Below are 277,346 nucleotides of genomic sequence, written 5' to 3'. Positions count from 1 at the left end.
GAGACAGCGTTTCAATGTGTGTGTCTCCTGAAATCGACTCTTTTATGTTGCGAATGCAAACTCCACTGAAGAAGACTTTCATTGCCTTTTTGTGGAAAAGATGGTGGTGCTGTGTAATTTGGGTAAAGTGAGTCCCAGTTTTCTTGGGTTGTAATGGGGAAAACAATGTAACGGTTATTTATTGTCAACGTGAGTTTACTAAAAAAAGGTACCAGGATGTCCGACTGCATCCGGCTGCATTTGGCCAGTTAACGGCTTTGATCTACAAAGAAGAACGTCAAACTAAAATAAACTGAAACGACTGTAAAAAGACAGCTCTACTGTATTTCCACAGCAACAATCTGACGTGTCAATCTCAAACCAGCCCGAGTAAAAATGACTTGATGACAAATTGCAAACCGAATGTAGTTTTTAATGCTCAGTGCGAACACAGATACCCCCCCCCCCCAAAGAAATAAAAACCCAGCCACCGCGTTCTGCCTAAATGTGTATTAGAGGATTAGGCCGAGCAGGTGACAGTATTGATCAGCGATGCGTGATATCTTATTTTCTCTGCTGCTCGCTATCTATCCATACGTGTCTCAGGATCCGTCACGCTGCGGTTGAGAGATGTTTTACTGTCCTCTACACTGACTAGACTTTGCTAAAAAGTGCTGCTCGTGTCTCATTTTTTATTATAAACATGAAATATGGGTATTAGTTTAATTATACTGTCATAACGATGATGATAATTTAGTTGAATTGGTCTATTTTTTGGCATCTTTTCTTCAGGAAACATCTAGGATTAAAAAATATGTACAATTTATTCAAAATATATCTGTTTTTCGTTTGTTTTTCAGCCCATATTGATATCTAAATTTGAGCTCAGATCCGGGAGCATGTTTTGAAGTCAATATTGTGTGACTGACACGTGATTCTCCGGCTGTTAAACTCCACCCACCTGGCGCTCCAAGCTGGGTTAAACAAACACAACAATTTGCAAACAGCATTTCTGCTCTCTTTTTATTTTTTTCTACTGAGGCTGAAAAAATGTGTGTGTGTGTGTGTGCAAGCTAATATGTATATGCACTATTGATTGTGTGTGCAGCAGAATGGCTCTGCACGCGCATATATATGCACGCTTCCTCGAGTGTGTGTAGAGTGTGTGTAGAGTGTGTGTAGGTGGCGTGCAGCTACAGTATGTGCGTGTGTCAGCATCATCGCTCCATCTCCCACGGCGTCTCCTGGAAGCTGACAACTAGATAATAGCTTTTTACTTTTCCAGAGCAGGGCTCCGGAGAGAACTAATATGATTATAAATCATTATTCAAATAGAAAGGTGAGGCGCGGCGCTCGGGATAGTAAGAGAGCATGATAATAGCGTCATTACCTTTTATTTATAATTCAGATTTTTTTTCTTTTTTTTGCAAACGTGGCAACTCAACCTAATGCAAGACTAGAGGGGATTTCTCCCTGTGATATGTGGAGGTGTACATGCATCACATTTATTTAAACATTTATAATAGGGATTGAAGGGATTTATTTTTTTTCTTATTTTGTTTTATTTGCTGTCTCGGGTAATTTCCCATCAGATGGAACTAAAGGGTTTTTGTGTCATTGATTTCATAACTAGCAGATAAAAACTGCCTCCAGGCCTCAATGGTGACCAATCCCCTCCCAGGTCAACCACGTCAGTGACACAGCAATCAAACCCACTCAGCTCACACAGCTCTTCCTGGATGTGCACGCACATGTACACCTAAAACCACAATATAAAGACTCCCTAAAACCCCACTGCATTCACGTCCCATAATGCAACCTGATTGTGTCTTATATTAAAGACTCCCCTGACCTAAACAACCACAACCCCACTTTGAAACAGAGACGCTTGTTTAAAAAAAAAAAAAAGGCATCACAGAGGTTTTAAAAAATCTTTAATTTAATTCAATCTCTAATTTATTATTATTTATTTTGATCGGGGGAATATACAGTAATGATAATAATAATAAAATAGTATTGCCAAATACATTTTAAATTACAGTTTTTTATAGTACGTCAGGTACTAAATGTTTTTGTATGTGATTTCCAGCAAATACTGTCAGGTAAACCCTCCAGTGCGCTTGTTCCACACCTTTGACATTATGTAAAATTCATATAAATTGATTTGTTATTTTTTAATTGGTTAATCCCTCCATGCATTCAGCCATCCATTATCTGCTGCTTATCCAGGTCCACATTGTGTTGATGATTAATTAATGATTTTATGAGGAAATATTATGATTTGCTGCTGGGAAGTCTCTCAGAAATGTCAATAAATTGATGCACTTGCTGAATAATTCTGGGCCTTATAATCCCAACTGATTTTCATTGATATCTTTCAAGTTTTGGCCACCAAAAAGTAATTGAATTGCCATGTCTGTGATATCATAAAATGCCTTTAAATGTCTACATTTACCTCAATGAACCACTGGTGATACTTAAGTAAAACCTTTCAAAATTTGGCACAACCAAATTCATCGGCGTATCTTTGCGAAATATTTGTTTCTCGTAGAAATCTGTGATGAACAGCAGGAGGAACGTTTGTTAACGTTAGCCATCAGCTAACGTCTGGAGGTTGCATTGTGTTACGTTGTGATGCGTTTAAGCTACTATACAGTAAAAATGAAAAATCGATTTGTTTTTTTGATGGCAGAAAGTTCAGACTCAGATTTTGTGGCAGCCTCGCCGTACAGGGAGAGTTTCCTGCATCCCTTGTAATGTCGTGTTTTTGGGAAATGTAAGATCCAGAAGAGGGGAGACAGTCGTTGGTAATGAAAGAATCCTGTTAGCTGTCAGCGGTTAGCGTGCAAGGTAGGATGCTCTTTGTTCTCCAAACGCAGAGCCTCCCGATCCCTCCTCAGATTCATCTGTGACTGCTTGAACTCGCCTGACCTGGACAGCTGAATCGCGTTGCACATTGAACTCCGACTTTGTTTCCACATCAGAGTCACGTTTTGAGCTCTGACTGTAGTTTTAAGGGATTTATCTGATGCTCTCATCCAGAGCTCCAGCATCGTTTTGCGACTTAACTAACCGCTTTGTTATTCTGCTGCCGTTCAGGTACGGGGCTCCTCCTGATGAGCAGGCGGCGCATCAGATGTCACGAAAATTTCAGGTGATTTAGCAGCCGATTAGTCACGACGCCGGGGCTTTGTGCGGAGCGCGACAGGGGAGGGAGAATAGAGCGAATCCATCTTTGTCAGAGCACAGAGACGCTCCGCTCGCGACGGACTTAGCGGCTCCCGCGCTGACAATTCGGGAAGATGCTAATCAGAGTAGATGCAAAGAGACTGAAAACAATGTCATCCACAGTTGAAGATAAGGTCGGCCATTAAGAGCAAAGAGACTCAAGAGCTGATTGAGGATCAGCATTTCTTACCCTGAGGTTGTGTCAGCTAAAGATAGAAATCGGCGCCTTGATGTTCGCTCCGGCACAAAAAAAAGAAATGTTTCTGTTTAATCCAACCATGTAATGAGGCTCTCAGCCTCCATTGTGTTCATGCATCTGTGTGCGGTTGTGTTGCACATACAGTAGAGGTGTGTGTATGTGAATGCGCGCATGCTTTTTCTCTCTCTCTCTCTCTCTCATGGCGTCCCACCGAGTAGGAATCTCACCATTTGTCCTCCAACTGATCTCTGCAAATGCAACAAAGGAGGCCCAACCCAGCAACTTTATTTCTGGCCCTTCCAGCTCTAAGGCTTAACAGATGTCACTCTCGACTCCGCCGCCCTTTTGCGCTAGCGGAGGAGCATACAGCACAGAAAATCTCAGTCGAAATTGATTTTGGTAATTACAGGGATGAGGGTAAGTTCAAACCCCGATCAGCCGCCAAGAACAAGACACACACGGGCACCTGCGTCTGCTCATACCGAGCCACTTCAAAAAGGCCAAATCGGAAAATCCGATTGTCCGAAGCCATCTCCAAAGTTGCTTTGAGATGCATTTCAACCAGATGTCGGGAAAGTTTTCAAATGCATCTGCTTCTCGAGACGCATGCATAATGTTTACTCCTCCAACTACTTCAGCAAGCTTAACCCCCCCCCCCCCTCTCTTTTTAAACAGCTGGAAGAAAGCGACTCCAGCGTGCTCTGATGCAGAGAGACACTGACAGACGGAGAAACTGCATCATCACCGTCTGCAGGAGATCAAAGTGAAACATCTGCAGCCTCTTTTTCACAGTCTCTCCGGCAGCCCGGGCCAATAACAGCGCTCGCCGCGGTAAACGTGTCTCTTCGACGCTGGCGTCCTCGGCTAAAAGTGCGGTTTTACCTTTTTCGTCGCAATTATTTTCTGAGGTGCCCTTAAGCAACCTCTAATTACCTGAGTGGAGAGCTCCTTAGTGGAGAACAAAAGGAAAAACTTGGAGAACATGCCGATTCAGCAGAGTCTGAGCTGAAGGTGTTTTCTCAGGGTAGTGAGATAGCTGAAGAATGCAAATTGGACTATCGCCAGTGCAATGAAATGGTTTTTAAAAGCCCGTAATGTGGACTGTCAGAGCTGCAAGGTTCTGCGGTGGGATGATAAAGCGTGCTGGAGGGGGGGGCGACTTGACCTTGTGGACGTGAGGAAGAGGGGAAGGAGGACCATCATTAGTGTGGCACCAGGAAGGTTGTGACCCGAACAGCCCTCGGTGTCCAGATAAGAGTGAGGGATGAGCTTCAGATCCTCCTTCCTTTCCTCCTCCTCCAAATATTTTTGACAGTGTCCATTCTAAAAAATGTAAAGAACTTTGCCACCGGGCGTAAAGAGAGACAAAAAGAAGGAAAATAAGAAAATACTGCAATGTATCACCGGCTCTGCAACACTTCTCCATCCTCCTCCTCCTCCTTTTCTTCCTCCTCCCCTTTTTTTCTACCTCCCTCCACATCCCCGGCGACAGCACAGAGACTTGTTAGAAGACGGATGTCTGCCCCAGTTTCACTAATTAATCTTTATCAACTCGAGAGCTTTTCCTGAAGCCCGGCAGAGCCCATCAGACCACTGTGAGTGATCACACCTGGGTTCTTTTTGGCGGAGGCTACACTTTGCTAGAGATTGTTGTTGTATTGCTTTTCTCTTCACAAGACATGTTTGTACAATAATTTACATGACGAATTACAAATTTTCATCGTCTGTGATGGCTATGCTTACGTGATGTTGTGAAACTAAATTATTTTGGAGCATCTGGTGGCCTTGTGGTGAACATGCGTCCCATATGGGGACCTTTGTTGCATGTCGTTCTCCCGCAGTCTCACCAGTTGTTTTCTGACACTTCTCTGTTGTCTGCCAGTTTTTACAAACTGGTATAATATTTCTCCATAAAGTCGCATTTTAAGCTGCAACCGGGCGACAACCTCCGGGTTTGGAAAGTGAAGCCAATCAGGATGTGCCTTGAACCTGCATTCTTTCTAATGGCCATCAGGGGGCGACTCCTCTGGTTGTATAGAAGTCTATGAGAAAATTACTCTACTTCTCTCTTGATTTATTCCCTCAGTAAACATTGTAAACTTGAGTTTATGGTCTCAGTCTCTAGTTTCAAGTCTTCTTAAATAAAATAGACCATAAAGCAGGGCATGCTGTTATTTGTAACCTTTTTGGTTGCGTAAACTGATCTTATTCAGCTTTCGGTTTTACTTGGTCCCACTCTTTTGTGTCACTTCTGGTTGCAAAAGGCCAAGATGGCGACGGCCCAGAACCAAAATGCCAGAGTCAAGGCTTCAAAACCGTAGTCCACAAACCAACGGGTGACGTCACGGTGACTAAGTCCACTTCTTATATACGTTCCATTGTTGCAACAGAAACTTTGACCACTAACAAGAGCTCTGTCAAGCGCACCCGGATCAGCTTACAGAAATAATACCTCCAGTGAGTTCTGGATCGGCCCCCTGGGTTTGCTCAATATCACTCAACTCGCTTTTTGGTACGATAGTACCCACTTAGGTAAGGCGGGATTCTTAGCTGTTCGCCGAAGCAACGCCGAGTAAAACTGCCGTGATATCATCTTCAACACCGCACTCGCTGGATCCTTCCTTCTGCAACCAATCAGAGGGGCGTCTGCACTCCATCAATTGTACGGGGTTGTGCACGGCGTAGTTTGCGACAGTTTTTGACAGTAGCGTGGCTATTTAAAAGCGCCATGTTCGAGCAGGATGTCCCGTGTCGTGCTCGTGAAATTTTCCTCTGACCAAGTTTGCAGTGTTTTACCTCCACTTTTTAGTGTTTGCTCATCTTGACCGAGGAGGTGCCAAAAAAAGTAAGCACAACTTTTGTAATGGAAAACAGGGTCTTGCAGATTCGTCCAATATCAGCGTTTTTGTTTGGCGATAGGTTTGGACCACATGTGAGGGTTGTAATAAAGACAGAGCGTTACCGTCTACCTCAGCTCTTTCGTCATCCCCATAGTCTGATACAACAGCCCGCATTACTGAAGCCAATGTACTTAACCAGCCATTAATCTGACTTGGACAGGTTCCCTGTTGTAAATATTCTTCAGAGTTAATAAAAAAGAAAGTCAAGAAATCTGCTGGATCGATTTAGAGAAAGGCTGCTGTTAGTGCCTATGGCAGACGAAAACACTACAGACCAGCTGTGACATCCCATCCCACAAAAAAGAAAGGGATTCATGGGAAATGCCGTCTAAATGCGAACAAATCTCGAACACTATGAAAAGAAATCCCTCACAGATAAACTCAAGCATGATCTCATTTGTTTGTCACCATATCCAGATGTTTTAGGTAATTTGACAATGATATATTGACGTTAGTAATTACGAGCTTTAAAATCTGACCTTTTGAACACGCAGACAGTAACAAATTATGTCTTGTTCGTCATAAATCCAGAAGAGATAATGTTGCTTCTCCGTCTGGGCCAGGTAGGATCTGTCTGCGGGTATGAGCTCTTATGTCAAAGCTTCATTAAGTCCCAGCTCGGTCCATGCTGATTGTTACCAGCTGCACTCCAACATATCTCTGCGTGTGTGTATGAGTGTTCATCGATTCGTAGAGTCTTGGCTGGTGAGTGAGTTATAACCTGCACTGATCTAATGAAGGTCCGGTGAGGAGGAGGACAAGGTACTTGATATGTCCTACATACCATGGGAACGTCAAATAAGCATCCCTGATGTTTTTATCCTTTTCTTCAGAGTAGAATGTCATGATATAGAGAGTAATGTTAGTGTGGGAGCGGCAGAACAGTAGGAACCCAGACTTTCCCAGAGCAGTTTACGGATTCGATCTGCTAACCCTCAGGTCACCGTGGGGCTACTACTGAAAGTCGTGTAAAGGAATATTAATCGGGGGAAGAACTCAAAATCTAAAAAAAGATTAAACTCATGTTATTTAATTAATTAATGGAAATCTATCTTCTGAAATCCTCCACAATATATATTATCTTCATTAAGACAACTCAAATAACGAAAAAAATTTGAACATGACATTTGACATACTTTATAATTGAAGATACCTTCAGCCACAACTGTTGTATCTGTCATTTGCATGAGTGCAACATACATTTAGAAGCACGCTGTTCCCGCTGACATGCTGAAAACGGCATGTAGTTTGTGGTCTGGGAACTTGGAGCGGGAGAGTGGTTAAGTGGCGTGACCATCAGCCCACAGGTTCAACCCATCGGCAGCCTCTCTCCCATGATGCACTCTGACATACAACTCTTTGTTGGCAGTTTGGATAAAATGCACACATGCACATTTTTTGGTACGTTAAAATTAAAGTACTTAGAAAGAAGACATTGGTTTTGCAAGTCACAGTTGGGGAGTCCTGACTGACAACAAATGTGGTCCCAGAATGGATCCCTGGGGCGCTCCAGAATTTAGGGAGGGAGCAACAGCGAGTGTGTTTACATCCACAATTAACATTGTTAATTGAGAGTTCCTCGGTTTGTCTTTGTCTTATTTGAGTGGGTTTAGGAGCCGTCGAGTCTGTGCAATCCTTTTGCGAAATGTTTTTGAAATCAAACGGTGTCGGTGGATGATTTGATCGGCGTCGACTGGCGCGCTGCAGAACTCTGTTCCATGTTGATTTAATAAAATCACACCTCAGTCCTCAGTGGGACTCCGCTCTCTCACGGTGGATTGATTTTGACCCTCGGTTGACTTCCAAAGTCAATAAACAGCAAGCACATGCTGATGAAGGAGAAGTGAAACTGTTACTTTTGGCTCCCTGTTGGCTGCTTTGATGTGAAATCGCTAGAGGACCTTTGGCTGATAGACTCAATATATACAGACATCTGCACCTCACTTCATTCGTGTTTTTATGTTCTTTGCAAACATGTTATTTCTTTTTTTTCCCTTTTAACCGCAACTGTGGAGAGAGCCGTGGTAGGCTAATGAAAATCGGCTGCCGCTCCGTGATTGATTGCCCGGACAGCCAATTGGAACCCTGCAACACACAGTCAGTTTCATGTGAACCAACAGTGGCACGGCTGCTCCGTCATTTCATTAAATGTACCGGGGCTTCAATCCTTTTTATCCGTGACTCGTATTGAATGAAAGAGAGCCAGACGGGATGGTTATAGATCCAAAACCATGTGTGCAACAGTGCAAATAATTCCACTTTTCATCAAGACGGCGGAGAATAGACGGGAGGGAGGGAGCCCAAAAAACGAAGCATGTGCCAGATGAATTAGTGAAGTATATATCATGTAAAATGACTTCTTTACAAAGCGGGGGTCATGTACCTGTGCTGGATTTAAGAAGCTTCGATGAGTTATCATGCCATCATTCCACGCTGTCAGTGCCTTTATTATTTGGGGAATCAGTGACACTCGTATTGTATTTCACTCCTCGCTCCTTTCGGGGGTAAAACCTTCCACTGCAGCCCTGCTGAGCCCGCTCATAACCGTGGGGGGAGTTTTTTCATAAGTTTTTCCCAGAGCAAAGCCACGATGATTCAGCTGTAATTTTATCCTTATATGTCTTTATAGGAGCCAGATCTGGTGCGACGCGAACTGCGCAGTCGAGCTCGGAGACGTATAATATGTGCTGTGGAAATAACAGTCGCCTCCTAAGTTACAGGGGTACCAACTAAAGAGATGAGCTATTGTAGGCTCTATGTGTGTGTGTGTGGGGGGGCACTGTGGTTTCTGTGAAGGTGAACATTCACGGGGCCCGACGAAGAGCTGATTATGTTTAAATACTAAATGTTAGACCACAAATTAATTTGCGTATGCTTATTCGACTATACCCAGTTATGTTCTTTTATGAAATTGAGCACAATTCTCTCTCAAATAAATACTGTAACCGAAGAGAAAATGCACCATACAAATTGTGTTGCACATCACTACGCCTGGGTTTTGGCAGGAAAACCTGCCGAATTGCTTTACAGCACAAAACTAAAAAGAACGCCGTACTTTGCAGATGATACGCTATTATTCCTTTGCTATTATTGTTGAGTTTTAGCATGCTTGTTTACCGCCAATGAGAGGTAATTCCATATTCGCCGTAGCCGGAGTGTGAAATATGAATTATTGGGGCCACCGCGATCACATCGGTACTCTAATGACATACCAGTCTGTAGTGGGGCCGCTTGTATACCTTGCGGCTGGATGGGTCAATTTAGATCACGTTCAGAGTATAAATTAATCGGGGAGCTGGGGGACGGAGTTTCAATTAAGGAAACCTGGATTGAATTGTGCTTGTCTTCTCATGAACTGTCATATCTATCTTTAAATGGATTAAAAAAAATGACCTTAAATCATTTTCCCAAGTACCAAAAATTGCCTTCATGAATGCATGCATCTGAGCCAAACCCATGCTGGTTTTTGCACGAGAAGCAGCGCGTCGACTTATCCCAAATGCAGATGTCAGAGCAGACTTCCTGCTCATCTGATCTGATGCGGGACATGGCAGATGTATCTGAGCGGTGAATGGCACCAGACGTGGGAATTGAAAATTACTTTTTTTCCCCTTTAAATCATATTGGTTAGTGTCGATAATGCATGTTTTGTGGGGGGAGGGAAAAAAGCATGGGTTTGTTTCCTGTAAATGAAGAGCGGCGGCATCCAGTTTTGGAACTGCACTTCCCATAATGCTTTGCGGAATGCAAGCAGCCCACGCAATGTGAGCGGGAAGTTGGTGAGCTCGGTGTGGGTTACACACTTTAGACGTTTAAGAGAAAGGTCCACCAATCGACGCAGCAGAGACCATTTGTGTCGAGCTTCAAAAACACAACACTTGCCACAATGCATCTTTCTTAGTCGTGCTCCCAATGGCTCACAAACTGTTCTTGACTTGTCAAACTCCTCCATACAGTTCATCCCACCACCTCTTTTGATTGCTCTTGACCAGCAGAGTGCGGAACCGCAAACACATGTTCCTGATCGCCAAATCAAGAGTGCATTGACAGCGATTTGACGAAGAAGCAAACAAAGTGTCCAGTCGAAGGCGTGAGCGCCGCTGGGACCGGGGGCGAGGCCGTCCCGCGGGGATCGGCTCAGGCTCTGCTGAGCGGCGTTCGCTAACGGAGACGTCGCTCAAGTCAGAGAGCAAATTAAGAGGTAAATAGAGAGCTGGGAGCTGGTTGGCGGCTGTAGCGGTGAACTCTGGCTGAACCCCTCCTCCCTCTGGTCACAGCCTCAACGGGGACGAGGCATCCGGGTACGACTCCGAGAGCCTGACATCCAACCGCTCAGCAAAGACGTGATATCTTATTTTTCTGAGCCGCGCTGACACAAATTCAGCTTATTATTGTCTCATGCCTGTAAGTGAGAGAAGACGAAGAAGAAGAAAAAAAACCTCCCAGATGTTCATGCAGCTCCTTCACTTTTAATTCAAATAATTTGCAGGTTGTTTTCATGGCGGGGGGATAGAGACGTCCCTCTTGTCAGAACTCCTCGCTTTTGATTGAAGGAAATCCTTGACCCCACGGGTGCCGCCAAATTACGCTGGAGGAACACGATTGCATGTGCATGCAATTGTATCTGTCAATCTCTGCGTGAATATAAGACATGTGGACAGGCCTTCGCCGTCCATGCGATCCAGCATGTGTGTGAGCGAGAGAGTGTTGCAGCTTTTCGTCGGAGGTAGAGTTCCCTTTCGAAACGCACATCACGCTCGACCGAGAGGTGCCGATTGTCTTCATCGCGCTAGCATCTTGACATCGACATCCCCCTGATTTGGCTCATGCTAATTTCTAAAAAGTGGGCCGTCGAACGTTGTCGAATCGTCCCGGTCCCTTCGCCGGTGTGTCACCTCGCTGCAGCGGCGCTCCCTCGCCTCGCTGACAGGAGCGTCGACAATTAAAGCTGTGCAAATAAATGGCTATCAAGTCGCGCGGGGGAGGGTTGAAATTGGCCCGGCTTCAACCATATCAATCAGAGCAGATGTGTGTTTAGATAACAGAAAGACCACGGCAGGGCGCGCTTCTGTCAAGGGTCCACGAGAGTGTGTTTTGTAGAACAGCTGCTTCACTGCAGATGGGCAGAAAGCATTTTCACCAAAGAGGGCTTTAAACATTTGAATGGCAAATGTTCCCAAGCCATCTTGCCGTTAGGTTGATTATAAGACAATCGTAATGCCAGTACACTATTGAGCTGTTCACAGAACATTAAATGTACTGTTCGGTTGGGTAAATGATAATTGAGCCCTTTTAAAGCTGGGGTTGGTAATCTTCGTATTTGTTGAAATTCACATTAAATCCCAACTATCTTCCACAAAATGCTTGTGAAAGTTTGTTGTTCATACTGATAATTTTGGGGGGGGAGTGGCTTTGGAGGGGGGCCTGATGTGTGACTGCCAGTGTTCTCGCTAGATTTAGTTAACTTTTTCGAGCCAGTCTTGCTTGCTACTTTCATTGGAAATGAGATGGCAACACTGGGCGGGGTCTTTCTGTTGGATGGTGAGTTAGCTAGTTTTGTCCGGGCAATGTACCTGATCAATCAGCCAAATTTATGTTGGCTTTATGTTAAAAAAAACTATTTTTCTTGTATCAAAGTATATATTGATGTTGCGGTATAAAATACCTCTACTGTGATATGGTTATATCCATATTTCCCATTCTTAAGACAAACAGCAATACTTCTTAGGACTTAAACCAGCATAACGATACTTTTGGCCACTTGTTATTATTATATTATCATCCTGTTGACGTTCATGTTTCTGACAAACGGATGAATTTCAGTCCAATATTCCCTCTCCTTTTCCCTCTGTGTTTGGTCTCCACCAACCCCTGACGGAAATATCTGTCTCTTTGTTCACCAGCTGGTCGCTAACTCTGTCCGTCTGCTGTTTGGTGCTGGGCATGTCGTACACAGTGGATATTTATTTTTTTACTGAAAACAGCTGCTGAGATGTGAACCAAAACCGTAAAGCCGTGGTCCATAAAACCAAAACAACGAGCTGAAAGATGCTAAAAAGACCTGCGGCGTCGGGTGACATTTTTTCTCGGGTTGCCGCCTCAAGCGACCGCGCATTTAAAACCGCAGTACTTAGACTTTGAGCCCTGCTGCCTGTCTATGGCTGTATATCCTGCTCTCTACCGTGGCCGCAAAGTCTGTTTGCCATCTAGCTAAGACAGCAAGAAGAAACAGTTTCGACCCTGAGCAGCAGCAGCAGCGACTCACTTTTCCTGCCACAACTGCACTTTCCGAATGTAGCTTCGGCCGGGTACGAACGCACGTGCCTGCCAAAAAAATGAGGCGGAATTAGCATAAGTGCCATGTTCGATCCATCAGAGGGGGACCCAAATGGCTGCTGGTCCTCATGCTATCCCGCTTTTGTTGTTTTTTGGCCCCCGTCTGCGGAGGAAGTCGTGAACTCGGAGAGAGGGAGAAAAGGGAGAGGCAGCCTGTTTAAGTTGATATTTGCTCTCAGGAGTAATTTGGAGCAGATTTCTTTGGGGGGGGGGGGGGAATCAGTGAAAGGGCCTCGTTGTAATTCCCTTTCATGCTCATCTTCTATCTCTGAAGTCACCACGGGGCCTAAACAGCAGCATAAGGATGCCAGATGGATAGAGGGATTCTCTCTCTCTCTCTCTTTCTAGCTATCGCTACATGTTTTGCGTACAGGGATCCAGCAGGCAGATGACAGTTGACCAAATCACACTGGCTCTCTGTCACTGTCACTCTGTTCCTCCCTCAAAAGTAACTCACTCTGACATTTCTGTTTTTTTTTGTTTCTTTTCGCTCCTGGAGCTTGCCGAACTGATTTCCTCCTCCACATCATGACTTGCTTGAGCAATCGATTCTACTATAAAAAAGTGCTTTTATAGTAGAATCCAGTGACACTTCCCCGGTTGAACTCCTCTGCTGAGCTCCTTTCGTGTGGTTTCAGCGCTCAGTTAAAATGTGAGTCACGTCTAAATATTAACTTTTTGAATCATGACTGGCGTGCACGCAGCAGCAGGAGTCGACACTAACGTCTCCGACATGACACACAATGCTACCAGCCGCAGAGATTGATGGGCACTCTTCGCCCACAAACTCCATTACACACAATGGATGCCAAGAGAGAACTGAAGCAAAATAAAAGTGTTTAATTTCAGCGTTTTTAAGCTCAAAGTCCTCTTTCAGGAACAACGCTGCCTCGTTACTGATGAGCTGCTTGGTGCTCTCGATTGCTCCACTCGGTGAAACATCCTCCCCTGAATGACAGCTGGAGGTGACACGTTGAGTGCTATCGTGGAAAAAAAGAAAGCGGAGCGGCCCCCGGGGTCGGGAGTCGTCTCTGCCCTGGGATCTGTTCGTCTGGTCGCGAGAATCCTCATAAATGTCTCTCGCCAGCTCATCAGCCGCATCGCGCCACCATTTTCTTTCCAGCCCCCGCCCCCGGGCCCCCGAGCTGGCGGAGACGAGCTGTGATGGATGCAGTGTGGCACGGCCACTCGCAGCGGCGAGGGCCACACTGATAACACCGCCGCGCGTGTGTGTGTCTGAGTGTGTGCAGGTCATGGACAATTCTACTGACGTATTTTCCGTCCAGGGGAAAACATGCGTTTTTGTTGTTTTTACATTTCAGGTTTTGTACCAATGAAACAAGTGATTTTACCTTTTGTACAAAGCCATGCTAGCTGTTTCCCCCTGCTTCCAGTCTTCAAGCTAAGCTAAGCTAAGCAGGTTGCTGGCAGTTTTCTCATCCAACCCTTGACAAGACAGCGTTAAGGCTTTGTGTCACTCTTTTTTCAAACACATTAAGAAATATCATTACTTTACCAAGCGTTTAATAAAATCATATGGAACTCATTCGGTAAAAAAGAAAAGATCCATGAACCCAGCTCATGAAAAACATGCAAATGATCAAATCATTGCTTGGCAGCGGTGACATGATGGACTGGAGGGTTGCCAGTTTGAATCTGTGCTTGGGAATTCATGACCGGGGTATTGAATTGCTAGTCCCTCCCTGTCAAAAATAATCAATAATTAAAGTACAGACACAAAGCCCTTGAGCAAGACGTAGACTTAGAAGAAGTCCTGAGTGTGAGTGCAATGCAGGTACTTGCTCTGGAAACGAATGTCCTCTCTGAGCGGCGTGTTCCTGTTTGAATGCAGGGCTTAAACGCGGAGAACTGTTCACGTGACAACCGCTTCATGCTCGTGCCAGGATGCGTTTGCCGCGGACACGTCACCGCACGGACAAACGTGAAATCCCGGAGATTGGTCGCCGTTCCCTCCCGTCACGCCGCTTGTAAGAGAATTATTCGCTCTTGTAGCTGCGGATTGTGACAAGGCTGCGACGTTACAGCTGTCGTCGGGGCCGCGGCGGTCACGCGCGCTTAATGAGGGGATGGAGAGGAGTCCCGTCAGGCTTTGTGTTGGCCAAGGTCAAAGGCAGAGCGGTGACAATGTAGCAGATTACGGAGCTTGTAAGGCCAAATTGTTGGTGTGAGCTGGCTGACAGGTTGTGCCAAAATAGCACCTGCGGCCGGCTAAGCTGCACGGATGACGGCCTCCTTTTTCAGGCTGCCCTTGCGAGGGAAAATAAACACGAAGCGATAAAGTGGCAGATTCGGATGACAAATAAAGCAGATGAAGAAGGTTGTGTGTCTGCCTCCTCCGTGATCCTTGGCGAAGGTTTTTTCCAGGACTCTGCCCCCCCCCCTGTCCACCGCCACCTTTACGCCTCCCCGGCAGCTCGGGCCTCGCCAGGTGGTTTGACTTTGCAGCCACTTTTCCACTCGAGGACTTAATGCGGACACACGGGCCCAGCTGGAAACCATTAGGCCCACGGCTCAGCCACCTAGGCCAAAAAAACACAACACCAGCTCAATCAGCTGGTGCAGGAAGCCTAACAGGAAGCGAACAGCGTCTTAACGCTGCTCCTGGAAAGACCTCCACTGTTTTAATCGTCCAAAAATGGGCCTCAATGGAACCCGGTGAAACGGAAGTTAGGCCGCCTTTAGCTTGTGTACTGTGACGTATTCCACAGTGAAAAGCGGTGTGCAGTTACAAAAGGGATTTAAATCAAATCCATCGCATTTGATTGGACCGCTAAAAAGTGGGCGGGCCTGGAATGTGGACTGGTGGTTCCACACACACACACACACCTCCCTCGTCGCTGAAAGTTGCAGATTGATTGATGGATGGCAGTTTGCGATGTTATTGGTTGAAATTGGTCGGTACTGGCAGACATATTTTGTTATACGGGAAGAATATTTATATGAAATTATAAGGACATTTGTTGTCATTTCCCTCTGTATCTATTGTCAAAAAGGTGTTCGATATGACCGGGAATGTGACACGTGACACCGGGTCGAGGTCCGTCACTGTGCTGCTCGTCTGCTGACGTGTGAAAGATCAAGGTTTAGTGCAGATGGTCCTTGGGTCAGAGAGGGCAGGTGTCTCCCTCACTGCCTCTCTGACGTGTCACAGGCCGGTTTTAGCCTCTGGCTGACCTGGCCTCGGCACTTCATATCGCCGGCTATCTTTTGGGTGTGCTTCAACGCTGTCTGGTCTGCGTTTCGTGCTGCCCGGACTCTTTTCCCCGAAAGGGTCTTTTGAAAGGGTCCGCGAGGTCGCCGGAGGCCGGGTTGGCCTGAACAGAGAGACATCTGTCCAGGCCTGGAAGGATTTCACGCTTCTGGCAGTCCAGATGATTTAGGCCCTCCTGGACTACCCGCTGAGAGGCTCCCAGCGGGTTAACCTGACACAGATGGATCCCCACGCCCGCGCTGAACACACACATGGAGAAACACACACACACACACGTGTGTGAGGGGAAAGACAGACGCAAGTGTGAACACATAGGGGCAGAAACACTGTAGACCGGAGGGACAACACGTACACATTTTCCACAGGCATTAAGCACAAGTGGACACAGAGGGGATTAAAAGTGTATAATGATCTGGACGCTGTACCGGTCGAACCTGCATACAGTCGTTTAATTGCTTCTGAATGCAATTTAAATGTCTGATTTGCTTTATTTGTCAGATAGTCGATTGCAGTTAAAGCATCGACCGATTACGCGTGAGTAGCAGATTATATCCCATCAGCTTTTCAATCAATTTCAATACAATTCCAATCAGCTACATTTTTGCAGCCCCTTCTTTTAATTTATCTTAATCGGAATAATAAGCAGTGCAGTCGGTTTTTCTTTCTTTTTCTTTCTTTTTACTTTTTTCAGGACTGATTGTGTTTTCTTCTCATCAAACACTGCCTTGCTCCACTGACTAATTAGCTCCAATCTATCATTGCACTTTTTTCAAGTTGGTGACGGATTTAAAAAGGGTCAAAATCAAAGAAGCAGAGGCGGATGCATCCTGACTTTTATTCTCTTGTATGGGCCAAGCTCTAATAACACTGGATACTACATTTCCCATGATGCAACTCAGCAGCATCATTCATCCGACCCTCCCTGCCTCGCAAATGCCCATAACTTTCTTTGTCCCCTCTTCGGCCGTAATGAATTTGTAGTTTCCAGTCTGAGATAACCCTGATGACATCACCATGACATCACTGGGGTTGTTTTTTTCCGACTTTGGAAAATGACCGCCATAGATCATGTTTTATAAGGCTGAGTAGTACTCTTAAAGGGAGAATTTGCTGATTTTAACTGGTTAAAAATTGGCAAAGTTTCCCTTTTAATGACTAGTAAACGGATCTTTATGTGTGAAGTCAGCAGAGTTTAATGGAACGACTAAAACATGAACGTTGGAAATAACTTTCATTCAACACTCAGTTTTCCAGAGCTTCAGTTTGATTTACAGCGACGTATCGTTCCACGAAACATCTCAACATCACTTTTGTTGTTGTTGCTCTTCCAGTTTCATCAACGTTTCTGCAATAAAGGATAAAAAAGCTGAAGCGGTGCTGTTGTGCAGGCCAGCTGGAGCCCGAGCCGACAATAGCGGTTTGATTTGTCGTTATAAATAACAGACTGGCCTTCAGCATTCTGTGATGTTTTTTGAAGATGAGGAGTTACATTGTACTTTGTCAAATCAAAAACCACCCTTTAAAAAAAAAAAATCTTATTTTTTCTTTTAACTGCTAACCAAATTTGTCCGATGAGATCGCGTCTCTCGTCCCAGGGGTCTCTCCTAATTCTGTAAAGCTGGGTATAAACGTCCCTCTGTGGAGTGGCAGGGATCAGCAACATCTGGCCAGGACATCAGGAAACGTCTCTCTGTCTCTCACACACACACGCACACACACACACACACACACTGAGGCAACTGGTACTCAGACGTGCACTGCAGCGAGCGTGAGCCTCGTGAACATCTGGCTTCCCAGACTTCTCCTACGGGGAATCAACTTCTTGGTGTTTTTGACCAACTGCCTCTCGTTTCTGGTCTCTGGCTCTTCTCCACTTAGAGTCCGTACAAATTATGGACAAACTGACTGTTGTCTTATTCAGCATTCCTTCCTCCTACGCTGCAAACAAGACTTGACATCATCATGTCAGAGGCCTGTGGATGTACAGTAGATAATTAGTGGATGTATTAACTCATGTCTCGTTCTCTTTTCTCTTATATCGCTGCTTATTAACATTTACAATACTCTTTTCCAGACACTTTATTGATAACTTACGAATATGACTTCATAACTTTTGCTTCCAGCTGTTGGAAAGTATTTTTAAATCCCATATTGGTTAACAACATATGAACATTTATGATTTATTATATTATGCGTTATTAGAAAAGGAGAAAAATCTTAACTGTACCCTTTTATTCGTGACTTTATTAACTCATTTAAAATGCAGACTTGATGTTTGTTGCCCTTTTAATTGATGACTTATTGATATTGATTCATGAAGACTTGACTGTCAACAATTAAACAACTTTTTTTTTTTACAACCTGACAGCTCAAAATGTGATCTTATTAAAGCATTAAAGCTGCGCTAAAGTAACTGTGAACCATTGACAAAGACACTCTTTATAAAAGGTTCCTTGTGAAAATAACGGTACACAGTGATTTTTGTTGAGACAGCACTTCTAATCAGCAAAAGAATATTATGAATTCACTTTTTTACACCAATCACCCCACAGTTACTCCCCAGCTTAATCATTCTGCTTAATCTGCAGTCTGTGGGGCCCGTTCTCTCTCTCTGTGTGCAGCGAGTGGAGAGGCGAGCTGCTGCTGTGTTGTGGGTCTCCTCGGGGGAGCGGCCCTTGCTTTCCCATCAGCCCGTCAGGGGGCCTGTCTCTACACACATCAGCGGTTAATTATTACAGCCGTAATGAGCGCCGCATCGACCTGTGGCTATACGCGCCGCGGTAATATTACCTCATGGAAAAACAATCAGCCCATCGAGCAGCTTAAGGAGTTTGCATAGATTTTATTCTCTGTATTTATTTATTTTTCTGAGAAAAATTAGAAAATGTTTTCACCCATTGGTTTTTTTTTTACTCTGAGAAAATGTTCATAAATAATACTCTGAATTTCTGAAAATTTACTTCCTGGCAAGCATAAATACACGGCGATAATCTTCTGACCGCTCGGTGAGTTGCAAGGCTGGTAGCACTAAAAAGTCACTTTTTTTTTTTAACCTGCTGACTTATTATTCTTCACTCGGATCACAAGTGTGGCTGAGAAAATACAATAAAATATGAGGGGAAAAATGAAAAACACTCACGTAGAAACTGGCCTCCTAAACCCACTCCTTAGATAACAAACCACATATCTGAGACTCGTCACAAGTCAGTGATACTCCAAAGAAGATGAAAATGTGGCCCGACTTAACGCTGTAATGAAAAAGACTGTGGCTTCTTTTTTATTTTTTAAACATCTGTCTTCAAATAAAGCTCTAACCAAGACAAGAGCTCTGCAGAACAAAGAAAACAAAAGCAGCCTGCCGTGTTATTCATTTCTGCCATTGGTGGAAATCAGAATAAAAGTTTCCACCATGAAGACGTTTGTGGACGTGACTGTGCTGCTCTTCACCTGTCAGCGATCCATCACGGCTCATCCGCCCATCAACACCCACAGAAACAGTCAATAATGTGGCTGATATCATAATGCACATTATTATTATGATGTAAGGAATCTCATTTTGTACGGGGGAAGTATTTTCCACCGTTCACGACCGCTGACTGAAACATTCGGTTATGTCATATTTACTGTCAGTCATTGCAGGTGCTGCATTTTGTTGAGGCCCAAGTTAGTTGAAACTTCGCTCTCGCTTTGTTTTGTTGTCTCAGTTTTGGGTAATAGAATACACTCTTATTTTGAAATCTAAAAACCTACATCCTGTATCTTCCCGCTCGGAGGCTAAGGTACGACAAGTCCAAATAAAAAACAAATAATTTGCTCAACTTTACTAAACTTGACCAATATGTTTACTCAAGTACTTTACTTTAGTATATCCGTTTAACGCCAGTTTATACTTCAACTATACTACATTTCAGAGACACGCCATACACATTTTACTCTGCTGCATTTATCAAACAGCTGTGTTGACTTTTTAGAATACAATTTTACAAAGCAAATACTAGAGAAAAGTACAGAAAAGGTTTTTGCTCTTACGACCCCTCAGATTTATTTTGTGGCCCTTCGGAGGGGCCCGACCCCTAGGATGGTACACACTGGACTTAAATACCATACTGATGCAATGATGTACCAGTATTACCAGCATCATACCTCCTTCTTTGCTCATTTTTTCCCCGCATGCGGCATGATCGAGCAGCTCTGAAGTCTGTTTGTAGAGAAATGGGGGAAACATGTACAACCTCTGAATCCCCATCCACCGACCATAGATGGCCTTTATTTGTAACGCTGACATATACATTTGCCTTCGATGGGTCTTGACCACACACTTGTCATGACAGCGGGGTAACGTTCCTCTGCTGGCTCGGCAGTTAGCGATTTAAAAAAAGGACTGCTGTCATTCCTCACTGGGCCGGCTGGCTGACGCTCTAGGAGCTTACTTTGTGGGTGGTGGCGACGAGCAGTTCAACAATCAATTCCTAACATACACTATAACAAAGACTTCCCTTTCTTGTGACATTCGATGGGATTTTTAGAACTTGAAGCCACCACAGAAATAAAAATATTCTTCATTGATCTGTTTGTGTTGCTTAAGGGCACTTCAGCGAATGTTTTGCGTTACGATTTCGGCTTAAAATCTCTTTGTGAAACCGTATTTTTTTTCCCTCCCGTGTAAGCGTTGTCCCCGGCGCGTCTGGTTTCTAGCATGTTGAAGCGCTGCAGGAGGTCGTCCACGCACTGACACGGATCTGATCCCCGACCAGCTGCTGGAGACGGCTCCTCTTCTGTCGACGAACATCTGCGGTCGGGTCTCCGCAGTTTGACGGGAAGAAACGCAGGACTTCAGCTCCCTTATGCTCCTCTCGATGTTCTCCCTTCTCCACCGGCTCTCTCGGTCTCTCTCGCCCTCGCCGCCATCTGCTCCCGATGGTTTCTGGGAAACCCCGAGTTCGGCGCACAGAAGCAGTCGGAGGCGAGAAGAAAACAAATTAGTTTGACGTTTAAACGCAAAATCGCCTTCTTCTACTTCCCTGGTGAATGTTTGGGAGATTTGTTTTGTGTGTCTCGGACATCTTTCACATAAACGTCTCCCCGTGTCTGACCTTTCACCCCTTTGATTGGTCACAGAGTCGACACGCAGGTGTTCAGCCTCACACCTGTTCGCGAGGAGGTGGGAAAGAAAACACTCGCAAGAAATACGAATGAGGAGACGGATAAATATTAAACTTTTTTGATAGATATTCCTTCAAATTTGTTTCGCCACAACGAAGATCAAAATGTCATTCAACAGAAGAAAAAATACATCAGGGATAATCTTTTATTGGTCGAGAACGTCAGCAATGGCTGACATAACTAATTGCTGAATCATTTTAAAGTTGGATAATCAGACATTTTGTATGTTAGTGGATGCAAAATGAGAGAGGGCTTTTCAGATTTTTTTATTTTAGTTTGCATAAAAGTTTTAAACAAACTATCTTTCATCAAAATTGCATCTGGACGTCCTTCCTTTAAACATATATATTTTTTTAAACGATGCAATATGAGCAGTGCTCTTATTTGCAGTTATTACCCCGTCATTTTCTCCTTTATTACACGTCTTTTTAAATCACAAACACCAGCGTCATTAGATACACGACTATCCGTTTTCAAAGTAAATCAATGTAATGTGCTCCTGCCTTGTAATTCCCACAGTTCTCTTTATTTGTTCCACATATTAATATACAAATAATGCTATTTTTATTGAATTAGATTAATAAAACGTGATTTGAATATTGTTTTTCATATCCTGTGTGCAGCTTAACTTACACATGCACATATGAGGAGTGTCAATGGTGGTAAAAAGTCATTCAACACAGAAAATTACAATATCGAACTACTTCCTGTGTAGGCCCCGCCCACATCTGGCACGAATCCAAATTCAGATTTTTCGTCCATAAACAGATACACATAGTGTGTCGCCATGAAAAAACACTGCAGCGAAAATAATACCTACACAATCACAACTGCAAAGGGGCTTCATTGCACAGAGATTGTGCACACACACACACACATGTACATGGCGGCAAAACAGGATGATGAAGATGAAACGCATGCACCCTGAGACACTGACGTCACACACACAGACACAGAGTTATGCTTTAGATGGTATGTAACGGACCACACATTGCACCAGCTGTGTGTTAAAACAGTTATTCACGGTCTCGCATTCTGCTGCCCAGATCCAGAGATGAGTTGCCTCGGTAACCTGAACTTCTGGCCTCCGTGTGTGTGTGCGTATGATAATGTGTGCATATGTGCATGTAAATATGTCTTTTAGAGCGCATGTTTGAAAGAAGAAAAACGACCCCGGTTGCACTTAGAATCATATTGTACTCGCTGTACATGAACTTACCCAATTGTCCACTTAATTGATTGCTCTGGAGCAGCCAGACTCACTGAATATGGGAAGCTTTACTGTCTTTTGTCAAGCTGGGCTTCATAAATAACTTAGACTTCCTCCTCTGGATGGCCGCCAGTGGCTCTTCCCTATAAACCCCGCAAGATCCCTCGGCTTCCTCCGAGCAGCCGACTGCAAAATGGACTGCCGGCTCTTGACCCCTGACCTCAGAGTCCACATCTGAGCTGAAGCATTCCCACCGCGAGTGTGTCAGGTGTGTGTGTGTGTGTGCATCTGTATGGAAAACCGATTGGTTGATTGATAACGATGAGGATGAATTCCTATTTTTACTTTTTGTGTGAGGAAGCTATGGTGCGCATTTTCTCCGATTCTGAAAAATAAAAGGTTGCACGTCATAACGCTGTATAACATTAAAGACATGTATTTAATAAACCCACATAGTGTTTGTAACGTACAGTTAGCTATTTAAGATGTCTGTCTCTACAGCATCCAACATTTTGGGACGACCCAAACTTTGCTGTTAACTTTGTATTCTACTTGAATATGGAAGCTAGCATGCTAGGTTAAGTGGCAAGCTAGCAGCTCCGTCTCCCATCTAACTTTTAAAAAAGACGAAACAACACTTTGTACGTAGCTCACTAACACGCTCTTACCTGTTTATCGGGAATGTAGCCTTCCTTTTGCGTTTGAATGCACGTATTGCGAGCCGCTTCGTAACGTACAACTAGCTTCCGTGCGGAGAACGGGAGCTAGTTGCACCGAAAGTGGAAGCTAACTGGTTAGCCTAGCTAGCGAACGTAGCAAAAGGCCAGGCTATCAGTGCTCACAGTATCCGGTAGTACTGTGAGCTGGAGCGCTAACGCCACAGAGGGGACGGAAGCTGCGTTCCAGACAACTCGGACGGCGGCAGTTCAAATTTCCAACATCCAAAGCGTCAACAAAAACAGGGGCTGAGACAAACTTGTTGCCTTGAACGCAGCATCAAGCCCCCAAGTCTACTGACGGAGACCACTAATGTAGGGGGCTCTGCTAGCGGGCCCGCGATGAAAGACGGAGGGGCGAGATCTCCCCAGGCGCGTCCCCGTTTGAAGTGTGAGAAAGAGGTTGAGAGGGTGTGATTTTTCCACAAATAATAGTAATAAAAAAAATATGGGTCAATACTCGTGGGCCTGCTGTCACTCAGCACAGTGCTGATCTATGTGATCTACACTGGGGGGCGGGGGGGGGGGACGCATGGGTGGTTGTGGTGTCTGTGTTCTCATCACTTTACGGGTTGAGTTGACCAACATGACAATCACCCCCCCAAAAAACAATGTGGTGCACTGCTTTAACAGCAAATCCCATTCTTTAAGCATTTAAGGGGGCAGCAGATGGGGAGATTGTCATCGGTGACCATCTTCTTCTCACATCTCTGGTTTCCTTGAGTGAAGTGGATCACACACACACACACAGAGAGGAGAAGAGAGACAGAGAGGCAGAGTGAGAGAGGCGGTGGGAAGATAAAGTGCTTCCACATGTGGGAGGCATGAAGAAGAAGAAGAAGAAGAGGTGCGTGTGACCACCCACACAACGGGGGAATCCCAGGTGTCCTCGCCTTTTTGTTCTCGCCGTGTGTCGGACTCTCACCGTGAGAATGAGTGTGAGATATCGTTGTGTGTGTCATTAACCCGCCTCTTTGTTTTCCCCTCTTCTCTCATGAATACAGATGTTTCCCTCGTGTTTCTGCACCTCGCCGCTGTTTTGCAGTCAAACTTCCCATGCTGATCAATGCGCTGCGTGTGATGACTTATTTTTGACGTAGATGAAGCAGATTTAAAAAAAATAATAATAATTTAAGCATTGGCCAGCACGCTTGAACGTGCGCCGCATAGCTGTGGCTGTATTTCTCGACGCCTGCTTTTTAATTAGGGCTAGAGAACTGTGCCGCCTCCTCGATAGCACGCTATATATTGGAAAATGACATCCTTATGCTTTGGATCATATTTTTAAAAAAACAGTTGGTTGAGGAAGATTTGGTTCACATGGACCAAAGAAAGTCACATCTTGTATCCTGTATGACATAGATGTGAACATTAGACTCATGTGGTGCTGCTTTATTCCTAAAACACATGCTAAAAACATGCAAGACTCCATGGGAAAAATATCTGTTTTTACAAGTCTCTTGACTCTCTCTTTAGGCCTGAACCAGTCTGCATCACATCCAGTGTTTTAGCCTCCACCACTCTCTCCACACATCAGCCCCTGCACCCCCCTCCCTCAAATCACCCCCTGTCGGGCAGAGTAAACAAGTGGCACTGTGTATATCCTCCATGTAATGTGGATTTAGCTCGGTGAGATGGCGGCTGTTGGAGCAGAGGGCCCCCCTGGACGCTCAGCTGCATTATAGGAGGTTCCCTCTCAATGCCACCTTTGTCTATCCGATTCTGTGTGTGTGTGTGTGTGTGTGTGTGAGTGTGTGTGTGAGAGTTGGAGATAGTCCAGTTGACAGCCCACGATAAGTCACAAGTAAACTTCCCCCGTGGTGAGAACCGATCTTGATATACGTGAACGCTTGAAAACACCCTGGGTTAAATGGTTTGAAAATCATTCTGCTGATTGGTCTGACATGCATGCTGTCCTCACACACACCAACACACACACACACACTCTCTGCAAATATTCTTCCGAGTCAAGTGCAGAGGACTTGACCCCTCATTGGTTCACAGACAAACCAATAACATGAGAACAGAGTGGTGATATGTATATATATATATATATATATATATATATATATATATATATATATATATATATATATACAGACCTCATGTCAAAAACATGGTACATTTGAATTAAGACTGGAATCTGACTTTTTTGCCGTTTATTTTATCATATAAGAAATTATTGTGGCTTAAAAAAGTTTATATAATTTCTGCAAAAACATGTAAATGTAGTTTGGTAATCTACAGCTAAAGCAAGAGAGCAGCTACATTGCGTGAGGTGAGCTAGCATGTGTCACCCAAAAATGCTCAGTATTTAATATATTAAAAAAGACATTAGGAAATAAAAAGATTGCGTCAAATGCTGTCCATATTTCAGCCAGGCCGTTAGATTGGCGGCGGCGTTGGTGTTGTTCGAGCTAACAGGAGCTAACTGGCTGGATTCGCTAGCAGTTGCTTATTTGAGCGGCAGGAGGCTCGTGATTGGCTGAAAGGCGAGAGGGGGGCGGCGGCAACAGCGCTGACACTAAAAGGGACATGAAGAAACAAATTGTGCCCTTATGAAAAGTGACATTATGAAAAGGAAAAAAAGAAAAGTGGCATGAAATGAAAGCTGAACTCAGACTGACTGAACAGTTTGATCCAACTGACATACTCCATTAAAACAAATGAATACAATAGATGCTGTGTTCCATCATACATATGGATGTGGTGTCACTCATTTTCTACATGTTAGTCCTTTATGGAGGCAGCAGCTGGGAAGGAATGTGTGTGTGTGTGTGTGTGTGTGTGTGTGTGTGTAAGCGCAGGGTTTCTTTTTTCTGCCGTTTTTTTTTGCACGTGCTCGTGCGCGGGCCCGTTTCATTGCGCGTGCATGCGTCTCCTTCTTCCACTTCCTTGTTGACATGCATTTTCCAGCAGCAGCAGCGTGCAAAACAAACACTCAGTTCGCGCGGACTGGTGAGGTCACCGCCCCTCTTTGTTTGAGTGACAGGTGGTTTGCCCGCATGCTTCTGAAAGGGGGGGGGGGGGGGGGGCGGTATTTTGTATTTCTACTAAACTTTTTAGTTTAGTAGAAATACCGCAATTTAGGTACAAGTTACACAAAGTCCTGCGTTCAGAATTTTCAATGTAAAAGCGCATAATTGTTATCAGATAATAACTTCGTTGGACTCTTTATAAAATGTAGATTATTCTGTTGTATTTTATCCGAGGTGGAGCCAATAACTACTTCACATACCGTTAAATTAGAATGCATCATATTTCATAAGCTTTATTGCAGTGCAATGTGTGTCTTTGTTGCATCCGGTGCCTCGTGGATGTAAAAACCCTATTTTAATTCGCTAACTTCAGGTGCATGCATTACCTGCCAATGCGACCTCTGCTGTAGTTTGTGTGGATATTATTGTATAATATTGTTCTTGGATTGAGGCTCAGTGTACCTGCCCCCCCCCCTCTCTTTTCTTTTTTTAAAAAGCGCCAGAGATTTCCAGAGTGTATTCTCCTTTTTATTGCTTTCATTTGCATATAAATTAAATCCATATTGTGCCTGCGAGGCAGACTATGCTAACTATGCAAACGATCCCCGGCTTTTCTTTGTTTTACAGATAAACCCTCCGCTCCCTAAACGACAAGGTGGGAGAGAGGGGAGAGAAATCCTCTCGCTGTTTCATAATTGTATGAATTTTAAATACATTGTCAGCGGATCCTCTTCCGCGTGCGCAGCGGGGGAATGAGACTGTCATGATAATATTAGGAGCTGTGCGGGGGTTATCGTGGCAGCCTCTTCACCTCTTCACACACGTGCAGGCCATATGGCCATCGGGCCCTGCGCGTGCGAGTGTTCCCAAACATAATAACAACGCTCTTATTCAATTCCTGTTCACAACACAGTGCGTGATACAGTCACTTGAAAGTGTCTTTTTAAAGTGCACTTTCGTCCCACAGAGACCCATTTGATGACGACGCGCAGATTAAATTAGATTTTTGTGTCATTGCAACTGAAATCGAGCCCTATGAATATTCATTCACAAATTTCAGTGCCATTAAATTATTCCCAATATTGCTGTTGGCCCCTCCAGGACCCCTCGAGGTTTTCCACTGCTGCACTTCACCTGCACCGGAGCTGTCTGCGAAATCAACATGAAAAACAAGAATCCCTGAAATATGGAGTTCCATAACTAGAAATATTTTTTTTATAGTTCAATACAATCAAACAGGCACAGTATTGTCTGCTGACGGTCCACGTGCACCCTGAGATGTAGTATGTCCAAGTAAATAAATAAGGTCATTTTTTATTTTATTTTAAAAGATGAGGTGTTAATTAAATGTGAAATAACCAGCCTCTAAACTAACAGCGAGTCCTTGCCGGTCGTTATTAAAATCAATTATTAACACGCTATTTCTGTGCTTCTTATTAAATCCCGCGCTCTATAGGCTGAGCACCAAAACGCAGCACATTAAATAATTAAAAAGCCCGCAACGCGGAGGCCGTGAACTCCTCCGCTGCAGAGCTCTTAATTAAATAGTCCGACCCGCGATCGGTTGTTTGTGAGCGACGGAACAGGCCCGTGTGCATTAGGGCACAGCGGTGCTTTCAAATAATTTTTTTAACAAACTGTTCAGACGACGTGATGCCACTTCAAACGTGCTTGAAGCATTCGCTTTGTCATCAAATAAACCATCAATTCATCGTGAGAGTTCTCCTCTGGCGTATTTATATGTGTTAGAAACAAATCTGCTTCCACTGCACGGCAAATAACTCTGCGCACACGTTAGAAGCTTTTTCATATGAAGTTTAAGCCTCATGTTATGCTAAATGTCTTCTAAGGAAGGGCTTCTTTTTCCTTTTTCTATTTTACAATTGGAGATAGGATTGAATTCAATGTAAGTAAACTGGATGATGGAAGTAAGTGAGGGAAAATGATAATTATAAATGGGCCCCAAGTAACTGGTTTACATATACATGTATTTTACATCGCTGGACAGTATTTCACACCAGTGAAATTACAATTATGTGAGTTTTTGTTTCTATAGTTGTAATGTGCTTTCCCCTTCAAGAGCCCCCTAAAATGTAAATTGAATAATCATTAAAAATACTGTCATGCTTTTAAAAATAATCAACAACTTCCCCATCATCATATCATAGCAGAGACCCTCAACTTTGTCTGCTCTCGCTGACCTTGCGCGCACACACACACACACACACACACACACACACACACACACACACACACACACACACACAGAGTGAACAGGGTTCACAGCCAGGCTCTATCAAACCTGCGCCTGAGGTCACGTGAGGTGAAACAGGCCACATGTACCCACATGTACCCACATTTAGGGAGGAACACAGGTACATGTGTTCCTCCCTAAATCAGAGCAGAGAAGCTCAGTGACAGCTTTCTTCAGGAAATGCGTTCACTCCATTTGAGCTCCGGCAAGACTCCATGAGAGTGAAACTTCACCAGAGATGTTAAACCTCGTGAATACCCGGAATAGATTAATGGGTGAAATGTTATCCATCATGGAGAAACAAGAGGTGTCTGATTGTATTGAAACAGGAACCGCAGAGTCCTTGTGTGTACGTTTGCCCCATCATCTCACATATAAAAAAAATAAAAACGTTGAAATCATCCATATATGTTAGTGAGAAATAATTTTAAATACTTATTAATTATGGGTTGCTCTTTTAAATTTGCTGCCTGAACTATATATTGTATGTTCATAGAAGCAATTTGGGAAGTCCAGTGAAAGCCGTGCCGCTTGTGAGGTTGGAGTGACAAAGTTATTATAATAATAATAACAATACTATACTACTACTACAACTAATAATAATAAATAACTAATTTAGACTTAACAGTCCATCATTTTCTACTTAAAATTCCAACTACAAAATTAAATAAATAATTTCCGCTTTACAAACATCAGTCTGAACTATTCCTGAACAATAATAATAATAATAACAATAATAGGCTGAATAAAAGGTTAAAACATTTTTAATCACCAAAACGCTGCTCAGCGCTTTTATCTGTGTGAACGAATGAAAGAAGGAAGAGTTTTAGTCCTTGTCTACAGGTCTCTTTATTTCAGACTACACGTGAACATATTAAAATCTTTGGCTTGTTTTGAGTCTGCGGACTGATGTGTGGAAGGAAAACGTGGCGCTGCTGTGAGGGACCACAAAAAAACAAAAAACCTACAGAGCCAGTTCGACATATAAACAATGAGAACAGACAGGAAGGACCCGGATGAGAGGTGAAATTAAATATACTGTATACAACATGATAACTGTTTTTGGCTATATAAACTTTAATAACGATCGTTCATTTTATATAATTATGTCCATATACTGTCACCATTAACAGAAATCTGTGTTTTTTTTTTAAATAGCGTCTCCTCCACTTCCAGTTCATTTTTTTCTTTTTTTTTTATGTCATTATCTCCAAAAGCCCAAAAGAGTCAGGTGCACGGCGGCCCTCGGCGGGGACACGTCTCTATTCACTATCCTCCTTGTCCTCGTGCACGGTGGTCGTGGAGTGGTTGTACAGTCCCTGGGCCATGAGCTGCAGGGCCAGGCCGTTCTTGTAGCCCGTGGCCTTTTTGATCTTCGCCCGCTTGTTCTGGAACCAGATTTTGATCTGGGACTCGTTCAGGTTCAGTTCCTGGGCCAGGGACTGCCGCCGCTGCTCCGTTATGTACCGGTTGGCCTGGAACTCGGTTTTCAGTCTCTGCAGCTGGTCGGCCGTGAAGGCCGTGCGGGGCCGCTTGTCCTCCTTGGGGCTGCTCTTCTTCTTTTTCAGTTTGCGTGTCCTCGGGCCTGGCGTGGAAACAACAAGGGGAATAAAATATTTATTCTACTGCTGGGACCGCGCGCGCGAAGTCACCCGCGAGGCGCGCCACGAGCCCCCTCTTAACGTCGGCTCGGTGTGATTTAAAAATGTAGGTCACCCCCCCAAAACGTTATGCTTGGCTCTTCACAATACAAATAAATACATTTAATTTGGATCCACTGGCCCGCGTCGTCCCAACACCAGGATTTACTCAGAACTATCATTTAACAGTCAACACATATGCAATGTGGAGCATTTCACAACATTTAAAAACTACAATAACAGACCAATAAAAACTAATATCCAGTCATTTCTATCTTGTTTTTAATCATTTACACTGAAATATATTGAAACGTATGTGACTAATTCCTCCGCCGCGCAATATAGACCCACAGCGGTCGAGGTCTCGGTGAGGTCGCGAACTCTGACATCGAGTAAATTACAAATTCATATTCATTTACTTATTGAATCTGAGTGGGCCCTCCTCGGGTCACGTGCGTGTTCGTGACTTTGTGGAAAGGTGATTGATAGAAGATACAAACAATGCTTTCATACAGGCAGTGTCCCCACCACAAGAGGCACATATGCAAATTATTATTAGGTCAGCAATTTCCTCATGATTATAAAGAGCTATGTTTGTCTGTTTCCTCCCAAAATCAAACAGAAACTGTCATAACGTACTGCAGCTACAACCGTCTGTATTTGTGTTCATTTTAAATGCGTTCGTGCAGTCAGAGCCGACTGACAGGATGATTGTTACTTTAATACAACAGCTGCAACACACTTCAAAGAGTGTAAGAAAAGCACCATCACAAAGTGCAAACAACATGCATGTATATTATTCTTCATAATTCAGTTAAAACGACGAAGTAAATATGTCGAACTATACTCACGAATTCGGACTTTCTTGTTGTTATAATTAATATTTAAGAACCCTTCTTTTAGCTGTAAATGACTTATGCTTTATACATCCTCCAATTATGTCTCCAAACACTGAATGCATCATCTGGACCAACATCAGCTGACAGTCACACACCCATTCAGGCTTTGCAGGGAATTTAATATTTTCTATATTAGCCAATAACTTTTTTGTAATACGCATGACATTTTTCTAAAATATAGCACAGTGACTCCAGATATTCTGTCCCTTCTGCATCAGTATATCAAATTGATTTGATATAATAAAACTTGCACAGCAAATTAAAATAAGCCTAGTCTATGGGATCATTTATTTGGGTAAAATGTGGTGTTATAAACTGATGAGGTTGTTTTATGGCTTTTTAAAAGTCGTATCAATATAATGTGTGCGTAATATTACCGTAAATGACGGTGATACACTGCGATACATCAAGCTTCTATAGGTCTACCACAACATTACACAGCTACGGTATTAGACCCATAATGCTTTTCGTCAAACTCGCATTTAAATGCGCAGACAGAGGAGTAGCCTATTGCTACTTTAGCTCATATATAATCCATAATTAAGAATGTATTTTGCTTACGGAGAGTAACCACCACACATGGGCCTTATATTACATGTATTACTTACAACTTGTATGCATAGTGGAATGACATTGCGCAGTGAATTGCACTGGAAATTATTCCGACTTTTGCACATCAATGAATATCCTGCAACAAATACGAGACACTTTATCCCATAATGCGCTTTTTATTTATTTGTGTGTGTGTGTGTGAGTGTGAGAGAGAAGTATTGGAAATGAATTACCTGTTTGGTTTATGAACTTACACTATATTCATTTTTATTTTGGTAATGTATGGCCCTATTTCATTATGAGAAAAAAAAGATAATAATAATAGTTTTTTTATTGGCTGAGTTGAAGTCACAGTGGGAAGAACGAGCCTGCAGATACAACTAAAATAGTTCTCACACACATAACTCTGCAGGAGTATAATAACACTGTGGAGGAGGACGATCAGTCAACCCAACAAAGATTCGGGGACTATTAGCGCCTTACCAGATGAGGGCCGGTCCGAGTACCGCGTACAGTAAACCCAAGCGGGCCACAACATCGGCTGGCTTTCTTTCGTGGGCGGAGATCCTCCATTGCTGCCGCTTACGACCATAATCGACGAGGGGCTGTCCGCGTATCTGCCGGTCCCGGTGCCCGCCGCTTCGCCCTGTTTCGACGACTTCTGCTTGGACGAGGGCGAGGAGGACGTGGACGACGACGACGAGGAGGACGAGGAGGAGGAGGGCGACGAAGAGGGGCTGTCGCTGCTGCAGTTGGAGTCCAGGCAGAGGCTGCCGGTGTGCGGCGGCCTCGCTCCGAGCGGGTTGACGTTTTCCCTGCCCGGCGTCTCCCGGCTCCGGTCGCGGTAGCTCGGCTCCTTCCTGCTGCCGAAGTCCGGTCGGAGGATGTTGTCGATAAAAAAGTTCGTGGTTCGGTGGGCCTGCTGGGCCGCCTGGTGGGGTAAAATCACGGGAGGGGATGGGAGGTTCGGCGACAGGGACATGCTCTCCTCCTCGGTCGAGTCCCGGCTACCGTTGGGCTCCTTCCGCTCCTCCATGGCTCGCTGACGGTGAGAAATACTCGGCCTCTCCGCGCCAAACTCCACTTGTTGCTCGCGCTCCCGCCCCCCGTTCGGCATCCAATTTAGACGGACGGCATGTACAAAACGAGCCTCTTCGCTGGAATAAAACGAACAAATACCTGCGATGATTCTTTTTTAAAATATCACCTACAGCGGTGACATGTCTCCTAAAACCCGTCCGAGACCTGGCATAGCGAACCGCTCCAAGTTAAGACCAGTGTCCCTGCCTCTCTCCGCTGCAGCATAATATCTGTGTATTCGCTCTTCCTAAACTCCCCTAAAACCGTTATTCCCCCCCCCCCCCCCCCAACACCACACCCCCACCGTGTGTTTCTTTCTCTCTCTTACACCCAGCAGGCAGCACGTGTGCGCGTACACACGTGCAACGGACCAATCGGGCACGGAGACCGTCCCTGTCACAATGGACGTCGTCCAATGAGGGGCTCGGGAGGCGCGCGTTACACACAGAGCCCCCCCCCCCCCTACCCTCTCCCCGCGCGCGCGTAGTTCGATCGATTTATGTGAGGCGCACGTGCGCATCCACGCACGCAGCAAAACAAAAACAACAGCGGGACATACACCATTATAAATGTTACACGGGGCGACGGACACGCACTGAAATACTCTTTTTCTTCAATTTTTATAGACTACAATTTACTTATATCCTAAATGGAGATGTATTTCTGAGAAAGTTATATTATTAATATGACTTTTGTTTTTATTTAGTTTGGCTCGTTACAGGGGCAGGTGGCTCGCTAAGTGTTGTTGATACTCATATGCCCAAAATGAAGGTGATATTTGCACAAAACGTTGCTATTTTAGAGACAATTGGCAAAGTCTCTGTAATTACTGAAGCTAAACGTCTCTAAAAAGGTATATTCGGTGTTTTGCACGATTTCCTTTTTTTATTTTACATTCTTTTTTTGGCCCTTTTCTTGTCTTTATTTTGCCTCACGCGTGACGCATTTACGTCCTATTTGTGATTTAAACACCCTGATTATGAACATGCCAGACACATACACGATAGAAAATATATATATATAAGTGAAAAACCAGGCGTAGAACGCAGGAATGTGTCCCCATAGTGGCTTTGTGAAAAGAAATCTCTAGAATAAGAATAAAATCGCCACCATGCAGGCTCTAATTGGCGATGTGAAATAATAATATTAATAATCATAAAAGCAACAGCATGAAAGTGGGGACATGTTGATGGTGAAATCTTTATCCCACAGGCCGGAGCGCAGAGCCGTGGCTACTTAATTAAATTCCAATTAGGGACAGTATCAATGTGCTGTTTAGCTGCAGCGCCATTGTGGGCAAATGAGCACTCAGCCCGCGCGCTCTTATCTGGCGCCCGCAAAGAGAGGCCTCCTTGAGAGGGGCTGCAAAAGATAATTTATAGCTTTTAATTAGTCTTCATTCCGCCCGATCGGCCCGGCGTTCATCACGGGGAGCGGGGGGGGCTGAATAAAAAAAGAAAGAAACCCCGAGTCAAAAGCGCTGTCACCGGTCCCTGGCAGGGCCCTTAATCAAAGCGAGGCAGGGGCCGCGCTACAAGCCGCGTAATTTCCAAGGTGCTGATAAAGCGTGTTGAATAATAGCGGGGGCCCCTCGGAGACACAGGAATGGCTTTATTGACGGCTTAACGTCGGTAATTCATTTTACCTTTCATGTATTGGGGAGCCGGATTTGTCGCCGTAATAGGATGATAAATGCACTGACGGATCGCAGCCCCAGGTTTTTATTGAGTAGCCTATAGACCACTGCTTCGCTTTCGCGCGCGCGCACGCACGCGGCGATGTGATGAGGCTCTTGTTAAAAAGCTGTCTGGAGTAAAGGCGTGACAGTGAGGGCAGACTGCACTCTCCTGCAAAAAGAAACTCGTTTTTAAGGCGGTTCACGTGATTATTTCCCTTCCTGCGAGGATGAAAATGAAGTAAATAAGTCTTTACAAACACCTGCACTACATTTGATTTGTTATCTGTATCTTTGTTTTGTGTCATTCTGGCATTATTATAAATAATAGCCTGACATAAGTGTTCAATAAAAGCCAATAATCTGTTTTAATAATTACCTCTCTGTCGGCCCTGCTTTGTTTGACCAGATACCCAAACTGACTGTTTTGGCAATTCTAGGAAATACATTTGTTTTTAAGTTAATTGTTTTCTGAAAGATAAACAGGACACATTATAGGACTATTCTTCTTATAAAAATCATGTTGTGTTGGGACATCTTTATTTGTGTTACCCAAAATTGTTTCAGTGTAAACGCTGTTCAAACTTATTGAAACAAAAACAGCAGCTCCATCCGAGTGTAATGGAACAATTTGACTTTAATATAATCTGTGACCTTTAAAAATAAGAAGATAGAATATAAAAAAGGCTGCATTTATATTCAACAATATGGTAATCTGAACTAAACACACTGAACAGTGAAAGTTAAGCTCTGCACCTTTCTTTGTGTCCAAAAAACTCTTTTTTTTCAGACGATAAATGTGGTTTGTTTGTGCTGGAAAAGAAAAAACTGTCAGATGGATTAAAAAAGCGTAATATTTCAGATGACAAGATGAGGTGCGATCGTTCGAGGAAAGTTGTGGCTCTCTGGCTGGATTCTGTCTCTCTGCGTGACTGTGCTGCCACCTAGCGGAGGACGACGGGAAATGGTGTCTGTTACAATACAGAGAAAGAGTACTGCGCTTTCGAGGAGGCAGCAAGGTTCTGCGCATGCGTGCTCAATGTGGGCTCAAGTAGCCACATCTGGAAAGAGAAAGTCAACAGCAAGTGTAGAACTTTGGCGACATCTAGTGACTTTGACGTGTAAGTGCATGAGCTTTTTAAAATTTATTTGAATGTATTTTACTTTGGACGTGACATGTGACATGTGAGGAGAGAGTAAATAGGAAGAAAATAAATAAATAAAAATATATTCTCAATAAGTTAAATGCATTTTGCTTCCAGTCAATATTCCTTCAGGCGAGGATAAGTTTATTTGTAAAGCACCGTTCAAACATACAGGCTATTCAAGGTGCTTTACATGCTGAAGAAATACATGAGAACAACAACAAAAATAATTAAAAAATATATATATATATAAAATAAAATAAATACATGACTAAAATTAAAGAATACGTTATTTGATAAATACCAGTAAACCTAATTATATTTATATATTTTTATTATATTATACCTAAGTATCCTTGGATATAATGTACACTATGTTGGATAAGATACGCTCACACATGACACATGCATACAAAGATCGAAATACATTACATCACATTTATTTTGTGATGACACTCGTTTCTTTAAAAAAAACAAAGAACTTTTTAATAACGGATTAACGGATAACATGAACTATATCAACACATTCTGCCTCGCAACACCGTGCTCGTCCACCAGATGTCAGAGTAAAGCAGCTGGAAGACAAAAAAGGGACACCGAACTGTTTTAACGTTTCACTTTGGCTGAGGAGACACAGACAAAGATTAGGAAGCACAACAGAAGCATAAATCAGAGGAGATGCAAACAGCATATCACTTATATATATTTCTCTCCCACCATAAAAGCCAATAAAACCAACAACGAAAGCATTTAAACGGGCAGAAAAACAACTTATGTTGGTTTAAAAATGTCAGCGTTATGATGTGAAACATCGCCGTGCCACAGCGGCGAGGCTGTAAAAGCAGTCGTACAAAACATCCGATGATTTGTGGCCAACGGCGTCGAACCGGTTGACTTTTTCATTGTTTGACATTTCACAACTTTGTGCCACCGGTGTCAAATTTAAGTGGAGGTATCGCAAACAGGGATGGATTTTCAATGGTGGGACTCTCAACCCCATCACTCTCTGCCATTAGTATTGAAATGTCAGCGACGTACAGGGACACGTTTGCATACGAAACAGCGATTATCATTCACTCAGCTTCCTCTCTCTCTCTCTGTCTGTCTCCCCCTCTTTCTCCCCCTCCAAGGTCCAGGATCTCTGCAGTAATAATACATGAAGGGCTCCTCTCCCTCATCCATTAATCAGGAGGGAGGCTGAGGTAAAGGAGGGCTGATCTTTGGCCCTCGCGCGCACACACACTCACCTACCATTAATAATAGAAGGGATATTAATGCAGATAAATAATTAAGCTTTCGGGGGATCTCTTTAGAGTCCTAATGAGAAGTGGGGGACAGATTGCTCCTCCGTCTTATTACATCTCTAGAAGTTTGTGAAAGCTTAAGGTGATGATAAATGAGGCCCGTTTTAGTAATTGCCAAATTAAATCGATGCAGACGCTTGTGTTAACACGATTGCCCGTCCGTGCTCCACGCTGTTGCTGCAGAGCGGAACTGTAGATGGCGTGGCTCTGGGGGGGGGGGGGGAACCAATGCAGGCCCGCAACTTTTGGATTGTTTGTCAAACTATTTGGTTCAGACGTTCATGGTCCCCAGAGGATGAAACTGCAATGTGAATCACGTTAACCGACTGCTTTCAAACTGCGATCGTAACGTGATTGAGAGTTCAGTTAAGTAGTTTTGGAGGAGACAGGGTTGATTCTGTACACGCACGACATCTACTGCTTGGATCCCGAATCTGTTGCTCTTCCTGAGATTTTCTTCCATTTATTTTACCCACAATTCCTTTGGGGAGTTATTGCAAAGTCCCTTGAGGCATATTTCTGACATCGGGCTGTAGAAATGAAAACAACAAGATACAACATGTTAATTCGGACGGATTGACATTTTAAAAAATGGCAACAACGATGTTTGAGGTTCTGATGAGACGAGGAAATACGATCCAGGAAGAGACGCCATTTCTTTGTCGTGCCAATCGCGAGGTAATCGGTAGAAGCGCAACCTTGACGTGACAAAGTGATCCATCAGGAATCTGGACCTGAATATATATGGTTGTTGAAAGCAGCGTCTAGTTGCCGGACGGGCCTTTGTTTTCGCCAGAGCCCTCGTCTTTGGTCTTAGTCCTTGTGAAAGCATCTTGTTATCCGTCTTCCATGCATGAAGGCCATTGTACAGCCCACATCTCTGCTCATGTGATTGTTGTGTTGTTTTCCCCCATTAAAAAAAGGTTTCCGCACCCATCACAGGGCTGTTTATGGCCTATTTTAATGGAACACATGAAGGCGTGTGCAGCGGCGTCTCAGCATGTGTGTGTGTGTGCTCATCAGCCATGCTGCCCGGGGCCACGCTGACCTTTCAGCCCGACTCTCTGAGGATGGTCTCTCTCATCTGGCGTCCTCGGCCTGTCACTGCCGTCAGCCGGAGGAGAGAGACAGAGAGATGAAAGATATAGTCCTCATTGGCTTTGTTACAATGAAAGCCGCCTGCTCCAAATGACTTATTTCCTTAACCTTCACTCCCCTACATTCACAAATGACGGATTACGTGACACGGGGGATTGTGGAAGAAAAAAACCTCCTCAGAGATGCTGTGATAAATTAATGACATCTCGGATAAGTCGCTGTCAGATTTGAAAGCAGACAGGTGAGAGACGTTGTGCGCGGTTTGAGAAATCTGAGGGAAATAAAGCCATCTGAATGAAGACGAAAGAAATATGTAATCTCAAATTAGTGCCCAAACCCTGGGCTTTGATTCTGTTTCTTAATAGGAAGCAAAATAGTCTAACAGAAAGACCAAAGAAGAGCTTTAATAATAAGTTAAAATGAGGTGGAACTTTTTTTAAAGGCTCTAAAACTCTCATGACAAGCCGAGGGAGGAGGCAGGACATAAATAATGGTGATAAAAATGTGCGAGAGGGGATGAGGAGACGGCAGCCGGCAGGGAGTGGTGGATGATGGTTGATGGGATAAGAGGAGTGTGTGTGTGTGTGTGTGTGATTGATCTCCGCGTAGGCTCTTTTAGCCTCTCATTATGGCCCCGGCTCAGAGAACAAGACAGGGATGTGTTTCTGGCAGTTATGCCATTTTCCTGCCTGGCTGCAAATCATCTGTGTGAATGTGTGCGAGCTCTTGTATTTCTGGCTATTATAAGACCAAATGTCCTCAGAGAGATATACCGTAAATGTAATTGCCTGAGTTGAAAAACATTCAAGATGACATTTTGCGTAAGGTAGAAAATATAGTTTAGAGCAGCCGAAAGGTTAAAGGTGTTGTAAGGCAAAGGAAAAGTTTGACATTTTCGAAAATTAGCTGATTGGTTTGTTGAGAGTTAGACGAGAAAATTGATACCACACTCATAGCTTTATGCTAGTTATGAAGCTAGCACCATTAGCTTAGCTTAGCATAAGGACTGCAAGCAGGGCGAGACTGGCTTTTGTCGTTTTTACATTTCTGTTTGTGTACGGATTAAACAAACGAGATGTCACATGTTAGTGAGCTTTGGAGACGCTGGACAGAGGCAGGCTAGCTGTTTCCAGTCTTAATGCTAAGCTAACCAAACCATCTCCTGACTCTAGCTTCATATTTCCTGATCGATAATAGAGGGGCACGTCTCACGATAAAACACTTTAATTTCGTAAAAATAAAAATAAAGAAAACTTTGACTTTAGACAAAGCCAGGCTAACGGTTTCCCTCTGCTTTATGCTAAGCTAAGTTAACCATCTCCTGGCTTTAGCTTCATATTTAGATACAGTTATAAGAGTGCAAATAACAGTATTTCCCAACATGTTAATCTATTCCTTTACAATTAGAGAGCAATTTATTTCCATAAGCACATTCACATACAGTAGGTGCAACGCTGTTTTCCACCAGTTGGTGTGTATGCACTGTAATACAGAAACCAACACAAGTTTAAATTTCAGTCTTCACAACAATAAGTTTGAAACACGACATATATCCACATTTGCAGGCAAAACAAGAGATTTTCTTTTGCATAGAAATTGAGTTAAATTGATTGATTATAACAGTTGTCTCATCATAGCTCTCACAACGCTGTTAAAGTGACTCAAAGAGCAGCTTTAAATCAATGAAAATCACCGTTTACTAGCTGCCACTGCAGCCTTTTAAGCTTTATGTCCTTTCAGCGGCAACAGTAATCTGTGGCACTATAGATGACGATTCAGCGCATCATAATGACTCTGAGGTGTGCGGCGTTTGACAGAAGGTATATTCATGAGCCTGGAAGCTTGTCGTCTTTGAAAAAGCACCCACAACATTGTATTATTTGCCAAATAAGCTTAACCCCGAGTTTAAACCCTCAAGGAGTGATTTGTCTTCTTTTTGTTATTTTATTTACTTCCATGAGAGGACTTTTATTTATTTTTTTATCCCCTTCACTGTTCACTGGGTCCTTCTCTTTCGCTCTCTTTCGCTCCGTTTCCCAAGTCTTCCCCCTTGCTTGGCCGATTTAACCACAGAAGAGATGTCATCTTCGAAGTGCAGTCATTATCCGACACATGAATCCGGGGTAATACTGGGAATTTATTCCACACTAAAATATACACGAGTGTCTCTGTTTTTGCTGCGTATTGTTTATGTTCGGGACAACTCGTTTTATTTCTCATCTTGTGTGGATATCTTACACTGGCATGGCAATGATTTAGCAATTTATTTTAGAATATATTGAATAATATTGGTGTAGTATATTACAAAACATATTGTCATCATCTAGTATACCATAAAGTATATTAGTTAATGAGCTAAATGTACTTAAAGTATTGAAAGAAAACATATTCATCGTGGCCTTCCGTCAACGCCGGCCATTTTGAATTTAGTGCAGGTTTTTTCCCCAAACTTTTTCCTCCTTGAGGCTTTATCGGATCCCTTTGAAATGTGGTTGGTTCGGCTAATGTGGCACTAAATTGCGACGGAATAGTCCAACGATGTAACGGATCCACCTCAAATTCGGTCAGCAGAACCTCAAGACTTTCACGGTGCTAAATTGCGAAGCTTTTGGGTTTTCTTGGAACGACGTGGGAAGTTTGCTTGTTTCGCCATAACACAGGACGCTGTTGTAACTTGACTTTACGTGTTCCAATCCGCCCCAAATTGCACATAATGGACAATCTACTAACTCTATACAGTAAAAAGAAATACTTTATAATAATTTATCAAATACAGCTTCATCTCGCAGGCTGCATCTTTAATGCACCACCTCTCCAGCTTTCCCTCCTTTCTTTCATGTTCCGGTGAGGATTCCAGCCGTGTGGTTTGCGAGCGCGCCACCTTGGATAAGACTCGCACAACAAACAAAAGAGGAAGATAAGCGGGAGGTTTTCAGGTGTCAGATCCCGGCTCTCACCCTCTCCACGGGTCCCTTCAGACGTCCCTCTTTTACAGCTTTTTTTGTTTGTTTTTTGCTCATGCACACTTTTTGCATTTGCATCTCAGGCACGAGCGTTACTCGCGGAGCAATCAGGCCGGGGATGAAATCGGCGCGGTGACAGAATGAGGAGAGGTTTTTTAAAAATGTCCCCGATGATTGGCGGCTCCTCGGCTGCAATTTTTCACGTCGATTGGCAATCAGGCCCTGAAATCAACGGAGGCCGGCTGCTCTTAACTGCTGGTGTGTTTTGGCTTCATTAGATCAGACTCTTTAGTCACAGGGTTTCAATTAAAAAGACTCATAGTCTACTGAACGAAAGTGGCATGTACAACACAAAACCCGTGGCGACACATGCTTTCATGCCTCCAGCATGATGCCTGTTGCTCAGCTGCCTGTCAAGATGCATTCCCCTGAACACAATGTGTGTGTGTGTGTGCGTCCTACTTATCTCATCCATCAGAGAATTTCACTACTCCGTCTGTCAGTCAGCGATCCCTCACTGTCACCCAGACATGGCGGGGATGGATGATCATCTATCGTGTTTTATATATATATATATATATATGTGTGTGTGTGTGCGTGCGTGTGTGTGCGTGATCATCCATTTGGCAGGCGGGTGACACGCACTGCCGTTGATGTCTCAGTTGGTGTCAGCAGCTCCACTTTTCATCTTAAACGTGTCTGCAGTGGAGGCTGAGAGCCTCATGCTTTGATCTTTAAACACTTTGAGAGGCCTCTGCATGGTGACGTCATCGCCACTGCCCCCCCCCCCCCAAAAAAAGTGTAAAGAGTGATCTTCAAAGAATGTCGAGTCTTGGTCATCTTTGAACGATGACCATCTTTTGCTCCTGTTTTGTGTCACAACTTTAACCCTTTCACATTGTATTTTCACTTGATGAAAGTTAATTGGAACATCACCTAAAATGATCTTATTCAGCGTTTGCTTGCACTTAGCTCCACCCTCTCAACCTCTGGTTGCACAACAAGAAGACGACGGACAAAAACAAGATGGCGACGAGGCTGCACAAACGGCAGTCTATAAACCGAAGGGGTAACGTCACGCTGACTTTGCCCAGTTCTTATAAAACAGTCTATGCCCCCCCCCCTGAATACTATATACTTTTTCAGAGTTATGATTGAGAGGATACTTTTTTTGTTGAGACAAAGAAATCCTGCATAGTATACCTAAAAATTCCAGTACATGTCCGCTGTATTCCCCATAAATGCGTCTCTTTGTCTCATACTCACTCTGAACTCGCCACCTCCGTTGTAGAGAATGGAGAAACTGCAAACTGTACCATTTTTGTCAAAAAACTAAACAAACGGTGGGGACGTCTATCCACCTCTTTTTGTTTTTGATTGCTCCAGAAGAACAGAGTCCCCTCTGAGGAGGACGGAGCCAGTTTGTAGAGCAAAATAAGCCAACACCTTAATAGAGGTTTATCTAACCAGGCAGGCTAATATTTGTTTTCCATGATTTACATTTAAATTGACAGAGCTGGTGTATAAACAGCTGTTTTGTGTGTGTGTTCCTGAGGGGGGATGGGATAAAATCAAACACAGAACAGCCATCATCTTAATGAAGGCTTACAGTCATGTTTGAGTCCGGTAAAGCATTTTGCAAATCTCAATACAAGTTAATCAGAAGTGAAACAAAGGAGCCGGCAGCCACCGGCCTTTCATGTCTGAGGCGATCTGAAGAGACGCATGTTATTTATGTTTCCTCCTGCTGAGGACTCACCCAGACAGCCTCTTGCTAAAAGTCTGCTCTCTGTTGCCACTAAGCTGTCCTTCAAAATAAGAGCATTAGAGTTCCAGAAGCTCAGAGATGCATGTTAAAAACATATAAAGGAGTCTGACACAGCTCCTCTCCTCGTACTAATTTAGCACAAGGGTTGCATGTAACTATTATTTTCCTTATCCAAAAGTCTGCTGGCTGTTTTTTCGATTAATGTATTTCATATTTGGTAGAAGAAATGTGAAAATCATGCCCCTCACATTATCTCAGAGCCCAAGGTGACACATTTCATTTGCTGGTTTTGGTTCGACCAACAGCCCAAAACACAAAGATATCCTGTTTACTTTGCAATACGACAAAGAGAAGTGGCATCATTATTTATTATCAAAACAGTTGCAGATTAATTCATTAAATATATGGCGCTGACATTGAATCAAACACGAAACACTTGGATTATTTTGGTCATACATGTTCACACGAAGCCAACTGTTTGTCAAACAATATTTATTTGATTCGATATCGATGCAAGACATCCATTTGTATCTTTCACGTTGTGGTTACTGGGTTATTTAGTGAAACACCGAACACGGCTCGAAGCGCCACGATGTCTGCTCGCCGAGGCCGTCGGGGAGGCCTAGTATTTTCGTAACCATTTGAAGGCCTGGTCGCACCAGAAAGAGGCACACCTGCGCAAAATATTTGGTTGTCGAAGCTTGATGACGTGAGCTACTGTAGCTGGCAAGCTAACGGCTAATATGCTAGCCAGCTGAGAACACGCTGGTGCTAGTCAGCCACAGCAGCTTGTATCATACTCTGTAGCTCCCCTGGGGTCAAAGACGATGTCCCGGCCTTCATTTAAGAGCCTTGGCTACAAGCTAGCAAGCTTACCGACTGTCAGTTACAAGCTCGTGAGCTAAGTGGCTAACGGGACGACAAGTTCACTCTTTATTTAAATGACTCCTGTCTCGTAACTACTGCAAAACACGTCCCTTTAGTGAAACAGTGGACGCTACTAAGCTTCCCACATTTTGGATACTTCGGCTCTCCGTTTACCGTCGGGTCTGTGGTGCAAATCTGTGTGAAGTTCAATAAAGTTGAAAAATGTGCATGTCATTTTACCGCAAAAGAATACACTAAGTCGCCATGAAATGTCCTCGTGTTAAAATACTGGTGTGACCGTTCCTAAGTCCAAAACCGCTGACGTTCATTTCATCTCTTGATTTCTTTTTTCCCCTCTTTCTTTCTGTTGCCACTCGAGCCTGAAATATTAGGTGCCATTAATACACTCAGTGAGCAGCCCGCTCTGGGGCTGAGCTCTTCCCCCCCGCCTAAAGTATTTTGGAAATGTGTCAAAGGAACTTAAGAATGATGCCTCCTCAGCTCGGAGCATGCTCGGGGTGATACTGTAGGTCTGCAGTAGAGAGACACGTACTCTGGTGACAGTGGAGCAGGAGAACTCCAGTCAAATCAAACACATGTACAAAAAGGTCTCTTTCGCTAGATGAACAGAACATAACGGTTGCAGATAACAAGCCTGTGTGTCGTGGGACGTGTCTTCAAATCGAGGACAAAACATGTTGGGCTTTTTGATGGGAACAGTTCTCGGTGCTGTATGTGCACCGGCCGGCATGGAGCGTCTAGTCGGGGTACAGGATGAAGCCGGAGAAGGTGCTGTACTTGTTGTTGTTCCCGCCGTGCGCCTTGCCGCCGTCCAGCTTGACGTAGATCTCGTCCCCGGAGTCCAGGTGCAGCACGGCGCTGTTGCTGGCGTAGTCGTAGTTCTGGTCGGCGTCTTGGGCGATGGCGCTGGCCCGTACCTGGGGGAGAGGAGGGGGGAAATGGGACGAGACTTCATGAGTTGACGAGAGAATAGAAAGTTCACGTATGGCAGAGAGGCAAAAAAAAACAGCAGTGGTGCAGCTTTTTAAAAATAGACACTCAAAGGGAATGCTGGGTAAATTAGAGGTTAAAACCACGATAGCTACTCTAGGATAGTAACACATCAAATACATCAAATTTGACTCTGATGCATGTTTGCATTTAATCCCCCTTGCAGCATCTTTAATGCCCAGTGATGATGTGATCATCTGACCCCTCATCCAGCTGCAGCTGTAAACATCTGCCTCATCCAAAAAGGGGGGTTTGCGCACACAAACAGAGCGTGTACACATGCTCGGATATGACCAGAAATATCACTGATGTTACCCTGAAACCATTACTCATGAATAGTAATAATATGCAGCTATAGAAATGGTGTTAATGGGAATAAAAAGATCAAGCCTGGTTTGATGGCGTGCGCTTTTTGAGCGTTAAATTGTGATGACTCTGGAATGTTGTGTTTTAAGAAACGAATTGACTGCTGGTTTCGTCATCATGCCCCCCCCCCCCCCCCCCCCCACCTGGTCATCGACATTCTCACCTGTCCGTTTTTGCACAGGTCAGCCCACATGCTGGTCCCGTCCCCTCCCCGCATCAACACATGGTAGGTGAAGAAATAGATCCCGGACACATGGCAGGTGAACTTCCCGGTGCTCGCGTCGTAGTGGTTCCCCAAGTTTGTGATCACGTCGTCAAACTTCAGCACCTCATATCCCTCGTGCGGGTTCTTCAGGCCGACGTAGAACGCGATCCGGAAACCATTGGCGGAGGAGTTCGCACCGTCCGCCTCGCGGTGTCCGGCGGGTCCGGACACCGCGGGGAAGGCGAGTCGGCCGCCGCCGCGCTGCCCCGGTGGTCCCCTCGGACCCGGGGGTCCTGGCTCTCCCGTTGGGCCCCTGGTGCCGGGTTTGCCCGGTCGCCCCGGCTCCCCGCGGCTCCCTTGCGCCATGGGTGGCAGCGGAGCGACGCCGTTCACGTTCTGGATCACCTCCATGGCGGTGGCGCCCCCCGGTTTCGGGGTGTACGGGTCGCAGACCATCCGACAGGTGCCCATCATCTCGTAGTGGTGCGCGGAGGTCTCGGGGGCGCGGAGCAGCAGCAGCGGGACGGCTACGGCCAGAGCCAGCAGAACCATCGCGACGGCGGTCACCAGGAAGACCAACCACTTGCTCCGCGCGGCTCGCGGACGGAGGGACGACAGGAACCCCGCGGAGCGTCTCTGGGGGGGAATTATGACGGTGGACGGGGGGGGCTTTTTAGGACGACGAAAAACAAATGGAGACCAAGTTGATGAAGTGCGGGTCCCTCTAATTGGCGGCTTCGAGCCCCTTGGGCAGCGGCTGTGACCGGGGAGCGGGTGAGCGCGTCCTGGCTGGATGGATAGGTGCGCGCGGACAGCGGGCGGTCCAGCTGCGGTCCAGCTGTCAAAGTTAGCGAGGAGAAGACCGGAAGATAAGGGGAGGTGGCCTTCAAATTAAAACAGCGGGACGGGTGGTGCTTATGAATAAAGAATAGAAAGACATCAGCCGAGTAATTTAAAGCAGACACACAGGTCTGCTGCTGTTTAATGACACGAGGGCGTTCACTGTCAGCCAGGCGGGTCACAACCAAAGCGGAAGTTCATTTTTAATAAGCATTCATTAAGATGGGAGACTGCACATTGTCTGGGTCATATTTATAATTTGCAGTCAGATGTCAGAAGGCCACTGCCAGCATTTACTCAAGTACTTAAGTACACAGTTAAATGTACTTGTACCTTACTTGAGTATTGCCATTTGCTTTATATTTCTGCTCCACTACAACACAGAGAGAGGTGTTGTACTTAGTACTCCACCGCATGTATTTGACAGCTATAATTAGCAGGCAGACCTTTGTAGGATTAACATTTTTTTTATACAAATGATCAGTTTATTAAAAAATGATGCATTGTGATGCCCAACAGCATGAAGCGGTTTAATGAGCGGCACCTCGACCGTGCATCATTAATAATGATAAGGCTCTAACAGTGACCATGCTGCATAATTCACTATCAGTAATATTTCTGCAATTGATATTTGACTTGAGTATTTCCAGTGTGGTTTATTGCAGTTTTACTTTAGTAGACTTTTGCAGGCTAACTTCCAAATATGAACGTGATTATTAGACTTATAAACATAATTTTTAACACATGTTTTATTTTGTAATGCGCAACAGGAAGTGCTCCGTTTCGTTTCGACGGGCTTGACAAGAGGTACAGCCGGTGCGTAAAGTTTAAGTACGCGCAGTTGTTGTTCAAGATTGCACAAATGATGTATTCAGCAGAAGAACACCCACATATTTACATGCGGAATAAACATCTCGATAATACTCTACTTGAACGTATCACTCCATGCATATATACAAAATGCCTTAAAATGCCAAACAATTGCATATATATTTTCACAAGTCTCAATGGGGATGGTTTGGAATACATTAGCGGTCAAATATTACCATACAATTTATTCACCCATTCCCCTTTTGGAAACAGATCCAGAAAATCTTCAGTTGCAAGATTAAGGATTTGGATTTATGTCAAACCCTTCCACACATAAGTCAGTGTTCAAAATGTATTTATATTATTAATCTTTTTGGGGAATCCATTATATTCCATCTATAATAGACCCCCCCCCCCCAAATCAACACAGAAATGAATGAAATATTTCATTCATTCATTCATCCTCATTCATAAAGCAAGTTTAAACTTGTGATGGCAGCAAGTAAATACATCCAAATATTTGACTCAGACCACCAGGGGTCAGAGCCTATGGCTGAGGGCAGGTTCACTGATGTGGTGACAACGTGAAATGGCCAACTGCATTGGTCACTTCACACACTCACGCATTTAGACAGAGAGAGAGAGGGGGGGGGGGGGGGTAGCAGATAATATATACAGGAAATGGAGCGGAGATGTCTGACGGCTGTCCACACCTTCAGCTCCGAGCTCCCCAGCTGCAGGGGACGCTTTTGATGTCTTGTTTCGCGAGGTGGAGAGCCACGGGCCTTGAATTTTGATTCTCCGAACAAATTAATATTCCCCCGTGCACAGACAAGCATTACTCTGTTGCATACAGATGTGTTTTAAATACCTCGTTAGCTTCTTTTCTCCCCCCCCAGTGAGGCCGCCATGCACTTGTTCTAACCGCGGCGGTTCATGAGCACATCAGCTGAAGGAAGAGCTCCACCGGGACCGTTTCCACGAGTGAAATTAAATAACGCGTGGGGGCAGCCTCGTGATTCGGATCCGCTCCGAAACCAAAAGGGCTCTTCCTTGACCCATGCTACACCCTTCCACCAGGTTTCGTGAAAATCGGATGGAAACGACCTCCCTGGCGGAGGTGATTAGACTATCAGCGATGCCTGTCATTGGTTGTTTCCAAAGAGCGCAAGCTTTTGAGACACTCAGTGACGAGAGCATTTGCGAATTGAAAATAAAAGCATCTATTGATTTTGTCCCTGGAGCTCAATCACCCCTTTCCCCCGACCCCACCCACTTGAAGGACCTGAAATACTCCAAAAGTGCGGGTTGGGAACTAAGCACCTGGAATTGGAGCACAGGCCCCACATCCACAGCAGAGGCTTTAGAGCTCAAGGCGATGTTGGGAAATCTTCAGGGGCCGGAGACAAGGCTTAGCTGAAGCCCCACACTCACACTGCAGAACCCCCCATCACCCCGTACCCCCTAAGCAATTTTCAACCTGTGCTCAGCTCAGCTTTGACTCCACTGAACTTTGTCTCCAGCCGAGCTGATCATGTCTGAAGGTGAAAATCACCGGGGGGGGGGGGGTCAAATCTGAGGACAGCCCCGGCGAAGCTGGAAATTTATTTCGAATTTCCATCCACAGCGGACAGCGATGGCCATCCGCGGAAAAAACAAACGAGCGCAGAGGGGCACGCGGAATTCGGCAGTATGCGAGTGCAGGAGTGACCTTTACTCGGGGTTAGTACAGTGAACTGTATCTTTAGGCCGTGGTGAGCCACCGCACGACACGCTGTCCACACTGTGTGCTGCAGCTGCTGAGATCAAGCCACCCCGCGGCGCTTCCATACGTCTAATCCAAGCCGCATGTCAGCGGACTGCTGTGTCACAAGTGAGACAAGTGACTCAGTCCATCATCAGCTGCCTTTGGACTTTAAACTGTATCCATTCAGGTAAACGCGACAGACAACACCAGGTGGATGGAGTATTCAGACCCTTTACTTCAGTAAAAGTATATACCACAATAATAATATCGAATACAATGTTACATGTAAAAGTCCAGCATTCAAAATTAAACAAACCCCTGTTTTTGTAATTGGTCGTGGCGGAGTCCACCATTCCCGTGCTGGATTCACTTGAATCACGATGATTGTTTTTGCGTGATGAATTAACTTGGGAAACTTTTAACCGAGCCACAACGATGCAGCGGTGAGAACCTGCAGCATCAGCTCCTGTCTCAACATGTGTCCCTAATCCCAGATGAAGCACTGAAGACACCCCCGCCCTTGAAAGCACAGACACAAACGTCTTCCTCCATGTCACACTTTGACATTGAAGCCCTGTCAGACGTGAACATGACTCTACCTGTCCACCTCAGGCTAACTGTCTACGACCGTGCCTTCACTTCTCTCACATATTTCCCATCCGACTTTGTGATCGCCGGGGTAATAATAGTCTATGAACCTTTAAAACAGCATCAAGGAAAGGTTAAGAGACCCTGCTGTGTGCCTCTGCTACTGTTTGTTAGCTTAACATTTTCAGACCCAGATCACCAGGCTTGCCTCAAGGAGAGTATAAATCTGTCCCCACCGGATCAGAATAACCTCAATTGATTTCACTTGTAAGATTAATGGGTTACCGCACCGGGAGACGCCAGTAATCAATACCTATGGATGAAAAAACTCCAAATTAGATACGTATGTCAAGGACTGTGACCTTAAAGGTGCAACATCCCAGATTGGGAGCATTTCTGTTGCCTCTCAACATGGTGGCGGCGAGCCGGTGCCTAGCAGCTAACGGTGCAAACTACGGTGAACGTGCTTACCCTACAAATGAAATAGGAGTAGAACAGATATTTAACTGTGACTAGCACCAAAGAAAATGGCAATTGTTGTTAGTTGTTATGGTGACGACCACACCGCAAAGTGTTGCAGACTTATCTGGCTAGTTATAGGTAGCTAGCTTGCCGTCATTTTCTGCCACCAGTGAAGCATGGCGGGATTAGCAAGCTAACCAGCTAGCCAGCCGCCCACCCGTTAGCCAGCTGTCTTGCTAATTCCACGATTCCTAAATGCTACACGGGTTACAGACAGTGAGCTGAACAAAGATGTCACTCGGGGCGCGACAGCAATGTGCTCGTCTATGCTTTTCATGCTGTGTGGGTAAAGCATTAAGTTGTTAAATTGTACTCATTTAACGCTACTTTAGCTCTCGACGCTTCGTAGCGGTACACCCAAAAATGGCGATCGCTCTGAGAGTGACTTCATTCTCTGCTCGGGTTTGACATAACTATATATCTTTACAAAGCAAATATTTGTTTGCTGCTATATTAATGTTCAGAATGTGAAATACAGCTCCTTTAAGCGTTGTAAACAAACACGAGGCCATGGCCGAGAGAGAGAGGGTGGCATGCAGGCACTGTGTGTGTGTGTGTGTGTGTGCGTGCGTGTGTGTGTTTGTGTGTGGTGACACTGATGCAGTGCTGCGAGCCAGAGGGGTTCAACCTTTTGCAAGTGGCAAAGGCAGACATGATGAAGTCATGTTGACAGCGCATGGCCCACGGCCGGACATCTTTTTTACGCACGTTTGCTTTTTTTTCCCGTTCTAATCCCACGGCCTGTTTATCAAACACACCGACAGCAGCAGATGGAGTCCAGTGAGCAACTGCTATTAAAAGTCTGTGTCTAATGAGACAATAACAAAACATGATGACACTTTAATTATTTTATTTAGCATCTTAGTTTAGCGTGTTTAGCGAGGATTATCACTGAACGCAAAGTACGGAAAGTTAATTAAGAATAAATGTTTACAAACCAAAGTATTGGACACATTTTTCTTTATTTCTTCATACGTTTTTATTTGTTGTAAAGCAATTTATAACCACTGTTTTGATTATTTTGATGTCTTATAAATGAAGTTTTTATATAATGTACAATACACTCCTGGATCATATTCATTGTATTTGCTCTCGCGCTCTCTTATCTTCTGCACACACGTGGAGGCGTGGCCGCGGCGGGGCGGGGCTTTGGCATGCGCGTCACGTTATCAGGAAGAAACGTTCACAGAGGAGCAGCGGGCTGAGTAAAGTAGCTACAAAGTAGCGACAAATATCGCCTTGTAAGTTCTAACAGAAGCTAAATTGTGTTGGGTAAGCTATCGCTTTCATCCAAATGTCCGTGTGTGTTTACCTGCGTCGTCCTGTGTGTTGAGGAGAGGAACTTTATTCGGAGGGAAAGTTTCCACGAGTTGAGTCAAGATAGGTTTTCAGTTAGTTCAGTTTCAGTTTCAGATACTAGGCGTTTCAGTGTGGATTTATTGCAATTAAGTGTTTTGTCGCTCGTGGGTCGGCTCTAATCAATCATGCAACAGTACTTGAAACTGTTTCTGAAGAGTCGTTGTTTTCGGCTCATGACAGGATGATTTAGAGAAGCTGCACTGATAGAAAACAAAGTACTGATTTGTACTATCTCCAGTGCTAACGTAAGTACCGCACGTTGAGGGTGTAATTGCTTTTAAACAGTGCAGTTCGGAAGGAAGACTGGCAGAATAAATCGTAGTGGTTATTATATTAATATTATGGCATCCAGGTTCCTGCGCCAGCTGGATAGACTCACTGTAGAGTTACTGTCCTCAGAATGTGTAATATATTTTATTTTAAGTGTGTTATTACTTACAAAAGCAAGCCTCTGAGGTCTACCAAACAATAACAAGCGAATTTCCTAAAGGATTTTAGGAACCAGTTGAGGTAATTATGGGTGCATATGAACAAACGTCCTGTCTCTGCAGATTCACGAGTGCATAATGCCTGATGAGATGGCGCGGCCTTTAATCCGAGGCAGAGGTGAAGGAGGAGGCTCCCGGCACCTCGAGGCCTCCACGTCTGAACCCGGCACCCCGGTTGTCGGCATTCTTGGCACGGGCGACTTCTCCCGCTCACTGGCCAGTCGGCTGGTGGCCTCCGGCTACCACGTGGTGGTGGGCAGTCGCAACCCCAAGCGCTCTGCGGCTCTGTTCCCCGACAAGGCCGAGGTGACAGCGCTGACACTCGCATTCACACTCGCCGCGTAATTGGTGTTTTGGTTCCTCTCCCTATGGTGATGATTATATATTTACTGTCTTTACCCATGAGGCATGATAACTGTTATTATCCTGAATAGATACGCATCTATTGTAGTAGAGAACAAAGCAGTTCATCGAACATGGTTTTTTTTAAAGTTTCCTCTTTATATCGTCACACTGTCCGTTGACACGACTGTCATGTTTGTGTGCTAATGTGAATCGAGAGCCAGGAGACGCTTAGCTTAGCATTAAGCCTGAAGCAGAGGGAAACAGCTATACCATACTGTACGATGTCATACTGTAAAGTGTTCCAATGAGGATGCATGTTAGAATGTACACAACTTGCCAATAATATATTCTTTTGCTCATCATTTAGTTGATCACATGATACTATGACGTTCCTGTGATTGTGTACTTCCTCCAGGTGATGTCCCAGATGGAGGCAGCCAGCCAGGCAGACCTGGTGTTCGTCGCGGTGTTCCCCGAGCACCACTCCACGCTGGTGGAACTGAAGCCCACGCTAGCCGGAAAGACGCTGGTGGATGTCAGCAATGGTTTGACAATCAACCGGGACGGGCCTTCGAACGCCGAGCAGCTGGCCGAGCTGTTCCCGGAGAGTTCTGTGGTCAAAGGGTTCAACACCATATCGGCCTGGATGCTCCAGGTGGGACCTCAGGATGGAAGCAGGCAGGTAGGATACATCCGCTGTCCCTTGTGGTTCCGATTTTTTTTTTAAAGAAAAAAGAAAACCCGACATCATCTTCTCTCACCAGATCTTCCTGTGCGGCAACAATAGCAAGACCAAGAGCTCGGTGATGCAGCTCTGTCGCAGAATGGGCTTCGTCCCCGTCGATATGGGCCTCCTCTCCGTCTCCCTGGAGATCGAAAACCTCCCCCTCTACCTCTTCCCCTCCTGGCGCGTCCCCGTCTTCTGCACCCTGTCCCTGTTTGCCTTCTTCTACGTGTACAACTTCCTCCGCGACGTCCTGCAGCCCTACGTCACGGCGGGCAAGAGCGTCTTCTACAAAATGCCCGTCGAGACCGTCAACGTCACCCTCCCCGCCGTGGCCCTGGTGATGCTGTCGCTGGTCTACCTGCCCGGGTTGTGCGCCGCTCTCCTCCAGCTGTGGTGGGGCACCAAGTACAACCGCTTCCCCAGTTTGCTGGACCGGTGGCTGAACAGCAGGAAGCAGCTGGGGCTGTGCAGCTTCTGGTGCGCGGCGCTGCACGCCATCTACAGCCTGTGTCTCCCGATGAGGAAGTCCGCCCGCTTCAAGCTGCTCATCGCTGCTCAACAGGTGAGGGGAAGACGCAGACCCCGGTTGACGCTCCATACATAATGTGTACGCTAAATACCCCCACCCTGGAGACGATGAGGGTTGAGTTTTTTTACTGTGTGACGTCCAGGTGAAGGCGGGCGACGACGTGTGGGTGGACGCGGCCGTGTGGAGGGTGGAGCTGTACCTGTCAGCGGGCATCATGGCCCTCGGACTGCTCTCCTTGCTGGCTGTCACCTCGCTGCCCTCGGTGGCCAACACCGTCAACTGGAGGGAGTTCAGCTTCATACAGGTACCCACACACACACACACACAGTGATAGTTATAGTTACGTAAAGAAGTGTAGAATCTAATATCTCCCCCCTCCCCGAGTGCCCCTTTTCCTATAAATATATACCGGCACAAGGCTGGGTTTCTATTCTTCTTGGAGGCAGCAGGGTAAAAGTCAGATGGGATTAATACAGACAGACGGCCAAAGACTGCCAGCTGTGACACTTGACACATAAACATACAGGCTCGGGCATCGCGCTGATGCGGTGACAGATGAACACCACGTCTCCTCCATGCGAACACTGCGTCTGCTCCTGCAGCTGCCCCAGATTCGCCGTTGAACTCGGACTGTGACAAAGCCATCAGGAGTGTCGTGACTCACGCACTTCCTCCTTCTCCGCTGCTCCCTAAACCCCCCCCCCCTCCCTCGCAGCCTCCGTTCCTCCAGCGCTCGCGGCCCTTCGGTGGTCTCCTTTTCATCTTTCACTTCGGCTAATCCGGCGGCCGTCAGATTAGCCGTGTGCCATCTAGATGCAGAGAGCAGGACAGCGTGTTCGTTCTCTGTCGTGCCCGTGTGCATGTTTGTGTCGTGTGTTCGAGCATCAGTCTCACACACGATTTACCGACTACACACTAAGAATCTGCCTGAGCCCCTAAAAGCACACAGGTCTGTGATTTGCCTCAAAATGTTTGCTGTGGAAAATAAGTCTATTATTCGAGCACAACTATCCTCCTTTGCAGTTCTCTAGAAACAGAAATGCTTTTTTCTCTTGCCATCAATCTATGTCGATTATTTTTAGTATTTTTTTTTTGCTGCTGTCCCCCTTCCCGTATTTGAAAGCACCGCAATAGAAAAAGTCATCACTCCTGTCAAGTGGAAACATTTATGATCCGCTCTGCCCGGTTAGTGTGTGAACGAGGAAAAGCGAGGCCATTTTCAGCCCCATGGCCTCTACCCGACTCAACCTTGGGAAGTCTTTTTTTAATTAGCGTGCCCTGTAGGTCCATTAAGCAGCAAACTGGTGGGGTTCAGTCAGGTCATGAGTGGTGGGTCAGTGTGCTTATTCGGGCTCTGTAACACAGTGAGCTAATCTAGTGGAATGCGAGGTGAAGACGAGTCACTTTAAGGGGAAATCTCAGATTTGAAACCATGTGTGTCGTATATTTAGCGGACAGGACGATTGTTGTGATGACCTCCCTGTTTCGCCTCCTGCAGTCCACACTGGGTTACTGCGCCTTGTCCACGGCCACCGTCCACACGCTCCTCTACGGCTGGGACCGCGCCTTCGACCCGGCCCAGTACCGCTTCCTGATGCCCCCCACCTTCATGCTGGTCGTGGTTCTTCCCGCCGCGGTCCTGCTGGGCCGCCTGGCCCTCTTGGCCCCCTGCGTGGCCCGGCGGCTCGGGCGGATCCGCCGCGGCTGGGAGAAGAACCGCCGACTCCACTTCGCCCTGCCGCGCGTCGGCTGCCGCAACGGGCTGGAGGAGGTGAGCAACGTGTGAGGATCCAGACCAGAAACGCTCTGTACGTGTGCGCTCATGAATATAAACGGCAGGTCGCACAGGAGATAAATGATTCATACACCGTTGGAACTTATTGAAGGCTCCTCTCTGAGGCCTTTGGAAAGATCTCAGAGACGTGTGAGCGTCTTTTCTACAAATTAGCTGGTAGTTCCTTAGAGATGTTTGACCAGTAGAGCTGTGGTGGTCAACCTTATTGCACTATGCATCGTCACTAACACGTATTTAGTCGGTCCTTATTTACTTTAATTTATTGTTACGTGAACTGATGAGAACCTGGTAAACCAGGTAAAGAACCTGCTGAAGACTTGTAGAATCTTGCAGACGTTCATATTTGAGTCTTTGAAATATGAATGTTTAAAGCTCAGAACATCAGAAGCAGACTTTGCATCGTGTATTCCCGTCAGTTCAGTTTTCTGTTTGCACTTCGAGACTGCCGCAGCCTTCTGTCCGCCGGTCTTCAACTTGTGTTTCATTTTGTTTCGACGTCTTTTTTTTTTTTTTTTCTCTTTTGCGAACGCTTCAAACTGTTCGGGTCTGTGTGGGAATTATTGGGGATGGGGACGGAGGAAAAGCGTAAAGGATTTTAGATGATGTGGCCCAATTTAAACATGTGATGTCCTTCACTGTAATGCGAGTTAAATGCAAAAAAAATGACAAACAATGTATACCTCTTACATTCTGGCCAGTAGCTGCTGAACGCTAAAGAAAACTTTTGTGTGTTAACGTTTGAAGAACGAGATGAATCAGTGTTCCAAAGTATGTCCGACTGCGATCCTTCCTCCTCCTCATCATCAGTGCACAGTCCCTCACTCAGGGGTCGTTTCTAAGCTGGAGTCTCGTGCTGCTTTGCTTCATCTAGTTTAGAGAAGTTGTTACAAAGTTTTCTTTTTTTGAACGTGGTTACTATTTGGTGTTACTAAACTGACCTGCTGATCAGAACACATTTGACCTCTTATCAAACAGTTTCTTACCGTTTTCACTCTGAGCAGGAAAGGCTCGTTCGGTTCTTTGTGAGTTTGTATTCTCCGTTTCGTGTTCTTGCCAAAGATCATTCTCTGTTCCGTGATAAGTAGATGAATCTAAATCAAAATGCTTCTAACCTCAAAGGCATGAATGTAAAGAACTCAAATCTCTAGAACAAAGAATAAAACATTGTTTCTACAGCCGTTCTTTTCCCCCGGTATTTTATTCACGTCTTGAATATTGTGACATAGATTTATTTATTTGTAGATGCTTCATGAGCGAAGTCACGGGCTGAAATAAAACATCTGAATTATTTAAAGATTACAGTGATAAAAAATATTAAGGTAAATCTCATAGCAGCTGACCCAAAGTGCAGATCACTGAACATGTGGATGCTGCCATCATGTGGCTGAGAATCAGATCACACGGCTTTTATATTCTCCAGAACTGAAGGCCTGATTATTGTTGTTTTATTAAAATAATTAAATTGCAGCGCTGCAGGTGTAACCGTAAACCCTGACGTCATGCACTGCTCCCTCATTATTAACTAGAGAATTGTAAAAGTGAGCGTCGGTCAGCCTCCTACTGCCTGTAAAGACGGCGTGGCCTTCAGAAGCCACCTCCCACTCCACTCTGTGACAAAGGACGTCACCGCAGGACGAGTCCGACGAGCACCGGCTGAAAAGTGCGGCAGCAGCAGCAGCAGCGAGGCGTGTGAGTTTCTCTCAGCAGTCATGAATGTAAGTACGATATCTTCTAGTTGTGAGCCTGTTCTAGCGTGTTGCATTGAAGATCTCTGGTACTGTTACGTTGTCCTTTTCTTTACTGATTCACAGGGAGGTTGTTACAGAGCAGGAATAGCTCCGCATAGCTACATGTGTAAAGTCTTGTGTAGATGTAATGAGGCGATAAGTCATTTTAACTAGAAACAAAAATCGTAAGTAAGTCTGGTTTTAGAACAAACATTTCGATCAGTTTCTAGATCTCTGCGTGAGCTCGTGTTTCTCTCTCGTCCTGCCAGGAATCCTTTGAAAGAGCGGTAGAGGAGGTGAAGGTGCTGGACAAAAGACCCGGCTACGGAGTGCTGGGGGAAGTGTATGGTTTATACAAGCAGGCCACGGTTGGCGATGTTAACATAGGTGAGTCTCTGCGGCCCTTTTTGTTGACGTTTCTAACATGGAATCCACATGGAGACACAAAGGAAGGACTCATTCGCTCCGAGTTCTCCAGTTCCTGTGCACAGGATGAGTCCCAGCAGGGTGGGGCGAGGAAGAATCCGGTCCAACAAGTTCTGCGTCTTTCTCTCAACGATCCCAGAACTGATACTGTGACACACACAGACATTTATTTAAAAGGAAAATATGTGAAAACAATAGTATTGAAATGGAAAAAAAACATTTTGTGACTGTGTGCACAAAAAACAGGAAGTATTACTGACGTGTGACGAATATTTACCTTTCCCCCCCGGTACGTTTATTTCGTTACTTAACGGATTGAAATTATAGCTCCAACAGTAAAATGCTGCATTAATACATGCCAGTGATATAATGTGACGACTTTAGACTCCTATCTGGGAATGTTTTCATTCTTCTTATTTAATCCATTGCATTTTCACCTTTTTTATATATTTTTAATTTTTTAAACTTTTATCTCCCAACATTAACATTTAAATACTATTTTAAAGCCTAATTGTTGGAATCCTTTATTTACTTATTATTCATTTGTTTGAAACTAGTACAATTTAAAAAGTAGTAAGAAATAGAATCAGACTATAAAACCCTTCATGTGTACCTTTTTTTGATTGTAGAATGATAAAAGCCTGACATGGGTGCAACTTTTGCTTTACTTTGATGATTAAAACTGAATTTAGTTTCAGTTATTTCAGTGTTTGATGGTTTATTTGCTTTGACGTCCACAGATCGTCCAGGGTTTTTTGACCTCGCAGGACGAGGAAAATGGGACGCATGGAAAGAACGGAAAGGTCCGATTTATAGAACTAAGAAAAGAACAGGATATGGAAATGGATAAAACCGATTTATTGTTTCGTAAAAGCCGACTGATTTGATTTTTAACCGACAGGTCTGTCCAAAGAAGAAGCAATGACCGCCTATATTGACCTGGTGGAGGACCTGAAGAAGAGATTTGGGTTCTCTCAAATGATGTAGCCTTTTCAATGTCACATCTTGTTCTCAGTAGAAACTGAACATTGGACTCTTTGATACTTTATTACTGTGTAAGACATGATTGGGTTTAAATGCCAGACAGCAGTCTGGAGTACTTTCTGGTACTCTAAATTGGTTAAAACCAAAAAAAGCATGTAAAGGAACAGCAACATTTTGTGAAATGACACTGATTTGCTTTCCTGCTGAGCAGGAAAAAAAACAGCTGACCTTCATGCTAAGCTAAGCTAATCGCCCGCTGGCTGTAGCTTCATATTTAGCTTACAGACATTAAAGACGGGTATCGATCTTCTCGTCGAACTCTCAGCAAGAACGTGAAAAGAGGCGTTTCCTAAAATGTCGAACTAATGCTTTTAAGTGCGAATACAATGTACGTTTACGGATAAAACCGGTTTAAATAAAGAGCATCTGTTCACAGGACTGGCTGTCGATAATAACGCCTTTCTTTGGGCCTCAGACTGAACTTGTGTCTGATGTCTTCTAAGAAACAACTTCTGATGCCAAATATCCTACAAGTTAAGAATATATACAATAGAAACCCCTTGAGTTTGAAAGACATTCATGAAAAGATGCTGTTGAGTTGCATTATGGGGATTGTAGGAGTTTTTAAGAGCTTTAACCATACTGGGGACAAAAGGGCAGGATCTATTGGTCTCTACTTAATCAATTTGGACCATTCTTTTTTCTTTTTTTTAAATAATCCGTATCATTCAAGTCCCCAGAACTTCACGGTGCAATACTAAATGAATGCAGTGCCCCTTTAATTAGTTTTTCCCAATTATCTACCTGTTACGTTTGGACATTTACGAATCATTTCCACATTAATCTTGTGACAGTATTCAGTATAATCGCTACAAACAAGTAGTCTAAGCTCTCCAGCTATTTCACATCCTGATGTCGTCAAATAAAAGAAACACACTGGAGATTAGAAAAATACGCATTTGACAGTGTTAAACATTCAAGCTGCAGGTGTGCACTATTTGGCCCTCAGCTAGGATCCATTATGTATCGATGAGGAAATGAGTCACATCTCCACTGTATCCACAGGGAGTCCGCTGGTTGTCGGGCTTCCCGGCGAGCAGGGCAGCAGGGACACCTGTGTGTGGGGGGACCCGCTGTTGCTGATGGAGCCGTGCTGCTGCCGGCGCCGGCTGGGGAGGTGCTGAGACAGCCGCCACCTCCGCCACCTCCTCTGGAACTCCTGCTGCACCTGGAAAACGTGCGCATCGCGTTCAATCCCAAATGTGCTTCACACTTTCACGTTGGAGCTTTCTGTTTTTAGACTCCGACTGGCCGACCGGTTCTTACCTCTCCGTTCATGAAGCAGTAGAGCACGGCGACCACGAAGCCCTGCGGTGGTGGGAAGAGAGAGGTCAGTGAGTGTACGGGCGATCGGACGCTCCATCTCTCTCATGCATGCGACGGATCTACCTGTGTAGAGGACAGAGCGAGCTCGGCGAACGTCCATATCTTAAACACTGAGCTGCTGACTTCAACGGGCAAGAAAACAAACAGGATGTAATGCAGACCGAACAGAGCCACCAGAAAGAATGTGGATTTGATCAGCCTCCTGGTGAAAGAAGAGGGGAGAGTTTTAAACTAACAATAAAAAAAAACAGACTTTCCAGGCATTTATCTATTGTATAGTTCCCTTGTATTTGCATCTCTGTGTACTTTTACTGGGATTAGCAAATAGGAAAAGTCTATCTCATTATTTTATGTAAAATATATTTCCATCACCAAAGACACATATGTAAACCACTACCGGCTTCAAATTTACAAAACAGATATGCCACAGTAGTAGTATTGATCTCGACTCACTTATACTGGCAGAATTCATTCCTCTGTGCATCTTGCATTCGGAGTTTGTTCACCAGTATCCTCAAAATGCCCAAGAAAAAGATGAGATTCATCTGAAATGATTAAAACACCGTTATGGGAAATTTGCTTTCTTGCCAAGAGCTAGACGAGAAGATTGATACCACTCATGCATGCTGAATATGTAGCTAGCGCCAGCAACCGGTTAGCTTAGCATAAAGATTGGAAATGGGGAAACCGCTAAGCTAACCAGCTGCTGGCTTTTACTTCGAACTGAGCACGTGAGTGGTATCAATCATCTCGTCTAACTCTTGGTGAGAACGTGAACACGCGTGTCTCTGAATATGTCAAACAACTTTTAATGATTTAAAGAAAAATAAAGTTTTTACAGATATAGTCAGAAGGACTGGCACTCGAAGTATCCACCAAATCCATTCATGTCTCCTGGTTTCCCAGCAGCTATGGCAATACAAATAAGAAATCATTTTATTGCCATACACTTATCAACAGAGATAATCTCGTAACTGCAAACCATCGAGTGAAACACTTGTTTAACCCTCGTACCCTTCGTCTTCGTAGAAATACTTGGCACATCCCCAGGAGACAATGACAATCAAAGGTAAGCCTGTGGGATGGAAATAGATCTCGGGTCAATCTTAAAAGACAAAGTGGGGATTTGTAAAGAGAGAGGGGCTTGTGTTGACGTGTCTCCCTACCCCAGCTTAGGACGATGTACCAGGCGAGGTGTTTCCTCAGGGAGAAGAAGGAGCGGCTCACCAGGGTGAAGAGGAAGTGACCCTCCGCCAGCAGCCAGCTGTAGTTTGCCAGGATGGAGTAGTTGGAAAACATGAGCGCGGCCTTGCACGCCACCTGCCGCACGGAAAGAGAAGGTGTGTTAATCATGTGGCAGATTAAAAAGGGACGACAAGAAAGAGCGTCCGTCCGTCCACACCGGGTAGTAGTCGCAGTGGTAGAGCTCTTCATCGGAGAACAGCAGAGAGTCTCTGACGAAGATGAAGATGGCTCTCAGGATGAAGGAGACAAACAGCTGGATGTGGATGTGGTTCCTGGTGCAGTGCAGCTTTCTGAAGAGATATTAACAATCCCTGTTTAACCCCTCAGTTTTCAGGGAAGGACCAACCAATGCTTTTCACAAAGAAGTGATTCTCACCTAAACAGGCAGAATATGGTGATGGCGATGGAGAGGGAGATGAGGGAGAGTGTGTACCCGGCCGTGTACATGTTCTTCACGTAGGAGAAGTACATGTGGGCATCTGAGGACTGAAGGAGAGCATCACGTCATCACTAAGACTCAAAGACCGGTCTCAGGGGCGTCTGTGCCAAGTTTATTTCAAGAGTTTGGTAAGAAGTGTTTTGGGCAAATCTAGAATAATTTTTTTTTAATGTATTTTACCAGAATTGAAAAGCGTCTTCAAGACTGTTAGTCGTTTAAATGTAATGTTTTGGGTAAAAAAAGAAAAGGGAAAAAAAGCTAAATAACCTTTCTTGTTGTGTGTAAAGTGTGACAGAAATACACTTTGCTCATGTTTTGCTACAAAAGTATATAAATAAATAAAGTTATACCTACCCTGTAATACTTAAACACTCTACATTTTTAACAGCAGATACTTTAACCGTCTCATGTTGAGCGACACAAGTTAAATTAACTTTAATAAAAGGTTTGCTTTTATACATTTGTGGCAAAAGTAAGTGGTTCTTCTCGGCTATTGGGGATGCGACTCTCTTCCCATTGGCTCGCAGCCATGAGCGCGACTATAAATCATAATTATAGTTATTTCATAGGTTTGTATTGGATAAACTACAGGTACTGTGTGCTTTTTAGATACCACCAACCTCTCCAAGAAAGTGGAGCGTCTCATTGAACGCGTAGCCGCATGCGTCTTCATGTGGGACGAGCGGGTCGGTCCAACCACTGGCAGTGCAGTTGCGGTAAACTTTACCTGCAAAATAGCAAGAAAATCTTGCGTCTGTTATTGTTGTCGGAGTATCATAGGAAAGTATATCTTATGAGGATGTTTGCTTTTCAGCTGGTCACTGGTGTGTTCACACACTTGGATTTATTGCACAGTAAAAAGCTGCAAAACCATTACTTTTTCCTCTCCAGGTGCTTCAACAAACATCTGGTTCTTCAGATAGTTTATCATGAAAGCCATCATCTTCATCTCCCCACATAAACACTCCTGTTTAATGGCTGAATGTTTGGATGGAGACCCACGAGAAGAGAACAATTAACCAGTTCAACGGGGAATAGGTGATGGCTGTCTGTTTGTTCGTGTGTGGTATCTCACCATCCGAGGTGAAAAACTCCGGACACGGCTGAGAGACGGTTTCCCCAAGAGAAGCAGATGGCCAGCAGTTCAGGTCATCCCACATCCCCTTACAGTGCACACTGATGTTGTTTTCTTCATGCGTGGAACATAAATCACAAGTTTTTATTTATTTATTCATTTAATTTGCTCGGATTCCATACAAATGTGGTGATGGAACTTGATGTTTTAGTTGCAGGATAAAACACCACATCTGGATTAATCCTGATCCTTCAGTATAAAATGCCTACTGCCTGATGCAAGTTTTGGATTTCAGGGTGCATTGTGTTATGTGACCACTGGGTGTCACTAAAACATTGCATCAAATTTCTGTAAGGTTAAAAAAAAGCTTAATTCAAAGATTGTATTCATATCAGAGATTTCCTTTTTTTAATGGAAAGCAGCAATCTTGATTTATTCAATATTAAAGTATAATTTAACACAATAGCTGTAAAATACACAATTTAGAAACGGTTAACTCACCTGTAGCTTTGTGTGATTTATAAAGCAGCAGATCTGCCAAGCACTCTTCCTCCTCTCTCACAAGATTAACATGAGGATGACACCCTGATGACGATTTCGCCTGTAAATCAGCAGACAATGATGCACTTGCATCTTAAGACGTGTACATTAAAATAAACATGCATCTATATTCTCACCTGGGGCAACAGTAGCAATCCAATAAGTCCAACTTTTTTCATTGTGTCTGACGGGTTCCTCTTTCCATCAATACAGGCAGCTACAGCCAAACCTCAAGCCGCATATCTGATTAGAATGAAAAGCAGGCATCCTGCCATGCAGCAGATATATGAGGTCTGAAAATCAAACATAGACCTCATCAGAGTGTCGGTAATTATGCACGGTATTCCTCGGGACTGTCTGGTAAGCGCCTGTCAAGGCAGTTATATTAAAATTGAAACTTCCAGTTGTAACTTTCAAAATAACGTCTATTTTCATGTATTGATTGAAAACGGAAATTATATGTAGCAACAGAGGTTTAGTAAATAAATATGTGCATGCATACATTATATCTTTACTGCATATAACTAAGCAAGTAATAACAAGTACATACAATTTGTAGTCTATGCCTTTATTTTGAAGGTGGAATGTCTAGCTTCCGGTATTGTTCTGGGCAATTGACTTAGTTTAACGGCAGTTGCAGCCAACAAATCGTTGTCGCCCGGATGTTTGTCCTGCCCACTCAGCACGAGCGCATCTATGGCAACGGTAGTGTTAGAGAGTGGGTTCCTTCCGCTACTCACGAGAGCAGCAGCTGTGTGTCATTAAACTAAAGATGCTTCTGGTACGAAAATAGACGGAGTGTGGCTGCTTTATCTGAACTACTAAATACAACATATTGTCAAAAGCTTAAGTAAGTTCTAAAGTTCCATTGTTCAAACGTTTTGTCATGAAAGCTGATAAAACTCTTACTAAGAAGCGTTAAGTTAACGCTAGCGTAACTTCGTTAAATTAATCTAACAGGTAGCGCTAGGCTAACAACACCAGAGTTATTTGCCTCCTCGCTAACGTTGCTCAGGCTTAGGTTTGTTACAGGTAGAAACGTATTTCTTTATATATAGCGCAAATGCGGTGCATTCAAATTGTATTCAGACACCTTCACTTTTTTCACATTTAGTTGTTCCCCAGCCGCGTGCTAAAATGTTTTATAATATTTTCCTCAGATTCAGTCTAAACTCAATATCCCCTAATGCCTAGCGTTAGCTCAGGTGCTTCCCGTTTCTCTTAATCACCTTTGAGACGTCTACATCCGGTTTGGAGTCCAATTGGTCTGAACACTTTTGTCAATGTGATGTAGACATTTTTTTCTTTGTAATAAATATGCTAAATTATTTCTGTTTTTCCTTATTCCTAATGGGGTCTGGAGTGTTGAATGGGAAAATTAATTTAAATGATATAAGTATTCAGCTGCAACATAATATAATGGAGGGGGAAAAATGAAAAGGTGTAACTACTTTATCAATGCACCGTATTGTGGAGGGAATGTGATGCCACTAGTGCATACTTCATATCAACAGTATGACAGTAAACATATATAAATATATATATACACACATGTATATGTGTTTATATATACACATACGGTATTTACATAAATATATCTCTGTGTGTGTATATATATGTGTCTCCCCTCTTGTATTCTGATTATAAATTCATAGGTTTTCCAACACAACATTTCCCAACACACGGCGGTCTCCTTGTCTGTCCTCCAGCCTTCTGTCATTTCTCTCATGAGGAGCCAGAGCTGAGCTGACCTTTTTTTGCCAGGATGCAGGTGGCCCCCGCTGCCTCGCAGACACCGCCGGAGCCCCTCAGGAGGGGGCCCCCTCTGCCTCTGAGCCAGCTGGTGGTGGAGGGCAGGAGCAGAGCCAATACTCCCAATCATCTACTGGAATCAAGTACATATTAAGCATGACCCCTGAAACCCTCTGATGGAGTCTATTTATACTGCATTCAGCCTCTCACTTAAACATTTAAAAAATATATATTTTTGTAAAACATCTTCGCTTATTCAATTTCACTATTTTTTCTCCTCATAGAAATATATGCCAAACTGAAAAGCAACAACCTGATCCAAGCAGAGCCTCCAGTGCTTCACTTCAGTGGGTTTGAGCTGGGGAAGGATTCCACAAAGATCCTGGTGAGAAGAATACTGTTAATGTCCTTTTAATTAATCCTTTTTAACTGTCTTTTCCCAGGCTTCATCCTGACATTAATTCATTTGGATTCCATACAGGCTACATTTTGTTTAATTGAACAGGCACTAATTTGACCCCATATACACATGAGGAGGCGCTGTAGACTGGATGTAAACACAGAATATGGAAATGCTTTTCTCAAGGGCACACGATTGGATTGAAAATCTCTTCTCTCCTCTCCCCCTCTCTCAGCGACTCATCAACATCTCCTCTGAAGTCGTGAATATTCACATCATCCCCACCCAAACCAAGCACTTCCAAACAACTTATACCAAAAAGGTATGTTTTTGTTTTAATTACAAGTTGCTGAACTGAAACTAACATTACGACTCCACTTGGCAATCAGCGCAATCAGTGTCGTCTCTGATGATTCAACCTCGTTCCCTTCCGTCTGCCTCCCAAGTATCGACTCATCCCGGGCCTCGCCTACACACTGAAGGTCAGGCTCTGTCCAGACGAGTGGCGTTACTTCTACGACTGCATTCGGGTTCACTGCAAGGTCAGGATCCAGCAGCTTACACACACATCTTTAGACTTTTGGCATTTAGTGGAAGCTGGGAATCACAAGTCAGTCTCTAAGGACTTTACATTGATATTTGCTGCAAAGCAAACAGTCAAACAACCACGAGGAACAATTGCTAGCTGCTTTCCCTTCTCTGCTTCGATGATACGTTCCCATGTTTACTCCGAGACTTCTCTTCTCTGTCTTATCTCCGTCCCTTATCGTGTTTCCTCTCTCGTCTTGTTCTTTCAACCCACCCACCCTCTTTCCAAGGGGGAAGAGAACCTGTTGATTCCAGTTCATGCTTACCCTGTCATCGATGACCTGCACATCCCTCCTCGCATCGACCTATCAGTCGTACCACTTGGGCAAAGGTGTGTGTGTGTCGTACAGTGTGTGTTGGGATCTTCAGTGGACTGTTTTTTAACCTGAGGGCTTGGCTGTCTCTTTGTATTCTTCCATACAACCAAGCATGCCTCCATTCACCCGTTGGTGTCACATCATAGACAGATGTTCTCATCTGTTGTTTTCTCCACCTGTCTCCAGCGTTCGCCGTGCGATTCCTCTGAGATGCAGCTGCCCCATCGACTTTGAGTTCCAGGTGCACGTTATTGATCCCCACGTGGCCTTCTCCATCCATCCCCTTACAGGTATGCACGAGTGCAATCATTTCATTTGACATCAACCTGCCGTTTCATCCCAGTGCACAGGATGTCTACATGTTTTGATTTACGCTCTATTTAACTGTGATGCATTTTAGAGTTTGCCTTTAAGGTGGAATGGATAAATAAAGTTGTTTTTCCATCGCCGGATCTCAGTTTGCTCACCAAATTAAGGACATAACCCATCAGGAGAGCAGGTGCGCTGCGTTTCCTCAAAACCTTTGACTGGTTGTGTATTAAACAAGTCGCCACAGAACTTGAAGGATGCCTCCAGCTTCCACTGAGCAGTGTTCGTGGTCTGGGAAGCATCATAACACGCGGCGGAAACCAGCACTTAGAATTACAGCTGCAGTTTTAACTTAGGTACAAACCTGGAATGAGAAGAAAAGATACAAATGAGTATTTCTATTTCAATTAAGAAAAAAAAAATATATATATATGTATATATATATACTTCTACCTCTTTAATTGGTTGCAACTGACTTAGTTTGGGAGAATGGCGTGCTGTGTGTTGAGCTAATTGTCGCTCGTATCTTAATCACTGACTGAGGAGAGCCACATACATACACAAACACCCTCTCGTCCCTGTGGTCCTGCTCTTCCAGGTGTGGTACCAGCCAACGGCGAAGAGAAGATCATGGTGACCTTCAGTCCTTTCCAATATGAGACTTGTCAGGTCACCATCCAGCTGATCATCTCGCAGTTCAACAGCAGACCGTACCTCTGTACCATCACCGGGAGCTCCGCCCCTCGCCTCGCCCACAGGTGATTAGTAGAAGGATCCTAAGTTCCATATGTTTTTAATGCACTGTAACCAGGCGGCAACCTCCGGGTCTGAAAAGTGAAGCTGATGCTGAAGGGCCTTGAACTTGCACTCTCTCTAATATCCAGCAGGGGGCGACTCCTCTGGTTGTATAGAAGTCTATGAGAAAGTGACTCAACTTCTCTCTTGATTTATTCCCTCAGTAAACATGAGTTTATGGTCTCAATCTGTAGTTTCAAGTCTTCTTCAATACAGCATGATATTCATTTTGTAAATGATGGTCAATTTAGAGTCAAATAGACCATAAAGCAGGGGATGCTTTCGGGCGGGGCTACACAGTGATTGACAGGTCGTTGTCCATGTTTTGAATTTGAACCCTTTCACCGGGTGTTTTCACTTCATGAAGGATAATTGTAGCCGGTTTGGTCGCTTAAAAATGGTCTTCTTCAGCATTCGGTTGTACTTAGCTCCGCCCTCTCGGGTCACTTTTTGTTGAATCAAAACAAGATGACTGACATTCTATGACTGTAGAATCTTGTTGTTTCTCTCCCTATCTTATGGCACTGTGCTATCTCATAGAAATGAATGACAGTATGAAATGGTCTCTCCTTGCTGTCCAGTAATGAAAACAGCTCTCAGGTTGTGTGTGCAAACTCATTACCAAACGAGGTGGTCCATGTTGGGGCACCCAACTGGATTCAACTGGAAAATGGGCTTGTGTGCTGATTAGAGGTTCCCATTCGTTTGTTTTCTTTCAGCCGGTGTGAAACCTAATGTTTAACTCCGTTCCCATGAGAAAGGATGGTGCCATCCATCACACAGCAGTAGCTCCATCCACCGCGCTGTCTTGGTGTTATCTCGGCCGAAAGTTAATAATTCATGAAAATAGCTCGGTAGCCGATGCAGCGATATCAAGATGGATGTGCCTCCCGATGGATGTTTAGCATATTATAAAACATTATATTATATTATTATAAAAGACGCTCTTGTGTCAATATTGAGATGTCCTGTTTAATTATCATCCAGCTGCCGTTTACACCAAGGGGTCACTGGCACAATCTGACAGCTGAAGAAATGTAAACATCATGAAAATGAAGTACCTGGCTTCTGACCTCACAGCTCAGCCTCCCCTCTGTCCACATATCATTGTACAAACAACCCAATTTAGAGCGGCTCTCACTCTGCCACCGGAGCCCGTCCTGGACCTCAAAACAAGAACAAGCCAATTACCCACTGTTTCATTCTCCCCATCCACTGTGTTTGTTCTTCCAGAGTCTTCCACTCGCGGCCTCAAATTAGCCGCAAATACTGTCACTTGCAGTCAAACGAGCGTTCTGCATTGATTCATCAATTTTTTGCCATAATTAAAACAAGTTTGTCCCTGTAATATGTACTTCGGTGCTTATTTTTCTGCATCGTAGTGAGCTGGGGAGCATGCCGGGTCATGGAGATGCAGTACCTGCAGAATACAAAGGACCTTCACCTGCCAGCCAACCGCCCCCTCGAACAAAAACCAAATACAGGTCGACCAAGGAGGCGGACAGATCCAAGACCAGCGTAAGTGGTTCAGTAACAGTCTGATGGTGTGAAACAGAATGTTTTTACCTACGATAGCCCTAATACGCCGTTGTAGTTATCCTTGTTTCATGCTGTTATCTCTTTACCTGTCCTCTAGACATGGGCAGATCAGGCTGGTGTTAAGCCTCCAGTAGATGTCTGCACTCCTGCAGGCGTGGCAAAGATGCTGATCAAAGACACGGATAAGCTCAGCTCTAAAGACCTGAGGGAAGGTAGATGGTTTTACTCTTTTAGCTGAAGGGTTGTCACCTCTACAAACCTGTTGTATGATATGAATTAACGTATTAGGGTCCTGTTGTAGTCTTCGTTTGCACTGTATCTTTTTCTCTGAAGTAAATAGCATTTCAGATTATTCATATGAAGTGTGTCTCTTATTTTGGCGGCGCCGCCCTTTTACTTCAGCCATATCCTGTGGCAGCATGGTCGGTCTGCAGAACAGACGGATGAAGGAAGCCCTCTTCATGAAAAAGGTTCAACAAAACGTGAAGGACGAGCAAGCCAACCAGCTCAGATGGTAAAAACTAAATATGAAGTACATGTGTTGTTTTAAAAGCATGTACAGCATCACATTAACCACAAGCTAAAGATATCAAAGTCATAAAGTATGTGATTTTAGTTTCATAGATATATGTTTGATTCAGGCAAGTCCATCTTGGTAAGGACCCCGTGTCAGAGCACACCAGGCGGCAGATAGCGGAGGAGAGAGAGATGGCGCTGCATGAGTACATGGTAAGATTTCACTTCATGTGGACGGAGAGAAACAGTGTGCCCTTTGTTATTCTTCCAGCTAGTGGTGTTACAGAGCAGTCCATGTAAGGCCTATTTCAGTCAACATGACATTTACTGGATGTGTCGGTAGCGACACACCGTACAAATACCAATGTCATAACCCGATCCAGCTGTTGTATGGTTAGATCCACGCTGTGATTTCCGCCCTGTCATGCTGCCGCTGTGACTGATTGTATTGATTCACGGGGGAAATCTGCAGACTAAGACGAAGTAACGTCACTTTTGAAATTTGCGTGTGTGTGTGTTTCCTCAGAAAAATAGTTCTTTGAATAGTTGACAGAACTCTCACAGACACTTAGCAGCACTTCCTCCCCCGACTCCTCTCCACCTGCACTGTTTATAACACACACACACACACACACACACACACACACACACACACACACACACACACGGCCATAAACTCTGCGTTTACAGCCTCATTTCACCACACTATGGTATTTTATGTGCTGTTTTCATGTGAGGATGATCTAGTATCTTCTAGCTGTCTTTAGAGTCTTGACTGCAGGCCAGAACATAAATAACTCAACAGAGAAGCCGTCCTCCTCTGTTTGTATCACAGTATTTACAGCTTTGTTGCTTAACCGTGATTTAGTTTCTCGGACAAGAACTGGGAAGATGACGTACGGTTTGACTCTTCTTTTGTTGTCAAAACCATAATGTCATCGTCAAATGATTTATTGATACCTTGACATTTCATTCCTACATACAAACGAGACCGTACTCCACCGTATTGTCATGGCTGCTGTGGTTGGGAAGAATTACGACATACCTCATCAAGCTTATTTCTTCCTGTGACAAAGAGACTGTTGCCTCTTCAAAGCATTCAAGGCGTCCTTACTGTCGAGGATAAACATGTTGGAATGTTCTTTTTCCATTGGCCATGACAGAACTCTGAAGGCTTTTGCAAAAAGAATAGGAAGAGCAGCATCTACCTTTTGCTTCCTGCCATGCAGCGAACTCCCTTTGTACTCTTTTGCTGCAGGTCAAAAGGGGAGATGCACCTCACGAGGGAGACTTTGCTGCTGGGAAGCCGAAACTTTCCTCCAGACGAGTGCTGTGTGAAGCCGGACAGGTAAACGTCCACCGTGGTGTGTTAAACATCAAGATAATACACGACGTTTTAATTTTGATCTGCAATTTGATTCAATTCAACATTCACATTACTGGTATTGCGAGCTGAGACCTCATGAAATTTCACCTCATGGTCCTTCACATTTGCACGTGCCAAACGAGCACATGAAAGTGAGCAATAAGTGTGACTTCTGACCTCTTCCAGGCCTGCGACGGCGCCCCGTCCTTCCAGTTTTACCCCAGTTTTCAGTGGGAGGTGAGACGAAGAGCCCTCGGACTGTTCCAGCAGGCGGCGCGCAAGGTAAACACATCCAAGGGCCGTATCGTCACCGGGGTGCATGTGCAAATGCACAGATGTGGACGTGACCAGGAGCTAACGTCTCTCCCTTGCAGATCGTGATCCGATGTCGCATGAACCGGAGACTGACCCGTTTGAAGAAGCTGTCAGACGGCATGAAGAACGCGCCCTCGGCAAAGAAAGGTTTTATATTATCCCGTAATCTCCTCATTCAGAAGTAATCTCATTATGCCATGTCAGTGAAGCATGCTTAATGGAGTTCATCCCCAGAGGTAAAATTGAATCGGCCTCTGGGTATTATGAGCGTCCTAGAACATACATGCATGCCTCATGGACAGGGTTGTTTATGGAGCCGCCCGCATTCAATCATACAGTCACTGACCCTCACAAATAAAGATCTGTGGAAATGAACTTTTTGAACGTATTAATTGTCTCCGCTTGTTTCAGCTGAAGAGGAGCCGACTTGTGATCTGAAGATCTCGCCAGACAAAGTCTTTCCATTTGCTTTCCCTGTTTTCTCCGATGAAGATGACCCGCTGGTGAGTGCATGGCATCGCTCACAGCCTAACTGCAGATCACGAGTCGTTGTGAAATATACTTTCCCATCAATGTCAAAAAATGTAATCAGCAGCCTGTCAACAGGATAGCTGAAGCACTTCTTTGTCTTGTTAATGGAACCACCTAAATGGTTTGTCCTGCACATTCAACAATTTTCATGCCATTTGTTTCCCCTTGAAAGACGTCTCTGATCTAGCCGGGGAATCAAAGAGGAAGCTCACTTTCCAGCAATTCGATTAAATCTCTCATTTTCCAGCGGGCAGAAAAAAGGCCTCTGTGTTCGATTGAACAAATAATGCCATTTGTCTCCTTGATGTTTCCAGGCTCCCAGTAATCTGGTCCCGGTGCTCGTGGATCCTGTTGACGTGACTGTGACGACACGTATTCCTTTCTTCAAGCTTCAAGTAGGCATCGATCGCTGCACCGGGTCATCTCAACATCAGGCTTTGCAATACAACAGATATGTACTTCTCAGCAGCAGTGGTGGGACATACTTAAGTGCGTGTACTTGTATTTCACAAGTGCATCCTTTTAATGCCACCTCCACTGCATTCCAGAGGGAAGTATTGTACCACTGGACTAAACTACCTGATTTGGCTTTTGAGGACTTTTACTTGTAATTGAGTAGTTTTACAGTACTTCTTAGTAGTAGTACTTTTACTTCGCCCTTGTGCCTCACTTTAATAGAATATATTTAATAGAATATAATAGAATGCATAATTCTATCTTGTAATGGAAAATATATGTATTATTGAATGGGTTCCAATGGGGACATTTCTGTCCTGAAGGGACTTAGTGTCTGTATTTTGGCTGCACAGTTTATTATGGGGGCTAAGTTTGAACTTTCAAAATAAGACAAAATATATAATATATACGAGTACTCCCTACAGCACTGCCCAACAAGCATAGTTCATTTAGAGTATATTTAATGTATTCTGTGTTTGACATTCTGCTTACTTGATTTTACATTTCATGCTTTGAACCTGTGACCTTGTCTGTGACTGTCTGTATGAAATGAATGCAGTATAGTTTTGTCTTAAAAGAGACTGGGAAGAAGCCCTGCGGCTTTGCAAACGCATTCTATATGCGAGATACTCACTCGCTCTGTTTCCCTCGTCTGCGTTGCTCTGTTTCTATGTTCTGGCGCTGTTCAAACCATATTCATTGCCGGTATTGTTCCGTCACTAGGTTCCCCAGCACTATAAGCTCATGGGCTACCGGCCTGTGTCAGCTTGGGATGCTTTTAACTCTTATATTCCCGCCACTCTGGCCAGACCACTTCGCACTGGAGCTCCGGTAACTGCAGTTCCTGGATTACATCATACAGATTTCAATATTTGAGATTATTATATACTTCGCTCATCCACCGAACCTTTTTAACATGTCTCTCACTGTGCTGTTGTCACTTTTTAGGACGAGCTGGTGCCCAATGAGGTCGGAGCGCAGCCTCCCAGGACAGTGGAGTCCAAAGCATGGGAGGAAGTGAAGGCTGCCCGTCTCTCCTTCAGCGCCCCCGAAGCTCTGCTCAGACCTTTTCCAGCAAACCCACTCCGAATCTTCGTATGGCTGTCATTTACCATCGTTGATACAAAGTCTGAAGTCGAACGTGAAGTGTGCTTCTGTACAGGATACATGATGCACATCGCTATGATCTAAACGACTGTTGCTTCCGTGTTCATTTCATGCGTTTTAGAACCCAGATCCAGGCCTGCAGACCTACAAACCGACCCCTAAATACCTGGAGAGTGAGCCGGAGTTCCACCTCTGCCCCCTGCCCAGGTAATAACAACACATGAGTAAATAGATATTCATGGTTATATACTGTAAGTCTCTGTTTCAGTAAGGAAAACTGTTGTCTGTGCTTGCACTAGATAATGCCCAGTTACAGACCGGATTGTTCTGCTTTCTGTATGCAGGTATACAATCCCTAAGAGTGACAGACGGACACAAACCTCACACACTCAGAAGTCTCTGGAGCACAAGGTAATTTATTTTTGGAGAGTTTGCGTAAATGTATGCTTTCATTAGAATATTTTCACCACTGTAGCTTTCCGTCAGGGAGTCCTTTCTGACGGACCATCCGTACTATACCTTTATATCTGATTGGACTAATCCAGATGTGGCTTGTGTTTTTTCTTTCTCACCAACAGGAAGTGATCGAAGGGCTCATGACGTGGAAGGATTTTGATTCGCTTACCTCAAAGTGTCTGTCCAACCAACCAGCTCTCACCAGCGACTGTGCCACACGCAGGTAGGCCAGAACTAAACTATATCATGAATGTCAAGCTGTACCAGACGGCCCTCGCACTGCACTGACAGCAGCCACCCAGAAGTGAAACCGCAGAGAACCTCCAACTGGACTCTGGTGGGGAGAAGAAGTACGAGCACATGTTTACACTACTTGTTTACGGAGGGGAAATGGGCTGTTGTTCACTTCCGCTGTCCAAATCTTTCCAGCCCGTGGAAGTATTTGAACTTATGACCCTTGTGGTAGCGAGTCATTCTAGCTTCTCCGGCTTTTTACATTGTCAGAAGTAGCATTTTCCTACATGTAATATACCAGTATGTAGAGTAGGGTGCATCTCATTGTCTCCTCTCACACCCAGTCGATCATTCTAATGTTGTCCATCTGCGCTCACGCTGAGATCCTTTACATGTCGGTCACATGCTGAAAGCTTTGTAAGACGCAGGCTCATCTTGCTGCTTTAACAAGTGGTCGCTTGGAGTCGACATTCATCTTCTTGGTGTAAATATTTATCCTGTCAAATTGCCAAGATAAAGCTTGAATACTCAACAGCTTGAGATCCCATTCATCATCTCCGAGGCAGCGTCACAGACTGTTGCGTTTGTGTTGCGTTGATGATTCGGGGTTGGTCGCTCTCCGTGGTAGGAGTTGTGGTGCGGCCGCTCTTTGTGGGCGCAGTCGGAGGCAGACTTGTGTTTTGTCGGATGGTGATTTTGACGATGGGAGCGTAGACGTGTGGCGTTTCCTTCTGTCGTCCCTACTTGTTTAGTACACAGCTTACGAATCACTACATCGTTCCTTATTCACATTTGAGAGGTCTATATGAAGGCTGTACAGCACGTTTGTTCTTCTTGTATTCATCAGTTCTACTTTTGTTAAATAGTTCCTGAAGTTTTATGTTTTTCACATCAATCTTGTGTTCTCTGATTTCATCAAAACACACACACACACACACACACACACACACACACAGACACAGTTTCTCTTGATTGCAATGCACATTTGATTGAAGTGCGTTGATACGACTGCAGTAATCTGCCCCAGTTTCACCTTGTCTGACTTGTTTTTTAAGGAAAACATGGATTTGAAACCTGATGTTGTACTAAAGACACCGTTTGTGGAGGAACGTATTGCCGTATAATGGTTCTTGCCTGTAGCAGTATTTTATACCGAGAGTGAAATACTTTGGCTGTGCAGAATCTAAGAGTTTTATTCAGTCTTGAGCCTAAATGGGCAGTGAACAAATGATATTTTTCCCTGGTGTATTAGTGAACACAGCATGGGGCTGTCCCATGTGGTGCACTGCTTCTCTTTGCACCCTGTCACAAGGAATACCACACGCTATACATTCCGGTTCTGACCTTTCAAAGAAATTTATCTCATGTACGTTGTCATTTTTTCTCGCATGAAACAATTTCCAGTCCTCATTTGACCAGATTCCCAAGCTATTAGGGCAGCCGCTGACGTACCCGCGAACGCGTGGGTTTGAATCAGACTCCCGCTACAGCCCTGTCTCCTCACCTTTCTGTCTGCTTCCCATTTCTCCTCACCTTCCCCGCATTACATAATCGGATGCCTGGCAAGGCGGCGTATCCTCTTTACGCGTGTCAGCACTGATCTGTGCGGTAACCGTACGTATATTCTTCTTTTGTCATGCGAGAGATGACTCTCGCCCGGCCGCCCTGCTCAGTCTTATTCATTTCCACCTGTGCAACGCAAACAATAGCATTCATGTCAGGCGGCAGTGATGGAAGATGAGAGTGAACTTGACAGCAAGAGAAGAAGAGAAGTGTATGTTTCCCTTAAAATGATGAAAAGGATTCTGTTGTATCTTGACTAGCAACAAACTATAAAGCTTCGGTTCACTCTCACCGCCCTCTTATTTGTGCTTTCATGTCACCTGCCATCGTTTCTAATAATTGTATCCAACCAGTTAATTATTGTAGCCGTCTGACATGTATGTGCAGTGAGCTCCTGCGTCATACTCCGGACATTTCTCTCGTACACAAAGTCCACGTACTATGCCGCTGGAACGAACCGCTCACTCAATTTGACGTCTTACTTCGTATGAACAGAAGGCCGTTTTGAACACAGCCAACTTATTTCCGACGAATGTGATGCTGCAGGTTTGATGTTTAAACGTAGTAACTCCCAGGTCGAGCTGAATGAGCTAGCTAACTCACAAAGCTAACGTATGACCAGTTTAAGTTCAGGAGATAAAGAGGTGATATGAAATATTGTAGACCTTTTAATAAAGTCTCAAAATTACTTGATGTACTTCAAATTGCAAACTGTGCTCTCATGATCCCGCTCCAAATCCAAACCTGTGGCTTTTCTGTGTTTTAATTATATTTTGTGCCCGTAAGTGGCACCAACTTTCACTCTGGAGATCCTTTATCATTCCCGATCAAACTGCGATTTTAAACAACCCGAAGCGCTCCTTTCATCTGAGTGAGATGGAGTAGATATCTGACCATTATCTCGTTCCGGTAATGTGTGGTCTGGCTCTTGAGGGGAGAAAGCACTGTGTGTGTCCTCTATAGGTCTGTCGACTACAGCACAGACACACTTCCACTCGCAGCGCCGCCGCCTCTCACCGGCCCTCCTGAGGATCTGCCACCACTAACGGACAAACCGTAAGCACACGCAGCATTGGCATCCATCGGTCTTGATGTTGGAGGCTTTTCTCTGCTTTCCCGCTCAGATCACGTGTTTGTCTTCGCTCAGGTGCGAAGGCTCAGGGGTGCAACTCACACCAGAGATTATCCGAGCAGAGTTCTCCAATAGCAACCTCGCCAGCAGAACAGTCAGGTACGTCTGACGCTACTTCAAAACAATGAAACAAACACATTCAATTGTCAGTTATTATCTTTCATCATTAATCTAGAATTATTTTACACTTTATTTATACTTGTGAAAATTCAAAGTAACTTCTGGATCCTGTAACAGGATTTCAAGTCCAGATGTTTATGATGATATGGGGATTCTGGGCTAAAATCACCATATTATTGCTTATTATTTAAGGTTGATCCAACCTTGCAAAGTGATGCGATGACAAAATAATCCCCAGTTTCTTCTGCAAATCTTGATTTTTAAAAATATTTTTCACGTAAATTTACCACTTTAATCTCAGAGAATATCCTAGTTTATATATTGTGCATTTTGGCCATGACTTTAATCTCTCTAAATATTTATAATATTTTAATATCATTTTGTGTCTGGAGGACATTTTTTAACATATTGTGACGAATGAATGCCCTCGCATTCTGACTGGGATTACTCTCATTTGAAAATGCTGCATTTTTTAATCAACAACACGGTTTATTCGCGCTTAAATTGCTAAATGAGAATGCTGAATCAGCCTCTAGTTTACCAACCGGTCCTCCTGACCACTTTTAAGTCCCCCGTCTCTTTCGTCGCTCTGTCACAGGCACCAGAGGGAGCTTCAGTTGGAGTTCAACCAGATGGGGAAGAGAGTGATGGCCAGGCTGAAGCACTTTGGAGTCACTGACACAACTTCACCGGGAGAGGACTGTGAATAGGCAAAACACCCTTCCACACACTTCCAGAAACACCTCCAAATACGCTCTGTGCACAACACATACACACACACATGAATAAACACAATCGCAGCATTACAAATACCATCCTACTCACCGATACGAGACTACATTGTTTGCCACTTCCGTGAAATAAAAGCTGGTTACTTCATCGCCCACGCATAAGCCTCTCTCCCACCCACTCAAAATGACTGGAAGCTGTTCCTCTAAAGCCTGGACATTCGTTATCCCTCTCGTTATCCATGTCTAAGCACAGTTAGGTAGCTTGTTAGAATATACTCTAACGTTACGACAACTACATTCAGTTCAAAGCGATGCTTCTGCGTCTCTGCTGCCGTTAATGGTGTCGTAGAAGCGAGTGAGCAACATGAACCTTGTATTGTGTCGTACTGGATTTTTGGTGACAGTTAAACATTATTGACTCTTTTTGTTCTCAATGCAATTGCATTAAAAAGTCATGAATGAGTTGGTTTTGTGTTTTGTGATGAGATTTCCGTTAAATGAGTTGTTAATATCGGTTTGTGTAACCACTCGCTAATTTATAGCCAGCCCAGGATATTATTCCTGAATGAATTTTGAAACCTTGAAAGTTGACGACAATCAACGTTTGTGTTCATGTGGTTGTAAGAAGAGATCTGCTCAGGTCAGAATGAAATGCTCAAAAGAGCTGACAGCCTGTGAACTCACTGGGATGGTCATGTGACCGGGCTCACCCCTAGAGGGAGCTCCAACTCTGTGAGTTCCACAGTTAGAGGAAGACGTCCACATTTATTTGTCCTTCACTGAGTGTGTGTGTGGGTCTGTGTACTCACTTAATGCCAGTGCGCTTTAGAAACAGAGAGGACGGACACTGTTTCTTTGAACTGCCCTCTACAGACACAAACACTTCACATACTTAATAACAGAAAAGGTCACATTCTTTAGACGTGGGGCTGGACCCACACATGAGTCCTATAGCTACACTGCTTCACTGTCAGAACACAGCGATGCGACACCAGAGGGGGGTTTAAAGGACAGAGCTTTCACTGCAGCTAAAGAAAGAAAGAACCCATTGAGATACTCATTGTACACAGGTTGAGACCTGGACAATATTCATGGGAATCAATACCATAGCTTCATATTTAATGAAAGCCACGACATTGAATAAGTAATAGATTGCGTAATAATAGTAACAGGAGTGTGTGTGTGAGTGTGAGAGGGCAAACGGTGTATGTTTGATGTGTGCAAAGAGATGGAGAGAGAATGAGGAGATGCAGTACGACAGCCTATTATAGTCAGTCTGTATAATTCCTTCACCCAGCAGTCAGCAGCTACCATTTCCAGTAAAAAACAAACATGGTTCCTTTTACGGGCCACGTTACCGTGAAGCTTTGACCCGTTAATGTACATTTCTTTCCTCCGAAACTGATGGAAACATTAGGCTGCCAGTGAAAACAGGAAGTGTTGTTTCAGCCGGCCCATTTGTCGGTCACCCCATTTCAAGAAAATAGCCTCGCCCGGTTGACACGCTCGCCACGGTGACCTCGCCATCCTGCAAAGCTCTCAAAGAAATAGGACAGAGCGAGAGCTCGTTTGTGAGGCAGTCTGGTGGTTTCGGTGGGCTTCGCCTCACAGTAATGGCCCCTCAGAGATACCACGTTCTCCCTGAAAATTCTTTGACTGGCAACCCGGAAACCTCTGTCACAAGCTGAAAACACGTTTGTTCCGACTTTGTACAAAGTCTTTGGCGTAGTCCGTGTTTGAAATGGCTTCAATTAGAGCTTTGAACGTCTTTAAGACCTGGTTTGTTTGGCCTTGAACATAAAGCACAGAAAAACAGCTTATTGCCCATTTTTTAAAATCATTTTGAATTGATGTCCTTGTTTTCAGCCAGAGAGAGAAAAGAAGGAAGGATTGAGTGTTCATTGAAATGTGTCACGACACTGTGTGTGTCTGTAGGGACCCAGTGATGAAGAACATCACATTTCGGCCTTGGTGCCATGTCAGCAGTTTATCCGCCCTGAACAACTATGCTCTGAATAAAAGCCCTGACATGTTCACCGTCTCTCAGCAGAGGGTCAAGCTGATGCGAAGCCTGCTCTGCGTCCTGTCCTTGATGATAGAGAAGCATAATGGCTGTGGCAGTGTCAAGGTGCCCCGAATCTTTTGGCAGACCGCGAATCTAAAAGGCACCGTCTAAATGAAGCAAAGCGCGCTTCTGTCAGAACTGGGTGCATTTAAGAGGGAGGAACAACCGAGCTGGCACGACACGGACATGTGACTCTTCATAGCCGCTACATGTAGGCCGATACACCAGAAACAAATATCATACCAGCAGGGCCATGGCTGGTTGAAGAACCAGTGTCCAGATAAAACTGCGGTCATCCTGTGAGGCGAGAAAGCACAAATACTCCGGGGAAGAAGTAAAGTTAGTAATGAGCATTAATGGGACATCAATGCATACAGACGGAGGTGAAGAAGAGGAGGAGAGAGGTGCTCAGTGTAGGAAGTCCCCCTGTAGTTTTTGCTTTTACCAGTTTGTCCATGGGCCGGTCCAAGGCAAGCCAGAGCCAGCCCTAACTATAAGCACTATCAAAGAGGAAAGTCTTAAGCCTACTCTTGAATGTGGTGAGTGATTTAAGAGACTTATTAGAGCAGCCTGAAAATAAGGAATTGCAGTAATCTAGTCTAGAGATAACAAATGCATGAACTAATTTCTCTGCATCGGGATGTGCCTGATTTTTGAAATATTACGAAGGTGAAAAAAGGCAGTCCTAGAAATAAGTTTGATCTGAGAGTTGAAAGACAAATCCTGATCAAAGGTAACTCCAAGATTCTTGACGGTGCTGCTGGATGCCAGCGCAATGCCATCTGGAGAAACTATATCACTAGATAACTGATTTCGGAGGTGTTCTGGGCCGAGTAGAATAACTTCAGTTTTGTCTGAGTTTAACATCAGGAAGTTGCAGGTCATCCAGGTTTTTATGTCCTTAAGACACACTTGCAGTTTAGCGAGCTGGTTGGTTTCGTCTGGTTTGATAGATATATATAATTGAGTATCATCTGCATAACAATGAAAGGTTATAGAGTGTTTTCTGATAATATTGCCTAAAGGAAGCATATATAAGGTGAACAAGATTGGTCCAAGCACAGAACCTTGTGGAACTCCATAACTGACGTTGGTCTTCATCGAGGCTTCATCATTTACATAAACAATGCAACAGTGCAATAATTGTTGAACTTCTTCAGCATTACGGTTGAAGATGGCCTGGACCAGAGGAGGCTGCAACACAGAAATACCTGCTAAGTTACCGTTGCACATCACAACATTAAGAAGAAGCCTGACTCTCAACATCATAATTTGGACCCCAGAGTGCAGTGTGTTTAAAAAAGTGAAGATTTAGTCTTTCTTGCTCTATATCATTGTGGAGCGAAAAGCTGTTTTTTCTTTTTACTTTTTCTCTTGACAAGCCGGAGTCCTCATCTCACCATAGGCTGCAGCATTTCTTCATACACTTTGGAAAATGATGAGTCACCTTTAAGTGAGCTGTACGGAGGAAGTCTTTCTTTGTTTGACATACTTAAAATTAACTTATGTGTTGAATGACGTCTTGTCTTCTCCAGACATAATGACCTTTTCTTCAAATGTCCTTTTTTCCGTTAATCATACTAAACCTTTAAGTGCCTCATAGGAGGCAAAACTGAGTCCGTCAGTGATTAGAGTACATTCTTTAAATTGCACTTCACTACCTTCATCTGTGACGCATTGGTGTATTTTGAAATGCCAGTGCAGTGTAGGACTAATACTGTGGATTCTGAGAAAAAAGGCTAAACAGAGTCTGGGTACTCTTAAGTACAAGTTAGTAAGAGGACTAAGGGATTGTTTGCCTGTCCATGATGTCCTTCATCTAGAACTCACTGTTTTTGTTTGTGAAGGGCATCAGATAATACGTACTCATGCTATGTGTACACGTTGAGTGCTGAAAGGACCACGTTGATTCTTTAAAAGATGAATACTGTGGACATGTGCAGTAGTACCGGTAGTTGCTTGATAACCTGTCCACCAAGTGGCACTGCAGTACCCACAACTGCTTTCGCCACACAGGTGAGGCCTGAGTCCCATTTCTGTCGTTGTTCTTTAGTGGGTCTGACTCGGGGTACGACATACCGGAAATATGATTCCTATTAATACCTGGAAATGCATTTCCAAAAACGCTCCATCCGAAATCGGAAATCCCGCCATCTGAATTGGGAATACTTGTCAGTTTGATTGTAAGGGAACATGACCGGCGCAATGCTTTGGTTTCAGGTTGTGAGGAGTGTGCACTGTGGCATTAAATAGGCCACCGACACAAAGCGGGGACCACATAAATCCCCCTGACGTTTCTGCGGACGCAAATGCAAATGTTTGTTTGTGACCAGGGGAAAAAAACGAAACAAACAGCGAATAAAATCCTTTTCTATTGTTGTCAAGGAGAGCGGGCAGGAATTGCCTTGGACTGACTCGAGGATGGCTGCAGATCCAACAACATGTAAGCTTGTATCACTGGATTTCAGGGTTTAAAAATGTTTCTCTCTGCTCATTTATTATATCTAAACATTCACATTTCTGGCCGTGTCAGCCTGAGATAAGAGAAAGTTCATTCAGCCGTCTGTACCTCTTGATCTCAGTTGTGCATCTGTGTGCCAAGAAATATCTCCCAGAGAAGGAAATTGGAGCCATTTCAGGCTGTTTTTCTGCGAACGTATTTTTCTATTTAAGGTAGCGCGCTACAAGATGTCGGGGTCAGGACCCAAATCACTGCTGCTTGCGGGCATGTGCACTAGTTCCTTGTTAAAGAATCTCCTGTTCTCCTCGCGTCGTTTTTGTCCGTACTCTTGTGAAATTGTAGGATTCTCAAAGTGTCTACACCGTACTCCCCTGAGACAAATTACTATCTATTCCTCTCCTTGATAAATTGAGTTATTGTGATTCATTGAAGGCCTTGTGCTTTCCTTTCAGTGTTTTATTGAGACAGTGAGGAGGGTGACAGGGAAGCAGTGAGAGGAATACAGACCAGATTTGGAAACAAAGCAGAAACGGAGCTCCGTGGAGCATCTTTCCCGGTCAAAGACGTCAATATAGAAGCCTGCAGGGTGTTTATTTATAAATGAGATCCAGCTGCCAGCCTAACTAATAATTGATCCCCACCATGGAGGGGCCGCACAGATAAGGAAACGTACTAACCAAGTATAATAATCTTGATAGAAATTCATAAAGAGCATCAAATAAAACCGTTAAACTGTAGGAAAGGGAGTAAGAAATTCCACGTGTGCTCACTGTTGAAAATTTGCATCGTAACATTTTATTTATTTTACATTAGGAACACTGAAACAGTTGAGGTTGTAGTTTAAGTGGTAGTTAAAATACAAATACTGTATGAAGTTTAACTCGTTTTAGCTTCACATCAATAATTTAATCTTATCCGCTTCATAGTTTTTAACCAGGAGCTTCATTATTTAGATGAAGTCATAAGATTAAGGGGGTGTCTGTAAAATTGCCGATCAGCGACCTTTTCCTAAAATACTGCCGTTTCTGTGGCGTTGGCATTTAAACCTGAAGCCTGCACTGCGCCATAGGAGCACCAATTGACGGGCGACGGTTGTCGCTTTCAGCGTGTTGGGGCCTGAAGAGATGAAAGCGGTTGAATGTCACCGTAGCAGTAAGTCATGGGTGCAATTGAAAATGTCAGTCGAGGCAGCGACGAAAACACTTGAAATGTCAGTTTAGGAGTAAGACACGAATGCAAGTTAAACGTCGGTTGACATTTCAGTTATAAAAGCAGTAAGCCTTCCCATGGACATACTGATGATAATACTTTTAAGAGTGTGCTCTGCTGAAAGAGAGTACGATAATTAGTTTTCTCCGATGGCACAGTATCGTTGTCATGTTTCTATAAGCCGGGAGGTGAGGAGACAGAAGTACTGCTCTTACATCACCACACTTGGCGCTGCTTTCAATGCCATTGTAGTGTGAGATAATTAGAAACCCTAAGTGGTTTCAACATTGGTGCCGTTCTTTCAATTAAAGCCCAACCCTCTGTTGACGCCATACGCTGTGCAGCCATATGACTTGAATACTCACATGTTTACAACAATACCCAAGAGAGTCACCGACACTTAAGGACTTCGCTCCAGTGGAGAGCCTCGAGGGGTGTGCTGCGTTCAACAACGGTTACCAACGCATGAGTGCTGTGGGAAAAAGCTGTGTTACGTGAGACACGGAAGAACATAACCCAATCAGAAGGGTGGTTACTTGCAACTTGTTTACCGCTAAGTAGCTTAGTAACCACAGTACAAACACAGGGAAGGAAGCTTTACTCACTCCAAGCCGTCTATCCAATTACTGAGCAAGAGAAAGCCCATTGCGTCCAACATATTCCCATTGAGAGTCTGCAGTACGACAACACAAAACCCTTCATTCTCATTTGCTTGTGCAGGTTAGGTCCTTTGAGGAAGAGAGAACTGGTCCGCACAAGAACAATACATAACGCATAATTACACGGTGGAGCTAAATATTGCTGCCTGAGACAGACTACCAAGGGATTTGAGGAATCCTCTCAACCGTGCTTCAGTTCAGACTTGCTGTTGTAGCATTTATCCCTCGCAGATCCCTTGCAGTGGCAATTGTCATTGTGATGGCTGGACCTGAGGATTCCGTGGGGAAATAGATGAGAGCTCGGGCTCCTCTCTTTGCTGTCTGTTTTCGTGTCTGGCTCCGTTCCTCTCTTCTCCATCTGACACTTTTTTTTCGAGCAACAGAGCTCCATGTTAACCACCGACTCTGCCCAGATCACAGCGGGTTTGTTGAACCCCGGAGCCTTTTGTAGCCACGTTCACTGTGAGAACAGGCTCTCACTTTTGATTTCCATCAGTCAAGTATTTTTCCCTTTTCATGACTCATAATTCTACCCTTGATTTTACAGTAACTAAAACAATTTAATAAATAGACCTGTTCCCTCATTTTTAATAGCAAACTGTTAGCAAAACGGCCCAAAATCAGAGTTAATTAGAGCACAAAATGTGGATAACTCCCTCCTGTGTAATTGTTCAGGCGTCTGTTTTCACAAAATGAAAGGAGTTTGAGCCCACTGTGGTTCCAGAGGAAAGCATAGTGAGAAATTCATTTGAATGTTTTTCACATCCCAGCAGTGCAGTGCAGTCAAACTGTTCCCACACAGCTCCAGTAAACACACCACTACTTCATTTTTTGCAGGAAATTGAAAGCGGCAAATAAGACTGCAGAGTGTTTAACTGGAGGGAAAATATCAATGGATTTGTGTGCTTTTGTGGCTTTCGCCCTCCTGGTCATGCAGACCCAACATAGATGAACTTGATCAATTGTGCAGCAGTTTTACGACTGTTCAGTCAAGATATCCCCTGAGGCGCGAGTACATGCTGGTAGAGAATCACTGCTTTAGTCCTGCGAATAGAGCAATACCGTGCATTACTTCCTCGTGTGTTTATGCTGAACTAGTGCACCCTTCCAAAAACTTGGAACGGGCCGATCGCTTGGCAGACGGGGGGGTTGCTGCTTGCAGCTCATCCCAAAAAAACGTCACACTTGTGCTTCCTCGGTGTCCTCAGCAATGCAACCTGCCAAGTCTGAAGACGATCGTACGAACGGTCGTCGAGGAAATGAAAGGACATACATGCGGACTTCTATTTTAGCGAGCTGGATATTGTGTACTGAGATAAAATAAAATAAATAAAAGCCAATCCCCTGAGCTTCTATGCGTGTTGGCGGGACAGACTGTCCGTCAGATAACCCGGGGGTTGACAGTCCCTCAGCTGATTCATCACGGAAGGCAATTATGTCTGTGCATTATCATCTTGAGATATCAACAGGCTGCCAGGTCTGGACTCCCTTCATTTAAATGATGCCTGGCCTCCACTGTGCTGTGGCATGCTGTCACAGCGGGCCAACACCACGAGCTATTGCCTGGTATATCACAGAAATGCCTGTTCTGCCTCCGTAATAACGTATATCAATTATGTTTTAACAATTGAGATGGATAAAGAATTTATATGATGATGAACAGAGACGCCCGGTAGAATAAAAGTTCTGCAGGCGAGCTGGTCTTCCAAAATAATCAGGGAAACCTTGAAATCAATGATAAAGTGTAGATATCGAAAGCCTTCCTGCAGCATTCTGCACGGGCATCATTGGAATACAGTTAAAGTTTTGTCGTCTAGTTGGGTAAACTGATGAGTCGGACGAAGTGATGCTGCTGCTGACATTTTCACAGCCCAACTGACATTTTCGAGCCATCACAAGTGTCACACCCCGCTGCTGCTGATTGGCAGCCAGTGTAATACGACACACTAGCTCTTGTTGATACGCCGCTATTGAGAGTTTACGGCCAGGTTGAATCCTGCCGTTACAGGTCGTGATCTTGTTTTCTTCCCTTAGTCGCTCCGTATTAAATCCCATCCTGCTCTCGGCGCTTGTTTCCCCCCCTCTGATTTATTTAAAGACAGCGGGTGTTACTCGCTCCGTCTCCGCGGCCCCACCCGGGCGGACGTCGCCCGGCTACAAACAAGCCGCGCAGGCCTACACCTCCATGTAACCCTGGCACTCAATTTCACTGTCCTCTAATCTGTGGCGTCAGGTGATGATGGGGGAGCTCAATCTTGTGAAGCTACACACTTAGTGGTACATTTTGGTGTCAAGGAAAGCGTTTCGAGACGTCACAGAGGGTCAAAAAAGACAACACGGGGCTGATACAGCACAAAGAACAGAAACGAACCTGCTCTCAAGGCTATGGAATCCCATACTCTGGGCTTCATCAGTGTGTATGCGCTCCGGGGAAGGATAAAGGCTCATAGCACAGTTTTAATCTCTGATACAGATTATGACTCGGGTTTCTACGAAAGAGCAGAGGCATTCTCACCATTCACTTTTATTTAACCCTAATTAACACCTTCTTGTTCACAAGCTTTTGTAACAGCCTCGGGGGTGAGATTTTCACGCAGTCACACACTCACAGCGGGGAGGTGCACACCATTACCAACCACGTGGTATTTTAGCAGCTTGTTTTCAAAACTTTCGCTCACTTTACTGTTTATTAACACATATTCTTTTGTTGGTTCTTTTGCTCCCGTCTTGCTTTCAGTATTGAATTCTATTTGATTGCTCTCACGCAGTCTCCATCTTCTAGTATCCATTTTCTCCTCTCTGGCTCTGGGCAGCTCGGTCTGTGTCAAACACCCGTCAACAGTAGTTGCTTAAGCCGCAGAGAGTGTTATTCATTGTCTCCCCCTACCCAAGTTGCTCCTGCCACTCCAGGGCTTCAGACCAGCAATTGTCCTGTCACCGGCCCAATTTTTTTTTAACCCCCAGGCTCCCAAATCACGGTCTATTTCCTGACCACTTACAGAGATTTGCTGGTTTGGTGGATGTGTATTCAACAGGCTTTCAGTGCAGGCTGGCCCACTGGCTTCCACAGCAGGGGCAGAAGGCTTAGCTAATGGTCTGTTTGCTAAGCCAAAGCTTGGATAACATGTTCAGCGATTGCCTTACAGTACCTACTGTGGATGTTATTAGTTGTCATGTGATATCACTATAGTGACACTACAATAGTGACACTACTATAGTGGCGTCACTATAGTGCATCACTGTGATCCCTTGACCTTCTGTCTGGCACAACCATCCTTTCAAAATGTTCATATGTTCAACAGTTTGGTTCATCACCTTATGTTTCTGTGGCTAATGTTAGCATGCTAAGAGGCTGAACTAAGATGGTAAACACTGTAGTAAACATTAGGCCCGCTAAACATCAGCACTGTGACATTGTCATCATGTTAGCATGCCGACGTTAGCATTTAGCTCTGTCTAACCCCACAGAGCTACTGGCATGTCTGTAGACTCTATATTTTGGTTTAATCAGCTGATTAAATTTGGCTTCTTCACAAATTGTAAGCCCGTAAATAACCTTTGAAACACCTTCACCTGCTGGAACTAAAAACATTTCAGGAACATATTTTTAAGATAGCTTTTTTGCCGTTTGAATTTTATTCTAAAGGTCTAAACGCTAGCAACAACAGGTTTTGGTCACACGTACAGTATGTAAAGTGTGTCCATGTAGAGCTGCATGCAGACATAACACGACTGAAGGAAGGGAAGGATTTAGAGTTGCATAGCTTTGCCAGTCCTGGCCTTTTCTTTCCCTCTCTCTCCCTCCTTGCATTTGTGTGTGTGTGTGTGTGTGTGTGTGTGTGTGCATTATATGTGTGTGTGTGTGTAAGACACTGTTAGTGTAATGTGCATTCTCTCACCCATCGCTAACCATCCATCAGTGATATTTGCTGCCCGGCGCTTCAGCTATAAACACCTGATTAGATGAAATATTGATTCCCCTTCCAGACTCTCACTCGCACACTCTCTCCCACATACACACATCACCTCCCACCCAATACAGCCAACCCCTCAGCCTATTTCATAGCTGCTGTGTATGATTTGTGTGGCGACTGCACTACTTCGTCATTGCTTTATTTATGTTTCTCACAGAGCAGACGGTTAGAGATGCATGGGAAGATGCATTTATCCTGAGGAATGCTTCGATCGTTTCACTTCATGAGGGAACTATGGAGAAACAGGCGGAGGTTATTGGGTATACGTTTACCCTGTTCATCATCTTAGTCTAGTGTGTCAGCAAGCTAACATTTGGTGTTTTTAACTGCACTAAAAAGTGCCGCTGAGGCTGGTGGCAATGTGATTAGTTTTGCAGGAATATGACCATCAACCAAAGTGTTGCCAAGTCCAATGTGCATCACGTCATGTAGGTCCTGGAGACCTCTATTGAATTTGAAGGCCACTATTCATCGAAACTGGGCCCGTGTTGGACATTCAGCCTTGAATTGAAGTCTCTCTGTCCTTGAAGGTTAAAAGCTGGGCAGAGAGTCAGTTTGGCCGGTTTTGCTGGTTTGTGGTGGATAATGATGTCATTTTGGGTGCAAACCCACCACTATGCTGGTGTCTGACACCAAAGCTAGTGTAATCAGTCCATCTGGATTCCCATTGGAGCAGTTCACTGGCCTGAGACAAGCCTGCTGAAAATGACCAAACGATCCGGACAACTGTTATGTTTCAGCAAGTACATACGTGTGTCTTAAGGGGACAGAGCGTCATTATATGTGCACCTATACGGATGCATTTATGTGAAATAGAAGTACTTACATATTGATCTTTCCCAGTGTTGCGTTTTTAAACACAAGGCTTTCAATGCAGGATCAATATTGCCAGTCGAGCTGTGGTAAGTACGCTTTGCTCACCACATGCTGCTGACATGCCACGTCTGAGTGCTCTATCCACAGATGTGAAATTGACTCATTGGGCTGCATTCTACCTACTGTAATTCACCCTTTGTTCAGTACACAACAAGCTGTACAAACATAGTTTACCGTTGTTGCTGCTCTCCTTAGTGCTATTCAGAGCACTGCAAATTGTCTTGCACCGTAGAGACCCCACTGAGACCTTGGTGTTTTATTTTCCCTCACTTCCTTTAACCGTGTGTGTGTGTGTGTGTGTGTGTGTGTGTGTGTATCTCACCCCTTGCTGCCTGTAAAAACTTAATTGCTGCAAACTCGATGTTCTCAAATCGTGTTGGCATATAAAAAGTAAAACGAAGCTACTGTTGAAGAAAAAATATCTGTACTCTTGTGGATTCATGTACACAAATATTACACCGATGAGCTGACTTCTATCGCAACACTTTCAAAGAAAATACCCCGTTATGCAACAGGGCAAGCAATCGCGAATAAATAATCAGCCTTCCATTATTTCAACCATAATTACACAAAGTTTGATTTATAGAGTTTTGACCATGGTGCAATGTTTTGATCAGAGATTCTGGCATAAGGACATGCATGTGACAGAGTATACATTCCTGTACCGTAGTAGCATTCCTGTAGCATTAGCTTAGCCGCAATTGATGGTTTAAACCTGTGATTTTTAGCTCAGTTGGTGGTCCCCTAACAATTGTGGATGTTCACCAGCTTTGCACTGCCTGTGTCTGTCTGTGGTTCGGTGCTGGACCAGTAGTTTACAATAGCTTCATCAGAGCCTCTTTGTAACCCAGCCCCTTACCTCAACTACTATTATCAAGAAGCCCTTCATCAGAGCACTGAACCCTGCTCAGTGCCAGTGGTTGGAGACTTCTGTTGTCCTCACGAACCCTTCTTCTGAATAAATACAAAGTTTAAATTCATCCCTGCTCTGCCCACTTCACGAGGAGGATGCTGTTTGGGGGTGTGAGCTCTCCCAGGCGTTGCATTGTGACACCAATAAGGCAGCTCTGTAATGAGCTGACAAACTGCATTCCAGTCTCTGGTTCTCCGGTGGCTGGAGTGACCCCAATGCTATTTTTGACCAGACCTGAAAATGTCCATTCTGCTCGGGCAGGAAGGGAGAGGACAGCAGAGGCTGACAAGCTCACGTTCTCGGGATAGTGTTTGTCTCAGACAACATTTTATTTATTTCCACGTAGATGTTCCAGGCATAACAAGCACAGTCGCCCGCTGTTTGCTGTCTTGTATTTTTCAACAACGCATTATTGTTTGGAGGGTTGTGCAGCGCCAGTCAATTATCTTCAAGTGGACTTGACAGTGTGCCTTAATATTTATAGTATGCTGGGTACTTATATTACCTGAACACCATAGTGCGTATGAAGAGAGGGTATATTATAATTATTCCAGCATCTGGACTTTTACGGAATGTGGGATTCATTTCATAAACTGGTCACATTCCGTGTGCAACCTGGCATCTATGCAATAGTTATTGTTTCCTGAATGTCAACAGAGCCCCCCCCCCCATCAGCTTTTTTTCATTCTGGACATTCATTTTGCCACTTGTTATTTATAGCTTGACTCGCGTTCGGGGCCAAATAGGAGTTTAAACGCGCTAGCGAGGCTCTGCATGTAGCCTAAGCGATGACTGCGATCTGTCTTTTCAGTCTTCTTCGCTCATGATCAGCAGCTCGTGGCGGCTGGTGGGATCTGGTGGGCGAATGAAACGCAACAGCTGATGCTTTTTCATGATGCAATCCCGGGCATAAAGTGGGTAAGCACATCAGCAGCAGCTCAACGGTCTCGTTTATTTAGTTACAGCTGAGAGAAAATAAGGGAATTTTCCTTTTAAAAATAATTGCGTGAATGAACGTCAACCTAAAACACATAAGGACATCTTTCGTCGTCCGTTTACTTGTCTCCAGCAGCAGCTGTTGCTGCTCATTTGATCCGGTGTGGCAAATGTGAAACGCATCACTGAGCTAGAGGATTCTTCTCAGGAAGACAACCAAACAGTCCAGATGCTCAGAGTGTTTAACATTCTCTGCAGATGATTTCATGATTAACAATTTACCAACGAGCAATGTGAAAGCAGGCCACTCGTAGTAACAAACCCAGAAGATGATCACTCGATGCTGCAGTTCCCCCAGCTTTACTGAGCGTTTTAGCGTCTTTCAGCTCTTTGTTTTGGTTTTAAAGCCCAAGACTTTTCTGTTGTAGTTCAGTCACAGGGCTCTCATAAGGAATCTGTTTTCAGCTCAACTGTTCCGATTAACCCACTCAATAATACCTGACCCTCGAACAGACACACAGTAAGTGACTAGCTGGGTAGTGACTTGCATTTAGCAGCTAAAGAACCGGATATTTCAAAACGGAGCCAAAAGAAAGTCATCATGTGGCCAGAAACCCGATCAAACATCTTTTTTTCAATGTTGTATTTACAGCGTGACAGGATAATCATCTCAATTATGTTTTCACATTAGAATGAAATCAGAGTGTAACCCTTCTAAAATATTCTGTGTCAGTCCTGCAAAGATACGAAAACAAGCTTCAGCAAAGCAAGCAGACTCTCAATGGAAAACGAGATGAATTGGCATTTACTTCTCCCCAAGCGCCAACGCAGCATATGACAGAAACATGGAGCGCACCCAGTCACGGCGCCGCATTGCAAAGGTTTCCAAATGGCATTTTGATATGCAGTGTTTCCTCCTGCCAGCCAGCATGAGCAATTAAGGCGTGTTGCACTCAAGGAAGACAGGCAGCGCTCGGCGAAAAATCACACTGTGGCTCGACCCTCAAAAAATAAGCAATTAACACCTGTTCTCCTGCCCTCGCTCGCCCTCCTGGCTCCCGATAATTATTTTCAAAAGCCCTTGCAACTCCATTAAATCCAAAAATACAAGCCTGTGCATGTGCACGTATGTGCTTTTTCTGCCCGTCTCTCTGACTCACTCGTTTTTTTACGCACGTAAACTTCAAAAGAAACAGGATTTAAAAAACAAACTTATTGCAGCTTATGTTCTGACACAGTTTAACAGAATGTGTTGTTATTTTTACTCTGAATAACACACACTCACACACACACACACACAGTGTAGGAAGACCTCTTAGCTATTCCTGCTCCTTCCATTACAGAGCAGCAACATAGTGCATTTGCTGATGCACTACACTTAGAGGCAGAAAGGTATACGCTCGCTCTTTTGAGTAGAAGTTTGGCAAAGAGGTAGAATCAGAGTTCACAGAATGGACCACATGCAGCGTCTGGACTGTCGGTGTGTGTGACTCATATCCGTTGTTGCTATTTTATGATGGAAAGTGAATTGTAATAATGTTTTTTATCAGGAATGGAGAGAGCCAATCAGGTCTCTAAATATATGTGTACTCTACTGCACTCATTCTGTCTAAACTTAGCATTATGCCTCCTGATGTGTTTTTGTCGGAGCACATGTGTTGTAATTGCTTTCAACTTTTTAAACTTCTCCATAAAATGCAAAACTTCAGTAGACTCCGGACTGCTGGGAGTAAATCAAAGCTCGAAGCTCACAGCTGTCAACGAAGCGTTTCCCTGACAGATGGCAAAATGAATCTGCTCATATTTCTTTTGCGATAAGTTGGCCCTTTACCAATAGCAAGCGGTCTAGATGTCTCGTTGAGCAGGAGTGTCCACAACAGAGGAAGATTTCATAGCTTAACGTTGCACCTTTCCTTTTCAATGGAGGAATGGTTTACAGGCAATGGCACAAACGCATCTTTTGAATAAACGATAAGATTTTTCTTGCTGTTAGCAAACAACACAGCACACGAAGAAGCTTGCAGAGCTATTGTGCGCTTGCATGTCACGACCGGCTAGCGTGTTAGCGGTTAGCTCTGCAGCAACAGTAGTTCAGTAATGTGGACCAGTGTGGACGACGTGTGGATTCATGTCGTGGTTCTTCTTTCTGGTGTGACCAGCTGTTGGCGTTGGACGGAGCCAGGCCAGCTGTTTTCCTGTGCTTCAAGTCTTTATGCTAAGCTAGGCTAACAGGCTAGCTAAAATCTAAATCCGTGGATATAAATAGACAAACAGAGAGAATAAGAAAGGGACCCTCCTTTCTCTGCCCAGTTGAAGCTTGGGATATAGTGCCTGAATAGCCTTTCAGAGGAGACATGATTTATTTAAACCAGTTTACATGAGGGAGCAACATCACGCAGTTCGCCACTCTTCTAATTCTTCTTCCTTTTTTTAAAAGTAGGGATTTCTTCTACAAAAACCAAAGCTCTAAATAAAGACGTGCGAGCCCTACTTTTTATATCTGTCCTGTGCTGCTGCTGCTCCCCGGAAAATAAGTTCTGTTTCAGTTGTCATGCATGATTGAATGAAACTCACCAACCAGGGGGAAGACGGCAGAATCAAAAGAGGAACCACAGAAACATGTAAAAAGAAAATGAAACATATGTATTGTCTCAGCGAGTTGCAGACAGATGCAGGTCACCCCATCCGACCGTGTGTTTTGTTCTTGTTGTTTCTTGTAGGTGACTCTCAGTGTGACCTTCAAACATCTCACCGTGTCGATTTTGTTTTTTTCTGGCAAATTATAAAACTGTCGTGCTCGGCAGCAGATGCCAGCCACGGACATCCATCTGCTCATGGAGTTTTGCTTTTCACGTCATAATTCCAGTGACCATTTTTGTAGAGATAAAAAATAAATAAAAACACAGCGTTTACTCGTTGTGGATAGAACTCAGCCTGTGGAAACAGCTGTATTGTGTCCTCGGTGGCTTCTGACCCCAAATAATAACCCACATGACTTTTTCATTACAAACTGGCGGCGTGGAGTTTGAAGGATGCGGCTGTTTAAGGTCAAATGAAAGATGCTGTTCAGTTGCATGATGGGAATTATAGGATCCAAGTGTGGCTCATATTAGGGACTAAAAATCTCAGCCTCTGCTGCACCAATTTTGACAAATATTGAAAAGAAATCTTTCTTGTGTACATCGTTTGGAGTAATTCCACTACTTCTGGCGATAACTAGAAATGTAACTTATTACTATTTCAAATTAGGTAAAGTAATCACAATGCACAAAGTTACTTTTGAGGGAACCTATTGTAACTCATTTTCAGTAACTTGCGCATACTAAAGCAATCCTAAATTGCTGCAGTACGTCTTCAATGGATTTTGTAAAACGATTAGCTGCCGTTGTTGTACCGTGTTCTCCTGGTTCATTTTGTGGTGCGAGTTATTTCCAACACAGCTAAAAACGTCTGCGGGGAAAGTGTCAGCTTTAGGTGTCAGTCCTCGGAGCAAGCACAAGTACCAATTTCTCTGCTGTCGGCTTCAATTGACGAGAATGCGCTGCATTGAACTGCACACAGCCACAAGAAGTTGAGCGGTTTCCACGAGAGCCTCGAGTCTCCCTTTTCCACTCCAGCGGCTCTCTTCTCTTGACGTTACTAATGCATATTCTATGTATTCCCCCTCTCCTTTCCTACATGTAGAATCCGGCACATTCAGATTCATATAAGGAATCAATTAGTGACGACAACACTTGCAGAAAATCCTTCCAGGAATGAAACAAACAGGACAGACTGGTGATATCCGTTGTGCTGTGTAGTTGCGACACCCTGTCCCCCTCTCTGACATGCCTGCAGACAGACACACACATGAACACAACAGCCTTCCCATTTAATTATCCTGTTTTGCCACTTAGGAGCTAAGCCTGATTGCACCTCTGCATGATAAATGCTCCTGTCTTAACTTCTCTCCTCTCCGAACGGAGCTAAGAATTGGGTTATTTATCCTCAAATAGCAGAGTGGTTGGTGGCTGAGAGTTGAAACGGCTACAAATCGATATAGTTATATTAGAAAGAGATGAAATGACTATGTGTAATGTGGAAGGTGATGCTGGTAGTGATGCACCCACAGAGAATTATTACCAGAATCTGCAGTTCCCCTCAACTCTACGTGCATTTTAGCATCTTTCAGACATTTCAATTGACCTTGAACGCACCATAATCATCATCTCAATGCTACCTCTGTTAGCTCTGTTATCTAGCCAGGCAGGGCCGTGCTGCTAGCATATTGAGGTTTCTCATGAATGGGGATTAGGGCTTATCCGGGTTTCTGAAAACAGGATATTGTGCTTCCATGCAGCAAACACACGAACGGGATGCTCCAAAAAACAGATAATAAACGGGTTATTCATGAGCTCCTTGCTGGTTTGAAGTCAACCAATAAGCCTATCACCACTAAACAGCAAAAAGTCCCATCTCAAGAAACTGTAATGGTCCACCTTTGCATGTCCCGCAGGCAATGAGTGAAATTAAATTTAAAAAGCAATTATAAAACAACGAGGGGGAAAGCACCTCTTTACCTTCCGAGTCATTTGGCCGTCTGCTTTTATTTATTCCTTGTTTTTCTTCAAACTTTTTTTGCTAACTTTTCCACCTCAGTCTGTGAAAATCAATTATTTTCACGAATTAGCACGTTTTTGGGGAATTTTTCAAATTGACTGTTTATACACATGTTTTCCTGTCAATCAAATTTACAAATTGACAACAAAACCTTTTTTCCGTCACGGCTTCACAAACTGGTCCCATGGGTTAACGGGGTAATTTAGATGGCCGAAGCCCTGTCAACGTCTATGAGGAACAGCTGAGAGGGGACACCATCTTTTATCTTGAAGTGACTATAAATCACTAATGATCTGTCTCTGAAAGGCTTTTGTAGCCTGCTGAAAAAGCAATGTTAGGCTAGAATCTGTTTTGAAAAGAGAAAGCGAGTAATGGCTCATTTCTGTTGTGCTGTGGCTTCCTTCGTAGGATAGATGAGGTTTTTCCCCGGGTATAATTCCCCAGAGCTGCCGTGTTTAGACGTGCTATCCACATCAGCAGGCTTCCCCTGTTAACTGCCAGCCCTTATCGCTCTCTTTCTGTCCTTCCTTCTCTCTCTCCACCCCCCGCTAGGGAGGGAGACTCTTCTCTCGCTGCTCTTGCTACTCTCTTCCACTTTATTTCAGTTTTATTCTCTCGTCTAGCTTCCTCCAGTTTACCCCTTCTCATGTTCACTGGCCACCTTTATTGTTGAGCAGCTCCACTGCGAGCTTGGAGTCTCGCTTGTGAAATATAATTGCCGAAGGACAGAGGAGCACGACTCATCTTCCATTCTCTATTTTCAAGGGGATCCGAAAAGTGGCCTTCCAGGCACAAGCCTGCTTCTGTACCCTGCAGGCTACGATTGCCCCATTTTACACTGGTGGCACTAGAAATAAATGGGTCAAAATGTGTAAATAAACACATGAATGGACAGAGGAACAGTGGTTGTTATGAAGGCATGTGGCCTTTATGCTGACCAACTGACCGGTGAAATTTGTTCCTGGAAAGGGACAAAAAGAATGACACGCAGACCCAAAGTGTTCACCATTTATACACACTGATGGGGATTCAAACCTGCTGCTCGTTGCCGTGCCCACATGTTAATGGGTGGATTGTAAATGAACGGCAACAGTTTCAAATCAGACGTAAGGAACTTATTAGAGACTTTACACAAATGATTGCTGTGCTTATGTTATGGTTATGATAGAACATCTGATAACTTCTACTGTCACAGTATAAGTTATCAGATGTCATCTACCATCACAGTAGAAGGAATGCCCGAATTAATTACAGGCTCTTCACTTGGAGCGATAAAGGAGAGGGCAGAGTTGACACATGACGCTCCAACCTCATCATGGATTAAGACTTCATGAACCTCTGAAAAGCTCTGTGTGGTCCGGACTGGGCTTCACCTGGTTCTCATTTCTTGAATCAGAACCTTCGTTCTTTAGTTGAGGCTCAGATTTAAAGGAGACAATCTGACTTTTGCCACGTTTAAATGCTAAAGTCTTGAACATTTAGCTTCAATGCTAAGCTAACTACTGTAAAGTCAGCGAGCTGAAAATCCATTTTTCATCGGGTTCACTAACCTCAGCTAACATTACCACAGACCAATACTGTGAGGCTCTGGCACCAAAACTCAAACTCTATTCAATTAAGCAACAGAAGTTTGTGTTACTGATGCATACTTTTCATTTGTAAGATGAAGACCGTTATCTCTTCTTTTAAATGTTACATTTTGCTGTTTTAAGTTATTTAAGGGAAAAATATGAATCAATTCTGTCAAAAAGACCATCAAGAACTTAACTGAAACTAATTAAAACTGTAAAATATGTTTCAAAGACTGAATACAAAAGTAAGATAAAGCATCAAACGTTCATATTTAGTTTCTCATGGAGCTCCAGCCAACCTGCAGCCGCCTTGTAGCAGTTTAGCGCTGATAATTGAACGGAAACAGCTCCGCTCGTCCCAGCAGGAAGTCTTGACCTTTGCCATTTGTCATCCTGTTTCCTTTCCCATCTTGTTTCGCGCCATCAGAAATGCAACGAGTCTTTAAATATTCAACATGCAAACAAGCAATATGTCTCCTGCAAGAAATTGTTAAATCGATTTTGAATATCAAGTGGGCGATAAAAGGCGTTCCTCTGCTGCCGCTATGAATTTGTAATTTTCATAATTCATTTTTTACACTCACCGCGCTACAAGAAATTTCAGCTGGTGCTCTGTTTTCCTGCATGTCCATTCGCCCTCTCTCAATATTCCTGTCTCATTCAATTTTAATTACCGCTCCCAGGATTTATTCTAGACTCTACCTCAGATCAGCCATTACCACCGTGTTTTTAGACGTCGCACCGAGGGCCGCATCCATAAACAACATACTGCCATGAGTGATGTCAGGCTAGACAATATGAACTCTCTCTCAGACACAAACAAGGTGTGTCTGCAGTCGATCACGGGGATTACACACACCTCCCGCGTCTCAGATGCGTGTGCACGCCGCCCCGTTCTCCTTCCCAACAGGGTTACCCGCACGACGCGAAACCCACGGATCAGTGCGTGATTGATGTGTGGTCTGGCGGAACTAAAGCGCTTGATTGATGTGGCATGCCAAAGAGGAAATAGCGGGGTGTTGATGAGGTGTGTCTCCAACATTGAATTTCTGTTGTCATAAAATAGAAATGATGGTTCCCCACGTCTCCGGCACGAGTGAGACGCCGTCTTTTCTTCTCAGTGTGGGAGCCTGGCTCTGAAATTTGCATCTCTGTGAGAAGTGCATGCTGTTTTTCGTCCCAGTAATTTGCCAGCCTGTGACGGCCGTATTAACGTGTAATAATAGGGCCATTAGCGCTGCTGATGACAATGGTCATCCTTGATGCATGGCTTGCACAATGTAAAACCCGCTTTCATCCCTCCATCTGTCTCTCCTGCCATGGATGTGAATCAGGATGCAGCAGAGGCTAAAGGATCACAGATCCGAGCTGAACAACTCTCCAGTCGAGAGGGATGTTTCTTATGATGCAGGTGCACACTTGGGCAACAAAAGGCTCTTGTGACCCTGACGCCCATTTAAAGATGCACATTTTATTTTCATTGTGTGTACTCAATTCCGATAAGAGCGCTCTTGTTTTCCGCAATCATTTCCCCCCCCCTGATCACATACAACTCGTGTTCCGACAGTTCCGCCTTTTAAAATGTTCCTCTACTGAAACGTGTCTTGTTTCCCGCGCACCATTTCCACATGTCTGACTCCAAAAGAGAAACTTTACAGGCTCGGAACATTTGAATCGTTATGAGGGTTTTCAGGGCTGTTGCCAACAGCCTGAGGCATTGGACACAGCAAACCTGTGGTGTACAGACGAATATATCCAGTCCGACCACTCTGTCTGTTAATAGGTTATTGGAAAACAATTATTATTGTGCCCCGCGCATATGGGCTACTTTTACACAGCTCTGTACGAACCTTGTATTTTTAAATCGATCTTTTTTGGGGCCACTCATCTGGCATTTCACGTGTTCTTTCTTTCATTTTAGCGTTCTTTCCGTCCAGTAGTTTAGTTTTGCTGATTTTAATCCAAAATATATATATATATACTGTATACACACATATACACCTGGTATACATCCACCCACCTCTTCAAATGAAAGCAAGTGAGACACGAGTTTGTCACCAGTCAATTATCATGAACACACGAACCCAAACACCATCTAAGAACAGTCATACCTCGTGTGTTTCTTGCCACTACTAAGACACCGCGGCAGCTCAGGGATACGGCTCGTCATTGCTGGCAAGATTTCACTCAAGGTGTGATTCTAACATGCCTGATCTCACACACACTCATAAATAGCAATAAGGCAGCGCAGCTCCCTGGGAAATGACATGCAACTGACAAGATTTTCCATTAAAGTCTGCCGTTTGAAGTTGCACAGCTTGAGTCGACAACTGTGGTTATTGGCTGAAAGAGCTGTAAGAAGGCGTGTGTGTGTGTGTGTGTGTTCGTACGTGCATACAGCTTTTTCACCTTTGGTCAACGCACATTTACGTGTTTGCATTTAACCAAGTGACAAGTTTTGGTTTAGGCGAGAATTACTTTTGTATTTGATTTTCATTGAGTGGATAACCACCTGCTCCCACTCACACACGCATGTCAGGCAGAGGTCGGATGGAGCTCACGTTGATAGGTTGATAGGTTGATTGAACATTCATACAGGAGCAAGGGCAGACACAGTGGAAAGAGGAGATGAAAAAGGCTGAATACCCATCTGATTGGATACTCTCAATGGGGTCTCTGCCTCGTGAAGGTTATCTGCAGCGCACAGAGGCAAACAGTGTATGTTTGTGGCATTGGTGTGTGTGTATATGAGGGAGGTATAGAGAGAAAGAGAAAGGCAGAGTGTGTATTCAGAAGAATTCCATCCGGAGTGTCTTCAGCTTGCAGGGATGAAGCCTGAATATTTTTATTTGACTCGAGCGAGCTCCAAAGAGAAAAAAAGAGAGAAGATGCTCCAGCTTCTAAATGAGTAGGCGTGTCTGAAGGCTCTCCACTTCTCATGAATGCACCCTCCACACTTCTTATAGATTGCTTTTGTGGCGTCGGCCCCAATATGCGATCATGTGCCTGGAGCGGAGGCTTTAAAAGAGCACTGCGATCAATACGGTCGGCCATTTCAGCCCAGATCCCCGCGCAGGAAGCAGCGCGTTGCGTACACAGACATAAACTGCCCAACGTACCAACTCTGTGCATTTAACCACTCTTATACACCTATAATAATATTAATAATCGCCGGGTTCCCTCCCAGGCTCCAGTGAATAAGATTGAAAACACAACATGTAGAATAGTTTTCTTTGAGACATAAAGGCAGACCTCAAATTAAATAATTTGCAATGCGTGTCCAACACTCTTTCAAGTCTCAAATCTCAAGGCTCTTTAAGTCAAATCAAAACCTCTGATCGCATTCCAAGGCTTAGAAATCAATGTCTCCGAAATTCCTTTGAAAAAAACAAAACTATTAGATGAAAACCCTTTTCACGCCAGATTAAAAACAGTGTGCACAGAATTTAAAAAGCATCCTGACATCGAGTCGAAGGGGGAGAATCCAGGTGCACTTCTTACGTTGCCGCTCCTCTGAACATCGCACCTCTGTACTCTGACAGTGTTTTTGTCTCGGGCTTCTCCTCTGGCATCTGTCCTGGTCCTTTCTGAATCCAGATAGAGCCTTCTGTCAGGTAGCAGCTGCCAGAAGATTGGCTTTTCTGTTGTTGCAGTTTTCTATTTCAAATGTAAATGAAAACCTCACAATGTAGATTGTCGTCACACCTGAAGTACGCTGCATCTAAATGGCATTAATGTGAAAGGATGGCAGACTGGGGATGTAGCAGAGGTCGGATGTAAAGAAGACATTTTGTTCTGTGCCCGTCGTTGCTCATCCATTAAGACGCCCACTGGACTAGCTTGGGTTCACATAAAAGCATGTGCTTTTAAAATCCTTTCATTCCAGCGGCATGAAAGACGTGAAATGAGTGAATCGACAGCAGGTCAATACAAAGTAGGACCCGAATCACACTCTGTTCTTTGGCTCATCTGATTTTTAATCCACCTTTTGAAGCGTCTTGTTTTAAATCCTTACTTTGTAAAAAACAAAAACGTTAATTATTCTACAAGATGACTGCAATCTTGCCATCCAGGATTAGACTTGAAGGCAAAAGCTCGAGTGCTTTAAAAGTGATAGAAATATGATGAACATGAGGTACAGACACCAGTGGCAAAATCAGAAATAGCACAATAGCCAACCTGAGGAGCGAGCGGCCGGCGGCGACAGCTGGTGGATGTGATGACTTTGACTCAGGATCCGAAAAGGCCAGCAGAGCTGTCGCAGAGGTTTGGACAACAGCTGCTCGTTGCTCTTAATCACTGAAATGAAAGTCAAAGGATTTCCCCCGAGCCACGTTTTTGTGCCGATTAGTGAAACAGGAAATAACCTTTCAATGCAATTTTGGCTTTGAAATTCCTTATTTGCAGATATTGCAAAAGTGAGTCTTATATCAGTTTTTTTTAAATTCCTCAAATGATGAGTGCCTGTCGTTGTACAGATCAATCGTCTTGGAGTTGTCTAATATAAAGTGGATATTCCCACAAATTGAATTATTTGATTTCCATTCTTTTACCAGAAAATGCTCGTGGTTTGGATGGAATGAACCGTAAAAACAAATCTATAAATAATATAAAAAAATTGGGTGAGCAATATCATCCCGTCACATGTTTTGCTCGGACGATGTTCCCTCGGAAACATGCAGATGCATCTCTGTGAAACTATTTTGATGGGATTTCCCCCGAGCTCCTATTTGTTACTTTAGGCACCCAGACAGAAGCGGGAATCGTCTTTAATGGAGTCGTCAGTGGTGGGCATTGTGAGATGAAGCCCGACACCCTGCGTCCCCCCCTCTGTCTCTGCTGCTGCTGCGCTGGAACCATTTCTGCACAGAGTCGGTCAAACCTAGCCAACGAACAGATTTCCCACGAGTTCCCACTCATGAAAGCCCTCAGACGAGGCCCAAACGTTTTGCGGGCTGCGAGTCGTCGGAGGCGCGATTGTGCATGCGGCACATGCCTTCATTCCACGATCCAATTTTCAGCTGTAATGAAGCCGACATGCTCAGTTTCCATTGCTAACCTCCTTGGAATATCAGATTGCTTTATTTAGACAGGCAGCGTTTGTTGATCCCTGAATCGCACACTATTCAAGACAATGATAGAGTTCTACCACTGCTGAGCAGCGAGGGGTTAACAGCCTTGATCACATTAAAAGTAACTTTTTTGAAGTGTTGCCTTCTGCTTTGATCATAAATCACCTGCATCTGGAAAGTGATTCAGACTATTTATCGTGTGGTAAAATGAGACGCAGCAACCTTCTACTGACTGCTGGCCGCCATGTCTAGATGAGCTTATGGCATCATCTTAACATTCAAATGATTTATTCCTCTGTGCTGTTCCTGCTGCAGGGGGAGTAAAATCAGATGGTTACGAGAGAGTGAGAGCAGATAATGACCCCCTGCCCAATTAGTTCCATTATCTGGCGGAAGCATCACATCCCCGCGTCATGAATTTGGGCAGCCAGCAGGTATTTGTTCGTGATTTGTTCGAAGTCCTATCTCACCCAATTTCCTCTCTTATCAGAAAAAAATGACACGGAACCAAAATGTCCTTAATTATTAAAGACAGAAACACACTACTTCCATTTTGCACCATTACAAACGGGTGACGTTAAAATAATGCTTTATGCATACATTCTGAGCAGTTGCCATTTACATTCCAGGCAAGATTGAGATTCAGCTAATTAACATCACTTCAACCTCCGATTGAAAATCAGGAAAATCTGCAGAGCAATCACTTTATATAATGGCGGAAAGTTATTATGCCGTGTGTCTGGCTTTGTGAATCCACAGGACGTATCCGTCTGTGAAAGTGAAGGAGAAAAGTCAACACGAGGCCGCGAGCAGACATGGATAAATAACACTTTAGTCATCTGAAATAGAATCTCACGTCTCAAATGATCTTTTTGAGTTGAGTGCATTATATATATGTATATATATATCAAACACAGGCTTCGATATGAGCCGTTTTAGAAGTTATGATACCAGCGCAGTTGTTTAATTTTGATAAAAGGCAGAGCTGTTTATTACTTAAGACCTTCCGTTGGTCTATGTTTCCATACTTCACCGTCTTGGATTGACTCAGTAGCTCCTGATTGGATGTTGAAATATATCCTCGAGTGTCGAAGGAATACATTTAAATCAATCTAGCAAATTACTAATTGTGATAAAAATGGTTATAGTGCTTTTCATAATACAAGACATAGAAATGCAACTCTACTTCAAATCTATCCAGTTTCCTTTAAACTGATAGCTTCCTTCCTACAAAGTGCTTTACCGATCTGTTTTTAGGGGAATATTAACTGTAAATAAAAAATATACATTGAGTGATACGCTGACATTATTCAGCACGGATCACATTGTTGGAAAACGATGAAGTTCTACTCTTCTGTCTGCCTCTGAGGCTGCCCTGTACAAACTCGGGGTAAAGCCGTGACGTGCTCATGCATCCGTCGCTGGGTATTAGTCGTGTAATTGTTCAGAGGCGGGCGGACAGTTGTAACGCACTCTGTTGCTTCATTAGTCAACTTGCCCATCAGAACATTGAATTCGAGCTTTGATTTGTTTTTTTTGGACGAATGAAACCAATGAATGTGCAATGGACAAATCCTTAGCTCCGAGCATCATCGTGACAGATGATGCTGCTCGGAGTTGCATCAAGTGAAAATGACTCAGATCGTTCAAATACTTATAGATAGAACATCTGCTCTGTCACTTTAGTAATGAATGCAAAGTCTCCTGTCTGTGAGGCCTGTCTATACTGAATAACATCGACGAGCTTCTTAGGGACTATTCATAGTATTTCTAGCTCACAACTTGAAAACTTGAACTTTCCTAGGCCATGGAAATAACATTAGAATTGTCATGGAGGTGTTCTCTTCCATCGAGTACAACTTTTCCTTTGAACAGAATATTTGGACACTATGGAGTCAATCCTTAAGACTGTAGTCTGGAGTGAAAACCTCCTCTGTTGCCCTTCCTGCGCTCTTTGTGAAGTTATTTTTGTTTGTCTGTATTCTAAGGATCGACGGTGTTGCATGTTGTGTCGAGACCGCAGAGCTCTCTGGGACACATTTGTGATTTTGGGCTGTAATCCACCAGCTGATTCATGTGTGGCAAAGGATCTTGGCAGCAGGTTGAAGTATATATAGAGAGTGTTGTGAAGGTCTTTGAGGTGAATTTGGGCTCAAAAAGATGAAGTGAGACTTGACTGGTTAAAACAGTTGAATGTCTTTCGATGCATCCCGGTGTAGTGAGATGGCACCGCGGTGATGCCGGCTTGTTTACTTCTGCAAACAGATCAGTATAAATGCAACAGAAGTTCCTACGTGGCTAACTGTGCATTGTTGATGTGAAGTGATGTCTCTGCTAATGATTGAGTATACGTCAGACAGCATGTACTACTGCAATTATTAAGTATTTCTTGCATTGCAGTGACTCACAGTATTTGCATGTGATCAGTGTCTTTAAGAGAGGCACGTTTGTTGGGTCATTTCTGTCGATGATTCACAGGGATCGAGTCCAAAAGCATGTCGATTAGATTCAACCTGTGGTTAGAACCCGACAATGATGCAGCTTCCAGTTGAATAACAGCGTCTCTCAGAAAAAGACTTCACAGTAGCACTTGACCAAAACGGTATTTATTAATATCAGCAATGTACCACGCACTAGAAAAAAGATACCTATTTTCACCCTAGATCCTGTTTCCATAAAATATTTCCCCCAAGAGTGCTGATCCAAAGTCAGAGTGGCTTTTCCGTTCGCACATCCCCCCCCCCAGAGACCTCACCGACAAATCAAAACAGAATTGGTTGGCAGCATGAGGCAGAGGAGCGCTACATGTTTTTGTGACGCACCGCTTTTGAGAGAAGCAGGGAAAGCTTTAATTGGGGTGACGAGGTCTCCGGAAGAGGGTCTTGAGCGAGTTCATCATGCTCGCCATCGCTGACCCCGGGTTTGTACTCTGATGCCAAAGAGGCTTTATGAACACAGGTCCCAGTCAGCTGAAAACGCACAGGTGATTTTCATTAAGACGTAGAAAATAGTGATTTTGTTTTATTGAAGTATCTCAACGGACCAAGACACTTATAAAGTGTAGTAGAAATATCAGAGGTGAGGAGAGTTTACTGCGGTGTGGGCCAAGCTCTGGTCAATTCAGTCAGTTCTTGGACAGATATAGGTAGATCTAAAATACTCATGAAATGTCACCGTCTCTGATGAGCCGACACCCCAGCAGAGTAAATACATGGCCGCTGTTTCTGCAGCATCACTCGAGGCGGTCTGAATCGTAATCGCAAACCTCTGGACAGGCCACAAATGTGTCTGGAGGCCTCATGAATATGTAGGACCCCGAGGAATAAACTCATTCAGGCTGCTTGAACTGACTGAAGTGGAACCAGACCGACTCCGGCCTCGCTACTGGCCTAACTTACATTCCATATAGAACGGTATGAAACTAGAAACATTAATTCGCCATTAATCTTACATAAAAGCTTTTCTCTGAACATACAAATACCGGGGGGGAAAGTGTGTGTCGGGGGAGGAGGATAAGGGGTCGATTGCTCTACGAAGCCAAACGAGACCAAAAAACACCATAGAACAGTAAACAAAACCGTAACGTCCCAAACGCCGCCGCTAACGTCCGTCCCTGTGTTTGTTGTCGTGGACAAGGAGCAAGAGTCATCCCAGATCATCCGTTTTCCAACAGCGCTGTGTACAGTGTAGCGTGTGGAGTATCACAATATACAGAACCTGTGATCATTGCCAGCAGGGCACAAGAAGATGTACCTTTAGAGAAACTGAAGCTTTCGTCAAGACTATTTTATGCACTCAAGCTCTACTTTTGAAACTAGACAGAATGACGAATGCAAAATAAACAGGCCATGTACAGTATATGTTTGTATGGGAGTTCTGCAGCTCATTCTGTGCCAATATACAGTATATATACTGTGTACAGTGAACAAATGTCATGCCCAGACAGTGATTTTGTGGCGGTCCACAGCTGAAACTCTCACTTGAAACCAATGCCCATTACATTTCTTCGGGGTTGGTGACTTTTTTGGTAACACACTACGGATAAAAGGGTGTAAAATGTGAAAAGGTATATAAGTTCATGGAGCTGTTGTCAGGAAGAAAGCAGCTCTGCTCTACCCTAATGTGTTTATTCATTCACTGTACTATACGGGTGAGATTAGCATGTTTGGTGTTAGATTGGTTTGTCTTCACGCAGTTCTTCAACCCAACTTTTATTATAAAACATCTAAATCTTCTTGGCATTTACTGAAGACTGCATCGTCTGGTCATGAAGCATAAACAAGATCTTACTAGACAGCCACCGCCCCGACACCAACTCATGTTCAACAAGTACCAACAGATGGGTGAGCTAGTTGACCTGCTGTTCAAATACAACCACTTCCAATAATAATGGAAAGAAAATGCTGCAGTTATTATAAAGTAGAACTAATTCTAGGGTGCTACAACATGAATGATGGGTGTTAGTTTTAAATATCTCCAGTGGTCTTCTGGGTTAGTTTCATCAAAGGATAGCCAGCTCAGCGTGAGGTAATAAAGTTAATGGAGTGAACTGTGAAGCCGGGTCTCTCGGTGCCGCACCCTTTCTAAAGAAGGCACTATGGGTGCTTCGCCATCTCGATGACCAAGATTCAGCAATGCAACCCCGTCCCCAAACATCTCCGAAGTCCCATCTGTCTGTCGTTTGGTTTCTGCGAGAGTCATAAACGGGACCTATCCATTGGAGTTAATGCTGGCGGCTTGTTGTCCTCGGAGTGCCACTGCTCAAAGCATCATGGCGCACGTGTGTCTTTCCACAATTCCCACAGAGCGGATCCACCTCGTTTCCTCCGCCACGCTTAGTTTTGATGTTAAATCACGAGCAGAGTGGCGGGGGATCACAGACTAGAGGTAGAGGTAGCTGACCCAGTAGACTATGTTGAAGAGCAAGAAGGAGGTGGGGAAGAAAACCCGCGAGTAGGCGTCCAGCTCGCAGATGTTGACGTGGATGCGTCCTTTCCTCCAGCCGCCTTCTTTACACTCCTCGTAGCAGCAGAAGAAGCTCTTGCAGTCTTTCCCGTCCAGGCACTCGTACAGGCAGTTGTCGTCGTAATCCTGCCAGAACAGGGAGTTGCCCACGGGCATCATGGAGTGAGGGGCGTGCCCCATGTTGAAAGATGAGTAGGCCTGTATGGGATGACAGTGAGAGTTATTATTGACCGGTGACTAGACTTGACTCGTAACTGGCTCTAAATACAAGAACAAGGCGAGTTAATGAAAGGGTGTGTTTGTCGTGGAGAAATTGCGCCGCCTCTGGTGATTGATTTGTGCAAAATGGCAGGTCTGTAAACACACAAAGACATGTACTTATGTTTTACATTGCTGAGAGCCAGTATTGATGAGTGTCAACATGTGTCCAGTTATTACTTAGAACTAATATTACGACACTAGCAAACAACAAAATAGACGACAGTATACATAATGACACAATAGTAATGTCTAGTTCTGGGGAATTGAATATATATTGAAGTACAATACTGTTCAAACATATAAAAACAATCGTTATTATTGTATACATATTATATATAGATATGTTGTGCTTTTCATAGACAGCTGTAGTCGAGTGGGAGGCGAGAGGGGGAGAGAAATAGTCTTGTGAAGTAACAGAATTGACTGAGTGGGAGGCACAAAGGGACCACACGGGTGGAGGGAAATATGAGGCTTCCCCACAGACGGACTATGCCAAAACACAGCACTAAGCCAGAAATGCAGAGGAGGGGACTGAATGTAACAGAACTTAATTGTTCAGGCTATTGTTCAGGGAGGAATAATAAGGGGGATGGAATCCGGAGAGAGGGAAATGACAGCAGCAGCGGCCGACTCGGTCTTTGTAGATGTGCGCTGCTGCCGTTGAAGCGTTGGCGGCAGGTGCAGCCTGGAGCGTCAGACTGTTGCACAGCAGCGATCGCAGGAGAAGAAATGTTTGTAACTGGCAGATGTCGACACCCTATCGATTCAATCGGAATGTGTTTCTGAAGGCTTATTTAATTTTCAGGTCGTGACTTTCGTCAGATTTTCAAGGTGTTGTTTTTATCCCTTTGTCCTCACAGCTACCTCATCATTGGTACTGATCTCATGGGTGCCCGGGGGTTTTGACGGCCAAGGTTGCTATGACAGCCATGAACCCACTGTCCTTAAACTAATGAGATCATTATTAATACAGTCGTGATACACACGGACAGACTATGGCATAATGAGCCAGCACAGACATGACGCCCTAACCCACCCAGCCAGAAAGACTGCTGGTCATTGTAGTCATTTTCAGTCACTTGTGGTCGATGGATGTGGAGGTTTGCGGGGGTCTGTAGAATGTGATGTGTAGAACAAGATCTCTGTCACAATATGTAATGAAAGATGGTATTTTGACACACATTATGCCTTTAATAAATATTGCAACTTAACAGAAATTGCATTACGCCACATAGCAATTTTGATTAACTGTGCAGATGTACTCTGTTGTTTTGTAGTCCTCATTCATCAATCCATCCATGTTGCTACGTTATTGAGAGTATTACCAGTGGTTCTCAAACTGTGGGGCGCGGGGGGAAATGCAGAATTTTTGTATTTCAACTTTTTTCAACTTTTTTTTTTTTTTAAGTAATTAATAAATACATGGCGAAATGCAAGTATTCAGTCCCAGCCCATGACTCAGACATTCACCAGAGGCTTACCATTCTCTGCATCTTGGCAGGAGGTCTGCGTATGCTGTAGGAGTAGTAGTTGAGCATGGCGTACTCGATCATGGCAGCGAAGACGAACAGGAAGCAGACAGTGACAAACAAGTCCATGGCCGTCACGTAGGACACTCTCGGAAGCGAGTTCCTGGCCACCGTGCTCAGGGTGGTCATGGTCAGTACCGTGGTGATACCTAGGGAGGCAATGCACGTATGAGTAATAAATAAATACTTTGTAAAAATAATGCACGGTGATATGGATAGCTGGCACTGGGGTGACCCAATGACTTCAAAGTCAGTGATTATATAACATGTGGGCAGAGGTCTATTAATCACCATCAATAATGCACATGGGGTATTCTGGGTAGATTCTGGCATCAATTCTGTTCCTCTATTAAACAGCTGAAGTGGGGATTTTCTGTGAGTGTGGTGAAGTAGCATAATGAAATAATCAGTTTTTCTCCCAATTTTCTCGACAATTATATCTAAGAAGTGAAGCTGCATCACAATTAAGACTGTTTTTCCACATACTACGATATGTTTTGACAGACTATGCTTTGACGAAATGCAACTTTTGTAGACAAACTACTAATTTCTTTTGCTTATATATTCTGCTCTTAAAACACTACCTTTTCCTTACTGTGTGAGGAATTTCACAAGTGTATTTAAGCAGAATATTGCCAATAAGTCTATTTATTATTTTCTACCTAGGTGACTGCGTTGTTCGAAGAAAGGCGAGGTGTCACCCACATCTTTTTTTATACTGTAGTGGTCTGTTGTAGTAAATATCATATCCGTGTGGAGTAATTTCTTCAAAAAGCCCTGCACCTGATATCATGGGTTCAAGGCAGTTTAATTTGAGGAAAGGCAAAATAACAACAACAAATTAAATCATACCCTTGCCAAAATGTATGCCAATGATGGAAAATTAAAGAATGCCTATAGCTATTCATAAAGGGTGAAACAAAATCCAGAGATGAGATTTAGTATCCGACCTGAATGAGATAATACTGATCCTCATCAAGACAATCATTCATGTAAAGCAGAAAAAATTCACAAAACGGTCATAGCATAGCGTGTTGAAATAATTCACAAAACGGTCATGGTATAGCATGTCGATACAATTCAAAAAACGGTCATAGTATATAGCATGTTGACAAAACGGTCATAGTATAGCACGTCGATAAAATTCACAAAACGGTCATAGCATAGCGTGTTGAAATAATTCACAAAACGGTCATAGTATAGCATGTCGATAAAATTCACAAAACGGTCACAGTATAACATGTCGATAAAATTAACAAAACGGTCACAGTATAACATGTCGATAAAATTCACAAAACGGTCATAGTATAGCGTGTCGATAAAATTCACAAAACGGTCACAGTAGCGCATGTCGATAAAATTCACAAAATGGTCATAATATAGCATGTCGATAAAATTCACAGTACAGCATGTAAAAAACGTTCACAGTATAGCACGTCGATAAAATTCACAAAACTGTCATAGTAACGTGTCTAAAAAACTGTCAAAATGGTCATAGTATAACATGTCGATAAAATGCACAAAACGGTCATAGTATAGCGTGTCGACAAAACGGTCATAGTACAGTACGTTGAAAAAATTCACAAAACGGTCAATGTATAGCATGTCGATAAAACAGTCATAGTATAGCACGTCGATACAATTCAAAAAACGGTTGTTGGGGTCTGACCATATGGCTTCAACATGTGCTGTGGACAAAGAGAATCAGGCCTTCCCTTTTTCAAGCAAAGGTTTCATCCTGATTTGTAGTTTGATGAGAGCAAACCTCCTCTGAAGGAATTTCACACTAGGGTGTGAATTTCCCCCCCCAAAAAACTATGGTTCCTGAAGTCACCTGAATACACCGCTGCAATCTCATTGGCCGAGGGCCAAGCGACCCCAGGACCCCTGTGGCTCAACCACTGTTCTACAAAACTGTCTGTAACTCACACCTCATTGCTTTTTCCACCAATCCCTCCGGGGTAGCAGGAGGCACACAAACGCTCTTCGCCCTGGGACCCGTCCTTGGACATATGAAGACACACCAGCCTCCTACCTCCAGCACGACGCTGGCCACGAGGGACCCTCAAACCCTGTCAGGTCACAAAGCCATTTCGCTGGTCGAAACAGCCGTGTTTTCTTTTTCTGAGTTAAGGCCCCTTACTCCGCTGGGACGAATCCCTTCCACGACCCGTCTCCGCTTCTTTTTCTTTTGTGCACACATACCGGCAGGAGGACAGACGACTAAGCCTCAATCCTCCACCGGTGATTCCCGGTAAGACGCACGGACCACGTCGTCTAAAACCGAAGTAAAATCATCCTCCCTGCAGCGAGGATAGATCACGTCTGCATGTCGCTCCAGAGCGAGCCCACGCCACGACGGCCCGACGCCAGCTGCAAAGCCGCACCGACCAGCAAGCTCCCCCTGCGCCCCTTCCTGACGAGGAAAAAGGACAACCTCCCCACGAACACTTTTCTGTTGCAACGAAGCATCGACTCGCTTAAATTAACGTCATTAATTTATATGTTGATATTCGCGTGTTTAAGTTACTGTCGCGTGATATCGAGGTATTGCGCAACACCTCGCGGATCATAAGACCCGCACTATGGTACATCCCCGTATTCTGTTTGTGTTAAGACACTGTCGCATTATACGGAGGTATTTACGCAATCATTACGGACCAGAGAAGCTCCGCTGTATTTGTGTATTAACTGCTATGACTGTTTATTTGGGGATTATTTTCATTCATTGTATTCCACTCCGTGTGGGACTTCTCTCTTCATTAACTCGACTCTGTGAGTGAGCTGAGGTGCGTGGCTTATCACGGCATAAGTTACCGGCAGTTCAAAGACGACAGCGGTAGACTTATGCGTGATAGAACCAGGAAACTCAGGCTCCCTACAACATCGCACGCCGAAGTGTGATTCACGTCGAGTTCTCGCTCCTTTTTCTCTTTCCTCCTCTCACGTAACACGCATACACACAGCTCCTATCTCTGCCCCTGGGGGAAACCCCGTTCAAACGATCGCCTCACAACACACTGTTTTTACTGTTTTTACCTTTTTCGACAAGCTATACTATGACTATGACTGTTTTTAAAACTTTTTTCGACACGCTATACTATGACTGTTTTGACCTTTTTCGACACGCTATACTATGACTCTTTTTTCGACACGCTATACTATGACTGTTTTTACCTTTTTCGACACGCTATACTATGACTGTTTTTAAAACTTTTTTCGACACGCTATACTATGACTGTTTTTAAAACTTTTTTCGACACGCTATACTATGACTGTTTTTAAAACTTTTTTCGACACGCTATACTATGACTGTTTTTAAAACTTTTTTCGACACGCTATACTATGACTGTTTTTACCTTTTTCGACACGCTACTATGACTGTTTTTAAAACTTTTTTCGACACGCTATACTATGACTTTTTTCACTTTTTTCGACACGCTATACTATGACTGTTTTCACTTTTTTCGACACGCTATACTATGACTGTTTTTAAAACTTTTTTCGACACGCTATACTATGACTGTTTTTAAAACTTTTTTCGACACGCTATACTATGACTGTTTTTAAAACTTTTTTCGACACGCTATACTATGACTGTTTTTCACTTTTTTCGACACGCTATACTATGACTGTTTTTAAAACTTTTTTCGACACGCTATACTATGACTGTTTTTACCTTTTTCGACACGCTACTATGACTGTTTTTAAAACTTTTTTCGACACGCTATACTATGACTTTTTTCACTTTTTTCAACACGCTATACTATGACTGTTTTCACTTTTTTCGACACGCTATACTATGACTGTTTTTAAAACGTTTTTCGACACGCTACACTATGACTGTTTTTAAAACGTTTTTCGACACGCTATACTATGACTGTTTTTAAAACTTTTTTCGACACGCTATACTATGACTGTTTTTAAAACTTTTTTCGACACGCTATACTATGACTGTTTTTAAAACTTTTTTCGACACGCTATACTATGACTGTTCTTACCTTTTTCGACACGCTATACTATGACTGTTTTTAAAACTTTTTTCGACACGCTATACTATGACTGTTTTCACTTTTTCCGACACGCTATACTATGACTGTTTTTACCTTTTTCGACACGCTATACTATGACGGTTTTTAAAACTTTTTTCGACACGCTATACTATGACTGTTTTTAAAACTTTTTTCGACACGCTATACTATGACTGTTTTTAAAACTTTTTTCGACACGCTATACTATGACTGTTCTTACCTTTTTCGACACGCTATACTATGACTGTTTTCACTTTTTTCGACACGCTATACTATGACTGTTTTCACTTTTTTCGACACGCTATACTATGACTGTTTTTAAAACTTTTTTCGACACGCTATACTACGACTGTTTTTAAAACTTTTTTCGACACGCTATACTACGACTGTTTTTACTTTTTTCGACACGCTATACTATGACTGTTTTTACCTTTTTCGACACGCTATACTATGACTGTTTTTACCTTTTTCGACACGCTATACTACGACTGTTTTTAAAACTTTTTTCGACACGCTATACTATGACTGTTTTTAAAACTTTTTTCGACACGCTATACTATGACTGTTTTTACCTTTTTCGACACGCTATACTATGACTTTTTTCGACACGCTATACTATGACTGTTTTTACCTTTTTCGACACGCTATACTATGACTGTTTTTACCTTTTTCGACACGCTATACTATGACTGTTTTTCACTTTTTTCGACACGCTATACTATGACTGTTTTGACCTTTTTCGACACGCTATACTATGACTGTTTTGACCTTTTTCGACACGCTATACTATGACTGTTTTTAAAACTTTTTCCGACACGCTATACTATGACTGTTTTGACCTTTTTCGACACGCTATACTATGACTCTTTTTTCGACACGCTATACTATGACTGTTTTTACCTTTTTCGACACGCTATACTATGACTGTTTTTAAAACTTTTTTCGACACGCTATACTATGACTGTTTTTAAAACTTTTTTCGACACGCTATACTATGACTGTTTTTAAAACTTTTTTCGACACGCTATACTATGACTGTTCTTACCTTTTTCGACACGCTATACTATGACTGTTTTTAAAACTTTTTTCGACACGCTATACTATGACTGTTTTCACTTTTTCCGACACGCTATACTATGACTGTTTTTACCTTTTTCGACACGCTATACTATGACGGTTTTTAAAACTTTTTTCGACACGCTATACTATGACTGTTTTTAAAACTTTTTTCGACACGCTATACTATGACTGTTTTTAAAACTTTTTTCGACACGCTATACTATGACTGTTCTTACCTTTTTCGACACGCTATACTATGACTGTTTTCACTTTTTTCGACACGCTATACTATGACTGTTTTCACTTTTTTCGACACGCTATACTATGACTGTTTTTAAAACTTTTTTCGACACGCTATACTACGACTGTTTTTAAAACTTTTTTCGACACGCTATACTACGACTGTTTTTACTTTTTTCGACACGCTATACTATGACTGTTTTTACCTTTTTCGACACGCTATACTATGACTGTTTTTACCTTTTTCGACACGCTATACTACGACTGTTTTTAAAACTTTTTTCGACACGCTATACTATGACTGTTTTTAAAACTTTTTTCGACACGCTATACTATGACTGTTTTTACCTTTTTCGACACGCTATACTATGACTTTTTTCGACACGCTATACTATGACTGTTTTTACCTTTTTCGACACGCTATACTATGACTGTTTTTACCTTTTTCGACACGCTATACTATGACTGTTTTTCACTTTTTTCGACACGCTATACTATGACTGTTTTGACCTTTTTCGACACGCTATACTATGACTGTTTTGACCTTTTTCGACACGCTATACTATGACTGTTTTTAAAACTTTTTCCGACACGCTATACTATGACTGTTTTTAAAACGTTTTTCGACACGCTATACTATGACTGTTTTTAAAACTTTTTTCGACACGCTATACTATGACTGTTTTTAAAACGTTTTTCGACACGCTATACTATGACTGTTTTTACCTTTTTCGACACGCTATACTATGACTGTTTTTAACTTTTTCGACACGCTATACTATGACTTTTTTCGACACGCTATACTATGACTGTTCTTACCTTTTTCGACACGCTACTATGACTGTTTTCACTTTTTTCGACACGCTATACTATGACTGTTTTCACTTTTTTCGACACGCTATACTATGACTGTTTTTAAAACGTTTTTCGACACGCTATACTATGACTGTTCTTACCTTTTTCGACACGCTATACTATGACTGTTTTTTCTTTTTTCGACACGCTATACTATGACTGTTTTTACCTTTTTCGACACGCTATACTATGACTGTTTTTAAAACTTTTTTCGACACGCTATACTACGACTGTTTTTACTTTTTTCGACACGCTATACTATGACTGTTTTTACCTTTTTCGACACGCTATACTATGACTGTTTTTAAAACTTTTTTCGACACGCTACTATGACTGTTTTTAAAACTTTTTTCGACACGCTATACTATGACTGTTTTTACCTTTTTCGACACGCTATACTATGACTGTTTTTACCTTTTTCGACACGCTATACTATGACTGTTTTTACCTTTTTCGACACGCTATACTATGACTGTTTTTACCTTTTTCGACACGCTATACTATGACTGTTTTCACTTTTTTCGACACGCTATACTATGACTGTTTTTAAAACTTTTTTCGACACGCTATACTATGACTGTTCTTACCTTTTTCGACACGCTATACTATGACTGTTTTTTCTTTTTTCGACACGCTATACTATGACTGTTTTTACCTTTTTCGACACGCTATACTATGACTGTTTTTAAAACTTTTTTCGACACGCTATACTATGACTGTTTTTTCACTTTTTTCGACACGCTATACTACGACTGTTTTTAAAACTTTTTTCGACACGCTATACTACGACTGTTTTTACTATTTTCGACACGCTATACTATGACTGTTTTTACCTTTTTCGACACGCTATACTATGACTGTTTTTACCTTTTTCGACACGCTATACTATGACTGTTTTTAAAACGTTTTTCGACACGCTATACTATGACTGTTTTTAAAACTTTTTTCGACACGCTATACTATGACTGTTTTTAAAACTTTTTTCGACACGCTATACTATGACTTTTTTCACTTTTTTCGACACGCTATACCATGACTGTTCTTACCTTTTTCGACACGCTATACTTTGACTGTTTTCACTTTTTTCGACACGCTATACTATGACTGTTTTTACCTTTTTCGACACGCTATACTATGACTGTTTTTAAAACTTTTTCCGACACGCTATACTATGACTGTTTTTACCTTTTTCGACACGCTACTATGACTGTTTTTAAAACTTTTTTCGACACGCTATACTATGACTGTTTTTACCTTTTTCGACACGCTATACTATGACTTTTTTCACTTTTTTCGACACGCTATACTATGACTGTTTTTACCTTTTTCGACACGCTATACTATGACTGTTTTTAAAACTTTTTTCGACACGCTATACTATGACTGTTTTTAAAACTTTTTTCGACACGCTATACTATGACTGTTTTTACCTTTTTCGACACGCTATACTATGACTGTTTTGACCTTTTTCGACACGCTATACTATGACTTTTTTCACTTTTTTCGACACGCTATACTATGACTGTTTTTACCTTTTTCGACACGCTATACTATGACTGTTTTTAAAACTTTTTTCGACACGCTATACTATGACTGTTTTTAAAACTTTTTTCGACACGCTATACTATGACTGTTTTGACCTTTTTCGACACGCTATACTATGACTGTTTTCACTTTTTCCGACACGCTATACTATGACTGTTTTTAAAACTTTTTTCGACACGCTATACTATGACTGTTTTTAAAACTTTTTTCGACACGCTATACTATGACTGTTATTACCTTTTTCGACACGCTATACTATGACTCTTTTTTCGACACGCTATACTATGACTGTTTTTACCTTTTTCGACACGCTATACTATGACTGTTTTTAAAACTTTTTTCGACACGCTATACTACGACTGTTTTTACTTTTTTCGACACGCTATACTATGACTGTTTTTAAAACTTTTTTTGACACGCTATACTATGACTGTTTTTACCTTTTTCGACACGCTATACTATGACTGTTTTCACTTTTTTCGACACGCTATACTATGACTGTTTTTAAAACTTTTTCCGACACGCTATACTATGACTGTTTTTACCTTTTTCGACACGCTATACTATGACTTTTTTCACTTTTTTCGACACGCTATACTATGACTGTTTTCACTTTTTTCGACACGCTATACTATGACTGTTTTTAAAACTTTTTTCGACACGCTACTATGACTGTTTTTAAAACTTTTTTCGACACGCTATACTATGACTGTTTTTACCTTTTTCGACACGCTATACTATGACTGTTTTTACCTTTTTCGACACGCTATACTATGTCTGTTTTTCACTTTTTTCGACACGCTATACTATGACTGTTTTGACCTTTTTCGACACGCTATACTATGACTGTTTTTAAAACTTTTTCCGACACGCTATACTATGACTGTTTTTAAAACTTTTTTCGACACGCTATACTATGACTGTTTTTACCTTTTTCGACACGCTATACTATGACTGTTTTGACCTTTTTCGACACGCTATACTATGACTGTTTTCACTTTTTCCGACACGCTATACTATGACTGTTTTTAAAACTTTTTTCGACACGCTATACTATGACTGTTTTTAAAACTTTTTTCGACACGCTATACTATGACTGTTATTACCTTTTTCGACACGCTATACTATGACTGTTTTTACCTTTTTCGACACGCTATACTATGACTGTTTTTAAAACTTTTTTCGACACGCTATACTACGACTGTTTTTACTTTTTTCGACACGCTATACTATGACTGTTTTTACCTTTTTCGACACGCTATACTATGACTTTTTACCTTTTTCGACACGCTATACTACGACTGTTTTTAAAACTTTTTCCGACACGCTATACTATGACTGTTTTTACCTTTTTCGACACGCTATACTATGACTTTTTTCGACACGCTATACTATGACTGTTTTTACCTTTTTCGACACGCTATACTATGACTGTTTTTAAAACTTTTTTCGACACGCTATACTATGACTGTTTTTACCTTTTTCGACACGCTATACTATGACTGTTTTTACCTTTTTCGACACGCTATACTATGACTGTTTTTAAAACTTTTTTCGACACGCTATACTATGACTGTTTTTACCTTTTTCGACACGCTATACTATGACTGTTTTGACCTTTTTCGACACGCTATACTATGACTGTTTTGACCTTTTTCGACACGCTATACTATGACTGTTTTCACTTTTTCCGACACGCTATACTATGACTGTTTTTAAAACTTTTTTCGACACGCTATACTATGACTGTTTTTAAAACTTTTTTCGACACGCTATACTATGACTGTTCTTACCTTTTTCGACACGCTATACTATGACTGTTTTTACCTTTTTCGACACGCTATACTATTACTTTTTTCGACACGCTATACTATGACTGTTTTTACCTTTTTCGACACGCTATACTATGACTGTTTTTACCTTTTTCGACACGCTACTATGACTGTTTTTAAAACTTTTTTCGACACGCTATACTATGACTGTTTTTACCTTTTTCGACACGCTATACTATGACTGTTTTTTCTTTTTTCGACACGCTACTATGACTGTTTTTAAAACTTTTTTTTCGACACGCTATACTATGACTGTTTTTAAAACTTTTTTCGACACGCTATACTATGACTGTTTTTACCTTTTTCGACACGCTATACTATGACTGTTTTCACTTTTTTCGACACGCTATACTATGACTGTTTTTAAAACTTTTTCCGACACGCTATACTATGACTGTTTTTACCTTTTTCGACACGCTATACTATGACTTTTTTCACTTTTTTCGACACGCTATACTATGACTGTTTTTACCTTTTTCGACACGCTATACTATGACTGTTTTTAAAACTTTTTTCGACACGCTATACTATGACTGTTTTTAAAACTTTTTTCGACACGCTATACTATGACTGTTTTTACCTTTTTCGACACGCTATACTATGACTGTTTTTACCTTTTTCGACACGCTATACTATGACTGTTTTCACTTTTTCCGACACGCTATACTATGACTGTTTTTAAAACTTTTTTCGACACGCTATACTATGACTGTTTTTAAAACTTTTTTCGACACGCTATATATGACTGTTTTCACTTTTTTCGACACGCTATACTATGACTGTTTTTACCTTTTTCGACACGCTATACTATGACTTTTTTCGACACGCTATACTATGACTGTTTTTAAAACTTTTTTCGACACGCTATACTATAACTTTTTTCGACACGCTATACTATGACTGTTTTTAAAACTTTTTTCGACACGCTATACTATGACTGTTTTTACCTTTTTCGACACGCTACTATGACTGTTTTTAAAACTTTTTTCGACACGCTATACTATGACTGTTCTTACCTTTTTCGACACGCTATACTATGACTGTTTTTAAAACTTTTTTCGACACGCTATACTATGACTTTTTTCGACACGCTATACTATAACTTTTTTCGACACGCTATACTATGACTGTTTTTAAAACTTTTTTCGACACGCTATACTATGACTTTTTTCACTTTTTTCGACACGCTATACTATGACTGTTTTTAAAACTTTTTTCGACACGCTATACTATGACTGTTTTTAAAACTTTTTTCGACACGCTATACTATGACTGTTTTTACCTTTTTCGACACGCTATACTATGACTGTTTTTACCTTTTTCGACACGCTATACTATGACTGTTTTGACCTTTTTTCGACACGCTATACTATGACTGTTTTCACTTTTTCCGACACGCTATACTATGACTGTTTTTAAAACTTTTTTCGACACGCTATACTATGACTGTTTTTAAAACTTTTTTCGACACGCTATACTATGACTGTTCTTACCTTTTTCGACACGCTATACTATGACTGTTTTTTCACTTTTGTCGACACGCTATACTATGACTGTTTTTACCTTTTTCGACACGCTATACTATGACTGTTTTTAAAACTTTTTTCGACACGCTATACTATGACTGTTTTTACCTTTTTCGACACGCTATACTATGACTGTTTTTACCTTTTTCGACACGCTATACTATGACTGTTTTTACCTTTTTCGACACGCTATACTATGACTTTTTTCACTTTTTTCGACACGCTATACTATGACTTTTTTCGACACGCTATACTATGACTGTTTTTACCTTTTTCGACACGCTATACTATGACTGTTTTTACCTTTTTCGACACGCTATACTATGACTGTTTTCACTTTTTTCGACACGCTATACTATGACTGTTTTTACCTTTTTCGACACGCTACATACAGCAGACTCACCGCAATTTTGTCCGCGTCACTCGATGCCGCCATCTTTGTAGTCTTTAGTAGTAGCTGTAAGACCCCCCCATTCTTTTCTTTAGGTATTAGGCGTATACAATTGTATGATAACGTTTATTGGTTGCAATATTAATTGTTTTGATCATTTACTATTTTGATTTAATAAACACTGTTGTACTATAAGGAGCAGTCGTCTGTGATTACTTGTGCACGAACGTAACCCTTCACTGTCACTGAATGTGTAGCCGCACCCGACGATTGACATTATGAGGTTTGGTTATTGGTCCCTGTTCGCAGGGTGGTGCCCCGTTGTTATTAATAATCATTAATAATTCTATCGATGTCAAGAATTCAGTTTCTTAAATGCTGATAACCCAAACACGCTCCTTTACGTTCCCAACACAGTCATAGTATATAGCACGTCGAACAAATTCACAAAACGGTCATCGTATAGCATGTCTAAAAAACGGTCAAAACGGTCATAGTATAGCATGTCAAGAATTCATAAAACGGTCACAGTATAGCATGTCAAGAATTCATAAAACGGTCATAGTATAGCATGTCAAAAAAATTCACAAAACGGTCATAGTATAGCATGTTTAAAGAATTCATAAAACGGTCATAGTATAGCACGTCAAGAATTCACAAAACGGTCATAGTATAGCGTGTTGAAAAAATTCACAAAACAGTCAGAGTATAGCATGTCGAAATAATTCACAAAACGGTCATAGTATAGCATGTCAAAAGAATTCATAAAACGGTCATAGTATAGCATGTCAAGAATTCATAAAACGGTCATAGTATAGCATGTCGAAAGAATTCACAAAACGGTCATAGTATAGCATGTCGAAAAAATTCATAAAACGGTCATAGTATAGCATGTCGAAAAAATGGTCAAAAGGGTCACAGTATAGCATATCGAAAAAATTCATAAAACGGTCATAGTATAGCATGTCAAGAATTCATAAAACGGTCATAGTATAGCATGTTTAAAGAATTCACAAAACGGTCATAGTATAGCATGTCAAAAAAATTCATGAAACGGTCATAGTATAGCATGTCGAAAAAATTCATAAAACGGTCATAGTATAGCATGTCGAAAAAACGGTCATAGTATAGCGTGTTGACAAAACGGTCATAGTATAGCATGTTGACAAAACAGTCATAGTATAGCATGTCGATAAAATTCACAAAACGGTCATAGTATATAGCATGTCGATAAAATTCACAAAACGGTCATAGTATAGCGTGTTGACAAAACGGTCATAGTATAGCGTGTTGACAAAACGGTCATAGTATAGCATGTTGACAAAACAGTCATAGTATAGCATGTCGATAAAATTCACAAAACGGTCATAGTATATAGCATGTCGATAAAATTCACAAAACGGTCATAGTATAGCGTGTTGACAAAATTCATAAAACGGTCATAGTATAGCATGTCAAGAATTCATAAAACGGTCATAGTATAGCATGTCGAAAGAATTCACAAAACTGTCATAGTATAGCATGTCGAAAAAATTCACAAAACGGTCATAGTATAGCATGTCGAAAGAATTCATAAAACGGTCATAGTATAGCATGTTTAAAGAATTCATAAAACGGTCATAGTATAGCATGTCGAAGGAATTCACAAAACGGTCATAGTATAGCATGTCGAAAAAATTCATAAAACGGTCATAGTATAGCATGTCGAAAAAATTCACAAAACGGTCATAGTATAGCATGTCAAGAATTCATAAAACGGTCATAATATAGCATGTCGAAAGAATTCACAAAACGGTCATAGTATAGCATGTCGAAGAAATTCATAAAACGGTCATAGTATAGCATGTCGAAAAAATTCACGAAACAGTCATAGTATAGCATGTCGAAAAAACGGTCATAGTATAGCGTGTTGACAAAACTGTCATAGTATAGCATGTTGACAAAACAGTCATAGTATAGCATGTCGATAAAATTCACAAAACAGTCATAGTATATCGCATGTCGATAAAATTCACAAAACGGTCATAGTATAGCATGTTGACAAAACGGTCATAGTATAGCGTGTTGAAAGAATTCACAAAACTGTCGACAAAATTCATAAAACGGTCATAGTATAGCATGTCAAGAATTCATAAAACGGTCATAGTATAGCATGTCGAAAGAATTCACAAAACTGTCGACAAAATTCATAAAACGGTCATAGTATAGCATGTCAAGAATTCATAAAACGTCATAGTATAGCATGTTTAAAGAATTCACAAAACGGTCATAGTATAGCATGTCAAGAATTCATAAAACGGTCATAGTATAGCATGTCAAGAATTCATAAAACGGTCATAGTATAGCATGTCGAAAGAATTCACAAAACGGTCATAGTATAGCATGTCGAAAGAATTCATAAAACGGTCATAGTATAGCATGTTGACAAAACGGTCATAGTATAGCATGTTGACAAAACGGTCATAGTATAGCGTGTCGAAAGAATTCACAAAACTGTCATAGTATAGCATGTCAAAAGAATTCATAAAACGGTCATAGTATAGCATGTCGAAAGAATTCATAAAACGGTCATAGTATAGCATGTCGAAAGAATTCACAAAACTGTCATAGTATAGCATGTCAAAAGAATTCATAAAACGGTCATAGTATAGCATGTCGAAAGAATTCATAAAACGGTCATAGTATAGCATGTTTAAAGAATTCACAAAACGGTCATAGTATAGCATGTCAAGAATTCATAAAACGGTCATAGTCTAGCATGTCGAAAGAATTCACAAAACGGTCATAGTATAGCATGTCGAAAAAATTCATAAAACGGTCATAGTATAGCGTGTTGACAAAACGGTCATAGTATAGCATGTTGACAAAACGGTCATAGTATAGCATGTTGACAAAACGGTCATAGTATAGCGTGTTGAAAAAATTCACAAAACGGTCAGAGTATAGCGTGTCTAAAAAATGGTCAAAACGGTCACAGTATAGCATATCGAAAAAATTCATAAAACGGTCATAGTATAGCATGTCTAAAGAATTCACAAAACTGTCATAGTATAGCACGTCGAAAAAATTCATAAAACTGTCATAGTATAGCATGTCAAGAATTCATAAAACGGTCATAGTATAGCATGTCGAAAGAATTCATAAAACGGTCATAGTATAGCATGTCGAAAGAATTCACAAAACTGTCATAGTATAGCATGTCGAAAAAATTCACAAAACGGTCATAGTATAGCATGTCGAAAAAACGGTCATAGTATAGCGTGTTGACAAAACGGTCATAGTATAGCATGTTGACAAAACAGTCATAGTATAGCATGTCGATAAAATTCACAAAACAGTCATAGTATATCGCATGTCGATAAAATTCACAAAACGGTCAGAGTATAGCATGTCTAAAAAATGGTCAAAACAGTCACAGTATAGCATATCGAAAAAATTCATAAAACGGTCATAGTATAGCATGTCAAGAATTCATAAAACGGTCATAGTATAGCATGTCGAAAGAATTCACAAAACTGTCGACAAAATTCATAAAACGGTCATAGTATAGCATGTCAAGAATTCATAAAACGGTCATAGTATAGCATGTTTAAAGAATTCACAAAACGGTCATAGTATAGCATGTCAAGAATTCATAAAACGGTCATAGTATAGCATGTCAAGAATTCATAAAACGGTCATAGTATAGCATGTCGAAAGAATTCACAAAACGGTCATAGTATAGCATGTCGAAAAAATTCACGAAACGGTCATAGTATAGCATGTCGAAAAAACGGTCATAGTATAGCGTGTTGACAAAACGGTCATAGTATAGCATGTTGACAAAACAGTCATAGTATAGCATGTCGATAAAATTCACAAAACGGTCATAGTATATAGCATGTCGATAAAATTCACAAAACGGTCATAGTATAGCGTGTTGACAAAACGGTCATAGTATAGCATGTTGACAAAACGGTCATAGTATAGCGTGTTGAAAAAATTCACAAAACGGTCAGAGTATAGCATGTCTAAAAAATGGTCAAAACGGTCACAGTATAGCATATCGAAAAAATTCATAAAACTGTCATAGTATAGCATGTCAAAAAAAAATCATAAAACGGTCATAGTATAGCATGTCAAGAATTCATAAAACGGTCATAGTATAGCATGTCGAAAGAATTCACAAAACTGTCATAGTATAGCATGTCGAAAGAATTCACAAAACGGTCATAGTATAGCATGTCGAAAGAATTAATAAAACGGTCATAGTATAGCATGTTTAAAGAATTCACAAAACGGTCATAGTATAGCATGTCAAGAATTCATAAAACGGTCATAGTCTAGCATGTCGAAAGAATTCACAAAACGGTCATAGTATAGCATGTCGAAAAAATTCATAAAACGGTCATAGTATAGCATGTCGAAAAAACGGTCATAGTATAGCGTGTTGACAAAACGGTCATAGTATAGCATGTTGACAAAACGGTCATAGTATAGCATGTTGACTAAACGGTCATAGTATAGCGTGTTGAAAAAATTCACAAAACGGTCAGAGTATAGCGTGTCTAAAAAATGGTCAAAACGGTCACAGTATAGCATATCGAAAAAATTCATAAAACGGTCATAGTATAGCATGTCTAAAGAATTCACAAAACTGTCATAGTATAGCACGTCGAAAAAATTCATAAAACTGTCATAGTATAGCATGTCAAGAATTCATAAAACGGTCATAGTATAGCATGTCGAAAGAATTCACAAAACTGTCATAGTATAGCATGTCGAAAAAATTCACAAAACGGTCATAGTATAGCATGTCAAGAATTCATAAAACGGTCATAGTATAGCATGTCGAAAGAATTCACAAAACGGTCATAGTATAGCATGTCGAAAAAATTCATAAAACGGTCATAGTATAGCATGTCGAAAAAATTCACAAAACGGTCATAGTATAGCATGTCGACAGAATTCACAAAACGGTCAGAGTATAGCATGTCTAAAAAATGGTCAAAACGGTCATAGTATAGCATGTCGAAAGAATTCATAAAACGGTCATAGTATAGCATGTTTAAAGAATTCACAAAACGGTCATAGTATAGCATGTCAAGAATTCATAAAACGGTCATAGTATAGCATGTCGAAAGAATTCACAAAACGGTCATAGTATAGCATGTCGAAAAAATTCATAAAACGGTCATAGTATAGCATGTCGAAAAAATTCATAAAACGGTCATAGTATAATATGTCAAGAATTCATAAAACGGTCATAGTATAGCATGTCGAAAGAATTCACAAAACTGTCATAGTATAGCATGTCGAAAAAATTCACAAAACGGTCATAGTATAGCATGTCAAGAATTCATAAAACGGTCATAGTATAGCATGTTTAAAGAATTCACAAAACGGTCATAGTATAGCATGTCAAAAGAATTCATAAAACAGTCATAGTATAGCATGTCAAGAATTCATAAAACGGTCATAGTATAGCATGTCGAAAGAATTCACAAAACGGTCATAGTATAGCATGTCGAAAAAATTCATAAAACGGTCATAGTATAGCATGTCGAAAAAATTCACAAAACGGTCATAGTATAGCATGTCGACAGAATTCACAAAACGGTCAGAGTATAGCATGTCTAAAAAATGGTCAAAACGGTCATAGTATAGCATGTCGAAAGAATTCATAAAACGGTCATAGTATAGCATGTTTAAAGAATTCACAAAACGGTCATAGTATAGCATGTCAAGAATTCATAAAACGGTCATAGTATAGCATGTCGAAAGAATTCACAAAACGGTCATAGTATAGCATGTCGAAAAAATTCATAAAACGGTCATAGTATAGCATGTCGAAAAAATTCATAAAACGGTCATAGTATAATATGTCAAGAATTCATAAAACGGTCATAGTATAGCATGTCGAAAGAATTCACAAAACTGTCATAGTATAGCATGTCGAAAGAATTCATAAAACGGTCATAGTATAGCATGTTTAAAGAATTCATAAAACGGTCATAGTATAGCATGTCGAAAGAATTCACAAAACGGTCATAGTATAGCATGTCGAAAAAATTCACAAAACGGTCATAGTATAGCATGTCGAAAGAATTCACAAAACGGTCATAGTATAGCATGTCGAAAGAATTCACAAAACGGTCAGAGTATAGCATGTCAAAACGGTCACAGTATAGCATATCGAAAAAATTCATAAAACGGTCATAGTATAGCATGTCAAGAATTCATAAAACGGTCATAGTATAGCATGTCGAAAAAACGGTCATAGTATAGCATGTCAAAAAAATTCATAAAACGGTCATAGTATAGCATGTCAAGAATTCATAAAACGGTCATAGTATAGCATGTCGAAAGAATTCATAAAACGGTCATAGTATAGCATGTCGAAAGAATTCATAAAACGGTCATAGTATAGCATGTCAAGAATTCATAAAACGGTCATAGTATAGCATGTTTAAAGAATTCACAAAACGGTCATAGTATAGCATGTCAAAAAAATTCATAAAACGGTCATAGTATAGCATGTCAAGAATTCATAAAACGGTCATAGTATAGCATGTCGAAAGAATTCACAAAACTGTTATAGTATAGCATGTCGAAAAAATTCACAAAACGGTCATAGTATAGCATGTCAAGAATTCATAAAACGGTCATAGTATAGCATGTTTAAAGAATTCACAAAACGGTCATAGTATAGCATGTCAAAATAATTCATAAAACGGTCATAGTATAGCATGTCAAGAATTCATAAAACGGTCATAGTATAGCATGTCGAAAAAATTCATAAAACGGTCATAGTATAGCATGTCGAAAAAATTCACAAAACGGTCATAGTATAGCATGTCGACAGAATTCACAAAACGGTCAGAGTATAGCATGTCTAAAAAATGGTCAAAAGGGTCACAGTATAGCATATCGAAAAAATTCATAAAACGGTCATAGTATAGCATGTCAAGAATTCATAAAACGGTCATAGTATAGCATGTTTAAAGAATTCACAAAACGGTCATAGTATAGCATGTCAAAGAAATTCATAAAACGGTCATAGTATAGCATGTCAAGAATTCATAAAACGGTCATAGTATAGCATGTCGAAAGAATTCACAAAACTGTCATAGTATAGCATGTCGAAAGAATTCATAAAACGGTCATAGTATAGCATGTTTAAAGAATTCATAAAACGGTCATAGTATAGCATGTTTAAAGAATTCACAAAACGGTCATAGTATAGCATGTCAAGAATTCATAAAACGGTCATAGTATAGCATGTCGAAAGAATTCACAAAACGGTCATAGTATAGCATGTCAAAAAAATTCATAAAACGGTCATAGTATAGCATGTCGAAAAAATTCATAAAACGGTCATAGTATAGCATGTCAAGAATTCATAAAACGGTCATAGTATAGCATGTCGAAAGAATTCACAAAACTGTCATAGTATAGCATGTCGAAAAAATTCACAAAACGGTCATAGTATAGCATGTCGAAAGAATTCATAAAACGGTCATAGTATAGCATGTTTAAAGAATTCATAAAACGGTCATAGTATAGCATGTCGAAGGAATTCACAAAACGGTCATAGTATAGCATGTCGAAAAAATTCACAAAACGGTCATAGTATAGCATGTCAAGAATTCATAAAACGGTCATAGTATAGCATGTTTAAAGAATTCACAAAACGGTCATAGTATAGCATGTCAAAAAAATTCATAAAACGGTCATAGTATAGCATGTCAAGAATTCATAAAACGGTCATAGTATAGCATGTCGAAAGAATTCACAAAACTGTCATAGTATAGCATGTCGAAAAAATTCACAAAACGGTCATAGTATAGCATGTCGAAAGAATTCATAAAACGGTCATAGTATAGCATGTTTAAAGAATTCATAAAACGGTCATAGTATAGCATGTCAAGAATTCATAAAACGGTCATAGTATAGCATGTTTAAAGAATTCACAAAACGGTCATAGTATAGCATGTCAAGAATTCATAAAACGGTCATAGTATAGCATGTTTAAAGAATTCACAAAACGGTCATAGTATAGCATGTCAAGAATTCATAAAACGGTCATAGTATAGCATGTCGAAAGAATTCACAAAACGGTCATAGTATAGCATGTCGAAAAAATTCATAAAACGGTCATAGTATAGCATGTCGAAAAAATTCATAAAACGGTCATAGTATAATATGTCAAGAATTCATAAAACGGTCATAGTATAGCATGTCGAAAGAATTCACAAAACTGTCATAGTATAGCATGTCGAAAAAATTCACAAAACGGTCATAGTATAGCATGTCAAGAATTCATAAAACGGTCATAGTATAGCATGTTTAAAGAATTCACAAAACGGTCATAGTATAGCATGTCAAAAGAATTCATAAAACAGTCATAGTATAGCATGTCAAGAATTCATAAAACGGTCATAGTATAGCATGTCGAAAGAATTCACAAAACGGTCATAGTATAGCATGTCGAAAAAATTCATAAAACGGTCATAGTATAGCATGTCGAAAAAATTCACAAAACGGTCATAGTATAGCATGTCGACAGAATTCACAAAACGGTCAGAGTATAGCATGTCTAAAAAATGGTCAAAACGGTCATAGTATAGCATGTCGAAAGAATTCATAAAACGGTCATAGTATAGCATGTTTAAAGAATTCACAAAACGGTCATAGTATAGCATGTCAAGAATTCATAAAACGGTCATAGTATAGCATGTCGAAAGAATTCACAAAACGGTCATAGTATAGCATGTCGAAAAAATTCATAAAACGGTCATAGTATAATATGTCAAGAATTCATAAAACGGTCATAGTATAGCATGTCGAAAGAATTCACAAAACTGTCATAGTATAGCATGTTTAAAGAATTCATAAAACGGTCATAGTATAGCATGTCGAAAGAATTCACAAAACGGTCATAGTATAGCATGTCGAAAAAATTCACAAAACGGTCATAGTATAGCATGTCGAAAGAATTCACAAAACGGTCATAGTATAGCATGTCGAAAGAATTCACAAAACGGTCAGAGTATAGCATGTCAAAAGGGTCACAGTATAGCATATCGAAAAAAATCATAAAACGGTCATAGTATAGCATGTCAAGAATTCATAAAACGGTCATAGTATAGCATGTTTAAAGAATTCACAAAACGGTCATAGTATAGCATGTCAAAAAAATTCATAAAACGGTCATAGTATAGCATGTCAAGAATTCATAAAACGGTCATAGTATAGCATGTCGAAAGAATTCATAAAACGGTCATAGTATAGCATGTCGAAAGAATTCATAAAACGGTCATAGTATAGCATGTCAAGAATTCATAAAACGGTCATAGTATAGCATGTTTAAAGAATTCACAAAACGGTCATAGTATAGCATGTCAAAAAAATTCATAAAACGGTCATAGTATAGCATGTCAAGAATTCATAAAACGGTCATAGTATAGCATGTCGAAAGAATTCACAAAACTGTTATAGTATAGCATGTCGAAAAAATTCACAAAACGGTCATAGTATAGCATGTCAAGAATTCATAAAACGGTCATAGTATAGCATGTTTAAAGAATTCACAAAACGGTCATAGTATAGCATGTCAAAAGAATTCATAAAACGGTCATAGTATAGCATGTCAAGAATTCATAAAACGGTCATAGTATAGCATGTCGAAAAAATTCATAAAACGGTCATAGTATAGCATGTCGAAAAAATTCACAAAACGGTCATAGTATAGCATGTCGACAGAATTCACAAAACGGTCAGAGTATAGCATGTCTAAAAAATGGTCAAAAGGGTCACAGTATAGCATATCGAAAAAATTCATAAAACGGTCATAGTATAGCATGTCAAGAATTCATAAAACGGTCATAGTATAGCATGTTTAAAGAATTCACAAAACGGTCATAGTATAGCATGTCAAAGAAATTCATAAAACGGTCATAGTATAGCATGTCAAGAATTCATAAAACGGTCATAGTATAGCATGTCGAAAGAATTCACAAAACTGTCATAGTATAGCATGTCGAAAAAATTCATAAAACGGTCATAGTATAATATGTCAAGAATTCATAAAACGGTCATAGTATAGCATGTCGAAAGAATTCACAAAACTGTCATAGTATAGCATGTTTAAAGAATTCATAAAACGGTCATAGTATAGCATGTCGAAAGAATTCACAAAACGGTCATAGTATAGCATGTCGAAAAAATTCACAAAACGGTCATAGTATAGCATGTCGAAAGAATTCACAAAACGGTCATAGTATAGCATGTCGAAAGAATTCACAAAACGGTCAGAGTATAGCATGTCAAAAGGGTCACAGTATAGCATATCGAAAAAATTCATAAAACGGTCATAGTATAGCATGTCAAGAATTCATAAAACGGTCATAGTATAGCATGTTTAAAGAATTCACAAAACGGTCATAGTATAGCATGTCAAAAAAATTCATAAAACGGTCATAGTATAGCATGTCAAGAATTCATAAAACGGTCATAGTATAGCATGTTTAAAGAATTCACAAAACGGTCATAGTATAGCATGTCAAAAAAATTCATAAAACGGTCATAGTATAGCATGTCAAGAATTCATAAAACGGTCATAGTATAGCATGTCGAAAGAATTCACAAAACTGTTATAGTATAGCATGTCGAAAAAATTCACAAAACGGTCATAGTATAGCATGTCAAGAATTCATAAAACGGTCATAGTATAGCATGTTTAAAGAATTCACAAAACGGTCATAGTATAGCATGTCAAAAGAATTCATAAAACGGTCATAGTATAGCATGTCAAGAATTCATAAAACGGTCATAGTATAGCATGTCGAAAAAATTCATAAAACGGTCATAGTATAGCATGTCGAAAAAATTCACAAAACGGTCATAGTATAGCATGTCGACAGAATTCACAAAACGGTCAGAGTATAGCATGTCTAAAAAATGGTCAAAAGGGTCACAGTATAGCATATCGAAAAAATTCATAAAACGGTCATAGTATAGCATGTCAAGAATTCATAAAACGGTCATAGTATAGCATGTTTAAAGAATTCACAAAACGGTCATAGTATAGCATGTCAAAGAAATTCATAAAACGGTCATAGTATAGCATGTCAAGAATTCATAAAACGGTCATAGTATAGCATGTCGAAAGAATTCACAAAACTGTCATAGTATAGCATGTCGAAAAAATTCACAAAACGGTCATAGTATAGCATGTCGAAAGAATTCATAAAACGGTCATAGTATAGCATGTTTAAAGAATTCATAAAACGGTCATAGTATAGCATGTTTAAAGAATTCACAAAACGGTCATAGTATAGCATGTCAAGAATTCATAAAACGGTCATAGTATAGCATGTCGAAAGAATTCACAAAACGGTCATAGTATAGCATGTCGAAAAAATTCATAAAACGGTCATAGTATAGCATGTCGAAAGAATTCACAAAACTGTCATAGTATAGCATGTCGAAAAAATTCACAAAACGGTCATAGTATAGCATGTCGAAAGAATTCATAAAACGGTCATAGTATAGCATGTTTAAAGAATTCATAAAACGGTCATAGTATAGCATGTCGAAGGAATTCACAAAACGGTCATAGTATAGCATGTCGAAAAAATTCACAAAACGGTCATAGTATAGCATGTCAAGAATTCATAAAACGGTCATAGTATAGCATGTTTAAAGAATTCACAAAACGGTCATAGTATAGCATGTCAAAAAAATTCATAAAACGGTCATAGTATAGCATGTCAAGAATTCATAAAACGGTCATAGTATAGCATGTCGAAAGAATTCACAAAACTGTCATAGTATAGCATGTCGAAAGAATTCATAAAACGGTCATAGTATAGCATGTTTAAAGAATTCATAAAACGGTCATAGTATAGCATGTCAAGAATTCATAAAACGGTCATAGTATAGCATGTCGAAAGAATTCACAAAACGGTCATAGTATAGCATGTCGAAAAAATTCATAAAACGGTCATAGTATAGCATGTCGAATAAATTCACAAAACGGTCATAGTATAGCATGTCGAAAAAATTCACGAAACGGTCATAGTATAGCATGTCGAAAAAACGGTCATAGTATAGCGTGTTGACAAAACGGTCGACAAAATTCATAAAACGGTCATAGTATAGCATGTCAAGAATTCATAAAACGGTCATAGTATAGCATGTCGAAAATATTCACAAACCTGTCATAGTATAGCATGTCGAAAAAATTCATAAAACTGTCATAGTATAGCATGTCAAGAATTCATAAAACGGTCATAGTATAGCGTGTCGAAAAAATTCACAAAACTGTCATAGTATAGCATGTCAAGAATTCATAAAACGGTCATAGTATAGCATGTCGAAAGAATTCACAAAACGGTCATAGTATAGCATGTCGAAAAAATTCATAAAACGGTCATAGTATAGCATGTCAAGAATTCATAAAACGGTCATAGTATTGCACGTCGAAAGAATTCACAAAACGGTCATAGTATAGCATGTTGACAAAACGGTCATAGTATAGCGTGTTGAAAAAATTCACAAAACGGTCATAGTATAGCATGTCAAGAATTCATAAAACGGTCAGAGTATAGCGTGTTGAAAAAATTCACAAAACGGTCAGAGTATAGCATGTCAAGAATTCATAAAACGGTCATAGTATAGCATGTTGACAAAACGGTCATAGTATAGCGTGTTGAAAAAATTCACAAAACGGTCATAGTATAGCATGTCGAAAAAATTCATAAAACGGTCATAGTATAGCATGTCAAGAATTCATAAAACGGTCATAGTATAGCATGTCGAAAGAATTCACAAAACTGTCATAGTATAGCATGTCGAAAGAATTCACAAAACGGTCATAGTATAGCATGTCGAAAGAATTCATAAAACGGTCATAGTATAGCATGTTTAAAGAATTCATAAAACGGTCATAGTATAGCATGTCGAAGGAATTCACAAAACGGTCATAGTATAGCATGTCGAAAAAATTCATAAAACGGTCATAGTATAGCATGTCGAAAAAATTCACAAAACGGTCATAGTATAGCATGTCAAGAATTCATAAAACGGTCATAGTATAGCATGTTTAAAGAATTCATAAAACGGTCATAGTATAGCATGTCAAGAATTCATAAAACGGTCATAGTATAGCATGTCGAAAGAATTCACAAAACGGTCATAGTATAGCATGTCGAAAAAATTCATAAAACGGTCATAGTATAGCATGTCGAATAAATTCACAAAACGGTCATAGTATAGCATGTCGAAAAAATTCACAAAACGGTCATAGTATAGCATGTCGAAAAAACGGTCATAGTATAGCGTGTTGACAAAACGGTCATAGTATAGCATGTTGACAAAACAGTCATAGTATAGCATGTCGATAAAATTCACAAAACAGTCATAGTATATCGCATGTCGATAAAATTCACAAAACGGTCATAGTATAGCATGTCGAAAAAATTCATAAAACGGTCATAGTATAGCATGTCGAAAAAATTCACAAAACGGTCATAGTATAGCATGTCAAGAATTCACAAAACGGTCATAGTATAGCATGTCGAAAAAATTCATAAAACGGTCATAGTATAGCATGTCGAAAAAATTCACAAAACGGTCATAGTATAGCATGTCAAGAATTCATAAAACGGTCATAATATAGCATGTCGAAAGAATTCACAAAACGGTCATAGTATAGCATGTCGAAGAAATTCATAAAACGGTCATAGTATAGCATGTCGAATAAATTCACAAAACGGTCATAGTATAGCATGTCGAAAAAACGGTCATAGTATAGCGTGTTGACAAAACGGTCATAGTATAGCATGTTGACAAAACAGTCATAGTATAGCATGTCGATAAAATTCACAAAACAGTCATAGTATATCGCATGTCGATAAAATTCACAAAACGGTCATAGTATAGCGTGTTGAAAAAATTCACAAAACGGTCAGAGTATAGCATGTCTAAAAAATGGTCAAAACAGTCACAGTATAGCATATCGAAAAAATTCATAAAACGGTCATAGTATAGCATGTCAAGAATTCATAAAACGGTCATAGTATAGCATGTCGAAAGAATTCACAAAACTGTCGACAAAATTCATAAAACGGTCATAGTATAGCATGTCAAGAATTCATAAAACGTCATAGTATAGCATGTTTAAAGAATTCACAAAACGGTCATAGTATAGCATGTCAAGAATTCATAAAACGGTCATAGTATAGCATGTCAAGAATTCATAAAACGGTCATAGTATAGCATGTCGAAAGAATTCACAAAACGGTCATAGTATAGCATGTCGAAAGAATTCATAAAACGGTCATAGTATAGCATGTTGACAAAACGGTCATAGTATAGCATGTTGACAAAACGGTCATAGTATAGCGTGTCGAAAAAATTCACAAAACGGTCAGAGTATAGCATGTCTAAAAAATGGTCAAAACGGTCACAGTATAGCATATCGAAAAAATTCATAAAACGGTCATAGTATAGCATGTCGAAAGAATTCACAAAACTGTCATAGTATAGCATGTCAAAAAAATTCATAAAACGGTCATAGTATAGCATGTCAAGAATTCATAAAACGGTCATAGTATAGCATGTCGAAATAATTCACAAAACTGTCATAGTATAGCATGTCGAAAGAATTCACAAAACGGTCATAGTATAGCATGTCGAAAGAATTCATAAAACGGTCATAGTATAGCATGTTTAAAGAATTCACAAAACGGTCATAGTATAGCATGTCAAGAATTCATAAAACGGTCATAGTCTAGCATGTCGAAAGAATTCACAAAACTGTCATAGTATAGCATGTCGAAAAAATTCATAAAACGGTCATAGTATAGCATGTCGAAAAAACGGTCATAGTATAGCGTGTTGACAAAACGGTCATAGTATAGCATGTTGACAAAACGGTCATAGTATAGCATGTTGACAAAACGGTCATAGTATAGCATGTTGACAAAACGGTCATAGTATAGCGTGTTGAAAAAATTCACAAAACGGTCAGAGTATAGCGTGTCTAAAAAATGGTCAAAACGGTCACAGTATAGCATATCGAAAAAATTCATAAAACGGTCATAGTATAGCATGTCTAAAGAATTCACAAAACTGTCATAGTATAGCACGTCGAAAAAATTCATAAAACTGTCATAGTATAGCATGTCAAGAATTCATAAAACGGTCATAGTATAGCATGTCGAAAGAATTCACAAAACTGTCATAGTATAGCATGTCGAAAAAATTCACAAAACGGTCATAGTATAGCATGTCGAAAAAACGGTCATAGTATAGCGTGTTGACAAAACGGTCATAGTATAGCATGTTGACAAAACAGTCATAGTATAGCATGTCGATAAAATTCACAAAACAGTCATAGTATATCGCATGTCGATAAAATTCACAAAACGGTCATAGTATAGCATGTTGACAAAACGGTCATAGTATAGCGTGTTGAAAAAATTCACAAAACGGTCAGAGTATAGCATGTCTAAAAAATGGTCAAAACAGTCACAGTATAGCATATCGAAAAAATTCATAAAACGGTCATAGTATAGCATGTCAAGAATTCATAAAACGGTCATAGTATAGCATGTCGAAAGAATTCACAAAACTGTCGACAAAATTCATAAAACGGTCATAGTATAGCATGTCAAGAATTCATAAAACGGTCATAGTATAGCATGTTTAAAGAATTCACAAAACGGTCATAGTATAGCATGTCAAGAATTCATAAAACGGTCATAGTATAGCATGTCAAGAATTCATAAAACGGTCATAGTATAGCATGTCGAAAGAATTCACAAAACGGTCATAGTATAGCATGTCGAAAAAATTCACGAAACGGTCATAGTATAGCATGTCGAAAAAACGGTCATAGTATAGCGTGTTGACAAAACGGTCATAGTATAGCATGTTGACAAAACAGTCATAGTATAGCATGTCGATAAAATTCACAAAACGGTCATAGTATATAGCATGTCGATAAAATTCACAAAACGGTCATAGTATAGCGTGTTGACAAAACGGTCATAGTATAGCATGTTGACAAAACGGTCATAGTATAGCGTGTTGAAAAAATTCACAAAACGGTCAGAGTATAGCATGTCTAAAAAATGGTCAAAACGGTCACAGTATAGCATATCGAAAAAATTCATAAAACGGTCATAGTATAGCATGTCGAAAGAATTCACAAAACTGTCATAGTATAGCACGTCGAAAAAATTCATAAAACTGTCATAGTATAGCATGTCAAAAAAAATCATAAAACGGTCATAGTATAGCATGTCAAGAATTCATAAAACGGTCATAGTATAGCATGTCGAAAGAATTCACAAAACTGTCATAGTATAGCATGTCGAAAGAATTCACAAAACGGTCATAGTATAGCATGTCGAAATAATTCATAAAACGGTCATAGTATAGCATGTTTAAAGAATTCACAAAACGGTCATAGTATAGCATGTCAAGAATTCATAAAACGGTCATAGTCTAGCATGTCGAAAGAATTCACAAAACGGTCATAGTATAGCATGTCGAATAAATTCACAAAACGGTCATAGTATAGCATGTCGAAAAAATTCACGAAACGGTCATAGTATAGCATGTCGAAAAAACGGTCATAGTATAGCGTGTTGACAAAGCGGTCGACAAAATTCATAAAACGGTCATAGTATAGCATGTCAAGAATTCATAAAACGGTCATAGTATAGCATGTCGAAAATATTCACAAAACTGTCATAGTATAGCATGTCGAAAAAATTCATAAAACTGTCATAGTATAGCATGTCAAGAATTCATAAAACGGTCATAGTATAGCGTGTCGAAAAAATTCACAAAACTGTCATAGTATAGCATGTCAAGAATTCATAAAACGGTCATAGTATAGCATGTCGAAATAATTCACAAAACGGTCATAGTATAGCATGTCGAAAAAATTCATAAAACGGTCATAGTATAGCATGTCAAGAATTCATAAAACGGTCATAGTATTGCACGTCGAAAGAATTCACAAAACGGTCATAGTATAGCATGTTGACAAAACGGTCATAGTATAGCGTGTTGAAAAAATTCACAAAACGGTCATAGTATAGCATGTCAAGAATTCATAAAACGGTCAGAGTATAGCGTGTTGAAAAAATTCACAAAACGGTCAGAGTATAGCATGTCAAGAATTCATAAAACGGTCATAGTATAGCATGTTGACAAAACGGTCATAGTATAGCGTGTTGAAAAAATTCACAAAACGGTCATAGTATAGCATGTCGAAAAAATTCATAAAACGGTCATAGTATAGCATGTCAAGAATTCATAAAACGGTCATAGTATAGCATGTTGACAAAACGGTCATAGTATAGCGTGTTGAAAATATTCACAAAACGGTCATAGTATAGCATGTCGAAAAAATTCATAAAACGGTCATAGTATAGCATGTCAAGAATTCATAAAACGGTCATAGTATAGCATGTCGAAAGAATTCACAAAACTGTCATAGTATAGCATGTCGAAAGAATTCACAAAACGGTCATAGTATAGCATGTCGAAAGAATTCATAAAACGGTCATAGTATAGCATGTTTAAAGAATTCATAAAACGGTCATAGTATAGCATGTCGAAGGAATTCACAAAACGGTCATAGTATAGCATGTCGAAAAAATTCATAAAACGGTCATAGTATAGCATGTCGAAAAAATTCACAAAACGGTCATAGTATAGCATGTCAAGAATTCATAAAACGGTCATAGTATAGCATGTTTAAAGAATTCATAAAACGGTCATAGTATAGCATGTCAAGAATTCATAAAACGGTCATAGTATAGCATGTCGAAAGAATTCACAAAACGGTCATAGTATAGCATGTCGAAAAAATTCATAAAACGGTCATAGTATAGCATGTCGAATAAATTCACAAAACGGTCATAGTATAGCATGTCGAAAAAATTCACAAAACGGTCATAGTATAGCATGTCGAAAAAACGGTCATAGTATAGCGTGTTGACAAAACGGTCATAGTATAGCATGTTGACAAAACAGTCATAGTATAGCATGTCGATAAAATTCACAAAACAGTCATAGTATATCGCATGTCGATAAAATTCACAAAACGGTCATAGTATAGCGTGTTGACAAAACGGTCATAGTATAGCATGTTGACAAAACGGTCATAGTATAGCGTGTTGAAAAAATTCACAAAACGGTCAGAGTATAGCATGTCTAAAAAATGGTCAAAACAGTCACAGTATAGCATATCGAAAAAATTCATAAAACGGTCATAGTATAGCATGTCAAGAATTCATAAAACGGTCATAGTATAGCATGTCGAAAGAATTCACAAAACGGTCATAGTATAGCATGTCGAAAAAATTCATAAAACTGTCATAGTATAGCATGTCAAGAATTCATAAAACGGTCATAGTATAGCATGTCGAAAGAATTCACAAAACGGTCATAGTATAGCATGTCGAAAAAATTCATAAAACGGTCATAGTATAGCATGTCAAGAATTCATAAAACGGTCATAGTATAGCATGTCGAAAAAATTCTTAAAACGGTCATAGTATAGCATGTCAAGAATTCATAAAACGGTCATAGTATTGCACGTCGAAAGAATTCACAAAACGGTCATAGTATAGCATGTTGACAAAACGGTCATAGTATAGCGTGTTGAAAAAATTCACAAAACGGTCATAGTATAGCATGTCAAGAATTCATAAAACGGTCAGAGTATAGCGTGTTGAAAAAATTCACAAAACGGTCAGAGTATAGCATGTCAAGAATTCATAAAACGGTCATAGTATAGCATGTCGAAAGAATTCACAAAACGGTCATAGTATAGCATGTTGACAAAACGGTCATAGTATAGCGTGTTGAAAAAATTCACAAAACGGTCATAGTATAGCATGTCAAGAATTCATAAAACGGTCAGAGTATAGCGTGTTGAAAAAATTCACAAAATGGTCAGAGTATAGCATGTCAAGAATTCATAAAACGGTCATAGTATAGCATATCGAAAAAATTCATAAAACGGTCATAGTATAGCATGTCAAGAATTCATAAAACTGTCATAGTATTGCATGTCGAAAGAATTCACAAAACGGTCATAGTATAGCATGTCGAAAAAATTCATAAAACGGTCATAGTATAGCATGTCAAGAATTCATAAAACGGTCATAGTATAGCATGTCAAGAATTCATAAAACGGTCATAGCATGTCGAAGGATGATCTTTGTGGGTTTGACATTCATTTGAAGTGTTGGACGTCAACCTCATAATGACACAAACAAAACAAAATGTAAAGTCAGGAAAAATCAACCAATTTCATTGAATGTTTTACTCAACAATCATGAATCAAATCAAAACAGATCATTTCTTTCTCAACAAAAATGTATGAGGACTCCAGGTAAATGTCAATGGTTATGGGCAAGTGATAAGGTGCGAGTGGCATGCGTGTGTGTGTGTTGGGTTGTAGTTCCGTTCCAAGCTGAGGGAATATATGGCAGTTCAGTTCAGTTCAGTTCAGTTCATGTCAGGGTGTGTAAGAGTGCGAGGAGAAGAAGGAGTTTCATGTCTTGACTTATCTTGATGAATTCCCGAAGTTAAGGAGGCCTCAAACTGGTCCAAGCTGGAGCAGAACACGATTCCTTTTCCACCACCTGCTCCCGGGATCAGCACACCTCCAGCCAGGCCCGGTCCTCCAAGAAAGCTCCGTGTATTCAGGTGGTTCATGGATCCTTCCCGCTCCGGTTTAGCCGAGTCTTTGTCGACATTTTCTCGGTTTAAGCTGAACAGGTCCAGAAACTGAATCATACTTTCGGTAACTCCATTAAAACTCTCACTCCTCTCTTTGTTCCTCCATGCAGTTGTGGTGAGTTGATTGTTTTTTTCCAGCTCACAGGTGTGTCTCATTTATCGCCTCTCTTGCCCCGCCTTCTTTTCCTGTCAGGTTGGAAAAGGGCTATTCTGTGCATTTCTGTTCTGCTACAAGTCTCAGAGCAAGGCATCATGCGATTAATCACATGGCTCTTGACTATCGGACGCAGCTCGTGTCCCGCAAACTGCAAACAGATCGATCATTTAGCCAGTAATATGACATTTTTGACCAGCTTAAAGAATCCCTGGTGCCTTCAGTCACACCAGAGGTGTTGTAAATCACAAAGAGCTCCAAATATCCAGGCTGAGCAGCGCTTTTGCACTGGATATTTCACTTATCGGTATGCGAGCGTCAAGGCAGATGTGTTGAGGAGGTCCATCTTTGGTCTGATAACCAAACATGAAGTCAAACACACCAAGAAACATTCAACCGCGTTGGGTCAATGAGCTCAAGTTGATTACCGACTGTTTGTAAAAAACAGTCATAGTATAGTGTGTCGAAAAAGGTAAAAAAACAGTCATAGTATAGTGTGTCGAAAAAAGTAAAAGAAACAGTCATAGTATAGCGTGTCGAAAAAGGTAAAAAAAACAGTCATAGTATAGCGTGTCGAAATAAGTAAAAAAACAGTCATAGTATAGCGTGTCGAAATAAGTAAAAAAACAGTCATAGTATAGCGTGTCGAAAAAGGTAAAAAACAGTCATAGTATAGTGTGTCGAAAAAAGTAAAAAAAACAGTCATAGTATAGCGTGTCGAAATAAGTAAAAAAACAGTCATAGTATAGCGTGTCGAAATAAGTAAAAAAACAGTCATAGTATAGCGTGTCGAAAAAGGTAAAAAACAGTCATAGTATAGTGTGTCGAAAAAAGTAAAAAAAACAGTCATAGTATAGCGTGTCGAAATAAGTAAAAAAACAGTCATAGTATAGCGTGTCGAAAAAGGTAAAAAACAGTCATAGTATAGCGTGTCGAAAAGGGTAAAAAAAACAGTCATAGTATATCATGTCCTCTCACCATTACTCTGAAAAACGTAAATGTGTACATGTCAGAAAAAGAGATAAAAAGTCATAATATAGTATGTCGAAAAAATGATGCCAAAAAAATCCTACAAATTCAGAATGTGCCTTAAAAATTCAATTTTATTCCAAAATAGTATTTATAAAATGAAAGATCCTTTTTTTTAATGTTAACTTTTATATTTCCTTCCCTATCTTTCATTTTTTCCATGGTTTAAGTCGGCATTTACCTCGTAACCGCGATTACCGAGTACATGTACGGTAGGAATGCATACGTTCTGTGTACGATTGTCGACTTTGTTTCCCTTTACTTTATTCACGCAACTATTAACGCAGCTATTTATTGTGTTCACGCAGCTATTTTAGCATCTATTCCTATTTTATTTATGGTCGCACATCCGCTGGTCCCGAGGAGGTTTGTTCACGACACGGGCGCCTTTCGTGTCGTGAACAAACCTCCTGCGCCACCAACGCAAGTACACACATCAATCTTCTCTTTGCATATTTGACCTTTTCATTTTGAGATTTGGACACAATTGCTCTTTTTACCTCACGGTTCCTCATTAAAATACTGTGTTCACCAGGAACCAGCTGACCGAGTCTGTACTTTATGAAAATACAATAACTTGAAATGTAGCGTTGTAAATACACTCAATATGCGATGTGCGATCGCAGAGTCAAATACGACCGAAAAACCCTTGACGTGTGTGTGGGGAATAGCTCAGGTGGATGGCAGAAGGGCAGCAACCTGAGAGATTGTGGGTTCGAACCTTATAAGTTGCCACTGGTTTTGAGGTTTGACGCGCGATCGCAGAGTCAAATACGCCAAGACACGATTTAAATGCGTCAGGTCGAATAGCTCAGTTGGATGGCAGACGGGCTGCAGCCGAGAGATTGTGGTATCGATTCTTATGAACTGTCTGTTTTGAGGTTTGACGCGCGATCGCAGAATCAAATACGACCAAAAAACAATTGACATGTGAAGTCGAATAGCTCAGGTGGATGGCGGGAGGGTTGCAACCCGAGAGACTGCGTGTTCGATCCTTGTAAGGTGCGATGTTTGTGAGGCTTGAATAGCTCAGAGGGTGGCAGAAGGGCTGCAGCCTGAGAGACTGTGGGATCGATCCTTATAAGCTATTCGTTTTGAGGTGTGACAGGCGATCGAAGAATCAAATACGACCAAAAACCAAAATCAAGTGTAGCGTGGAATAGCTCAGGTGGATGGCGGAAGGGCTGCAACCCGAGAGACTGCGGGTTCGATCCTTGGAAAGTGCGATGTTTGTGAATGTTGTTTCGCAATAGAAGCAATCCAAATGCAAAATAATATATGACCAAAAAATTTTTTTTTTTTTTTTTTTTTCTTCTTGGTCTTGGTCTTTGTCTTTGTCTTGGGGGTCCTCTTGGTCCTCGGGTTCCTCGGGGTCCTCTTGGTCCTCGGGTTCCTCGGGGTCCTCTTGGGTCCTCTTGGGTCCTCTGGGGTCCTCGGCCTTGTCGTACGTATCAGCACATTCACACTCACACATTCATTACCCTCAAAAACATCCCACCTTACATCCCAACATCCCACCTTACAAGGATCGACCGCGATCGAACGCAACTCCCGGGTCAAGGATCGAACGCGCAGTCTCCCGGGTCAAGAATCGAACACGCAATCTCTCGGGTTGCGGACCTTCCGCCATTCGCCTGAGCTATTCGACGACGCGCACTCTTCAATTGTTTTTTGTCGTATTTGACTCTGCGATTGCGCATCCAGCCTCAAAAACATCACACCTTACAAGCATCGAACCCGCAGTCTCTCGGGTTGCAGCACTTCCGCCATCCACCTGAGCTATTCCACGCCACACTTGATTTTGGTTTTTGGTCGTATTTGATTCTGCGATCGCGCGTCAAACCTCAAAACGAACAGCTTATAAGGATCGATACCACAATCTCTCGGGTTGTTGCCCATCTGCCATCCAACTGAGCTATTCGACCCCCCACACATAGCAACCGTGTCTTGGCGTATTTGACTCTGCGATCGCCTGTCAAACCTCAAAAATGGCACCGTATAAGGATCGATGTAGCCCGTCTGCCATCCGACAGAGCTATTCCACGCCACGCTTGATTTGTTTTTTGGTCGTATTTGATTCTGCGATCGCACCGCAAGCCTCAAAACAAATCGTAACTTATAAGGGTTGAACCCAAAACCTCTCGTGCTGCGGCCCGTCTGCCATCGGCCTGAGTTTTTCGACGCCATCGCACCGCAAGCCTCAAAACAAATTTTTGGTTGATCATTTAAAGAGCGAGAATGGCCATTGTCTCTGTTCCTCATTAAAATACTGTGTTCACCAGGAACCAGCTGACCGAGTCTGTACTTTATGAAAATACAATAACTTGAAATGTACCATTGTAAATACACTCAATCACTTCTTATAATATATGTAATAACGTACTGTAAATCCCAGCGCAAGAGATAATAACTTCTTATAATATATTCTTATACTTCTTATAATATATACATACGTATATAAGAAGTGATATAGCCTGTGGCGCTTCACAGGCTATGAAGTAGAAAAAACAGTCCTAGTATAGCATGTCAAAGAAAGTCGGAAACAGTCGAAAAAAGTTTTTGCTTATGAAACCAACACAGGCACTACTTTTGTGTTGGGAACAAACCTATCGTGCCACCAATGCATACACATAGAGACATGTTATCTTTGTGGATTTGACTTATTATTAGAGTTGGATGTCAACAAGCACTGCACCTCATAATAATCACACAGAAACATGCACCTCAGGTCGTCTGTCACTCTGAGCTATTTGATCAGAAAGGATAGTCTACTGTTTGGCTTTGCAGATACCACTGCATCTCACGAAGATTGAACCCACGTACCCCGGTCTTCTGATCCTCCGACCTAGAACGGTGAGCTGTTTGATCTGACACTGCCCTGATCTGAAGCATGAGTCTAATCTCTCATAGTGTTTAGGAGGTCTGTCTTTGGTCTGATAACCAAACATGAAGTCAAATACACCAAGAAACCACTCAACTGCGTTGGGTCAATTAGCTCAAGTTGATTACCGACCGGCTGTAACTCCAAAGATTGCGTGTTCGAACCTTATCGTGTTCTTTGTGTTTGGAGGTCTGACCTGCAATTGCAGAGTTAAATACGACCAAAAAAACAATGCAAGTATGGCGTCGAAAAACTCAGGCCGATGGCAGACGGGCCGCAGCACGAGAGGTTTTGGGTTCAACCCTTATAAGTTACGATTTGTTTTGAGGCTTGCGGTGCGATCGCAGAATCAAATACGACCAAAAAACAAATCAAGCGTGGCGTGGAATAGCTCTGTCGGATGGCAGACGGGCTACATCGATCCTTATACGGTGCCATTTTTGAGGTTTGACAGGCGATCGCAGAGTCAAATACGCCAAGACACGGTTGCTATGTGTGGGGGGTCGAATAGCTCAGTTGGATGGCAGATGGGCAACAACCCGAGAGATTGTGGTATCGATCCTTATAAGCTGTTCGTTTTGAGGTTTGACGCGCGATCGCAGAATCAAATACGACCAAAAACCAAAATCAAGTGTGGCGTGGAATAGCTCAGGTGGATGGCGGAAGTGCTGCAACCCGAGAGACTGCGGGTTCGATGCTTGTAAGGTGTGATGTTTTTGAGGCTGGATGCGCAATCGCAGAGTCAAATACGACAAAAAACAATTGAAGAGTGCGCGTCGTCGAATAGCTCAGGCGAATGGCGGAAGGTCCGCAACCCGAGAGATTGCGTGTTCGATCCTTGACCCGGGAGACTGCGCGTTCGATCCTTGACCCGGGAGTTGCGTTCGATCGCGGTCGATCCTTGTAAGGTGGGATGTTGGGATGTAAGGTGGGATGTTTTTGAGGGTAATGAATGTGTGAGTGTGAATGTGCTGATACGTACGACAAGGCCGAGGACCCCAGAGGACCCAAGAGGACCCAAGAGGACCCCGAGGAACCCGAGGACCAAGAGGACCCCGAGGAACCCGAGGACCAAGAGGACCCCCAAGACAAAGACAAAGACCAAGACCAAGAAGAAAAAAAAAAAAAAAAAAAAATTTTTTGGTCATATATTATTTTGCATTTGGATTGCTTCTATTGCGAAACAACATTCACAAACATCGCACTTTCCAAGGATCGAACCCGCAGTCTCTCGGGTTGCAGCCCTTCCGCCATCCACCTGAGCTATTCCACGCTACACTTGATTTTGGTTTTTGGTCGTATTTGATTCTTCGATCGCCTGTCACACCTCAAAACGAATAGCTTATAAGGATCGATCCCACAGTCTCTCAGGCTGCAGCCCTTCTGCCACCCTCTGAGCTATTCAAGCCTCACAAACATCGCACCTTACAAGGATCGAACACGCAGTCTCTCGGGTTGCAACCCTCCCGCCATCCACCTGAGCTATTCGACTTCACATGTCAATTGTTTTTTGGTCGTATTTGATTCTGCGATCGCACGTCAAACCTCAAAACAGACAGTTCATAAGAATCGATACCACAATCTCTCGGCTGCAGCCCGTCTGCCATCCAACTGAGCTATTCGACCTGACGCATTTAAATCGTGTCTTGGCGTATTTGACTCTGCGATCGCGCGTCAAACCTCAAAACCAGTGGCAACTTATAAGGTTCGAACCCACAATCTCTCAGGTTGCTGCCCTTCTGCCATCCACCTGAGCTATTCCCCACACACACGTCAAGGGTTTTTCGGTCGTATTTGACTCTGCGATCGCACATCGCATATTGAGTGTATTTACAACGCTACATTTCAAGTTATTGTATTTTCATAAAGTACAGACTCGGTCAGCTGGTTCCTGGTGAACACAGTATTTTAATGAGGAACCGTGAGGTAAAAAGAGCAATTGTGTCCAAATCTCAAAATGAAAAGGTCAAATATGCAAAGAGAAGATTGATGTGTGTACTTGCGTTGGTGGCGCAGGAGGTTTGTTCACGACACGAAAGGCGCCCGTGTCGTGAACAAACCTCCTCGGGACCAGCGGATGTGCGACCATAAATAAAATAGGAATAGATGCTAAAATAGCTGCGTGAACACAATAAATAGCTGCGTTAATAGTTGCGTGAATAAAGTAAAGGGAAACAAAGTCGACAATCGTACACAGAACGTATGCATTCCTACCGTACATGTACTCGGTAATCGCGGTTACGAGGTAAATGCCGACTTAAACCATGGAAAAAATGAAAGATAGGGAAGGAAATATAAAAGTTAACATTAAAAAAAAGGATCTTTCATTTTATAAATACTATTTTGGAATAAAATTGAATTTTTAAGGCACATTCTGAATTTGTAGGATTTTTTTGGCATCATTTTTTCGACATACTATATTATGACTTTTTATCTCTTTTTCTGACATGTACACATTTACGTTTTTCAGAGTAATGGTGAGAGGACATGATATACTATGACTGTTTTTTTTACCCTTTTCGACACGCTATACTATGACTGTTTTTTACCTTTTTCGACACGCTATACTATGACTGTTTTTTTACTTATTTCGACACGCTATACTATGACTGTTTTTTTAAACTTTTTTCGACACGCTATACTATGACTGTTTTTTTTACTTTTTTCGACACACTATACTATGACTGTTTTTTACCTTTTTCGACACGCTATACTATGACTGTTTTTTTACTTATTTCGACACGCTATACTATGACTGTTTTTTTACTTATTTCGACACGCTATACTATGACTGTTTTTTTTTACCTTTTTCGACACGCTATACTATGACTGTTTTTTTTACCTTTTTCGACACACTATACTATGACTGTTTTTTACAAACAGTCGGTAATCAACTTGAGCTCATTGACCCAACGCGGTTGAATGTTTCTTGGTGTGTTTGACTTCATGTTTGGTTATCAGACCAAAGATGGACCTCCTCAACACATCTGCCTTGACGCTCGCATACCGATAAGTGAAATATCCAGTGCAAAAGCGCTGCTCAGCCTGGATATTTGGAGCTCTTTGTGATTTACAACACCTCTGGTGTGACTGAAGGCACCAGGGATTCTTTAAGCTGGTCAAAAATGTCATATTACTGGCTAAATGATTGATCTGTTTGCAGTTTGCGGGACACGAGCTGCGTCCGATAGTCAAGAGCCATGTGATTAATCGCATGATGCCTTGCTCTGAGACTTGTAGCAGAACATAAATGCACAGAATAGCCCTTTTCCAACCTGACAGGAAAAGAAGGCGGGGCAAGAGAGGCGATAAATGAGACACACCTGTGAGCTGGAAAAAAACAATCAACTCACCACAACTGCATGGAGGAACAAAGAGAGGAGTGAGAGTTTTAATGGAGTTACCGAAAGTATGATTCAGTTTCTGGACCTGTTCAGCTTAAACCGAGAAAATGTCGACAAAGACTCGGCTAAACCGGAGCGGGAAGGATCCATGAACCACCTGAATACACGGCGCTTTCTTGGAGGACCGGGCCTGGCTGGAGGTGTGCTGATCCCGGGAGCAGGTGGTGGAAAAGGAATCGTGTTCTGCTCCAGCTTGGACCAGTTTGAGGCCTCCTTAACTTCGGGGATTCATCAAGATAAGTCAAGACATGAAACTCCTTCTTCTCCTCGCACTCTTACACACCCTGACATGAACTGAACTGAACTGAACTGCCATATATTCCCTCAGCTTGGAACGGAACTACAACCCAACACACACACACACGCATGCCACTCGCACCTTATCACTTGCCCATAACCATTGACATTTACCTGGAGTCCTCATACATTTTTGTTGAGAAAGAAATGATCTGTTTTGATTTGATTCATGATTGTTGAGTAAAACATTCAATGAAATTGGTTGATTTTTCCTGACTTTACATTTTGTTTTGTTTGTGTCATTATGAGGTTGACGTCCAACACTTCAAATGAATGTCAAACCCACAAAGATCATCCTTCGACATGCTATGACCGTTTTATGAATTCTTGACATGCTATACTATGACCGTTTTATGAATTCTTGACATGCTATACTATGACTGTTTTTAAAACTTTTTTCGACATGCTATACTATGACTGTTTTTAAAACTTTTTTCGACACGCTATACTACGACTGTTTTTACCTTTTTCGACACGCTATACTATGACTGTTTTTTCACTTTTTCGACACGCTATACTATGACTGTTTTTAAAACTTTTTTCGACACGCTATACTATGACTGTTTTTACCTTTTTCGACACGCTATACTACGACTGTTTTTACCTTTTTCGACACGCTATACTATGACTGTTTTTACCTTTTTCGACACGCTATACTATGACTGTTTTTACCTTTTTCGACATGCTATACTATGACTGTTTTTAAAACTTTTTTCGACACGCTATACTACGACTGTTTTTACCTTTTTCGACACGCTATACTATGACTGTTTTTACCTTTTTCGACACGCTATACTATGACTGTTTTTACCTTTTTCGACACGCTATACTATGACTGTTTTTTCACTTTTTTCGACACGCTATACTATGACTGTTTTTAAAACTTTTTTCGACACGCTATACTATGACTGTTTTTAAAACTTTTTTCGACACGCTATACTATGACTGTTTTAAAAACTTTTTCCGACACGCTATACTATGACTGTTTTTTCACGACACGCTATACTATGACTGTTTTTACCTTTTTCGACACGCTATACTATGACTGTTTTTACCTTTTTCGACACGCTATACTATGACTGTTTTTTCACTTTTTTCGACACGCTATACTATGACTGTTTTTAAAACTTTTTTCGACACGCTATACTATGACTGTTTTTAAAACTTTTTTCGACACGCTATACTATGACTGTTTTAAAAACTTTTTCCGACACGCTATACTATGACTGTTTTTTCACGACACGCTATACTATGACTGTTTTTACCTTTTTCGACACGCTATACTATGACTGTTTTTACCTTTTTCGACACGCTATACTATGACTGTTTTTAAAACTTTTTTCGAAATCCTACATACAGCAGTCTCACCGCCACCATCTTTGTAGTCTTTAGCAGTAGCTTTAGGTATTAGGCGTATCAAATTGTATAACGTTTATTGGTTGCAATATTAATTGATTTGATCATTTACTATTTTGATTTAATAAACTCTGTTGTACTCTAAGGAGCAGTCGTCTGTGATTACTTGTGCATGTGTATGTAGTAGCCTTGTGCACGAACGTAACCCTTCACTGTCACTGAATGTGTAGTCGCACCCGACGATTGACATTATGAGGTTTGGTTATTGGTCCCTGTTCGCAGGGTGGTGCCCCGTTGTTATTAATAATCATTAATAATTGTTACATACATTAATAATTCTATCGATGTCAAGAATTCAGTTTCTTAAATGCTGATAACCCAAACACGCTCCTTTACGTTCCCAACACAGTCATAGTATATAGCACGTCGATAAAATTCACAAAACGGTCATAGCATAGCACGTCTAAAAAACGGTCAAAACGGTCATAGTATAGCATGTCGATAAAATTCACAAAACGGTCATAGCATAGCATGTCTAAAAAACGGTCAAAACGGTCATAGTATAGCATGTCGATAAAATTCACAAAACGGTCATAGTATATAGCATGTTGATAAAATTCTCAAAACGGTCATAGTATAGCATGTCTAAAAAATGGTCATAGTATAGCGTGTTGACAAAACGGTCATAGTATAGCATGTTGAAAAAATTCACAAAACGGTCATAGTATAGCATGTCTAAAAAACGGTCAAAACGGTCACAGTATAGCATATCGAAAAAATTCATAAAACGGTCATAGTATAGCATGTCAAGAATTCATAAAACGGTCATAGTATAGCATGTTTAAAGAATTCATAAAACGGTCATAGTATATCATGTCAAGAATTCATAAAACGGTCATAGTATAGCATGTCGAAAAATTCATAAAACTGTCATAGTATAGCATGTCTAAAAAACTGTCAAAACGGTCATAGTATAGCATGTCGATAAAATTCACAAAACGGTCATAGTATAGCATGTTGACAAAACGGTCATAGTATAGCGTGTCTAAAAAACTGTCAAAACGGTCATAGTATAGCACGTCGAAAAAATTCACAAAACGGTTCGATCCCACAATCTCTCTGGTTCTAGCCCGTCTGCCAGCTATTTCTAAATAAATCCATTCCGAACGCCATGCCCAGGCACTGCCACCCATGGCTGTGTAGTTCAATGGATGGCGTTGTCGCGTGTTGCGTGCATATGCAGATTTCTGAAAAGACAGGCACCGTTGACAAATGCCTTCCAATTATACACCAATCCATCCAATTATAAATAGTAGTCCAATTACTTTTCTTGGTACAGTTAGTTTTCACAACTGATGTATTATCAAGTATATTGTATTGTTAAGTGTTTACAATCCTGAGTCGCTAACCTTTCCTAAAATAGGTTGTTATAGTGACTGGTATCAATAAATAACTGTCACACTATAATAACAATCGTAATTGAAGATCATTTTTGCAGTTTGTGTGACTCATTGTGTCATCACTGCCATTGTTTAAGATACTACTTTCAAAGAAAGATGAACCCAGTGACATTAATGCCCAGTGGGTGCATCGGTATCTACATCTATACCATTCCCGTCTTTCCCTTTCTCCCTCTCTCTTCTGTGTCCCTTTCATCCTCATCTCCCACATGTCTTCCGTGGCAGAGTGTGCCACTGTTTTTGCCTGTGGTTTCCATAGAGACGAGTTGCTCCCATCTATTTCAAGCTCCCTCCTTTGGTTTAGTGCTCGTCTAGACTTCCTCTTATTCGCCAGCTCATTCGATTTAAACATCAAACTAGGTGAAAAAGCTCTGCTTCTAATACCGCGAATCTTACTTTCTGTTCAAAATCAAATGTCCTGAAAACAGCAAGTGCATTAACACCACTATCTTTTTCTCAGTCTCTTTATTCTAATCACAAGCTACTCAGTTTGCTGCTAAATCAGTAGAGTTTCATTCATTCTGTGGGAATTGTCGCGACATGATGCCATAGCAACAGGGTGATTTCTGTCTGTGCAGGCAATCTGAACAACACTCCCAAGTCTCACATCGACAGACGGAAAACAAGAGCCACCACAAAGAAGTGAGGAAAGCTCCAGTGCATATGCCTATGCAAAACAAATATGAGTGCAGAATAATATTCATGATGTAATCACAGCAAACAGAAAGCACAGATTTGTTTTATTTTGTATTTTTTTTTTAGAAAACATGCATTTACAAAATTAGATTTCAAAGACATTGGGCATAAAACAGCGATGGGGTGTTGCGACGATATGTTTTGTGACGTGTCCAGAGGTAAATCACGTGGAACAGACCAAAGCTTGTGTTCGTGGAGCGTCTAAAAATAGGACTGAGTACCACCAGTGGCCGGGTCACAAGACTGCATGGATTTTATTTTGACGACAGTGTTTTCTTTCTTTTATTCAACTGAAAAGCTGGGGGATTGAATTTTGAGTTTTTCGATATTACAGCTGCAATTTGTAACTTCCGCGCATGTTTTTACAACAACAATGAGCTAAGACGAAGCAGTTTCAGTCCTCTGTGGCTGTCACTACGGTTTGTATCAGTATGCTTGTTTTGAATAGCAAGAAGAAAGATAAGAGATCACCGCAGCCCCAAATAACAGTGAATATATATGTTCTGACAAAGTAGGCTGATGTGAGGTTGAAATTATGCAGTGAGAACAGTTGAAGTGGAATAAAAGCGTGTTATTTGCAAGGCGTTCCTGGTTTTAACTCTGAAGCACTCCGGCACATTTTCCAGCACATCGACACAAAGTAAGATGCGGTGCACATCGGAGCAGACGGTCTCCTCTGCGAGAGCTTGTTTGTTTGTGGTAATTACGCTGATGCTTACAAATTAATGGGCTCGTGATTGAGGTTAAAATGCTACACATGGCAACTTCAGTCTAATCTGATTAAAGGTGTTTCACGCACAGCGTAGAGGCCGAGACTTAAAGCTGCATCTCCCATGCATGTAATCAGTGAGATGGCCCGACACGAGCCCCCTCTGACCAAGGACACACTTGGGACTTAACGGCGTCTCTCATCTATAATATATTTACCCAGCGAGGCATTTCAGTCAGCTCTATATTTATACACCGTGATACATGAGAAAACGTTTAAGGTGGGAAAACCTTCATGTATTGATGATTTTTACTGCAGTATATGAAGTATATATACTTATATAAATGTCCCACTCCCATAACATTAGACATTAACATTGCGGCACCACCTGCCTTTTTCTTCCACTTCAACCTCTCCGCTGTCCGACCGATCCTCCTCCCGCCGACTGACATTTTCCCGCCTGGCGCCACATACTCAACACTCTTGTTTTGCTCCCCTCTTATCTCCCCTCACTCCCTTTCAGCTCTGGGATCAGGTCTCAGGCCGACCTGAAAACGGGGGCGATGTGCTCGAGAAGAAAGGCTCAATGACTTTGTTGTTGAGCCGAATGGGGATGTTTATCAGGACTGGGACAGCTTGCTTCTCTGCGCTACCCGTTGTTTGAGGGAGATCACAAGCTTTTCACTGCCTTTGGTCATGTATCACACCGCCACCCACGTACTGTAAGCCTCCACTGTGGTTCTGTTTTTAGGTAAGCAGCCAGACAGACAGGTTGACAGAGACAGATGGGCACACGCATTGTGAGCAGAGTGATAATATATCAAATAGCAGCAGCAAGCTGTTGAGAGCTATAACTGCGACGCAATGTTTCCTTTGCAGCATGAAGCAAAACTTCCAACGTATCTTCATCTGCTAGTTACGAGACTATTGCCAGATAAAGACTTCATAATCAGTTGCAGTATTTCAGCACATATCTACATCTTTCTCTTCACTGTTTTGATGTTCAACATTCATCAACCAAACAAGAAAAAGTCTCCCGAGCAGAGCGCACAACACAATCTCTTCTTATGATCAGCTTTCATCAACGGCACGAGACCAAAGGCTCCATTCCAGCGCACGCTAGGGTAACAACGCTAGCTTATGAATGAATTTGAGATAACATGAGACGACGTTATTGTTCAACTATCAGTGAAGTTCTCTCTTTGCGCTTGAGGACAGAACTCCAATAGAACTTCTTCATTACCACTGAGGCGTTCCACATGACCTGTGATATTGGCTGACTGGCTGGCGGGGCGGGGGGGGACTGAGTGGAATTAAAGGACTTCATAGTTGTGTGTGCCATCTCGGTTCAAGTGACATCGGGGGGGTGAAGGTGGTTGGAGGTTGGAGAGCACGTATCGGGTTCAGTTCTTGGGGTCTAGTGCGTGATATGAGAGTCAACAAGTGTTACCAAAGTGCCAGAGAGCCGAGGGGACGTTTTAACTTCTAACTTCTACTCCAATTTACGCCGTTACATTGCAACCAGGTAAATGAGCAACCCCTCAACAAATATTGGTCATACTCGACCTGCCAAATACACTAAAATAACAAATAGAATACGTGCAACTACAATATAATTCTTAGGTAGTAGAATGAATGGAAATGACTCAGTTGCTATATTTTAGGCTTTCATTAGCTGCCCATCTTAGCCATTACACGTCATATAAGTTCCACATAAGTGAGGTAAACCAGCTATGGAATAACTCACTGGGTTCCAAATCAAAACAAAGTGGATAAATCTCATAACACTGAGGTCCTCTTCAGGAAAGGACAGATCAGACCGTTCTTTTTCAGGAGACTCAGAATAGATGACAATAACAATATAAGCCCATACTACATCATAATTCACATAGTATGTCATTTTACTGATTGTTGCGTCATATTTTATATTGTATTACGTCTCTCTGTTAAAGGCTAAATACCATTATTTTATCTACTCGTCTGGAGTACACTGCTGCTATTAAATCACACGAACATCACTTTACTTTGTCTCCACATTTTTCCTCAATTTAAACTAATTTGGTGTTCTTTTTTTAATCCTGCATTCTCCACTAAATTGTAAAAGCATTAAATGTTGAAAGGATGGATACCTCGCCTACGGTAGTTTTTGAATTCGCCAATTGGATAAACCGTCTATATATTGACTCTTGGACATGACCTCTCCAGACACTTACCTTTAGTTGCACCTTAAATAAGGACCGCCAGCACAACCTCAGCATCCACAGGAAAGCATATGAACTGATGGTAGGCATGCAGTGGGGGAGGAAAATTATTCAAAAGAATTGTCAACTCATGCAAAGACAATAAGATTAACGCCACAATAAAGGATGAAACGGTAATACAAACACTGATGGGACACACATTTCAAATTCGGCTTAATGAACAGCTCAAGGTGAAACATGCACATTCATTTATGAGTGGCTCATATACTGTATAACACACACACACACACAGAATTATGGTTTTTGTTCTCTCACGCCACAACAATTTTAAGTGATGTGCAAGTATTCCAGTAATACGATTGCTTTTGCCGGTAATAACCACTGCAACAAAGGCTGAGTTACCAATCAAAAAGAGATTATTGCTTTTGCTATCAAGCGGTCTAAATCTCAGATTGAATGAATTCTCAAAAATGCTTTAAATCCGGCCACCAATTTCCGATTAAATTCCCTCATATTAGACTCAGATATGGCATGAATGAGCTGAGACATTGATACTATTCCCATCACTTCAATTAAAGCAAATGGAGCACAAAGTATTGGACATCAACACTGTTCCCCACCACCAATCATCCACAGGACAGAAATGAGTTACTTCATTTGGTGGGTGTTAAGAGAAAACACATGGCATTATACGTTATATGAGCCCTTTCCACATGAAGCACAGCTCCCCTCGCAGCCACACGGGTGGTGCAGGTGTGTACCTAAGGCCGTCCTTGCAGGCGTGGCGTCGCTCTTGATCCAGAAGGAGACCCAGGAGAGGACCACCGTCAGGATACAGGGGATGTAGGTCTGGATGGTGAAGTAGCCCATTCTTCTGCTGAGGTCAAAGTACACGCTCAATACCACATACTCACCTGCCGGGAGAGAAGAGATGGGGGGGAGATTGATTAAATGGCAAAAGGAAAAAAAGTACCAACATGTTTATCAACAATCCCGGGGTGGCAGTGTTGGTCGGCCCACCACTAAATCATCCCAAATATCTCAACAAGTATTAGATCATCCCACCCAGGAGCTGCAGGCGCTCATTTGTGCCCAGTGCTGTCAGCCTGAACAACAGCATTAGAAGCAACAGACTGTCCCGTTCACTTTTCTAATGAGATCGTTAGAAGTGTCCAAAGATCTTCAGCAACTTTAATCAAGACCGCTTCTGTGCAGTGAAGAGCCGATAAACGTCTCTGAAATGTGTCAAAGACATTCTTTTTTTTGGTCATACAAGACATCAGAAAAGTGTTACATTCATTTCTGATGGTTTGGAATTTGATCTATAATTGCTTAAAGTAGAATAATGTGGATCAAATGGGAAGGCAGACAGACGGGGAAAAGACACGGACGGAAGGAGAAAAAAGACGGAGCAGAGGGCAGAAAACCCATGAAGAACCTTCTCTCCAACTCAAACAACTTTGCAATGTCACAACCAATGTGAGGGGATCGTGACAGACTTCATTCTGCTTCAGCATCAGACGAGCATTACTTTAAGTGTTACTGAAGATCGTTGATTCATAATCTGCCACCACTCCGGATGTCGGAGTGAATAAAACATCTGTAGAAGACCTTTCGTCCTGGACTCGCAGCTGAACCCTCACCTCATGCTCCACATAGAATTGAAATAATCATTTTGATCGCCAGGTGCACAGCAATGACATGGTGACGCCGCTGCAGAGGAGTGTTTGCCGATGGCAAATGTCAGCATGGAACAGTTATCTGCTCACTCGGTTTTTACTCGATGGTGGTGTACAGTGACGTTTTTAGGGTTTTTTTATGGTTAAATATTATGTTTAGGTATTTTATAACTAGTGTCAGACCGTTTTTTGACTTTTAAATCCTTTGACCATTCTATTTAAGTTACACTGTTTTTAACGACGCCCCAGAATTTGGGGGGGGGGGGGGCTCATAAGTAGCATCCAGAAATTGCTCATTTTGATAGCCAGAAGTGTACATGTGTATATTTCATTTACCGGACGTATGGGCAACACTATCATAGAAGTCACTTTTTACACACTCCAAACACAACTATATACTACTCATATAAGCATCTAGAAAATGTGATAAAAGGACGAAATCCTGGCCAGAAATCTGCGTTGTGTGCGCTTTAAATCCATATTTGCGCCACTTAGCTCGGAGCTAGCGGGCTAATCCGTACATCGATTAGCATCAGCATGCGACACAGAAATCATAACTACCTTCGTTTTTTCTCTCCGTTGAACCGGTATAAAGCAGTGAGTGGTTAAGTGTACCATGGCGCTGGACTTCAGTCGAAAAAATCCTTGGTTTTTTGTGACGTTTTATGAAATATTAGTGCAAAAACATCGAAAATAATACGTTTTAGCGGTACCGTCATGGAGGCCAAGTGCTTCCTGTTTACTTCCGAGCTGTTTCCTGTGGAATGGGGGGTCAACCCACCATAATAAATATGTGTGGAAGTGGAACATAAAGATAACATCTAAGGTGCATTTAATCACCTTTTATTCACATTAAATCGTTTCTGTAAATCCCATGGTTGCCAATACAAAAATGCTGTGAAGAAAGACCAAAGAGAGCATTAAGGAAGGATGCATGTGATCCGATCTTGTGCTAAAGAGAATTAATTAACTGTACATCACAGAGTACCGCAAATTACCAGGTTAAAGTTACAAACTAAATCTTAATCACAACACAGTATGCGCAACATAAACTAAGAACATAAAACAGTCTAGTTTTATGTTACGTACCCATTTATGTCCAAGATAAAGAGCATGTTCTTTCAAAGCAATCCGAAGTGGGTGAAGAGTGAACATAAATGCTGGTTGGATTGAAAGACAATTTAAAGATGCCAACAGGGGTAAATTAAACAACAATTTACGGGAGTTCGACTTCCTCTCAGGACAAACCTGCACGGTTGCAGAAGTAGTCCAAGCTCAACATACGGCACAGATTGTCTAAGTTGACAGTTTAATGCACAGGAGATAAGCGGCATTTTGCACAGGCATTCTTGCAAATTGTGCAGGATGATAATGTTAAGCTTGTATGAAGGCTATAAAATAAAAAGCACACTGACAGATAGTCTATAACTGTGTGCAGTATGGCGACTTCTGTGCTCCGACTGTGCATTATAGCAAACAACCCCTCTGTCGACACACTCCTGCAGAATACTTATTCGCCCCAGTTGACAGTTTTTCTAGCTTTGCCTCCAGACTCTGTCATGCCATACGGTCAGTATTTCTGTTTGGAAGCTGCGAGGAATTGTTTTTGGGGGAAACTCTTTCATTAACTGTTACTGTGGCTGCTTACTTCCTCGCGACACTGACATACATGCCGTTTCCTTGACTCCAATTGTGTACGAGTGCATTTCTTTTCCTGCACTAAGTTTGGATATCTTTCTGCAATGTAAGAAAAGGGCATAATGGGAGCTTTTGGGGAATTTGCGAGGGGATGGTAGAACAAAGCGCTGAAGTGTCTGGGATTCCGCATTGGGGCCTTTTGAAAAGGACGCGGCTGAATTGATAACGACGGAGGATTTGTGGCGGAGGTCCCCGGTGGCTCTGTGGCCGGGGACCTGTCCACGCTGTCCTCATTAAAACAGCCCCATCGCTCATGTGTTTATGAGGGGCGAAGGATAAAGCTGGAGAGTTAGGAGACAGAGAGGAGGAGGAAATAAGAGACGGCGAGGAAGAGAAACGCAGCACTTTCGCAGGTTGTCATGATGTAAATTAATGATCGGTATTTTTAGCCGGGGATCTAATCGCCACGCGTGTGGAGATGGAGCCGGCAAGTGAAACAGGAAAGAGAAACTAGGTAATAAATGAGAAAACTGCTAATTTCTTGAACAACGTGAGGTAGATGTGTAGGTTCGCCGTTGCTTTTGAGCATCGCAGCAGAAAATGAGCTTGGCTGTGTTGTGACGATGCAGCGGGAGTCCAGCAAAACATGTCATTTATAATTATTATTATATTATAGCCGCCGATGAGTCTCGGGATGCTCAGTCACATTTTTTTTTCTGGTGTGATCAGACGCACAAAGATACAAGTTCTCATTGGAATAAACAGGACGCTTGATGAGTTTTCCCCATTGGGAGAAACAGTTAAACCGATTTGTCGCTTAACAAAATATATACATTTGATTTGAACATGTCATGTGCGAGTGCAAAATGAAGCTGTACAACTAATTTCCACTGAGCTCCTTAATGCTGAGGAACAGAATTATCTCCTGTTCCTCGAATATTCATGAGCGGAGGTTCGGCTCTGAGAAAGCTGAATTAGGTGACATTATGCAGACCCGAGCAGCGAAGACAAAAGACCGCATGGCACAAACTAGAAGGATTATGCAACTCATAAACAAGGTTAACAAAGGCTACGTCATGCTCTTTCTCCATCTCTCTCATTCATAAGGTTAGAATCTGCCACATGAAAGCATTATGAATGGATTATGAACTTGTCCATCCCCGTACCAGTCGTGGGCTTGATTACAGACACCTGTTGGAACAACAATGTTTCTCTGAGCCTCCCAAACACGCTTAAATGAAGTCATCAAAGAACACGAGGCCTAAAAGTGCACTGAAAGCACGGGGAAAGAGAGGGGAAAGGGGTGAATGATTAAACTTCCTTTGTAATCTTGCTGATTAATGTCAGTGGAGAACCCGTTCTGCCCTTGCACCCAGAGGGAATACTTACGAGCTTTGAGCTTGTAGTTTTATGATTACATTTATGGGCACGGTGCTAATGTTAACCTGTGCAAAGCTTGGGGCAGCGGGGTAGTCGAGCAGCGGTAGAGTTGTATTTTGAAGCCTGCTGAACAGCAAGTCAGTTCCAGACAATACAGTTTTATATCATTATCAGTCACAATTCAAGCGCCACAGCTGTTGATCTTCCCTACCTGCGGTTGTTGTGAGCACATCCGTGGTGTTTCTGAGCCCCATGAAATCAAACTGGTAAAGCCTCCAGTATTTCTGGTCCGAAGTCTCCACCGAGGTCCGGCTCCACTTGTACACGATCTCGTCTCTCGGGTAGCCGTCTGGGAACGACACAGAGAGCGAGTCAAAAGTGTGAAAGAGAAGGAATATAGGAGAGATCAACACAGCATTTATTGTATGCATGATTTATACCCGATTTACACAAATGCATTCAGGAACTTGTTTGCTGAAGTGCACCCAGCTTGAACAAACACCCGTCTCCCATGTAATTCAGTGTACTACTCAGTGTAACATCTTAATTTCAGTGGAATAATTTCACCTATTTCAAGTCAATTGGTCTCAAGGGTGCTCTTGAATGAGATTATATTTTAATGGTAAAAAATACTGCGCAGCCTTTAATTGCAAGACACGCTCATCTTGGGTGTGAAAAGGGAAAATACAATGAAATTGCTTAACTTTAATTGATAGAAATGTTGAAATGTTTGTTTCTAGTGTTAGATTATAGGCTACGTATCGCTCAAGTACAATGACCCTGCTGGAAACACATTAACGCCACTGATCCTGGACATGCTGAACACTACGGCAGGATTTCACATGCCGATCACTAAGCACGAGCACAAAACAGCACGCAAGGAATTCTATGCTCAGCTAACAGTGTAAAAACAAAAGAAGAAGCAAAACAAACGACAGCGATGAGCAGGTCTTAATTATGTTGAATAGTCTCACTAGGGCTGGGCGATATGGCCTAAAAATAAAATCTCCGATTTTTTTACAAAAAATCCGATTCACGATTTAAATCGATTTTTTCCCCCACAAATTTTTGCAGATGACAGAAGCTGTTGAAAACAATTTTTTATTTTATTTTGTGATGATTTTCCCTCGTAGGTTGATAAAAATAAAGTGCAAACAAAACCTGAACATTGTAGAAAGGTGCCTGTAGTATACAAAAAGTATTTGGTCACTCTTTTGTTTGCCTGAATCATTTAAATATAAAATTAAATTAAAGATAACATTAAATGGCATTAAATAGTAGCCTTCCATTGTAAACAACTGTGCAAATGTAACTTTTGACAGTAAGCTTTTCTAACTGAATACACTGATACAAACACAGCATGAAATAAAATGTATGTGACCCTTTAACATTCACATTTTCAAAAGTCCAACATCTGATCTAACATCAACATAACATATTGTGCACAGTAAATAAGTGCATGTAAACAAAATCAAGTGCATTCACAACATAACCAACAGTATTAAACAGTAGTGCATGTTTTTTCTAAATATTTTTTGCCAGGAAGACAGCGTCGCTTGTGCTCCCGCGGTCCTGCTCCCTCCAACACTTCTCCCACTCGGCGGCATGCCTCTGTTTGAGGCTGTTTGTTCTGTGTCAGATGACACGAACCCGAACCATTTCCAGACCACGGAAGACACATTCTTCCCTCTCTTAAGAACGAGAGCTTCACTGCTGGCCGCCATTGTTTTCGTTTGTAAACAATGCGCGCGCACTCAACTACGGGAACCCAACGGGGGGAGGGGTGGGGGCGATTTTCTCGATTTTCAATAAAACACATCGCCTTAAAGCACACATTCGAATTAATCGATTAAATCGATTTATCGCCCAGCCCTAAGTCTCACCAAGAAGAGCAATCACAAACATAACTTTCCCCCAAACAAACAGTAGATGGCAAACATTATTGCAATCATATTTCTCTTGGTGTTTGTACAATTATCCTCACTGCAAACAGTATTATCATTATGTTACCAGTGCATCTTCAAAGCTACACCGTGTTTCTCATATTTCACGCCTTTGAAAGACCCCTGAAGCCACATGTTCTTCACCAGTGATATAAACGACCCTCTTCTGTTGCTTTGCCTCCAATATTGGCCCCGTCTACCCTGGAAGCAAACACCACGAGGGATCTCCGCTGCTGCCATATCATTGTAAACACAGTCCTGTTATGTGTGCGGTATGAAACAACATCATGCGAGCAGACACATGAGGGTTTTGAAGTAAAAATTTAATTTGAATTCTCCTCGTTTCTTGCGTTGGGAAATGTAAGCCATCGTGATACTGCAGCTATTATGAACAATAATTAGTTGGCCATGCTACCTACAGCATGCATGCTCATGGCGTTCAGGCTTTGTCTGAGATACACTACAGTGTGTGGAGTAAGTTATTGTGAGGGCAATAGAAAGAAACCAGCCGACTCTTAAGCATAATGTTCCCCACTTTTTGCAGAGCAGCGAGTCTTTGCAGCAGCCACACCTGTACACAAGGTCAGGAGCAGCTTGTTCCCAACGTCAGCTGCTTTGGGAATTTGTTTAAAACGGAAAGCATTGAGGATTCTTTCCCTTTTTCTTTACACCGACACCAAACGGTTTTCGATGAGGAACACAAAATCAGACTGAAAGCTTCTCATGATTGACCGTTCAAGAACTCGTGTGCCGGGGGCTTCAAATAATGTCACAAGCCCCGTGGCAGTTATGCTGGAGGTCCACAGCATTTTGGACGAAAGTGACAGAACTGCTGAGTACATCTTTAAATGCATGAGCCGCCTGGTCCAACAGCACTGACAGGTGGTTCATCCTGCATTTTGTATTGGGAAGTGATCACTTTGCAACTGCTGCCACAGACGTTTTATATTTGAAAAATAGATTAGAAAGCAAATAATCCAGTCTACTAATCTGACATCTGAATGGTTTCAGCCCTATTTACCATATTATGCGGCTTGCCTTTAAAAAGGAACTACCGGATAGTTTGGGGTGAAACGTTGTACAGACATTCATGGTCCCAAGAGGATGAATCCCACTGCTTCCAACTACATTTAGTGGCAAGCCTGCTCGAAGAGTCGCTAGATGTTGCTAGTTTATGCCAAGTGCCAATTTGCATATGTGATGTCTTAACCGTTAACCATCCACAAGAGTAATGACCGAATTATGCTATCATTAGCATCAAATTCAAAAAGGAGCGCCAACCTTGTCACTTAATAGCTGTTCCACCTTAAATGTCAGCCCACCTTAAGTTAGCCTGGGCTGTTGCTAGCTTCAGAGCTAACCCCATTCACGTTAATAACACTAAAGCTAAGCAGATGTTAGCATGCTGACACGCTACAGGTAGCATATAGCTCAACGCTCCGCTAGAATGACTGTCGCCTCTGAGTCCTGTTTTTAAATGGAGCATAGATTTTGCAATCTAAAGGGTCGGGTGAGCAAAACCATGCTAACACTTTAGTTTTTTTCAGTTGTGACAAATTAGTAGAGCAAAGAAATCTACTGAAAATGTCAGTCTGCACACAGCAAGACATCAATCACGGCCTGCATATTGTGACTGATTTGACATGACTCATATATAATGGTATGTGCGCTAAGAATGTAAATACGCTGCTAATATAGCACCACAGAGGGTGTTCTTTAGGCGCGGCGTGATTACGGCTATGCCTGTGGTGTGGGTAACCGCATGGGTCCGTGTAATCATAGTTAGGGCATTTATGCTGAGCTCACCTGTCATCGGAAGAGTGTTTCCGAATGTATGACACTTGGAATGAACTAGAAGGAGAGCGCTTAAAAGCCAGGAATTCATGTTTGCAGAGTGTCTGGAAAAAAACAACATCCGCTGTCAAAACATATTAAGAATTAATGAGATAGATTTGTGAGGCCATCAAGGCATTCATCATGTTTATGCTGTTATTCATGAGATTGATTGCAGCCGTAACGGGAAGGCTTTTAATTTGCTTCATGATGAAGAGACGGAACATTTTTGTGCATTAGGGCCTCTACAGTATCATAATACATTAGCAGCAACACGCGCTGAGGATGTTCCAGATGTTACACACTGTGTTTGGACAGCGCAGAACAGTGACGGCCGTCGCGTGTCGCTCCATTATCACCCTGATGTACAAAGCTCCTTTGGCACCGAAAAGCATTCTTTCAGTTAAACAGAGATTATTTCTTCAGAACTTCTAAATGCATTTAAATCAGTGAAGTTGAAGCTCCGTCGCAGCTACAGAAAAGAAAGGAAATCTCCATCCACACGGTTTTGCTAAAAAAGGGTCATTACTGCAGATCCTTTCATTGAGAGCAGAGGCATAATGGAGACCCATTTGCTCTTTCACTACCTCTGCTCTGCTCTTTTGTGTGACAGTGACATCCGCTCCCATCACTCTGTGATGTGAAAGTAAGTCACGCAATGAGCCGAACTCAATGCAGACGCCGAGGTTATACAACGGTCTGTGATGAATACTGCCATCTGTGGGCGCATTAGGTGATGATTATAACCTTAATTAAATCATATCTAGCACTGGAAGATGATTGGTCCAACAGAATGACCCGTCGTACAAAATTAAATGTGATTTTGGTGCTTTTTAGATGGGGGGGGGGGGGGTAACTTAATAAGGCACTGGTTAATGGGACGATAAACGCTTTGGGGACTCCAATCTCACGTCAGCGTCTAGCCATCGTAGTGCTAATGCAATAATCATGCCACAGTTTCTGGCTCTAAATGTGCAAGAACATATCCATAGTTATTACCAACACAGTAGGGCTGAGGTAATCCATTTGTGTTTCATTTCCTTTTCAGTTTGCATCTCCTCGGATATGTTGCCAATTTCGGATATAGAAATGTGGATGTGTTGATTATAATCAAACATTTTTCCTTGATCTACCTCAATAATATACAACACTAGATGGATTGTACAGCTAAAGCTGATAAAACTGATTTGAATGCGTGGGAAATGTAGGTGTAAATCAGCAACATTGTTTAACCTCCGCTGCTTCATAGGAGCTCTCAGTTCTGCACTTCAGCACCACGGACAGCGCCGTGGATTTATCAATACGCAGCACAGTGCTGTTACTTCAGAGCCGTGGTCGGGGCCACAGATTCAAACCTCGAAGGGGTCGACGAGTCAGGCAAAACGTGCATGTTTGTGAGTGTGTGCGTTTCCAATACTCACAGCTGGAGAAGACGAGGGGACAGGAGTGTTCGTCCATTGGGAAATTATGGAGTTGCAGCTGGCATTCTGCGTTGATGGTCATCCTGAAGGAGAGAGACACGGAGAGAGAGAGAGAGAAATACTTAAAAAAGGCTTGAAGCACAATATTCATCACTTCTTACACTGCACTATACGGAGCGCTGGCTTCGAACCAGGTTGGTTGCTTCGTTGATGAAATCCCTCAAAATGATAGAACTGCTTGACTCACGGGCCAGGGCCCAGAGGCATGTAAGCCTCTGGGCCCTGGGAGTGCTTAGCTATCATCACTGGCCAGGTCAATACACCAGATGTTTTGGTGAGCACAAAGAGAGCGGATTAGGTTTACATGCAAAATATAAATCAGACTACATTTATATTCTCCGTGTGTTACTTGATATCACCATAAAATTTAATTTCACTGGATACGATAATGGCCGTAACAATGAGACCATCGTGAAATTGGGTTTTTCTTTTGGCCTGTTCCGTGTTGTCTTTGTCTCCGGTACAGTTTCTCATTAATTCACCGACTTCACTGACACAAAACAGGAGCAGGAAAATGACTGTCTCGCTCGTCTTGCTTGTCGGTGAACAAAGTGCAGATGATGTCGCGTACAGTCCCAATTTGCATAATCTTCCATCCTTGTCGGGAGCCAGGAAGACCAAATATGGGCAAGAGTGTCGAGCCGAGGTGAGGGGAGCAAGAGGAACGCAAACACGGCCGAGATGAGTGTGAGAGATGCGTCACTCAATGCAAATACGGCTCCAAACATACGCCTCTTTCGGACTTAATACCCTTTTAATGAAACAATCATTTTCAAATTCAACATCAGTAACTGATTTTTTGCACGTCTATTTATTGTGTTGAAAGAAGCTTTTTCTGCACAGTTGCAAACGGTTATTATTAAACCATTTGCAGAATTAGGCTCCAGTGGCTGCTTAGGATTGTTTCCGACTAACTCCAGAGTGTTATCAAGTCCAAAATGTATTACAAAAAAGAGAGATGTAATCATTTCAAAAATACACAACACGCAATATTCTGCTTCAATCTATACTTGTTTCATTTTAGCCTTTCAAAGGGAGGCACGCAGCTGTCTGAAGCATAAATTACATCTGTACAACTACAATAACGACACACATTCAAAGCTTCAGCAAAAAAAACTCAAAATATAAATCTATGGATAAGTGCGGCTTTAAACTTGGTTGGAAGTTGAAGCGGTTATTAACCCTTAAAACACCCCAAATCATTCCCCTATTATTCGGTGGATTTTAGGTCATTAGAACGGGTTTCTTCTTACATTCTGGTTCACCTTTATTGGATTGATTGAACTCCACAAGACGGGATCTGAGCGATCCTCCGAAGGCTGGAAAAGAAACTATGGTTGTATTTGCTGTCTGAACAAGGTCTCGTTAGAAGTCCTGGGTACGCAGGTGAGATTGGATCCTCAAGGCAGAAAAAGCTCATGTCAGAGCTTGAGGTTTGAGGTCAAATATAAAAAGAACCTGTCCACTCCAAACCTGAGTGGGTTTTTTCTGACACGCCGAGGGTTATTTTGTCAAAAGGCCACGCACGCCCTCCCCCGTGTGTCATTTCTCTCCCGCCGAGAAGCCGTCACAGAGAGCAGCACCAAACAAGCAGTAACATGTTGAACAAGAGGAGTTTCTGTTCCTCTGTGCTGAGGTACAGCACGGCTTTGGAGCAAAAGCGAAGATATTCTCATTTCAATATTGAGAAAAACATGCGGGGAAGAAATATATAGTTAATTATACTGAAGTAGGAGCCAGAAGGAGGACACAGTAGTTAAGATTCTATTGAAGTGTGTCGTGTGTCGGCAAAGAAGCACCTAATCACGGTGTCCCTGGGCTGACCTCAGCTGGGGCCCTTTATTGCATTTCTCTCTCTCCACGGTTGCAAACTCTAATTCTACTGGTTCTGTCAAAATAAAAGCAATATTCCTGAAAAATGATACTTACTTTGGAGTCTTGAATCTTGACTATATTGTCACGGTTATGGAGGGGTGACATTGCTCGCTAGCGACACGGGTCAGTGGCTGTATGAACTACTGACCGTATGTAGAGATCTTTGTCCGTGACTACTTCACTCAGAGCAGCTGTCAATCATGACGTCACACCCCTTTTTACAGCGTCAAATAACTCAATAAAACAAAACGGGACTTTGGGGAAAATGCATTTCATTTTACATCTGTTGTTTTTACACACCTGTAATATTAACACCACATGCCAACAAGAACCTGTGTGATGTTCATATGTGTAAACGCAAAAAATAATCTAATGCAGAGTTCCTCTGATATTTGAAACCGTGTTTTCAGGGGCTTTGAGGACAGGAGGCGGGTGCTCTGATGTGAACTAACAAGCTTGATGGCGACATACAGAACCGTGTGTTTTGATCACTGTTGAAAAACTACTGCGAGGGACATGAATTTTAGATGACTGCAGCTTGAATGAATGGGTAAAACGCACCAATAATTGCCTGTTAATGAGTACGACAAGTTCGTACGTTGCTGCTTGCACCACCCAGGCTTCCTTCCTGTTTCCCAAGGACAGGAAGCTATAAAGTGAAATCCATATTCAAACTATTTAAAATCTGGGGTGATGTAACAGATGCCAATGTCCATATTTTCCCATGTCTCCAAATGTCTTAAATGTCTGTATTTGTCTCCACTTTTCATTGAAAATGATTTTTACTTCTCTACCGTGCTGAGTTGTTTCTGTTTTTAACATGTAAAGTGCCTTTGAGTACCTTTTAAAGCGTGATACAAAATAAACGTATAATTATTATGATACTGAACTGTGTGTTTTCATGTATTTTACCTCAGCGTGTAGAGCACTTTTCCATTGTTCCAGATCCGGAGCAACTGGTTGGGCGTCGTGATCCAGTGGGAGTCGGCATTCTTGGAATTCCTAAAGATGGTGTCGGGCAGCCAGATCAAGCCAACCATATTGCTGGTTGGATAAGAGGCCGACAAAGAGAGAGAAAGAGAAAGAGGGTAAGAAACGATTCCTGTTGAGTTCCTTCATCTTTCTCTGGAATGTATGAAGCAGATCCACTTCCCAATAAGAGGATAATAAAATACCCGGGCGACGCAGTGAAAACAAAGCACATCAATCAATTACAGGCCTCTTCCCGAGAGAGAGACGAATATTGCTCTCGAATGAGATAATCACAGTATGAAAATGTTGAAACACAACAGTTGTTACAGTGGAAAGAAAGTGTCACAGCGGCGTCTTAAGAGTTAATTAAAAAAAACCCTCAAAAAACATCGTTAAACATAAAATGCTGTGATTCTCTAATCTGAGACTGAGACATGTGTGAATTAGAGCTACAGCCGTATACCCGCAGTGAACCCAGCGCACCTGTTGAGGGTTAGCCGCCTGCTGTTGCTGCTGTTAAAGCGCAGACGGGTGTCCACCCAGGTCTGGGCGAAGATAATATCGATCTGGTACTCCTGGGGGAGAGAAAAGCACACTCAATACACCGATCTGACGAGCCTTTCTGAAGCAGCATAGAGACAGGAGGCGGCGGGTGAAGTGTGTGCGTGCGGAGCGGTCTCGGCCCTTCTGGAGGAGCCGATAGCGCCGCCCTTTGAACGCAAATGTGTCCGGGTGAAAAGGAAACGCTGAAGCGTCGCGCAGCACTCACTGGAAACACTCAAATACACATTATGCTTTTGATATGGAAATGAGATTACACCATTATTTTCATGACACAATATGTTAAATGCTTTAAAAAGTTCATTCCCACCATTATTTTCTAATATTTCTAAATATGAAAAAATAAAAAATAAGTATAGTTTGGTTTGCTTGCAGGTCTATAATGTGACCACCCGTCTCAGAGACCTTGCATCCAAATAACGGCTAAATATAGCCTGCATCACTCATTTATCTCCACCATCTTTATCGTAAATTTGGAAAGATGTGGGTTCTGCCGACAGCTGTCTTCACTCACCCAAATACACTCCAAATAGCACCCTACCGTTGGTGTGCTGGGAAGATGAAATGTTGTGCCGAACATGAAACTTTGCAGTTGCAGTCGTTTACAAATAATGGCGACTGTGAATATATGAAAACCAGCTCAGAAATATCCTTTGGCGTATGTTCATACTGTAATGTTTAATTTTATATTAACTACAGTTTCACGAGTGAAGTCAGTTGGGAAATATGAGTTGAAATATGAAGCCGTTCACAGCTTCCCAGTGCTCAGGAGGTGAGGACCTCCAACATGGCAGGCAGAAGGTCAGTACATCAGCTGGAAGTCCTGTATATAGAACAAGGCCGACGGATGCTTCAAAGATAAGGTCAGACAGGGAGAACTCTCTGGAAGCCATTCGCAATCCTCAGCTGATACGAAACGGAGCAAAAGGAAAAAAAATTGGCATTTCGGAGCCTATTATGTGAGACTGTTTCGGAATGACCCGGTTTGGCTGAAAAGCTGATCTGGGTTTAATTAAAGGAGGATTTTCTCCAGAGGACAGTTTGATTTTTAAACTTTTGTCTTAAGTAAAATGTTGTAAAGTAACCCAAGAGTAAGTGAAGAACCCCAAACGTCACCCTTTCATGCACAGCGTCGCTCGCTCTCTGACTTTTTCTCCTTTTGACCTTTTCCAAAAGCAGACAGAGGAGACCTGACATTCCTAAAACATCTGTTGCCAAAATCCCCATTTTTACTGTCGGCACGCTTAACCTTTGGAGGATATGATAGGGAGACATGCGCCCCAATAATTCGGGCCGGCAGACCACAAAGTGTTACACGTTACGCCCGGCGACCTCTCACAATGGGCCTTTCTGCTTCCACCGGGTCCTTTTTGGGGACTACACCATACGAGCCGAGGCGCTGACGCGGCAGGTCCAATATTCACAGGCATTATGCAAAACAATGAGGCCGAGTGTCGAGAGGTAGCAAACTAAATTCCCACTCGCGATTGACAAAAGAAACAGTGAAGCCCAACCTATAGGCGAGATAATCAAGGGTGACTTGGGTTGTGTATGCTCTGCTGGGAAAATCACACATAAAGTTAGAGACAGCGAGACGCGAGTTCATTATTTAGGGTTTAAATATTTGATCCGAGGTCTTGAAATATTCAGAATGTGATAAACCGTCTCCCTCATGTCCCTAACTAAGTTTTACACAGCAGGCGGCGTCACACGGTCAAAGGTGAATTGTTCCACTACCATGGGGAAAAGGTGAAGGTGCAGGTGACATATCTTTCATCTGCACACGATGGAAAACTTTTGCAGAATATTGGTATTTGACATTAAAATTCCTCTCGCCATCCTAAAGCAGAGCCACACCTTGAGCACACACTGGTCCCCAGCTAATTAACTGGTGGGTAAAAACCAACAAATGTGCCCCGACTCTCTTTGGGAATGCAAACACTACTCAGAATCTGATAATAGGAGAGTCAATAACAAAGCCTGAGGATGTTGACAGCGAACAACTTCCCCTTAGAGTTACGACAAGATCCTGGTAAAGACAAAGCTTATTCCCAGAACATCTGACTGGCCCTTTAAGAGTAGGGAGCCGGACCTTTAAGAGGATTGGGGAGAAAACGGTGGAAAGACGAAGGAGGTGAAAGAGATCATCTCCAAACGCTGAATGACAGTGAGATTAGACCGTGCAGGGTGAATGTTTGAGGTCGATCTCATCAGTGATGCGCTCGCGTCTCCTACGCAACGCAACAACGCTGACCACGACACGAAGATATTTGGCAACTGTAAAAATGCTAAAGTGTTGCTGGTTTATAGATTTACATGCCGACCATCGCGGCTACTTATATAGACTGACGGCAACGGCAGAAACTGATGAAAGACGAGCCATTTTCCATTGACTGTGGGTTGACCGGGCCTTTGAGCTGCTGTAACTCAAACGTAACCCCAGAAGACAAGATCATTGTCCAGTGATGAATTAGAACTACTTTACTTTGGATTGACTGAAGTAAAAGGATCGGAGTTCTTCTTCTTTCCTTAATTAACTTGAAAAAAAAGTCAGTTCAGTCGACCATAAATATTTCACCATTACAACCGCCTCATAAAGGCCTCCGCTCTGCCTCACTGCTGGTCAAGTAGAATCCAGTGAGAAAACACTGCCTTGCACTTTATTACGGTATATTATGTTTTGCAGTGAAGGAAATCTCAAACTTAAAGCACAGATCACTGACTAATGTATTTCTACAGGAAAAACCGATGCCGCATAGTTGGTATAAATATTTATCAGTGAAATATTCATATCTCCCAGACCTTGGAAAATTAGTTGCTGGACTAAATTTAAATCCCTCAAGAAGAAGAAGAAGAAAGATAAACAAGATGAGGGTTCGAATTCTCAGAATCATGTCGGTCACGAACAATATTTAAATATATTTTATTCTCAGAGCCCTCATATCCACTACCTAAATAAACAGTCACCCATGATGCATTGCGGTGGCCCGCAGGCAGCCTCACAGTGATGCCCCTTGTGTGTGACGGGCAGAGATGATGGTAAACACGACCATTCAGCCACCGCTCAGGGGTGCTGATGAACTTCTGCCAGGTGTAACAAACAAAACTGTGCGTTACCTGCGGATACGAGGGGCATTTTAAAGATCGCTTTCGAGTGTCTCTGTGTGGAGCCAATCGCACAAACAGGCCTTTGTCGTGTCTCGAAGAATCAAATAAAAAAGACCTTTGAAAGAAACAAAAGGAGGTGATTTGCATATCCGGCTGTCTGTTTGCGTGGGTTGGAAGAAACACGGGATGAGAAATGACTCAAACCTGTCGGCTGAGCTTCACTGAGCATCTGTCCCGAGGTACAATCAACACCTGCGTTTCTTTGTCCAACTGTAAGACAAAATGATTTGCCTTTGTTCGCACTGGTAACAACGATCACGGCACTAGAGGCAGCAGCAGCGTTCATCTCTCCGCCAGTATCGCAGCTACTAATGACGCAGCAGGAGCAGCAAGAGAAGCAGTACTGGTAGTAGTGGCTGTTAGCATGCTAACACGCTACATGAAGGTGAACATATTGAACATCAGCAGGTCAGCATCGTCACTGTGAGCATGCTGCTGTTAGCACTTGCGTCAAAGCACCACTGATTATTAAACGAGGATATTTACAACTGGTGACTTTCTAGTTGGATGTATTTTGAATATATATCCCATTTGAGTTTACTCAATAAAATACAATATCAAAACCCGCAGCTATACTAGTATCAGCAGCAGGAGTTTGCTTAAATGTACATTTTCGGTACGTAAGCTTCTCTCCGGTGTCTTTGAACAGGTGATCCTTTTTTTTCTGGGCTTCAAAGACAAAGTGCTCATAACTCATTTATTTCACTTCAAACACTGCTTTTCTGTGTTCGTCGATTATGAGGGAGAGGAATTAGAAAAGAGTCAAATAAAAGAGTGGAAGGTAATGGTTTCTAATGTGGACGAGGGGTGATAATGACAAGAGGAAAGATGCTGGGGAGGGAAATAGAGAGTACAAACTATCTGTGATCCTGCAGTCATCGCTACGTCAGCTAATCAAGATCACTCTCAAAATCATATTCAAACAACATTTAACTGAGGCAGGGTCCTGCTTACAAAACCGCTGCAGCTGCTCGTGCGTTGTTCCACCTGCTACACGCTGTATACTGACTGATGATTGATACCTACTTCAAAACACCCATATGGCCATATCATCTTAGATGATATATTAGTTTGAAAGTTTCCACTGTTAGACAATATGTTTTTGTGAAAACAGTGTAAGAATGGTTGTGCTTTCTTTAGCTTAGAAAAGCCATTTATATCTACGTAGGGAGCCGGTCGTCTTTCTCGGAGTCCGCCATGTTTCTATGGCAGCCCATAAGGGACAAACCAAATGCTGGCTCTAGCGAGGGGCTTTCCCAGAGTATTGATAAGCCCTGAGGTTACTGGTTACCTCCACACACACACACACACGCGCGCGCGCACGCACACACACACACACACACACACACACACACACACACACACACACACACACACACACACACACACACACACACACACACACACACACACACACACACACACACACACACACACACACACACACACACACACACACACAGCGTCAGCTAGCCGTGGTAATGACAGTGAAGTGAGGAATACTGGAGTTGACAGCTGAAAACAAAAGCATCAAAATAAATAATTGGAGATCTGAATGAAATGTCAAAATCCTCTGAGTTATTTATTTTCTTCTGTAGCATCCTGAAATACTAGGCAAGGCAAGTTTATTTGTATAGCACATTTCAACAAGGTAATTCAAAGTGCTTCACATAAAACCATTAAAAGCATCAAAACATAAGGCAAAAGAAAAGGAGATTTAAAAACAATTAAGAACATTCATTGCATTAAAACATTAAAAAACAGTGTAAGAAATAAAATTCAATAGTAAATTGCAGAAATGCAGGAAATTGATTAATATATTGATTGAATGTGGTTCAATTAAAGGCAGCAGCAAACAGAAAAGTCTTCAATCTTGATTTAAATGAGCTGAGGGTCTCAGCAGACCTGCAGCTTTCTGGGACTTTGTTCCAGATATGTGGAGCAGAAAAACTGAACGCTGCTTCTCCATGTTTAGTTCTGACTCTGGGAACAGAAAGTAGACCGGTCCCAGACGACCTGAGGGGTCGGGATGGTTCATAAGGTAGCAGCAGATCAGAGATGTATTTTGGCCCTAAACCATTCAGTGCTTTGTAAACCAACAGCAGGATTTTAAAGTCAATTCTTTGTTGGACAGGAAGCCAGTGCAAAGACCTCAGAACTGGAGTGATGTGATCCACCCTCCTGGTCTTAGTGAGGACTCGAGCTGCAGCGTTCTGAATCAGCTGCAGCTTTCTGACGGACTTTTTACAGAGACCTGTAAACACACCGTTACAGTAGTCCAGTCTGCTGAAGATAAATGCATGGACAAGTTTTTCCAAATCCTGTTGAGACATAAGTCCTCTAATCCTTGATATATTCTTCAGGTGATAGGAGGCTGATTTTGTAATTGTCTTGATATGGCTGTTCAGGTTGCGGTCTGAATCCATAACTACACCTAGATTTCTGGCTTGGTTTGTGGGTTTTAACATCAGTGACTGAAGCTGAGCGGTGATTTTCAATTGTTCGTCCTTGGTACAAAAAACAATTACTTCTGTTTTATCTTTGTTTAATTGAAGAAAATTCTGGCACATCCAGTTGTTGATTTGTTCAATGCAGTTACCCAGCCCTTGTATGGGATTATAGTCCCCTGGTGACATAGTTATGTAGATTTGGGTGTCGTCTGCATAATTATGATAACACACTTTGTTGTTTTCCATAATCTGAGCTAGTGGAAGCATGTAGATGTTGAACAGAAGAGGCCCCAGTATTGAACCTTGGGGAACACCACATGTCATTTTAGTCAGCTCTGATGTGTAATCAGCTACAGACACAAAGTATTCTCGGCCCGTCAAGTAGGATTCAAACCAGTTAAGTGCTGTGCCAGAGTCCCACCCAGATTTTTAGTCTTTCTAGGAGTATGGCATGGTCGACCGTGTCGAATGCAGCACTGAGATCTAGTAACACTAAGACTGAACTTCTGCCATTGTCTATGTTTAAGTGAATGTCGTTGAAAACCTTAACAAGAGCAGTTTCAGTGCTGTGGTGCTGTCGAAACTACTACTACACTAGTACTACTACTACTACAGAGCAAAGATAATGGAAGGAGCCTCGCAGGGACCGTATTCACTAAACAAGTGCGATCCAAGTGCATCTCATAATAATTGGAGTGTGTGGAGTACCGTCAAAATGACTCCCACTCATCATGAAACCCAAGATGTGTGGTGTCCTGAATTGATTCAGACCATCAGCGATGTTGTAGTGGCGTCTCCCCACGTGCCTTTCGTTGAAACGTAATTAAAGGGCCAGAGTAATACATTTTTTAGCTGCATGCGCTGGGTTCACTTGCTAGCTGTCATGGCTTCCTGCGTTGGGGAGATGGTATGAAATGTGTTTTTTTTCCCCCAGAGCTCTTACTTTGTTGAAAAGAGTTGCCTGCTGCAGCCGAAAATCATGCAAATGAGAGCAGAGCGAGAGATCTGAACTGAAAATTGGCAAAATGCTGCAGAGAACTAATGGAAACGACTGAGTTTGATGGTAATAATCTGAGGGTTTGTTAGTACAAGCGGACTCTTAAGAATTTCGACAAGAAAGTCAATGTTGAAGCCACATATTTCACAATCCAGCCCACTTGCTGGCTTACCGCTATTGACTAATAACCTCATCCATCAACTCAGATATGAGACAGTTCCTTTCATCTTTCAGTTTCAATGAGTCTTATTTTCCTGGATAAATGAAGGTGGAATCAAATAAAGAAAACAGCCGTATCCTGGAATCAAACGGAACACTAGGATGCTGCCAAGAAATCCATAAGAGATAAACAAACATCCTCAACCTCGCATAAAGCAAAAATGAGCGGCAGATACGGCAGATGCTGTTGAAGACTAAGACTCTCTTCTGAAGAGGGTCAGCCTTTGATGTGCGTTGCCCGCTTGAGTGTGTGCACACATCATAGATAGAAAGCCAGACAGTGGACGAAAATAAATGCATTTTTTGACCCCTTGAACACCTGCAGACTTCACTGGTGGGGTGAGGAGGGGGAGGCAGATGTCCATACCTCTGCATGAATGACTGCAATGGAATAGAAAGGGTCTAGCAAGAGCGTGTCTGAGCTCTGCTGAATCTTGTTTGTGTATCTTGTAAGTAAGTGTCCCCTTTCACAAAAATAGCTTCACTCGTGGAAGTTCAAAATGTCTTTCAATCTCTGCGGACTCAATTATTCAGTGAGTCCATCCCCTGTTGCACCGCAGCCTTTCTTCCATTCGGACTCGGTTTAAGTGCATGCACAGGTTGAGTCAATTTGATGGGGGGAACCAGACTTGCAGGAAAGAACAAAGCAAGAATAAACACGAGAGTCATGGGTTGTCATACGCATGGTTTAAAGGTAGCCATGTTTTGCGTTGAGGGTCTGTGAAATGTACTTTAACAGCAGCAGCATTAAGCAAGCTTTTATGCAAAAACACACCTGTTTTATCAAGCGTAATCACTTGAGTGGAGCTGCAGGATTTTGAGCACCCCATCACCACTGATTGAGACGGCAGCAACTCAACCTGTCTGCCAAAATTAGATTGAAGAAAATGTCTCCCTTTAGAGGAGGTGAAGAGTTGAAGCTCGAGAGAGAAACTTGATGAAATTAATGAACAAACTGGTGCTTTGATCTCAGGCCAGGAAAGAAAAGGAGAAAGCTTTCATATAATCACATTACTTTGCACCGTGATGCATTTGTGCTTCAATGGGCAGGCGGCACATGCAAAACCACAAACAGAGAAACAACCTTTGTAGGTTTAAATATACACTGTAGTAAAACAATTAACTAAAGAACGAGTCACGAGACTAAGATTCCACAGTCAGCCGCGTGAGACAGTTCTTAGGGACAACAGAGCTCTTAGCTACATGCTAACGTCAACATGCTAACAGGCTCACTATAGCACTCCAATAAGCACTTCAATAATTCACTCAAACTACAAATGGTGGCGCTGAAGGAAAGGTGATAAACAAAGATTGATCATCAGAGGGAACATGGATGTCATGGCAATCCTGACAATAGTTGAGATATTTCAGACTGGACCAAAGTGGTGATTACTGAGAGCAAATAAGTTTACTTTTAGAATTTTTATTATGAAGGAAAAATAAAATAAAAACCGAAAAATGAATTAAAAACAAACCAGCAGCCATGCTGCTATTGTCCCAAACACAATAGCAATTTAAGAGATAATTAAAGTGTTGATTGCTTGCCCACAGGACGCTGCGAAATGCAAAAATGTGCCGTTGTTGTATTGCCGTGACCTGCTTGGTGTTTTGGGTCAGTAATAACATCTTTGATGTGCGCATGCTGATTAACAGACACAGGATCGCTGCATCCAGAAGACAGACGGCCGAGCTAGATTGATGGCACGCCACTGACAATAATAATCTGTCCCCTGCAGCCCTGACTCACTGTCCCTCGCTTTGTCCCTCTCGTTTCGAGCTATTACTAAATGATAAATGCATTCGTCGATATGTCCGCTTATTTGGTTCGCCTGTCTTCGCGAAGGACGACCTTGATCTGGAACGCGGATGAGTGAGGATTTGTGAAAAGAATAAATGAAAGTGAGTTTTTGTCTTCGTCATCAGAGCCTCCAGCTACGGCAAGAAATAAAAGTAGAACGCTAAATGAATAAATAAAGGACCTCGGTAAGCTGAAGTGATCAAAGACGAGAGAAAATAAGCAGGAGAGTGTCTGGAATCACTCACACAGAACTCGTACTTCAGTGGGTTATCAGTCCCAACACAAAAACGCTGTTCACACACACACACACACACACACACACACACACACACACACACACACACACACACACACACACACACACACACACACACACACACACACACACACACACACACACACACACACACACACACACACACACACAGAGTTGCTTTGAAATATTGCATCCTTCAAACGGGGACGTTGTCTCTTGGCTGGAGTTGACATCTCTTCAAAGATTATTCATGTGAACACATTTATCTGGACTAATGTGGACGGCCGTGTGAACCGGATGGATCATATGTCCCAGAGACGAGTTCAGACCGACGTGTTAGGAACAAGACAAAAGACAGAATTATGGATCAGATAATGTCATGTAGTCGGGGGAGTAATACTCCTTGTATTATCCGTGTGAAGCAAGCAGAGTATTCAAAATTACATTATTTATAAAACACGTGTTATATTGTTTGTCTAAACAAAGACGTGGGATCTAAGCAGAGAGACGACGACGAATCACTGGTCGTGAAAACATTTAGAAATAGATGGAGGCCATTTCCCCCGTGACACAACCTTCACACGGCCACAAATAGCTTTGAGAAAAAGAAATGTAAAAAACAAGGCCAGGCCGAGCTTGGTTTTTTTTTTTCTCTCCTACGTTGTTACATTTCTGGACAGAAATGGATAAAAGAGGAAGACGCGCAGCGAGCGAGATAAAAGAGTTGTGACTGCACTGATTCCAGTCCAGTCGACCCCCCCGGGGGCGGCCGAGGACTCACATTCCACTGACCGGCGTCCACCGACCCGGACAGGAGGAAAATCACTGGGATGTCACAGCGGGCTCCCACTCTCCACTGAAACAAAGTTTGGGGCGAGCCGAGCCCGGCCATGCCCCGCTGACCCGCTACAGGCCGGAGTTTTAAAGACACAACTTTACCACTCATGATTGTGTGAGTGAGTGCGTGTGTTTTTGTCCTATTTTGTAGAAGCTGCGCTCACCATCATTTTAACATAACAGACTAAGAGTACATGATTTTAAAAGATGGACATTTGCAGTACAAAAGTAGAGCGTAAACAGATGTTTCTCACTTGAAATGAATGCTAAAATAAACATGACAGCTGGTTCCATTTATAAATAGAAAAACAAGGACATCCTGAAATCGATCAACACGGACTTCAAAAACAACTGAATACACCATTTTGCATCCCAAATTGAATTTACCCAATTGCACTTTGGAAGGAATCCTGAATGCATTCTGCTGAATGGCTGTTTCTTTGAAATTAAGGATGCTTTTTATCAAAATGCTTCAAATCGTCAATTATTTTTTTACTTTTTTAAAGTGCAAATTATAAATTGGTTTATTGTGAGATGCTGCCGAGTTTCAGCTGTTTTTGAGGATTATCTCCTGTCCTTGGTTCGCGTTGCACCTCTGCCAGCTGCGGCAGAATGACACTTTGCTTAATATTATACAGCTTTGTTGAACACTCAACTCTGATTGGCCATTGAAAGGTAATCTGAGGTCTGCCCAGACGTCTCTTTCATCACATTTCGCCATGAGCGTCTGGACGATTTTGTTGATTTCTCTTCATATCAGCTCACTTCTAACACAAAGCTGTTTACTGATGCGCAGTCCTGCTTTCCAAGCTTCTCAGTGGCTTAAAAAAAGAAAAGCAGCTAATGTATCTGTAGCGTCAATTGATTGATGCCTTTTGTAAGCAGCCATGTAATAAGCGAGATTGTGAGGTCAGAAAGTCCTCGTGGTAAAATATGTCCCTTCAGTGTTATGAAGAGCCTTCTATTGACTTGTTGAATCATCTTGCAGGGGCTTCACCTGGAGCTATGCATCATCCTGTTATTGTGCAAATCACAACACACAGGTGGTTGATAAGCAACACTTGTTCAATGTAATCCAATACCAGAGTTGATCGCATTGAAAGATGGTCTCTTGTCGATTATTTTTCAGCAACACAGATAAGAAACTTGAACTTGATCAAGGTATTCAGTAATAACTTCTCCATGGCGGGGTCCGCCATCCCCACGCTAGATCCAAGTTGCTTTCCCATGTACAAAGGAGTTACAGGAGATTACTTAGCACGTGATTCAGCATAGATTTTCATCAATGATATCAGACTTTAATGTTCTTTTTTCAAGATTGTTTTTTGGGCTGTTGCCTTTTTTGTAGGATTGAACAGCCGAAGAGAGACAGGATTCAAAAACAACTGAATATCAGAGTTCAACTACACCATTTTGCATCCCAAATTGAATTTACCCAATTGCACTTTGGAAGGAATCCTGAATGCATTCTGCTGAATGGCTGTTTCTTAATGATCTGGCATAAATTAATTGGGCTAATTTGGAACAACTCATTTAAAATGAATTGCGTTGTGCCGAACCTCTTTATGAAAGACATGGTAAACATGCTCGCTCTCCTGCTTATTAGTAAACACGAACACATTTATTTATGGAAAACAATAATACATTGTGTGCAACATTGCACACAATGCACCCGCAAGACACCGAGTGCAGCACATCGGTTCATGCTCTCGTTCATTTTTGTTGTAATTTAGTCAGCAGACGTAGTCTGGAGTAATGTAAGTCACAGGCCGGTGCCGACAGTCAAAAAAAAAAGGCTAAATTGCTTTTATATCTGGGAATATCTAATGTTGCTCGGCAACTGTCACAACTCCACATCTGGCGGTACGGTGAGTTTAGAGATAAAACGCTTTCATTATCATGTCGAGCTCGGTTAGTATTTTCACATTAATGATGCTTTGAGTGAATATTCAAGCAGACGAAATATATCATGCGAGTGTATTGACAGCGATTGCATTTCGTCGACCGCACTTCACTCAAGAACAGACGGCAGACGGCTTGGGCTTCAAGTCTTGTGAATAAAACCAGTTTTGTCATTAACGCACATAAAGCTTTTAGTTTCTACGGGTCCTATTGATAAGAAGTGCGTAGGATCCATACTGAATGTGCACAATAGCTGACAACAGCGTCCCTACGCAATGTTCCCTTTAAGAATCAGTCTGAAACAGAGACTGTATCGCCGTCTCACGGAAAGGTTAACCGGTCGGCAATAATCTATATACAGCGTCCACTTAAAGGAGTATTGATTTGGCCTTTGTTTCAGGGGGATACAGTACATTGCTTTGCAGCTCTGCCAAAACTGGTGTCTCTGACACAGACTATGGATAAGTACCTCACGCAACCCAACTACAAAAGACCCAAACTAACCCTTGAAGTGAAATTAAATGTTCGAGAGGCTTCATTATACTATCTGACTTCAATTCACCACCTCGCCATCTGCGTGGCCAATTGAAGAAGATAACACGTGTTCTGTATGCCCGTGCTGGGCCTAAGAGAAGGTCTCTGCTGCTCGTCTGGGTTTTTCACTCGTTTGCTTTGATCCGAGCCGATTCACGTGAACAAAGCGTCCACACCTGTCTTTCCTGGCTTCCTCCAGCGCTGAAACAGCCGCGGCGGCCCGCGCCACCTCCAAATACACCGTTCACGTACGATGACGCTAATGCGGGACAATGGATGAGTATGTGTGTGTGTGTGTGTGGGGGGCAGAGAGGAAGCATTAACTCACCATATCGATGGATGACACGGGCCCGATGCTGTTGACATATATGCCCACATCGACGACGGTAGGTTTCACTGCAAGAGGCAGAAGGGAGAAGAGTGAGAGATGGCAGCTGCACATATTGTAGGTGGGACACGAGACAATAGAATAGACAATAGAATGCAATCATTCTATTGTATTTGTCATTTGTCTGTGTTTTCATGCTGTCGTGTGAGTCCGCAGACATAAATCAAATCAATAATCAAGTTTAAAACAATGGTTTTCATCGTTCAACGTCGCCTTAACAGAAACAATGAGCCCCCCCCCCCCCCCCCACCCACCCAGAGCTAAGATTTGCTTTTCAGATCACAAAAAGCTGCACCGTGCTACCGTTACCATGGCAATTAATAGCATTTCCAGGGAGGATGTAGGATCTTGGCTAATTTTGCTTGGCAACAACAGTCGGTTCCAGGAAGACGATGGAGCTAAATAAATGGTACCAGAACTAAATGCTGCATCTCTTGCCGTAAAAGAGAAATGTGTTCAACGTTCCCTGGAGAGAGAAAATCAACACAAAGGACACTAAACATCGTGTCCTTGGACGTTTTCTCAGAATACACATGATGTATCCGGTAAACCGGATCAATTTGACTGGAGACATTTAATGATTTTATTGCCACCCAGGGAGACGGAGGGTTTGTTTTTCTCACTGCTTTCTCTACATCTAATGAGTCACCCACACACCCCCACAGACTCAGACCTGTTAGTGGGTGTTTAACATGACGGGGGGGCCTCCATGGTCACAACATTTTGGGATCATTTTGAGCTTTGGTGAGCCCTTAATGTTTCATCACGTGACATTTTCAGTCTGTCCAATAAACCAAACGAGGGTTAATCCGTTTCATATCATCATTGGATCCATTGAAGCTTCAAAAATAATTTTTAAATTGTTTTTAAAAAGACAGAAATAACTTTACTCAAGGGTGCTGTGCTTTATGCACACATGAGATATTTTACAAATCCACTCGCAGCACTTTTTGTGCATTTTTAAAGAGTGGGAAAATCTTCCTTTCACTTTAATTTTTCACAATTAAATGATTACAATTTCAAGAGTTGAGCTGAGAGAGAACAAATATTCTCAAGTAAATCTTCCCGGCACAAAAACAGGTTGTCAGAAAGGAGAGGAAAAAAATATATAACAGACTTTAATTGGAATCCTAATTGGGTTATCTACAGACAGCTGCCCTATCAATTAAGATAACCAAACAAAGTTAATTATGTGAGTTGACACATGTTGAGGGGCAAAAAGCTCCTTAATGAATCCATGACCCACGTTACCCTCGTTTAACGGTTCTTTATGGTTCACTGATATTGAACACATTCTACGACATAGTTAAACTGTCTTCCTGGTCATGTAATTGAGATGTTGATACGCGCAGCTGCGTGTTCTGTCTCCGGGGACCTGCTGTGCTGGACCACTGATGCAAACAGTTTTGGGTAGCGAAGGCCTGCTGGGAGGCTTTGAGTCGATTCCAGCAGCGTGTTCTGCTCCATCAACTGGAAAATGAGGGACAACAATGCAGATGCACTTCTGAAATTATTAGTCCATTACTCAGCTTGCCTCGTAGCATGCTCGTAGAAATCTGTATTCAAACGCACAGCATCCATTTCCAAGAGTGCGATGCTGATAATATGAGGCGACGGCACTTTCAAATGTTGCCCTCAGCAGAAAAGAACCTGTTTAGCAATTTGGTCCAGAATTAAATACATCAACAACTATTAGATGATTGCCATGGAATTCGGTACAGACATTCATGTTCCACAGAGGATGATTCGGCCTGATCCCCAGACTCTTCCTCCGGTCGACATATTTGCTCTTCAGAGAAATGTCTCGACAACAATTGAAGGGATTACCATGAAATTCAGTAATATTTTGATCCAGCACCGCCCTTGCACCCAGAAGAGGAGTATTTCTGTTCATTTGTTCATTTCTGCTTTTTGGCATCCGTGTTGTCATTAGCTAGTATCTCTAAACCTCTTTTGAATACTCTCTGGCACCATTAGCGCATGGGCATCGAGCCCAAGTTCAAGCTGAGAATCGAATCTTTATTGTTTATTGTTGGGGGAAAATCTGGCATTGAAGGCACGCAGGACAATACACAATCACAATGTACAAATCCGAGAGAAAATACAGATGTGTTCATTGTTGCTCGAGGGTAACCGGGGAGCGGTATTCGAGCATGCGGTGGGGAAACCCCTGGACACACTGGCAGTCTCAGACAGAGATAAGCAATATTCACACTTTTGGGCAAAGCAGACCGGTCGAACTCATCTGCAAGTCTTTGGATTACGGGGAGGAAAAACAGCTGGAGGCGTCCTAGGTGACAGTGTCCCTCCTTTGGGACCCATTTGCGAAGGAAATGTAGACACTTTTAAGACCACACCAGCGGCAGCATGGGCTGGAAAGCTGATCAATTACAGCTTAGCAGCAGCATTTGGGAACTGGGGCAACCTGAGGGAAATCGTCCTCAATTTACACCACGGTGGATAATCAAGGTAGAGGATGACACTCTGAATCTGCATACGGCATGTTTTAGACAGTGAGCTCTACTGAGCTCCAGTAGTGTCTCCTTCTTCACTTCGATCCATTTCCCGGTGCAATACGCTATGAAATAACTAACCTGACACATGTCCAAATAACGCCCGTCAGATTCACAAGAGGGATGAAGACGCTGCCGTAAAAGAGCCACACATCGAGGCCCACATCACCCTGTGGGCCTCGATTAAGAAGAAAAGGCTTTCATGCCTGCTTGGCCTGGTTGGCATGACAAATGCATTACGCATTGTTAGCCCCAGCACACACACACACACGTGTACATATCCCAGCTGACCGTTTAACTCCCATATGTTCAGTGTCCGAGGAGCACGGTACTGGGAGTGCCGCCTCAGTGGGCTGTTGGATGCTATCCCGAGGGTTAGCCTCACATCTTCAGTCTCACTTTCAAAATGAATGTGCTGTACAACAATTCATCGTGTCCTGTTTAACAAAAGTCGTACACGGTACTTAAGTCCCTCTGGCTATTTGCCTCCGGAGGCTGCAGCAGAAGAACATTGTGAGACAAAGGCTTACAATTATAAGTACGACGCTTCCTTGACACTAAAGTACACGTATTGTAAATTGCGTTAAGAGGAGTGTTTGACTTTCTGGCATCAGTTTCTCTCAAAAATAAAATGGCCATAGAAATGGCCATAGAAACCATGGCCATAGAAACCATGCGTGAACACAGCATGGAGTCCAACATAGGAATGAGGGACTCTACCAGACAGGTTAAGGATTAACAGGTTGATATTATATTTTACGTAGCTCAGCTTTGTGGCCACGGTGCACGACTCTAAATACGACAACATTTATGAGCCTCGGCCGCTGTTGCTATGGAGACGAAGCCAGCCTAAAGCGAGAATCGGAGCGGTAGCGGATTCGAAGCGTTTCGTCGTTGAATTTGTGAACAAAACATGTTGCAAAAGTTGCGGAATTCATTCACAATTGACCCAAAAGAGACTTGAATCCAGAAACCTTGTCAGATCACTCTCCTGTTTACAGTTTATTCAGATTGTTCCAGCTACAGCCTCTTATCCCGGCTATGGGTCATAGAGTAGTTCAAGTCGCTCATGGATCCACAAAGACCGTAGTCTGCACACATAATAACTCTGCTGCTCTGGTACAAAACCCATCCACAGAAATCACACATCATGTCATGCGTGACCTCTCTGCTCCAGCATGTGTAAGCCCTGCAGCCCACAATGCATTTGGTTTGTGAAAAGCTGTTAGTTGCTGCTACAGTCCTCCAGTGGTGCACACACAGTCTCTGCTGCTATAGTTCATGAAACTGAAACGATGTAAACAGCGAGTTACACTGAACCATTACGTTCCTTAAAGAACTAACATGCAGGACTTCATTGAGTACAAACTAACACTTAACACTAAAGATACAAAAAGCACATGGAGCCATTATTAAAATCATACTCACGGCACCTCTAAAGCTAACGAATCATATTTATTTTTTTGGTTAAATTCATGCAAATAAATCGAAATATAAAAATGACACGTAGTGGTTCTACAGGGGCAATAAACACTATACCAGACTATTTCTTGGCTGGGTGCAAGCTATTGTCAACAACTGTATGGCAGAGCAAGAGGTTCACACATGAGAGGCCATCTGTACTTGTCATAACACAAGAGCACTGCTCGTGTACTTTTGTTTTCGATCGTGTCGCTGCTGCAGGCCTGTTCTCGCAAGCGAGTGCATATAGACTCCCGAACTCCCTTCTGGCTTTCCGGAGTGACTGAAACCTCTCTCTGCTGTCTTTTCAAGCAGTTCTCAGCCAACGTGTCGCTGCACCACACATTGGCAAAGCAGTACATTTCCTAGGCGCACACACACACACACACACACATACACAATGTCCATAAAACCTGAACACCATCAATTGTGTGAAAGGTGGAGCTTATGGCAGAGCAGATGTATTGAAATACAAGCCACTGAAGAGCTCTCTCGGCCGTTTTGCATGCACTTTTGAGACGGTCCCCAAACTTGAGCTTGTCAGTTTCCAGTGTACTCTCAAGTCACGCAAGCGAGGTGCCGGGCTTAAATATCAGATGATAAAAATAACACCCGTGGGACAGCGGGCAGGTGTTATCCTGAACTGCACCGCACCGCTAATGGTGGAAACTGGGGTTCAACTCCACCAGTGACACCTTTCTGCCTCAAAGAAATGTTGAAATAGCAAACTGCACACTGACCGCGGCAGACAGAGGCAGACAGAAGCCATCTGGTTCTTGCAAGCAGGGGCGACGCAGAGGCTAAAAATGATTTGCAAATGCTATTCGGCCCACATCTGGACATGTTCGGCATCGACTCACGGGACAAGCTGCGTCGAGCCATCTGACCCGCTGGGTGTGACATCAGCTGCTGGGAGGCTGGAGTCCCTCATACGCAGGTGATGTTTACTGCGGAACTCCTCCGCCTCTCCTCTGGCAGAAACTACAAGTCCGGATTATAATTCATAACGATAATAATAAAGAAGTACTGCCGAATTTGACAAATGTGGTGCGACACAGCAAAGAGAACCCAGAAGTCTTGACAGAGGGGCTTAAGTTGATGCGGCAAACTTGTTAGCAAACAGTTGATTTGTTACACATCTAGCAGATACGGAGCAACATTGTCATTCATGTGGAGTCACGTTTGTGTCCACCTGATGAATGTCCAATATTCAGTCTGGTTTCGCTCGGTTTTTGGTTTCTACCAGCTGCTGATATCTGGGCTTCAGCTGCTAAATGTTCCACTGTGTTCACTGGTTTGGAGGGCTTTTGTTTTTAAAGTAAATTCACAGACCGGACAGCTGACAGTCGCTATAAAGCTCCATGGAGTCGAAGAAAGCTGCAGGCTCTGGTGATAACTCTCTGGCGGTCCATCACTTCGAGCGACCCCTATTCTGCCACATTGTTTTTGTCATTACTTTTTCATCCGTCTTATTTTCTAACCTGGTGCCTTTGAGCAAGGACGCTCCACAGCCAGCAGAACTGCGGCTAAAATGAGCAGCAAGCTGTGGACATCTACTTGTGCTTTATTACACCAAGCTAGCCAACATGTTCTGGGAACACCAGTGCGGCTCATTTCTTTGGACGGAGATAAAAGATGACATCGGGTGTGCCGAGGATTCGGTGAACGCATAAAAAAAAGAAAGTAATAAGAGTCTAAATTAAAAGACTTTCCCATCAGACATTTCCATATTGACCGGCTGTGTGAGTGCTTGTGCAATAATGTTTGTTTAATTCGCCTTTGTGTCCATCAGGTAAACAATGAATTATGCATTGTTTTGCTCCCCTGGTGCTACCACAACAATGGCAACTGTCTGATACCCAACAAGCTCATCGTGTGGAGGATGAGGTTTGATTTAAAAGGCCGACATACAAAACACGTCTTACAAAGAAAGAAAGGGAAATACAACACATATTGTTGCATGTATTTCATTTTTATGGATGAATTTATTGCGGAGTCATCAAATGAAAAACACTCACATGTTCTTCACAAAGACAATCAACTGCCCAATCACAGTTTGGGGGCATGGCCATGGGTGGGGCCTAATATGACCAGCTGTGGGGTAGCTGGCAGCGGGGACATTTGTGATTGGCCGACATTATCAATCACAACTGCCCCTTGATGTTTCGTTTTAAGAGGAAAGGGTGTCTGTCAAGGCTGCCATCAGGGCACGTCAGCGATGACACAAATGATGTGAGCTTTGGTGGGAGTGGAGTGGACATGGGAGACACAGATGGAAATCGATTAAACGGTTAGAGTTCACAGGGATGAGAAACGTGTCAGCCATGATCTGGACCCAGCTTGGTCTTACCACCACCCAATGCACTTCACTTTGGTATCAGCCCCTCTGCTTTAAAGCGCTACACGATTGCTTGGCCAGTCCTTTGGGGTTTCTCATTAAGTCGGCACTGCCGGCGGAATGGAAGGCGACGGGTTTACGGCGCCCCACCACCTCTCTTTGAAGAATTAAACATTTTGAGAGAAGCTAAAATTCTGGTCACGGCCTGCTGTTTTCCTCCTCAGATAGTGTGTGCTTCGTTGTTTAAACGGCAGAGGACACTGTAATAAATAGAAAATGTTTCTGGCAGCATACACAAATAACTCCTCATTAATCTGCGATTCCAAAAAATATAATGAGATCATCTGATCTGTAAGTGATTATAATCGCAATGCCTGCCAACACACAGGCAGACATCACCATGGCGATGACAGATGACAAAACACGACATTATATGGCTGACGTGAAAAGAATCATCCACCGTGTAATTTGCGGCTGGCTTTGAAAAATGAAGCTCAGTCATTGGCTGAAGTCAGAGTCACATGGCATTTGATTGGCTGTGAAGGGGATATGCTAAACCTTGGGAGTATGTACACTACATGTAAAACATTGCTAATCCAAAACATTGCTAATCCGGAGACGTTAAGCTCCTCCAACACACACACACACACACACACACAGCGGAAGAGACATTTGCATCAGAGCCCCTAAAAGGTTACACGTCCGCCAGCTTGTGTGTGTGTGCGTCTGCGAGTGTGTATCCATGTGTGTGTATAGCTCCTGCACCTCCCTCCCGCAGGTGATCGTCAGCTCGGCTAACCTGGCTACCTGAGACGCGAGGCGGAGCATTTGCCAGGATCTAAACTCCTCTTCGTCTCATTAAATGTCACTGGGCATGGAATATTGACGAGGCCGAGAATTGTCCTTTCAGCTGGTGAGGTGTCACCGCTGTGCCAAATGTCCTCTCTGTGAGGATCAAGGCGAAGAGGCCCGCCAGCACCGATTCGGCCTCAAAGACGCCCAGATCTGAGCCAGAGGTGGAAAGAGCAACTATTTCACTCCAGCGGAAATGCGTCAATTTTGGGTGGTTCTTCCTTTAAAGTGACCCAAACCAAAGAACCCACACCAGTTTAGCTAACTTCCAAACAATGTAGCTCGCAGCACTGGCTCCAAAAGTCGCTAGAACTAGCGATTAAGTTAACACTGTTAACACTGACTTAAGGTCACATCTAGTGGACTAAACATCATAAGTACCTCACACAACCTCACTTCATGAAAATTATGCCCTGTTATAAAAACATGAAACCAATCCATTCACCGTATCTGATGATGTGAGCAGTTAAAGGGCATTTTAATCAGAAAATTGAGAATAACAGAGGTCTACACACAGTTTTTCAGAATGAGCGTGCTGCGTCACGTCACAATCTGCTTCATATCACAGGTTTCGATTATTTCTTACACTGACTGGCATTCAGGAACTTTCTGCACATAATTGAACAGCATGATTCAGCATATGGCAAATGGTATCAGTGGGTTTTCTCAAAGGGCAGACGAAACAGCTTAGCAATCATCCCATCAGGAGTCAGGATGTCAACCCTCGACCAGACGGATTGTTTAAAAGAAGTTAACAACGAATACGGAATCTCCTTCAGCTCAGAATCCCGCGGGAAAATCCACCACTGATAGGTGCTGATGGTAAATGTAGCCCACTGAAGAAGTAGAGAGCATTCTCAGAAAGACACAAAACAAACTCACAAAATGTCTTTAAAAGGAAATATTCTTACACCTAAACAGGAAAATGCAACCGGACACCTTCAGACTTCAGGATTAATCTTTGTAAAGTCATCGTAAAACACACTTCATTCAAACTGAACCGAAGCAAAACTCACAATGTTTTTATTTTATATACAAAGGACCTGAATACTTGCTCCGCCACTGTGCATCATCTTCCTTCCACTCCCATTCATTTTCAGTAAAAGCTACCCTCCTCCTCCTCCTCCTCCTCCTCCTCCTCCTCCTCCTCCTCCTCGAGTGATTGAATCTGACATGACTTGTGAAACAGATCTATGAGGTTTTAATAGAGGATGCAAAGTGGGTCAAACTTCCACTTGAGTTCCAAAAAGCCTCAAATCTGGACCACGAACACTGACGTGAATTATGCAACAACATACAGTAATTGATAGTAAGTAGGGGGAGGTTTAAAGAGCGGGGGGGTGATTGAGCGAGGGAGACAGAGAAACCGATGGAAAGAGAATGAGAGAGCGGCGGGAAGCAGCCACGAACCAATCACGTCTGAGCCTGGCTTTAATCTGATTCAAAGTCCTTCTCTTTGGACGGGGGACACACACACACACACACACACACACACACACACACACAATAATCGAAGGCTTGTTAGTTATGGACAATTAGAGCCTTCAGACCCAGCCGCCGAGCTGTTTCTGGACCGTGTACTTGGCTGTATTGCAAAGCTGTCAGCTGGATTATATTTGCATGCAGGCTGGCAATGAACAGGGCGAAAAACAGGATATCGGTTCTATCAACTTCTTCAAATCGGGATTCAAATCTGATGTGGTCGAGTTATTTTACTGGTATACTTCTAAAAAGTCCAGGGACTTTAAATAAAGGCAGTGTCTTAAAGTGGTAATAGCTTAATCAGATGTTTTGTCTCCAAGTTCTGAGCAGCTAAGCAGTCATTTCTCTAGAGATCAGTACCGTGACTTCCTTGGATTTTGTGTTCCGTCTCTGTCTAGAGAGTTTCCTGATCTCCTGATCTCTTCAACCATAATATCTACTGCTGCTTATATCTACCAGTTCTTCCTTTTTTATTATTATAGCAAAACAAACAGCTGCTGCTGTTAATTGCACCATTTGCTGCGTAGCAACTGCTTTTTTTCCTTCAAAGAACCACTTGTGTGCGTCAGTATATCTACACGGGTTTTCATTCATTAAGTGGAAGTAGGGGGAGACGTGATGGCGGGGCAAAGATACTGCACGAGGTGAAGGGGACGGGAGCTTGTCGGTATTCTAATAACTTAAAGTTTGTTATTGTAGTACGCCCCGCCGATCTGCGTCGCTCATCAACACATGGAGAAGCAGCAGTGCCTCTGAGGTACTTTGAAACTCTTAGCGCCCGATTGTGATTTGTCAAAACAAATATAGACGGAAAAAGAAACGCGGGTTGTGTTGCTCTAGTGGGTGTTCTAGTGAGTCAAAAGTACAGTGTGTGTTTATGGTTACGTGTCCTGCTTTTAATAGTCTTTGGACAAAGATGGTTGCCTGTGGGCTCAAGACTTTAACCTTGCGTGGATGTATTTTTCTTTTCTTGTTGGAGGACTGCTGTAGCCTATTTTTATGTTGGAGAGCGAGACTCAGACCTTAATGGAGCACCTTGAATCATCCCTCTCATGGCTCCAGTCTATGTGCGTCCACTACTCCAAACCGCTTTGTCCTCGAATCCCTGGTGAGCACACAACGCAAACGCAGACGCACTCGTGTTCGCGCGGTACGCGAGGATCACACGCTGAACCCAAAAGGAAAGTGACACAATAGGGACACGAAAGCATCTCATCTTCATCCAAGGCGGACTGCTTCTCATCGGCTAAGGTGAGGCTCGACCCTTGTCGTTCTGCTCGGTGGGGGGGGGGGGGGGGGACGCCTCTTCACAAGTGGACCAGTCACCCACATTATATGACGATCAGGCTCGCTGCTGACTTCACGAGAGACTGGAAGAGACTGGGGGGGAAACAAACACGGGAACTAAGATAATAACCCTGTTAGCTTGCATCTTGGGTTTCTTCTCTTATTTTCTAGAAGCTTCGCTTCACTCCAGTGGGACTGAAATGTACTTTTGACAGTTTGAAATATTCCCAAGTAAGATGGATTAATAAAGACTAAAATCATGACAATAAAGCGGCACTGACTATTACCAAAGTGAACAGAGAGACGATCAGAAGCCCACTTTGTATTCATCATCACGTGTGCATTGGATTGTAAATAACACCGTTAGCTTATGCTGGTATGACATTTTGAAAATACAAAATAACATCGTTCAGCTACTAGTTTTAAAAGATAGTTTTGACAAACAGTATTATTATAACAGAAGACATTAGAGATGATCCATTTGACGTGTGAAGAATATTTGCATTCATAACTGTAGTCACTACAAAGTTAAATTGGGGGGGAATTTATGGAAAAACACATAATGAGAAGGTCGATATCAATCTCATGTTCATACAATAAATATGAGGCTACAGAGAGCAGAAGATTAGCTTAGCATACATAATGGCCGCAGGGGGGGGGGGGGGGGGCTAATCTTCAGCACCTCTAAAACCAAATTTATACTTTCGGCCTCCACGAGGGTCGTAAATTCATCATCACAAGGTGTACGCGTGGGACGTCCACGTACCGGCAATTTGCTGTGTTACAAGTGGTGTAAACGGTCACGCAAATGAAGATTTAGAAAGGTCTCACACGACAAAGGCAATACAAACGCCCAACCAGCGGTACAACCAGCTAATTCTATTTCTTCCCCGACTTTGTTTCAGCTTAGAGAGGTTGTTCTCCTCCGAAGAAGAAGAAGAAGGGAGCCTCGCTGTGAGATACAAACACACTTCTAAAATATTGAATTAATGACCAATTAATACAGAAATGTGCTTGAAACAACAGTTTGTGCTGTGGTTCAACAGCCAGTAGCAAATTAACAAGCAGAACCGCAGAGAAGTTGCTCACATTTAAAAATGAGGCAAACGGGGGGGGGGGGGGGGGAGCATTGTTTGATACTGTGCATGTGTGTGTGTGTGTGGAAGATTACTTTGATTTAGACAAAATCCAGGTGTATCATGGAAATGAGCCTCACTCTGACATCTGCCAGTAGCTGCTGTCTATGCGAGTGTACTTATTTGTGTTTCACACAGATTCATTGCAGCACTTCTCAACTGAACCCATCACTCTCTTTCTTCCTTTTTTTACAATGCCTTAAATGTCCCAGATCTGTCTTTGACTCAGCGTCATCTTCGAGTGTGTGGATCTCTACGTGTGTGTGTGTGTGATTTTGCCTGCGTGTTTCCGCTGCCTGACATTATCCTGCTTCGACATTAACATTTCATGGACGATACTGGAGGTTTGTCAACTGAATCTCATCAAAATTTCATCCTTAATTATGGAATCAGAGCTAGAGGGAGATTCCCCCACCGCTACCACGACTGAACCGAGCCGAGCGAGCTGCCGGCGGAGGTGAAAACCAAAAAATAATTAAATAAATTCCCACCAGCAGGTGCCTGCCTGTGAAAGCCGGGGTGCTTGCCTTGGTCATTCGAGATAACCTCAGAACACAAATAAACACTCCAATGACCTGGAGAGAAGCATCTCCACAAAGCCCGTTTGAAACTTCATCTCTCGAGCACAACTCCACTCAAACTCCCAACTGCAGACGTTACACATGAAAGGCTTGAAGGTGGCAACTTGAAGGTGCAGAGTGTAGTCTCTTAATATAACTTCAAACCCACGATCCTGCAGCTGAGGGACGGATGTTTCTTCTACGGGGTGTTTGATAGTGTCAGCTTGTGAATGAAAGCTGTGTTTGAGGCAAATGTATTGACATCCATGAATCATCGCACCACTTCTCAGATGTATTTTGTGACCCCTTCTGCTGGTCGGGGAGCCACTTGACTAAACTACCTCATTGTGTATAAAGTAGTTAATACCTGCTCCACCTCGAGCAGCTACAACAGTAAAAGGCAAATTACACATTGCATTCTCTATGTTGGAAAACAAAAGCAATTCACGTACTGGATGCTCTTCATATCCTTCTTTAACTAATGTAAGATTTTTATGAACAATAACCAAAACAGCATATAGTTACACTGTCTGCATAACTATAGGGGGAATCTCATTAAGTGTAAGCTGTCCTCTTGCGCGCTATACTACATTGATGAATAACGCAATGAATGATGGGTAATCTTAATCACCCACACCTGTGATGATCTGTGACTATTGCCCTTTAGAGGCCTGCTACTGGCTGATTCACGGTCAGTGCTTCGCCTCCGTTAAAAGCCTCTCAATACTAATATTGTGCAGCAACCGCCGACATGTCGTATTATTAATGTTCAACATAAATAAAACCAGAAGAAATATCAGCTATTACACATCACACACATTTTCCAAGCAGTGGCCCTTGACGTCACTAGCCAATTTAACGAAACGTGTACTCACCGGTCTCCACGGTGTCCCGTTTCTCTCTTCAAAGCGTAACGTTACATGACAGCTCGAATAAGTCCGGGAAAGCGTCCTCATATGCACTTAATAACACAAAAGACAGTGACGTTACTGTATTACAATTCCAATATGGCGCATTCGCCAGGTGGATTCCATCGAACCGATTCCCGTCACTTCGGAATGTTTGTTTCTGCATCGCCGTCGACTTCCACCTCGCGCGTTTTAACAACAAACCGGGCGACCACATACCCGCAGTGCAAAAAAACATACTTTGTTTTCCCACTCGTGGCTAACGTGTAGTTGAGCTAATTGTTAGCTAATGCGGCCAAACTTTGCTAACCAGACCGTCAACGCGTCTGTCTGTGACGCGCGAGCTCTGAGCGACCAATCAAACGACGGGGTCAAGCGTGGTCGATTTTGCATGAAGTTACGAATTGATTTACTTTTTAATATTCATTGATTGTGTTGGGTTCACTTTAATATAAGCATTTGATAACAAATAAAAATTTAAAAATAGTTTTTAAAAATGTAGGACATTTTTAAGGAGCGCAAGGTGCCCGGGGTTTCGGGGCTCGAGCGCCCCCTTGCGCCTTGGCCCTGATCTTCAGCGTGGATTGACATGAATATCATCAGCGTGTTTGCAAGGATCTCGTTAAGATAACGAGAGGGGGAGAAAATGTCACTTTGCGCAGCAGGAAACAAAACTTCAACAACTACGGCATCTAAAAGGTGAAGAAACACACCCAGTGTTTATTCCAGAATGTGGAATGGAGCAACACCCAAATGGTTTCCACACATCAACTATTCCCCTGATTATTTTCAGCACACTGCTGATTGTGAATGCAAAATCCCAAAAGCAGGGGAAAGAAATACAGCAGAATTAAATTATAAAAATTGTAGGAAGATGAAATGAAAGCTACTGAAGGTGTATTCATACATATTGGACTTGATAAATGGGACTTTGGTAATGACTACACACTTCTGATCTTCTTTTCTTTTAACTCAGGGAACTTTTCAGTCAAGCCCACTCGTGAAAACACTCCGTGGAATCACACCAGCAACCATTTGATTAATGACCAGCCTCCCTGAAGAGGAACATTCTGCCAATTTGTTGCGCATTCCACGAATAATACTTGACCTGAGTAACATTTTCAATGCAGAACTTGTACTAATAATGGAGTATTTATTCACACTGTAAACATACTGAATTACTCGTAAAAGTTCTACTTTGAAAACACGTTTATAGTAGTTCTACTTAAGTAAAGGATCTGAGTACTTCCTCCACAACTAAAGGTTTTGAAGTAGCCTATTTTAATTAACTTTCCCTTTAAATTGAGTTGCTCCTGAGGAGATATCTAACATCACAATTGCTCCAGCATGCATGAAACGTAGTCAACTTTCAAATCAAACAAATTGAACAAAATTGTCTGAAGAAGATCAGGGTCTGGATGTCTCCTAGCTTCCTGAAGTTCAAGCAAAACAAGGCGCCATTTTTGAATCCCCTGTTGAACTTTGAGAAGAGTCATTCTCAAGTCATTCAGTCCTGTTACTTTCATTTCAGATAATTGCCAAACTGCATCGCCCGTTATCTTTCCACCATTTTGTCTCCGGGCATCTCGACGACTGTAACGCACTTCATTCATGTTTAAGCCAAGAGGCCAAAGCACTTCTACAATTATTTCAAAATTCTGCTGCTGGCTTCTTGTCAGATTTCTGACTTTGAAATAAATAGCTTTTAAGGTCCCGCACAATGTCTGAGCGAGCTGCTGATCCCTTGCAGGTTCAGCACAGTAGGTCGCTCAAGTTCAAGACTCGAGGTGACCGACGACGGATTTGTCAGATCAGCGAACTCTGAGTGTTTTACATCGCACCTCAAAACCCACGTACATATTCTCCAAGGAATGTCATTGATGCTGATTTTTGCCTGCATTTGTAGTATTTACTTATCCCAATGCTTTTACCATCTTTTTTTAACCTGTGAAGCTCCCTGGTTTTGAAAAATGCTGTATAAATAATGTTTTACTTGCTTACAAAAAAAAAAATCACTCTCTGGTGTCAGATTGTTAAAGGTGAAGATTTGCTGCTGTTCTTTGTCATTTATGACAGCGAAGCAGATATGTTAAGGTTTGGGACTGTTGTACTACTGGTTAAAACAAAACATCTGAAGATCTTTAGAATAATCAGCGGATGAATCGATGTCTGTTGCAGCCCTAGTTCATGCATAACCACACTGCAGATACTGAAACCATGCACATTCAAACACCTTGTATTCTTTTTTTCAGCAAACAGACATTAACAAGCTGCAGGCCTAGACTCATGCTGTCCAGCCAAACATCGTCCAAACACACAGAACTATACTCTGAATATTGGATGTCCCAAAGCGTCCAGATACACCAAATATGGCCGCCTGCACTTTAAGGACGTGCGTCTAAAATGCTGGACGACGCATGCAGAACATCGCCACCTATTACATCAACGAGCAAGATGAAATGGAGACCTGGAACTAGCTGGTACTGTAAGACTTTAAACAGCCTCAAACAACCCCTCCTCCCCCCACCAAGAGTCCTTTGTTTCAGCACCATGGACAGCTCCGCTCCCAACCAATAACAATCAGCACCATGGACAGCGCCACCGACCCAGAACTCCACTAAGTTTTTAGTCCTTTTAGACCCGACCTCACCTCCGATGTCCGGCCGCAGCGTCTTGTCGTATTCCTTGAGCAGGTTGTTCAGTATGCGCGTAGCGTCCTCCTGGTACGACCTGGGGGCCAGCATTTGAGTGACACTGGTGTCGTTGGGATCCTCGTCGTCGGCGCCATAATCCAGTAGATCAGAACTGGGGGGGGGAAGGTGAAAAAGAAAAGGTGGGGGCGGGGGGGGGGGGGGCGGGGGCGTTAATCCTGTTGATGCGCTGCTCCCCTCCTTTAATAAACACCATTGTCATAAAAAAAAAGAACTTTGTCGCAGCAGCAATTACGTATGCTGCTTGAATTTGAATGCATTTAGTTTAAATTGATTATTATCAGACCATAGACTCTGTATTTGGGCACAGCAGTCATTTTGTGTGTGTGAGTGTGTGTGTGTGTGCGCAGGGAAAGCCCTTAGAAAAAAAACTAAAAAATGCCACATGCATGATCATCAGTCAAACTCATTCACGTGCAATGCGTAATTGCCCCCCCCCCCACCCCGACAGCAGTTTAAACATGTGAACTTTTACAGCTTCAAAGAAACACCTCTCTCAGCTGTTGATCATGCAAATTAAAAAAATAAAATTGCAAAAAAAAGGCTTAAATCCGACTCACCGAGCACCTTGAGCGAGAAGTATGAAGAGGATGATCACAAACTTGATTGTCATTTTCCCATGCGCGGATCTCCCCCCCTCCGGATCACAGAAATCGGTGGATGGAGACCCACAGGCGATGCGCTGCTGCTGCGAGAAAGTGCCAGTACAGTATAGGTGGGTGACCATCAATCCGTGCTCTGAACTTCCTCATCCGCCCACACACACTTTCTTCTGCGTGTCATCTGCGACCCACACGACGGTCTCTCTCTCCCACTCTCTCTCTACCCCCCCTCCCCTCCAGATCCTCCGAGCTCCTCGCAGGGGGTTCCTCCGGGACGCGCACGAGCGATCGATCAAAGTGATCAGTCCAGTGGAGGAGGGGAGTCGGAAACGGACGGGATCCAGCAGCGCCCTCCCTTTCTTCAAACGCCTGTGTGGGCAGCGGTGATGGGGTGACGCTGTCTGCTGGTGGTGGTGGTGGTGGTGTTGGTGGTGAACCTCAGACGAGCATCTTGCGTGACTCATACACCGAGCACACAGTCTACAATGCTGTACCTGGATCACAATTGCATTATCCAGATGTTTTTTTCCAGGCTGCGTCATGATGAAAATATAATTATTTCATGAAGCTTTCAGCATATTTAAACATCTGTATCAATGGGGGATACGTTTTTGGAAATATTCCAATCAATGACGCAGTCAGTTAAGGGTTAAATAGAGCTGAAACACGAGGCAGATTGTTGGCTTTGTTTTTAGTTTTTGCCCGAACGATGCATTTCATACTTTTACACGCACGTTGACGTGCCGCAGAGTAACAGCGAGCTGTTCCTCCACTCTCACAAATAAGTATTTTCAGAATAGGTGCGCAACTCGGTAGTAGGGGGGGGGGGGGGGCTGACCTTGTGAGGCTTGTGACGCGCGCACATGCAACACACCGAGAGGCTTCGCTGCCCCCTGGTGGCTGAAAATGAGACGGACGTCCAGGCGGGAGGATCCCTCACTGCGGTACTGCAGACCGACGGGTGGACCTCCTGAACCAGCACCGACCTCCATCAACAACAGACCATTTCTGATTCATAATGCTGACACGACAAACCTGATCAGAGTACTTAGTTAAGCGTAAGTAGCAGTATTGCAGTGTGAAAACAAGTACAAGTCCTGCATTCAAAATGGTACTGAAGTAAAAGTACAAAAGTATTATTAGTAAAAAAACAACTGTATATATATGTATATATATATATATAAATATGTATATATATATAAATATGACATTCTTAGATTGGTAATGCTGTCTCATACTAACAATTAGTACAAATACAGTCTAGCCCTTTGGTTCCCAAACTAGGTGTAAAATAATAAAAGTACAGATTAAATGTGGCATAAAAGGTAAACATAAGGTATTTTACACGAATACATACAGTATATATATGTTTTATTATTATTATTTTAGGGAGGAAATCTTTGGGGGAACAAAAAACTAATTTGACAGTTCAAGCATCTACATATTTGAAATGAGTGCAGTACTTTTTAGTTCCAATCCATCACTGCCTATATCCACTCACTATTATCCCATAAAAAAACCTTCAAAAGTGAGTACATTCATAATGATTTCCCTCTATTATGGCTGACAAGATGTGTAATGTTCCTGTGTCTGTCTGCTTGATGTAATCTGAGGAGTGAAAGTACTTTCATCTAAACTAATCTGGTCACTCGTACATCAGACACACGCCGATGAAAATAGCTTCTGGATAATGACGTGGGAAACAGCGGACGGGCAGCACGACTACTGAAGCTGATTTGTCTTTAACATGTCTGCATAAAGTAATGACAGTGGTGGTTTTTCATTAAAGTGGAGACGGATTGAGACACAGATTTGTATAAGCAATAAAATGGATTATATTATACACAGCAGCTTTGCCCCGACGCTTAATGATGAATGCCATCTTTGTTCGTCCTTTTTTATTCGGTAATTTTAAGTATAATACATAAAACAAATTCAGTACATAAAAACAATGTGAGTAACACAAATACTTTAAGCCCAGCTATAGCTACAATGGCTTTTGCTGCATTTTTTATTTTATTTTTTGCAAAAGTGAAGCAAATATCTCAGTTTCATGTTTCCTCCTGAAAAAGAAAAGAATGTCTTCGTTGACGCTGAAAAGCAGAGGGTAACTTCATGCATGCGTCGTGGCCGTCTGGAGGACTGTTACGATCGCAGGCCCGCCTCGCTGCCCGTGAGCAAGCTCTGGGTGAAGCACATCTAATCAATCCTAAATTTGTCCCGAACACGCAGCGGCCACAGCTGTCCAGAACACTACAGAGAGGAAAAACAAGCATTCGTCATTGGGCTGGGCCGGCCACGGCTTAACATGGGAGTGAAGTGCTTTGTGGCCCCCCCTGAATGGGTGAAAGTAACTTAAGCGGAGCGAAATCCCTTTTCTAACAGATGTATGGCAGATGAGTCCATCACAGTGAATGAAGGAAGGAGGGAGGGAAGGGCCGTCATTTCTTGGCTGGCAATCGAGAAGAGAGGGGTCGGTCAAATGGATGCATTCCTCGAATAGCAAGAAAGACAGAATAGTCGTCCATTCATGAGAATAATGTCAACGTTTTGTTAACTATAAAGAGGGGGAAGCTTCGGCTTTCCTCATGGGGCCAAAACCTTTCGTCCAAGGGGACAGATTGGGGCCCAGGGACTGCCTTTATGCCAACCACTGGTCTATAGGCCACAGCGTGTTCGCATGCCAACAATAGCTCAATTAGCATATAAAGTACAGCTGAGGGGGTGGGCTCATCCCTACATTCCCAGGGTCCTGTGTTGTGGTACACTGTTACATTTGAAGGTGTAGGTTTGGAGGGGTACAACAGAAGGTTTTCAGCTGTAGGTGGGTGATGTCATCATATTTAACCAGGGAAACATACATTGAATGAGCCATACTAAGAGGATATTGAGCTGGGGAACATAGAACCCTGGGAACAGAGCTAAGGCTGATGGGAATGTTTCAGCGGCCGACATCGCCATCCACAGAGAAAATAATGGAGGCGAAATACACTTACATGATTACGGACCAAAATGCTCGTTACAGTTTCATTTCCTTTGGTAATATAACTCAAAATAAGGCTTTAGTCAGCTGAAATCAAGCGCATCACAGCTCCGACGAAACAAACAAATGACCCCAAACTGCTGCAGGAATCAGAAAGAAAAGGAAAGTCAGCATGTGTTTCTGGATAATGCGTACAACGCAGCAGAGATACAGAGGGCGGAGGTCTTTACCGGGGGGAAAAGGATCTTGTCTGGTCTGTTCATCTGGACTTGCTGCCCTTCGCAGACAGATGTATGGATCGCCTTTCCAGCTGCGTTTCATTGGACCTCCTTTGCTGCTGCACCTCGACAAGCACTGAAATGTACAGCAGCTCTGCTGGTGGACGCCCACCGAGCATTTGACAGACACCGTTGATTCAACATCAATCCAAACCAGCACTACAAAGAAAACACTACAGGAAACGATGGCCCAAACATAGAAATGATTGATTTGAAGCCAACATCGTGACATTTACCGTAGGTCCCGGTTTCACAAAGCACTGTTTCATTGACGATGCTCTTAACTGCGCTGTTCAACTCATATGAGATCAGAGAAACAGTGACTGTGAGGCCACTCTTCTGCTGGGAGCGTGGGTTCTTTTTGTTCCTGAGTATGTCTCACCATCGTCCAACGAGTCACACTGTGGTGGGCTCCAACCAAAACGCCACAACGTGTGCTGATTGCTTCCAGTTTAATTAAGTCAGAGTAGAAAGAGACGAGGGGAAAAAAAGACGAGGTTCAAAAGATCAAGCGCCAGATGTAAGCTCCTCTACAAGCAATGTGTGCACGCAAACATTGAGGAAAAGATATCAAACAATCGAAAGTCAACATTAGACTTTGGCGTTTCTTTTTGTCCAAAGGGCGTAAAACTCAAACACGGGCGTTTCAACGTTGTCTTCTTTTTTTTGTGTCAAAGCAAAAGTCGGGAAATTTAAAGTTTATTTACACAATTCCCTTATGAGACCGGAATCTTTGCAGCTTAATCGTTTCAACCAACGTTCACCAACGAGCTTTACATGGCTTCACACGTTCCACAGGCCTTTACTGTCAGTTTGCTGACGCGTGTTCTCCTCTCTCTCTCTCTTGGGCATTGTTTTTGTCGATTTTTGCTGACTCATAAATGAGCACATTATCTTTGTACGTGTTTTGTAGTTCGAAAATACTTTTAATTGAGCCAGAATTCATAGAAAATCAGCATTTAAGTTGTAAAGACCCGAGTATGAGCAGGACGGGTGCTTGCAGCCTGAATGACAGTCCCCAAACTCTGCCTCCGCTGATTTGTACGTGACACACTCTGCGTTTCGAGCGCTGGTCTCTCAACTGTGAATATTAGTTTCCTAGCTGAGTGACCCGGGGCTCAAAATTCAGTCGAAGCACATATATCCAATCCTAAATTTGTCCTGAACACACCGCCCACAGCTGACCAGTCGCCCAGTGGAAGTGGGCCAAAGAAGTATTTTCCCTCTGATTGTTGGCAAGCTTCCCGTAAATGAAGACTTTTCGATTTTTTTCGATGAATGAAGAATTGTCTCTTCCTTTAAAAAAAAAAAAAAACAACCTGCGATAATAATTAACCGAATACATTTTTCTTCTTCTCCACCTTCAGGTAGAACTCAATCTTTTTTCGTCACCGGGCCTGCAGCAGAAGGCTTTGCAATCTTCAAGTAAATACGTACAAAGAGACACACAAACACCCGCTGCAATAGGAAGACAAAATGGCAACGTTTCTTAGTTTTTTTTAAAGACACATAAAAGTTAATTAATGCGCTTGCAGCATTATTCTCAAGAGATGTTTCTTCCACACAGTGTGGAATTAAGTACATTTTTCTAAATCAACTTCTCAAAATGCATTCTATATCGCAAGCTTTCTCAGTGGCATGAGCCTCCGAGACAAGAATATTTATTAGGCAATAAATTAATTTAGGCAAAACTCGATCAAAAATGCCTACGTTTGCTTCAGTTAAAACCTCGCGTAGCAGCAATGACGCGCGCTCCCACCCTTTAAGCAGTGGTTGACATGTACATTTACATGTACATGGACGGTATTCAAGACAAAGAGGAGTCCGTGGTTTCCTCTTGAGGACAGCGTCATGCAAACTGCAGCAGGACAGATGAGGAGAAAGCAAAAACAGCCGCCCTCTCGTCGACATAGTCTCGGGAGCAGCTTCGTTTGTGATCGAGCAGTTTTTTTTTAGGTCATGAAAAACAGGAAAAGAGATCGGTTGCAGCCTCGCATCCATTCAAAGTGCTTGAATTCGATAGTTGAGTATAGTTTGGTTTTGTTCTTCAAGCGCAGATATTTGTGTTTTATTTAATTTTTTTTCAACAACTCCTTGTCCTTTTAGTCTCACACATTCGGCTCAAACTTACACAAACTCCCTGTCTCAGAAAAACAAAACAAAACAAAAAGAGAGATTACGTTGAGGTCACACCTTGCACCACCGGTTCTCTGTTCAGGTACGTGGCCCAGTAGACGAGGTTGAAGGTTCCGAACAGCACGGGGAACACTATCCGCGACATCTTGTCGATCTTGCTGACGCTGTTGTAGGTCTTCTTCGGGTCCACCATCTTGGTCTCGGAGGCCCGGAGCTGCACCGACGTCGTGTTGGAGATGGTGGAGATGGACACGTCCTTGGTGAGGTTGGGGGTGTAGTTGACGCCCGCCGAGCAGATGTTGTTGGGCTTCTTGGACAGCACCATGGGGTCTCGCTTCTGCAGCGGGACAGATCACACATCGATTAAAGCAAGAAAGGTATGTAATAATCAGGAGGTTAAACAGTAAACAGATATATTTAGTCTCTCTTACGACAAGGAGCTTGACACCACTTTCATGTCTGTGCAGGGCAGTTACAGAGACAGTTAGCTTAGCTTAGCATAACGACTGCAAACAGGGGTCAATAGCTAGTCCAGCTCTGTTCAAAGGTAACAAAGTATGCCTTCCTACTGTGAGCTTTAGAAGAGACATCTTTTGGACAGAGCTCGGCTGGCTGTTTCCCTCCGCATTTATGCTAAGCTAGGCTAACCATCTCCTGGCTCTTGCTGCGTATTTAGCATACAGACATGACAGGGTTATTGATCTTCTAATCTAATCGGTGAGAAAGCAAGTTAGTGTCCCAAAATGTCAAAATATTCCTTTAAGGTTTTGCAAAGGACAGAACATGTAAATGATGAGATATTTTAAGTAAATTCAGAAAATAAGATTTAAAAATAATAAATTGTTACTGTATGCTTTGAAAAATGGTTGACAGTGATGTCACGTATTTGTGATTTCTAGTTTAGGAGCTACAACGTGTGAAACCAGTGATTTAGAGCCTTTAAATTTGGACACTTGTACTGAATATAGTCACGTAGTGCCCGCGGGCCGTACCTTCGGGTGCTGCGCCTCCAGAGCCTTCTTTCCGTCCCAGGCCCAGCTCCTCTTGGTGAAGTAGTTCACCGTGGCGAACTCGATGAGGGCGGAGAAGACGAAAGCGTAGCAGACGGCGATGAACCAGTCCATGGCCGTGGCGTAGGCCACTTTAGGGAGCGAGTTCCGGGCGCTGATGCTGAGGGTGGTCATGGTCAGCACAGTGGTCACCCCTGGGTGCAAACAAAGGCCGGGGCACGTTTTAAATTGAGTTGTCACAGTGCCGCCTGGAAACGAGTTACGGTCTCCTCCTCGCACAACAAAGGTGGGCGCTTTAATAACTCTTAACTGCCAGCCAAGGCGGTGGTTATTATTCTCCCTCGTGTGACATGTGCACGACCATAATGTAATGGACCAGACAAATAAATTGTTCAGAAGTAAATCAGGAAATGAGCGGCTTCACTCACCAAAGACGGTCCTCGCGGGAACCGATTCTCGGTTGAGCCAAAATGACACCTGGGACAGGATTACGGTCATGAAGCAGGGCATATACGTCTGGATGACAAAATATCCAATCTTCCTCTTCAGGTAGAAGTGGGCCATCATCACTGTGTACTGCCCTGAGGGGAGGCAGAGGTTTAAAAACGATATCAGGTTAGAAACAAACAACAAACAAGCCTTCAAGCCCAACCACGGCAAATGTTGTCCACGCAGAATTATGAATATGTGATTTCACCTCCTTACAGCACCACAGGTGGGGGGTTAGCACACAACTGAAGATTGCATTTGAGGCTTTAAAAAATCCTCTCGCCAGCAGCGGTTTGTGACCGCAGGCACGTAAACTATGAAAAAACCCAATGACTATATTCCACACACTAGGGCACATGTACACAGGCTCTCTCTCCAACACACACACACACACACACACGCACACAGAGTAATACATGAGGCTTTCTCCTGGAAAAAACGGATTTTTTAACCTCCCTAATCCCCGGTTACAATCTGCATCCTGCCATCAGTGAGGGAGGAGAAGAGCAGGGAGGAGGGGGGGGGTTGGGTGAGGCTTCCTGTCCTGGGATCCTCGCAGAGCCCTAAGCTCCGTCCTGCCAATCCAGGCACCGACGACCGCACATACACACGCATGACACCGCACTGAAACACGCATGAAGCATGATCTTCTAACTGCTGACACACACCCTGAAGCCACGGAGAGGGACACGCTGCTTGTCTGCGAATCACTGGTGGGATGGAGGGGGGCCAGCCGTGTGGACATTTTCTGTCTTTCACGTCAGCGTTGTCTTTTGGTCGTCCGACAGCCGTCTGTGGAATAATGACCAAACGTTCTTGACGGGACTGCCGGAGAAATGCAGTGCGGGCGTCCCGGCGTCCACTGACAGGCAGACTTTTGTTTGTTTCACAGGCCGATCCGTGCCGAAGCAGCTAAATACGACACTGCCTCGATCAGGAGATCCACGACGCCGCTAGTTTCTCACCGCGACCCCATCACCCGGGCCCTCTGACGCCCTCATGACTCCAGGCCGTCTGGCTCACAGCAACCCCGTGAACCTCTGCATCTGTCGGAAACATCCGGACACAACCCGGCGCTGCCGACCTGGGACGCCCCGGGCCCACCTTTGCCCTTGATGCATGGATCCCGACAGGACTGGGGGCCGAGGAATGAGGAGGAACATGTTCCTCTGGTGGATCTTACTGCTTTTCTCCCAAGGATTTGTATTTCGCAACGTCCAAGGGGAACTTCCTTTTATCTCGGAGAACAACGCTGCCATGCTGGTCAACTGGTGAGTGGGAAATGAATGTCTTTTTATCCTTAGAAAATGAGCTACGACATCTTTAAAAGCTCTACAAGCTGCACATATAACTGCTGCCATCTTCTACTATTGGAGTCTGGAGTTATTTCGGGAAAGATATCCCTTTCTGAGGCGGTGGAAGTCACATCCTTAAAAAGAAACCTGTGGGGCTAATCTCCTCCCTGTCCTCAAATGGGAGGGTTGTCTAAGATTAGACGTGCTAATTAAAGGCTCACAACATCCCACCCGAGCAATATTCGGAGCCAATGGACTCCTATACGTGTGTATTACAGTTCCGTTTTACATAAGAGTTTAAGCAGATGCCTTTCAACACCCCGCCCCATGCAACCCCCCCCCCCCCCCCCCTACATGTCAGAGCGAGGCTGTCCAATCCCAACATACAACCGGACACACACATATATTTTTCTATCTTTGCGAGGACCAAGCTTACATTTGAAGTCAAACTGTTTCCATTGCGCTACACTTCTAAATTGAAAGCCTCCAACCATACCCCATGAACTCCACCTGATTTAAAAGTGTCCCTTTATCTAACCCACAGCTGAATGAACCAAGCTGCCGTCAAAATGTCCTGGTCTTTCACCACCATTGTGAGGACATTTGGTACTCACATGCCCACAAACACACAGATACACTCAGCGACAGCCAACCAACCAATCCCTCACTGATCTGTGATGTCATCTTCTTCTGCAAAAGCTGATGGGTGGTTGGGATGGAGGGATTAACCCGAGGTCTCAGGTCTCTCTCTAACTTGTGTGTGTGTGTGTGCGCGCGCGCATGGGCTCATGCGGGGATAAGTGTTGTTTGACAGGGCTGTCCGGGCCTGCAGACAGCTGGTTGTGTGAGGGCTAGGCTACTCTCCTCCACTAGCCTCCACTCATTGACTCTGATCTCCTGATAATGTTTCCCACATTGACTCTCGGCCCCGCGCGGCCATCTCCCCTCGCGGGCGTTTATCTTCTTCTAATCTCGAATTAGTTACATCACGTTCTGTTCGGGATTACACTTATCGTGCGCCACATACAGTATTATTCTACTTTGTCATTTCCTAATACTGCGTGGCTAACCAAACTAGCCTGCGATATGAAATGTGGGCGACACGTCCGACCTGACATCAGATGACAATGCTGTTTGATTGTTGCGTGAATTGGGAACATTTCGATTTACACTAAAAAGTCAAATGAAATGATATTTTCCCTCACTCATCTCTCCCCGTATGCAGACATGAACAAGACAAACCAAGGACTGGCTGTTAAATGCATCTCCAGCTGTGATATCATGTGCAGACCATCATCCATTGCTTTTGAGTGGACGGCGCTACAGACGTCTCCTAGCAACTGCTCCCTCTATCAAATGGAATACATGAATATTCATATTATTCAGAATCCATGCAGTTATACTTTCCTTCACAGAGTGGATTCATGACACTGACCCTCCTATACTTCTACTCTTCCAGTGTTACATTTCTGTTTATTTTCTTTGTTTGAGCTATAGATGTGTATTTTGTGTTTCTTTATCGAACATACACTCACAAGCAGCCACACACACACACACACACACACACACACACCTCTGCTTGTGTGTATGTCCTCTGTGCCGGCGTTTTGCCCAATGAGGTGGTACTGGTTGAGTCTGGAGCCGTCCTCTGCCACCACCACGGACTTAGCGGCTCCCTGAGTCCACGTATAGACCACCTCTGACACCGGATAGGCATCTGAGAGACACAGAGAGAAAGATGTCTCGAAGTTAACTTGTGAATGTAGAACTCGACGTGTTCATTTTTAATACGCAAACATCCAAAATGTGTGTTAATCTACTGACTAAGAAACTACAGTTTGTTTCCAACCCTGCAATCGCTCATATTATGTGCAGCCGCTCATGTGCTGGTGCAGAATCTTTCTAGCACTTTTTGATTAGACTGCAGGCTTAAAAAAAAAAAAAAAATGGAATCCCGCTTGCATGCATGCCTGTGTGTGCGTGTGGGCGGTTATTTGAGTGTATTTTTGTTCAAACCACTCTTCTGGGTCAGAAGTGAGCTCCCCCGTCGGCAGGAACCAGACCGAGTCAGATTAACCCTAATGTGTTGCATCAGCCGCGCTGTAATCGGATTGCGGTCGAATGTGCTTCCTTTCTTTCCACAGTGGGTGTGGGTGGACTTTACTTATCTTGTGCTACTGTTACAATAGCTTAGCATCTCCGCTAAGCTCTTCAACTTGACTATTTAATGTGAGGAAAGCAAACTCTGCAATCTCCAGCAGATAACGACTCGTCGGCGGAATCCCTGCGGCAGCATTCTATCAATTAGCCAAAAATGATTCCTAATTGTTCGAAATGAATCGCTCCAAATTTAGGTTAAACCTTTGTGAAACTCGTTGCGTCGGACTCGGCGAAACTGGGATTCGCGTGTAGGGAAGAGCGAGATGAGCGTAGAGAAAAGTAGACATTCGGGAGACGGGATGATACTCACAGCTGCCAAACTTGAGAGGGCAGGCGTGTGCGTCCATGGGGAAGTCCTCCAGCTGCATGGGGCACTCCGCCGATATGGTCAGTCTGAGGTGAAACACACAGAACACAACCATTGACCACGTGGCAACGTCTTACTTTAGCCGTCGCCACCTTTGACTATTTAACTGGGCATGTAGACACAGAGCACTCTGTGATTACTGGAAGAGCTACACTTGCTAAAAGTACAGGGCACCAAAAGCAATTAGGAGGGACGTCGCAGCTCTGCCATCTTTTAAATCATAACCATTAAACAATCTGAGCTGAGGAGAGAGGTGGAATGAACTTCACAGTTTCACGCAAGACACTGGCAACACCAGTATTACAGTGGCAATGCTACCACCTGGTGGTCACACAGCTTCTGTGTTATTTGTCTCTCCAAGCTACCTGCTCCAGATTGAATTTTTTGTATTTTTTGTGAACGACAAACGTGTGTGTGTCTCATTTGCGGTAAAAGATGTAACGCCGTGCGCCACTTCGCCGAAGTCCTCGGGGCTTTTTTATGGGGCTTTCCGGCTGGCGGCAGCCGACAGACGGAGACGGTAACGGAGTCGAAAACGACGCCTAAAAGACAACAGTGGGGAAGAAGGCCGAGGCAGCAGCCGAGGCCTCGCTTAGTGGCCCACGTCCTAATGAAACACAAAGAGCCCTTCGCCCACGGCAGCGTTGTAATAGAGGCGATGACTGCTGCGGCTGGATCGTTATTAAAGGACCATAAAAGTAAGACAGGAATTACGTCTGCTCTTTGGCGACGTACAGCTCGAGTAGCTCCCGGCCACTTTCCGTTCCCTCAAATGAGCTCTCAGAGGATACAAAAGGTTGGCGACTCTGGCCTGGAAGGTTCCTCCAGCATTTTGTTTTCTGCTTTAACCATTCAGGCATACGAGCAACCTCCACGTTAGCTACAGTATCATGGTAATCACTTTTCCTTCACTGATCTCTGTCATCATGTGGCAGAATCCTCCTGGGTCATGTTTCTTTCATGCTCCAAAGACCTCCAGCATGTACGTATCCACCGCAGGTTTCCCAATCGTATCATGAAAGCGAAGGAAGCGTAGCAAAGTGGCATAAGAGGCCACCTCTGGTCCCTGCAGAGCCGACTGTTTTATGGGCGCAGCTTGCTTTCCACATCAGCGGCGGATTATCCAACTGCATTGTTGCATCTAACACAGCTGAGGGACTGTGATTGGAGGAGAGGGAAGGGTGTCTTTGGGAGAAATAAATGAGAACATGGCTGTGGGCTGTTATGCCATGTTGTAATTATTCATGTGGCCTTGCCCCATTAGCAGGGATGCCTGTAAAGATACTGGCTTTTAATTTGGGGTGTGATTAGTGCCAGAAAATGTGTCCCTCTAAAAGAAGACGATGCATCCCCATTGCAGTTATAATTCAAGTATCAGGGGTGAAATAGCAGCTTAGAGTAAGCCCCATGATTCTGTTCAGGCCAGTGTGGACTGACTGGAAAGCGGTACATCACAGCGGCAACACGGGCAGGAACAGACCGGCGTATGCACCTTTGGCCCCTGTGGGAAATCTAAAAGTTTCCGATACGCCTCACCTTGCAGAAAAGTCGAAGAACTTGGACGTCGGGATGGAGCGGGAAAGGGCTGAGTTTTGAGTTCAGGGGCTTTATGCCGTATTAACCACTTTTTTTAACACTCTCCAATGTTGTCTCGCATGCAATCGGTCTCATGGGAGCCGGGGTTATACAATATACCCAAGGTGTGACCAAAAAAATAAAATAAATGTACTGCTAGACGTGCCGGAACATGAACATGAATGTCATTATAACTCACACAAATTGTCAAATGACTGCATGAAAGCCAACCGGCCTAAAGGCAACACTGGGAGCATCAATGGCGACTCAACTGTACCTAATGATAATGATGTGCAATGCACTCTCTCTGTGGCGATACAGAGGATTCAACCAGCCGATGGAGCCGTATACGCTGCAGCCCATCTGCTGTAATGGACCGCCATCAAGCTCCGCGTGAAAAGCGGCGTTTTATGAACGATCCGCGGAGACAAATGCATCGACACTTTGCCCGGTAAAGCCGCCCGCTCCTCCTGTGATGTGTGTGTGTGTGTGTGCGTTTTATGCAGGAAACAAAATCAAGCGTCGTCTGTGGTTGAGCTCCGCTGGTAATGACGAGCACAGCGGCGTAACAATTAGACGATTAAAAGCAACCTACTGCTGCTTCGTTTCAACTGTGGCAGCGAATCTGATGCCATCTTCAGACGACGGCAGCGCGAGCCCCCTCTGTCTCTCGTGCACACTCATGTGTGCATCTTCTTTGCATTCAGACACAAACACAATTCAGGTGGTTACGCTGCCGTTCCACTGAACAAAGAAAGCTATTTGCATCTCAATTTAACATCAATTTGTCGGCTTTTTGAGTTGAGTGATCACCATCTGGTTGATGGCCTGTTTCTTTCTTCTTCTTTCTTCACCACCATACATTACTGCCAACTGCAGTTCAATGCAGTGCTGCCAAAAACGATAGTTCACAATGAGGCTGCTCTTCACAATGGATGATCTCCCGCTGCACTTTCTTCTCAAACCTCGTCAGTTACAGAGACACCTCCTTCTAGTGTTCATAATTCTCATGAATATCTTAATATGAATTTTTAAAAACTCAATTGAAAGGAGAAAGGGTCATTTAAAGAAATACTTGCATGATTTGCCACTAACTTTGCTCTTACTGTACTACAAATCAAATGCCAGTGATTGGCCACTGGGTGACACTATTTCCCTACAGTGTGGGTCACATACTGAGGGTTTTCATCACTGTGTTTTCTCCCTGAGTGCAGGGCTGTCTGATGTTGGCCTTGCCAGCTGTTTTTTTTATTTTATTTTCATTTTGATGTGCTCTTAAAAACCTCCACTAACCTCTGATAAAAGCCGTAGGGCGCATCAATGGGAGGTGTCCTCCATTAGTTTAAGAACACCGGCAAAGAAGCTCAGCGCTGTGCCGGCATGTACTCCTGTATGGGTAGCGATGCGTCTGAAGTGCCATCAACCTTGGTCACCAAGTGGGTTTACAACGATTCATAGCTCATTGTTATGTGTGTTTTAAAATGCCAAAGGATTACACGTGTGAATAAATCCCCCCAGAGTGGGAGAACCTACCTCATGGTGTAGAGCAAAGTGCCGTCGTCCTTCAGCCTCAGCAGCTTGTTGGGCGTTGTCATGTTGTGAGCGATGGACTTCTTGCCGTTGAGGAAGAAGGTGTCGGGGGTCCAGATGTTGCTGGCCAGCAGGTTGTTCAGCGGCAGCATCTCCATCGGCCCTTTGAAGCACAGACGCTCGTCCTTCCAGCTCTGACGGAAGAAGACGTCGATGGTGTATTCCTGAGGCGGGAGATAAAAAAAGGGAGGTTTCTTTGGGGCGATGGGGCTTCTTTGCTATTTCCTCGTCACGTATCAGAGCTTAGAATAAGTACATTGAGACAGGAAAAACTTGCTTCTTTGTCAATCGGCATTAACTGATCCTCCTTTATGCCTTCATAAATCCATCGACAATTTGCAGGTGATCAAACATCTGCGGTGCAGAAATCCGTCATAAATCTGCTCGTGTGGGAAGTATCGACCCCGCTTCGAGCCGGGGAAACAAACAGACGAATGAGACGAGAAGACTGCTGTGAGCAGGCTGACATAGAGGCTTTTATGGACCGCAGAACCATTCGGGGTCTCTTGCCCCATTTCATTAATCAATCGTGCGCCCTTGTCAATACCGTCTTCCAGTCAATTATAGGAAAGTGGCAACTGCTGTGTCAAGAGTGTACCAGGGATATTGCCGGGTGTAACAGAGGATTTAATGAAAGAGGAGATTTAATGCATTTCGCTATCCAAGGGGAACCTTACAGTTCATAAGAGAATGGATCAATGAAGGGAAGAGTCATTTGGAACGAGCTGGAATGGGCCAGCCACGTTGCATTAAATCTCAAATGTTTCATTTATCACACATTCATTTGGTCTCGTTTACAAGGAGCCGAAAAAACCCAATCTTCAAAGACACAACGAAAATGTACTTCCAGGGATCAGCATGAGCATCGGCAACAGTCTCATGAAATGTAAATCTAAGGTTTGATGTAAAGATACCCACAGTAGCCTGGCTGGGCTTTGTGTGCGTGTGTGTGTGTGTGTGTTTGCTGCAGATGAACTCACCATCTCCGTGTCCGACACTGGGCCGAAGCTGGTGACGAAAATATTCGTCTTGATCTCTGTGACGTTCTCTGTCGAGAGAGCACAGGTGACAAAACGTTTAAGGCATGAAATGTTAAATGTAAAAGAACAGTGTAAAAATGTCTTTTGTCTGACCAACAGTCCAAAAACCTAAAGATATTCAATGTAGTACTACAAAAATGTAGTTTTGAAGAAAAGCCGTCTGCTTATAACTGAGGGGGATTGCAAATGGTCAAATCTAAAGCTATTAATTAGATATTGAGCAACAAAAGCAATATTGGCATTTCAAAACCTGCATCAGTTGAATGGCATGCTACAGAATAAACCCCGTCTCAGTATTCGTGTGAATCCACACATTTGCGTGATGTTCTCGCGCCATGTGCTCCTTCTGGAGATGATGTGAAAAAGGCAACACATCATATCTGCCACTTGTACCCGCAAAGCCAACTGAATCTCCGCGATGCATATGAATGCGGTCCCGGCGAGCCGGGATTGGCCGTGCTGGTGGAGAGCAGCTTGTTGAACGCTGAAGGAAGGCCCGAATTTTTTTTCTTCTCTTCGGGAATGTATTTATAGGCCCTCTTGTGAAGGGTAGCAACCGTTACCAGGATGTGAGAGCAGGCTTTTGCCATGACACACCAGGCATTGAACATGAAAAAGCTCTGTTTCCTACGGGGGGAGTAATGAAATATGGGACAGGTTGTACATGGGAGACAAATTGAAATGAGGACAAAAGAAAGAGCTGGGATACAGTCAATAGAGGCCGTGGAGGTGGGGATGGATAAAAATAAAGGCTTTTATTTCAGTGGCCCCTTAGCAAAATAACTCTCCATCTTTGAATGGCAATTTGTCAGCTCTCAAGGGTGAAGAGGCGTGAAAAAAACACCACAGCGCGCTGGATTCAGGCTGCGTTGAGGACGGCCTGATGGATTTATTCTCCCGACCATGGCGGCGTACAAGACAAAGTATCGCAGCAAGTTGCCATGAATCGGTGCATGAACACACAGTGGGATATAGAGGCCTCTTAGTGGCGTTCAGGTCAGCGGGTTATGTTAGCATGCTGGGAGGCTCGACTGTGCCATTGTGGTTTTAGAACGTAAGATCACTGTGTTGCTTTCAAATAAAAGGCTCTGAGTGGTGCCACCACGACACATAAGATCGCCAGCAAACCTCCGAGCCCCGGCCGGAGCCTGTTGTCATAGCCGTCGAGGAGCCCGTCCAGGATCCTGGTGAAAACGGTGCTGTTGTCGTTGGCCGCCGCCTCCTTCTGGGCCTCCGTGGAGGACAGGCAGCGACTAGGAGAGGAGAGGAAACAAGGGAGCAAGAGTGAAAGAGACTCCGGGGAGGAGGAACATCCTGCCGTTGGTTACGCTGCAGGACGTCGAAACATGACACGCGATTGTGATTAATTAGCTCGCCGCATTGACGGGCTTGTTGTGATTAATTATTGAACATAAGTACTGCTTACAACTACCAGTAGAGATAATTAAGGCTTTGACATGTGATCCAAATATAAACAAATGAGTTCCCCCCCCCTCGCTAAATATGGCAAGAAGCGAGGCTTCATGTGTCGCAAGAAAATGAAGGGAAATCACAATCACTTCTTTTTCTTACAAAGAACATTGTGTCCATGCACGAGCAGGGAGTGACACAGAAGAAGGTTACAAGCTGGATTTTGAACATGGGATCTGAAAGCCATTGATCTGAGAGAGTGGACTATATTCCAGTGATTTACTGAAAAGATCTGCTTCGCTTCTCTTGAGTGCAGGACCGCCACTTAAGCAACGATGTAGCAGAGAGTGCAGATCAGATATGTGATCAAGAGAGGAGAGCAGAGCTGGCAGGAAATATATATAAAAAACATGTAAGAGAGGCATTTACAGAACCACAAATCAGGATTTGTGGTTTGCAACAGAAACTGCTGACTGAACATTCTCGAGCAAACTGCAACTTTAACACATTTTGCTTTTATAATAAAAGCACCAAAGCTATATTCTTTAAGCAGCTTTATTCAGGGGATAAATAGCATTCCACTTTAAAGATGCTGTTTGCCCATTTGGTTAGTTCCTAGTTTACCTATTTTGGCATCCAAACAGGAGCAGGAGGGAAAGGACGAGCCTCGCCATGACTGCAATTCTGCTCACTTTGTTGTTCAGAGCTGTAACACATCCACATACAGAGAGAGAGAGAGAGAGAGACACACAAAAAGAACAAGATAGCGTCAGAAAAGCACCACATTCCACAGCCACAACAAACACATCAGTTACATTGTCCTCTTAATGTGATAAACTCAAACTTCATCCGAAACATGAACCTCACAACCTCAGCGGACACTCCGGAATTGGAGATGGTAGAGAAAAGGACATTGAAATATGGGTGACATTTCCTGCAGTGTGATCCCCATTGTGTGAGCTCCAACTGCGTTTGAATCTAGCGCATTACCATTCATACTGCCCCCCCCCCCCACCACCACCACCTTTCCCCAATCCTCTCCTCCACCATCTCCTTTTTCCACACTCGCAATCACCAAAATCATGAATCTCATTCCTATTCGCCATGCTGTGTCTAATTAGAAAAAAGAGAGGAAAATAGGGGGGGTACCTGAATGCCGATCCATCACCACTATAATCTTTTTTGTGGCTTTCTCCCTCCCCCCAAACAGCGACTGGAGGCTGGGGGTCTCTGTCGGAGGTGTTGAAGCTGCGCGATCACGGCTTTAATCACCTAATCCCCTGCTTGTCGGCTGTCTCCCCGCTTTCTTCTTCTCCACCATGGGCTGTTTCTGCCCTCTCTCTCTCTCTCTCTCTCTCTCTCTCTCGCTCTCTCAGCGGCTCCCCATCTGGCGTTGTTGTAGTAGTCGGTCTGGTCTCCTCCTATAGGCTACACCGCCTCCCTCTCTCTAGTGCCTGCTGCACCGCGTCTCCTGCATCGCCCCCAGAGGTGTTGCAGCAGCGGCGGCATCACACACGCTGCCTCCTCGGTCGTATCCGCGAGCCCCGGAGGAGACTGGGTTCACTCCACATCTTCTCCGCGTCTGTCTCTCGCTATGTGCCGCTATACTGCCGGTGCGAGAGAATGGAATGCTGCAACAAAGGCTAATTATTTGATAATAGGCGCTTTCCATTGGCGGGCTGGGAGGAGGAGGCGCACTGGCGGCGCGACTGGGGGGGGGGGGGGATGTCAGATGTTAACAAAATCAGGTGCGGGTTTTTAAACCCTATCGCTGAATTCAACGGAGAGAAATTAGGCTCTTTCTATCAGGATATATCAGTGCGGACTAAACTTTTTATGTCAGGTTAACTGAACCCTTTCATGGACACCACCTGCCATGTTCCAAATGTGTTCATTTGAAAACAATTGGCCGTTATCTAACACCATCAATTGTATAAAGATATCATGTTTTCAAACTATTTAGGTCGGTTTGCTCAATTGCATTTACAGAAGCAGGACATTTTCCACACCTACCAAGCAGAAGTAGCCCCTGCGGTACCAGCACGCCTGGTTGAGAATCACTGGGACATGTCCGACAGAATGTCAGACTAAAAGAAGATTACCACAATCACCAAAAAAAGAAACTGAGATCTGACGCACACAAAAAGCAGCGCTGCTGTTATTACGGTGTCACGGAGGAAGAAACCCGTGAGGGGAAAGAAACAGCATTTATTTGGTTTAATTCAACTCAGTGTTCTTTGTTTTTATTTATCTATCGTGAATTAGCACGTAGGTCCCGTTAACACACCAGTTAAGCCCTCCTCAACGAAGTCTCAACCAAAAGTCGTTATCATCCTGACGGTTGCCATAAGAGGGTAGCCGAGTTCCATGTTTCAGACGGATCATGAGCTTCTGATGCATAATCTCCCTCCACGTTTCTTAATCCGTCTGGAGGTCCGCTCTGTGGACGGGGCGCGTGAGAAACACCGGCGGCACGAGGAGGCTGACTTTCAGTACCACGGACAGCTCGTGAGCGGTCGCACCTGGGAGAAGTGTTGCCCCCCCCCCCCTCCCCCCACAAGACCCCCTACCTGGTTAGGTTTTTAGGAAAAGAGCTGGTTTGGGTTCAAATAAACCCTCTCTGGCAGAAAGCCCCGAGGGCAAACTTCTCTCACGTGCCGACCGGTTGGAGGAGTGTGGGGGGGGGAGGGGGGGGCGCTCCCACAGGAAATTAGACTGCCTTTTAACATTGGCCCTGCAGGCATCAGGCTGTTTTATATGCCTGCTTTATACTGCGAATAGAAACTGAATTACACAGAACAAATAACGCACACAACATATTCAGGGAGGGTTCTTTGAATAAATGAATGCAAATTAAAAGCAATGAAAGCTTGACCTAAAACGGGCATTTTATAGCTCAATTAAATATTAATTTATAATAGATATTTGTTTGTGTTATTAGTGAAGTGACTAATCACCCGCCTGTAACGCGTTTCCATTGGCTAAACGCTATTCTATCATTAATGATGTCATCATCCTTTTCTTCCAGGAACGCTGTTGACGGAAACAAGAAGTTGTTCGCCATCTATGACACGAGGTAGGAAATGTCACCACAACTACACAGACACACATTATTTATTAATGAGCTTCTGCAACGGTGAGCGATGCGCGCACACGCAAGCGGTCCTAATTATCCGCAGAATGTCCGGAGACTTCAATATTCCTCAGCCGAAATAATCGATGGCAGAGCCCCACATTTTAGAGAAGGAACAGAGACCATTACAGGCGACGAACAGGCTGATCAACTGCAAGCATCGACGAGTTGGTTGATAAATGCCACCTGTCCCTCATCGATATAGTTCGGGTCCCGCCATTTTTACAGAGAACTCATGGGAAGGGAATTGACGCAGATGGTGTGAGGAGCACTCTAAAAAATATCCATTTTAACAAGGCAATTTGGTGTAGGAAAAATGAATTGATTAAATATTTTAGTTTCATTTTAATTTGTGAGATAGTTTCACTTTCATTTCGGACACATTTTATTTCAGGATTATATTCCATTTTTTGCATTTTTCTTATTTTAATAATTTAACCTGTTCTAGCTTTATTACTTTTTTTAGGCTATAACATGACTCAAACAGGCAAAAAAATAATAAGAAAAATAAAGTTTAACCTTAAAAAACCCCACAAAAAAACAACATAAACAACATCAATACAAACGCAAACCCCATCTTCTGTGAGAAGAAATAACCCTGAATTATGTCATCATCTTGAATTGGGCTCGAGGCTTCACATTTTTAACCGGAAAAAAGTCTGCGTCACAAATTCGAGTTGGGCACACGCAAGCATTTACCCATTCGAGAGGAGTTGACTGAAAAGATGCTCCCGAGTTGCATTGTGGGAATCGTAGGAACCAGTGTCTTTGAATCTCGTCAAATATTATAGGGACCATCTCTGCCTCGGCTGCTTTGATTGCTGCCTTTCTTTTTTTAATCTGTCTGTTGTGAGCTGCACAACTTAATGAAAGTGACTCGCGAAATAGCTGGAGTGACCCTTTAAACACCCACATCCATCCAGTTTACACGCATGAATAGTTTATTGGTAGTTTATTTAAAAAAAAGGATAATTTAGGAACAGGTCACAGATTGGGAAGAAGTTAATTTGCATTAGAAATAATACGCTTTACCGGAAAAAAAAGAAAAAAAGAAGCACCCTGAGTAAACAGACTGTACTGCAGCTACTGGTGGGTACTTTTTTTTTTTACAGTGTAAGCGTTGAGCTTCGTCTCTCATTTGAACAAGCCGAGTGCCTTCACCGCCAGCAGCAGCAGCGCCGCGCACCCGCCTCATCAACATGCGCTTCAGCTCCCCAACGTAAGAGCCTCTTCATCTCGCACAGAGAAACGCGGAGCCGGGGGGGTTTTCAATGCCGGTGGAGGCGATGTCTGCCCACATTTCATATCTGACTCCATCCGCGGCGGGCTGCTGACTTGTACCCCCCCTCACCTCCACCCCGCCTTTGCTCAGTCGACTTTCTCCTCTCGGGCAATCAATGGATTTACTCTGATTTTCAAGAGCGCCGGGAACCGTCTCGACTGTTGCTGCTGTTATAAACAACGGGGAAAGAGAAAGGGGGAGAGAGAGCGAGAGAGAGGGAGGGAATAAAAAACAAAAACAGGAAGAGGTGATGTTTGCTCTGCACAGGGTCCGTCAATTCCGCGTCTTGTCCGCGCTGGTCCTCGGTTCGATTGTGTGCTGCGCGAAGAGGTGAGTGCTTTCGTCTTTTCTGTGAAGTCAAGGTTATTTGCCTGGGATGATTGACACGGGAGTCAAGGTGATGTCCTCTCCCCCCCCCCCCCCCCCTCTCCCCCCTTGTTCCTGCTGTCATTCCAGAGTCAACGAACCGGGCAACATGTCTTTCGTGAAGGAGACGGTGGACAAACTGCTGAAGGGATACGACATCCGACTGAGGCCGGACTTTGGAGGTATGTGTTGCCGCGTTTGCCTCCATCAAATGTCCCTCCACGCCTTATAGGCAGCTTTATTTTTTGCCGCCATTCACAGTGTTGTGGTCAGGTGCAGAGGTGTAGGCCTATATCAATATAGATATAGATATCCATGTTTAATCTGTTCCAGGGGCCCCTGTTGCAGTCGGGATGAGCATAGATGTGGCCAGCATAGACATGGTGTCAGAAGTCAACATGGTGAGTGAATCTGTACATTGAACACTGTTTCTCATGTGTTTACTCAGCGGCATAACACACACACACACACATGCACACACGGTCCTGCTGTACATTGGCGCTCACAGAGTGTATTGCCTCGCTGTAGTAGGGAAGTCCTGATGTAAATCCCGTCATTTTTCCCTCGCAGGCCATTATGTGATGCCCAGATGGCTGGGCTGGGTTTCCTGTAAGCAATAAAAAGGTCTTTATCTCACACAGACACACACACACTGCCAACACTGTGTTGGCTTACACGAGCAGAACCGCTCGGGCCGGGTGTAAAAGAGAGAGAAAGGAAAAAACACAATACACAGCTTCCAAACAATGGCGATCCTCAGACTGCGGCTCGCTTACAGAGGGTAGATTAGAGCTGCAACGGTGGGGTTTTTCTTCTTGCAATCAATACAGTCCACATGGAGTGAGGACAGCATGGACTCCTCACTCTCACTTTAAATGTTTTTTTATTGCAGCAAGAAGGAAGCTCTGCTTGTTAACCTCTGGAGCCACAGTGTTTCAGGCGTGTCCTCCCATGAGGCCCCCACTGAGCAGAGCGCCATCGGGGCACTCTGATTGGATTTGCCAATTTGCAAGCTGGACGTGACCACGCGTTCCCCCCCGCCACACACACATGCAGGAAAAGTAACTTCAGTAACGTCACGGTGCGGGAAGCATCATTCCACACAGCGCCAGTTCCTTATTGACCGGATCTACTGAAGAGGGAAAACAAAATGCCAGATTTTTACTGCACCATACTAGAAAATGATCACTATTCATCTGGTGGGAGGTGTGTGTGTGTGTGTGTGTGTGTGTGTGTGTGTGTGTGTGTGTGTGTGTGTGTGGGTGTTGATCAATAGTAATGACTCAATGGTTTCTTCACCCGGTGACTCCTGGCTTTGACTTTCCAGTCTCTCTCCAGCGCTCAGGGCTTTGAAACAAGAGCTCGCTGTTCTTTTGTATTTCAACTTCAACCAAAGCAACTCATAGAATTTACATTTATATACTAGTAGTTCATTTTTTGGGGGGGGGGGGGGGGAATAATTGCTGCCGGGTTATATTTACATGAAGTGACATTTTTCAAGCAAAGACAACATATTACCAATTTACAGCGACTCCGTTGTGAGGATTTGCTGTTGTTATTGTCTGATACGACAGTAAACTGAGCAAGTTGAAGACCTCGACTTGGTATTTTCATTCTTTTCTGACATTGTATGTTCATCGTTATTTCTTTACACTTTTGATCTTGTTACCCTTAATCCTCCATCTCCGTCTGTGCTTTTGTCACCTCTGTCAGTTGCAAATTAGTCGTAAATAAATAAACAAATTTTAAAACAATATCTCATATTTTACAATAAACTCTATTGTTTTATGAATGCTTAGTTTGCCACCAGTTCAGTTGCTAACGTCAGCTTGCAAGCCACGATTGCTATTCTCCGCAGAGCACACGAAGGCCAGGCAATCAGACGGAGGAGATCACACGTAAACAGATAATTAATTCGGTCTGTTTCTCACCGCCAAGCAGTGCGCCGGGGGAGCACGCACAGATGAACAACCCCCCCCCGGCTGTGATCCAGTGTTGCAGCCAAAACAAGACCGGTCAAGCTGTTTGTTGTTTTTTTTCGCACCAGCTTTTTGACATTTGGTGGACGCTTTTTCATCCGACGCCGGGGCCCGTCTGCGGCTTCAGCACGAGGGATTTCTCCAGCGGGAAACGGATAATGAGCGCTTTTGTCCCGACTGTGACAGCGCCGTGGTTTATCCACCGAGCGACACGAAACAGCACAGCCCCCGACAAATGCTGCTCCCTCCCTCTCTCTCTCTCTACTTCTTTATTTTGTCCGGCTCCATCATGCATTCATCTCTGTTAAACTTCAGCTGCAGAATCCACTTCGCCCACGGCCAAAACTGGGAAAAACCTGTTTTGAAAAGTTGACAAGTACTGCTTGCTTTGCTGAAAGGAGGCCCGGATCCAATGCAGCCTGTTCTACAAGGAACGCAGATTTGCAGAACAACGCTGCCGACGTTTTAGACCTGATGTGACGCTTTCTCTCTCACACAAAGAAGGAAAAACTGAATAGTACAGCACTCTATGGTGAATCACAAGCGTGTGGAGGGATAACAAAGTTGCGGTGCAAAGGGCCCAAGTTTAGACATCGAATGCGGTGACTAAGGCGGAGGTGAACGGGTAGAAGATGACCTCTGCAGCCCTGGGAATTCAACTGGACTTAATACACCGGACCGGAGACGTAAAGGGAAGCGGAGGACTCTAAGATCTAAAGACCCAGAGTCCGCTCACTCCGGCGCCTTTTTCGCGGGGCGCTGGGGGCCTCCTGCGCTGGCAGATGCTGAATCGTCTGATAAAGGCGCACTAATTACCTCTGAGGTTTGTTTGTGGTTGCGCGCCGGGGGCCCTCCGACGCGTGCTCGGACGAGATCAGAGCGAGGCGAAATAGATCTGCGTGTGCTGTACTTTCACAAATGGATCCCTTTGAAAGATGTGCGGGGAGCTTTTTTTTTTTTAAAAAAGGCTGTTTTGGTGTCGGACAATTGGTTTCACGTAAGGTTCGGAGGTGGAGGTGAAAGGTTAGCTGACAGTGACAAAGACGGTTGGCGCTCCTCGCGTGGGGAAAAGGTCAGAGTCGGTTGCTGTGAATGCAGTTTGCAGTAACAGGCTGAACAAGCCAGTCATCCGTACACCCACGGATGCGTGTGGGTGTCAAAAAGAAGAAGAAAAAATCTGTCATTATGGAGAGGTGAAAAGATCTCTCTCCATCTCTCTTTCTCCAAATGTTCCCGCTGCCTGTTTCGTTTTCGTCATTTTCAGAGTGCACCAGTAAGAAAACAAGCCCATAAAGTACAATGCAGTCACCAAGGTGTCCACAGACTGTCCGCTGCATTACATACAACTTGGAATCAGACATTGCCTATGCACAAACTTTGACCTTAATTATTTGTATATGGTCTTCCAGCCAAGCAAAAAAAAAGAGCAGATCTTTTTTCTTCGTCTGTGGGCTCTGAGTGTGGCTTAATATACCCCGTGTCTTTTATCCGGCATCCGGCTTCCTGCCTGATGGAATGTAATTGGCCTCAGGAGAGAGCGCGCTGCAGGGTGAAGTGATGAGCACGGGAGTTTCAGAGTAAGCGGAGCTGGCACTTCCTGGTTTGCGCCGCCGGCCGAGAGGACGGGCGATTCACCGCCAATCTGCCGGCTCTAGCTCTACGTACGCTGTAACGGATAGGGCAGCTCTATGAAGAGGGAGCACTACACGAAGTGGTATCAGATGTCCACTACACAATTATCATGGACAAAAGAGTTCATTATAGCGATGTTAGCGCAGCATATGTAGAAAATCTAAAAAATCTAACTGTACCAGTTGAATCCATCTATAGCTTTGTTTATTGTACGTTGTGTCTCTTGTTTTTTGCACTCAAATAGGTGGAGAGAGAGTCACACCCATGAATAATCTAAAAATAAATAAATGAAGCATCCTGCACTCACACTTTGCATTTTCCAAAAAGCCAAAGATAAGGGCCAACGCAAAATAATTGGGCAAATAATGTCATGTCGCATGAAAAAAGAAAATTCTTAAAAATATATTTCAGTGCAAGTGAAAGAAAATCTTCAAGGGAATGTATGTGATATACACCAATAAAAAACAAAAAAAGGATTGTGTACTTCAGTGTCACAGTGTCACATAAGGGGAAAACGTTTTTACTGTTTGGCCTCTATCGTTCCCTCCGTCTTACCCTGTTATGAGGCAATGCAGCATAACATAGTAGACAGTGGGGAAATTATCCTTTATATTGAAGACCAACGCTGTCATTTGGAGATAAAAAAACAAAAGCCCAGCTCAATAAGGGACAGAGCTATTTTTAGCATTCTATAGCAGCAGCAGGAGGGGTACAAGGAAGTCGGTGAGGGATTCCCCCGCATATACCGCCTCGGGGTCCATCCCGAGGGAGGGCTCCAAAATGACACTGAAGTGACTCAAATTGCTTTACATGAACGAGCCGGTCGCCGCGTAATGCCGGGGACGGAGAGCACGTGCTGTGTGACGAACAATGTCAGCGGGATGTTTTCCTCATCCTCATCTGAAATTCGATTTGATTGTCTCCATGCAACATTGATGAGGGCTCCTTCGCCGCGTGTTTGTACCGGCTACACGGTTAATCTGAATCATTTATGACCCATGTGCGCGCTGTTGCCGCTCGCTCGCTGCGCTGCCCACCTGCTGACACTGAAATGCACACCGCTCTAGGGGCTGGGAAGAGTGATGTGATAAGGGGTCAAAACGAGGCGGTGTGACAGTCATTTGTAAGGATTGATGGGGGGTAAAGCTATGGTGGTGATGGAGGAGATGGGCTGTGATCAATCCACATTGACCCCCTTAATGAGGCTGTGACTGATGATGCTTGTTGCCCTTTATGTCGTAAAATCCTGGAAATTGACATGGATTAATTCACTTAAAGGAACAGAGGAATGGTTGACTCCATGGTTTCATCCACCAGAGCTGTACAGTGTATATGTTGCTTTACTGCAGTGACTGTCTGTGAGCGTCCGGTCCAAATTGGGGTGAGGCGAGATCCAAACTCACCTCACCTGCCAGATGGTTTGTTGAACAGAACCATCTGAGAAGCCGTCATTGGAAACCATTTGGGGAAAGAGCGGGCACTTCACTGGGTACTGTACTGTAATATTTGAGGTGTTTTTACCCAATTAATTGGTAAAATGACCAGTGGGATTTTTAAGGAAAGACACTGTCTGCCACACATACCTCTGGGGCTGCAACTTCTGATAATTTTCATCATTGGTGGATCCATTGATTACTTTATTGTTCTATTGATAAAACATTTTGATTTAAAAAAACAACAACAGAATATCGTTAAAAATGGTTCCAAGTGCCCATGATGACGTCTTAAGATTGCTTGTTTTGTCCAACCAACAGTCCAAAATCCAAAGATTTTGTTTTTATAATGACATAAAAGAGAGAGAAGCAGCAAATCCTCCAATCACAAAAGGTAATTGCTATTGTAATACCACATTTTTTGGAATATTAGTATATTCCCACATGATTGGTAATAACTGGCCACAAGCAGAATGGCTCCATCACTATGGAGGCTGCGGACACCAAACAGGTCCTGGTTCCACCGCGGTACATTAATGGCTCAGTGCCAGTGAGCTTTCCGCCTCATGCTGGGGGACCAATCTGGATCCTGTGCTGACTAAGAGCTTCCCTGTTCACTCTGTGCGCTCACCAATCCTGGAAAACAGGCTCATTGAGTATGAAGTGTTAGAAAAAGAATAATAACAAAAGGAATAAATAATTAACACGCAGCCATAATCCTGTTTCATTCTCTTCTCTCGTGCAAATGCAAAAGTGTTTTCTCGGCTCCGGTAATAACAGTGTTGAGACAAACAACTACTACGGTTACGTAATCTGCATTTTTTTGTTTCGGGAAGCCGTGCTCGTAGCAGTGGCCGTTTTAATCCTCGTTTTATTTAAATAGTTTTCGTTTGGGGCGAACCGGAAATCTGCAGCACCGACGGACATGTGTGCCTTTGCCGGTGCCAGCTCAGCTGGTTTCATTTCAACGCCACAGCGGGCAAGATCATGGCATGGCCCAGAGAGAGAGAGGGAGGGAGAGAGAGAGAGAGATGCAGACAGACTGAGAGAAATACAGAAATAGAGAAGAGAGACTGTTAGCTTGGATAAGTGGATTATGTGATGTGGAGAGAAGAAGGGAGGGGCTCTGTCCTCTATCGCCGCTGCTGCTTCCATTCTGCTCAAATACTACTTGAATCAAGTAAATAAATAAATATTAGGAGCACTAACAGCAGGGAACGGGCAGAGTTAACATTTCAGAGCGGTTCCCTTGCTTTGGAGGTCTGCAGTGTCTGTATAATTTAAGTAAACGTATGTTTCAGCTGTGACCTACTCTTATTGTCTCTTCCCGTGTTTTCTCCACAGGACTACACGTTGACCATGTATTTCCAACAGTACTGGAGGGACAAGCGTCTGGCCTACATAGGGATCCCCCTCAACTTGACCCTGGACAACAGGGTCGCCGACCAGCTCTGGGTCCCCGACACCTACTTCCTCAACGACAAGAAGTCGTTCGTCCACGGAGTCACCGTCAAAAACCGCATGATCCGCCTGCATCCGGACGGAACCGTTCTCTACGGCCTCAGGTGGGTTCTGCTTTGCCATCCGCATGGGTCTCCCCCTATTTGGGGGGGGGGGGGGGGGGGGGCGCAAAAACACACTTGTGTACAATAAGAAAAACAGAAAGAACCTAACTGACTCGACATGTTTTTGTTGTATTTTTCAGCACAGTGCCGGGAGTGAGTTTATGTAATCTATAATATCTAATGTGCGATTTCTGGGCCATGCAATCGAGCAACACAACAGGCAACACAGTGAAGCTCGGGGCCAAGAACCTTCTCTGACGTCTCCCCGTGTCCAGTTCATTCTATGTGTTTAAAGCCCTGTTACGCCACCACAGTTGCCATGAAATGTAGTCTGAACAGGTTGGACGGTGCCCGAATGCAATGTGAAGCTTGCAGCTGCTGTTTGATAGTTGTTTCATAAAGCCCTTGTTTTGAACTTCCATTGATCTTTTCGACAGGCAGGTTCAGACGAGTTCGTGAGACCTATGAATATGGATGCATGCTTTGAATTATTAGACTGCAGAGACAAAAAGTGTGTGCGTGTGTTTGCACGCAGACTTGCATGCTGGCGTTTGCATCCGTCAGTGTTCATACTTTACAGTCATACAGTCGTGCTTGATTATGCAAGTGGAGTTCATAGCACTTAGCCTGATGGGCTACTTATAGGCCTGGCAATGCTTTTCAAGACATCAAAGGCAGAGGGAGATATATGGAATAAATGGATGCCAGGTAAGGCTGCGTAACATCATGGTATCCAAGATTTGTTAGGGCTGCGACGACCGATTATTATCAATCCATTGATCATTTACTTGATAAACTCTATCAACCTCACAGCATATGTATTACTTCACATACTCTTTGATCATATGTCACTCTTCATCACAGTGGAGTTGTCACCTTGCTGCTACATGTGAGCGGCTAGCTAGCTCGCTAACTATTATTTTGAAAATAAGAATCATGACTTGTGTTTTAGAAATGTATTAAATCGCTTCCCAATTCATTTGTTCATTTATATGTTTTATACAATGTATTCATGTGATAACAACAGACAAGCTTCAAAGAGCATCGATATTATAAATGTATCAAACTGAGACGTATATTGGAAGTCACAATCATAACAATACATCTCTATCTTGCAGACACCATGTATATGTTGCTAATTTTAGCTGTATAATATTCACACCTAATGTGTTTTTTTTCGTAGCCTCATGAGTCTCAACTGAATGAAGACATCGAGTGGCTAACTGCCAAGCAGTTCATCAGGGCAGACTTATCCTAAAATCATTCTCACTTTGCCTTTTTCACTTTGCATTTCACCTCGGAGGCGGTGCCTTCATCTTATTTTAAGATGCCAATGCCAATACTCGCCGGTAATATGACGCCATATTGTCTGACATATTCTGTCCTGCGCCCTCTCATTCCTCCTATGTGTCTCTTTGTTCAGGATAACTACAACAGCAGCATGCATGATGGATCTCAGGCGGTATCCGCTGGACGAACAGAACTGCACTCTGGAGATAGAGAGCTGTGAGTACAAAGACCAAACGCCGTCAGCACAATATGCAAGCTGACGTGAACACCAACACGGTCTCGTAGTAGTTGTAAATCCGTCTCAGGTACGAAAGTAGAAGCTCCAATAATGGTGTATTGGTCGGGATCCAAGAATGTCTTAAAATAACATGAAAAACAAGGCTTAAGACAATCAGAGGATCCCGTTGGCGTCCTTGTAGGTTCAATTTAATGTTTCTTAAATACAGTTTTAAGATTGGAGCACTTTCAATAGGTTTTTTTCAGATTTGTTACAAATAGTCTCTGTATTAGAATAATAAAAAATGAAAAGACAGGAAATGTCAGCTATTTTTGTAAATCTTTTGACATTTTTGTGAACTCAAGTGACTCGCTTGCTTTCAAAGCAACGTTTTCTTGGAAGACAACTTCAAACATGCTTCCTCCCAATTGACAGCCCAGTTGGAAGAACAGCAACACTGCATATCTTGGTCTCCTGTGATGGTTAGACAGATGGTTACACCTTGGTGCATGTGTGTGTGTGTGTGTGTGTGTGTGTGCGTTTCTATTTGTGCAGATGGCTACACCACAGACGACATCGAGTTCTACTGGAAAGGAGGCGAGTCGGCTGTAACGGGGGTGACGCGGATCGAGTTGCCTCAGTTCTCCATAGTCGATTACAAGCTGGTGTCCAGAAACGTAGTCTTTTCCACAGGTAAATGCTCGACTGTAATGCCTTGTGGATTTACTTTGGGGAATAATACACGACAAGTGGATCTTACATCTTCGATGATATTGTTCATGTCCAGCGTTGGCCTATTTTCAAGCTGATTATTTAATCAATTTCTGTAGCAAAGAAATCCGTGCAAAAGCTTGATCTGTTGATCCTCAGAGCCAAAGTTGTGTTTGTCAGTGCTTCTAATTGGGTTGAAGTGAGGTTGAAGCCGCCTCTGAAGTATCCCTGAAGTAACAGCGGCTGATGCGAGGATGTTGGAATGGTACTTATCCAAAACATGATGTAAACGCTGTGATTTACAGAGTAAATCGTGTCCATGTCGGGTGGCCCTTGACCCTGAGAGGTGACGCTGGAATTAATGGTTTGGTTGTCGTGCTGATGCTGACAAAATGTAGCTCCAATCAATTAAATCAGTCAATGCAATCAATCAGCGTGACAGTAGCAGATAATATGAAAGCCTTTACACCCTCAAAGTGACGGTACGTGTTGTGTTCAGCCCTCACATTTCACGGTGAGATAAAATAAATCCAATGCCGTAAACCTCGAGAGAACAAAGCCAACAGGTATCAATGGCCTGCAGCTACCCCAGCAATCCCCCAAAAGCCGAATGAATATTGACGGGAACAAAAAACGAAACATGGATGCCCAGGAAAAGGAAATGCCAACACACGAGAGACGGTTTATACGCCGCGTAAATATTTCGGTGTCAACTGGTGTTGTGAAACACATGAATCACGCGTTATCTATAGGTTCACGATGGCCATTTTCTCAGGAGATTGTCATCTCCCAGAGCAGTTAATTGGAAGACACGGCGACACGGAGCAACATGTCACGTTAGAAATCATTCGCAATGTCGTATTTCACGCGATTGATTTGAGTTGCTCACTTGGAGAAGTACAGAAGAGTAATCCAACGGTCCTCATTGCTCGCAGGGCTGGTCTGATATATGCAGTGAACTTTGGATTTACATTCGTCACACACTGAGGCGCTGAATTAATCTGGTTTTTATGTGTACATTAAGTCCCCGACGCAGAAACTTTATTGACGCTCCCGAACCAACTGCCATATAATCTGGTCAGTGGGGACTTATTCAGGGAGGCAGCTTCTCCGCAGCGGGGAAAATAAAAGCTGTGTGACGTTTATTAATAACAGAATTTCTCACAGAAGTTATGCTCGTGAGGAGGAGCCACACCCAGTCTGAAGAAAACCAGGACACAAAGAGCAGATAATTCTTTTGTTTGCCTTTTGGGGTATTTTTAACATTTCTTTTGAGGCTGCACACTCTTTTTTTTCACTCTCCGTCTTCCAACAAGTGCCTCACTTTGAGTCGCCCTCGTCCTCACTGCGTCTTTGTCCTGCGCATGTGCTGCATTGCGTTGGCCGTGTACGCGGCGCGTGTGCCTCTGCCTCGGTGTGTGAATCGCATGCGAGTGTGCGCGAGGCGAGCGCGCCAGAGTGCACTTGTTTCAGAGAAGTGGCACGTCCCCCGCGGGCGGCGACAATTAAAGTTTAGTGTCCAGCCGTCCTGCTCCCGTGCTCTTGGCAGGTTGTGTGAAGCACATCAAAGGCTCCCCCGCAAGACTGGCTAATGACCAGGTTCCCTCCATTACATGTGCCACTGGACAGCCTTTAATTCCCTCCCACCTTTTCCCCTCTTCTATCCCCCGGTTTCTGCCCCGTCTTGGCATCTCTATCACCCTCTGTTGCTTCTTTCGTATATATTTTCCTCTGTCTTGTAAGGGGTGCGGTTGGATGCCAATTACCCGGCTCTCTGACTGAAAAGCATTCAGGGCATCGCACATTCATGCGGAATGCGACCCACAACATCAATTATTCTCCTCGAAGCACACACGCAACACTGCCCGTGTGTGTGCGTGTACGTACAGTAAGCAAATCCAGATGCAAAACGCACGCGTGACTGGATAATTTCTGTGTTGGGTGACATTTTAAATGTCACCCAACATGCGCAAAACAACACACTTAAATGATTTAAGTGTGTTGTTTTGCGCGTTGTGTGCATTCATCACGCCACCTTTTCTGTCTTCATCCTTCTCCGGCAGATAGCTGCAATAATAACAGCTTTAAATATTCAAAAGCATCTGTATTTCATGTTTTTTTGCTGTAATTTGACAGTAAAGCCCTTGAATATTCCTTCACATGTGAAGGTTTTAGAAAACATGAAATGCTTCCAAAACAGCTTTTGAAAAACAGCTCTTTAATGAATGTAGCATTGACGTTCATTAGTGGGCCCATATCGGCGCACTTTCCTCTCTGCATACATGGACGACTACAGCTCTAGCCCTGAGTTACTGTTGCCTGCCAAGCTTTCCATTCTCAAATGGCATATATGCAGTTTACAAGAATAATACAATGGCTGATTAATCAAAATTTATTCATCATTCTCTTTTAATTAGCTCCTTGGCCTCGGAGCTCAGCTAGGTTGCTATTTAGGTATAGTAAGCTAGTTAGCCGGACTTGGAGCAAACAAAGACGCTGTTCGACTGCAGCGCCCCCGCCATGAGGGTGACAAGAGAGACAAAGAGAGACAGACAGCAGGCCTCCTAGCGCCACCGTGTACCCAGCCGCCTCTCCCAGACTCCATCGTTGTTCTGTCATCATCCACTCAACTTTCATACCACCCCCCCCCCCTCAATTCCATCTCCTCTCCCTTTTCTCGCTCTCGGCCTCACACATGGTGTCCCTCCCACTCGCGGATGTTGTTCGGTGTAGCAGTCACAGCCAGTGCAGCTCTCCACACCCACGCGCGAGTGAACCTCAAGCCCACTCGTTTTCTGAAACCACTTCTGCGTGCGCTATACTGCGAAGACTCTCGGCTCCGACTTCGGGCTGCAGGAGCTGCCATTAAGTACGCATCAAAAGAAGTGAATGGGATATTTTAAGACCTGTGACAGTCTGTTCCCGCATTCGCAATATAATGAAGTGTATGTTTAGCGGGAGTTTGTTCTCGGCTGCCAAACTGTTAACCACGAGCCAAAATACAGGAAGATCATCTGATGTGGTGAATAAGGAAAAGTTTGCATTTATATATTCTTTATGCAATGAGCTGATCTTTAGTTTTAGACAAAGTCTGCAGTTCTTTGATCAATTGTTTAAGTTGCATATCAAGCAAAAATTGCAAGTATTTGAGTATTGCTTTTCAAATGTGAGGATTTACTACTTTTCTTTGCTTATCATTGCGAATGGACCTATTTGGGTCTTGGACTGTTGGTCGGGAAAACCAAGACATTTGAAAAAGTGGGCTCAGGCATTTAGACAATATCGACTAAACTATTCATTAAATATTGAACTTGTTTGTAACATATAAAAGGGTTTTTACTGTTTTCTTTGCATGAACTAAAGGGGATTTCAGAGACAAAAGCTTGCAACAATGTACAAGATAACATCACAGGTAGCTTTAAAAGGATCTTCATTTTTCAATGAAACCCACGGACTGGAAACTACACTGTAATGGCCCCCCAGTTCTCCTCCAATACACAGAGAAAACGGGACAATAGCTTGGAATAGTGGAAGTAACGAGCCACGGATTCCATCCATGAAGAGATATGCTGGGAGAGAAATCAAGCGTCACACTATATTCAAGCACACGTACTGTGTACTGTTTATATTCCAGGTCATGGAAAAGTAATGACAGAAATGCTCCGTCGTGGAGGGGAATAATATTACCCTGACTTATGAAGGATCCGAGGCACGGCTTCATGCATTTGGAAAGCTATTATTCCTGCAGTGATGCTGAATCTCTCAGAATCGCCACATGAATTATGTAAACGGCTGAGAACTGATGAGGCAAAATGCGCCAAAATCTTTATCGCCATCTTAAATATTGTGTCGCATCATCACGAAAAACAGGGTTGCATGCAGTCTTCTGCGTGTGTGTGTGTGTGTGTGTGCGTGTGTGTAAGAGAGTTGGTGTGTGTCTGCGCCCGTGACGGGGATGCTTGTTACCATGGCGATATATCCAACCCATGCTGTCGGGGTTGTCATGGAAACTGAAACAAAAACACAAGGTATCCCTGTGTGCTCCTGTGAATAATATAAGTTGGATGTTTTTACTGTCAACAACAACATGTTTTTAAATATATGGAACCAAATGTGTTTCTAAAGTTACAATGTATGTACTGTGATTCTTAATACTACCTTTACAATTTTATTCATGAACCAAAAGACTAAAACACACTGCTTCGGTCTTTGTCTCGCCCCGTCCTCAGGTGCCTACCCTCGACTGTCTCTGAGCTTCAAGCTGAAGAGGAACATCGGCTACTTCATCCTGCAGACGTACATGCCATCGATCCTGATTACCATCCTCTCCTGGGTCTCCTTCTGGATAAACTATGACGCGTCGGCGGCCAGAGTGGCTCTAGGTAAGAGGCAGCGGCTGTTACGGAGCCGGTGTTTGGATTTCTAAGATGAGATCAGGGACCAGAATGAGCCAGAACCTCCCTGGCTTGACTCCTCATACTGTGGTGGTATTAGTGGGAGCTTTAGGGAATGGCTTGGATATTGGTGGAGTAAATGGAAATAGATTTGAAGAACGTGTCAATTATGTGGGAAAAAAGAGAAATGAGGTCCCTCTCTTCTATGGACATGGAAAGTATTTTGCAGCTGAAATGCTGGAACAAGCTGGTAAAAAAAAATGTCCACTATGTCTTTCCGTAGGGCAAAAGCAGAAACACACAACCTTGACTCGGACCAAACTGGGTCATACCTTTTTTTCTGCGGTGTCACTGGGAGGCCTCCAGGAGCTAGAACTACATCACGTCCCTAATGAGCATAATCTCACTTCTCATTGAGGAGTGCTTGTGTGGGTGCAAAGGCCCAGACACTGTGGGGCTCCTGTGAGCAGTAAACAAGGCAGAGAAGGAAGCAGCGGGTCGCTGGTTTGTAATCATTGTGATTCTTCACAGGAGGCTTCACTTTTAGACGGCATATGGGGGACCAAGAAATGTAATAAGCAGGTCGTCAAGACAACAGATAAAAGATGCAATTTTAACAACAGACTCCCCACAGCTGCATAATTAGTACCACGGTAAATTGGGAGTTGACCATTCGTTAAATGCCTCTCCTGATCAGCAATGGTCCGATCACAGCTTAGCAACAGCAACGAGGATTTCAACACCTACGGTTTGGGGAGTTGCATCTTTTCTAAAACACAACAACAAACGTCTAAATAATGGACTAAACAGTGTGTTCATCTGATCTAATGTAAGCTTACTACCCACAGTAGTAACCATTGATATAACAATACTAACTATATAATACAAGTATATCAGTGGATGTAGTCACCATGACATCGTCCATTGGTGACATCATCCATTGGTTTGTGGACTCCAGTTTTGAAGCCTTGAATTCGACATTTTGGCCGTCACCATCTTGTTTTTTTTTGCAACCAGAACAAGAGGTGCAACCGAACATTTTCAGTCGACCAAAATGTTACAGTTAGCTTTCATGAACAGAAAATACACTGTGAAAGGGTTAAAGTTTTAAGGCGAAAACACGGACAACTCCCAGACCAGTCAACGCCATGGAGGTGACCTGTCAATCACAAAGTAGCCACGCCTTAGAGCACACCCTGCTTTGTTGTCTATTTTACTCTGAATGGGACCATCAATCATGTGAGAAGTAGGGTCATTTTCTAATAGACTTCTACACAAACTGACTTATGTTTGCAACCAGAGGAGGCGCCCCCTGATGGCCATTAGTAAGAATGCAAGTTTCCGCATTGGCTTCACGTTTCAGAAGGGGAGGTTGCTGCCTGGTAGTAAGCAAATGTTACCTTCAAGGCCATGGCTACATTAAGAAAAAGAGCTAAATGAATTATTAGCGCATCCAGTTTGCGCATTGTTGAGCCCTCATCGACCCACAGGTGGACGCAGTGTTTTCAACCTACTCATGGAGCTAACATTAGCCGAATAAGCTAGGCAGCTACAGTTGATAAAATCTGCCTGCAACAGTTGGCATTTCAGTTGGCAAAATTGACGGTCACCAGCTAGAAATTGCGAAGTCTGCATTTGTCTACCCGTTAGCCCCGGTGGCTTAATGGTTACAGCAGATACGACAAAGAACCTTTGTTGCAAGTGATACCCTTCTCTCTCCCTTTTTCTCCTGTCTGCCTCTTCACTGTCAACTATCCAATAAATGCCAAAAAATGATCTGAAGAAGAAAAAATGATTCAGTGTTAAATCTGCCACCATGTAGATGTTTCTCCACTCAGAGGCATTTTTGCAGTTTAAGAAGTAATTTCCTGTCAAAGCAAAAGTGGCTCATTGGAATTGACTGGAATACAAACCAGGCAAATTAGGTCCCAGGGGGATTTAAAAGCCCCAGATTCACTGTGTGTCAGTTAGTTTGTGGTTCATTTGAATGTGGTCGTAGAATGAAGCTTCCACGTTTGCTGTGAGGACATGCTTAAGACTGGGGGGGCCAATAGGGGCCCAGCATTAAATCTCTGCCCGGGGCCGCCTAACACTTCAATCTGGCCATACCAATTGACTGCTGCTTTGGCCCTTAAATCATCGTTACATGGACGGATAATGGAACAGTAATGCTCTTAACACACCATAATGCCTTTTGGAAAACAGTGCGTGTGTCTGCACATACATTCATCTGCTTTACATCCAGCTTGAACTGGTTCTCTTGTGATGGCACGCATGCAATATCTGGTCATTACCTCGGAGTGTATGTGTGCTTTTATGTTTGTGTTGTGTGTGTGTGTTGGGGAGTGGATGTGCGAAGTCCTGCTAGCTGCAATATCCGGTGTGTGCCTCCGCAGTTCAGAGGCAACGCGGAGGTCCATTCACTTCTCCTGATGGATCATTACAAGCTTTCAGCAGGTGCATTGTGCAAGTGCGTGGGCATGCATGCGTGTGTGTGTGTGTGTGTGTGCGTGCGTCTGCTCCTCGTGTCTGTGTGCAAACCTGCCAGTAAGAGCAGTGTAATGATCAGGGAGGAATCAATTCAAGGAGGCAGCAGGCAAACAATTGAATTGTTTTGAAGGACAAATCTCATTTTCCTGAGCAATTCCGAAGGATCGCAGAGTTACATACGACCTGCCTCGCTCGCTAATCTGGTTGCAAATCATTTCCCGCAGTCCTCCGCGCTCACTTACAAATCATATTATGTGACCAGTCAAGGTGTGGTCAATAGCTGTAATTGGTGCAGGAGCACTTCAAGTGTAATGGCAGACACAAGTTTCAGTTCACCCTATGTTGTTCCGGTGGGTTAAAACCTCGTTTCTTTTCTCCTCGACTGCAGACTCAAACACCGCGCATGCTAACTAGATAGCTGCCAATGTGAGATGTGATTGTGGCGTGCCTTTGTTCCAGCTGTGAAGGTGAGAAAGAGACTATGGGACATATAACGAGAGAAAAAGGGAGGGGGAGGACGGCAAGAGGGAAAGCACCACTAAATGATGGTGAGATCGGGGGGAAAAAAGGCAGAGGCGGAAGCAGAGGCGGAGGGATAGCAGACAACAATGGGACGAGACAGAGAAGGGGTGAGAGAGGGAGACAGAGAGTGAGAGAGACCCCATAAAAACACAATCTCTCCCCGGAGAGCGTGGCGGCGTGATGAAAAAGGAGGGAGGCCCATGGGCGCACGGCCCCTTGATTAAATTGTCCGAACGGGGCGCGAAGGAGCAGAGGGAGGGAGGGAGGGAGGGAGTGAAGGACAGAGAGTAATGGCACAGCTGAGAGAACACCTATAAAGAACAAGGCTGTCGTTCAGCAAAAAAACTGAAAAAACTAGAGATCGCAGCATCCAATGGGGCAGAGACACGAAGCATGTGCACGTGTGAGCTCGTTCACACACACGCACCTCTCACACCCCCTGTGACGAAACACACACACACACACACACGCACACACACACACGCGCACGAGTGGTGTTAGCCTTGTAATGTGCCAATAAATCACACTACGGGCGAGATTGACCTGAGCCATCTTGCTCCTCCCAACCCCCTGACTGTTCCTTGTCTCGTCACTGTACTTTATGACACACATATGCGTACACACAAACACTCCGGAAAGCCTCGTTCGCCGGGTTGAATGAGCGGCCCGGCCACTGATGGGCTCCATTTATTTCCAGCACGGGGTGGCTAAAGCAGCAGAGATATGTCTGCCACTCCTCTGTTATGAGATAAGGTCTTGCATTGCAGGGGGTCAGCGTTTTGAGTGAGGCGTGTGTTGACTTGCTGTGACTTCTAAAATGCACGGCAGCACTGGGAGACGCGTGTGCGCGGGAGGAGCGCTGCATAACACAAGGCAAAAAACAGCAGATGTGAATTACAAAACATTTTTGAATCGTTTTCTGTAGTCGGTTGGTTTTTCTGTTTTTGCAGTGCGGTTCTGCATTTGGTCGTGCTCTCGGTCTCTGTCTTGTTTGGTCTATCAGCATGGGTTTTCTTAACTTCCAGAACATTGCGCTCTCAGGGCCACTTTAGAAATGTATCATACCTCCGCCAATTTCCCCTCATCTATTTGTCTGTGATTTCATATGAATCTCACTTGGTGTCTATCTCTTTCTGCCATGCTGAAACATGCAAGGTGCGAAGGTGCCTTTACTCGGGGACATCAAACCAGCGCTGCTGCGTATCCCTTGTGGTTGAGGTTAATAAGAGCTGCAGGCTTGATGCATGCAGCGCTATTCTCATGAGTTATTTCTGCTCGATGACCAAGGGCCAGTTGGAGGCTTCAAGGCAGACCTTTTTTGAATTTCAATGAGGCAGATGTTATGCCCTCACTTACCAGTGTGTGTGTGTGTGCGTGTGTATGCAAGTAAAATAACATCAAACATGAAAGTGATCAGGAAATTGTTTTTCCACTGGGTCCTAACTAGCAGAGGAAATAGCCACAAAAAAACACCTGAGATATCTGTTGGAGTTTTTCTCCAGCGTGACCTTAATCTGCTTAGAATGACGGGGCGCTCATGCTGTGACAGGTTTGGACTAATTAGGCATCCAATGTACCGTCCCAGATTTATTGCCAGGATTGGTAATGAGAAAGCCTTAAAAAGAAAAAGAAACGTGTTTTAAATTTTGCTGGATGATCTTAGCAGGTCGAATTTACTGTGCATTTGTTTAAAATGTGTTGTTTCATGCTGCTTTGGTCATGCATTTTCCCTTTTTCGCCATTTAAGGAATCACCACGGTGCTGACCATGACCACGATCAACACCCACCTGAGGGAGACGCTGCCCAAGATCCCGTACGTCAAGGCCATCGACATGTACCTGATGGGCTGCTTCGTCATGGTCTTCCTGGCGCTGCTGGAGTACGCCTTCGTCAACTACATCTTCTTCGGGAGGGGTCCTCAGATGCAAAAGAAGCTGGCGGAGAAGGCGGAGAAGGTCAACAACGAGAGGGCGGCCAAATACGACGCCGCGAGGGTGAGCTCAGATTTGACGTGATTTCTGGACCCAAACTATCAGTGGATGAAGGGGTTGAATTAAAGTATAAGTAAATCAATAAATCAACTGCATGGCTGTGAATATTTGGTTAATTCCACAGAAAATGCTGCAGGAAAACGTCTTGAGTGGACTCTCAAATTCCTTCGCTTTTCTCCCTCCTAACAGGACTTGAGTGATAAGACAGCCTTGACTTTCCGACGATTCTAAAATCAACTGTTTTGTCAGCTCTCGATAGCAGACGCAGCAAAAGGAGAATGTTCTGCATAACTGAACTGTTTGACATTATCATCTGTATCCCACACGGAGGCTTCAGTCGGCAAAACAAAAAAATCTATTTTCAGGTTTTTGTTCCCCACATATGGCTGAATATTTTCATCTCCTCAGGAGGCAGGTAGTAGGACCGCGTCCCTAAAGCGGTCCAATCAGGTTAGAGGTCTTCGCCACTCACGCTCGGTGAGTTGTTCGTTCAGCGAGACTCTTCAACATCCCTGAGTCAACTCTGCCATTGCCATCAGCTGACATGGATGCTTTGATTTATTTTATTGTTTTTGCCGTAATGCAAAAAATACCTCCCCATCCATGGAATGAGTCAAGCAGCAACAGACATCTTCATGACATTGCCATACTCTCAGGAGTATTCATTTAGACTTTGACTTCTTCATTGCAGTTCTTTCCACGTTGAAATGATGCTCATGCTCGATCTCATTGTGAAAGTGTTTTCAGATTCTGAAGCCGGTTTTCTCCTTTCAGAGGTCACCCTTGAATGCATGCCGTCTGTGTATCTTTTTGGTATTTTCCTGAAATCATCATCAAAAGCGGAGTGACATCAGTGGTTACTGCAGAGGTCCCCCAATCATGCGTCTTTGCTGACTCAGCGCCAGGATGCTTTTAGAAATGGAAGTTTTTTTGAAAAAGTGTATATTGTTAGAACTAAATAGGAGAATATGCATTGCAAGCCCACTGCTTTTAAAACAGTTGAATGGGAAGCAAATACAAGACGCGGTGCAAGTTCAGATAAAGTCAGTGGAAGTCGGTGAACACGGCCTAAAAACCCTTTTGAAATATGCAAACACTGAAATATAGAAAAGGGAAAGGTGGGACTTCCACAGTGGCTGCATTTGCATGAATGATTGCCATTTGCCATTATTGTTGATTTGTTTTTGTGTTGCACACATCATAGGCATGGAGTGTGACCTGTCCTATGTGCTTGATTCAATTGTTGAACGTGGCAAAGGTTGTAGCAGGAGGCATGACACCCAAGAAGACCAAGAATATTTCTTTTGATCATTTATCAATGGAAACGTTCGTCTTGTTCTTCAGTCATGCAGAGAAGCTGCATTAGTGGCTGCCATTGATTGACAAAAATGCCATCGGACTGAGTGGCGGGCGAGTGAAACTGCTCCCTCCTTCACTCGATCACTTTTCCACGCACAAGAAACAAAAAGGTTTCTTGCGATGCACAAAATGATGAGAAGTGTACTTAATGTCTCAAGGCAGACGGGCAAAGCGTTATAGTCGGGAGCAAAGGCAAAGCATGGCGATGAAAACGCCCCAATGTTCCAAAGAGCAATGAGATGATGAGAAATTGGGCCCCCCACCCTCCTACATAGGAGCAAACCACCCACATGCAAAATGACTGCTCGTTTTGCATCCCTTAATAGTCATTTTGCATCTTTTTTGCCATTTTGCATCCCCTTGTAGATGTTTTACGTCTCTTTGTAGATGTTGTGTGTCTCTTTGTAACCGGTTGCCAGTCTTTGTGGTGGTTTGGAGTCTCTGGGCCCCTGGGCCTGTGCCCGGTTGGCCCGTTCAGCCCGTTCCATGATGCCATCCACATTTCATGGCCTTGAATGCGCTGTGCACTGAGGGAGAGCGCTTTCTAGTTCGAATCCTCACTAGCTGCTCCATTCGTGCGCACGCAGTGTCGCTAATTGGCTTTCTCGTTTCGTTGTCCAACCAGGCGGAACCGCACGGCCACGGGAACATCCTGCTGACCACCCTGGAGATCCACAACGAGGTGGGGGGAGGCGAGATCACCACCAGCTTGGCGGACATTAGGAACTCTCAGTCCATGGTGCAGTTGGACAGCACGGCCTCGTCGCACATCCAGTACCGCAAGCAGAGCGGCGGCATCGGCCCGCGCGCCACCAGCCGGCACTCCCTGGACCGGTCCGCCCAGATGAAGCGCAGCCGCCTGCGGAGGCGGTCCTCGCAGCTCAAAATCAAAATCCCCGACCTGACGGATGTGAACGCCATCGACCGCTGGTCACGGATCATCTTCCCCTCCGTGTTCTCACTGTTCAACCTCATCTACTGGCTCTACTATGTCTGATTGGACTGTTTTGTTGAGATGTTTGTTGTTGTTTGTTTGATTTTTTCTTCTTCTTTTCTTTGTTGCTTTTATATATAGAATATGTTAAAGACTGCAACACTTTGAGACGGGAAAAAAAAAACAGACGACTGAGTTTTGGACCAAGTTGTTATCAAAATTGTTTTTATATTTGCAGTCTTTGAATCCTGACTACCAATGTCTTTTTATTTTCTAAAGTATGTACTGTAATTGGGACTTGTGACAGTCATTTCCCAACATTTGCCCTCTCAGTAATGTGTAAATAGAGAGACACGAAAGCCAGCAATTGAATAAGTAAATAAGTATTTGCAAAAAAAAAAAACGACACAAAACGCAATGATTTTTCTAATGAAAACAAATAATTAAGAAACCTTTCTACAATACAGGTGGTCAGATACATGCAGGCAATTCCTAAAAGTCCATTAAACAAACTAATGTATGTTTGACTGGTATCATATGCACTATGAATGCATGTAATGATCAACCATAATAGAAAAAACAACCACTTCTTTTTTGCCTTGGATTATGTCACAACTTTACAGAAGACTCTGTCGATGTGTATTTGTTTATCGCATTGATAATATACAATAATATACTTGCTGTTAACCATGTCGTGCATTGATCTGGTGAACGTTTACCCAAACACAATCATTTTAAAGTCCAGGACTTTCTCCTCTGTTCAGGATGACAGACTCAGGTTCTGAATCTTTTGCTATTTGAAAAGTGTCGCTGAAATATCCATTTCTTTTGGTAATTTGATAAGGGAAAAAAAGAAAGCACAAATATGAATAAAACTGCCATTTTTCCAGCAACAGCGCTTCAAGTGACAGCCCGACAGAATTGCACTCAAATTTATCAAACTTCCTCTAAAAAAATCAAACTGTCTTATTTTATTGAAAACAACTGCCAAGGGCCTTTTTGGGCGACACGATTACTCAATCCATGAAATATTGTGATATTTTTGTACTCTGTGTGTCTTCAGGTATTCATTTGATTTTCCTAACCCGTGTTTTTTTGTTTTGTTTTGCTCAACACTATCTCTGTTGTGGTGATAGAGTGGAGGAATGAAACCCATTTTTTGTACATAAGTACATAGGTGTGTACATACATTAATGTACATATACACACACATATATATATACTGTGTGTGTAACCCCAAATGAAAATGATCGAACAAATGAACAGGTCAGTTACACGCATCGGTGTAGTTTTTGAGCATTTATGGGGCACTCCGAATATCTTCTCAAACATCCGACCATGTTGGAATCCACTCCGGACACTGTGCGTATGTTCACCCTGCGTTTGTTAGAGTTGCCCTACGACTCGCCCTGCAAAATGGGTTTTCATCGATTTCCGCTCCGTCTGACTAATAAGCACACACGAGCGCTGAATGTACCAGATCCAATCTTCAGGGAGAGGATAATGAGCCATGGTCATCATTTCTCCATCAGAATGTATCACGCCCATTCTTACGAGGGAGAGGGAGGCGCCGGTGTTTGAAGAGCGTGTGCATGTGTGTGTGTGTGTGAGACAGATGTGGATAAGGAGAGCTGGAGATAGGACGGGCGTGGGCATTTATTTTCTGCGCTGCTTGCTGGACCGTGGACAAATGTCAACGTGTAATAGTTGTGTGGATAAAAATAGCTCTCCTTGTCCCACTCTTGATAAACGGCGTGCCATTCCACCTTACGGTCGCAGAGCAATCAAGCAGTTACTACTCATGGACGATGGCGTTCATTTGTCACGGATACATGACGTACAGACACTGTGCATGTACAAGAATACATGGTATGCTACTTGGTAACATTGAGTTCAAAGTTGGGATCAATTTAACAAAGAAAAAAGTCAAGTTTTATGTATACAGGCCGATTGATATGTGACTAAGAACTGAATGTATTCTACTTGGATTGTTTCCACACAAATGCAATTTTCTGTCTGGAACCAGGATTGACCTCAACCCCGTTTAATTAGGGCTCTAGTTGATTCCACATACAAGTTTCTTGTCCTGTTTTCTACTGTGTAGACGGGGCGCAGTGCACATTATGACCCGGGTCCAAAGCTCCATTTGTAGATGAAACAATATCGCATATGATAAGCCAAAACATCTTACGAAAGGTGTGTTCAGAAGAAATTCCTTTTCACCTTGCGTCATTCGTTTTAATTTGTTGTTAGCAATGTACCAACTGTACGTTAGCGGCACATTAGCTGTCAACGGACTCACCGGTTCTTTCTCTTACTTCCCTCTCTGTACGTTTTCATGAAGTGGATTCATAGAACCATGGGATGAGCGTCATTTCAACTCGTACGGATGCTTTTCTCGCGTCGCTCCGTACATTTCTTGTATGCAATCGCGCCGCCAGCTAAGAGTCGCTCGGCGTTCTGTCCGAACACACAGTGAGAGAAGATGTCCGGACTTAAAGCACAAAGCGTTGTTTCGTGATCGCACGCGTTCAAGGTTGTCAAGGCATTGAAACCAGTTTGTCCAAAGACGTTTCAAGCTGCTTCGCGTAGTTGCGAAAGAAGGTAAATTCGTACGAAATAAATCTCAAAAAAGATTTTGTGAAGCTTCGGTTGTTGTGTAAATAAGATATAATGAGGCAGATTTCTGGAACACTAAAGCCAGAGTGGTTCACTTTGATTTAAACTAATACTTTTGGGTACGTTTTTGCAGTTTTGAGTGATTATTTGAAGTACGAAAAGCGAATGCGACAGAAACTCGATACTTGTTTGTCATGCATGCGACTACAATTCGTAACTTGGGTAGATAAAAAAAAATACTAAAAAAGAGAGATATATTTTGCAAAAACTCACTCACGGGAACTGCCAACTGCTCATTTTAGAGATGACAATATGCCATGTGAGCCTAAAAGAAAAGAAAAAAAAGTTTAAAAATAACAAATGAAAAAAGAAAGTCATCAAAGACTTCAGGTGTTGTATGGCCGTGGTCCCATAATGGAATGTGAAATGTTCTGTGCTGCCACAAAATGTATTTAGGCTTAGATTTATATTGTATATCTCTGTATGTTTCTCTTCCTTTTACAGTTGGTTATCATGTTAAACCATCGAATAAATTATGTACATTGTACCTGTGTATTTGGTATTGCGAGCATGCATGACACCCCGTGAAGAATCTGCATATGCTGTACATGTAGAGCAAGCTCATGCAATGAACGGCCATTTCGCACATACAATAGAACTTTGATCAAACGTCGCCTGTACGTATCCCAACACTTGTTGGGAGTGTCTCCTCTTCAACTATCCAGGTGCCCTTGAGCGAGGCACTTAACCGCCACCTGTTCTCGTGCAACTACACAGTGACAGTTGAAGACTTTTCTTTGCAACTCCCAGCTGGACATCTTTTGTGTATGAAGTGAACTTTATGAATGTGTGCCAGAGTGTTGGTGAGTACAGTAGTTCCCTGCATAAATAAAGATTAACAAAAAAAAACTGTGTGGGGTCGGAGGTTGTTATTCAGCAATTGTTGCCACTTTTATCACCCTACTCAAGAGCCACAAAGTTCATGATTCGTTGAGTAACTTGTCTATGTAAAGAAAGATTTAGTTTTTTCTCAGCAGAGAAGCCGCTTCATTCACGCAGCATCAATGAGAGGAAGCTCCACCAGAACCCCACAACTATAGAGCGTAATGTGTATTTACAAAGGGTTTCCTGCTTGGAAGCTAAAGATTATAATTAGGCCATTAGAAAGAGGCCAGAGTCACCCAAAGGGACCCGCACGGAACTGTTTACCCGAGACTTTGGGTGACAGCAGTAAAACATTATTTGTGACATCTTAAACTCGACGCCTACTGAAGCGGGAGTTCGAAGCAGAGGCGATGAATCGAACAGCAAATTGGTGCTTCCGTCAGCAAAGTCCCGCTGAAGAAGAAGCATGAGCTACCGTTATGTAAAAGAAGTACCGAAATGCTGGAGGGACATCGAGTCCGTCAGCCAGCCATTAAAAACAGGTGACGAAAATCAAAAAGAAGTATTTGCAAATATCTCTGTTCGCCCCATTCCAGAATAGATGCATTACCTTTCAAACCCCATTTGACTCGTGTTCGGCACTCTAAAACCTCCTCCCCTCCATCTCAGGGAAAGGGAATTTATAAACAGCCGTATCACACACTATTTATGCATCATGACTTTAGAAAATGCTGAGCCTGGCTTTCCAGTCTCTCCACAGTAGGCTGTATGAGCCCCTTGGGGTACCCGTGATAGATTTTTAATCTCTTCCCTTTATAATGTATATGAGGGTTCTAACCCCAAGATATATTGCGCAGTTTATCATTAAACTAATCATGAAAGAATATCATAGTTCAGCAGTTTAAAGGGGAGCATGTGAGGAACCTACTTAGTCTCTAGGACACACTCAAGATCAAGGCGATGGATCAGATGTTGTAGAAAACAGGGGGAAGCTGGGGTTTGAAACAGCACAGCCAGTCCATATGTGTGTTTATCCAGCTGGAACTACCTGCAGAACTTCCTACTCACAGAAAACAGATCGTTCTTTCCTTTGTACCACATCCAAAGGCACCAAAGAACAGATTTGCTGTCAAACTGTTTCTAGCACATCAGGTCCCCAGATCATCTCTGCACTCAGTTTTGAGAGGAAAATAAAATACAAACTCCTACTCTTCAACTTCGTCAGGTTCTTTTGCTGTGTTGGAAACAACCTCTGCCAGGCCTAATTTTAGAACATCCAAACAGGTAAATAATGTTGGTTGCCCATTTCTCAGGAGGTCGTCCGGAGGCTGGCAGAGATATTGATGGATGACTTCGGGCAAACACGATGCCAAGTCACCAATAAAAAGCACTCGAGAGGGCCGCAAAGCAAAAGTCAACCAAAGGTTATCGGAACAATAATAGACAACAGTGTTTTTTTCACGAGCAGCATCCGCTCCCTCTGCCTCGCTATCGCTCAGTTTGATCTCGCCGGCTCGGTCTGCATCCTGATGCTGGAGCTTAACAAACGAGCGAGCTGTTCACACGTGGAAAAGTTAAAAAATAACAAGCGATAACGAGATGGATAATGGGCACCGCCTCGGGGCGTGACATCGTTATCTGGCAGTGCAAAGGATCTGGATCTGTATGACTGCTCAAAGAGTTGGAATGAAGGGCACATATTAAGGGTGATGAAGACTGTCAAAACTGTCCACGAATCATAGTTCTTCACTTACAGGCAATGAGCCTCAAAAGGCTTAATGGATGCATTGTTCGGCGTGACCTGGAGCTCTGTGGTATATACTTATTGCTTTCATAAAAGAGCAGCGAAAAGAATATTTAATTGGTGTTATTATTTTTGTTTCAGAATTACTATCGCTCCGATGGGGGAAATAGTGTCGCAACGGCAGCAAACAATCGAACGCAACAAAGACAAATGCACTAAAAGAACACGCATTGTGAAATATTCTTCCAACAAGCAATACGAGGAGCAATATGAAGAGTGGTCACTCAAGACCTAACGCACCTGCTAGATGCTAACAGCGCGGTAAGAGTGAAAGTGCTAACATGCTGGTGTTTAGTGGGTATTTAAAGTTAGTTTGCTGCGTTAGCATGCTAACGTTCATTAATAGCACAGATCTCGATGTACAGCTGTGGCTGGTGGGAATTTCAGTACTTTTCCAGGTGTAAACCCAAGTATTGACTAAATTGACATGTTGACCTGACGATGTTGTTGGCTAAAAGGTCAAGGGTCAACAAAGATATTACTCAATATTTCAGACATTTCACTCAAACAAAACAACTAAATGCTAACCTGCTAGAGTGGCGCGAGATAAACTGGCTGAAATCGAGCAAATAGATGTTGGTTAATTGATCGCAAGGCTAGAGCGCCTCTTTTCGCTGGACCAAGGTTGGGCTGTTATGTACAGACCGTGGTCCGGGGGAGGTTTCACCCCTGTAACTTTGGTTTGGAACACACTGAAAAATCCCAAAAATCCGGACCAAACAATGTCTGTGTGAAAGGGACCCTAAAACGTTCAGTCCTCTACGTCCTTTATTTGCCTTGTCTATTGAGCAGAGATCGCTGAGCCTGCGATAGTCACAAGCAAATGAAAAATGGGATTTAAGGCCCGCTAAAAACAGAAACTTGAGCTCTTCATGGTCAGTAGCTTATCGTGTCTAACGGTAGCTAACATTAGCTTACTTTAGATGGATACTGCTGTGTGGCTGAAGCTTGTTTCTTCTTCACTCACGCTACACCCACATTATGTTTCCGCATTCATCATCGTCCCGTCATCATCACTCGTTTTTGCTGTTCAGCAAAAGTTCAGCGAGGGTTCTTATAGAAACTCTGAACTTTTGGGACCAGAATCTGCTCATCCAAAGAAGGAATATTAACCCACTTCACAACATCCACTTCCTCCCGCCGCACGCTCAACATCCTGCTGAGAGCTTGTGGCATTCAGAACATTAACTGCTGTGAGATTTTTAAAAAACACATTTCAACTTTAAGCACAGTGGTGCAACGCAGCACTCCAAACAAGGCCTCAGCGGTCGCATAGCAACAGCAGCATCCAAACGGCCGGGGCCCCTGACATACAGTGGAGGTGTTTAGTGCAGCTTGTCAATAGCGAGGCGCCCCATGGAAACCGGGGCCGAGTTGTTCTGATGGGAATCAATGCATCCGTCCCGTTTTTTTGCCGCCTTTGTGTCTGAAGTGCAGCGTGGACGGATGGAGGTGGCTTCTCAACCCCAATGGATGACCCAAATAAAGCGCCCTCCGAGCCCCCGAACAAACTCACGAGGCGGCGATGGGTTCAGCCCGTGTTTGTTGAGAAAACTCACTGAATGAATTCTTTCTGATGTCTTCTTTCTTTCCCTTCTCCGCTCCCCGCCTGCAAGCTGACATACTTGCTTTTAATTCACCAGCAGCACGGCGAGTGGTGGGAGCGTGGGAGGGAGAATGGGAGGATGGAGAGAGAACGAAAGTGCGTTTCTGCATCAAAAGACCGTCTCGGGGACTAGGGGAAATACATCGACTCTTCCATGGGCTTTTTGATGATGCCTCTCTGCTTTATGAACTCAGTGATACACAACGGTAGCAGTGTATTAGCCTACTTCTCCCTTTACTGTTCGCACACTGCTCCCTTTCCATCATCAACGCTCATCACTCAGTCTCTCATTATAACCTCTCTTTTATTTTGGAAGACACACTCCCTGGCATCAGCTGGTAAGCAAGCGCATACTGTACAAGACAATATTTTGATGGCTCATGCTTCCTACGGCGAAAACCTTTCGAGTCCCCTGACGATGAGGTTTTCTTCAAGAGTGAGAACTGCGTATCCCCGAATCATTAAACATTTAAAAGGACCATTCCCTCAAGTGTTGGACACTACAGAGAATAACATGTCCTGTTATGTATGACCCAGAAACAACTCACTCATATCTTGAGTCACATCTGCTCACTGCAATAATCATTAAGAAAAAAACAGGCTCTTTGGAGATTAAAGAGAATACTGACCACTGTTTTGCTTGGTAAAACTGCAGAGGAACATATTGTACAGTGGAGCCTCACGTTTGCTGCAGTAACATAAAACACCAGATCAATGCGAAAATGAAATGTAATTAGTGCACTTCACCACAGTCGGCCGATGCAAACTTTGAACTTCGAACGAAAATGACCATCTTAAAAAAAAGATGCCAGATGTGGTGGAATAATTCAAATCTCTCGACTCCACATCTTCTTGACTCATCAGCAGCTCAAATAATGTTTCACGTGTCATGAATGATTTCGCATGGAGGACATGAACAGATTTTTAGACAGAATACAAGAAGGTATCACTCCTTCAGACATTATCAGCCATTCGGATTTTGATAAGAGTGAGTAAATACAAATGACCTTATTAATCTCTGCTGTTCAGTGTGTTTTGTCAGCATGGCGAGATGATGAATAGAATACAGCAGCTCAAAGAACAACCTTGTGTTTTCTGCCCTCTGCTGGGCACTTTAAGTGCATACAGCATACATGCACTGTGTGCCGCACCCCCCCATCACAGATTCACACGCCCACACACTCGTCTGCAGACACAGAGAGGCGTGTACGTGTGATGAATGCTCTCCGTTTTCACATTTCTTGCTAATTAGCAGCTGCTTGTATCTCATACCGAAGGTTATTAAACAGACATTTTATTTAGCCTGTGTCGATAGAGCCATAGACGCCGTAATTACACGTTTAATTACTCCATGTTTGTACTTTGCACTGTGTAGGGGCCAATTTCATGGACAGAGTTCCTGCTTATTTACACTTTTCAATTACAGCCCTATCCTCGTACAGCCAGTGGTAGAGAGGCTCAAATCTCTGCAGTTTATTCTGTGTTCGTAAGAAACGGTCGCTATATCTCGCAACGATTGCTTGCTTGTGCATCTTAAATTATGTTGTTATGATGAAAAAAAGTACATAAAAAATACATAAAAAATACATAACCCTCTCCCTTTCTCACCCCTTTTTAAACCCCCTCCTCACCCTTACTCATCACCATACAGTCCCCTACCAACCAAAGGTCAGTGTGTATGCTGTGGAGACCGATTTAAGATCCTTTTTGCAACAATGTACACGTAGCAAGTCCTCGACATAGCCTTCGTCTGATGCAATCAAATGGAAATCAACTCAAAATATCATCAACAACACCTCCCGTCAAACGGCATAAGAATGAGTCGGCCTCGCTGGAGAGCCGGAGACACCCACTGTGTCTTTATGCAACACCTTTTTTCGCAGCACCTATTTACCTTGGAATGATGTTGCCAAGTAACAACATCCTGATTGTGTGGTGTGTGTGTGTGTGTGTCAGCGATGGATGTGTTTAAGTGCCATTACGGGCTCGAACAGCATCTGTGCAAATTACTTCTTCCCTCTCACGCAGGTCTGCTGCTTTAAAAAGGTTGCAGGCAGGAAGTCATCGATCATAACTGCTACATATTAAACCTTAATGCCGTTAATGCCCGCTGCCCTGCAGAGGGCAATGCGCTTTGTGTTGCAGCATTCTGCACCTGCGTCTTCATTTTGCATCACACCTCACATCTTTGTGACGTTTGTCCTGACCTCTCCTTCGCTCTCTGTCTCCGCGATGAGCTGCTTAACTGATACATGTACGACAGTAATCCCCTTCTTAGCGAATGGGATTCATATTTAATTCAAGAAGAGCCTTTTATCAATGCCTCGCCGTGTTTCCCCCGTTTAGGGTGGCTTTGCCCGGCTTTTGCCAGATCGAAGGACTGGTTTAAGTGTGTTAATGCGATGGATCGGGCAGATAGGAGAGAGGAAGGGTGTCGTCTGCACTTCTTTGGTTTCAGAGGCCTTCATCAGCCTCTTGCTGGAAATAAAGATGATTCTTTATCAGTCCCACAGTGGGGAAATGTGCAGCAAAGTGGACGGTGCAACAAGAGACATCAGTAGAAAAAAACAACAGCAAAAAAACAAGTGCAATAAATAGTCAAACAGTAAAGGTAAATAATAAAATAAAATATTTAAAATGCCTTTGAATTGTCCGACATGCACGACTTTTCTATCATTCCACAGGCGAGACAGAGACTTTCTACAGGTTAGGTCTTCCTCCTGACCCGGCCTGTCCCTTTAAAGTCAATCCGCTGTGGTTCCAGAAGCTCTTTGTAATTTATCCTTCAAACTTTCAGTGCTCGCATTCATAAGCGTACCAAGAGCCTATTGTGCACTGATCCACTGCAATGCTGATCCAGGATTAGCCCAGAGGCAAGAACACATGACAGAGTAAACTTCAAAATGAGATAAATACGCCAACCCCCCATAATATATATATATATATATATATATATATATATATATATATATATATATATATATATATATATATATATATATATATATATAGATATATACATATATATACACACACACATATATATATTATGAATAAATTATAATTTGATGATAATTTGACTTTCATTCAAGGCCAGATTTATTTTCTCTGTGCTTCAACATGAGTTGTAGCTGTGAAGTCTCCTCGGCCTCGTTCTTCTGCCACCTTTAATAAGCCACCTTTAAAGAAAAGGGAGAACTACCTCTTTAAAATCGGACTCAACGTTAATAACTAAGGGGTCATTATTGTGACGTGCAGCTCACATGTCTTTGAAAAACTGAGGCATGTCAAATTATCTTCATGGTTTGAATCGCCAGGGCAGCAGCTCGTGGTGGTTCAGTGACGTCGTGGGCTTTGGCTCCACCCAGTGGCCCGTTTAGTCACAACCTTTCAATGCGATTGCGTCATCACGCTTTATCAAGTCACACTAAAATACGGAAATAAGAGGAATCGGCCTTCAAAATAAAACAGATGAATCCATCCAAATATTTTTTTAGCGCAGTACTTAAAAAATAGTAATCATCCAACAGTTATTTTTTTCCCACATAGATGTGAACACCAAACTATTACACATGAAACAAATCTATTCTGCAGACAACACACAATCATACTAAAAGCAGTGGTAGAAAGTAACCAAGTACTTGTCATAAGACGTACTTGTATTTGTATATAATTTAAGTATTTCTATTTTAGACTACTTTACTGCATTATAGAGTGAAATGTTGTGGTATATATGGTCAAATATAGTGTAACATATACAATAATACGTATTATACCACAAAATGTAATGCCAGCTTTAATTACCTACTTATTTTGCAAACGCAAAGAAGATATGATCAACTTATAAAATGTGATTCAATAAAATGCGTTTCACTTACCAAGAATACATGAATTCGTTCAAATTGACTATATTGACCAAGTGATGCATTAACAAATCAGTAATAATATGATATACTGTATATGTATTATACCACAACACTGTAAAGCAGCCATTCAGCATGAGTGCTTTTACCGTTGATAGTTAAAGTATATTTAAATAAATAGATAGTTACTTTACATTTAAATTAAATTAAATGCTTTTGTACTGCTGTTTGACTAAACAGGCAGAGCTCCTGGAGTTCAAATGTTATTACTAATTAATTGATTATTACTTTGGTATTATTTCTATTAAAAACAAACATTTTTTGATGTTTTATTTTGAAATATTTGAGCGGAAGTGCGCGATTACGCGAGTAGCTTGACTCTGTTGGTCAATGTTTTTCACCAACAACGGTGTTTTTCTAAGCGAGTGCACTGTGGACTGCAGCCATTTCTGTCATCGGTCTGTATTCTGTTCTATTCTACGTGGTTGAGTGTGTCCCGTCTGTAACGCGAGCTCAGCAGGAGCAACAACTCGGATCTCCTTCTCGTTTCCTCGGCTGAACCTCGTCGGGATGGACCCAGCAAGCCGATACCAAGTGGTGAGTGTGGACGGACGAGACCAAAACACCGTTTCATAGCTCGGCCCGCCTGTCACAGGGCCTTGCCAGAATTAAGACATTGCTATTTTTTTTATTACTATTCAACTAGGAATAGCTATATCACGTCGACACGACAGCAAAATATGCTAATTTTCTTTTTCACCGGTTGTGTTTTTTGTTTTTATATAATTCCTCGAGTGGTTTTGTTGTGACAGTTGGCCTCTCGAGCACTTCCGCATCGGCTAGGCTAACGTTAGCTAGACAGCCCAAGAGTTTCCCCGGAGGCCTGGAAAGTTAACCTCCGAATAAACTGCGTTACACACGTAGTAGACCGTCTCTTGGGTGCATTTACCTGCTGAATATAAACATATTTTATATATTTGTGAAGCTACGTGACTGCTAACACAAGTGTAAACGAGCTCAGCTGGAAATGAGCATATTAGCTGGCTAATGTTTAATGAAATGTTGGCTTAAAGGGAACTTTATGAGCCACTTAGCACATTGATACTTTCAGTATTCAAGTCCAAAGGGCTAGTGGAAGTCCTGTGAAGGGAATGACATCAATAAACTAAGTAACGAATAACCAATGTATGTTTTATCCCTCCATTAGTTATTAATGGCAATACATATAAATACAATTAGTGTTCCCAATACCAGTCAAAAGCATTGTGGGTATTGAGTAAAAAGAAGTGATTTCATTTTTGAAAAGTCATTTTTGGAAGCACTTTGACATGAAGTCGGCTCTTGTGCTCTTGCTGCCTGTGGTTCTGTTGCGAGTGATAATCGCCCTGGGGTCCAGTGTGAGCCAAAAGCAAACCAGCAGTGTGCGGTAACCTTTCAGTCCTGAACAAAGTGCAGATCTAAACAATAATCCGGTCTTGTAAAACAACATTAGCACAACACAGAGTTGTTGTGGTTTGTAGACAGCCAGGTTTTCACATCACTTTGCCTACACTTACACAATTTCCCTTCTACCTCACATTTTCTGCCCTATAGTGGTCTCACTCTCCTCTCAATCAACACTGCTGGTCTGTATTTTGGGTATATTTGGACACACGAGGAGGCTTGTGGTTCTGTTGTTAACATCTTATGTAATCCGCTGCGCGGGGGCTGCGTTGTGCTTCGTCCTTGACTCCGAGCCAGTCGTCAGACATTCCTCATTCACTCATTGCCTTGTGCACATAGAGTTGAATTCAAGGATTTTTCAGAGAAGTTAATCTGCACGGCGATGAAGCGATTTCCTTTTAATGACGTCTGTTTCTTACTTGAGCTCTGCTGTTATTAGTCACTTGAGACTTGATCGGTATGATGTAAGCTGTTATTACAAAGGGTGTTTCCCAGTTTGTGGCTGTGACAGAACTTGTGCAGAACAAGAGTATTACCATTAGTTCATGGAAAATGTTACTTAGAAAAATGATTCCCTCTTAAACCCATTCATGAACTTGGAAATTAGAATGGGAATAAATAGGTTTCGACCTACTTAAGGTCTTGAACCGAAACAAAAAAACTGCAAAACATCCGTGAAGGTGTTTGGCTCAAACTGGAAGATGTTTGCTGTATCAACACAAGTCAGCAGAATAACAGTACACCGTTTCATCTTAACTACTTGACATTGGTGCTGCTATCAGAAAACAGCACTGATGTCAGACTGTAAAATACTACAGTGGCCATATTGTATGCCCTTCTTTACACAGTTGTACTCTCCTCGGCTTCAAAAGGCCCTCCATTCTGGCAGAAAGCACAAGATTGATGCCACTTTTAGAAACTCGGCACAGCGTGAACATCCCCTCAAGCAGCCACACTTTTTGGCTGACTGATCAGCTGATCTGCTTGTGTCGATTCCTCCAACCCCCCCCCCCCCCCCCAGCTGCACAATGAGGATGACTCCTCGGAGGCCTCCACCAGCGAGCAGCAGCCGTGCACTTCTGCCACAGCCCAGGCCGGTACATCCGGCCAGGACCAGAGCCAGGCCGAATACGACCAGGCGGCAGCGGGGTCAAGCACTCAGGGGGAGGCAGACGCACCTCCGCCTCCTTACGCCTCCATCGACCTGGGAGCAGCTGCTGCAGCGCCAGGTATGCACGAGATTACTTTCCCATTGGTCGACCTAATCGTTCCCTGAATGCACGTTTTCTTAGTTCCAGCTTGATTTTTCCAAAGTGTGGTTGCAAGCCTCCTAAAATAGCTACAGCTGCAGTTTTGTGGCGACTTGTGGTGCCGTCTAAACTCATGAGTCAGCAGCGATTTCCATGACAGCATTACCACGCGACTGGCAGGTACTCAGCTCAGCTTTTGTGACCCGAGTCTTCTTCTCCTCCTCCGCCGGTTCCCCACAGAGTCGAGTTACCGCGGCGACTTCCCGGTCCCGCCGCCCTACAGCGTCGCCACCTCGCTGCCCACGTATGACGAAGCGGAGAAGGCCAAAGCGGCCTCCTTGGCGACCTCCACTGTGGATGTGATGCCACGGGTGAGGACGGCATTTCTCTTCCGTCTTATCGGCCCGTTTTTGATCAATGTCCTTCCCTTATCAAGATGGTGTTCATTTGTGTCGCGGGTGTGTCCGTCATGGTTTGATTTGAACTTACACGGGTTTATTTGTGCGAGTCCAGGATGATGAATTCCCTCCCAGAGATGATTTCAGTGACGCCGATCAGCTTCGAGTTGGCAACGACGGAATCTTCATGTTGGCCTTTTTCAGTAAGTCTGTCCCACGATGACGTCTTCCAGGCTCCAGTCCTCTCTAAAGCGAGAGAGGACTGGAGCCTGGATCAGTATCTGTTTTCTTTCTTGTGTCATAACAGTCAAACGAAACCAACAATAGGATGATTATCGTCTTGTGTTTACCTTCTTTTAAGTACTCCCAATCAGCCTCTATCTCTAAAAGTCATTCTCATGCTTGTCCTGCTAGTGGCCTTCCTGTTCAACTGGATCGGGTTCATCCTGTCCTTCTGTCTGACCAACACCATCGCGGGACGCTACGGCGCCATCTGCGGCTTCGGCCTTTCCCTCATCAAGTGGATTCTTATCGTCCGGGTACGTTCACGGCTGTTTTCTCTCGTAATATCAGTGCCGGATTGAGTTCATGGAGAGAAAACAATACTGAAAGAGCTGCTCTTTGTCTCTTAGTTCTCCGACTACTTCGCTGGTTACTTCAATGGACAATACTGGCTGTGGTGGATCTTCCTGTTGCTCGGTGAGTGTCTATTCCTTCGTGCGTTAGCTTTGCCGACTCTCAGCTGGAGATCTGTTGTGAAGTGAACTGTGCTTTCCTTCCACAGGCATCCTGCTGTTCCTCAGGGGTTTCGTGAACTATCTCAAAGTCCGTAACATGTCAGAGACTATGGCCACGTCTCACAGAACGCGCCTCTTCTTCCTCTACTAAACGGTAAAGTGAGCTCTCCTTTGAAAACAGAGACAAACACCACATCGCCGCTTGCCCTAAACCATTGTGTCCCACAGGTTTCTACTGCATCGCCATTCCTTACCGACGTGAAGTTCCCTCACTCCCCCCCTCGAATGACCTCAGTCCTTGCAGCGAAAAGAGAGGAGACGGGGAAGGAACGAAGGAGAGACGGAGGGAGAAAAGTGTTACCGGTCTTATTAAAAGCATAACGCGGCTCACTCTAAACTTCTAAACCGCGCCCGAAAAATGAAGTCTTTGATGATCAGATCTCTTCCCTGGCTTTGGTTTTCATTTCTTTTCCTTTTCCTTTGATTCAAAGCTCTTAACACAGTTTTAAGAAGCAGTCCCGCAGCTTTTGCGGTATGTAACCTGAGTTCACCGAGGCAAATTCAGCCGACTGAAAGGAGTTATCCGACGGTTAGGAGCCGCGGGAACGTTAAACGAAAGCACAATGAAGGAAACACAAACGACACTCAACAAGACATCGGCGTTATCAGCTAAATGTATGAAAATCTCGATCTATAAACATTTGGAATTTTTAAAAATAGAAGAAATTGGCAGGAAGTGAAACCTACTCCTATTCAAATCTCCCCTCCAGCTGTTCATCCTGCTTGACCTGTTAAACTTCACAATGTGTCTCCGAGCGGTTTCTTGTTTTCGCGCTAGCTTCGCCAGCCCAGTCGAGGGTGTTTTGAACGAGTCTTACTCTTAACCGTGATGTAGCAGTTTTGCACCCTTTAATTCGACTTCCGCTGACCGCGTGCGTCCTCACGTCTCAGCCTCTCTCTCTACCCCTCAGAATAGTCCGGAAGCCGAGAGGAAAGATGGACGATTTTCATCTCAGTGTGAGGAACGACAGACGCGTATTGATCGGTTTACATGTCACAGACCCCGATGCTCAGTGTGCACACCCTCCGACTCGCCCAAGCTTATGTACACGACCGTATCCAGACAAAACATGACTGAGGACAGAAAACAAACGATGAACGGTCAGTAATAAGAGTTCACAGTGTGTGTGTGTGTGTACCGTGCACACTTGCCAACAAAGCTATTTTAATCAGCAGTAAATCCGAGGGAAATGCAATAAAAGCTCTTAAAATGCAGCGATGGGAGTCGGGGGAGTCGGCAGTAAACGGAGCCTGACTGGACAAAGAACACGCTTTGTTTGATTCTTTTTCTTGTCATCCGCAACATGAAATGGACATCCCAGCTCATGCCAACTCATTCTATTTGCACTTTGAAGAACTTCTGTTCAGTGTGAATCTGCTTAACGAAGGAAAACACAGTTATCTCAGCCATCCAAGTTTCACAACTGGAATTCTTAATCATCCCAAATGGACAATTTGCACTTTTCTTTTTCCAATAATTATAAGGTGGTTATTGTGTGTCTTGTTTCATCGCTTTTTAGCATAAACTGTGACAGCTTCAGTATTGCTCAACTTTATTTTCTCTTGCCTCTGCTCATATCCAACTAAAAAGCCTCTTTCAGCAATATCAAGGTCCGTGAATGAATGGGAGCTCAGCTGCACGATGCATCCACCTGAATGAGGGGGGTCATGTCAGGATTAATCTCGTGCAACGACATTTCTTTCTTTGTAAATAAATGAGACGGCATCCAAACTGTTTTTTTGTCTGATCCTCGTAACGTCTGTTCTGGAATTAAAATGACTTGGATTTCTTGCAAAAATGCCAATAAAGTTCAAAAGCCTGTCAGTGAAGTTTTACGTTTGATTCTATATTTTTACATATATTGTTTTTTTCAGGGGGGGGTTGCACTTAAAGGTACAATGTGTATGATTTGGTGGATATGAAGGGCTCATTCTAAGCCAACGAAAACAGGAGTCTTTGTTTCAGGTGATTATACGCTCGTGAAAACACTTATTAAATATTATGTTCCATTATCTTCTAACAAGTGCCCCTTGCTGTACCTTTTAAAGCCTGAATTAAACCGGCCTAACTCTCAAGCGAGCTGGTGCTTCTGATGGACCCTCCTGTGTTCACACATTTAAGTCTCACGCACGAACACTTCCTGGCTGTCATCCAGTCACTCATCGGGCTCGTTCCCTGCTGCTCTCGGTGTGAACTTGACCTTAAAGCAGCTTCACTGTCCGTTCTCTGTCGCGTTATCTCCCCCGGCCTTCCCTTCACACTTCAATAAAGATGAGAATATAATCTTGACGTAAATAAATGCCCTAAAAGAACCCATCCATTCACGTGAGCATCTTTATGGCATTTGGGCCCGAGTTTACTCGACCTGTGCCACTACTGCAGTGTTGCATTCGTTCGGTCCACTAGATGGAGCCAAACGCTGCTTGTTGCATTCTAGTGAGTTGCATTCTTGAGAGCACAGAGCAGCAGCGACAGAGCAGCAGCCTGTAGTGTGGTGTGGGCTGCAGCTGAGACAATAAACCGGAAACAGGAACTTCCAACATGGCCACTTGGCCAGGTCTGTGTGGAGACTGCAAACTCGCATACTCACAGTTGAGGGACGATTTTCTCCGCCTGAGGTCTGAATTCCGGAAAAGAGAACAGCTGATCGACGGATTCGTATCCGTAGCAGCGGCCCAGTCAAAGCATATCTCATCTATGCAATCTCAACTGGTCTCGGATACTGCGGACACTATTCCCTGGCTACCCGGCCCTGCGGACGGGGAGTGTAGTCGGTCGTCCGACCACGAGCTGAGAGGACCTGCTATAGACCCGACCCATAGCTCCACTCCGAAACCATCCTGGACGGAGGTGGTACGCCGCGGCGTCCTGAGAAAACCAACTGGGGAGTTTCCGTTAACCACCTCCAACCATTTTGCAGTCCTGACGGAGAATACTCCCTCCCGGGCTTCCGCTACCCTTCAACCCTACTCGTTGGCGCAGACGGAGGTAACGTTAGCTCAACGGTTAGATGCAAGGCTTAGCGAGATAGAAGTACGGCTCCGCACCATGGAAGCTAAGACGCTGGTGACTGCGGGCGTAGCCGATGCGGCCCAAACAGACGTGGCTCCCGCTAGCCGTCTCCCTGCAGCCCCCGAGCAGCCGGGGGGCCGGGTGACTGCTCCCGGGAGGCTTAAACCTGGGGCGAGGCACTCGACTCACCAGCAGCCACCTCGCGTTACAAACGGGTCTTCTGCACCCAGCAGAGTTCTGGTCATAGGTAGCTCTATTCTGAGAAACGTGAAGCTAGCAACACCAGAGGCTACAGTTACATGTATACCCGGGGCCAGAGCAGGCGACATTGAGTCCTACCTGAAAGTACTGGCTAAAGATAACCGTAAATACAGTAAGATCGTTATTCACGTCGGCGGGAATGACAGTCGGCTACGGCTCTCTGAGATCACTAAAGTGAATGTGGAATCTGTGTGTACATACGCAAAAGCCATGTCGGACTCCGTAGTTTTCTCTGGCCCCCTCCCGAATCTGACCAATGATGAAATGTTTAGCCGCATGTCATCGTTTCACCGCTGGCTGTCTTGGTGGTGCCCAGCAAACAATGTGGGCTTCATAGATAACTGGGACACTTTCTGGGGAAAACCTGGTTTGCTTAGGAGGGACGGCATTCATCCCACTTTGGATGGAGCAGATCTCATCTCTGCAAATCTGACCCAGTTTCTGTATGGACCTGGTGCATGACAACTCAGAGATCAGACCAGGAAGCAGAGTTGCAGTCTTACACACTCCTCTGAGCTTCCATTAGAGCAGTTACTCACGCAACACCACATAGAGACTGTGTCTGCCCCACGGCCACTTAAATTAATTGAATCAAAAATAAACGATCGAGGAGTTAAACAAAATAACTTAATCCAAGTTAAAACTACCGCAACAGTACAACAAAATAGGATAATTAAATGTGGACTCTTAAATGTCAGATCTTTGTCATCTAAAGCTCTACTAGTAAATGAGCTGATATCAGATCATCATATTGACTTATTTTGTCTTACTGAAACCTGGCTGAGTAATGATGAATATGTCAGCCTAAATGAATCAACTCCTCCAAGTCATATCAATACTCACATTCCTCGAGGCACTGGCCGAGGAGGTGGAGTAGCAGCCATCTTTGACTCCAGCCTATTATTACACCCTAAACCTAAACTAGACTATAACTCATTTGAAAGCTTGGTTCTTAGTCTTTCACACCCAACCTGGAAAACAATACAGCCAGTTATATTTGTGATAGTGTACCGGGCCCCGGGTCCGTATTCTGAATTTCTATCGGAATTTTTTCAGTTTTTATCAAGTCTAGTCCTTAAAACAGACAAAGTAATTATTGTAGGTGACTTTAATATTCATGTGGATGTCGAGAACAACTGCCTCAGTACTGCATTTATTTCATTATTAGATTCGATTGGTTTCTGTCAGAATGTACAGAAACCCACTCACTGTTTTAACCATACTCTCGACCTGGTTCTGACTTATGGCATTAACATAGACGATTTAATAGTCTATCCACAGAACCCTCTTCTGTCGGATCATTATCTAATAACTTTTGAATTCTTACTAACTGAGTTTACACCGTTAAGCAAGAGTTACTACACTAGATGTTTATCTGATGGTGCCGTAGCTCAATTTAAAGAAGCGATTCCGTCTGTATTTAACTCAATACCATGCTTCGATGTGACAGAGGACTCCTGTGCTAACTTTAGTCCGACCCAGATTGATCATCTTGTCGACAGTGCTACAAGCTCACTGAGAAGGACACTAGACTCTATTGCTCCTTTAAAAAAGAAGTTGGTAAAACAAAGGAGATTCGCTCCATGGTATAACCCTGAAACCCGCAAATTAAAGCAAACATCGCGAAAACTTGAAAGAACATGGCGTTCCACTAACTTGGAACAATCTCGGTTACTCTGGCGAGACAGTCTTAAGACATATAAGAAGGCCCTCCGTAATGCCAGATCAGCTTATTACTCATTGTTAATAGAGAAAAATAAGAACAACCCCAGGTTCCTCTTCAGCACTGTAGCCAGGCTGACAGAGAGTCACAGCTCTGTTGTGCCGAGTATCCCTATAGACCTCAGTAGCAATGACTTCATGAACTTCTTTAATGATAAGATTATGATTATTAGAGACAACATTAATAATCTCCTGCCCTCGACCGATCTTTCCACAAATAGAGTAACCTTAGAAACAGCTGTAAACCCTGATATATGTTTAGATGGCTTTACTCCCATCGACCTTGACAAACTGACTTCAACAATTTTTACATCTAAACCGTCCACCTGTCTCTTAGACCCTATACCGACTAGGCTGCTTAAAGAAGTGCTACCATTAATTAGCACAACTTTATTAGATATCATCAACCTGTCTTTAGTAACAGGTCATGTACCACAGTCCTTCAAAGTAGCTGTGATTAAACCTCTTCTTAAGAAGCCCACTCTGGATCCAGAGGTGTTGGCCAACTATAGACCGATCTCGAACCTTCCCTTCCTCTCTAAGATCCTTGAGAAAGCAGTTGCAAATCAGTTATGTGACTTTCTGTGTAACAATAGTTTATTTGAGGATTTTCAGTCAGGATTTAGAAAGCATCATAGCACAGAGACAGCTCTGGTAAAAATAACTAACGACCTTCTAATCGCATCAGACAAAGGACTCGTCTCTGTTCTTGTTCTGTTAGACCTTAGTGCTGCGTTCGACACTATAGACCACTACATCCTGTTGCAGAGACTGGAACATTATATTGGCATCAAAGGAACCGCACTGAACTGGTTTGGATCCTATTTATCGGATCGATCTCAGTTTGTTTATGTAAATGATGAAGCCTCAATGAGGACCAACGTCAGTTATGGAGTTCCACAAGGTTCTGTGCTTGGACCAATCTTGTTCACCTTATATATGCTTCCTTTAGGCAATATTATCAGAAAACACTCTATAACCTTTCATTGTTATGCAGATGATACTCAATTATATATATCGATCAAACCGGACGAAACCAACCAGCTTGCTAAACTGCAAGCGTGTCTTAAAGACATAAAAACCTGGATGACCTGCAACTTCCTGATGTTAAACTCAGACAAAACTGAAGTTATTCTACTAGGCCCAGAACACCTCCGAAATCAGTTCTCTAATGATATAGTTTCTCTAGAAGGCATTGCGCTGGCATCCAGCAGCACCGTCAAGAATCTTGGAGTTACCTTTGATCAGGATTTGTCTTTCAACTCTCAGATAAAACTTATTTCTAGGACTGCCTTTTTTCACCTACGTAATATTTCAAAAATCAGGCACATCCTATCTCAAAGCGATGCAGAGAAATTAGTTCATGCATTTGTTACCTCTAGATTAGATTACTGCAATTCCTTATTTTCAGGCTGCTCTAATAAGTCTCTTAAATCTCTCCAGCTGATCCAGAATGCTGCAGCTCGTGTACTAACAAGAACTAAGAGGAGAGATCATATTACTCCTGTATTAGCTTCTCTGCACTGGCTCCCTGTAAAATCTAGAATAGAATTTAAAATCCTTTTACTGACCTACAAAGCCCGAACTGGTCAGGCTCCATCATATCTTAAAGAGCTTATAGTACCATACTGCCCTACTAGAGAGTTGCGATCCAGTGATTCAGGGTTACTTGTGGTTCCTAGAGTCTTAAAAAGTAGGACGGGAGCCAGAGCCTTCAGTTATCAAGCTCCTCTTCTGTGGAACCAGCTTCCCGTTTCTGTCCGGGGGGCAGACACACTCACCACATTTAAGAGTAGGCTTAAGACTTTCCTCTTTGACAGTGCTTATTGTTAGCGCTTTATAGTTAGGGCTGGCTCTGGCTTGCCTTGGACCGGCCCATGGACAAACTGGTATAGGCAAAAACTACAGGGGGACTTCCTACACTGAGCACCTCTCTCCTCCTCTTCTTCACCTCCGTCTGTATGCATTGATGTCCCATTAATGCTCATTACTAACTTTACTTCTTCCCCGGAGTATTTGTGCTTTCTCGCCTCACAGGATGACCGCAGTTTTATCTGGACACTGGTTCTTCAACCAGCCATGGCCCTGCTGACATCTACTACGATCTTCATGATTAACATTATTAATCCTATTACCGACACCATTAATGCACAGTACTGATTATTAATCCTATTACCGATACAATTAATGCACGGTACTCATTTTGTCTCTTCCCCGGAGTCCTTGTGCTTCCTCTCCTCACAGGTTTCCATGGAGCATGGTTTCATCTGGACCCTGGTCCTTCCTCCTACCATGGCCCTGCTGACTCCAACTGCTAATATCACTTTTATTATTACTCACATTACTATTTCATACTACCGATACCATTAATGCACATTATTGACCTGCTTCTTCACCAGAGTCTCTGTGCTTTCTCGCCTCACAGGTTCCTGTGTATCCGGGTTTACCTGGACCAGGTCTTGCCTCCTGTCGTGGTTGTGTCATACATTGAATGTGCTGTAATTACATTGAATGTGTTGTAATTCACTATCCTGTTCTACACATGACATCATTGCACGCCTGTCCATCCTGGGAGAGGGATCCCTCCTCTATTGCTCTCCCACAGGTTTCTTCCTCTTTCCTCCCCGTTAAAGGGGTTTTTGGGGAGTTTTTCCTGTTCTGATGTGAGGGTCCCGGGACAAGAAGATGTCAAACGTGTACATATTGTAAAGCCCTCTGAGGCAAATTTGTAATTTGTGATTTTGGGCTATACAAAAATAAATTGAATTGAATTGAATTGAATTGAATAAGTTTGTACTGGAGTCGTTTCATTCTTAGCGGCACACTTTCTTTATTTGGGTCAAAGCCCTCGAGAAAACCTCAAGCATGTCCTGTTAACTCATGACGACACTTCAGGACAGTCACGGCTCCTCTTCCACCAAAAAGACCCAACAAGAGATTCAGGTTTTTTTTGTGGATTCGTTTTTGTCATCTGAAAAATGAAGTCTATATTCAATGTAAGTTTCATGAGTTTTGAGGCGAAGGGACCCTTCAACTCTATACATGAGGCATCATTTATAGTGCTGGCGTGTGGAAGAGAAGGGCCAGAGTGGGATCATTCAAGTTGAATGTCTTTGATGACATCTTTATTATTATTGTATGTCTCAAATCTAAAAGTCAAGGTGTTGTAAAATATTGATTTAACGCCTGTTAGCTCCTGTTTCACTGAGGATATTTTATTTTTATGACCCAGTCCCTCTGGAAGCTGTGCTACAGCGGAGATTTGTGACCCTTTTTACTCGCCAGGCTTTTAAATGGCGGCGTGGCCTAACCACTGATCCAAAATCAGCGGCCCCGCTCAGGGGGGCTTGACAAATATAAGCCGGAGGCCCTTTAGCGCTGCTCTGGGAGTTTAGATCAATGTGTCCACACACCCCGGTGCCTCGGCCTATCAGCTAGACCCCCGCTCTGCTTCCACGGCTGCACGTGTTCACGTCTTAAAGCTCGGCTCTCTGTGAGGAGACGCTGGTCAGAGGGAGGAAAAATCAAGTTCGAGATCGTGCCAAACATTCGAGGTTGCACAGGTTGAAACTTTACTTCCTTTATCAGGATTAGTAACTGGAACCACAGCGCGAAACATTTATCTGAGGACGGTTGCAAGATGGAAACATGTCTTGAGACCGTTCTATGTCTTCAGTCGTGCTAGCAGCTTTGTGAGTCTGTGCTCGGCCTTCGAGCTAAATGCTAACATGTTGAGCAGGTATAATCATGCTCACCATCTCATTTTTGCATGCTAATATTTGCTAGTTGGCACGAAACAGTGGTGGGGGGATCATTGCAATTGCGTGTTTTACCACCAGGAGGCACCAGTCGCTCACCTATTAGAGCTGCTGAGTGAAAACCACAGACTTTATGTTGAGGTTTGCCTCCAGTGGGGATGTTACAGGTTGAGGGCCTTGCATTAGGAGTGGCATGAGGTTCCTGTGATCTTCATGCTCCTGCGGGGCAACAATCTTCATCTAAAAAAAATCTAAAATCAGGGATCTAGATCCAATTCACCTCCTTGCCCCGCTGCACCTCAGAGTAATGGACGACGGTGACGTCTCCTGGCAGTTTCACTGGAGGGGAGAGCAATATGTTTTGGCCGGTAAACAGAAAACGCCACCATGAATCCAGCACAGACGTCTGGACTGATGACCTCGCTCTGTAGACCAGACCTGAGCACTAACCCGGCTGTGAGAAGAGCCTCTGTGCTCGCCGTGAAAACCCTTGAGGCCACAAGCCGTCTCCTGCCTCCTTGACATGCAGGGCCCAGGTGTTGCGCTTCCCTTCCTGTGTAAATTATACACCAGGTTTTTGAAAGGTGTCACATTAGACGCAGGATGTTGTCCCCCTCCCCGGTCTCTCCTTTCCAGCGCCTCAAAGCCAAACATATACTGTATGTTGTAGAGTGGTGCTGAATTCAAATGATGACAAATGCGTGCTTCATCTTAGACGTAATCGACATTTTAAAAATTCTTCTGCGCAGGTTTTTGCTGAATAATGCAGCCGAAAACCACAGTAACACAGAAGCACACTGAATAACAATGGGATGAGACAAGGAAAAGCCTCACTGCTGCGTGAACTACTGTGCTGACAGCTGTTGAGATACTTCGGGAAGTGAACACCTATTGCTGATACCTGCTTTTAATTAAAGACTGTAAAACTATAAAACAAAAAAAAGAGGAAAAAGAAAGAGGAGGCTCCGTTGAACAGAGAAGCCCATTCACATAATGGGTTTATGTTCCCTGCCCGCCTGCCCCTGGCCCCAATCTGGCCTCCTCTCTCTCTTAGAAGGCCTTAATGACTGACCCATTTACATAACTCCCTTCCGGTTTGCAAACGGTTTTCCCTTTATGAGGCCCTCTCCCGTCTCCGAACTCATTCTCCTCGTCCTCTCCCCCGTCTCTGAGGCGGACCAGGTGGAGCCTGGTCGGGGTCTAGTCCGGGGCCCAGGGCAAACTCTGTCACGTGCAGGGGGGAGAGAGAAAGGCCGCCGGGGGAACTGTGCCGATAATCTCTGTCAACAGCATGTCTGAGGGCCTCGGCTGCCTAGCTACTGCCCAGTGTGTGTGTGTGTGTGTGTGTGTGTGCTCAAATCCAACTGGTGAAGTGTGTGTCTGATTCTTTCTGGTGTGTGTGGGTGTTTCTATTGATAGCCGACGACTCGCCTTAGCCACAAAAAATAAAAGCATGCGTGCTCGATAGAATAGTTTCAGAATAGACACAGTGATCAATCAAACCACTTTAAAGTGACACATTTGGTCCAAGACTTTGCTGCAAACATACGTATTCTCTTTCTTGCAGCAGAGTTAGATGAGGAGATTGAGGCCACTCTCTTGTCTTCGCTGCAACTGCTGCCTGGCGACCAGCGGGCCAGGTTCAACCACTTCCTGGAAAATAATATGTTTGTTGTGTGATAACCACCCAATCACACGTACGATAAGATCAGGATGGAAATGAACCACATCTAAATAGAGACAGTGTAGTGATCCGATCGAACGTAATGACTCTTTCCATGTGCAGATGCTCGTGTGTTTGAGCTGCAGATGTAATAAAAGTGATTGTGGTCGAACGGAGCTGCAGCTTCATGTTTGATACAAACAGTCTGATCTCGCCAAGAAAGCCCAGAATGTTGAACTGTTCCTTCAAAGTTCCTGCTGATTGGTTCCTTGATTTCACGTATTAAAAATGGATTTCAAATCACTTCCTCCATCCACTCGCAGCAGCACTCGCTTCTTCACCCCGTGGCCCGGCGTGAGGAAATATGTCATCTCTTTGGCACAAGGCAGCGCTGCTTCTCAAGTGGGCACGAAGCGCGGCGTTGCGGAAGAACAGAATGGCTGTGTGTTCCGCTTTTCTTTTTTTTTTTTTTTTGGCTTTGGCATGTGCACACACGCCTCCTTCATTCAGGAGCCACTGCAAGCAGCAGGGCCTCGGGGCTCCTTTCACACACAGACAGGAAGAATGGGCTCGGAGCGGCTTCCAGGACACACACCTGTCTGTTGTCGAATGTCAAACGCGGGACTGTGACATTTCAAAAGGCCGCAGGCACTCATACGTCCATACAGAGGTTTATTTGGGAGGGGGCTCTTTAAAAGAACGAGGGATTTCTCAATGGGATGTGAACCTCTCTACAGCCAAACATTGTGTCATGAATGTGTGAGGTGATTCCCCGTGGAAGTTTACTTCACTTCTTTACGAGGATTGTCTCAACCTTTTGGCATAACCCTGTGAGGCAAACCACACCCATTCAGTTGTAAAACAGACTCAAAGAGTGACTAAGACAAGAACTAGATCCATGTCTCTAAAGACACCGTGAAACAAGATCCAAGTTCACGTTTGTGCGTGACTGTAACTTGTTCATTTAGCTCTTGTTGTATGTTAAATATGTCCAAAAAGATTTGCTATCGACCCAAACTGAACAACACATGTTTCACGTGTTCACCATTTATCCCTCGTTCCCACGCAGCACTGCCTGTTCTGGAGCACTTATACGACACACACTGGTACGAGCTCAACGGCAGCAAATATTGACATTCTCCCGCGGATGCCACCTGGTCTGCCGGTTGAGGAACTCGTGCTGAAGACGGAAACTAACACCGGCTATTCAGCCAAAGGGCCAAAATGACTTCATAGACAAATTGTGAAGAGAGTCGCATCAAACAAAGTCCTCTTTTTCATTTTTTGCTAACTATAAAACAAAAGCAATTTCCTGCTCTCCGTATTCACTGAACCTTCTGGAGTTTTACGCCTGAGGAATTGACAATAAGGATAATGACATTCGGCATCGAACTTCATCTTGCTTTCTTATTTCCCCTCGTTGACTGCTTTGCTCTCGTTTTGTTCCTCCGTGAAAGCAGAACTGTGCTCAAGCATGTAATTAGTTTCCATGCTGACAATAGAGAGTGATATGAAATTGACTGCAGAGTATAATCAGAGCCAAACTGCAGCAGATTTACACTGGTTTCCAGAGGGACCCGCGCTCCCTTTAACTCCGTCATGTGTGGAGAGCCTTGACACGTGGAGTCGCGGAACTCCTGGAGAGCGACCTCCTCGTATTTTCACAGTAAACAGCCCCCTCCGAAAAAAAAGAAGCTCCCGCTCCCTCTCCGAACAGTGGCCTCCTTTCAGGGCCATCACTTAAGGGCCCGATTAATAATTTGACAAGTTTTCTCAAAGATTAATTACGGCCAGTTTCGAGGCTGCAATTATGCAGGGCGGAGAGACTGCGTAAACCTTCTCCTGCTCCATTTCCAGGCCCAATTTTCCACTTATCAAGATGTCAATGGAGAGGAGAGCTTGGCTGACAGCCCCTCTGATGCATGGCTCCCCGTTAACAAACAGCACTCGCTGGCAAATGCGCTCCTATCCGCTTGCAGGCGGCCGAGATTGAACGCGGGACCGGAGTCAATAGGGCCAATCTTTGAAGGCCAGGACAAAATAAATCTGCACCTGGTTGCAGCAGAGTTAATCTTTCTAATTTGTTCGGATGATGATGCTAAGATTAGCACTTCCTCTTGACAGCTGCGCAGGGAGTGCAACAAGGGTCTATGTTTAGCAGGTATGATGTTTACCCTGTTCAGCACCACAGTTGAACAGGTCAACGTTCGCTAAGCAACAAAAGCAAAGTACAGCTGCAGCTGATGGGAATATCATGAGCGTAGCGGCGGTTGGTCGTAAAAATTGGACCTGATGATGACAGAAAAGGTTCAGGGATCATCAAATGCATTATGATTCATCCTCTGGGGATAAACTAAACAGAAAAGGTATCACCAAAGTTGTTGGAATTCAACCTGAGGGGACCATGAATCCTCTAAAGTTATGTCCTTGGACCAACATTCCATTGAACTGCTCTCAGAAACCGGTAATCAGAAAAAAAAGTGCTTCAAATCATCACAAGACCGGGTTATAATATTGACGGGTTATAATAAACCCCTCAAAGCAACCGGTGCTGGAGTTTGACCCACTTCTGGCCCGATATGATGAAGTGTTGAACTCGTGACTGCCGGGTGAGGTGGCAAGTAGCAGCCAGACGCCGTACATCACCGCGGGAGAGCGGGAGGCTCCTGTCCTCCGCAGCAGATGGTCGGTACGAGCCAGCCGGCCTGCGCTCGAGTGTGTGTGTGTGTGTGTGAGGGAGAATACAATGCAGCGAGTGTCCCCCCCCCCCCATGCTGTGGTCTGCCAGAGATAAGAGCCACCTGCCTGTCCCATTCCACCCTCTGCAGAGTTCAAACAGAGCCCTCATAGAACTTGACAAATAAGCCGTGTTATCAATGCGCGTCCTTCAGGGTGTAAAGATCAATCAAACGTGTTGTACAAGTGCTTTTTGTACATGAGGCTCTGCTTGCTCATCTTAACTTTAGAAAATAGTGTTTTCATCATGCAGGGTTAGAATAAACAAAGTTCCTGCTACTTTCTAAGATGAGTGTCGTTTCTTGTTTTCACGACGTTCTCCTCGATGTGCACGCTGAAACTCTATCATCTGTGCACTCGGTGAGAAGGAGGGGGACGGAGAGGTGAACTTGGAGCACAAAGCCCGGATTGTTCCTCCTCGCTTGTCTGTCCGTGGCAACAATGAGCCATTCATTGGCCCCGCGATGGGCCCTAATTAATTCCAACTTTACATTCTGACCTACAATCTCCCCCCCTGCGCATCCCCTGTTTCCCCCCGGATCCATCAATTAATGCATCCAGCCAGATGACGTTTATTTTGGCCAAAAAAATGCCAGTTTTACTTCTGCGCCGAGCCAAATGTCATCACAGGCAGTCCCGGATTACAAGCCAGTGTTCAATTCTCCACCTACCAGGACCTGGCTCTTTTGGTGCTAAATCACAGATCAATTTGCTGATTTTGTCTGCATGATGTTTGGTACTGGGCCTTATCATCAGAGCCTATTTTGCTGGAAAATAGCTGCCTGCTGTGGCTGGAAACAAAGAGGAAAGAATGAGACAGAACCAAATATTAAAGTTGTGGGCCTAAAAACCAAAACAAAGTGCTGAAAGATGCCAAATCGCTCCGCAGAGCTGAGAAATCATTTTCTGTAGGTTTGGTTTGATGAGTGATGTCTTTCACATTTCAATCCTTTGAGAAAGTGTGAATTTAAAAATATTGCGCAGCTTTCAGTTCTCATGGTCCTCCTGCATCATCACCTGGAGAATGAAACTGTTGCACTCCATTGTGTGTAATAAGTAGGTGGACACAGCTATTTGAGAACGTAGCGGTCCACGTCAATCAGTTAAATCATATGTTGTTGGCTTTAAAAGCACAAGTCGTGACTTCTCTTTTCTTCATTTGATTACAGTCTATTTGTGGACAAAAGCAGCCCCTTTCTCTTGGATTCTGAGGGCGTGACGTCAAAGGCTGACATTTACTATTCATGCTCCACATCACAAAGACAAATTCTGCGGCAAACTCCGCTGCTGCGGCGCTGTGACATTAACTCAATACGCTTGGATCATTTACAGGCAAAAAATAGAGAGAGAGAGACGCGCCACCACATCACAAAAGACCCGACGGTTCATTATCGTTTTGTTTGACTGATGTTTGAAAGGATGGACCGATGGAAACCCTGGATGCATCAGGTTCTCTTTGCCCACACACACACACACACACACACACACACACACACACACACACACACACACACACACACACACACACACACACACACACACACACACACACACACACACACACACACACACACACACACACACACACGCATCAAAATGGTCCCTTTGCCGCAGTCTCAGCCCCCTGCTCTCCCCCTGACAAACAGAGATTGGCGCTGTTTCCTTTTTCCTGCCCTGCATCCGAAATGCGAGGAGTGGGAGGAGATGAGGAGAAGCGAGCTGAATGAAGAGAGGAGGGAGAAAGGAGAGAGAGAGAGAGAGGATGGAGCATGGGGGGGTTAACAGAGAGACAGAAAAGAGAGGCGAGAGAGGGGATATAGGAGGGAGAAGGCATGAAATGTGTGGGAGGAGGAGGAGGAGGAGGAGGGGGAGGAGGAGGAGGGGGAGGAGGAAGGCGTCTGTGGTGGTGGTGGTGGGGGGCACAAAATGAAGAACAGAGGCTGCTTTGTCGATAGCAACAGCAAACTTTACGGCGATCATTTGCTGCTCTCGCTCCGCGGCCTCAAAGAGCTGCAGTCTGTTTGTGATGGGAGAGTGTCTGTGTGTGTGTGTGTGTGTGTGTGTGTGTGTGTGTGTGTGTGTGTGTGTGTGTGTGTGTGTGTGTGTGTGTGTGTGTGTGTGTGAACGAGAGAGAACGCACAGTTTTGAGAATTTGTGCCGGAGTGTGTCTGCGACGACGTGTATGTGTGTCTGTATGAGGTTAAACATGAAGGAGCTGTAGTCCGCCTCTTTCCAAGAAACACACACACACACACACACACACACACACACACACACACACACACACACACACACACACACACTGGGTGTGTGTAACATGAAGCTCAGCTTGGCACAGGTAGGCAGATTCTTGATAAGTAACTTCCTCTTTTGCACAGAGGGGATTCTGAGGAAGCCAACAAAAATATCACAGACAGAATTTCTCTGGCTACAAAGAATCGGCGACGAACTTATTCTTTGGCTGAAGGCCGATATACACAGAATGTTTCGAGGGTCATGCCAAAATATATTTGTCGCTGGTTATGCCAACAATTACAAATCTTAACTTGCAAAGCCAAAATGTCACTCAAATATTGGCTTGGTGTTCATTCGGAAGCCTGAAACGACAGACAGGACTGAGTTCACAGCGGAGATCTTTTCACACAAAATCGGTGCTGCAGAGGTTTTGGCCCCGAGTATGAGTCACGCTTCAAAACGTTGGATCCTACAATTCCCACAATGCAACTCAACAGCATCTTGTTACCCGTTATATTGTAACCACCTACTCCAGGAGCCCACACCGACCTCCCACACATGCACGGGGACGACCGCTCTGGCTCTCCGTCTCAGCCACTGAACCTGCCCGCAGGCGCGGACACCTAATAGTCCACCCAACAGCTCTTAAATAAGCAAAACTCAAGTAGGCGTGATGATTTCATTGGCTGCTCCCGGTGCCGAAAAAAGGGAAATGTATGTAATCTGACTCGGCGATCGGCCGCGTGTCGTAATTTCATGCAGATTCTAGTCAATGGAATGCAGTTGCTGTTGCGTTTCATGAATTACCTCCATTGTGAGGCTGTCACCAAACTCACGAGATGTATATTTCCTTTTGCAGAAGTAAGTGAAAAATAAATGCTTGTTTGAAGATGTCAACGAGATTTAAAGGATTGCTGGGTTGAGTCTTTTTTTCGCAGCGTCTCCCTCCCTCTCTCACCCCGACACACTGAAGGCTTCTCTGAGGGCGCCATTCATCCTCCTCTCCCCGTGTGTCACAGCCAAACCCCGGCTACAACCATGGCTGGGTCGTACAGTGTGAGAGAGAGAGAGAGAGAGAGAGAGAGAGAGAGAGAGAGAGAGAGAGAGAGAGAGAGAGAGAGAGTTTGGGTTTGTAAGGGTCTCTTTCTTCAGGGTCATTGAGCGCAGGTGACCACAGGAAGTTGTTTTCCAGAGCTTTTCCAGCGGTGTGTGTGTGTGTGTGTTCAGCTTAGGGCCGTCTCACCACAGGAACTTCCTCTTTGGGCAAACACACACACACACACACACACACACACACACACACACACACACACACACACACACACACACACACACACACACACACACACACACACACACACACACACACACACACACACACACACACACACACACACACACACACACACACACACACACACACCACATGCATGCACAGTCACCTGCGAACACAAACATTCCTGAGGGGCAAGCCCTCCCATGTACGTTATTCATCCAGCGTTGGTGTCAGAGGAAAAGAAAATCAATGTTAATGGCGGTGTGTTCAAGAGACCTTGGAGACTTCAGCATTGATTTTGACTTTTGCTTTGACACAATGTCGATTTAGAGCGAGTGGTCGAGACATCCCAGGGAGACCAGCTCCTGAACTTATCCGAGGCGACTTCTGATACATCTCTCTTTCGCCCAATCGAGGCACTCCAATATTGACAAATCGATCGAAAAGTTGATCGTAGCAAGTCATGAGTTTGGTCGTTGATGGTCAGGTCCTGGCAGAGGTGCCTTGTTATTTTGATAGGCAACTTAACTAGCAGGAAAGTGCCACACTTCTACACCAAATGAGCTCAAGGGAGACTCTGTTTTCTATATTAATCAAGCAGGCATTCCGAGCAGAAGGAATTCTGTTGTTTTTGGCTCGGGGCCAGCTGCAGCGCTACTTCTTAAGACGCCTCACAGTGAAATGACACGTTAAGTGTGCGGCATGTTTTCTCTAACTTTGGGGTCCCTGCAATGAGGCAATCTCTGTCTAGTGGCCTCCGGCGAATCAGAGATGGAACGCACGGTAAGTTCTGTAAACACGTACGTACTGACTTTACCAGGACAAGATGCACTTCAGCATTACAAGAGACTCATTATGGAACATTTGCTCCACATTTCCAATGCCTATTACACATTAAAGTCAAACTGAAACTTAAAATCTCCTCACTTTACTGCAGTTATAACTATACTGCAGCTATTTTTCCATTTCTCAAGAGGATAAGACGCTTTATGTGATCCATTCAAATTTCGTTATTTTTGCACATCAGCATCCCAAAGCTCCCTTCCCCTGCTGCCTCTAAATATTCTCCATGTATCACGGCTGTAAAGCCAAACAGAGGAGCCTTTATCTTGTGAAATATTGCACCTGTGCCCGTTTCAGAGTGGATGGCTTTGCCCCTCTGTCATGTCACTGAATGTGTGGAATCTAGAGGAATCCCAGGCATGCCACAATCTCTGCAGCCATTGACAAATTTCTGTCTTCGGGCCGGGGAAACGCACAGACAAGCGCTCTCATGTTCACGGTATAGACACACACACACACACACACACCTTGGCTCGGCCGGGCTGTCATCGTGGGCTTGTGAGCGTGCCGCACCTGTGAATGGTAACAAGACCCCCGGGGCTCGCGGTCCTCTCATAGCTGCCTGACAGTCTCAAGAGATCAATTTCCTGCAACAGAGAGAGCATGGGGAATGCAAAAGGTTGGCCTTGGATTTGAAGCTACAAGCACACGAGCACATACTTTCCCTTTTTTTTAAAAACATAATCGGCTTTCGGATAATAATAACAATAAAAAAAGAACTCAAATACTCAAAACAACAACCAGTGGGTGTTTGGGTCGTCTCTCAGTAAAGCATTTCTCCATTTCCTGTGCAAAGTGTGCATGCACGCATGTTGCGGTTAACCCGTGTAAATAATGAGTCATTTGGAGTTGTCAAAAGCAACGGCATGAAGCCACAGTTCACCTTCACTGATTGTAAAGCTGATCCAACACTGGATGAGCTCAGATTTAACCAGAAGGCTGACAACATCTGGATATAATGCACAATCTTGTCCACGGTCAATGCTAACCGTGCAGTTTTTACCACAGGGACCAGTTATACGGGCGCAAATGACCACTTTCATAACTCTTTATCGGGATCACAGCGTTTCAGTATTTCACACTTAAGGTCACATCGCAGGTGAGTGCAGCCCGTCTTAGTTACAGTCTGCGACACACCCGACGCGTCATGACGCTTGAGCGGCAGAAAGGTTCGAATAGCTTTTTAATGGAGCCGAATGGCACACAAGTTGATCATATCTTCTTCTTCCGCAGCTTTGTTCCACACCGTCGCACCTCCCCTCCCCCTCGCACAACCTCCGGCTCGCTACGAAAGGACGACAATGGAGACGTATATCGCAATATCAGCCCTGTGCTCCCTTCTCTGTGTGCTCACTGACACCATGGTCAGTGAGCACTTCTACATCTTCCTTTTCTGCAGAGCCGAGTGTGTAGTCTGCTAGACCACAGCTCCAGTTACGTCAGCGTAGATTTGACTTCCAAAATGTCATCACCCTCCTTCCTCGTGCTGTAATTTGAATAATTCCATCCGGGTTCTCAATGACACCATTCAGGTGGAGGTTTACATGATGTCACCCAGGTGAACGGGGCACCTGGAAAAAGGAGAAGCTGGCTTGCAAATGTGGCCGGAAAAAGACAAGAAATACTCAAATATGGAAATATATTTGCCTGTTGCATGTTAGTGAGTGCCATGCGTGTAACAAAATGCATCGACAGAACGGTAAACGGCAGCTAAAGCTATAATATATATGATTGAACACCAGCTCTCAACCTTTTCACAGTTAATTGAGTTGTTTTTAGGGTCCTGGGGGGATTCAACCTGAGACCCCCTTAGGGCTCAATGGAGTGTGTTGGATTAAAGCTCATCAGGTGGCCATGAGCAATGCTAATGCTACTGAATGCTAACGGTGTCTGCTTGATGCGTCAACAGGCATTTGTCTGCTAAACTGTTCGCCGTATCGACTGAACGGGCTGAAGCTGTGTGAGCTAAACAGCCTCTGTTCTCGTCATAGAACGTTACTGTGTAATTCACAGTCTGACGGTGATTACACACAGGCATCCACATGTGCACGCACCCTCCCAAAACACGCACACACACGCACGTAATTGCCACCATGACACACGCACACACACACAAAATGCAATGTGGTATAGTGAGCTGTCAGACCGCACTAATTCCTCTTTTTATGTGCGTCTGTCCGACTGTGTAGCGGAGGGATCAGGATTGCCTTTCAGGATAACAACTGAAGCTCTAAGCTCTTAGTGTGTGTGTGTGTGCGTGCATGTGTGTGTGTGTGTGTGTGTGTATCTGGGGGAACAACAATTGGCCGCTAAGCTGCAAAGAGTCTTGCAGCCACGGTGTCGCCAACAAATATCCACTGGCTGTCAGCGGCTGACCGACTCTGTGTGTGTGTGTGTACGCGTGCAGATGAGCCAACTTCCTGGTGGATTGGAGTTAAGTGCTGCTATTAGACTTAGGCCTCCAGTCGGGCTTCATTGTCTGGGCGAGGGACCCCATCATGCCGACAGAAACACACACACACACACACACACACACACACACACACACACACACACACACACACACACACACACACACACACACACACACTCCATCTCTTCACCCTCACTGAACTTATATGACGGATATACTCTGTGGTGTCTCTCCTGCTCCCTGTGTTTGCTCTCTTCGCCTTCCTGGCGGCCGTAATCTTCCTCCTTTAAGGCATAACAGTAGTTGTGCTGTCGCTGAGACTGAACTGGGGGGGGGGGTTGCATACCATATGTTTTAACTGCAGGCCCCGTAATTCATCTGGCCAAGCTGTGCTAGAGCTGCAGAGGTGAACTTGTTTCTATGAAAAAGTGAAGATGAAACTGCAAAAAAAAGGGCAGAAATTGTATTATCACAGAACGTTTAAGCGCTTGAGATTTGACACTTCAGGTCTGTGCAGCAGTGTCGGTTGTCACTTTTTCCGTAATCTGGAATAAAACTGGTTAAAATAAAATAATTTATGTAATTTGACTTAATTCATCGTGAGAGTAGCAGAGGACAAAGTGAGTGGAAAGTAAAACCACAGTCGGGTGGGGGGGGGGTGCGCTTCAGCTTCGAGCTCTAGATGTGTGCATCTCTCACCGCCCACGTCGGAAAACCAGAAAGAAAAGTTCAGCTTCTGAGAAATGGTTTTTCACCGGCAGAGAAGAGTGTGGTGGGATTTTTTTCTCTTGTACTCCGGCGCTCTCTTCACCGCTTCTCTTCTGCAACCAATACGAGTGATTAGAAAAGCTCGAGATGAAACATTTTGGGCTCATCTCTCTCTCTGGACACTGTTCTAAAAGCACTGAATGCATCCTCTCGAGCTCGCGATGAAGGCTGCGTAGCTCAAAGACATGATAAACCACAGGGGCAAAGTCCATGCACTTTCCGGAAGATGATCCAAAGAAGAAAGAACATCGACTTTGATGATTGTTCTGTACAAAAGAAGAAGAAGTGTAAACTTTGACATCAACGACGATGAAACACTTTCCAGTGCTGGAAGTAAACTTACTGTATTTTACATTCGGAGCCACTTGTACATGACTTTTATAGAAACTAGAATGCAGCTTTCTGCAAATTTTGCCATTTTTCAAAACAGTGTCAAACTGTGTGTGTGCACTAAAGTACGGCACTCCCATTAGAACACTGATGAAAACTTTAAATAATATACAAAAGACAAAAACAGAAAGAGTATCAATAGAGATTTATTTTGACTTTAAAGTCACTACATTTATAGTACTTTTCAAGCACCAGTATAGTCGAGAATTTACAACTTTTATTGTATTTTAGCACAACATTGAGTTGTGAAGTTTTGCATTGATGAACTCGTAAATGATGATGCATTCATTTTAACTAGCAAGCGGTACATGAGGCTTAAATCAGGCAAGAGGCAACGGGGTGCAAGCATTACGATCAGTGTGTCTCATCACATGCTGCGCATTCCATTCCTCTATAATCTGGATATTTCTAACAGTTGTGATGCTTTCACAGGGTGGCACACATCTCCCTCACCACCTTGCATTTCCTCTCTGCCCCCCCCCGCCCCCCCTCCTTTCAGCGCTGTTTGATTGCTTAAGCCTGGCCGTCAGACAGACAGACAATGCGTCCATGAAGAATAGCCCCCGCTTCCTTCCTGTCTTCCTGTGCTGCGATCGGCCTTGGTGAGCAGGGTGAATGGGCCGCTCTGCCCCACAGCCGCCATGAGCCGCGGGGGCCACACCGGCTAAAACCAACAAAGAGGGCCGTTCTGGGGCCTCCCCCCCCCCCTCCTCCTGCTACTCCCTGCTGCCAAATCACTGGGACTGCCGGGGCGGGTAAACAATCTCTCTCCATGTATCTTGTTTGTGTCCTTTCCTGCACTAATTCTCATGTTTATTCGTCCAATAAGTCTGTGCACGCATTATATTTCTCGTAGATTATAAAAGCTATTCCTGATTTAAGATCAGTCCAAGGCGGCCCTTTTTTCTTTTGGATGTAAAGTTACACTTTCCCTGAGAGGGATGCACAGAATGTTGCCAATAAACTGTCTCGGATCCAAAACAAGCACAGAGGAACTGAAGTGACCCGGGGAAGTCCTACGAGAGGCCGTATGGACTTCTTTTTGCCTCTCAGCGTGTTGTCCGCTGCTGTGATGCAGACTTGAAGAAAAGAGGCCAAAGTTGGAGCATTAAAGAGGAAAACGCTGCTCAGGATGAAAATCTCTTTTTGAAAATATGCCGCATGGTCTAACAGCTCATTTGTCTTCAAAACATCTAACTGATTCCCCCCCCCAAACCCCAACAAGACAACCATCTCCCTATGGGAATACCAAGTAGGAGCAGGTAGCTGAGAGGAGCCAAAATGACCCCCCCCCCCGACTATTGAAAACAGGATGAATGCATGCCGGGCTGAATACGGGGGTAAACTGTTAGGTCTTTGTCATTCAAAGTGATGCTTTTAACCCTTTGCGGTCCCTCTTCCTAACAACCCCCCCGCCCCTCCCCTCTTCATTCACAGGCTGAGACAATGGAGGGAGAGAGGAGGCCTTAAATAAAAACTAAAACATGAGATCGACTCTCCCCTTTCTGTCTCTAATGGGATTCCGCTCGCTATGTTTCCACGTCCTCCAACGACACTGCAAAAATAGGTGAAAGTTGATAATAATGCAAAGCACCCCGCCCCCCCGCCCGCCGTCAGTCAAAGGCTGGGGATGAATAACAAACAAGTGAGCGCAGGTTGGGCCTCGGCGCGTCAATCACGGCTCTGAATGCATACCGTGCTGCAAACACGTCCGTATGCTGTCAACAAGTGTCAGGGGCTTATGTTTCAGGCTTATGTTTCGCCTGCAGGGACATTCAAGACCAAGGAATTTCTGAACAAACCTTTGATTAAAAAAAGGGCAGAGTATCTGCAGGGTACCGAGGAACGTGCATGAAATGAACTAGAAGCCAGAGTGCAATAGCAGGCTTACGCGAGTGCATATTTGCAAAAATAAAATCGGCGAGGTGCTGGATTTATAAGACAAAAAAGAAACGCAAATTTGAATCGTTAACAAAAGGGATTTTTTGGAGTGCATGCACACTGAAAAAGTGTGGCGACACAACCGGGACATGTTCAGCTGTAGAACACATCGTGGATACGTCGACGTCATATCTATCACATTCCCCCATCGCCTGGCTATGACTTGAACACGTTTTAGAGAGAACACAAGACAACGAGGAAAGAAAAACAGGAAGAGATACTCCGTCAGACTTCAAGGTTGTTTAATTTCAAACGTTAATATATTTGTTTTCTAATTCATTGTGAACTATTCATCCAGCTTCGACACTCCTACAGGTCACCTCACAAACCTGCAGCGACTACAGACAAGGAGGCGACACATGAACAATGCTTTCTCAAAATAAATATTTTTCATTATAAAATAATAAACCTTCAAATAAATATTTTTTTTTAACTTTACACTAAGCAATTTTGGAATTAGAAAATAAATTTCTCATATATGGTCACTGTACAATTTACAAGTAGAAGGGATAAGATTTTTCCTTTGTAAATGCCATTAAATGATTGATATACATTGCAGTGAATGTACAAACATCGTGTGAATGAAGTCGACTGATTCATAGAAATGTGGATTTATCAAGGTGCCTCTGGTATGGCAGAAAACTTTTCACAGTTGAAGTATTATTATATGTACAAAAATAAAACATCTGTCAAACTCATTTTCTAATGTACATACCCTTTGCATTGACTACTTTACATATAGTTAGTAATAGGAGTCTGTTCTTAGCATATAAGTTGTATTAAATGTTAGAAAAAGGCTCTCGTAGCAACAACACAATATCTGGGCACTTGAGTGAAGGAAGTACTTTTCAGGACAGACTAGTATTGAATGCGTCTTCATACCTTTTATCACGTGAAGTGCTTATTTTGGTTTACCTTTCAACTGAGACTCACAACGCTAGGGCGAGTGACTGCACCTCCTTTTGGAGTCATATTTCTGTCAACCAGCCTTGAAAAGTTGACGACTGAAGGCAAACCGTGACCGTGTCTCTGCCCAGATCTGTCAGGGAAAACACAAAAACTCAAGCATCTTTAGCTCTCTAATCAAACCCTTTAACTACAGGACTACAGGGCCGTCTAGCAGTTCAGTCGACGTGAAGTCTTCCTGTCCTCCTGCGTTTCAACACACACGCCGCCGCTTGCCAACATCCCCACAGTGGATCGGGTCCGTGCTCTTGCACCGGCAGCCGGGTCGCGTGACTCGGTCATAGCAGCTCTGGCACACGGCGACGCATCCTTTAGCCGGGAGGTAGCACAGGAGACAGGGGAAGAGCAGGGCGAGGAGCGACACTGTGGCCCAGCGGGCGCAGCAGTGCGACTGCGTGCACGAGAAGGGCTTGTCGGCGCACGTGTCCTCGTCGTCGCTGGAGCAGTGGTAGAAGAGCCCCTTGACGCAGCAGACGCACGTGCCGTACTCCACCGCGCTCTGCACCGAGCACACGCACCGGCGGCCGCATGTCCAGCAGGAGGGGAGCACCCGCGGGCGACTGCACTCTGGGCAGTGGCATCGACCGCAGTCCTCGCACTTGCTGCCTGCGCTGCCGTGCGCGGCCAACGCGGCCCCGGACACGCAGTTCAGGGGCTTCAGCTCTTCTGAATTTGGCTCTGCGCGTTTCGGCTGGGCTGTGATTATCTGGTTGCTGCCGGCCGGGCTGCTGAGGAGCTTCTGGCCTGAAGAAGTGCTCCCCGCGCTGGTCCTGATGCTGCTCTGGGAGTCCTCTGGGCTGGACGGCCGCAGCGCGCCCTCCCTGGAGGAGATGGAAGTGTTTGCGTTTCCATATTGAGTCAATGAATTCAGGTTACGGAGATTATTAGGCCGCTCTTCGGGAGTCTCGTGCTGCCCGCTGGTCCTTGAAACCGGTGACGATTCCAAGTCACTCTTCTGTTGCCTATGCGGAGCAGCTGGAGACCTTTGAGCGACTGTCGGCCCTTCTGTGTACTCATTACTACTCCCACTTATCCTGATCTGATCCAGAGATAGCACCGCTGGAGTATGGGCCAGCTGCCTGCTGGTCAACCCGGGAGCCGGCGGACCGTCTAAGTTGAGCGCGGGCCGTGGTTGCGGTCGCCCTTCGTCATGCGGCGTGACCGGCGAGCCGGCCGATGGCGGCGAGCGCCCGTGGCGTCCTCCTCCCCCGTCGCTGTCGTTCTGACTTGTGGAATCCATCTCGGGACTGAAGGGTCACTCTGGCTGGCATGGGACACATCTGAAGTCCTGCAACAGAAACAGACAGTTTATACCAGTCCGTGGCAAACCATGCAAATTATGCCATGCAAATGATAACCGATATCTGTACGAACACCACTATGGAAATAAGGCCTAACGCACAAACGACAGTGTCGGGGAGAGAGATGGCAGTTTTGTATTACATGGTTGATGTCAGAGCGGGTCTATGGAACTACAGTTATGTCTGTGGATTCTATCAAAAAAAGCAGTGCGATTCAAAACGTTTGTTCACTAAAAGCCGATTCAAGTTGCAGACCCAGGCGTCATGATTACCAACTGATTTATTTTACTGAATTTACATCCTTCCCTGCCAGTGCAAACTTCCTGTTTCCCCACACCCACGACACAACAATGGCTGACCTAACCGAGCAAAGTAAATCAGCTCGGAGAGAGTTGACTGATGAACATTCAGAGAAAATGATCAACGAGTCGATCGACAGAGGGAACTCATGTAGCTTAAGACATCAACCATGAACTACACCGTCCGCGGTTAGAGTCCGGCCGGGTTCTGCAACAAAGGCTTAAAATGCCACAAAATCCTTTCTAAATAAGAAAAAGAAAATTGACCTGTTAACTCTTTCATTCAGACCAAACATGACATCTGAATTATCATGTGCTTCTACTTTAAAAGGAATTACAAAGTGTCAAACGGTAGCAAATATGCGTTTACAATTTTCTCCATGATTAAATCTATATTTCCATTCTCAGAGGTTGTGTATGTTGATGATCAAAGGGGTACTTTTCTGAAGACTGATATGGGCCCAGCAGTAAGCACAGTCCCCAGATCAGTTATAATCTCACCCCTTCATTGTATGGGGAGAGTAAGTATTCGACAAATGCAGAGTGACGGGTCAATATGCTAACATATTCAAATGCACAGTCTTGTTTTCACCAACATATCACACCAAAGTAAAGAAACTGACAG

At 43.3% G+C, this 277,346-nt stretch overlaps 11 protein-coding genes across 12 annotated transcripts; 5 read left to right on the top strand and 6 right to left on the bottom strand.

The window, feature by feature from the left end:
• Nucleotides 1-29,031: 29,031 nt before the first annotated feature.
• On the bottom strand, nucleotides 29,032-32,601 carry LOC306797213 (homeobox protein engrailed-1a-like). The gene is made up of 2 exons (XM_079296453.1): nucleotides 31,770-32,601; nucleotides 29,032-29,780 (listed from the first exon to the last, which is right to left on the bottom strand). Exons 1-2 carry the CDS (start codon nucleotides 32,401-32,403, stop codon nucleotides 29,458-29,460), a joined length of 957 nt encoding a protein of 318 aa, XP_079152579.1. The 5' UTR covers nucleotides 32,404-32,601; the 3' UTR covers nucleotides 29,032-29,457.
• An 11,343-nt stretch (nucleotides 32,602-43,944) lies between these two features.
• Nucleotides 43,945-45,338, bottom strand: c1ql2 (complement component 1, q subcomponent-like 2; the record flags this gene model as incomplete). The annotated part of the gene is made up of 2 exons (XM_079296768.1): nucleotides 44,727-45,338; nucleotides 43,945-44,124 (listed from the first exon to the last, which is right to left on the bottom strand). Exons 1-2 carry the CDS (start codon nucleotides 45,318-45,320, stop codon nucleotides 43,945-43,947), a joined length of 774 nt encoding a protein of 257 aa, XP_079152894.1. The 5' UTR covers nucleotides 45,321-45,338.
• A 5,088-nt stretch (nucleotides 45,339-50,426) lies between these two features.
• steap3 (STEAP family member 3, metalloreductase) lies at nucleotides 50,427-54,515 on the top strand. Of its 2 annotated transcripts, none has more exons than XM_079296211.1 (6): nucleotides 50,427-50,516; nucleotides 51,186-51,428; nucleotides 51,883-52,149; nucleotides 52,232-52,756; nucleotides 52,866-53,027; nucleotides 54,222-54,515. In XM_079296211.1, the coding sequence occupies exons 2-6, from the start codon at nucleotides 51,201-51,203 to the stop codon at nucleotides 54,507-54,509; spliced, it is 1,470 nt and encodes a 489-aa protein (XP_079152337.1). In that variant the 5' UTR covers nucleotides 50,427-50,516; nucleotides 51,186-51,200; the 3' UTR covers nucleotides 54,510-54,515. The 2 variants fall into 2 exon arrangements, with proteins under 2 accessions (XP_079152337.1, XP_079152338.1); XM_079296212.1 differs by having other exon boundaries at nucleotides 50,462-50,547.
• A 1,625-nt stretch (nucleotides 54,516-56,140) lies between these two features.
• LOC306797042 (acyl-CoA-binding protein-like) lies at nucleotides 56,141-58,590 on the top strand. Its single transcript, XM_079296213.1, has 4 exons — nucleotides 56,141-56,233; nucleotides 56,515-56,632; nucleotides 57,412-57,474; nucleotides 57,573-58,590. Exons 1-4 carry the CDS (start codon nucleotides 56,228-56,230, stop codon nucleotides 57,656-57,658), a joined length of 273 nt encoding a protein of 90 aa, XP_079152339.1. The 5' UTR covers nucleotides 56,141-56,227; the 3' UTR covers nucleotides 57,659-58,590.
• Nucleotides 58,591-58,697: 107 nt separating this feature from the next.
• sctr (secretin receptor) lies at nucleotides 58,698-62,519 on the bottom strand (the record flags this gene model as incomplete). Its single annotated transcript, XM_079296480.1, has 13 exons — nucleotides 58,698-58,883; nucleotides 58,982-59,023; nucleotides 59,105-59,243; nucleotides 59,495-59,586; nucleotides 59,881-59,950; nucleotides 60,056-60,116; nucleotides 60,208-60,361; nucleotides 60,444-60,576; nucleotides 60,663-60,772; nucleotides 61,346-61,452; nucleotides 61,801-61,914; nucleotides 62,302-62,401; nucleotides 62,478-62,519. The coding sequence occupies 13 exons, from the start codon at nucleotides 62,517-62,519 to the stop codon at nucleotides 58,698-58,700; spliced, it is 1,350 nt and encodes a 449-aa protein (XP_079152606.1).
• A 1,586-nt stretch (nucleotides 62,520-64,105) lies between these two features.
• On the top strand, nucleotides 64,106-76,546 carry cfap221 (cilia and flagella associated protein 221; the record flags this gene model as incomplete). Its single annotated transcript, XM_079296843.1, has 24 exons — nucleotides 64,106-64,235; nucleotides 64,377-64,477; nucleotides 64,728-64,814; nucleotides 64,939-65,034; nucleotides 65,311-65,411; nucleotides 65,584-65,687; nucleotides 66,305-66,464; nucleotides 67,884-68,023; nucleotides 68,148-68,252; nucleotides 68,443-68,554; nucleotides 68,682-68,769; nucleotides 69,815-69,904; nucleotides 70,109-70,204; nucleotides 70,297-70,384; nucleotides 70,649-70,740; nucleotides 71,083-71,163; nucleotides 71,948-72,055; nucleotides 72,173-72,319; nucleotides 72,453-72,538; nucleotides 72,676-72,742; nucleotides 72,910-73,010; nucleotides 75,548-75,640; nucleotides 75,732-75,815; nucleotides 76,435-76,546. 24 exons carry the CDS (start codon nucleotides 64,106-64,108, stop codon nucleotides 76,544-76,546), a joined length of 2,469 nt encoding a protein of 822 aa, XP_079152969.1.
• Nucleotides 76,547-105,783: 29,237 nt separating this feature from the next.
• Nucleotides 105,784-194,850, bottom strand: gabrg3 (gamma-aminobutyric acid type A receptor subunit gamma3; the record flags this gene model as incomplete). Its single annotated transcript, XM_079296702.1, has 10 exons — nucleotides 105,784-106,065; nucleotides 107,610-107,806; nucleotides 153,840-153,992; nucleotides 157,987-158,124; nucleotides 162,973-163,055; nucleotides 165,820-165,951; nucleotides 166,363-166,454; nucleotides 178,930-178,997; nucleotides 194,177-194,331; nucleotides 194,798-194,850. The coding sequence occupies 10 exons, from the start codon at nucleotides 194,848-194,850 to the stop codon at nucleotides 105,784-105,786; spliced, it is 1,353 nt and encodes a 450-aa protein (XP_079152828.1).
• A 1,880-nt stretch (nucleotides 194,851-196,730) lies between these two features.
• gabra5 (gamma-aminobutyric acid type A receptor subunit alpha5) lies at nucleotides 196,731-212,487 on the bottom strand. The gene is made up of 10 exons (XM_079296626.1): nucleotides 212,322-212,487; nucleotides 211,797-211,878; nucleotides 210,891-211,015; nucleotides 209,703-209,770; nucleotides 208,666-208,886; nucleotides 205,501-205,583; nucleotides 204,604-204,747; nucleotides 201,675-201,827; nucleotides 201,229-201,440; nucleotides 196,731-200,573 (listed from the first exon to the last, which is right to left on the bottom strand). Exons 1-10 carry the CDS (start codon nucleotides 212,335-212,337, stop codon nucleotides 200,277-200,279), a joined length of 1,401 nt encoding a protein of 466 aa, XP_079152752.1. The 5' UTR covers nucleotides 212,338-212,487; the 3' UTR covers nucleotides 196,731-200,276.
• On the top strand, nucleotides 201,864-236,534 carry gabrb3 (gamma-aminobutyric acid type A receptor subunit beta3; the record flags this gene model as incomplete). Its single annotated transcript, XM_079296625.1, has 11 exons — nucleotides 201,864-203,006; nucleotides 214,201-214,248; nucleotides 216,044-216,135; nucleotides 216,287-216,354; nucleotides 222,342-222,562; nucleotides 223,986-224,068; nucleotides 224,625-224,762; nucleotides 229,010-229,162; nucleotides 233,934-234,181; nucleotides 234,587-234,655; nucleotides 236,163-236,534. The coding sequence occupies exons 1-11, from the start codon at nucleotides 202,855-202,857 to the stop codon at nucleotides 236,532-236,534; spliced, it is 1,644 nt and encodes a 547-aa protein (XP_079152751.1). The 5' UTR covers nucleotides 201,864-202,854.
• Nucleotides 236,535-247,646: 11,112 nt separating this feature from the next.
• Nucleotides 247,647-252,955, top strand: ndfip2 (Nedd4 family interacting protein 2). The gene is made up of 8 exons (XM_079296656.1): nucleotides 247,647-247,845; nucleotides 249,713-249,920; nucleotides 250,182-250,312; nucleotides 250,455-250,542; nucleotides 250,754-250,878; nucleotides 250,972-251,038; nucleotides 251,124-251,230; nucleotides 251,305-252,955. The coding sequence occupies exons 1-7, from the start codon at nucleotides 247,819-247,821 to the stop codon at nucleotides 251,225-251,227; spliced, it is 750 nt and encodes a 249-aa protein (XP_079152782.1). The 5' UTR covers nucleotides 247,647-247,818; the 3' UTR covers nucleotides 251,228-251,230; nucleotides 251,305-252,955.
• A 21,425-nt stretch (nucleotides 252,956-274,380) lies between these two features.
• On the bottom strand, nucleotides 274,381-276,404 carry spry2 (sprouty RTK signaling antagonist 2). The gene has a single exon (XM_079296466.1). The coding sequence runs from the start codon at nucleotides 276,359-276,361 to the stop codon at nucleotides 275,315-275,317; it is 1,047 nt and encodes a 348-aa protein (XP_079152592.1). The 5' UTR covers nucleotides 276,362-276,404; the 3' UTR covers nucleotides 274,381-275,314.
• Between the last annotated feature and the right edge of the window lie 942 nt (nucleotides 276,405-277,346).

This window comes from Melanostigma gelatinosum, assembly GCF_949748355.1.
Source record: "Melanostigma gelatinosum genome assembly, chromosome: 24".
NCBI classification, from domain to species: Eukaryota; Metazoa; Chordata; class Actinopteri; order Perciformes; family Zoarcidae; genus Melanostigma; species Melanostigma gelatinosum.
The sequence above is the reverse complement of the archived record's forward strand: the minus strand, read 5'-3'. Positions and strand labels throughout refer to the sequence as shown.

Coding starts and splice junctions, on each gene's coding strand:
- LOC306797213 (XM_079296453.1), bottom strand. CDS start 32,403: ATGCCGAACGGGGGGCGGGAGCGCGAGCAACAAGTGGAGTTTGGCGCG. Junction 29,781..31,769: donor CTCGGACCGGCCCTCATCTG/GTAAGGCGCTAA, acceptor TTTCCACGCCAG/GCCCGAGGACACGCAAACTG.
- steap3 (XM_079296211.1), top strand. CDS start 51,201: ATGCCTGATGAGATGGCGCGGCCTTTAATCCGAGGCAGAGGTGAAGGA. Junction 52,757..52,865: donor TGCTCATCGCTGCTCAACAG/GTGAGGGGAAGA, acceptor TGTGACGTCCAG/GTGAAGGCGGGCGACGACGT. Junction 53,028..54,221: donor GGGAGTTCAGCTTCATACAG/GTACCCACACAC, acceptor CGCCTCCTGCAG/TCCACACTGGGTTACTGCGC.
- LOC306797042 (XM_079296213.1), top strand. Junction 56,633..57,411: donor GGTTGGCGATGTTAACATAG/GTGAGTCTCTGC, acceptor TGACGTCCACAG/ATCGTCCAGGGTTTTTTGAC. Junction 57,475..57,572: donor CGCATGGAAAGAACGGAAAG/GTCCGATTTATA, acceptor TTTAACCGACAG/GTCTGTCCAAAGAAGAAGCA.
- gabra5 (XM_079296626.1), bottom strand. Junction 211,016..211,796: donor CTGTTTGGATGCCAAAATAG/GTAAACTAGGAA, acceptor CTCCTCTCCTAG/TCGCTGCCTGTCCTCCACGG. Junction 201,828..204,603: donor GGACATACACACAAGCAGAG/GTGTGTGTGTGT, acceptor GCCTCCCCTCAG/GGCAGTACACAGTGATGATG.
- ndfip2 (XM_079296656.1), top strand. CDS start 247,819: ATGGACCCAGCAAGCCGATACCAAGTG. Junction 247,846..249,712: donor CAGCAAGCCGATACCAAGTG/GTGAGTGTGGAC, acceptor CCCCCCCCCCAG/CTGCACAATGAGGATGACTC. Junction 251,039..251,123: donor GTGGATCTTCCTGTTGCTCG/GTGAGTGTCTAT, acceptor TTCCTTCCACAG/GCATCCTGCTGTTCCTCAGG.
- spry2 (XM_079296466.1), bottom strand. CDS start 276,361: ATGGATTCCACAAGTCAGAACGACAGCGACGGGGGAGGAGGACGCCAC.